Source organism: Staurois parvus, unplaced genomic scaffold (assembly GCF_062004578.1).
Source record: "Staurois parvus isolate SC_StPar_1 unplaced genomic scaffold, SC_StPar_1.0 ptg000019l, whole genome shotgun sequence".
Classification (NCBI taxonomy): domain Eukaryota; kingdom Metazoa; phylum Chordata; class Amphibia; order Anura; family Ranidae; genus Staurois; species Staurois parvus.
The window spans coordinates 23,983,456-24,253,682 of record NW_028317815.1 but is presented as its reverse complement, the minus strand read 5'-3'; the positions used below and the strand labels follow the sequence as shown (position 1 = coordinate 24,253,682).

The 270,227-nt window shown below is 41.0% G+C and overlaps 1 protein-coding gene across 1 annotated transcript; it reads left to right on the top strand.

Moving 5' to 3' along the window:
• The first annotated feature begins 42,573 nt into the window (after positions 1–42,573).
• Positions 42,574–183,351, top strand: LOC149472960 (cadherin-related family member 4-like). Its single transcript, XM_089686741.1, has 23 exons — positions 42,574–42,808; positions 49,196–49,378; positions 61,264–61,349; positions 72,534–72,653; positions 79,650–79,753; positions 89,289–89,434; positions 97,899–98,078; positions 110,175–110,266; positions 114,335–114,445; positions 121,871–121,980; positions 130,713–130,858; positions 134,255–134,435; positions 146,498–146,657; positions 147,744–147,849; positions 152,371–152,586; positions 154,955–155,100; positions 162,224–162,365; positions 167,036–167,274; positions 173,809–173,939; positions 174,016–174,108; positions 178,331–178,400; positions 180,352–180,388; positions 182,970–183,351. The coding sequence occupies exons 1-23, from the start codon at positions 42,574–42,576 to the stop codon at positions 183,023–183,025; spliced, it is 3,090 nt and encodes a 1,029-aa protein (XP_089542867.1). The 3' UTR covers positions 183,026–183,351.
• The last annotated feature ends 86,876 nt before the right edge of the window (positions 183,352–270,227 follow it).

Below are 270,227 nucleotides of genomic sequence, written 5' to 3'. Positions count from 1 at the left end.
TCCCCCACCTTAGTTTTATGCATGCCATTATATCTACAGGCAATGCACCTGTTACATGGGTAAAACCCTTTAAGTCCAAAAGCCGATGACAACCTCTTTGGTGGGTCCACCACATTAGGGGCCACTGTAAGTCTAAGGGGGGGTGCCCTTCTAAAGGTAATTTCAGGATGATCAGGTAATGCCTCCCCCAAAATAGGATCACCTTTAAGAATGGCCCAATTCCTCTTAATTATCCTGGTGACCTCCTTATATTGCACGGAGAAGTTTGTGATAAAAGGACAAAATTTATTTGGTCTAATTTTCCTTTCTCCAGTAAGTAGTACTGTTCTATCAGAGGAGGCAACTTCCTGAATGGTTCGATCCAAAATACCAGGATCATACCCTTTTTCTGTAAATCTTTTTCTGAGTATCAGTGATTGATGATGATAATCGTCTAAACTAGTACAGTTCCTCCTCAGCCTGAGAAATTGCCCCTTCGGGATATTCTTTAACCATACTGGATGATGGCAACTATCCGTGGGTATATACCCATTTTTATCTGTATTCTTAAAATGGGTTTTAGTTAAAATCCTACTGCCATCATTAATCAAAACCAAATCTAAAAAGTTGATTTCTTTAAAATCATAAACATAAGACAGTTCAATATTCAAACTATTGTTATTAAGGGAAATGAAAAAGTTTTTAAGTGAAGACTCATCCCCCTGCCATAAAAGAAACACATCATCAATGTAACGCCTATAGAAAATCAAGGGCGGCCAGTCTCGGGAATATATTAAGTCCTCCTCCCACCTGGCCATAAACAAATTGGCCAGGCTGGGGGCAAACTTTGCCCCCATAGCAACACCCATAACTTGCAAATAAAAAACATGGTCAAACCAAAAGAAATTCCTATGCATGGCAAAATCCAGAAGTTCCAAAATGAACTCCTTTTGTTGTTGAGGGATATCCGATACAGTGTTAAGATAGAATTGAGCTGCCTCCATACCATCACAATGCCTAATGTTGCTATAGAGAGCAGATACATCCGCCGTAACCAAATAGGTTTTCTCACTGACACTAAAGTCGGTTAAATCAACTAGTACCTGCTTCGTATCCCGTAAATAGGCAGGAGTTGTCTTAACCAAAGGCTGCCCAAAGGATGCCCCAATGTAATCCTACTTTGGATGACAGACGGGAGGCTATCTGGAGGGCCCACGAGAGGGAAACCCTGGGAGTCCTCAGAGGACGAGATTCCCTCCCCAGCCCAAGAGGCCTTGGGCCTGACCCTCCATGGGTGACTCGTAAAGATTTTAACCCCTCTAGTGAAGCTGCATGAGAAGTGGAGGGATTCTTCCAGGGCTTCAAACATTTACGCCAACTGCTGGAGGTCCGGTAGTGACCAAATCACCTAAGCCCCAGAGCCCTGCCCAAACTATTCTTGGCCTCCCCATGCCACCCTTCAGGCGGCCCATTGTGCCAGCCTCTCCAATGCCTTCCTATCGCCCCAGACCCGGGATGGGGAGAAATGTAAAGGGCAACTGGACTCCGTCCCCACATTGAGCAGATTTAGGGCCCAGGTGGATGCCAGACCATTAGGGGAGTGCGGGGAGCAATTCCTTTCGGAGCAAGGACTACTGTACTGCCCGACAGACTCGAGCCACCCAGGCCAACCTCGGACTGCAACTAAACAGCTGATAGTTCCCCAACTATTTAGGTTCTCGCTGCTCCACATCGCCCATGACATTACCTTAGCTGGACACCTGGGGAAGAGGAAAGAAAAAAGACTGACTCAAGCATTTTGCTGGCTGGGCATCTCCCAGTCTGTGGCTAACTTCAGTCAGACCAGTGATGTGTGTCAAAGGAAAGGGCATCTGGGGGACCACCCCATGGCTCTGCTTGGCCCCTTGCCATCATCGAGGAGCCTTTTCAGAGGGTGGTGGTAGATATCATCGGCCCTCTGGCCTGCGCCAGTAAGTCAGGAAAACAATATATCCTTACTATAGTGGAAAATGCGACCCACTACCCGGAGGCTGTAACCCTGTCCAGCATTTTGGCACCCAAGGTAGCAGAAGACCGTGTCACTGTTTTTTCTCATGTGGAATTCCCCAGTAAGATCCTAACTGATCAAGGCACCCAGTTTATATCATATGTAATACAATCCCTGTGACACACCTGCGGGGTAAGGGCCATCTAGACCACCCCATACCACCCCCAGGCCAACGGCTTCTGTTAATACTTTAAGGGGACCCTATAAAGCATGCTGAAATATTTTGTAGACAGTGAGGCAGACTGGGAAAAACTCCTTCCCCATCTTCTGTTTGCATATCGAGAAGTGTCACAGGAGTCCACAGGGTTCTCCCCCATTGAACTCCAATATGGGCAGAAAGTCAGAGGCCCTCTGACCTTACTGCGGGAACACTGGGAAGGGAAGGTTGAAGATACTGGCACTTCAGTCAGATCCTATGTACTGGAACTGCGAGAGAGGCTAACCCGACTTGCTGCCGTAGCCCACAGCCACCTAAAGTGGCTCAGCCACAGCAGAAGATGTGGTACGACCGTAGGGCCCATGTACGGGAGTTCACTGAGGGCCAACAAGTTCTCCTGATAGTCCTCCACCCCCAGAACAAACTACAACACACTTGGGAAGGACCCTATAAGATCCAAAATTGACAAGACTAGTTATGTGATTAGACTGGATGATCGTGACCAGAGGCAGCGCAAAGTCCATGTGAACATGCTTAAAGAGTACCATGACAAGACCTTGCCCATACTGACTATCTGCCCTACACCCACAGGTGAGGCCATTGAAGGAACCCTGCCCGACCTCCTGCAAGCCACCAAAGCCGCCCACTCCCTTGGACTTCCGGCTAATCCCAGCAAACAATTCAGATGTGGGCCTTATTAGAGGCCCAGGCTGTCGCATTCTCGGCAGCCCTGGGATGTATTGACCTAGCTTTTCACCATGTAGAGACCCACAGACAAAAACCCATCCAACAGACCCCCTACCAAGTCCCCCGAATGGCCATTCGAGCAGAGCTCACAGAGATGCTCCAGCTGGGTATTATCAGGCCCTCTTGCAGGCCCTGGGCCTCCCCAGTGGTATTAGTGCCTAAAAAGGATGGAAGCCCCCGATTCTGCATAGGCTACAAGCGATTAAATGACTACACTGTTAGCGACACCTACCCCATGCCAAGCATAGATGAACTACTGGATCGACTGGCTGGAGCCCAATACGTCAGCACCTTGGACCTCAGTAAGGGCTACTGGCAAATTGCCCTTACCAAGGAGGGCATAGAATGTTCTGCCTTCATTACCCCTTTCAGACTGTTTGAATTTCTGGTGATGCCCTTCGGGATGAAAAATGCACCCGCCACCTTTCAGCGAGTCATAGACCAGCTGTCGGAGGGATGCCAGGGATTCGCTTGCACCTACTTAGATGACATAGCCATCTTTAGTGACACCTGGGAGGAACACCTACTGCATGTGGGGACCATCCTGGACAGCATTTGCAGAGCAGGGTTGACAGTAAGACCAGACAAATGTCAGCTGGGAATGGCTGAGGTGCAGTACCTAGGCCACCGAGTAGGGGGAGGGAAACTGAAACCGGAACCCACAAAAGTCTAACCCTTCCATGACTGACCTGGGCACTGCAAGTTACTATCGCAAATTTGTTCCCACCACTGTGGCAAAGCCCCTGACCAACCTTACCCTGAAAAACAGCCCTAGGATGGTGAACTGGACCACGGCCTGCGACTCGGCTTTCCACGAGCTCAAATTCACCCTTGCAAGTAACCCTGTTCTGGCTGCCCCTGACTACAACAGACAAACCAATGCTTCCACCTACGGCTTGGGGGCCATCCTTAGCCAAATGAACGAGGCTGGAGAGGAACACCCTATTGCCTTCATCAGCTGGAAACCTCTGGACAGGGAGGTTACCTATGCCACCATTGAAAAAGAATGCCTGGTTATAGTCTGGGCCTTAAAAAAGCTTCAACCCTATCTGTATGGCCTAGAATTCACCATCCTCACAGATCACAACCCACTCACATGGCTGAATCGGGTGTCCGGGGATAATGGGAGCCTCCTGAGATATAGCCTTGACCTCCAACTTCACGATCCATTATCGACAGGGAAGCCAACACCAAAATGCGGATGGGCTATCCCGGCAGCAGGACCCTTTAGTAGTTGAGCTTACCCACCACAAGTGCCTCCAAAGAGACCCGCTGAGGTCCCCTTGTCAGCTGTCACAGTCCCCTACCCTTCTCCCTCTCTCCCCCCCCTCCGGATCCCTGCACCCCCCCCTTCCCCATTACATGTCCCTGCGCCCGCACGTAGCCCACATAAGTGGTGTGCTGGGCGCCATCTAGAAGTTCCCCTCCTCCCTGTTGTGGGCCCAGAAGGTGCTACGAACTAACCCCATTGTTGCCTATCAGAACTCGGTGATCCTTGTTGTGTGCCCCACCCTGTGGTACTTACTTAACTTTTGTTTTGTCAAAACCTTGCTTTACTCATCGTGTGCCCTCAAAATCACTCAAAAAAGCCTTATGTGTCCCACTGCTCCCCCTATGTGTTCTGTCCCATCTACACCTCCGTCACACACACACACACACACACACACACACACACACACACACACACACACACACACACACACACACACATATATATATATATATATACATATATATACATATATATACATATATATATATATATATACCCACAACACACTGCAAAAATGAACCTCCCCTTCTGCTTACTATACTATATACTGAGCTCTTTTTTGTCCATGGTAAAACATGCTTTTCTAAAATTCTTCTGGCTCCCGCCATCACACGCAAAGATCAAGCTTTTCGCCGTTCTGTCAAAAGCTACATTACTCAACCGCAAAAATCTGATTACTATAACTAAAGCGCTTAGGAACCACGGAATAGGCTACCAATGGGGCTTCCCCACAAAATTGACCGTTAAACACCACTGGAATGGACTTGCCAATGGTGGTGGGACTCACCTGCCTTGTGGGCTGCAGTACCAAGGCTGGCCAGCGGGTACTCAGCAGCCAGAATCTCACTCCTGCAATCAGGCCATCACCTGAAGCTGATTGCAGGAGGTGTATTTAAGCAGGACCAGGCCTGTGATCAGTGCCTTGGTGTATGTTTCCCATGAGCCCCTGTACCTTGTATCCTGTGTCCTGTTCCTCTGCTGATCTGATTTGTTGCTGACCCTGCCTGATCCTGACCTCTGCTGACTTCTCCTGCTTGATCCCTGGCTCGTTTGATTACTCTCCTAGACATCCCTAATCTGATTCCTACTCCTGTCACCGACCCCGGCGAGTGACCTGACTATTCTTCTGCCTGCTGCTTAGTACCACGCTGACCTGCTGTTACCAACCCGGCCCGTCTGACCACGCTGACTACTCTGCCATCCATCCATCCTGCACGGATCCAGTCATCCCTGCTCACACCTTCTGCCTCTTCACATCAGGCTTCCTACCTGCATATACCTCTGGCAGATCCCTCTACAACAAGCAGGTGTACTCAGGGGCCGTGACCTGGTTCCTGTCTGCTCCAAGTCCATCCCCACCATCAGGGGCCCTGGTGAATAAGCAGACTGGGACTTAGACTCCACGCCCTGGGGAATCCTGTCCCGAGGACTGCTAGAGGTACCACCAGACGGTCGTTAACAGAACCATATGGCCGGCCTGACCATTCCACCTCTCCAGCCCTGACTACGCCTGTGTTCCTGCACATACTAAGATTAGTAGAAGGTTGGTTTGTTTACTGTGCGTTGTATATTTGGGTGGCTAATAATAGGTATATTGTTATTATATCATTCCTGAAGCCTGTTACTTCCCTGTGTCAGTCCACACACCTCTGGTCACACCCGGATCCTTGACAACCACGGTGCAATCTTTACAATCAAAACCCTAGAAGCGGGTATGGACCTCCTGAAGACCTGGAATATACCTACAGAACCACAACAATCCACCTCAGCTAATACACAACAAATGGACGCGGAATGGTCCTAAAACATAAAGCCCTCAGTCTATCTACACCACTATGCCTTGATCATTATAATTTTACAGCTTCAAGCTAGCGAACGGCCCTCTACCAAGCATTTACATGTTACAGTTTTTTCGCTATGACCTAGTTTACGGTCTATACCTGTTCACTTATGACTTGCATTTTTAGCAAGTTTTTCTTACCCATCCTTGCCTCCCTCCTTTCCTGCACCACCAGTCGACTGATCAACTCCATTGTTCCGAAAATCTCACTTCAACAAGGAAAACATTACCCAGTCCAACGACAGACCCAAAAACGTGCCATCCAATCCCCAGAAAGATACCATCATCAACAACCACGACCTCTCCAACTCTCTCAACAACTACGAAAACAACCATCCTACTCAACCAAACCACGTACTCGCCAACAAAATGGTTAAGATATCCTCACTTAATGTCCATGGACTCAACTCCCCTTCAAAAGATCGCTGCTCCAAAAAGAATCACGCTCACTTCACGCTGATGTACTTCTCCTACAAGAAACCCATTTCGCAGCAACCAAGACCCCCAAGTTTCATATCCATGGATACTTCCATCTATACATGGCAACAAACCCCCCCCCCAAAAAAAAATGGAGTTATTACAGCCATAAACGACTCTCTCCAATTCCTACACATTTCTGAAATAGCAGACCCTCAAGGTCGATATCACATCCTGATCTGCAAAATCAACAACATTCCCTAAACACTGGTTAATGTATACGGTCCCAACAGCAATCAAATTCAATTCTGTAACAAACTTCAATCAACTATCTCCTCTCAGAAGCTAAGGTAGACTTATTATGGGCGGAGACTTCAACGTTATTGGAAATCCTCTTCTAGACTCCTCCACCAACAGATGCCCCTCTAAACATAACTTCAATCGGGTTTTTGCATGACCATGATCTTTACGATATCTGGCGATGCCAACATGGCACAGAAAAGGACTACAAATATTACTCCATTTCTCATCTTTCATACTCCAGAATTGACTTCTTTGTCACAGATAAATGGACTCTTCAACACGTGACGTCCTTTAACATCGGAATTATATCCTGGTCAGATCATGCTCCAATCAACATAACCTTAGACAGCAACCAACATTCTCCAATCCCTCGTCTCTGGAGACTGAACTCAGCGATATTGAACAACCCTGATGATAAGAAACATTTGCTGGAAGCACACAATTTATTTTTTGAATGCAACGATACTTCTGATATTTCTATAACCACATTATGAGCCGCTTACAAAGCATACATGAGAGGTATCCTCATACAATTAAACTCCCGCATCACTAAACAGCGAACACAACAAATTGACCAACTCCTGACTTCCATAAGTCAAAAAGAAGACATTAACAAAAAAAAACCAAATCCCTCCACTGCCGCGGCCCTAGCCACAGATAGAACTAAACTCCGAACCCGTCTACTCTATAAATACGATCTTAATCTATTAAAAACCAAATCCAAATTTTACTCCTTAGGCAATAAAGCTAACTCCTTTGTAACAAAATTAATCAAACAACGACGCCTTAAATCTAAAATCTCCTCAATCCAACACCAAACTATCCTTACATCTCTTACAAACCCGCAAGATATAGCTAATGCATTCGCAACGTACTATCAGAAACTTTATAATCTCAATTCGGACCTAAACACAACCGTCAACTACTTCCATACAAAAATTTCTAAGCGCTGCGAAACTCCCCCAACTTACCCCTTCACAACTTGCATCTATAAATACACCTATATCTCCTTCGGAGATAGAAAAAATCATCAAAACTTTACCTCATAATAAATCCCCAGGAAACAATGATTTCACCAACTTATTCTACAAAACTTTTGCCCCTGTCCTTTCACCATACTTGACCAAGTTATTTAATCACGCCTCCTCTATAGGAGAATTCCCCAAAGAAATGCTACAATCTATAATCACCACTATCCCTAAATCAGGTAAAGACCCTAAAATGGTCCAAAACTAGAGGCCTATCTCATTACTTAACACAGATATAAAACTCTAAGCTACAATAATAGCCCAAAGACTCCTTGAATACCTCCCCATCCTTATACATCCTGACCAAGTAGGATTTATCGGTGGACGCCAAGCCCCAGATGCAACTAGACGACTTATATCTCTTATCCACAATTTAGAAACCACCAAACAATCCTCCTTATTACTATCCCTAGATGCAGAAAAAGCATTTGACCGCATACATTGGTACTTTATGCAACAAACATTACAAAAATTTGGGATCACAGGATGGATGCTATTAGCTATTCTCTCACTATACTCCAACCCATCAGCTAGAGTTCTAACAGATGGCACACTCTCAGACTCATTCGACATTTCAAACGGCACTAGACAGGGATGTCCTCTATCCCCCATAATATTTACACTACTCATTGAACCGTTAGCAGCAATACTTAGAGATGACCCCACATTTACAGGAATCACAGATATGAAAACAGAACATAAAATCAGCCTATTCGCAGATGACATTATACTAATGATAACTAACCCACACAAATCTCTACAGACAATCCGCTCACATCTTCAAGACTATGCGGAAGTATCCTACTATAAACTTAATGAAACCAAATCCACCATCCTTAACCTCCATATACCGATCCAGGCCCAAACAATGCTTGCCAAACAATTCCCCTTCTCATGGGAACAACACAATATCCTTTATCTAGAAATCAAACTCACTGCTACGACAGACCAATTATATTCTATAAACCATAAACTTCTACTTGATGACATACCAAAAGAACTCACTAACGTCCGCACAGAATCACTATCCAAATTGGGACGAGTAGCAACCTTAAAAATGTTTAATTAAATAACAATATGAATGGATCCCCACCTTCTGAACTTCCCACCCTATATTTAGTGACAATCAAATTTTTCAACAATAAATCTCCAAAAAAATAAAATGTGTGAAAATTATAAAATAAAATAAAATTAAATAAATAAAGTCATTCCCACAAATATAACGAAATTGATATCCAGTGTCATTCAAAGTCCAAACTTTAAATGAATAAAACAATGTCCAAACTCCAACTTGATATTTCTTTAAAGATGTTTGAGCCTTCCCTCTGGCTCCCAAAAGTTGGGAAATACCTCAAAGAAAACAAAACTCACAATAGTGCATTATCTTAATGACAATATTCCATATTACTCTAAATTTAGTGCCAAAAAATGTGCAAAACCAAAAAACAAAATAAACCAACACTGTGCAAAAATCAGTGATGTGCTCCACTCTGTGCTCAACACAACTCCAGTGATGTGTCACCTCTACTGTAATCGGCAGGTATACCCTTACCAGAAATCATAGGGAACAACGCCTTATGTGTCAGTAGAAGGTATCATCAGAAAACGCTTCCTCTCCTCTCCTCTACTCCTGAAGCTTTCCGCTTTGATTACATTCCCCTCATGGTCCCACATGAGCCTTGTACCGATCTCATACAGATTCCTCCAAACCATATATGGGTAAAGAGCAATAATAGTGTGACACCGTATGGTAACTTAAACAGTACCTTTTAATCAATCTGCTTACATCAAAAACCATAAAAACGAGCGTGGTAGGTGTTTTCCCTATTCAGGGGATTACCAGACAGCTCCCAGGTGGATTGCTTTGCAGTTTCCCAGACCTAAGATGGCCGCCGTACCACTTCCGGTTCCTGCTCTGCGTCCGACGTCACTTCCTTTGACGCGTTTCGTCACATCCGGGACTTAGTCATAAAGGATAGATACGTCGGAACCACCAGCCGCAATTTAAATCACTCTACATCCTATTAGCGATGCATCGGCCGCCATATTGGATCAGGGAAAAATTGCCCAAACTCCAACCACAGCGGTATTGACATGTGTCCATATTACTGACCATAATTCATTTCCTAATTTCCCCATATCTTTTACATTACCCATCCATCCCTAAGATCATCCCTGACAGGTAATTACCAATGTACAGGTGGTATATAGAGGACGAATTATACATATTAGTTCAGTATATGGGCTAATCAATATTTCAACAGTCTACCTATGGTACAAACATAATATAAACCTACTACCTGTGGAATAAATATATACATAAAAAATATATATATAGACACCTCCCTATAAAGAGATATATACATATATATGCCTCCCAAATACATAACCAAATATCCCCCCTCAATAAAAATTCGACATATCCATATCAACAACCTATATAAATACATACCTCCCAGATAAACATCCTCACTTTCCCACTGTTAAATAGGTCTCAAATTACCCCACTCTGTACCTCCTATATGGATAATATAGCTTATTAAGCATTAAAAATAATTATTAGACCGATTAAAATAATACTATACTAGCTTACTTCGATATTAAATAGATATTATATTCATCTAAAAATATATAACTACATTCCCCTCCAAAGCATGCAATTATTAGCAATATGGCAAAGTATTCAGATAAAAACACAATAAAACTACAATTAATAATTAGAAATAAAACAATTCAAATCTGAATCCACATTTAATCCTTTAGGTCTAAGTGTTTGTAGGGAAAAAATCCAAAATGTTTCATTCTGTGATATTGCTTTGATTTTATCCCCACCTCTCCAGTGGGCTTCTATTTTATCAATACCACAGAATTTTAGAGATCCCGGATCGCAATTATGTACGTCCCTAAAATGCCTAGAAAGACAATGATCCTTCTTCCCTTTTTTTATATTCGTTACATGCTCCCTGAGCCTTTTATAAAGGGGTCTGGAGGTCCTTCCCACATACTGGTTGGAGTTGGAGGAATCTGTATGAGATCGGTACAAGGCTCATGTGGGACCATGAGGGGAATGTAATCAAAGCGGAAAGCTTCAGGAGTAGAGGAGAGGAAGCGATTTCTGATGATACCTTCTACTGACACATAAGGCGTTGTTCCCTATGATTTCTGGTAAGGGTATACCTGCCGATTACAGTAGAGGTGACACATCACTGGAGTTGTGTTGAGCACAAAGTGGAGCACATCACTGATTTTTGCACAGTTTTGGTTTATTTTGTTTTTTTGTTTTGCACAATTTTTGGCACTAAATTTAGAGTAATATGGAATATTGTCATTAAGATAATGCACTATTGTGAGTTTTGTTTTTTTTTTAGGTATTTCCCAACTTTTGGGAGCCAGAGGGAAGGCTCAAACATCTTTAAAGAAATATCAAGTTGGAGTTTGGACATTGTTTTATTCATTTAAAGTTTGGACTTTGAATGACACTGGATATCAATTTCATTATATTTGTGGGAATGACTTTATTTATTTAATTTTATTTTATTTTATAATTTTCACACATTTTATTTTTTTGGAGATTTATTGTTGAAAAATTTGATTGTCACTAAATATAGGGTGGGAAGTTCAGAAGGTGGGGATCCATTCATATTGTTATTTAATTATTTATCACTTTCAAGGGTGAAAGTTTCTTTGTGAATATTGGGATAGTTTGGTAGATTTATTTGGTACCGTATTTTCACATTTATATAACCTTAAAAATGTATATACTACCCAAAATCCTCTACATATTCCGTACACTCCCCATCCCCAATACTTTCTTCACTAAATTACAAGCAACCTTTTCCAAATTTCTATGGAACTCTAAGAAAACTAGATGCACCACAAATGTATTAATACGCCCTACATCCAGGGGAGGAGCAGGTCTACCACATCTAAAGCCGTATTATATTGCCTCTCTTATCGACCAACTTTATTTCTGGTGGAATCCAACTAAAGAAAAATCGTGGTCCTTCATGGAAACACTTTTTCCCTTTCCTCTTACACCACGTAACCTACTCCTCCTCCCACAAATACCTCCACCCAAACCACTACTTAAATACCCATGTATCAAGGCCTCCCTTCAAGCATGGTATGATATCCAATTGTCTAACTCTTTAGAAACCAAACTAGTACATTCCCCACTCAATACGCTACTCCTCACTACATCCTCTCTAAACCTCCAACAATGGGACAACTGTGGCATAACTCGTATACAAGACCTATACACAGACCATACACTAAATACTTTTTCGACTCTACAAAAGAAATTTAACCTTCCCAGCACTGAATACTTCACCTACTTGAGAATAACCCATTCTCTACAAGCAGTAAAAATCCCACTCCTTTCAAAAATCCCCTCTACCGCATACAATTTTTTCAACAAACCAAAATACCCAAACAAAGGCATCTCAATTTTTTACGCGCACACAACAAATATACAATTTACCCTTCACACTACATCCCTAACTAACTGGGAAAAAATTTTATTGCACCCAATAACACCACAGAATTGGGAAAAAACGTTTAAAATTACATACAAAGTGTCCAAATGTAGTTCACACTGGGAATCTTACATGAAAATCTTACACCAATGGTACTTAACACCCACCAAGCTCTCACTATATTATGCACAGCATTCCCACACTTGTTGGAGACTTTGTGGTGAACCAGGATCCACATTCCACATATTATGGATGTGCAAATCACTCAGATCCTATTGGAATAAGATCTTTCAATTGATCTCAATAATTACGGGAACTTCAATAAATCCAAACCCTGCCTTAGCCCTTCTCCACGTTGGAATAGCTGACTTTCCAAAAGACTCTCGTACCGTCATTATCCACACCTTAGCAGCTGCCAAAATTAATATTACCAAACTATGGAACACCACTAAAACTCCCTCTATCAATTCATTACTGACAGACCTCAATTTCCAATGTGACATGGAAAGAAGATCAGCCCTGAATAACTCCACATATCATTCATTCAAATTTCAATGGTCCCGTTGGCTACAAAATCCAAACTGCTCTGTAAACTCCTGATACATCATTTTTTTTGTCTAACATTTAGATCCCTACCCCTAGACTGGTGCACTTTCCTTTTTTTTTCCTCTTCCCCTTCCCCTTCTTCCTCCCCATCACTACTTACTACTACTTACACTCCTTTCCCTTACCCCCCCACCCACATTGTAACCTACTCACCGTAACACGGTTCAGATTTAGTATAACATACCTCTCATGACTATGCATCATAACTGTTTACAATCCACAGCCAATTGGTGGGGATTCTACAGCAAAATAATATGTATTGTTAAGCCTACTATGAACTGTATTGAATTACTCTGTTATGCCAAAACCCTTTAATAAAAAATATTGAACTATAAAATTCTTCTGGGCGTTGCAAACAAAACACATTTCACATTTTTGCTGTTACCAAAACATAAAGGAAGCCTAGGCTCTTTCTTGATCTCATTAAGTACCATCTGAAAGTACACATCTCCAGAATACTGGACTGGTGTAAACACTCTTCATTTAAATGTTGTGTTCTTGATCCCTTTTGCAGCTCTACCTTGGCTGAAGGACAATATCTTTATTGCGGCCAAACAACACCAGTTAATTGGGAATGCTGTACCCACACCTGCAAAACCAGAGGTATCATTATATCAGTCAAACAGCCATCCCCAGTGACTCCTATAGGAGGGTGGCACAGATAGGGGGGCACAGTCACAGATGGAGTGCAGTTTTGTGCATGAGTGCGGTTTTTGCAGGAGTGCGAATCAGGAGCAGTTGAACACAGCACCCTAATCATGCCTTCTCTGCTTTTTCACAGGTAAATTGCTGCTCTCACCTCCACTCTAAACTGTAACTTAAACAACGCATAGACTTCTGCTATCTCTGGATAAATTGCTGCTCTGACCTCCACTCTAAACTGTAACTTCAACACTGCATAGACTTCTGCTATCTCTGAACAAAAAGTGTATATATTTTGGTCTGTTTGTTGATAGATTCTCACCTCTTGCTGCACTTCTTTTATTACCCTGGTCTGTGTTTGAGAAACATCCCCCAATTCATGTGATCCTTATCAGCTCTTAATTGGGGCGGAGAAGAGTTCCTCATTTGACCATCTCCCTATAAATTTTTGTGCGTGAGTGTGGTTTTTGCAGGAGTGCGAATCAGCAGCAGTTGAACACAGCAGTTGAACTAAAGCAGGTTAACTCAAGCAGCAGGAAGATACAGCAAAGAACTCTACTGCACGCTGGATGGACTGCAAGCAAACACCCTGGGAAACATCTCCTACAAGTCTGATTCCCACTCCACCTATCTTTAAATATGCCGTCTCTAATCCTCCTTTTCATATTACTATCCTGCGTTCCCAAAATTTCCTTTCCTTACCCCTCTGCTACACCTCAAAGATTACACATCTCACCCTCACTGCTACCATCTCCCTACTACTGCTCTCATCACCTTCTGCTGATACTTCACTCTCCTGCTGACCCAAACAACAGGACTGTAAAGCATTTACACTCGTGTACATCCCGCTCTCATGTTACATTCCTCACCCTTCTTCTTCTCCTAACCTCTGGGGATATCGCCCCAAACCCTAGTCCTCCAGTATCTCAACCCCACACCAGCCACCCTCTTTCCTCCAGGAATATCCGCAATCCCCTCAATTTAATATCAATCCCCATGCTCCAAAAAACAACCTTCTTTTTGCATGTGCGCTCTGGAATGGCCGCTCTATCTGTAATAAGCTCACCTCTGTCCATGACCTTTTTGTTTCCAGCTCCCTTAACCTACTAGTAATTACAAAAACCTGGCTTCAAGCAGCAGATTCTTCTCCCGCAGCACTTTCCTATGGAGGCCTTCTCTGGACCCACTCACCCAGACCCAGTGGTCGGAAAGGAGGAGGGGTTGGTTTGCTTCTATCCCCACTGAGCACTTTTCAAGTCCTTCCTAACCCTCCCTCTCTATGCTTCTCTTCTTTTGAGACTTATTGCATTCGGCTGTTTTCTCCCATTTCTCTGAGGATTGCAGTGTTCTATCGGCCTCCAGTGTCCGGCTTTCTTGATGATTTCTCTTCCTGGCTACCCTACTTTCTCTCCTCTGAACTACCCACTATCATTCTTGGAGATTTTAACATCCCCGTTAATATCAACAACCCGACTACATCCCAACTCTTCAACTTAACCTCATCTTTTGCATTAGCACAATGTATACAGTCCTCCACTCACTCTGATGGGAATACATTAGACCTTGTTTTCTCCCATCTTTGCACTCCCTACAACCTCACAAACACTCCCTTTCCTCTGTCTGATCACAATCTCATTACCTTCACAGTGTCCTCATCTTCAAACACCTATCCCTCCAAGCAGCAAACAAGTACCTGCAGAAACCTTCATAACTTGAACCCTGCTCCTTTCCACTCTGCAACTGACCAACTCTGACAGAATCTCTCCCCTGTCCTGCCCTCACCTGGCCACTACTGTCTACAACAGTTTGCTTTGATCCACACTAGACTCACTTGCTCCTCTAACAACACGAAGCCTAAGGCCCTGACCATTACAACCTTGGCAGACTGACGACACCAGAAATCCTAAACGACATATTCGTGCGCTGGAGCAATTGTGGCGTAAAACCAAATCTCACCAAGCATTAACCCTATATAAATCTGCTTTCTTAACATACAATTCCTCCCTCCATGCTGCCAAACAAGCCTACTTTGTCACTCTCATCAATAGCTTATCATCCAGTCCTCGTTGTCTCTTATCTACTTTTCACTCTCTACTTTCTCCACCTTCACCTCCACCCAGCACCTCACTCACTGCTCAAGAGATTGCAAATCATTTCAAAAACAAGATTGATGCAATTCGTAGGGGCATCACTACTGCACAGACATCCATCCCACTTAGCATACCTTATACTAAACCTCCCACAACACTTTCCTCTTTTGACCTTGCTACTACCGAAGAGGTCACTAAGGTTTTCTCAGAAGCCTGTCTCACTACCTGCCCCCTGGATCCTGTCCCCTCACAACTACTACGGTCACCCTCTTCTTCCGTCCTATGCTCCCTCACTCACATTTTCAATCTCTCCCTCTCGAACGGTGCCTTCCCCTCCACTCTAAAGCATGCACACAGCACTCCCATACTTTAAAAGCCCTCCCTGGACCCCACCAACCTGAACAACTTAAGACCCATCTTCCTGCTCCCGTTTACCTCTAAACTCTTAGAACGCCTAGTCTACAATCGCCTGAGCTCCTACCTCACTGACAACAACCTTCTTGATCCTTTACAGTCTGGCTTTTGCTCATTACACTCCACTGAAACTGCCCTATTAAAACTCACTAATGATCTACTAACTGCTAAAACCAATGGTCACTACTCCGTACTCTTACTACTCGACCTCTCTGTGGCTTTCCATCTCCTCCTCCTCAAAAAACTCCACTCTCTTAGTCTCAGAGACTCTGCTCTCTCCTGGTTCTCCTCCTACCTATCGCAGCGCTCCTTCAGCATTACTTATAACTCTGGCTCCTCCTCATCACTCCCTCTTTCTGTAGGGGTCCCTCAAGGTTCTGTCCATGGACCCCTTCTCTTCTCCATCTACACCTCCTCCCTTGGTCACTTGATAAACTCCCATGGCTTTAAGTACCATCTCTATGCTGATGACACATAAATCTATCTTTCTACCCCTCACCTCACCCCTTCAGTCTCCTCTCGCATTACTAACCTACTAAGTGACATATCGGCATGGATGTCACTCCACTTCCTCAAACTCAATCTTTCCAAAACTGAGCTCTTAGTATTCCTTCCAGCCCGTGCCCTCTCCCCTAACTTCTCCCTCAAAATCAATAACACAATCATCAGTCCTTCCCCTCATGCCATGGTGCTAGGTGTAACCCTAGACTCTCATCTGTCCTTTCAGCCCCAAATCCAATCGCTGTCCAAATCTTGTAGACTTCACCTCCGCAACATCTCCAAGATACGGCCGTTCTTAACCTCAGAAACCACTAAGCAACTTATTCACTCCCTTGTTATATCTCGCCTTGACTATTGTAACTCTCTCCTCATCACAGGCTATCCCCTCTTCAGTCTATCATGAATGCTGCTACCAGACTCATCCACCTTACTAACCGTTCTGTATCAGCCACCACTCTCTGCCAATCCCTCCACTGGCTTCCCATTGCCCAACGGATGAAAGTCAAAACAATAACAATAACATGTAAAGCCATTTATAACTCTGCCCCAAATTACATCAGCAATCTTGTCTCCAAATATCACCCAAACCTTACTCTCCGCTCCTTACAAGACCTCCTGCTCTCTAGCTCCCTTGTCTCCTCCTTCCATGCTCGTCTCCAGGACTTCACCAGAGCTTGCCCCATCCTCTGGAACTCTCTACCCCAATTTATCAGACTATCGCCTACTCTTCTCACTTTTAGGTGATCTCTGAAAACCTATCTCTTCAGGGAAGCCTATCCTGCCCTCAGCTAATAATGGAATCTTCTACTCTTCCTACCAGTCCATCCCCCACAGTTATTACCTTTTGTACCACTAACCCCTCCCTCCTAGATTGTAAGCTCCAAGGAGCAGGGCCCTCCTATCCCTCTTGCATTGAACTGTATTGTTACTGTATTGTCTCCCTTTATATTGTAAAGCGCTGAGCAAACTGTTGGCGCTATATAAATCCTGTATAATAATAATAATAATGATAACTCCTGTTTTGGGCAACCCAGCCTTTCCACCAGGTTTACATGAGCCTCAGTTTAAAACTTTTCTACTCTCCAATTTACTTTGCCTTAGGGACTTATTGGGAACAGATTGCTGGTTTTCACTTTCAGACATCAGAAACTGTACTGATCCCCCCCCCCCCCTGGCAAGCAATGCAGATTACACATTTTTGCACTACTTTTGAACCTTGGGAGGTGACCACTAAAACTCCAACAGTCTTCAAAACTCATTGCTTAGACACAAACCCATTAAGGCACAACCTGTTTATCATTTACTACTACTATTCCTAAGATTTTACACCTCTGTTTTCCGTCTGAAATGGGAAAGAGACCTGGGTGGCACTTTTGGCAATGGAGATTCATTGTACATGAGCGTGCTCCTGGAAATCAAGGGGTTAAATGTGATGACTGGTGTACTGACAGGCGATCTGACGCTATCTGGGAGGGGCGTGAAAACCACAGGAGCACAAATTATGTATATATATATGTGATTTTGCACACCCATGCCACCCTGTAGCAGTATTTCTGCTATAGAGCGGTCAGGAAGCGGTTACAGAAGCGGTTTGTGTCACGTTGCTGCGTTACTTTAACTGACAAATATGCGGTCATGCAACACTGCACCCAAATTAAATTTATGGCCTTTTTTCCCACGAATTGAGCTTTGTTTTGGTGGTATTTGATCGACTTTGTGGTTTTTATTTTTTGTGCTATAAAAAAAAGGCTGACAATTTTGAGAAAAAAAAACAATATTTTGGACTTTTTGCTATAAAACATGTCCAGTAAAAAAATTTAAAAATCAAATTTCGTCAAATTTTGGCCAAAATGTATTCTGCGACATGTCTTTGCTACCAAAAATCCCAATACGTGTAAATTAATTGGTTTATGTGAAAGTTATAGCGTTTACAAATGGCGGGAAAGATACTGGGATTTTTTTTTCTACTAATAATGACGGCGATCAGCAATTTATGACAGTTATCAGTGACTTATGGCGGGACTGCGGTGGACATATTGACACTGGGGTGGAACTGACTTGGGGTCACTGACATCCCCAGTGACACCAATACAGTGACATACCACTGACACTGTACTAATGGCACTGGGGAGGAAGGGGTTATCTTTATTTAGGCAATCAAATGGCTAACTGTGTGAGGGGAGTGTTTTACTAGTGGGCGGGGGGTGTGTAATTTCCGGGAACACGCTGTTCCCGAGAGCTAAACTCCGCTCTCAGGAACAGCGTGTTAGGAGCTGACAGGGAGCAGAGCTGCATTGTAAACAATACAGCTGTGCTCTGTCACTGTTTGTCGGCAATCGCCGGGACCCGACGGGTAATGACCGGCTGGGACACAGTGATTGACACCCGCGGCCGCGATTGGCTGCACGGGTAGGGCAGTCGCGTGCCTCGCGTGAACCCCCTACCTGTTTTGCAAAATTACGTTTTAAAACGTGATTTTGCGCAGTGGTGCCACCCTGTAGCCATTTTTTTTACAGTGGCTGGTCGGCAAGTGGCTAAGGAAGAAAGGGAACATATTTTGCCCTTCTCACATAAATCATCCATCACTAGTAGAATCCACCAGAAGGCACAAAGTCCTGACTCTACTAAACAAAATCGACCCCTTTGTCAACATGTTTCTTTTAGAAACCCCACCTAGCTACCAAAATGTGTTGCTTAATCTTAATAGTTATGTGTGCTATTACTAATGCAGCCAGCCATGAAAGATGAGAGTTTACTATCAAGGTAAGGTGCTCATAATGGAGTGTTTGTACTTTTTATTCATTGCTATTGTACCTTGTATGACCGAATGCACCTGAATGCAACAGAGCTCTGATTACAGAATTCTGTGGTAATAATAGCTGGTTTACCCTTGGAGTCAGATCTACACCTATTGCTATTCAGATACTCAGTGTTTTAATTTACAAGGAATTTGGCTATACTCCAAATCATTCATCATAAAGGTCCTGTATTATGTCATTGTGGCCAAACCTTAATTACACAGTAATTTTAGTACTGGTTAATACGTTCATTTTTGTATATGTATTTATCTTTCCAGCATGTTTTGTTAATAAAGCTTTGAATCTTAATCCACATGTATTACTTTTTCATTCATTACAAACCTCAAAGTCAATGAAAGGACTAAAGAGAACAGAATAAGATGTGGAAAAAATACAGATCTGCATTATATTATGAAGCAAAACCCCAGTTTAAATCATTTCAAATGTTAGAATTTGATTGTCAAAATCAGCTCCAGAAGTTGTTTTTATAGGGATTCTTCTTCGTACAGCAATGCTTTCCTATACACAGTATGCTCTATGGTGGAGATTTTATTGGATCCACCAGGTCTGTGATTCAGTAGTTTTAAGGACAAGAATGATTGCTCTTCTCACAGATAAATGTGTCAAGAATATATATACTTTATTGAGAAGTTTATGTTGGAAATGACAATGCAATGCATAGAAATACAGGAAGCTTATATAAAGACCCAGTAGTTATAAAGATTACATTTATATACCTACATTCAACGGCCACTTTATTAGTACACCTGTTCAATTGCTTGGTAACACAAATTGCTAATCCGCCAATCACATGGCAGTAACTCAATGCATTTAGGCATTTAGCGAGGTGAAGACAACTTGCTGAAGTTCAAACCGAGCATCAAAATAGGGAGGAAAGAATTTAAGTGACTTTGAAGGTGGCATGGTTGTTGGTGCCAAATGGGCTGGTCTTAGTATTTCAAAAACTGCTGATCTACTGGGATTTTCATGCACAACCATCTCTAAGGTTTACAGAGAATGGTCTGAAAAAGAGAAAATCCAGTGAATGGTAGTTGTGTGGATGAAAATGCCTTGCTGGTGCCAGGGGTTAGAGGTGAATGGGCAGACTGGTTGCTGGTACATTCAGATGGTAGGGTCAGAATTTGATGTAAACAACATGAAAGCATGGATCCATCCTGCCTTGTATCAATGGTTCAGGCTGGTGGTGGTATAATAGTGTGTGCGATATTTTCTTGGCACTAGCAAGGTGTTCCTACTAAAGTGGCTGGTGAGTGTATACTGGTTGTTCTAAAAAATGTAATGACTTATTTTTTTTAATGATGACATACCAGGACTCAATTATATATCTTATCTGCCTAGAGTTCAGGTTTAAGTTAATATAACTAGTGCATTTAAAGGGGCATCCACCAGCGTCTACATCGCTACTGTGTTCTGTAATGATGCAGTGGGAAGTGGCAGTTGAGGAGCGGGCACCAGCCCATGTGTCACCAGGGAAGTGTTTCAGATGCTGAAGATTCTTCATCTTGTAATGAAAATAGAAATTATCTGAATTATGGGCATTTTCTTTTACAGTTTTTTAAATGTTTTTTTTTTCTTTTTTATTTCATGACAGAGTCACTTTAGGTCATAACACAAGTTTTAGAATAAACAATGTGATTGGTGTAGGTTGAGCAATTTATACACACTGTTATAGTTTGATTTGGAAACTTTGGAGAGAACCTCATGCAACAATACAGAATTGGGAACATACTCTTAACTGTGGGAAAGCTGGAGGAAAAATAGGAAAATTAAAAGAAAACAAGAAAAATGGAAAACATGAAAATGGGGAGAGAATGAAGAATAATATTATGGAAAAGGAGCCAGAGAAAAGAACAAAAAAGGCAAATGTTCAGGATCAGACTGACAAAGTTTTAAAGGTACACAACAGAGAATAGAAGAAGCATTTTAATAAAAATTGTTGAAAGACAGAGAGTCCTAGCAGAGGCGTAACTATAACTTTCAGAGCCCCAGTTCAAAAAGCCATGAAGGGCCCCCCTAACTCCCTCCCTTCCCTTGAGCCCTTACTCTAATCGCAGCCCTTTTATTATGGTCCCATATTCCATATTCCATTTCCCGTAGTCTGCAGCAGACTCCCTTCCTGCTGTTTTGGTGGGGTTGCCACCTTTTCTTCAAGCCAAACCCGAACACTTTATTGGCACATGGCAAATTTTTTGTAGTATACACTATACATATATTTTGTGAATAAATAACATTTCTAATCATATGGATTTAATCACAAGAGTCCCCCTTTACATCTAAGTCCACAGAGTTCCCCTTTACATCTGAATCTGCAGAGTTTCCCCTTGACATCAGTTTCCCCTTTACATCTGAATCTGCAGAGTTTCCCCTTTACATCTGAATCCGCAGCATCTGAACTCGCAGAGTTCCCTTACACTGTAAGGGGTGACTTTCCAAACTCTGATGTAAGGGAGGACTCTAAGGACTCTAATTTAAGGGGGAACACAGAGAACTCTGATGTAAGAAGGAACCCTCCAAACTCTGGTGTAAGGGAAACTCTAATATAAGGGGGTCTCTGGTAACTAGAGCCCCCACTTACATCAACATTCCCAGAATTCCCCTTTAATCAGAGTTCCTAGAGCTCCCCTTACATCAGAGTCAGCAGAGCCTCCCTACATCAGAGTCCACAGAGCCCCCCACAATCAGAGTCCACAGAGCCCTCCACCATCAGAGACCGAAGAACCCCCAATTGCCCCCCAATTCACTTCAGAGCCCTGCAGCCAGCAACATTGGGGACACACAGTCCAGGCTCTTGGGCCCCCCAGTAGTGGCGGAACTCCAGGGCCCGGTCGCAAGTGCAACTTTTGCGACCCTGGTAGTTCTGCCACTGAGTCCTAGTAATGCCTCCGCCTATGAGCTAGAATTTTTCCAAAGGACATTAGGAACAAAATTGCAATTGTAAAACTCTAAGTCAGTCAAAGACAGGTCAACTTCACTACTTTATTTGTGAGGTATACTGGTGTCACCAACCAAGATGTCTTCTCACATTGACAGTTACATTTACACAATTTAACTAAAAATTATAATTTAGGTTGAAAATCACAAATTTTGGTGTTAGAATTTTAAGGCAGACATTACTCCAACTAAGATAAGGATGTGTCAACCACTAAAGACTATCATACGTATTTATTACACTGCCAATTCACGGTCCAGTAAGCAGAAAGGTGACCCAAAAAATGTTAAGCTCAACCAGGAAATAATGGAGCTATCTCTGTGGCTGTGCAGTGTATCAAAGATGTATGAATCAAAAGGCTGTCACACTTATAATTCCTTGGTCAATGCAGTTCTGCTTTAATGGAAACATTCAATGCAACAACTCAGAAGGCAACAATAGTGTTGTTGGTAGGCTATCTTGTAAACAAGAGAAATCACTTAGAACTATCTTTAATACACATTACTCACTAAGCATTGAGGCAACCAAAGCAGTCAACCAAAGGGTAACCTAAAAAATGTGAATGTTGTCTTTCTTGCTTATTTCCAAACAACTTCTAATCTTAGCAAATGCTTGGCATACAAAACATGTTCAGCTGTGTTGACTGGATTAGTAAATGGATGTTTATTCCACTATAGTAATCAATAATACTTGATGTTTACCAGTTGTGAAATATGGGGATGTCTTTCTTTAAAACAAAGAAACCTATAATCTTATATATGGTAAGTTACTTTCAATATGTTTATTGTTAAAACATTATAAAAATGTTCTGATAGCCTTTAAAAAGGATTGTAGTTTGCTTTATTTTTAACTCAAAATTGTGTCCCAACTAAATTTAGGCTAGGTGCACACTATTGTGGGTGGTTGTGGGTGCCAGAACTGCAGCAATTCCTGGACTCGCAAAAACACACAGTCAAAACCCCTTCACGCCTAAGGATAAAACAAATCTTAACCACTTCCAGACCGGACACTTTTACCCCCTTCCTGACCAGGGCACTTTTCAGCTTTCAGCGCTGTCACACTTTGAATGACAATTGCGTGGTCATGCAACACTGTACCCAAATACATTTTTTACCAATTTTTTTGACACAGATAAAGCTTTATTTTGGTGGTATTTATTCACTGCTGGGATTTTTATTTTTTTTGCTATGTAAATGAAAAAGTCCTAAAATTTTGAAAAAAAGTGTTTTTTTATAAAATTTTGCAAATAAATTATATTTCATCATAAATCTTTGCCAAAATTTATTCCGTTTTCTTTTTAGTAAAAAAAAAATCCAAATTAGTTTATAACCAAAAATTATAATTTTTAAACATTTTTTATTTACATTTTTATTTTTTTATATTATTATTTTTTATTTTATTTTTATTTTTTACATACTGTGACCCTAGCAGTACAGTGTCACCATGGTGACACTGTACTACTTGTGGGGGGTGATGAAGATTTTTTTTTTTTTTACACTAATTGCTTTGACACCCATATAGGATGTAAAAGCAATCATTTCTCTTTCTCTCTGTCTGCATTCTTGCACTCATTGAGAAGTACTGAGTGAGCTGTGATTGGTCACAGCTTGTCACATGGTACAAGGCTGTTGTGAATAGCCTTGTACCATGTGACCTCTGTGATCATTCACAGATTTCACACATAGTAAGCAATGATGTCACAAGTGACATCTTGCTTACTACTTTGCATGTGATCACTGATTGGCCAAGCAGTGATCACATGATCGGGACCTCGTACAGGGGTCCTGTCCGACGATCGGTGTTTCACTGTGTCCGGAGGACACAGCAAGCACCGGATCGCGGTGCTGCGCACTCCCAGGGAGCGCGCACAAGCTGGGTGCGGGGAGGCCGTTTATAAACGGCCACCCGACCCTGCACTGCCACCGTCCGGCAGTTTATATGCAACGGCCGGTCGGGAAGTGGTTAAAGCCTAAGCACAATTTTGCACCTTTGACATGTGTTAGCATAACTGTACATATCATCACAACTACTTTGTACATCCTGGTGGATTGTTTTTTTCAGGACAAACTGGGCTTTCATTTGGTGGTAAATGGTATTGGATATTCACTGATTTTTTTTATAATCAAAGGAAAACTGACCACAAATAGTAAAACATTTTTTTTAGTTTAGTTGTATATTTCTTGCTACTGCTATAACCAACCACCAAAGAACAACCTAACATAATTTCTCCTGCTCCTGACGATCACAATGATACCACATATGTGTATGTTAGTTGTTGTTTGTACCAGTAATACGGCCCATAAACAATGGTGTACATGTTGCTTTTTTATCCTGCCACTAACTGATACTGATACTAATTTAAAAATCCTGTCAAAAAAAAAACTGATCCTTGACCCTGACCTTGACCTTTGACCCTGACCTTGACCCAAACATTAAACCCTGGCACTGCCCTAGATCAAACAATATATCTCTCTCCTCTTTTTAGAGAGAGAAAACAAGGGGGGCGGGCTTCACAGTGATTGATCATTGTGATATTCAATCAGAGGCTTTCACAGCGACCATGTGACCGGTAATTGGGAGTTCAGGGTCCCGCTTGTTAGAAAGGACCTGGGGCCATCACTGACATCCCAGTCTTTGTGTTGAGAGCGTGCCGTGTGCGTGTTCCCGGCACAGAGACAGGTATGCAAATTAGCGGCCCCACGACAAAAAAGCCCAGTCCAGTGGGGAAGCTAATTTGCATACACTCACCGCCAAGGGGTTGAATACACATGGGACTGCCATTCATTCTTAATGACACCCCCATGCATCTAACTCCACATTCACAAGTGCGAGAACCACAGGGAAATTGCCAAGCACCATGCGATTTCCCGGTCGCTGCCTTTTTAAAATGCTGCAGGAACCTTTTCAAATGAATGGCTGCCATACCTGTGCAAACAAGGGCTGCAAACATGAAAGAGTGTGAACCTAGCCTTAAAAATGAACAAACTATAATAATTCAAGAAATTCTAGTTTTTAGGGTTACAGAACAGCAAGAACACCACATGAAATAGGGATTTGTACAAGCTGGAATCTCCACTTCTAGATTGTCATAATGGCCCTAATTCCCAAGATTGGCTTTTGTGCTGTTATTTAGATTTATTGTTTCCATGTCAAAGCAAAAATGTCAGCTAAGTGTCAGGCTGAAAGACCCCACAGAAGCCCACTGAGGACTTGCCTCTGTTCAGGGCTAAACACAAGACACTTTCTTTGGATAAAACATGGCAATGCCTTTGATATAATTCAAAATACAAGCACAAATGTTATATGAAAGTTTTATGAATGTATATTATCAGCAGTCAGCTCAGGCAAGATGGGGCAGCTTTTGTGGCAGCTTCCTGCTTGACGCAGGGCCTGTGTCAGATTGCCCGCTGCACTATCGCAGTCCTAGTACAAGCCTCTGATTTCTGCCACTACTAGTATAAAAAATAAATAAACAAAAATTTCAGTAAATATACCATCGTTTGCAGATGCTCTAACTTTCACACAAACCAATTAACATACACTTATTGGGATTTTTTTACCAGACAAGTAGCAGAATACATTTTGGGCAAAATGTATGAAGAAATGTGATTTTTAACTTTTTTATTGGATATGTTTTATAGCAGAAAGTAAAAAATATTGTTTTTTTTATTTTTTTGTCATTTTCCATTTGTATTGCAACAAATAAGAAACTCAGCGATCAAATACCACTAAAAGAAAGCTCTATTTATGTGAAAAAAATTGTATAAATTGTGTTTGTGTACAGTGTTGCATAACCATGTAATCACCAGTTAAAGTATAGCATCAGGCCAGTGACTTATACACAGCATTAGTGAAAGGCCTGCATGACTGGGTTTGCTGATGCAGGGCTGTGGGTGAGAAAGGGTTAAGTGGGGTCGTGTTTAAATATTGACAGCCTTACCTTATTGGAGAATCATGGGGTGTGGTGGGGAGGGGTCAAACCAGGCTGGAGAGGAGTTTTGTGGGAGGTGGTCTTCCTTATATCACTATTCCCAGCACAGGCAGCGTTGGAGCAGCTTCTCCCACCCACCTTCCCTCTTTTTTCTGGTTTTTAGTTGGGCAGTTACTGTTGCTCTGGTTTTGCGGTTCAGGATGCTGACATGGTGCGCTTTGCTTTGGGGGGATTGTCATAGCAAGGAGCAGAAGTATCAGGGTTTTTGAAGGCGGGGATGGTAAACAGTTTAAAATAAACAGGGTTGGGCCCGTCTTAGGTATGGGTGTACCTTCCCTAATAAGCGCACCATGAATGGGTTCTTGGATTAGTGGGTCTGTATTGGATGGTGATTCAGGAAGGAGTTGTCCCCGAGCCGGTGTATGTGCGGCTGGGGGCCTTCATTTGTAAGATGGTGTCAGATACAGCCGGGTATTAGTTTTCAGTGCCTTCAAAAATCTATCATTTACGGTTTGTTAAGGTTTTTACATACAGTAAAAATGTATGTATGCATTTGGTATTGATGTTATTGATGTATTTAAATAAATTGGCTGCTATGGCTATTTAAATTTCAAACGTTAAGTGTTTTGGGATTTTTAATATTATGTTGACGGTAGGTGTGGGGGGTGGTTTTTAGAAGTGGTGGTTGGTGTCATAGCAGCTGAGCTTTAGGCAATACCCCAGTCATGCAGTTCTAAATAGCAACAAATGGCCTGGTCATGAAGGGAGTAAAATCCTCTGGAGCTCAAGTGGCTACTCTGCATGAATTGAGCAGACAGGGACCTGTCATCTGCCCACTCTGCTCTGATTAGTGGGGGATCAGCGGACAGATCCCCTGCTGAGCAAAATGGTGTCCATCCTGTGTGATAGGGGTTTTAAGGCAGGCCATAGATGATGCGATGCAACGACGGGTTGCTGTTACGAAAATCACTTAATTTCTCCATCAACACAATCAGTATGAGGGGAATCCATCCCGTGGAGCTACTGTGTTCTCCCGGCGGGGGAAACATCCCTGCCTAAAGAACACATTGATTACTGATAGTGGCTATACTAGCTGCTAGCAATAATCACATGTAAAATCTGACAGGCTGGTTATACACAAGCCATTCAACAATTGACTTGGGTACAATCAGGCTTCCCATACATGGTTCAAATCTCGGCTGGTCTCTGCTGAACTGGTCGAGATTTGAAACATCTATGGCCAGCTTACATTTCACTGTCCTTCCTTCAATGATCGTCATCAATATAATTATGATAATCATACAGTACAGGTGCATGTGGCTCAAAGCACCTGTACTGTGTGAGTGTGACTGTCATCATGATGATAAAAATTATCACATTTGGCTGATCCCTGCTATATAATTAAAAACAGGCATAGAGAAATGATTCCCTCAGCACTTCCTTGCTGGAAGAGTCAGGCAATGTGCAAGGCAAGCCCAATCACTCTGCCAGACCAGCAGTGGGGGCTTACTGCCTTTCATCACAGGATAGTGTACAAGTCAACCCGAAAAAGAAACAAAATCCCTGACGGCCGCAATCTATGGACTCCTGGCTCCAGTCTCCTGAGGCAAACAGATGGGGCCCCCCTCAGCCCAGCAGGGAGAATGATTGCCTGGGAATCTGGCAGGGAACAGTATATTATATACACTGACTGACTATACATAGTGACATCTTACATGAAGTCTGTTGCTGCTGGTCCGGCCCCCTTGCTAGGTGACAGTGCTCTGGCCCCCTACAGGAGGCCCAGCAGTACCCCCTTATCAGTGGCCTTGGCGGTTAGTAAGTCATTTGAAAGTTTTAGGAGAGCAGTTTCTGTGGAGTGTTGTGGGTGAACTCCAGACTGAAGGGGATTGAGAAGGTCATTCTCAATGAGGTGGCAGCTCAGCCGGTTGTAGACTAGGAGTTTGGAGGCAAAAGGGAGCAAGAAGTTTCTTAGGTTGCTACGATTGGTGGGGTCCAGTGAGGCCTTTTTAATTATGAGGGTGACTAGTGCATGTTTTAGAGAGTTGGGGAAGATGCCAGTAGAAAGGGAGAGATTGGAGATATGAGTTAAAGAGTGAAGGATAGAGCCAGAGGGTGACCTTAGTATTTGTAAGGGAACAGTGTCCAGGGGACAGGTGGTTAGGTGGGCTTTAGAAAAAAGTTTATCCAACCTCCTCTATAGTAGCTTGGGTAAACAAGGGAAGTGTAGACTGTGCAGGTGGACAAGGAGTGTAGGGTGAGGGAGATATCTGTACAGTGGAGATCTCATCACGAATTGTATCAATCTTATTTTTGAAGTGGTTAGCGATCTCCTGCACAGTGAGTGAGTTAGTGGGTAGAGGTAAAGAAGGACGAAGTAGAGAGTTAAAGGTAGAAAAGAGTTGACTGGGATTGGGTGAGATGGTGTTAATAAGAGTGATAAAATAGGTCTGTTTGGCAGTGTGGAGAGAGGAATTGTATTTTTGAAGGGCAGATTTATATTGGCCGAAGTCTTGCTGGGTCTCCGTCTTACGCCATGAACGCTCAAGAGCACGGCTACATTTTTTGAGGCATCTGGTATTGTCTGTTTGCCAGGGCTGTAGTGTTCCGAGCCTAATTCTGTGTGTAGTGAGGGGGGCCAATGTGTCCACGGTGGATGACAGTGAACTTTGTAGACATATGTGGCCAGGTTGGGGCAGGACAGGGCTGAGATTTTGTCAAAGAGACAATCTGTTACAGAAAAAAGAAGGGAAGGGTTACGATAGCAAAGGTTTCTACGTGTAACTGTTTGGTAGTTGGAAGACAAGGAGGAGGAAGCCAAGGAGATGGTGAAGCTAATAAGGGAGTGATCAAAGAGAAGAAAAGGAAAGTTGGTGAGGTTGCAAGGAGTGCATAGGTAGGAGAATACAAGATTGAGACAGTTACCATTAGAGTGAGTAGAAGCATGTGTCCATAGTTTCAGGTCAAAAGAAGTGGTTAATCTCAGAAGTTCATAGGTAGCAGGAGTTTTAAGAATAACAGGGATGTTGAAGTCACCAAGAAGGATTGTGGGAATTTCAGAAGAGAGAAAGTAAAGCAGCCAGGCAGAGAAGTCATCAAGGAAGCTTGAAACCGGTCCAGGAGGCGGATAGATCACAGAAATTCTTAAAGAAACTGGAGAGAACAGATGAATACAGTAAACTTCAAATGAGGAGAGGCACAGAGAGGGGTGTGAATGAAGGACCTGAAAAGTGCTTTGAGGGGATAGAAGGATTCCAGCTCCACCTCCTTTCCATCCACTAGGCCTGGGAGAGTGAGTCCAAAGGAGACCACCATGGGAGAGGGCAGCAGCAGAAGGAAAGTCAGATTCATGAAGCCAGGTTTCCATCATTGCAAGTAGGTTAAAGGAGTTTGTGATAAAAAGGTCATGGACAGATGCAAGTTTGTTACGGACAGAGCGGGCATTCCAAAGGGTACAGGAAAAAGGGAGGCTGGTTTTAGGAAGAAGAGGAATAGTAACTAGATTGTGTGGATTGTGGCTGTTAGATGTACTAGCAGATTTAGATCCACTAACAAATTGAAGCCAAACTCCAGCTAACATTTTTTCGGCAGTTACAGCTATTTTTTTTTCTTTTGGGATAAAGGTTTTACATAAATAAATAAAAGCTGACCATTGTGAGAAACCCTTGATACCGGTCCAGGAGGCGGATAGATCACAGAAATTCTTAATGAAACTGGAGAGAATAGATGAATACAGTAAACTTCAATGAGGAGAGGGACAAAGAGGGGTGTGAATGAAGGACCTGAAAAGTGCTTCGAGGGGATAGGGCCAAACTCCAGCTAAGATTTTTTCAACAGTTACAGCAACTTTTTTTTTTCTTTTGGGATAAAGGTTTTGCATAAATAAATAAAAGCTGACCATTGTAAGCACCCCTGTCAGTGTTGAATGGCTTTTTCAACTATCTAACTGCTACATCCAAAGGCCAGCTTGTTCTGTTGAAAAACAACAGACTTACTGGCAGGATCACCAGGTGAAAATGAAAGAAAGAATGCCTCAAAAAAAAAAAAAAGAAAACAAGAAAATGTATGCAGCTGTCAAATCTATGAACTGGTAAGCTGCAATATTATAGTTGTTTGCTTTTGGATTTAATACCGTTTTAAATCAATGGGTTTAATTCCACTTTAAGATGATCTCTTTCAAACATACTGAATATCTGAAAAACAAAATGGATTAAACTATAACACCCCTTTAACATTTTCTTGACTAGAGGTCATTCATGCCTAGATGCTCAGATCACATTTAGCAGTATCAGTATGAGTTGGGTAACTTAAAATTAAAAATTATAGAATATTAATCAACATAGAACAGTAAAACATAGACAAGCACTAGCTCACTGTATTATAGGATTTAATTTAATTAATTTTAGATTTGATTTACAATCATTAATAATTTATCACTGAATTTTGGTGGCTTTCTACAAACATTAATAAAGTACTGCATCTAGAGAAACATAGCAACCGTAGAATAAACACATTTGAGCCAAGTGTACACAATTTCTTATTGGGCACTTGCTACAACTATGTACATAGTGCACTAATATGTTTGTTTTAGATCAGTATGAAAAGAGCAGTAGTGTGTCACATAAAAAGAAAAGAAAGGAACCTCTATCAAGAAAATCAGCTGCTTACATGAAGAGTATGTGTAGCGCTGATAAAATGATGTCTGCACGGAAAATGTTTATGATTCTTTTCCTATTTACGGGTAAGTTTCAATATAAAAGCTCTTCTTTTAATTTAGGATTAAACTGTTCACCGGATGCTATGCCGATAGCACATTTACAGAAGAAGCAGAGATCTTCTTCAAGATAACAAGGTTTGCTTAGCTGCATGTTCTAGATGAGTGTGATGCTGTCTGTACCCTCATCTGATATAAATATTCATGTTAATGTATCTGTCATGTATGAATGCAGATAATTGCTGGTGTTGAAAACATCCCACAAAGTAATTACATCATATGGCTTGAAGCACAATGTTCAAAATGCAGGGGTGCACCAAAAAAAAATGTCTATGTTATGCTGAGTAAAGAAGTTTGTACATTTGTCCTTGGAAAGGTTTAACACATATAAGGATATAGATAGTTTGTTATGCTTTAGAAATAATTTGAAAAACTATACAGTTAATAAAAGCATAACAGATCTTGATACTTAAACCCCTTTGTGATGGTTCTTGTAGTTCCATGACGGCCCGTTCACACTATGTGCAGTTACCTGTGTTTTTCCTCACTGGATGAATGCAGGCAATTGAAATGGCACATAGAAAACAATAGTTTCCTATATGGCATGTTCACATTGGAACACTGAGTTTATATGCATTCCAGAGATGTGCATTTACATGCAACATGTTTGCATTTTATCAAACAGGAAGGCACATAAACGCGTATAAATGTGCATGCATGTATCGAATCCCAATGCTCCTCTCACGCACAACAATTAGGTAAGAGAAAATTAATAAAAAGAACTATGCAGAAAAAAACAGATATAACAGTGCATGAAAAAACTCTGAAACATAAACATAAAAATGCACATGAATGCTCGGAAATATGCAGAAATGCATGTGACTGCAGGCCAACAAAGGTGCATTTCTATAGATTTGTATGTGCGTTTATAGTGTTAATGGGCCCTTAGTGTTTAGTTTCTATATAGTGCTTAGTTTAAAAAAATATTTTAAATTTTCAGGAATATCTCAAACGACATCTGCAATTGACTTCACCCCACCCGGTCCCATTGACATAAAAGAAGGAAGAACAACGAATCAAGTCATTACCAGAGCATCTGGATGTAATAGGTTTGAACCTATTAATATTCGACCATTTGAAATTGACACATGTAAGTGTAAAGTTTAGTGCTTTTTTTTTTCATTTTTTTTTCATTTTAGTAGTAATGATGTTATTGTTATTGATAATTTTCATCATTCATTGACACATATCTAGATTAACCACTTGCCGACCAGCCACTGTAGAAAAACGGCCACAGGGCAGCACCCCTGCGCAAAATCACGTTTTAAAATGTAATTTTGCAAAACAGGTAGGGGGCGACTGCGAGGCGTGCCCCCGCCTGCCCGCGCCGCGATACCAGGCATCCTCCTGGTATCATTTTTTCAGCCAGCGATTGGCTTTCATGTAAAAGCAATCCTAGTGACTAATTAGCTGTAGGGTTGCTTTTACAAGCAGCGGGAGATGATGCCCCCCTCCCCCGCTGCCTTCCACAGCCTTCTCGGGCAGTCCTGTGCCATCGTGGGTACATGAGAATGCAGCCGGTGTTTCTGCCAGCTGACCATAGAGCTGACTGGAGAACAGAATGGTGCCAATCATCTCTATAGCCTAAGAAATCAGAAGCTATGAGCATTTCATCACTTCAGTTTCGCAGGATATAAACAGCGCCATTTGTAAATTGGGAAAGCATCTGATCACACCGATTTTGGTTTAATTAGATAATCTAAGGGAAGAGGAGATATCTAGAGTCTGATAGACCCCAGATTTCTCAAAAAAGAATATATGACAATGCCCATTGAAGCTACAGTATAGGGGATATTTGCATTCGCTGTGATAGCATTAAAAGTGATAAAAAAATGAAAGGTACAGTGTAAAAATAATTAAAAAAATCAAAATAACTTAAAAAATAAATAAATAATTCGCCCCTCCCATGTGTGCAAATCCCATGTGTGCACAAGCATTGATCCTGTGCCGGTATGTAAACAGCGGTTGCGCCATGCATGTGAGGTATCACCATGAACATCAGATCAAGGGCAGTAATTCTAACACTAGACCTCCTCTGTAAATCTAAAATGGTAGCTTTTAAAGGCTTTTAAAGCGTTGCCTATGGATATTAAAAATGTATGCAGTTTGTTGCCATTGCACGGGGCATGTGCAGTTTTAAAGCATGTCATGTTTGGTATCTATTTACTCGGCATTATCTCTTATATATTACCAAATAATTGGCCAATATATTGTGTTTTTGTGCATTAAAAGTAAAAAAAAGTGTATTTTTAAAAAAAAATTTGCTTTTGATAAATCGCTGTGCGAGTACTATGTGCCATAAAAAATTGTAGTACCCACCATTTTATTCACTAGGGAGTCTACTTTAAAAACAATATATAATGTTTGGGGGTTTAAATTAATTTCCTAGCAAAAAATACGACACACAAATCTATCTCTCAACCCCCCACCTCACCCCCTTGGTCTCAGCCCGAATCACAAACCTACTGAGCGACATATCAGACTGGATGTCACTCCACCTTCTTAAATTGAACCTCTCCAAAACCGAGTTTCTTGTCTTCCCCCCAGCCCGGACACCACCCCCCATTGACTTCTCCGTCACATCCAACAATGCTACCATCAAACCCGCCCTGCAGGCCAGAGTACTTGGTGTCATTCTGGACTTCAACCTATCCTTTCAACCCCAAGTCCAATCTTTAACAAACTCGTGCAGACTCCACCTCCGCAACATCGCCAAAATCCGCACGTTCCTAACCCCAGAAACCACTAAACAGCTCATCCATTCCCTCATCATATCACGACTCGACTACTGCAACTCCCTCCTCACTGGCCTGCCTCGCCGCTGGCTATCCCCACTTCAGTCAATCCTGAATACGGCTGCCAGACTCATTCACCTTTCCAACCGCTCTGTATCCGCCACCCCCCTCTGCCAATCCCTCCACTGGCTTCCGATTGCGCAACGGATCAAATTCAATATCCTAACGCTAACGTACAAAGCTGTCCACCATACTGCCCCGAACTACATCACTGACCTAATATCCAAGTACCGCCCAGCACGCACACTCCGCTCCTCACAAGACCTCCTTCTCTCTAGTTCCCTGGTCTCCTCCTCCCATGCCCGCCTCCAGGACTTCTCCAGGGTGTCACCCATCCTCTGGAACTCCCTGCCCCAACCCATCAGATTATCACCTACTCTCCTCTCCTTTAGGCGCACCCTGAAAACCCATCTCTTCAGGGAAGCCTACCCCACCCCCTGCTAACTTGCCGACCTCCTCCACTCTTTCTACCACTCCATCCCCCACAGCTATCTCCTCCTGTGCCACCATCCCCTCCCTCCTAGATTGTAAGCTCGAAAGAGCAGGGCCCTCGATCCCCTCATGTTTTGCATTGTATTGGTATTGTTCTGTCACATGTTCTGTCCCCCTTTGTAATGTACAGCACTGAGTGAACTATTGGCGCTTTATAAATACTGTATAATAATAATAATAATGTGAACAAAAAGTGTCAGAAAAGGCTTGATCTTCAGGTGGTTAGAAGAGTGAGTGATGTGTGGCATAAGCTTCGAATGCTGGGCATAAAACGCCCCCACCCCCAAAACAACCCCTTTTTGGAAAGTAGACACCCCAAGCTATTTGCTGAGAGGCATGTTGAATCAATAGAAGAATTTATTTTTCTACCACAAGTATTTGGAAAATGACAAAACATTTTTTTTTTTACACAAAATTGTCACTTAAATGATTTATTGCTCACACATGCCATGGGTATATGTGGAATTACTCCCCAAAATACATTCTGCTACTTCTCCCGAGTATGGGGGTACCACATGTGAGAGACGTTTTGGCAGTCTAGCCAAGTACAGGACCCCAAAATCCAATAAGCACCTTCAGGCTTTTCAAAGGGCTTTATTTCTTCATTACACTTCCTGACTACCTATCACAGTTTCAGAGGCCCTGAAATGCCAGGATAGCACCTAACCCCCCCCCCCAATGACCCCTTTTTGGAAAGTAGACTTTCTATTTTTTTGTTATATTTCAAAACCTTGTAAGAAAAAATGACATCTGCAAAATACTCACCATGCCTCTTTTTAAATTCCTTGGGGTGTCTACTTTCCAGAAAAGTGTCATTTGGGGGGTTTGGTGCTATCCTGGCATGTCTGGGCCTTCGAAACTGCTAGGTATTGAGGAAGTGAAATGAGGAAGTTACACACCTTCAGGCTTTCAAAGTGGTCATTGGATTTCAGGCTCCTGTATGTGGCTAGGCTCCAGGGGTGGACTGACAACTCATGGGGCCCCCGGACAATAGGGGATCATGGGGCCCCTGTGTCCTTGTCCAAACTCAAAAAAGCCTATGAAAAAGGTACCAGGGGCATCTAATGGGGCCCCCTACTGACCCTGGGCCCTAGGTTAGTGCCCGAGCTTCCAAATGGTCAGTCCGCCCCTGCTAGGCTCCCAAAAAGTCTCACACATGTGGTATCCCCATACTCGGTAGAAGTAGCAGAATGTATTTTGGGGTGTAATTCCACATATACCCATGGCTTGTGGGAGAAATAAATCATTTAAATGACAAGTTTGTGTAAAAAAAAAAAAAGCTTAGGGTGCCTGCTTTCCGAAAAGGGGTCATTTGAGGGTGTTTGTACTATCCTGGTACTTTAGTACCTCAAGAAATGTGATGAGCAATCAGAAAGTAAAAGCTTTGTAAATTCCATTATCTATACCATAGTTTGTAGATGCTATAACTTTCATACAAAAGCAATAAATGTACACTTACTGGGATTTTTTTTTACCAAAAACATATAGCAGAATACCTTTTGGCCTAAATATATTACGAAATTTTTGTTTTTTTGATATTTATTATGACCGAAATGAGAAAATATTGTTTTTTCAAAACATTTTTTTTTTCTTCAAAAATGTTTTTGTTTATAGCGCCAAAAATAAAAAGTGCACAGGTGATCAAATACCACCAAAAGAAAGCTCTATTTGTGTGAAAAAAAGACAAAAATTTAATTTATGTACCATATTGCATGACTGCACAATTGTCCGTTAAACTAGCGCAGCGCTGTATAGCAAAAAAATGGTGTAAATTGCAGTATCTATGCCATAGTTTGTAGACGCTATAACTTTCACACAAAACAATCAATATACACTTATTGGGATTTTTTTTACCAAAAACATGTAGCAGAATACATTTTGGCCTAAATTTATAACTAACTTTGTGTTTACTATATATTTTTTATAGCTGAAAGTAAAAAATATTGTTTTTCTTCAAAATTTTCGGTCTTTTTTTGTTTATAGCGTGAAAAATAAAAAGCGCACAGGTGATCAAATACCACCAAAAGAAAGCTCTATTTGTGTGAAAAAAGGACGTAAATTTTGTTTGGGTACAGCATTGCATGACCGCGCAATTATCAGTTGAATTAGTGCAGCGCAGAGTAGCAAAAAGAGGCCTGGTCAGGAAGGGGGGTAAATCCTCAGGAGTGCAAGTGGTTAACACCTCATATCAGTGTTAGCTTTAAAGTGTTACTAAATGCACAACAGTAAAATCAGTCTCAAAATACATAAATAAAAGAAATGCAGCGCTCTTAAAATTGATGAATTAGTGATAAAACACAGTCCGGTGAGAACAGTGCTCCTTGATTCCCAGTGCAAATGGTAGAAATTCACACTAACCAGAACGCGCATGGGTATACGCATGTGTATATATATATCCTGAAGATCCCCTCTCTTCTCAGGTCTGGTCAGGGAAATAGCTGGGAAAGATGGAGATCCTACGCCCTCATGTGGTAAGAAAGTGGTCCAGCAGGTCAGAGCAGTATCAATCTGGATAAGCCTCCAAAGGAGCTGACACAGGGATCACCAGGGCTGCAAGGATGGAAGAAGCTCCTCACAGGAGACATAGGGAAGCACTCATAGTGTAGTAGGTAAAACTTTTATTCCAGAAAGCACAAGTGCATGATAAGTATCACATAGCCAAGTATGAACAAACACACTGACCCTTGAGAAGTAAAGATGGCCGCCGGGCCTCCTCGTGGCACCGACGGCTTAGTATCAACGACGTCCTGGGTTCCACCTGACGCGTTTCGTGCGCACGCACTTCTTCAGAGGTGGAACATGTTCCTGGGTTCCAGCTGACGCGTTTCGTGCGCACGCACTTCTTCAGAGGTGGAACAGTAAAATCAGTCTGTATATGCAGTAAAGCATGTTTGGTATGCTCACTGTAAAACCTAAGGTTAATCCTCTGTGTTTTGTAAAAAGGCTGTTTGATCCTGTCTTCTCTGATCCTCCCCTTCTTCTACTGTTCCCAATCCATAAGCTGATAGTACAGAGCTCTAGGAGTCACTCTGCACATGCTTAGTGTGTATGGCTAGAGAGTTTTTTGGGGGGAGGTTGCTGTGATCAGTACAGGGCCAATCAGCGCTGTCCAGACAGAGTATCATCAGATATGCAGCCCCATAGGGCAGTCAGAGTAGAATAAAAACTCCTCCTACAAGCTTTAACCAGTGCTTTGCTGGACACTGCTAAAAGTCACAAGACTGTTATATACTGCTGACAAGAAAAGGTATTTTGCAGTCAATATTACTAAAATAACTGCATTTCCATGTTCTGTGTACTGTGGGAGACCAGATATAGTGAATGCAGGGTTATGGGCTTAGTAACACTTTAACATTGGCAAAACTATATTTTTTTACTCATAGAATACATATAGTATACAGTATGTGTTATATTTAAAGTGACACTAAACTCAGGTTTTTGTATATTTATATAGCTACCCACTCTTTCTCACTGCAGAGGTAGACTATAGACTACGTAATGTGTAGTATGCATATTACAATACATATGAACAAAGTGAGGGGGGGAGAAGACGTTCTAGAGCTTACTGAGGATATTAGAAGGAGGCAGGAAAACACATTACTAAACAATTTCATGAAAAATGTATTACAGGGGCATTAAATAGGGAATATGTATGGATTATTTTTTTTAAAATAAAGTTATAAATTAGTGTCAATTCTATGCCAGTTTATTAGTTTTTAACATTTTAAAAGTATTAGTGCAGTTTAGCGCTGCACTAATACTTTTAACATTTAAATTTGGGACTGTTGCCGATACCCGGAGCGCTAGCTGCTATTCTATGATCTGAATTTTACATTATTCTAGTATTTTAGTAATTTACCAGCGCTCGCTTTTACTCATTTTAAACGTCTAGTTTTTAACATCACTGGAGTTAATAGAAACAAAATACCTACAATGCATGTATATACAGGTTTCTGTATTAGAATCTCTTCTTCCATATTTAAAGTAGTTGTAAAGGCTCAAGGCTTTTTACCTTCATGCAATCTAACATCCCACAGCTGATTTCAAATCCATTCCTTGGACCCCAATGGACACGAGATGTGATGAACAGGCCCATTTTATTTTTCTTAAAGTAAAAGTCAGAAATACATTGCTTACTTTGGCTAATATATACTAACATAATTTAGACCATTTCAGATTTCTACAGACTACTGTTTCCTTGCTATTGGAATTCTATGAAAGGATTCTATTGTTAGGTGGAGATTTTGACCTTGCACTAGACCCACTTGTAAACACCTCTTACCTTTCCTTTTCATGCCTTAAAAAATTTAATTGGAACTTCAGTTACTCCACTTTTAGAGCTTTGGAATTTAATACATCTTCAAAACATTGTGCCACTACCAGGGGGCCGAGGGCCCGGGGTCAATAGGGGGCCCCATGAGATGCCCCTGGTACCTTTTTCATAGGCTTTTTTGAGTTTGGGCAAGGACACAGGGGCCCCATGATCCCTATTGCCCAGGGTCCCCATGAGTTGTCAGTCTGCCCCTGGCCACTACCCTCTTTCTCTCTCTAAAACAAGGCAAATATTCCATTCGCTAACATCCTTCAAAGCACTCTGCCGGTCGGGTAATACAACTTGTTACACCCTACCTCTTATATGACTTACTGGTTACACCAGATTCAGATTACATTTCACCTTTCATTTCCAAATGAAAGTCTAATCTGTGAATTAAATTGTCAAGCCAACAAAAAGAAAATCCTCAACTTTGTGCATAAATTATTGCTTACCAAACATTTCCAAGAGCTGGATTATAAGATATTAACTAGATGGTATAAAGTTGTTCTTCACAAATAGAATAGTCATATACCAGAGACCTGTTAATGATGCAGTGCTGCAATGGATATCCAATCCAAGAAATCTGACCCTTTGAGACTGAGGAAACCTCTACTGTTAAACAGCTTACTATGGTAGACTTGAGCCAAAATCTTGCAGCTTGCCTTCATCTGACTGACAAATTTCAAATACAAGACCTCCCATTCACATGTTAAATGTGGCAGAGGCTTGTATTCCATTGCTGTAAAGACAACCCCACCAATCTTCAAAATTCCTGTGGTATACAACACTAAACAATATCCTCTTCATGGTGAACCTCACCTCTACCTTGAATAATGTCAAAGAAAAATTCAGGACAGCACGGCAACCATGGTGACACTGTCAGGGATCCTGTCGCCGTGCAGAGGTGCAGTGGTGATGGATTCCCTCGAATCACGGCGGTGCGCAGGCGTGGGAGCGTGTGGCCGCGCATGCGCGGTAGCGCAGAAAACCCGCACATGCGCAGTAAGCGCACACGTCACGTCGCGTCCCAACTTTTGTTCAGCAACATCAGATACCCCTAAGGACCAAAACGCAGAGACTGACAGTATTTCTGGCGGACGGATCCAACATCCGATCTGGGGCAGTCACACAGGAAACAAAGCCACTTCCCATAATTATATCTCCATCTGGGCATAAGGAACTATTACGCCTAGATGTCATTTCTTCACCACTATTCCCCGTCATCCTGGGGATGCCATGGTTATAGGCCCATAACCCTGGCATAAATTGGGTATCCGGTAAAATGGACATTAACTCGGCCTACTGCCATGAGCACTGCTTACCTCAAGTTCCTGCTCCGTCCGGGCCTCTGCTGTGCGTGGGAAACGATACTGAAGTAGGCCAGTTAGTTCCGGCAGCGTATCACGACTTCTTAGACATCTTCAGCAAACGCGGTGCAGACAGCCTTCCACCTCACAGACCTTACGATTGCCCGATTGAGCTACTACCCGGAGCTGAGATCCCCTTCGGTCGGATTGTTTCGCTATCAGAGCGTGAGTTGGAAGCACTAAAGGATTATATTGATAATCTCAAAAAGGGCTTCATCCACCCCTCTACTTCTCCAGCTGGGGCAGGAATCTTTTTTGTCGAAAAGAAAGACCACTCCCTCCGTCCATGTGTGGACTACCGGGAACTAAACAATATCACGGTGAAGAATAGATATCCTCTACCACTAATTCCAGAACTCTTTCAGAGGCTCAGAGCAGCAACCATATTTACCAAACTAGACTTAACCTCCCTGGCGGTATGATTATTTCAGATTTTTGGTGCTGAAAGCGGTACCATTATTTTGCATGGAAATTTGTCGTTTTATATTGTAGGCCTGTAATTCTTAGGAACAACTCACTGAAATCTGTCCGAACAAGAGTCTAGTAAACATCCCGGGTAGGATAAAACTTGAAACACGAAATCATAAATTATAATTTAATAAATAATCATAAAAAATAATAATATAATAATAATACATTTAATTAAATAATATACTCAAACCAAAAACACTGAAATTTGAAATATAGTGCCAAGTTCGCACATCACTGAGCAAAGTCGCAAAATTGTTTTCAGTGTCTGATGATGAATTTCCCCACAAATCATTATCACTCAATTCTGTAAGTGGTTCTAATTTACTATCACTGTTCTCTAGCTGGTCTAAAATCGCTTTTGACCTAAAGGGACGCTTTTTGGACGCCATGGACGTTTCTCAGTTTCCAGGCAATAAGAACAGTAAAAATGCAGGCAGGGCACAGGACAAAGCACTAGGGACAAAATGTATGTGAAATGGTTTGATACAATAATGTTTTACTATGTGATTTTAGTGAATGTCACTTTTTGTCATTTTCAAATTTCCCGCCGTTCCGTCACCCGTATGTCCCGACGCTCGCAGGGGACGGAACCCAGAAGACAGATGCCGGCATCCGCCGGATTACATTGCCGGAGACACTGCAGGAGGGACATCATGGGAGCGCAGGACACGGTAAGTGATCGAGGGATCGTGCCGCATGGTATTCCCGAGTGTAGCTCCGAGCTACACTCGGGAATACCGCCAGGGAGGTTAAGAGGGGCCTACAACCTCATCAGGATCAGAGAAGGGGATGAATGGAAAACAGCCTTCCGTACCAGATTTGGGCAGTTCGAATATTTAGTTATGCCCTTTGGGCTATGTAATGCGGGCTATGTAATGCTCCAGCAACCTTCCAGCATCTGGTAAATGACATCTTCAGGGATTTTCTGGACATTTTTGTGATCGTATATCTCGACGATATTCTGATCTTTTCTGCCTCCATCGAGCTTCACCAAGGTAATGTACAAAAGGTCCTTGGTCGCCTCCATCTGCATGGACTTTATGCTGAACCAGAGAAATGCGAGTTCAAACTCCAGAGCATCCAGTTCCTTTGACTAATTATATCCACTGAAAGCTTCAAGATGGATCCTCAGAAAGTTTCTGTCATACTAGAATGGCCTGCACCAGCTGATAAGAAAGGAGTTCAGCGTTTCATAGGCTTTGCCAATTTTTATAGAAGATTTATTAGAGGGTTCTCGGCCATCATTACACCGATTGCGCAACTGACCAAACAGGGAGTCCGATTCCATTGGACACCAGAAGCTCAAGGTGCTTTTGAAACATTAAAGAGACTCTTTACATCAGCACCCATACTAAGCCATCCAGACCCAGTACTACCCTTTGTGGTTGAGGTAGATGCTTCAGAAAGTGCTGTTGGGGCTGTCCTCTCACAGTGTCAAGGTCTAAAACTTTTGCTTCACCCTGTTGCCTTCTTTTCCAGGAAATTATCCCAGGCAGAAAGAAACTACGATGTACAAGATCGGGAATAATTGGCCATCAAATCAGCCTTGGAAGAATGGAGATACCTGTTGGAAGGTGGAAGGTGCGGCACATCCCATCCTGATCGCAAAAATCTGGAATATCTAAAGACGGCAAGACGTCTAAATCCTCGACAAGCCAGGTGGGCGCTCTTCTTTTCCAGATTCAGCTTTCGCATTACCTACCAACCAGGCTTCAAGAATGTCAAACCAGACGCCCTGTCTAGAATGTTTGATGATCCGAGGGATCCACCCAGCTCGGATACAGTGCTCTCAGCAGGTTACTTCTGCCTTTTGCAACCAGATATTCTTTCGCAGATCCAGTAGGCATCGGTTGGGGCTCCTTCTTTTCCAGGAATAACCCTGTCCTCCAGAGAAGGATTACTATGGTCAGGGGACCGAATTTTTGCACCTGAAGCTACCAGACTGTCAATTTTAAGGTTATGCCATGATCATCCGCTGGCAGCACATTTCGGGGTTCACAAGACCCTAGACTTAGTACAGCGTCTGTTCTGGTGGCCTGAATGGGAGAAGGATTGCAAGGCCTATGTAAGCTCCTGTCCCACATGCATCCGGAATAAAGGCAATAAGAGCAAGGCCTGGGGATTATTGAGGCCTCTATCAGTACCTGACTGTCCCTGGAAGATGATATCAATGGATTTCATCGTAGAGCTACCTACATCAGAAGGATATTCAGCCATATGTGTTATAGTGGATCAATTTTCCAAAATGGCCCACTTCATTGCCTTGAAAGGAGTACCCTTTGCAGCGGAAACAGCCCAAGTCTTCATTAAGAAAGTGGTGAGACTCCATGGTGTTCCAGGAAACATCGTTTCAGATCGTGGGGTACAGTTCACCTCAAAATTTTGGAGAGCCCTTTGTGAGAAATTGAGAATGGGACTCTCGCTCTCTTCTGCCTATCACCCCCAAACTAACGGCCAGACAGAGAGAACCAACCAAACCTTGAAGCAATTGGGTTAGAGGGTGCAGTCTTGAGTAGTGACACATGAAATACAGGATGAATCTTTAGGGAATCTGGTAATATGAGCTCGTACGCTACGTCATTGATTCAACCTGAACCAGTAATCGTTGACGGCGAAGAAGAATACGAAGTTGAAACCATTGTTAACTGCAGGAAGAGGAGGAACCAACTCCAATATCTGATTAAATGGAAAGGGTATGGTCCTGAAGATAATTCTTAGGAGCCAGAGTCTAATACCCATGCCAAAGAGTTAATCGAGGCATTTAAACGCAGGCATCCAGAGAAGTTGGCCCAGTTGGGCATCCGGAGGCTGCCCTTAGGGAGGGGGCACTGTCAGGGATCCTATCGCCGTGCAGCGGCGACGGATTTCCTCGAGTCACGGCGGTGCAAGTGCACAGGCACGGGAGCGCACGGCCGCGCATGTGCGGTAGTGCAGAGAACTTGTGCATGCGCAGTAAGTGCACACGTCACGTCTAGCGGGCTATTTAAACCTGCTTCATAGTAAAATCATTGCCTGCTGGTCTAATACGTTCCTGCATACATTCCTGATACCTGTATTCTGCATTACCTGACTAGAAAGAACTCCACCTGCACTGAACCCGGCAATCCCTGACCATTCTCTTGCCTGCTCCTCTTGTACTTATCTGCCCCGCTTGTTACCGACCCGGCCTGCCTGACTCTACTGTATTATTCTGCCTGCACCTGACCTGCATCTTGTCAGCTACCATATCCACCTACTGCTGCACCCACGGCTCTGCATCTGGCCTACATCCGGATCACTGCCATACCTGTCAGCCACTGCATCCACGCACTGGTGCTCGGACCCAAGACCCGCATCCTGACTGCCATCACACCTGCTTGCTGCAGCACCTACATTCCTGCACCCGCACCTGTCTTGTGTCCAGATCTCCTGGGTCCCCAGCTACCTGCTGACAGCTGCAAGATCTACACGGCACTCCTGCCCCTCCTGGCTCTGCGCCCCTGTTCCCACCTTCAGGGGCTCCGAGCCGGAGTTGTAAGAGTATGCCCTCTCTCCACTTCAGACTCCCCAACCAGGTACGTGACAGATACTTTACCACTACAGACCCATGTGGACAGGTCATGTCCCTGTCACCCAGCTTCTCATCATAATAGCTTTTGATCTGGTTTTCAGACTTTGATTGCATTGTGGTAATTATCTTATAAGACCTCCTAGGGAAAAGTGGTAATCTCTTCTCTTCTTGACCCTTTTTTTTTTTGCTCTTTTCAGCCCCCTCCCCCTTTATAGCCCTTTCCTTCCTTCTTTCTTGCTTTCCTTCCCATCCTATCTCCACTCACACCATTTCTCATTTTATAGGATCCTATATGTTGTGACTTGTCCTTTATATTAGCTAGCCACATTCTACTTATAGATTCTCTCGTGGCATGTGATTGTACCATAAATAGTAAAATGATGGCGGTTCTGAGACCAAGATCTGAATGTTTCTTACTATCTGTCACAATCATCTTTATTTAAAATTTGACATTTAAGCAGATATGAATGCATCTTAAATGTTTTAGTACTGTTTACAATGTACTTAAAACACATGTACCCAACAGTGCGAAATATCTGTAATGGCCTATCTATATATTAAGTGAGAGTAGTGATTCTTTTTGCTGAGATACAATTATAAATAAAGAATTAAATCTGGAACATGCAGATTATGTTAGTAAAATCCTTAATGCTTACAAAAATATTTATATAAATGCCTAAAGTCCAGACAGGGAAATGGTCACTAATGAAACTTGTTTCAGGGATATGAACAGAAAAGAAGACAATAGTTGGGCAAACAGACCTTGCACTGACCTACTAAACAGGCTAATATGTGCTTTTGCAATGTCATTGTGCACTTTTACACCTGTAGGAAATCCATTGTATGCTACAACCAATTCTACAGCACTCAAATGCCTATAGGATGTTTCAGTTCATCATAGGTACCCTTTAACAAGGCCAAAAAAAGAATAAGGTACAACATTTAAAACATAGGAGTAAATAATAAAAATAAATGAACTAAAAGGAGGATGTCAATAGTACATATATAGTAAACTGAACAAAGAAATGAACAGAAGTTAAGAGTAAGATCTTGGAATTGCATCAGTATGAAAAGAAAGAGGAAGAAATCAAAGCCAGAATGACTGAACAGAGCCAGATCATATAAATCTGCTCAACATCAGATATGATAGTAAAGACTACCAGTTAGCCATTCTCTTATATCCCTATTAAAACAGTAACATGTTTCCATCTTCCTAAAATGGATAAGATACAGCTCTGCCATATTAAAAGCTAAGCACTACTTAGAAGTCTATTTATATTTTTTTTACAACATTAGCACAACTTTCAACTAAGAATTTACACATTTTTAAAGTGAATTAAATTAGAAAAATGTGTGAAAGTTGTGTAAATCTGTGAGCCTGTCCTGGCTATGCAGAAGAGCAGACGCAGCTGAGCAGATCTCCAAGCATACTGGACTTTTTCGCCTGTTCATTCCTGACCACATGGGACACTGTCATCTATTCCTGAACGGGGGAAGCACAAAGACCCCTTTGGACCCCTTCTACAGAAAGATTTTTCAGATTACTTCACATCCATCTTCTGTACTTCTCCCACTCACTCACTGAGCATGGCACCAGCCAAAATGGCCTTCAAGTCAATGCAAGGACCTCATTGCACCTGAAACTGCAGCTAAAAGCATCTCGGCCTCTTCACAACAGGACTGGAGGTCCCCTTTCCCTATACCGACTCTCACTTCACCAGTTGTTCCTCTTCCACAGCACCTAGATGACTCACAAAACATGGGAGCAGTCCCAGTAGTAGTGGTCCGCAAACTGCAATCTTTTACCTTAGTCCCTCCCCACCAAGGATGACCTGAGTGTCTGGCCACTGGGGACTAAGGAAGCCCTGAAAATGGAGTCTGCAGCTTCCAAAAGTTGGATCTCCTTAGAAAATGCTATATGCCCTGTTCCCCTGCTTTCCCATTGTTGCACAGCTCTTGACCGGCCATGATGAAGGATGAACCTACTCTAAGCACTATTCATAAAATTGTCTTCGAGACATGCTCTCAGGCAGTCACCTTCATGCCATATTCCCCTGTATTGCCAGTAAAAGGAAACCTGAACTTCCCTCCTGGGCTATGCAATCCTAGATTTTCCTTGCTGCAATAAATTTAGACTGCATAAATTTGTCTGGGACAATGGCAGTTGTAAATCTATTTCCCTGCCTTTTCTGATATGGCAAGTGATCCAACTACCTTTACACCATTCCACTCTGACACATTTCCCTCTTTATTCTGGCCCCATTTGAAACCAACTTTAATATAGCCCTACTTCTCCAACATGACCTTTCCATAACTTATGCTCTACTGATTACTTCCCCAGAGAGCTATACCCCCTCTTTCATAGCAGACTTGGAAGAAGACATTTTCAAAACACTGTCCCCCAAACATAGGCGATTTATCCTCTTTTTCACACATAAATCTTCTATCTCCTTGAGATTACAGGAATCTGGTTATAAACTGCTCACTAGGTTATAAACTGCTCCCAGAGAAGTTGCATCCTACATGCTGGAGATGCGGAACGGCCAGGGACATGCTTTTCCACATTTATTTTCTTGTCCATGAATAATTTTTTGGGGTAATCTGTGCCCTGATTCAAGAACTTATGGTCTTATCCCTTGAACAGTGTCCTGCTGCCTGTTTGCTGCATCTCAGCTTCTAAGCTTCTATCTCAGCTTTCAATCTTAAATATCACCATTCATTGATGAGACATATCTTCAATGCGACCAGGGCATGCATACTGGCACAGTGGAAATTCTCCACTCCCCTATAGTATGTCAATTGATTAGGTCTGTAAATGACATTAGGTGCATGGTAGCTCTCATATCTATAAAAAATCAGGAAGCACATTTTCACAAAACACGGATTTACTGGACCCGATTCACTTTCTCCAAAAAGCACTAGGAACTCTTTGAGTCTGACTGTACATACATAAGTGCAAATGCTCTGGTTTGGACTAAATCACTAACCAACCCCATATCTCATCCAACTCCCCACCCTTCTATTTTTCCCCTCTCTTTACTCTCTCTGTGACTTGTCTACTTGAAAATATAAAACCCCTTTGGGGTGTAGGGTTCCCATTCGCCTAGTGACATGATTTCATTATCTTGAATATTCACTATTATCTCCCAGTAACAAGACTGTGGCCCCATTCTGCATAACTTCACTGAACATAATTGTACTGCTTATGGCCTCCTTAGTGAGACCTTTCATTTCTATTCCATTCCATGTAGCTGCTTATTTCCTACTATGGGCCTCTCTGGTTACCTGACTGACTGTTCTATGTAACATCTGTTTACTGTACCAATTTAAATAAAGAATTAAAAAAAATAAACAGTAACAGTAATGTTACCATCAGACAGTAAATGTGAGTTGAATGTGTGAGGATTATTCAAATAGAAACTTAAAATGATGATATGTTTCCACAAATGTTTATGTTCAGGTTATTCATACTCATGGAGTTGAAAGGGAGAACTCTAATAGTATTCAGGACAAAATAACATGATTCATGCTATCATGAAAGACCTTTTTATACCAATGACTGTTGCTGTCGTCCAAACATTTTTCTCCTTGCTTTAGGTACTTAGGCTTTAATAAATTGTTATTGAATTGATTCTTATTTTTCTGCAACAGGACAGGAGGGCACAAATGGGGTGAATCTGTCAAAGCTGGTCATCATATTTCATATTTTAGAAGATGAAAAAAATGTGCTGCTCAGAGTGTGAAGCAGTGAGCAGCAATGTAACCAGCTGTCATTTCCAGTTATGGCTACAACCACTACCATCTTTTTTATCAAAATACCATGCAGTTTGAGGGCATTTGCAGACCTTTTCCCTTGTGAGTGCATTTTGTTTGCTTATGTTTTTTTTTAAATAAAATAACCTTACTGCACTTTGAGCAAGCCCCTCTCTCTTGCTTATTTGTATGTGATACCTGCTGTACCTATTTCAGTGATGTGGAGCTCCCAGTGAACAGGATATGTTGAGGATTATTGCTGTTTTTGACCTATGTGATGTGGGTCACCTGGTGAGGTGAGCGTGCATGCCTGGTGATGGTGGATATCATACAAGCACATTAAAGAAGAAGAGTTACAGTTTTTGCTCTATTCACCATTATGGACTGTTATGTTGCACTTTATTCATGATATATGAAGTTCACTGTATTTTATTTGTTTAATACTTTTATATCCTGTACTGGGGGGGTCTCTCTTTTTTTCTCTGTTTATGTGGACCTTATTTACTCCAGCTATTATAGTGTTATACACACTGTCATTGTATTTATATTTCATCTTTTGAGGACTATTATGTTGCACTTTATTCATGGGATGTGAATTTCACTTTATTCAATTCACCTATTTTATGTCATTGGTCCAATACGCTACTTACCTCTTGGAAGGGTTTTTTTTTTCTTTTTATGTGGACCTCTTCTTCACTAGTTTTTATGGTGTAATATACACTTCCACTGCATTTATTTACATTTATTTCTTTATTTTCTGTGGATATTTTTTATTTATTACATATTATTCTATTGCATGTTAGTGCAGCACCTTTTTTTCTTCTTCTTTTTCATGCTTTGAGTAGTGGAACACCTTACAGGTGCATGCTGCTTGCTTGAGAATGTATCATATTATTACTGTTATCATTTATGTTCTTATTTGTAGTGTAGGCTTTCATTTTGTCTGTGTGGCAGCGCATAAGACCTTTATCTTTACTTTTCCATATTTTGCCACTTTTTTGCCATCTGAATATATGCAGCAGCAATAGGATTCATAAATTGAAACATTGTTCACATTGCAAAAAAACTGCATACAAATATTCAGGAGAATCTGGAATTCCTGATTTATAAAGAAAATTTTGATTTTTCAGATTCACTAATTTACAAATTGATTTTCTCCTCCCTATTCGACAATGAATTCATTTTGTTTATGAAGTCATGCAGCAAATGACATTAGTAATCAGTGGCTTTTTGGCACATGACTGTATGATAAGGTGGCATATAACTGTATATTAAGAGGCCTATGAAGTCATTGTAGTTTAACAAATGTCATATTAAAAGTGTATCAATTATGTAATGTTGTAGCTTAGTATTTACTGTAAACATCTACAATATGTAATTCTTTATTATTTTACAGATTTTAGATAAATGCCAATGTAAATATATATATTTTGATCATTTTTTCTTTACTTGTTAGTCACAGTAATCTGTATTGTTACAGATTCTGGAGTAATTACTGCTACAAAGGATTTTGATTATGAAGACAACACACCTAATACCTACAATATGAGAATTCAATGTACTAGTGGTTTACTTTTATCCAGAACACTTACAGATTTGACTGTGAATATTATAAATGTTAATGAGGCACCAATATGTGCACCACGTTTTAAAGCAAAAAGAGGTAAGTGCATCTCACTCTTAAGAAGCTTAGAATCTTTTTCCTCTATTAAAGTATAACTAAAGCTAACATTTATTTTTTAGTTTTGGACAGGATGAAGAGGGATTAGAACACCTGTTGGGTATCTATTGCTGTCTGTGCCCCCATTAGGGAGATACACCCTCTCTATTTGTAATTTTGATTTGTCCCTAGGGGCAAAATATTCCAATGTGAGCACTAGTTCTGGTGACATAGGGGTCCCCAAGAGATTCCTTTTAATTGGCAGGGATTTTCTCTCACTTGTTTTAGCCATGGGGCAGGAAGTGAAGGTAAACCTCCCCAATGGAACACAGATGGCAAAAAATAAACTGACAGGGGTTATATCTCTACCCTACTCTATCCAAAACAACAACAAAAAAGTTTTGCCTATAGTCTATACTTTAATTTATTTTTGCAATTTTTTTAATTTTATTATTTTTTTCTTTAATCATGTGAAACCAGATACTAAATAAGAAAATTTAATGACTGGAAGAGATATCGACAGGAGAGAGACAGTAAGAAAAGTGATATTAACTAATTCACCAGAATATTGCAATAATAGCCAATCATTGGTAGAAAAAGATCGAGTATCTGGCTGCTTGTCCCCAACATGGATACAAGAAAGAATAACCCCCTTTGGGACTATAATGGTGTGCCATATATATATATATATATATATATATATATATATATACTGTGTGTATGTATATACAGTATATATATACCCTTGTATGAGAAAGTAAGGGGAAATATTGTCCAAACCCCTAGGTAGCTGCTCAAAACTGCCTCCCTCTGTACTACCACCTGATAATATAAAAATATGTACAGAGAGGGAAAAATATTACCAAATCTCACCCATTGTTAAAATTATCCTACCATCATAAATAAAGGGAAGACTGCCTGTGCTGTCCACCTATCCAATGTTATAGGAAACCACCTCCATTAAGCAAGCTAGCAACAGACTGCAATTAGGTCTCCAAATATATATCCTTCTCAATGTTGTCAATTGGCTCATTAAAAAGTAATGTGAACCATCTGTGCCCCCAATAAGAGTTGTTGCAGCATGCACTATCAAAGGTTGCTAAATGTCACCCACCATGTGGCCATCCCAGCATCCGAGGGAGAGAATCCCCCTCAGCATCCTCTTCCATCCCCATCGCAAAAGTGTGATGTCATGATGTCATGTCGGTGCCCAACGTGAAGACGTAAATCACGTTGGGTGTATGCATAGTGCCCAAGATGTCCGAGGGCGGTCCTAGGATGCCACTTGTATGGGAGGTTGCCCTTTAGAGGCACTGGAGCAAAGAACAATGCTTAGTCCACATCACTGAAGGTCTAGATCTTAAATTGAAATGATTGAACCATGTTGGGGCTTTTTGGAAACATTGTATTGTTGTAACCCTATAAGGGATTATATTTTGGAACAGCTATCAGAGTCACCAGTATGATTTTAAACTGTAATTTAAAAAAAAAAATTTTTATACAATAAAGTATATAGAAAAAACTTTCTATGAATACATGTGTGATGTCATGTTAGCTGCATTAAAGTCCCAGAGGGGGTTATTCTTTGTTGTACCATTCTTTGGTACAAGATGTGCCATTGATCTAATGTTAGTTTCAGAGCAATACATCATAGTAAGAGACCATCTGGGTCAGGTACTTTACCACTTTTGTATATTTTTTTTTGTTTGTCATCTTGATAGCTTCATGATGGACCTTTGCATTGAACAAAGGCAAATAGGCTGTTCACTTGGCAAGGGAATTTTCTCTAGAGTTTAATAAATTGACGGCGCTATATAAGTACCTGTAATAAATGAATAAATAATGAATGTGGTGACATTTCATTTTGCCACAAATATCCAATCATGTACAAGGAAAATTAAAAAATTTATTTTGCTTGTATGTGATCAGATGAACTCAGCAGAGCTTCTCCTCATTCATTAAGCTTTGGGGATAATTCCCTTGCAAAGTGCAACTTCCCTTGCAAAGTGAGCAGTCTATTTTCCTTTAGTAATTCAACTTCATTGTCTAATTAAAGGATATGCACTTGTATCTTTATACTGTTTCATACATTACCTGGACTAAGGCAATTGTTTTATGTAGGGTGATGGTTTAAAGTTCCTAATTCTATAAATATTAATAGATAATTTTGTTTCAAACTGGCTGCCAAGGTTAGTCAATGAGAAAGCAACAAACCTGTGCAGAACAGAAGTCCTTAGCTCTATATTATAAGATCATAAACTTAGTCATAGCATTTTTTAAATCAAAACTATTTGGTCAGGGTGGGGGGTGGGGAGTTAAATGCCATGTAACCATGGGCTTTAGCAGGGCATTTTTGCAACTGACCTTCAATAAGTGCATTGAGTTAATTAGCATAGTGATGTAAACTCTATTTTAAAGTCATTTTCTTTTCAATATTTTCTGAGTCAGGAAGGGACAGACATCAATAAAAATATTTTCTGTAGTTCTATCCTTTCCATATTCTACAAAAAAATTAGTTTTTCTGTGTCAGAGAGAGTGCTCATTTCCCACATAATAGGAATAAAAAGATGGCAATAAAAACCTGACACAGACTCTGACCCTTCTTCACTATATGAAAAATAACATAAAGGTTTTGGGTGGAGTTCAGCATTATAGGACAACTATTACAAATATTACCAACTTTTATTTTCATGTACTATATACTTCCATAGAGGAAGCATCCAGCATGTAAACGTCTTCTTTCTTTTGAAGTATTTTCTGCCTTTTAATCAACAATTTTTTTGTCTTTATTAGTCTCGAAAACATAATAAGGGTGTCCTAGGAAAGAATCAGTAATAAAAATGGGAGATGTGTAGGCTCACTATTTCTTCTCATAGATTGGGCTCAATTCACAAAGTTAAAGTGGTTGTAAACTCTTACCCATGTCCGGTGAAGGGACTAGCCTCGGGTGATATACAGAGATGAAACAAATCCTCCTACATATGTTGTACCTATCTATCTGAAGTCTTCTCTTTTCTACATCTGTTCAAGGTGCTAAATTTATAAAGCTTGTCTGAGAGTTCTAAAAAAGGGGGCAGAGAGATTTAATTACACACGTCTGAGCTCAGTGAGGAGAGCACAGTGAGACGATTGGACGGAAGAGACAAATCTCCCTCCACACAGCTCACAGGAACAGATTTCAGGCTATCAATCAGTTGGAGGTCCCTCCTCTGTCACCAATTTTCTCTTGGTGTCAGGAAGACTTGTGAGAAGTGATTCATACTGATAGCAGAGGAACAAAGCAGCATACAAAAATGACGATTAGTACCCTTAATTGAGACACACTATAGAGGGATATGCTTTGTTCATATTTAGTGTCTGAGGTTTACAACTAAAAGTACTGTAAAAGGAATCTCTAGTTAAATTCCTCACATATGGCACCGCTAGCAATCTGGTCTCATTCCAAGTCTTCCAAGCAACTCAAAGAAAAAAGAGAGAAGGATACCCATGCTACACATACTGTAAATCTGCCAGGAGTTTTATTAGAAAACAAAAATTGCACTCATATAAGCAGAGGATAAAACAATGCCATATACACAAATCAAAAGAATTCTGCCTCTGGGGACACTTCCAGTGTGTGACTATGTCAGGGCAGCACCAACTTGACTTGTTTAGTTAAAAAGGCAAGGCCCGGCAACTTGTGTATATAGAGCCGTTTTATCCTCTGCTTATGTGAGTGCAATTTTAGTTTTTTAATAAAATTCCTGGCAGATGCACACTGTTGAGTATGGGTCTCCATCTCTCTTTTTTCTCTGATCGTGGTTGCGTGGGAGACTTGGAGAGAGACCAAATTGCTAACGGTGCCATATTTGAGGAGTTTGGAAGTACTATTTGGGCCACGTTTGTATACAGTGGGGTGCCTTAAAGTGAACCTGCGCCCAGTCTGCAAACAGTGCCATTGTGTTGGATTTGCATTATAACATTCACCATATAACCTTTCTGTAATCTGAAGGTCAATTCTGGATAGCCTCATATGAAATATTAGTGGTAGAGGTTGACTTATTGGCGTGGGATACACTTTATTGCTTTCAATTGGATTTTTTAAAACATTTTTGTGAACATTTTTACATTGGGATTTTGTGATTTGTTATGTGACTTTTTTTTACACTGTTATCCAGCATAGTGTTTTTTCTATATTCATTAAGCACATCACACTGTTTACTGAAAAGGATAAAAATGACTTTAGAATCACCTGAAACATTTGAAGGGGTCTGTTTATTGCTTCAGCATAATTTTAGGAGTTAGGGTAAGGTTACAGTTATGGTTTAATAAATGAAAAAAATGTGGTGTGCTATCTCATCATAAATAGAACCATAAATTTTGAAAGCAGAAAGTGACAGTCCAAAAAAATGTAACAGATAATGAACTTCCAGTCCAGTATATTGCGTCCCACGTCACGTGACTTCTTCAGTGACGCAACATGTCAGTTGGAGCCTAGTGATGTCACTTCCGTTCATGCTCAAACTGACACGAATGATGTGAGGAGCCATTTTGTGAGTGCATTTTTTACGTGAATAAAGTGTTTATATTTTATGGGGTTGCACTATGATCTGTTCCCTTTATCTTTGATTACATACACCTTAATTCCACTGGATATCTGAGAGCATGTTCCCTTAAAGGGCCATAACTAATGAAGTAGCTACTAAGGATCCACAGTGGATAAGTAGAATCTGGTTTCATCCCTAACTGTTAGGTCAGGGAAGAAGGTGAGTGCATGGTGCGCCTATCCGGTGATGGGAAACACCACAATATAGTTGGCACGGTGGAGTAATGCATATATGTTCACCATAATTCTGAGTCACATATAATTTGTTTAATGTGAGTGGATATTGTAATACGTTTAATTTTTGGTTATATAAAACGGTGTTGCACTATAGTATTTTTTTGTTTTATTTTGCACGGATCTGGATTTTAAAGAAGCGTAATATGTGGAAGGAACGCATCACAGATCATAAATTTTGGAGACACATTTTCCTTATAAAGTGTATTTTTGGCCTATTATAATTTCTAGGTCAATGGTCAAGGTGAGCAGGGAGTGGAGCCTCAAGTCAAGCACGGTGTTAATTATGGCTGGATGTTAATGCAACATATACTGGATTGGATGTTCATTATCTGTTACATTTTTTCGGACTGTTACTTTATGCTTTCAACGGTTATAGTTCTATTTATGATGAGATAGCGCACCACATTTTTTTCATTTATGTATTTTGAGTGTGAGTACACCAGAGGAGTGAGTGCAGCAATCTTCTTCCCTGGTATTATTACTATAGTTGGAACATGGCAGCGCATAGGTCTTTACCATTTGAGTTATGGTTTAACCGCCTCCCGCCTGCCATATAGTAATATGACGGATGCAAGGTGGTTCTCTCGTTCTGGGAGGACGTCATATGACGTCCTTCCATTCTCACTGCGCGTGCGCAGCTCCCGGAGCGCGCAGCGCGGTGATCTGCGGTGTGCTGTGTCCCTCGGACACAGCGGATCACCAATCCACAGAAAAGAGCCGAAGATATCGGCTTGGTCATGTGATCAGCTGTGTCCAATCACAGCTGGTCACACGTAAACAGGGAAATGCCGGTTATCGGCATTTCTCTCCCCAGGAGCTGTCACGCTAACAGCTCGAGAGGAGAGGAGAGCCGGTAAGGGGACATGTACACTGATCATCAGAGCACTGATAATCAGTGTGCACGGTAAGGGGACATGTAAACTGATCATCAGAGCACTGATGATCAGTGTGCCCTGATGATCTGTGTAGCCCCAGCAGTGCCACATGTCAGTGTCCATCAGTGCCAGCTCTCAGTGCTCATCCATGCCACCTGCCAGTGCCCATCATTGCCACATCAGTGCCACATTTCAGTGCCCATCAGTGCCACATCAATGCCACATATCAGTGCCCATCTGAACTGCCTTTCAGTGTCAACCATCAGTGCCAGTCAGTGCCACCTATCAATGCCAATCAGTGCCACCTATCAGTGCCAGTCAGTGTCGCCTATCAGTTCCAGTCAGTGCCGCCTACCAGTGTGCATCAGTGCCGCCTATCAGTGCCTGTCAGTGCTGCCTATCCGTGCCGCCTAACAGTGCCAGTCAGTGCCGCCTATCAGTGCCAGTCAGTGCCGTCTATCAGTGCCACTTATCAGTGCCATATATGAGTGCTGCCTTTCAGTACCCATCAGTGATGCCTGTCAATGCCCATCAGTGCCACCTACCAGTGCCTCCCCATCAGTGCCAATCAATGCTCCTTTCAGTGTCCATCAGTGCAGCCTATCAGTGCCCATCACTGCAACCTCATTAGCACACATCAGTGAAGGAGAAAAATCACTTATTTACAAAATTTTATAACAAAAACTAAGAAAAAACGTTTTTTTCCCCCACATTTTCAGTGGTTTTTGGTTTGTTTTAGAAAAAATAAAAAACATAGAGGTGATTACATACCACCAAAAGAAAGCTCTATCTGTCACAAAAAAATTATAATAATGTCATATGGGTACAGTGTTGCATGACCGCGCAGTTGTCATTCAGAGTGCAACATCACTGAAAGCTGGAAATTGGCTTGGGCAGGAAGGGGGTATAAGTGCCCTGTAGGCTAGTGGTTAATGTTGGAATTTTAAGACTATTAAGAGAAACTATGTTTTTTTTAGTCAATCCTATTTTACATTATTAAAAGATGTTTAAAGCAGAGTTCCGGGCTCCCCTCAAAAAATTAAAAGTTAGCAGCTACAAATACTGTAGCTGCTGACTTTTAATATAAGGACACTTACCTGTCCAACAATGTCCTCACTCAAACCAAATTCTTCAATCGCTTTGGATGCTGGTGCCAACATCTTCAGTAAGGGAAACTGGAAGTGAAGCTTCACAGCCTGTTTCCTACTGCACATGTGCGCTGCACTTTCTGAATGGGCCACAGCCTTCTGGGACCTGTGAAGTCTCCCAGAAGGCTGCGGAGTTAGGAGGGGGGGGGCAAACTTCCATCTCAGTTTGCCACGGCCATCTGGTACCCGCTCTACCCTCCCCCACAAAAAGTGCCAATTGTGGCAGTGGAGAGGGGGAGGAGGCAGACAAGCGGAACTTCCCCTTTTGAGTGGAATTCCACTTTAAGGGTTTATTTATATACAAGAAAATTGCAAATCTATCTGCATTTGTTTTGTGCAAATACCAGCAAAATCAAATGTTACTAGCCTATTTTCTCTCCAGGTCAGATGTTCTTCATTTATAAGTAGGGATGAGTTGCCTGGCATGTTCCACATTTGAATTGTTTGATGAACAGCCAAACTAAATGGGTATTCAGCCATACACAAACTTCTAGCTAAATGGGGAAAGAACAAAAAGAGGGCGCACAGGCCTAGTGCATTACCATAAAAAATGTTTAATAAAAAATAATAAAGTAGGTGTTGTACTCACAAACGACAATATAGTCAAGGCACATCATAAAAGAACAGCTGGATCAACACCGCGCTGAGTAACAGTCCGCAATAGGGAGTTTAGACATCCAAAAGCCTGACGCGTTTCGAGGACTTGCCTCTTCCTCAGAGCCAACTGACCAAATGTCTGCTCCCTCTTTTATATGCTCACTACTAGTTAAAGCAAAGGTCACATGGGCCGTCCTGGACACTCCCCTGTGCAGGTGGAGGAGTCACAGGGGCAATCGACATAGTGTAAGTAAACACGAAAGGTCTATAAAAAATATATATATATGTGTGTATAAATAAAACCATTGAAACTAGTGACAATCATAAAATCATATGAACCATAAGAAGTGTGCACAGTGAAAAATGAATAAATAAATGGAAAGTTACACATATATAAAAAATAATAAAAATCCTTCCCTGGTGATGCACTGCACTGCTCGCCTTTAAATAAATGGATGGATGGATGAGCAACGCTACGAAGCTGCCTAGTGCTCTGCTTGCCATAGACAACCATGGGACATGGATTTAATATAGAGAGTAGATCTGAAACCCAGCAGAGACACTTATTAATTCATAGAGATGCAGCCTACAGGGTGTGTGCCTCTCATTCTAGTATAGTCATATGATGAGACGTAGGCATGTGTGGCAATGTAGTGCACCATGGATGGATATGCATATGCAATACTATATACAAGAACAAAGGAGATAAATCACTAGTAAAACATAAATGTTGATATAAAACGTTACAAAAAACTTCTTAATATGGCTCACAAAGTTTAAATAAAATAAAATTAAATAAGTATTGTTACAATATAGTATAATATCTGGTAAAATTGGTATAGTGTATGGTATATGTGTGTATGCATAGACATGGAAGCATAAGAAATATAAATATATAGGAAAAGAAAAAAAAAATTATAATAAAAAAAAAAAATTAATAATTATATGTACAAAAGATGTATATATGTGTTATATATAAGAACTATATAAAAATGTCAAAGGCGCTATGGAACAAGCACTTGCAGGATGAGAAAGCAGTGCTCGAAGAGAGCTCACTGGACAACATGCGTGCGCACATGTGTGTGTAACACATCCACATGAGCAACTGCTTTTTAGTAAAAAACATGTCTATACATACATACATAAACCCACACACACATATGGAAACTGAATGAAAAAATGGGTGACCAATGAATGACCCATAGACACAAGCGCATGGGAATGCGGTCATACGCAAGCGCCTAAGGGTGACACAATAAATATGAAGTGAGCAACCTAATGTGTAAGGATGCAGGGTAATGGTAGCTATACTGATGATACTATAGTAATCATAGCTGATGAAAATGAATATATCTAAAGCATACATCTGTAGTGGATGGTGTACCCACTATAGGTCACAAGGGAAATGATGGAACTAGCACTAAAGAGGGGGGGAGAGAGAGGAAAAAAAAAAAAAGGAGGGGGTTTGGGAGAGAGACAAAAAGGATGAGAGTAGGACTCTAGGGAACATGTGCACCTCAGCAGAAGGTACCTATGCATAACGGGGAGTCAGTGGATGACCCCATGTATCTCAAGATCTTCATTAAGCCCAGTGGGTGAGAGGGAACCCAGAGTAAAGATCCAATAGGTCTCCCTCTTACATAGTCTTTGGAATTTTCTTCCACCATCTGAATCTCCTGTGATGGATTCAATCCCAAATACTTTCATGCCTGATGGATCACCACTGTGTGCCTCCTGAAAGTGCCGTGGTACGGAATATTTGTTTTTGCCTTTATTGCTCTCCTTGTAATTAATGATGTTACATTTGTGTTCGCCAAACCTGACCCTCAAGGGGCGCATGGTTCGGACAACATATAGGAGGCCACAGGGACAGATGAGCCCATAGATCACAAAAGAAGTACCACAGTTGATGAACTGCTTAATCTTATATGTACGGCCATTGGTGGCAGCCACCTCTTTCTTTCTGTGGCACATGTATTTGCAGGTTCCACAATTGCTCACACCGCATTTGAAACTGCCGCTTTGATCAAACAGGGCAGACCAAGGATTGACCGTATTCCTGGCACCAGCAGGAGGCTTCTTAATTCTACTGGGTGCTATGTGACTCCTGAGATCCCTAGGTTTCCTGAACACAATTTCGGGTCTGGGGGCAAGGCTCTGACCAAGAACTGGGTCCTGCTTAAGAATTTTCCAATGCTTTTGGATGCTTCGCTGTATGTCGAAGGCTTTAGTATTGAACCTGGTGCAAAACCTGACCTGGTTATTAAATCTATTGTTGGGGTCTTTAGTGGCTATTTTGGCAGCTGTGTGTGGTATATGCAGTGGACTCTCTTCATATTGGCCCCAATACTTCTGGTATGCTTCCTCGATGTGAACCTCACTGTAGCCTTTTTCAAGGAACTTGGTCCTCAAGATGGCGCTCTGTTCCTCATAATCACCTCTGGTGGTGCATGTTCTCCTTAACCTGCAGTACTGACCAAAAGGGACATTACGGATCCATTTGGGGTGGTGATGGCTACTAGCGTGCAAGTAGGAATTGCCTGCGCTAGGCTTAAAATGCGTTTTAGAGCAGATGTTGCCATCAGAGTCTGTCCGTAGTTCAAGATCTAGGAATACCAGACTGTTGGCATCCACCACATGTGTGAAGCCGATTCCAAAGGGGTTATTTTGGCAGTGTGCAAGAAACCCATCCAGATCCTCGTCTGACCCTTGCCAGATGATTAAGATATCGTCTATATATCTGGCATACAGGGCCAGATTGCCCCGATATGGGTTGTTGTTCCATATTGATTCCTCCTCCCAATACCCCATGAAGAGGTTTGCATAGCTGGGGGCAAATCTGGCTCCCATAGCCGTGCCTCTAATTTGTCTGTAGAAGTTCCCTTGAAAGGAGAAGTAATTATGTGTGAGGGTATAATGGATGGCTTTTTGTAGGAAAGCTACTTGAATGGGAGGTATGTCACTATTGTCCAAAAAGTGTTTGACAAACTTCTAGCTGCAGCAGGAGGTAATACATTTATCAGCAATTTTACTTTAACTACTAAATGTGATAGCTTCCAGCTCAGGGCTCATGGTTGTTGAGGAGACAGCAGCCACCAGCATCCTAAAAAAGAGTGATGTATCCCCACCTGGCCCATTCAACTATCAGCCAGGTATTCCCAGCTGACATGTGAATGTAAATAGGTGAATGTAAACAAAAGGGTGGATCGAGTGTGGTAACCCTTCAGGTCTGATATGGATTTTAAGGGGTCTGATGCAAAAACAAAAAAAAATGGTGTGGAGATGCTTCCAGTCTGGGAAGAATTTGAAGGGGGAATTTCATGCAAAAAGCAAGTAAAAAAAAATCACGAGCCCCCCGAAACCTCTACCAGATCCTTATTTGGGCATGCACAGCAGCATGCATGGCAGGACAAAAAGGGGAGGGGCAAGAGTGCACCCCATGAACCACTGAACCATCTACCTACAGGCTTGGACTAATACTAAAGGTTACTGTGGCTACTAAAGGGCTTGACTACCTGCCTAAAGCGCTACACACCACAGTACACTACAGCACCCATTCCAGCTAGCACACATGTACAGTGTCTCCCTTAAGCCTTCTGCATCATAGCCCAGATTACCCCAATAAGAAATTAGTACTCATTCAAAGTGAAAGACAAAATAAAAATAAAAAATAAACTAAAAGTCCTCTAAACGAGGCTTTAATTTCGCCTCTAAACGAGTACAAACTGTAATGTTGTGTCAAACAGAGCACATGGCAAATGGTAGATGATTACAATGGTCAGATTTATAATATGAGGTAGGGGGTGTGGATACATCACTCCACACCACACCCGTATATGACGTCATGTATCACACACTTGCGTAATGACGCCGTTTGAGTTATGACGTAAATATACTTTGTGCGTCATGACATCACATGTGTCTCAATGTAAATATACATCATGATGTCAGAATGCTCCTATATACTTAACAGCTGTTCCATTTTCAAACTTATTCAATCTCAGTATGATCACAAGAGTCAGGTTGGCTCCTATCAGGGTGTCAGGAGAACCGCAATCAATAGGCCAGAGGTGGGCCATACAGCAGGGAGCTGCAACTAAAAGCTAAAAGAGCCAAGTGACCCAGGAGTGCTGGAAAACACAGTCAGAGGGACTGGTAAGAGGAGCAGCTGCACTGCCAACAAGAGAGCCAGGTGGCTTGGTATTTTAGTTTGTACATATTGCTGTGGAAGAAACCCCTGTGTAGGCAACTGATGTACTGTATATGTGAGCTTTTCGTTTATGGAATAAAAGTGGGCTGCCATGCCCTAAAAATGCAGTTTTGGACTGGAGCAACCCATTGTAAATGCACCAACTGTTTGAGTATAATCTCACCAAGACCACTATATACTGTGTATGGATATATATATGTATATAAAATCTTTTTTCCATTTTTTTTTTTTTTTAGAAAATATAACGATTAGTGAAGATGCTCCAGTGTATCGCTCCTTAATTCAAGTACCTGTGGAAGATCCAGATGGAGATGAGCTTACGGTAAAAACGCTGATATCATATATCATGAGTCAAGGTGATAATCTAATTTCAGGCTTCACCATCTAGTGACAGCATGAGATAAGTAACTCAGAACCCTTCATTGCCCTGGGCTGCCTCCTACTATTATGGACATTTAAGACAGCCATACTTGGATAGAAATTTGGCCAGTTCAGCAGGAACCAGACAAATCACGATCCATGTATGGGCAGGCTAGTTGTCGACCTACCTATTGACTTCTGTATAACCAACCTGTCGGGTTTTTCCGAAATGACCAGTGCTGCCAGATTTAGTCCGCAACACTGATCAGTGTGTTTTGATGGTGGGGAGGTCTCCCCGCTGTCAGAATACAGTAACTCAGCAGGAATGATTCCCCCATTCACATTGAATTGGGTGGATTGGAACAGGATTGAACGGAAAAAAAATGTTAAATGTATAGTCAGCTTTAAGCTGGGTACACACTAGTAGACTTTTTTGTTGTAAGAAGGTTGTAAGAAACATCATTTGCTTTCCTAATCATTAGCGGGGTTAAGTCACTTTGACTACAGCATGGATAAAATTCAAAGGAGCATGATGGGAAATGTTTTTCTTGAATGTATAAATTTCTCACAGTGTATGTGATTTTCGTTCAGTAAAGCTCATTGATTCCAAAATTGAATGCTAAAAGAAAATGAAATCTTAAACTGCGTTTGAGAAACATTCAACAGTACTGAGATTTTTTTGTATGAATTTTCCTACAAATTTTTGTTCAAAATTCTACTAGTGTATACCCAGCTTTAGGAAACAGATCAGGAATGCAAACTATACATTCTTGCTCTGTTACTCCAGTGCCCTAAGCAAATGCGTATTCAACCATGTCATGAGATGCCATGACTCAGTCAGTAGTAAAGGAGGCATACATGTTGTGTGCTGTGTAACCTTTGTACATACAAATGGTGGAAAACAGAACAATGAATAAAATGAAGCTGATAGAAAAACACACAAGAGGGCGCACAAATCTCATGCATTACCGTGATAACAAATACTTTATTAAAATCATAGACAAATGGGTGCTCACAAACCAAACAGGCATAAAACAAATAGTTTGAATGTAGAGATTTGGGGTCCCGTCCTGGAACATGTGGGTTGATGAAGCTGATGCATTTTGGGAGCTGTACCCCCTTCCTCAGAGGTGAACCAATCAATTATGCTAGAGTCCTATAAATGGTCCCAGATCAGAAGCAGACTCCACGCTCCTTCCTCATGGACACACAGCGGGTGGAGCCCAGAGAAAAAAAAAGGAGAAAAGACTCACGCAGACACACCTAACACCCAAAAAACAAATGGCGGTCCGAAACCAAACCAGTGTCCACACAACCAATGAAAATGCAAGGATAAAGGCGGCAGCATAACTTATCAATATTGGGTATATAATATATCTTGAACATGTGGGTTGATGAAGCTGATGCATTTTGGGAGCTGTACCCCTTTCCTCAGAGGTGAACCAATCAATTATGCTAGAGTCCTATAAATGGTCCTAGATCAGAAGCAGACTCCACACTCCTTCCTCATGGACATACAGCGGGTGGAGCCCAGAGAAAAAAAAAGGAGAAAAGACTCACGCAGACACACCTAACACCCAAAAAACAAATGGCGGTCCGAAACCAAACCAGTGTCCACACAACCAATGAAAATGCAAGGATAAAGGCGGCAGCATAACTTATCAATGTTGGGTATATAATATATCTTGAACAAATATATGAGTAATTAAAATGTCTGCATAGCAGCGCTCAGTTAAATAAATTTTACCATAAGAAACAAAGGATCATAAATAAATCAATACCACATAAAAAGAAAAGAAATAAAGAAACTTTCACCAAAGTGTGCAAAATTTGAAATAAAGTTCAGTTCATTTCATTGCTGTGATATTCATTTAAGGTTGTTCAATCCACCATCATTGTGATCCTCCAGTGACTAACACCCCATCAAATTGAACACTCACCAGATACTGGTGAGTAACCAGCAGTGGGAAATCAAACTCCTTGGTGCTGAATGATTACAGGACCGACAGTGGGCTATTCAACCTCAGTATCACAGAACAAGATCACCATCTATCCAATAAAGTATTGATCACTCTCTTTTCCGACCTCCTCGTCATCAAGATTTAATCTTAATAATCCAACTCCATATGTGGGCAAAATGGAAACAGCTACATAGTGTAATTCCATTAACACATTAATTAACCAAAGCCCCCCTTAAAATGGAACTCACGTTTGAGTCAAATATAAAAGCACATGTATGAAAAACACTCCAATACGTTATAATAGCCGCTTCAGCGGCAGGTGACGGTCTCACCACACACTTTTGAATAAGAACTTCTGAAACCGTATGTATATATCTCCCTATTATATATAGTGAAGTTAATGTTATCAGAGAAAACCCTTAAAAAAATGTAAAAACTCAATATAACACCACTGTGTATAGAAAAGTACCACCTGCTGAATTCACCATGTCATTAGAAGGAGCGCATCACTTACTTTGATGTGAGCAGAACAATGATGCTTCCAAGTTGGGGTGGAAAGAACAAGATTCCAAAAAACCAAACAAACTAGCCGTCATAGAGGTGCACATGGCGCTTCCTTGGAACAAAAAATGGAAGCATGCCATTTGATGGTGCACCGGAACTGCTTCATCTATTAAGGGACCAGAAGTATGTCAGCAGTCAGCGTGAGAGATGGGGCCGGCTGGAACAAATGGTGACCACATCCGGCCCATGAACCAGCCACCTACAGAGTGCAGCTGTGCACCCAAAAAATATGTATTTAGAAGTACAATGTGATATACATACCATAACAAAAAAAAATCCAATAAAAATGGAACCAAACACGGAGACAGAGAAACAAAGGATGGGATATATGATGAAAATTAAAAAATATATAAGTACCTAGTAGAGCATAATATAATATACTGTAGGTATTGCTGTTAATGCAATGTGATCTATTAAAAGCTGTGATACGAATCAAAAGGGTATATATGTATGTATATATACAGTATATAAAAAAATGTCTAAAATATAAAAATAAATTCCTGCAAAGGACCTGCCACCTCCCGGCTCATAGACACAAAAAGGAGATGGGGGGGAAGGGGGGGAGAGGCAACACCATGCTAACATAAAAGAATATAAAACCAAGTGCATTTCTACATGAACTGAGGGATATAACCTTGCCCACATATGGTATGAAGGGAAAGGCCTTAAGCCAAAATGTGGAGAGACACAGCCTATGAGGTAAAGGCATACATGGATGTCCAGAACAAACCAATGTCTTTAAACTAACCAGCTACAAGTCTTAAATAATGCTGGCACCTTCTTGCTCCAACATATGTATAGACCTGATAGGAAATTCAAACACAAATGTTTACTTTTGATGTTATTTCCACAAAATGAGGCTGTATGCCCTGGCCAAATTGGGGGAATGGGAAGGTGGAATGCAAAACAAAGACAAAGGAAAGAGTATAATGAGAATGAAAATGAGAATGAAAAAGGAAGGAATGAAAACAGGCATGTATGCTGAACACGATATCTCTAAGGCTGATGTGACCGTGACTGGAGAACCTAATTCCACCCTTTCCAACTCAAAGACTGCCATGAGAATCACAGCAGAGTGTGGATGTCCAACCCATCATTAAGGCCCTTAGGGACCAAAGTCCCATCCAATGGATCCAGAATGTCTCTCTCTTGAAGAGATGGAGGAACCTTCACCCCGGGTCACTGTCACCCTGTATGGCTTCAATCTCAACTACTTTAAGGTCCTTCTGGTTTTTTTCATGCTCATCTCTGAAATTACATGACACTGAATGCTTCTCAAATCCATGGAGAATGTTTCTCCTCTGTTCCCTGAACCGTATCCTGAGAGTACGTGAGGTCTGGCCCACATACAAAAGTCCACAAGGGCAAACTAGACAGTGTCCCACAATTAATAAACTGTCTAATGGGATGAGTTAGCCCATCAAACCCTGCAAACTTCTTCTTTCTGTGCCACATGTATTTGCACGTACCTCAATTGGGCACTCCGCATCTGTAACTCCTCCTTTGGTTGAAAATCGTGTCCCAACCTGGTCTCAAGTGGGAAGTTTGACCCTGCTGGAAGCTATCATACTCCTCAGATCTCTGTATCTATGGAAGATGACTTCCAGCCACTGGGGGATGTGACCAGATAGCAGGGGGTCCTGAGCTAAGATGCCCAAAATACTTGCATAAAATGCATTTGATGTCAAAGGCTTTCTGGTTGTACCTAGTACAATATACCAAACTATGCTGACCCAAAGACCTCTTGGGAGAGCTGGATTTGATTGTGACCCCCATACCACTTGTGGCCTCAAATGCATTGCCATATTCCCTCCTGTATTTTTCATAGGCCTCATCTATATGGGGGCTGCATAACCTTTTTCCAGGAAATAATTCCTCAAAATCTAACTCTGTGCATCATTTATCTCAGCTAATGTGCAGGTTCTCCTCAGCCTGCAGAATTGACCCAGAGGAATGTTCTTAATCTGGGATTGTGATGACTCCCAGCATGCAAGTAAGAGTTGTCTGCTGAGGGTTTGCAGAAGAAATAATAAACTAGCTTGTGCACTGGCCACTACAGTACCATGATGGACAGGAAGCGTCACAACATAAAACATCCAAGTATTTTATCTCTTATCCTTTTTGTCTCCTGGGGTGCTTCAGCTCTCTATTATCTCCACTGGGGGGTGAGAGAGGACCTAAAACATACAAAGAGAGAGTGCACGACTGCCCTATTGCAATACCGTTTTATTGTAATAAGGATTAAAAACTTTTCAAATTGCACTCACATTTTGCATTGTATCAAGCATGTCTGCATATAAAGTGATCAACCGCATGGTCCCTGTAAGATCCAAAGCCTCTGAATGATCAACTGTTGAGCGCAATCTATTAAGGACTGCACTGGTGGCACAGTGACAGACCACTGGCGTCCCTCCCCACTGTGCATGCTACATAGGTGACTAATAGCTCCGAGGGAGGGAGGATCACCTGACTTGACAAAGGAGGCCACGCCTCAGAAATTCATATTCGTAGCAACTGTGACATATTCTTGACCTGGGTTACTGAATTGTGATCCTCCCTCCCTCGGAGCTACTAGTCACCTACGCACAGTCCTTAATGTCCTTAATAGGTTGCGATCAACAGTGGATTCTCCAGAGGCTTTGGATCTTACAGGGACCAAGTGGTGGATCACTTTATATGCAGACATGCTTGGTACCAATGTGAAAATGTGCAATTTGAAACATTTTCAATCCTTATTACAATAAAGTGGTAGTACACTAGGGTGGTCATGTGCTCTCTCTCTCTCTCTCTCTCTGTCGAGGGTTTGAAATGAGTCTTAGAAACAGTCATACTCTAATCTAAGCTCAAGATCTAAAACACCAATGTTTTATCATCTGCCACATGAGTAAACTCGATGCCATAGGTAGTTGGTTGACAATATTCGATGAAGGGGTCTAAAGTGGTGTCCGGGCCATCCCAGATGATGAGTATATCATCAATATCATGTGGGTCCAAATGTGGTGTTCCTCCTAAAAACCCATAAACAAATTTGCATAACTAGGGGCAAACCTGGCCCCCATGACTGTGCCTCTTTACTGTCTATAGAACTGTCCCGTAAATGTGAGGTACTTATGAGTCAAATGAACTCGATACACTGTAGGATAATCTAAATCTGAGAAGGGTGCAGTGAATTGTCCTTGGACAGATAGTACTGGACCATCTGTAGACCATACTGGTGTTGAATAGATGTGTATAGGGATGATATATAAAGAAAGACCCACCTATATCCTTCTTACCAGTGATACCCTGACAGAATTTCAAGCATGTGTCCTGAATCCCTCACGATGGAAGCTGTATGACCAGATTCTGTAGAAAATAATTGATGCAGTTGCCCAAATTGCTGGTTAAACTATCAACTAATTTAAAAAAATGTGGGGTCTACCTGGAGGATTGGTCTCACTTTTATGCCCTTTTGGGATATGATGGAAGTGTGGGATCATGGAATGAAATCTGTACAGAAAGGCCCACTCCTGTTTGGTAAGTATCTTACTCTGCAGAGCTGGATCAGCAAATTTTTCAAATATGATTTGATGGGATCACCTGGGAGCAATTCATACATGTTTTCATCCCCCAAGAACCTGGCTGCTTCTGCTAGACAGGCTATCTTGTCCTGAATGACAAGACTTCCCCCCTTGTCTGCTTACCTAATGACTATATCAGGGTTATTCCTCAGTCCTTCAAGGGTGTTATTTTCCATAGGTGACATATCTGCACTATGATTTTTCCCTAGACTTTTGACAGATAGCCCTGAACTCTGCATATGACACCTCATAAAATGAGGCAATATGATTCCCTTAAGCCCGATGTGGATGGAATACCGTCTTGGGTTTAAAGGGAGTGTGTTGGACAGTACCCATGTTTACATACCCATGGGTTTCTTTAAACCATGGGTTAAATTCTTGATCTGCACATTCCGCGTCTCCCTCTGCCCATAAGTCCTCAAGGGCAGCTAAAGCTACATCTTCCAAAGAGGTACTGTCCCCACTTTGGTCTAAACAAGCAGTGTCCTTTCCAACATCACTTTGCTTATCCTTAATCGAAACATATCTTTTGAATGTCAGGCTAGGCATGAACCCATTAAGGCCTACAAAAAGTTCAAATAGGTTTGGAAGGTTGGGCGGTGCAAAATTGAGTCCCTTTTGTAACATTGTTAATTCTGCATCACTAAAACCATATTGTGAAAGGTTGAAAATCTTGATAGTGCCTAAATTATGTGTTACCTTTTTCCTCTTTTGGGACTTTGTCTCACCTTTCCCTCCTCCATGGGTTCTCTGGATCTTTTCCGCCTGTTGATCCCCCCGAAGGGAATCTCCCCTCTAAAAGTGGAGACTATGAATGCCTCGGAACATCAGAGGGACAAGAAGGCACAACCCCACCTGCAGAGGCATGATTATCCAGGGGTGTGGGCTCCTCTGTAGGTGTGCTTGATCCTGGAGGACAGGGAAGGGAATCCCTGGGGAAACCCTCAGGGAGGGTCAATGCTTCATTGGAATGAACCTTGGTGAACAAGGTGGTCACCACAGATTTATTTCCATAGACACCCGAGTGGGCAGTGGACTATCGTACCTCTTGTGGATACTGGATATCTTTATGATATTTACTGTTATGAAACTGGGGATGTTCTCCCCTTCTCCTGGGCCGATGGAAGTCAGAATAATGCACCCCCCCATCTCCTTTTTGTGTCTATGAGCCTTGGGGCGGCAGATCCTTTGTAGGCATTTTTTATATTTTAGACATTTGTAGATAGATAGATAGATAGATATATATTTTATTTATTTTTTTTATTCATATCCCCACTTCCCCACTTATAATAAATTGTATTGCATTAATAGTATTACCTATATTATATTATACTCTAGTTGGTATTTATATGTTTATATATTTTAAATTTTTTTTACCATATATCCCTTCCTTTGTTTTTGTGTCTATGTGTTGGTTCCATTTATATGTTCATTGGCATTTTATTTTTATCCCCCTATCCCCCATTTATCCTATCCTTTTTCAGTTGGCCACATGGTTGGCTTTGTTTTGAGCTTACTTCTGGGTTTTCAGGGCATAGGTGGAGTATAGACAGACTGGATGCAAGAAGATTGGGCAGAACCTTGGCATGTCTCCTAAGATGATTGGCACTCTAGGGCTTGTTAAGAAAAGGAAGCAACCCCCCAATTACATCATAATGCCACGTTGTAGTCTCTTCAATAATAGCATAACGCAAAAGGAGACAACGGAAACATTTAGAAAATGAGGAAGCTGTGTCTCTACAACAAAAAGGCAGACATATTTTACATCCTATTTAGTTTTATCACATATTGATTTTTAGTTTTTGACCTTAGTTCTACTTTAACACTGGAGCCTGTATTCCAAACACTAGTGTGATTCAAATTCTGGCTAGTACTTGAATTTTTGCAGAAAAAATAAATGTACAGATAAAATGAATAAAATGTGCAGTACAATACCCATCACCATGTGGTTTGAGGCTTTTTACAAAGTTTTTATAGTCTCTTTCAATAATAGCACTGTACAGAGGCAGTTGTATTCATATATTTGGCACATTTCAAATTGTTAACAGGAGATTGTCTTTTTTTATCTGTCTATCACAATGATTGTGTTTCTCAGAAGTCACTACTGATTTACAATATCACACAATGGACTGGCCTGGCAAAGTGTATATATTGTTATTGTTATGTAAAACCCCAATTTAGCAGATAATAATAAATATCCTTAAAAAGATTTTAATTAAATGAAACATCAGACACATATCCTTTGAAACCATCAGGTGATGGCCCTTTAAAGTTATTTATCACTTGCCCGCTGGAAGATTTACCTCCGTTCTTGACCAGGTAATTTTTTCGATACAGTGCTGCGTTACTTTAACTGACAATTGTGCGGTCATGCAACCCCATACATAAATGAAATGTATGTCATTTTTTCCCACAAATAGAGCTTTCTTTTGGTGGTATTTGATCACCTCTGCATTTTTATTTTTTGCACTATAAACAAAAAAAGACTGACCATTTTTATAAAAAAAAAAAATATTTTTGACTTTTTGTTCTAAAACCTATCCAATAAAAAAAATTAAATTTCTTTTATTAATTTAGGCCAAAATGTATTCTGCTACATGTGTTTGCTAAAAAAAAATCCCATTAAGTGTATATGAATTGGTTTACATGAAAGTTATAGAGCCTACAAATGTATATATATACTGGAATTTGTATTTATTATTTTTTTATACTAGTAATGGTGGCGATCAGCGACTTATAGCCGGACTGCAGCGGGCATTCGGTGATTGCCAACCTCAGCAATCGAGGGGCTGAATTGCAAAATCACATGTATTTGTGTGATTTTGCACAGTGCAGCTGCACTGTAGCAGTACATCTGCTACAGGCCAGTGAGAAATCGGTTAACCATAAAAACCAATAACATTTGAAACAAATAGTAAATGCCAGAGCACAGTTACCAAGACTCCAGCTGAATGTAACAGTCCAATAAATCACACTGTCCACCCACAATAGTAAGCGACAATACCCCCAACAAACGATAGCCATGACGAAGGACAGGGCGGGCAGGGCAACTGGCATTTATTGAAGATCTAACTGCTGAAAATCGCCTCAGGAGACAGACATTATATATGAAGAAGAAAGTCCCAATTGGATGTTGTTTTTCCCTCCAAAACTCCCTAACTAACCCTAAAGCAATGTGCAATAAGCTGATCTGCTTGGTGACAGCTGTTAGCCTAGATACAGGAAAGGGGGACCTAAAATATATAAAAAGGAGAGTCAAAAACTTCCCAGCAATGAAAGACCTTAGTAACAGCTAAACAAGTTTTATTTAACCAGTTTACAAAGGCTCGCCTGCAAAAATTCTGGCATCTATATCATAGCTTATAGGTGTCATAACTTTCACGCAAACCAATCAATATACGCTTTTTTACCAAAAGACATGTAGCAGAATACATTTTGGGCAAAATGTATGAAGACATTTGATTTTTTAATTTTTTTCATTGGATAGGGTTTATAGCAGATAGTAAAAAATATAGTTTTTTTTAATTTTCAGGTTTTTTTTGTTTATATCAAAAAAAATAAAAAACCCATTGATGATAAAACATCACTGAAAGAAAGCTCTATTTGTTTAAAAACATTGTTGCATGACCGCACAATTACCAGTTAAAGTAGTGCAGTGTGGTATTACAAAAAATGGCCTGCTCATGAAGCGGATAAAACTTTCTGGAGTTGAAGTGGTTAATTTTAACAAGGGGTGCCAGGGCTTGCAATCCCATGGGATCACTTCATTATGTTTGTGGCTCTAGTTTGTTCTTGCATTGCATTACATTGTCCATACTGCATGATTCGTATGGGTTACTTTGAAGGAAGGTAATCTGCATTGTGAACTTGCACTAAATGCACATGATAAATGTTATATAGTGGATTTAAAGAAAAAAAAACTACAGTAAGTTTAGTGATTCAGGGAAAGTGTACTATAAAGGTGATTGTAACGTTGGGTACACGGAGGTCTGATTATCGACCGGTTCAGCAGGAACTAGACGACATTTGGACAGTGTGTAATGCTGTCTGTCAAACAGAATCTTGCTTTTGTCAAAAAAACATGCTGGAAAACCAGCAGCTGATCAGCGCTGGCAGCCAAGGGCTGTTAGTGCTGATCAGTGTGTTCTGGCAAATGGGCAGTCTCCCTGTCAGAACACAAAAGCTCAGAGGGAGAAATCATCACTAACATTAACGACACTAACATTGCATAGTTAGGACAGCGACCTCTCAGTTTTTTTTTATCATTCAGCCCACTGGGTTGAAAATGATAATTTTTTTTCAATTTCTTTTTATTTTTTATTACATTTTTTATTTTTTATATTTTTTAAGATTTTTTTTATGTTGCACTATGACCAAAGTAGTATAATGTTACCATGGTAACAAAGTACTGCTTTGGGGAGGTGATCAGTATTTTTTTTTTTGTTTTACACAATGTGACTGAATGAAATCGATTAATTCAGGTTTTTTTGTTGTGATTAGCTGTGATTGTCAACGGCTAATCACGACACAGATGGGCTGTGATTGGCCCAGCCTGTACATGTGATCTCTGTGACCAATCACAGCTAGACACACTTGTGTACAATGGATGGCATGAAAGGAAGCCATCCATTGTATACAACTGTCATGTGACCTGCTGTGATTGGTCAAAGCAGGCCACATGGTACTGGCAACGGACCATCACACGGATCTGTCATCGGCCATGTCCGAGGTACACAGCCGGTGACAGATCTCGCCACGGCGCCCTGCGGGCATGCGCAATACGCGATCCGGGATGGACGTCATATGGCGTCCTCCCGGAGGGACAAAGTGTTCGCCCGGCCATCATTTGGCCATTGGCTGAGTGGCAACTGGTTAAAAAATGTTGGCTAACATTTATGTCCGTCATCTGAGTCACTGCTTTATCAGCTCACTATAGTATATTTTTTATTTTGCAACTGATGTGTATCACATATTTATGTTTAGCTACTGTTCTTACTTTCCGAAAAGTGTGCAAGTAATTGGAATATTTACAGTTTTCTGTTTTTGTTTGTTTTCTAACAGTATAGAATGGTTTCCCAATCATCTCAGCCAACAGATGGAAAATTTTTTGATGTAGATCCTAACGTTGGATTTATTTACATAAATTCTTCTGTACCCCCAGATTTTGATGCAGGATACGAGGTAACTCTAATGACAGGTTTTATTTAAAATGAATGCTGGTCAAATACTATACCCAGATGTGATGTGAAATGATGTGAAATATATATATATTACCTGTGAATTCAGAGACTTTTTATTTAAAATCACTTTCGTCCTTTCTGATAGCCCATACAGGGCAATAAATTGCTATTTAACCATTTCAATACCGGGCAATTTTACACCTTCCTGCCCAGGCCATTTTCCACATTTCAGCTCTCTCACACTTTGAATGACAATTGCGCGGTCATACAACATTGTACCCAAACTAAAATTTTATCATTTACTTCACACAACTAGAGATTTCTTTTGGTGGTATTTAATCACCGCTGGGGTTTTTATTTTTTGCTAAATTAACAAAAAAAGACCAAAAATTTTGAAAAAAAAACACGTTTTTCTTTGTTTCTGTTATAAAAGTTTACAAATAAATAATTGTTCTTCATAAATTTAGGCCGAGATGTATTCTGCTACATGTCTTTGGTGAAAATAGAGTTCACAAACTATGGTATAGATCTGAAAATTGATCAATCCTGAAGTACTGACAGCCAATCTAATTTCTTGAGGTCCAAGAATGTCAGAACAGTACAGATATCCTCCAAATGACCCCTTTTTGCAGAGTAGACAGTCGGACGTACTTCATAAGAGGAATGGCGAATTTTTCGAAGTTGTATTTTTTTGTCATAATTTTTCGGAAAATGAAAAAATTCAAAAAATTACTTTCACTATTTTTTTTTTTTTTACATACTGTCACCAGTGCAGTACAGCGTCATCATATAACTGGCATGGCAGTGAACAGGGACACTGACTGGTGACAGTATGAAAAAAAAAAATATATATATATATATATTTTTTTATTATTTTTAATTTTTTATTACATTTTTTTTAATTTTTTTTAAGATTTTTTTTTTATATTTTACTATGACCAAAGTAGTACAATGTCACCATAGTAACATTGTACTACTTTGGGGAAGTGATCATTATTTTTTTATTATTTTTTTTTTACACAATTTGCTTATAGCAAAGAATTACTTTGCTATAAGCAAGCATTTACCTGAATGAAATCAATTCATTCAGGTTTTTTTTTTTTGTGCTTAGCTGTGATTTGGCCACAGCTAATCACATGACATGTGCATGTGACCTGCTGTGACCATTCACATCTAGGCACTAGTATACAATGGATGGCATGAATGAAGTTATCCATTGTATGCAACTGTCATGTGACCTGCTGTGATTGGTCATCTCACCATTGGGTGTCGTTCCAAAAAAGGAGCCCCAAAAATGCAGATTAATCCATCACCTCTTGCACCCGAGAGGGGGATCGGTGAATGATGCGATTGACCCGGTTTTGTGTTCAGTTTCATACACTTCGTTACACTGCGGCCATCTCGTGGGTGCTGCGATTTGGTCGGGGTTCCTTGTTGGCAAAAACCGATATTGAAGCGACATTTCGCCTCCTGCCGGTACATCCCAGTTGTCTCCGCCTGTTGGGTTGCAAATGGTGTGGACGCATTTTTGTGGATCGTTGTTTACCTATGGGCTGTGCCATTTCTTGTTCCCTGTTTGAGACATTTAGTTCTTTTTTGGAATGGGTGGTGAGGGATGTTGCTGGCCTTGCATTCGCCATCCATTATTTGGACAATTTCTTGTGCATTGGCCCCCCGGGGAGCACCATCTGTGCGTTGCTACTGAGCACGGTGAAGCATGTGTTTGAATATTTTGGTGTTCCTTTGGCTCCGGATAAGACGGTGGGTCCGCACACAGAGTTGTGTTTCTTAGGCATTACTATTGATACGGTGGCCATGGAATATCGTTTGCCTCTTGATAAGTTGGAGGAGCTCCGGGGTTTGGTAACTGCGGTGGGCAAATGCAAAAAAATTAGACTTCGCGATTTGCAGTCCTTATTGGGGAAGTTGAATTTTGCTTGCCGCATCATTCCAATGGGGCGTGTATTTTCGAGGCGCTTGTCGGCTGCCATGGCTGGCGTAGTTGCCCCGCATCACAGGGTCCGGATGAATTGTGAGCTACAGGAAGATTTGAAGGTGTGGAGGACGTTTCTTGATTCCTACAATAGCAAATCACTGTGGTTGGATGCGGCTGTATCTAACTTTGATTTGGAGTTGTGGAGGGATGCTGCGGGCGCCACTAGTTTTGGGGCTTATTTTCAGGGTCAGTGGTGCGCGGGTCCGTGGCCGTTGCAATGGATGGAGGCGGGTTTGTTGCGCAATCTCACTTTGCTGGAGCTTTTTCCGATTGTTTTGGCTATGTCTTTGTGGGGTCCGTTTTTCCGGAATAAACAGGTTCGTTTTCGTTGCGACAATCTGAGTGTGGTTCAGGCCATTAACAGTGTCTCAGCCTCCTCTACGCCTGTGGTTCGTTTGCTTAGGCACTTGGTTTTGGAACGTTTACGTCTTAATTGTTTTGTTTCGGCCGTTCATGTTCCGGGTGTGGACAACTCAGTGGCTGATGCTCTGTCTTGTTTTCAGTGGGACAGATTCCGTTGGCTGGCACCGGAGGCGGAGCAGCGTGGTATCCCTTGTCCGGATCATCTGTGGAGCATCGCCTTTCCTCTTCTGCAGCCTTGATTAGATAATCGGTTTGCGAGTCCGCTTGGGCCTTTTACGAAAAGGTTTGGCGGGAATGGCTGGTTTTGGCTAGTGAGGTAGGGTGTGGTTCGGGGGCGGACGATGATCGCTGCCTCCTCCTCTATTTCATCGGTCGGAATTTTGAAGCGGGTGTTTCTGCATCTTTGATGTCCAAGAAACTGGCTGGGTTGGCGTTCCGATTAAAATTGGCAGGGCGCTGCGATGTTACCAAACATTTCCTTGTTAAGCAGGCATTGCGGGGTTATCGGAAAGGCCGTTCAATTCCTGATGCTAGACGGCCCATTTCTTTTGAGCTTCTTCAGGGGGTGGTGGCTCAGTTGGATGGTCTGTGTGCCTCGTTGTATGAGGCTACTTTGTTTTGGGCAGCATTTGTGCTAGCCTTTTTTGGGGCTTTTCGAGTTGGGAAGCTTGTTAGTCGGAACACGCGGGGTAAGGGCGGCTTGGCTGTTGATGATGTGGTTTTACTGGGTGGGGGGTTACGTATTTTTCTGCGAAGGTCAAAAACGGATCATTTGGGCCGGGGCACATGGGTGGAGTTGGTGGGGATTCCAGGGTCCCGGATTTGTCCGGTTCAGGCCGTTTGGGGATTTCTAGGTCTGAGACCCACTATTCCTGGGGTTTTCCTTTTGCATGCGAATGGGATGGCTTTGTCTTGTTTCCAGTTTGGTGTTTAAACAGTGTTTACAGGTGTTGGGCTTGGGTGCAGAGCAATAATCATCCTATTCTTGGGGCTGCTATGGAAGCTGCCCGTTGGGGCTTGGGTGATCACGTCGTTCGGCGCATTGGTCATTGGGATTCGGCTAGGTTCCGTTTATATGTGCGTCCTCAGCTATTGTGATGGGGGGAGAGAGGGGAATTCGGGTGGTTGGTTTGTGTTTTGTCTTAAGCTAACTGTCTTTCCTGTTCTTGGTGTTTTGTTTCATTACAGGTTCTGCTGTCAGTTTGGTGTGGATCCTGGGCCATTCTTACGTTTTTTGGGGGGGCAAAGCGGGCGACAGTCCAGAACGAGGGTCGGCAATTGGGTTTTCATAGGAGCGAGGCCAGGGTTTGGTGGCTTGGCGTACCTGGGATGTTGTGGGCACGGGTTGTACCTGAGGTCCATCGTTATTCCCGGTTAGACCGCCCTCCGGATGTTCTGGTGTTGCATGTGGGCGGCAATGACCTCGGGCTACGATCTATGAATGAGGTGATCCGGGACGTTAAATTTTTTGCACCTTCGGTCCTTCTTTCCGCAGACTGTTATGATCTGGTCTGACATGGTGGCCCGTACAGCATGGCGGCAGGCCCGTTCAGTTGTGAAACTTAACAAGGCCCGGATTAAGGTCAACAAGGAGGTGGCACTTTTTTTGTACGGAACGGAGGCCTTGCAGTCCGTCATCGTGAGTTGGAAGAGGAGTCTTGGCGGTATTTGCGGGCGGATGGAGTGCATCTCAATGCGGTAGGCATTGATTTGTGGTCATTAGGCCTCCAAGATAGTATCCAGCGGGCATTGAGGGTGTGGCGGGCTACACGAGTGTAAGGGTTCACACTCGTGTGCTGTGGCAGGGGTCGCTGGGTCATTGAAGGCGGTGCTGGAGTGATGAGTTGGTGGATTATGGGTTGGGCCCATCATAGGTATGAGTGTCCCTTCCCAGTTATAAGGTGGTTGGTAACGTGGGAGGTCATTGGCTGTATCTGGGACTACGTAGTTTGTACTATTGTCCCCAAGGTGGTGTGGCAGCGGCTGGGGGCCTTTTCGGTGGGAGTCGGATACAGCCAACTTATCGATGTGAGTAACAGTGCCTTCGAAGACCTGGGACCCGGTTGGGGGATTGTTAATGTCAGTTATTATTGTGTAATTGTACCAAAATTTTATGCTTTTTCTTGTAAGAGTTATGTTAAATAAACGGGGCTGCTATGGCCGGTTTTTCACCAAAGAAAAGGAGAGTCGCGTGGTTATTCCGGTGGGGGATGGTTGTTGTTAAGAGGTAGGCGGTAAATACTAGCCTCGATATTCTGCATGTCCCTCAGTCAAGCCGTGCTTATGCTATACAATACAGAAAATGGCCACTGCCCCGGTCTATAACTGGCTTTTACAGCAAGGAACACATGGACGGGCAACGCATGTCAAAAAGAAAAGAAAGTTCCCAGCTCAACTTGCCAGCCAGTTTACTAACAACCGAATTAACCAGTCTAACAGTATACGTTAAAAACAGGGGTTTAGTTAGCACACATTTGCAAATGCATACGTAAGCCACAGAGCCACGTCTTGGCATCCCGATAATCTGTGGTCCTAACTCTGCAAATTTTGAGAGCCCCCATAGTAGAGGCACATGCATTTAATGGATAGACCAAGGGCAGGCAAACCTGAGGGAGCCCCCCCCCAAGGAACACATGGACGGGCAATGCATGTCAAAAAGAAAAAAAAGTTCCCAGCTCAGCTTGCCAGCTAGTTTACTAACAACCGAATTAACCTGTCTAACAGTATACGTTAAAAACAGGAATTTAGTTAGCGCAGATTTGGAAATACTTACGTAAGCCACAGAGCCATGCCAGGGCACCCCAATAATCTGTGGTCCTAACTCTACAAATTTTGAGACATGCATTGCCCGTCCATGTGTTCCTGGCTGTAAAAGCCAGTTATAGACAGGAGCAGTGGCCATTTGTTGTACTGTTGAATTGTTGGTGAGTGGGTGCACTGGACACCCTGGCTGGCATTGTGCTACATGCTGGGTGTCCAGTGCACTCCTGTACCTTTAAGGAGGGGTGGGCTTTCTCAGGTTTTCCTGCCCTTGCTCTATCCAATAAATGCATGTGCCTCTACTATGGGGGCTCAAAAAATGTTTTGGAGTGTTGGTGCCACAGATTATCGGGGTGCCGTGACGTGGCTCTGTGGCTTACGTATGTATTTGCAAATGTGTGGTAACTAAACCCCTGTTTTTAACGTATACTTTTATACAGGTTGATTTGGTTGTTAGTAAGCTGGCTGGCAAGTTGAGCTGAGAACTTTCTTTTCTTTTTGTTATGCTATACAGTACCTGTGAAAAATATTATAGAGATAGGCCAATTGGCTGAGCATTGATTTATGAGCTGTACATATATATGCTCAGCTTTAGCATGAAAAAGTCCAACTGTATTACAGTAAAAATATTCTGTCAGTACCAGACTAATTTATGTATTTTTAATGTATGACACATATCACATAAACTACAAGAAAATAAAATGTTATCTATTGTATGTGGCAATGACTATTAGCTCATTTACTCTTTTCATCAGACATAGACAGCAATAAAAACCTGACAGATGCTCTACCCTTCCACAATCAATCCATAATTAACCTCTTCACACTGATCGTACGTAAATATGCGGCCTCTCGACGGCTGGGCCTTGACATTGAGCAGCCATATATTTGCATACCATTTGTAAATGAACATGTGCTCAGAGCGAGCACCCTGCACACTCCCAGCACGTATGTTGGCATCCCACGGAAAGGTCCCGATCTCTCTTTGTGATTGGGACCTTTCCGAATCATGTGGCTGCTGTAACAGCCAATCATGGCAGTCACATGACCCTAAACCCTGCCCCACCTCCCAGCGTCAGAAACCCCTTAAAGGGCTGGGAGGCACCAGAGCGAAGGGGTTAAAAAAAACATTTTGGCTTTCAATACACATTAAAGCAAAACTGTAAGTCAAAGCATTAAAACAAACAAAATAAGCCATATATAAATCTATAAATGTTTTATGAATAGTTGTTTGCATGTTTTATGAAAAAAGAAAGGTTACAGAAGTAAGTTTATGTTTTGTTTGTAGTATAATTTCTATAGTTAAATATCTGTAATGTAAATAAAATTTGCACTGAGGAGAAAGAACAGTATTGCAGTCTGTGTAAATAAGGATGCAATCAAGTGGTCAATATTGTGCAGATAAGCGAAAGGAGAAAAATCTGACATATTGGCAATTTTGACCCATTGGGACTGTAGTGGAAGGTTAGTGAAGGCTTCTTGAAATGCACACTTTAGACCTTCACAGGCCCTCTAATAAGGTCTTGCGAAACCTATAGTGTATGCCGAAAAGATAACACAGTAGAGGACGCCAAGATCTAAGTGTAGAGGATTAGGGTAAATATGAAGAAGTTAAACATCTTGTCATCTAATATGAAGTGAAGCCATCTGGGGAGCCATCAGAATATTGCAGAGGTCAGCAGGAATGTAGCTGCACCAGAAAGCTGCTGAAGTTTGGGAGCTGTCATCCACCCAGGAACGCAAGCAAGTAGCAATGGCACCCTCTTCTCTTTTATCTAAAATATTGTGCAGATGCTTACCTAAAAAAATTGCGCTTCACTGTATTTGCTGATGTCAGGGGCTTTATTATTATGATGATTATTATTATGTTTTTACTAGGAATTCAGACTTGTAATAAATGTTACAGACCCTGGAGGTCTTTTCTGCGTAGGAGGGATGATTATCAATATCAGAGACCAGAATGATGAACCCCCAGTATTTATGTAAGTTTCCCTCCACATATCTTTCTATCAATGTGCTTTGATACAGCACTTTGGGAACATCCAACTTCTTTTGCAATTACCTTTTTAAGGCTTCCCCTCCTTATGGAGGGTGTCAATGATGGTTTTCTGCACAATTGTCAGGTCAGAAGTCTTTCCCATGATTGTGATTCCTACTGAACCAGACTGAGAGACCATTTAAAGGCTCAGGAACCCTTTGCAGGTGTTATAACTGACTAGAGTGGGACACTTTGAGCCTAGAATATTGCACCTTTTCACAATATTCTAATTTTCTGAGATTGTGGATTTGGGGTTTTCATGAGCTGTAAGTCATAATCATCACAATTATCTTGAACTATCTTGCTTTGCATGTAATGAGTCTATCTCATATATTAGTTTCACCTTTTTAAGTTGCATTACTGAAATAAATGAACTTTTGCACGATATTCCAATTTTTCGAGTTTCACCTGTATAGTAGGGCCCAGAAACAATAGTGTGCCTAAACACAGAAACACTAGCACGGCAGAAACACTAAATATATATTTTTTCTCCTACCTAAACACACTGACATTGACACCAACCCTAACACTAATATTGGTAGCAACTTTGGTCTTCGTTATTCTCCTCTAGCAAGGACAAAAATAAATAATGTATCATTTTCTCCTTACAGAAGAATAAGGGAACGAAAGGAGAGTACTAAAACTAGTGATCACTGTGATTGGCTATCACAGTAATCAAGTCATCAGGAACCAGTCCTCCTGGCTCTCCCAATTGTTAGTCTGAGCTCCCTTTTTGGGCATTACCCACTTGACCTCTGGAAGATTTTACCCCCTTCATGACCAGGCCATTTTTACAGGCCATTTTTTGCTATTCTACACTGTGCTACTTTAACTGACAATTGTTCGGTCATGCAACACTGTACCTGTCCTGCCTTCTCTGCAGTTATGAAAGGGTTACAGAGGATTACAGGCAGTATAACCTTTGATGTCCACACAGTAAAGAGTCGATGATTGATAACCGATGATCTTTTACTGATAACATGGGACATAATGAGAATGAATGTGAATAAATGTGGTAAAACTGAAATACAAACAGAATAAACAGACATGAGTACATATCTAACTTCCTAGCTATATGCATGACATTCCTCAGTATATAGGAGGGGTACTTACAGACTTTGGGGGTCTAATCAAGCCCATATATGAAGAGAGAACAGCATCCCACATGTACTTGCATTGTAGAATTTCTTCAGTCTGAAGAGATGAGGTCACTTCCTCCCAAGTTAGCAGACAGGAAGTCCTGGCTTTAAAGGGACAGACACTGCTGAATGCTAAAGAATGCCTTGTGTAATACAAGGCAGCACACTCCCCACCTGGCATAATAATGATATGCCACTATTAAACTCTTGGAAGGAGTAAAACGACTTCCGTGATGGGTCTAAGGTACACCTTAGGGGTGCCCTGTTTTACTACTCTGACCTCTACTTTCCTGACTCTGCTATCACTACTAGCATCAGTCCCCACAATGAGTCCAATTGGCCACTCGTTCCTGTGGACCTGAGAGTCTTTTAGTAGAACAACATCTCCAACTTGTAAGTTGGGCTTGTCGGCTTGCCATTTGTTGCGTGGTTGGAGGGTCATCAGGTACTCCTGCCTCCATCTCTTCCAGAAGATATCGGCAAGGCTTTGAACTTGTTTCCATTGCTTGGTGTATAAGTCTTTAAGATCAAAGTCCCCGTTGGGAGCTGTCACCATCTCCATCTTCTGGGTCAGCAACGTCGCTGGTGTCAAGACGGTTGGCATCTCTGGGTCAGTAGACACTGGGACCAAAGGTCTGGCGTTCATGATAGCCATGACTTCAGCCATCAGCGTGGTTAAGACTTCGTGTGTGAGACGAGTAGATCCAATCTTTAGAAGCATTGCATCTAGAATGCGGCGAGCTACTCCAATCATCCTCTCCCAAGCTCCTCCCATATGTGAGGCATGAGGAGGATTGAAGATCCAAGTGCATCTTTGATTTTGAAGATAGTTACTTGTCTCTGAGTCTGTTGCAACGATCTTCAATTCCTTGCAGGCTCCAATAAAGTTTGTGCCACAATCAGAACGAATCTGTTTTGCTGGTCCTCGAATGGAGAAAAATCTTCTCAAGGCATTGATGAAGCTTGAGGTAGATAGAGACTCAATTACCTCAATGTGAACTGCTCTGGTACTCATACATGAGAAAAGAACAGCCCAGCGTTTGCTCTCTGCACTGCCTCCTCTGGTCTTGCGAGAAGAAATGTTCCAAGGACCAAAAACGTCTAGGCCTACATTTGTGAATGGAGGACCTGAAGCCAGCCTGTCTGGAGGTAAGTCTGACATCTTCTGGACTTCAAGTTTTCCTCTGATTTTCTTGCAAGTTACACATTTGTTAATCACGCTGGAGACTAGTCTTTTACCTCCTAGGATCCACAATCCAGCTGAGCGGACTGCTCCTTCAGTGAGGTGGCGACCTTGATGTGCAACTTGCTCATGGTGATGTCTTGTCAGAAGAACGGCAACATGATGATTCTTGGGTATGACAATAGGATGTTTTTCTAAAATAGTCGTATCAGCTGCGGGTAGACGACCTCCAAGTCTCATCACTCCATCTTCATCAAGGACAGGGTTCAACTTTTTGAGCGGGCTGTGTTTAGAAAGTTCTTATTTCTTGAGAAGACCTTGAATTTCTTCCTTGAAGGCTTCCTGCTGAACACATCTGATAATGGTGACATTGGCTCACTCAAGATAGTCATTGTTACCCTGGTCAACACTGGCTGTTTTGCTGAAGGATCTGGCCAAGCAGATGAGTTTCCCTATGGCACGGATGAGTGACTTCCAGCTGGAAAACCTTTCAAACCTACATGAGCCAAGACCTTCTCTGGTGGTTAGAGTCTTGTAAACTGCAACTAGAGGTCTTACCTCTTTGTCTTGGTCTGGTTCTACAAGCTGAAAAGTTCCTTTCTGATCAGTCTCTTCAGTTTCTGGTCCAGTCAAGAAGGATGGACCTGTGAACCAGTTAGTCTGTTTGAGGACAGCAGCTGGTACCAGTCTAGTCCCATGATCAGCAGGGTTCTTGTCTGTACTGATGTGATGCCACTGTTCTGGACTTGTACACTTTCTGATACGTGTTACTCTGTTTGACACGTATGTGTAGAATCTTCTTGAAGCGTTGTGGATATAACCTAAAACAATCTTGCTGTCTGTGTAGAAGTTCACTGCATGGATCTCGATGTCCAGTTCCGCAATGAGTAAGTCTGCTATCTCCACAGCTAGGACAGCAGCACAAAGTTTTAAGCGTGGGACCGTGTGAGCAGGTCTTGGAGCCAGTTTGGACTTTCCCAAGATGAATCCTGCATGGCTTTGTCCCTGAGTGTCTATAACTCTAAGGTAGGCTACAGCTGCTATAGCCACAGTGGATGCATCTGAAAACACGTGTATCTCTCTTCGTTTTGTAACAGACAAAGAAACAGAGACGTATGGTCTTTGGATGCTAAATCGCTCAAGCTCCAGCAAAGAGTCTTTCCACAACTTCCACTGCATTTCTTTCTTTTCAGGTAGAGGTGTGTCCCAATCACTTTGTTCTAGCTCAGTTGTAATCTCTTTCAAAAGAGCTTTGCCTTGCATGGTGATGGGTGCTATGAACCCCAAGGGATCGTAAAGACTGTTGACCGTAGACAAGACACCTCGCTTTGTGAAAGGCTTCTCTTCCCTGGATACTCGGAAGGTGAAGCTGTCAGTTTTCAAGTCCCAACTAAGCCCTAAGCTTCTTTGAAGGGGTGGTGAATCTGTACCTAGATCTAGGTCTTTGAGGTCTTTTGCACGGTCTTCTGCTGGGAATGCTTCCATTACTTTGCTGTTGTTGGAAGCCACTTTGTGCAGTCTTATGTTAGAGTCTGCTAGCAAGTCTCTAGTGCTTTTCAAAATGTCAATGGCTTCTCCACTACTGGAGAAGGAAGCAAGTCCATCATCTACATAAACGTTTTTCATAACAAATTGTTTGGCTTCAGGGTTGTGTCTGTCACCTTGCTGCGCTGCTCGTCTCAAGTTGTAGATAGCGACAGCTGGTGAGGGACTGTTCCCAAACACATGTACTTTCATCCTATACTCTATGATACCTTTGTTGAGGTCGTTGTCTTCATACCATAGGAACCTCAGGTAGTCTCTGTGGTCTTCACGGACAAGGAAACAGTAGAACATCTGCTGTACATCTGCTGTTACTGCAACAAGTTCTCTTCGGAATCTGATAAGGACTCCAAGAAGTGTGTTGTTCAGGTCTGGTCCGCTGAGAAGTACATCATTAAGGGAAATACCTTCATGCTTTGCACTGGAATCAAATACTACACGTATCTGACCTGGTTTTTGAGGATGGTACACTCCGAATATTGGCAAGTACCAGCGTTCTTGTTTTTCATGCAGTGCTGGTGCTTTTTCAGCTTGATCTTTGTCAAAGATTTTCCGCATGAATTCTTGGAAGTGTTCTTTCATGTCTGGCTTTCTTTCAAGAGTGCGCTGCAATAGCGCAAGGCGTTTCTCTGCTTGCACTCTGTTGTTGGGAAGACGATGCCGTGGTGTACGGAATGGTAGTGGGGCTACCCAACTGCCTGCTTTGTCTTTGAAGACTTCTCTGTCCATGATCTCAAGGAAGAGGTTATCTTCAACAGATGGTGCTAGTTTATCATCATCTTGAGTTCTCTCAAACACTTTGTGGCCTAGCTGATCTGAATCTTCAGCTGAGCCTGTATCTTCCAGGAACCTCTGGATGTTCTGGGGATGTGTTGGGTTAGATAGTTTCTCTTTAATCTCCATGCTGTTGTTACATGGGCAAAAACATGATGTGCGACCGTTCTGCAGCAGATTTGTTCTGTAGACATTCACCTTTGCGGGTTTGTGAAGTCCGTCCAGACATACATTTCCAACGATAACCCATCCAAGATCAAGACGTTGAGCAAATGGTGCATTGTGCGGTCCATTGTATTGTTCTCTGACCTTGTGCACTCTCAGTATGTCTCTTCCTAGTAGAAGGACGATTGCAGCATCTGGGTTGAGTGTTGGGATCTTGTCTGCTATTCGCACGAGATGAGGGTAGTGACGTGCCACTTCAGGTGTGGGAATCTCTGACCTGTCATCTGGTATCATGTCACATTCTATGAGGGTAGGAAGAGTCAGCTGCGTCTTTCCATCTAATGACTCGATGGTGTAGTTGTTTGCTCTTCTCCCTGATGTCTCTATAACTCCAGAACATGTCTTCAAGGTGTATGGAATTGAACTTCCTTTGTCACCAAAGAGGTCGAAGAACTCTGTCTTTGCTAGAGACCTGTTGCTTTGTTCGTCTAGGACTGTATACATCTTCACTGCCTTTTCTCTGAGACCATTGGGATACACTTTGACTAAGCATATCTTGGAGCATGATCTAGAGAGTCCTGGTTCTGTACAGATCTCAGTACACTTTGAAGTTATCGCTGGTGTTGCACTTTCTTTTTGCTCCCCACCATGATCTTCTTGAGTTGCTGGAACTTCTGATCTCCATGGTGGTGGTCCTGGGTGCAGTGCTGACAGATGTCGGTCATTGTTGCATTCTGTGCACCGTATTTCTCTCTTACAGTCTTTTGCAAGATGTTGCATTGAGGCGCAGCATCTGAAACAAATGTGATTGTCTTTAAGGTAAGCCTTGCGCTCCTCTAATGTCTTACTTCTGAAACTGCGACATTTTCTTAGTGGATGAGGCTTGTGTATTGGGCACTGTTTGTCTGGATCCTCAACGTCTTTGCTAGTGTTGTCTTCCTGATTGGCTGCAGCCTCAGGCGGTACTTCTGTCTTCCGCACAGACACTGTTGCTCTGCGTTCTTTGTAGTTTACTGGTGGCTGCTTCTCTGTCCTTGGGGAGCTTGCAACTCTCTTGTTCAGGAAGGTGAAGCTTGGGTCATTGCGTGTCTTAGCTTGGTCTACAACGAATTCAGCGAGGAAGACAAATGGTGGAAATGCAACTCGATAGTCTTTCTTGTATCTGGATGCTTGAGAGACCCACCTTTCTTGCAGGTTGAAAGGGAGCTTCTCGATTATGGGCTCTACTCCACGTGCTGTGTCTAAGTATAAGAGACCTGGCAGAGTTCCACTAGTCTTTGCTGCTTCTATCTCTAGGAGTAGGTCTCCAAGCTCTCTCAGCTTCTGATTGTCTTTGTTTGTCATTTTTGGGCAAGTTTCAATTTTCTTTAAAAGTGCTTCTTCTATTACTTCAGGTGACCCATAGCAGTCTTCCATTCTCTGCCAGACCATCGCAAGTCCTGCTGTTGCATCATGGACATGCACTGACCTGATTCTTTTGGCCTGCTCTGAGGACTCTGGTCCTAGGTATTTGGCGAGTAGGTCGAGCTTCTCTCTGTCTGTCAGCTCTAAGTTTTGGGTGCTGCTTAGGAAGGATGACCTCCAGGCCCAGTAGTTTTCAGGACGATCGTCGAACTTCAAGAGACCAGTGCTCACCATCTCACGGCGCATCAGGTATTTTGACACGTCTGTAACCCTTGCTTTGTCAGGTGCGTTTGTTCTGGGTACAAATGCGGGACTACTGGCAGATAGTGACTGATGGGTTCGTTGAGGTATTTGACTAAGTCTATTTTGGTCAGATGGTTGCTCTCCTCTATTGTAGTCTAGATCTGGTTTTGCACGAGGAGAGGTTATATCGCCATCTACTTGGTTTCTTAGCGTGTTGGCGGTTTGGTATCTGAGCCCGTGATTGGTTGACTTATCACGTGGCGGTTCAGGTTCAGTCTTGTAGTGATGCGTAACATCAAAGCTGTCTGCTCCCAACTGGGTCCTTGATGGTTTCGGTGCATCACTAGGCTGTTTATCAGGGTACAGGGTTGCTTGTGATTGCACGTACTCACGGGTGCGTTGGAATGTACTGAGAGGTGTTATCAGGGTTTCCAGTACATCGCTCTCTACAAACTGAATATCTGCAGCTCTCGCGAGAACTTCGGCTTCAGCTATGGCTGCTGCAGCTATTTTCTGTTGCTGAAGTATGTGTAAAGAGGCTTGTACTTCTGCCTTTCTCCTAAGCGTTTCTGCTTCTCTCCTTTTCATTTCAGCTTCCCCTTCGGCTTGTCTCTTTTTTATTTCAGCCTCCCCTTCGGCTTGTGTCTTTTTTATTTCAGCCTGACTCTTCTGCCGCTCTTCATCTAGGTAGCCTTGCTCTTTCATAAGCTCTGCTTCCTGTATGGCATAGGAGGCCATGGCGCATGCGGCCTCGGCCTTGGCTTGTGCCCTGGCGGCGATAGCACTGACTGAAGACAAGTTTGTGACGCTAGAATGTCTGGAACTTGTATGCTTACTCCTGGCTGCCCCAGCACTGACTGACGATAGGTCTGTGACGTTTGAATGCCTGGAACTTGAACGCTTAGATCTGGCGGTTTCTGCTTTGGATGACGACAGATCCGATTTGTTAGAAGTTCTCGGCGTGCTGCATTGTGACCTAGTTTCCAGCGTACTGTGCATATTTTCTTCCTGTTTGCACGAGATTTTAGGAAGAATTAATTTAGTGATATCTTTCATAAAGCGGAGTTAGTTTCACTTTGCTATGCCTTAGATTGGCTGTGCTGTGGGGATTTCACACACACGTGCTGCTGTATTAACAGTTAAGAGTCTTTTCTGTGTTGTGGGACTTGCTGTAGATTTTTCACACAATGTGCTCTGAAGTAACCGTGTAAGTCTTTTTACTGTCCTGCCTTCTCTGCAGTTATGAAAGGGTTACAGAGGATTACAGGCAGTATAACCTTTGATGTCCACACAGTAAAGAGTCGATGATTGATAACCGATGATCTTTTACTGATAACATGGGACATAATGAGAATGAATGTGAATAAATGTGGTAAAACTGAAATACAAACAGAATAAACAGACATGAGTACATATCTAACTTCCTAGCTATATGCATGACATTCCTCAGTATATAGGAGGGGTACTTACAGACTTTGGGGGTCTAATCAAGCCCATATATGAAGAGAGAAATTCTACTTGCATTGTAGAATTTCTTCAGTCTGAAGAGATGAGGTCACTTCCTCCCAAGTTAGCAGACAGGAAGTCCTGGCCTTAAAGGGACAGACACTGCTGAATGCTAAAGAATGCCTTGTGTAATACAAGGCAGCACAGTACCCAAATGAAATTTATATAGTTTTTCACACAAATGGAGCTTTCTTTTGGTGATCACCACTTGTTTTTTTTATTTTTTATTATATTAATGAAAAAAGAATAAAAATATTTAAAAAAACAGTATTTTTTTTTTCTGCTTTAAAACATATCCAATAAAAAAACTAAAAAAAAAAACAAAACAAATTTATCCATAAATTTCGGCCAAAATATATTCTGCTACATACTTTTGGTAAAAAAACAATGTCAATAAGCGTATATTAAGGGGTTAACATCTAGGGGGAATCAAAGGGTTTACTACATGCCTAACAAATGTAAAGTGTTTACTGTGTGCTTTGCAGGGAAACAAAAACTGGCACATCGCTACTGTCAGTACAAAGCTCTATGTTGTTTACAATCAGAGAGTTCTCTCCTGTCATCTGCTCTGCTTATCGGTGGGTCCCAGCCATATATCATAAATCACAGCAAAACTGGGCATCAGGCGTGAGTGCTCCCTATTTGGAAGAGCTGGATCACTTCTCAGATATGCGATCGGGCACAGCAGCCACCCTGCAGCAGTATATCTGTGTGGAGTGGTCCGCAACTGGATATGCAGTTCTTAAAATTCTAAAGTAATCAAGTCTTTCAACTGTGGCTAACAAAACCAGTTTGTTTAGGCTTTATTGGGTTTAGAGTTAAAGTCAACTCTGTTTTTGTGGCCACGAATTTGAAGTAACTTTGGTCTCTAAAGCTCAAAATGTTTAAGTGGTTTGAAAGGCTTCAGATTTTTTAAAATAATGCATTTTCTGCCATAAGGTAAATAACCTTTTGAGAACAGGAGCACTCCCAGCACCCCCGCATACTTACCTGAGCTTGATCTCGATCCAGTGCTATGCCCGAGAGCAGCGGCTCTTTTCTTTCTCTCCCTCCTCATGGGGCAGATTGATACAGTTGGAGCCATTGGCTCCTGCCTCTGTTAATCGAATCCAATGATGAGAGAGTGAGGAATGGCGCCAAGCTGCACTGTATGTGTCAACTGATGCAGGTAGTGTAGCTTGGGATCAAGCCCGCATGAGTGGCCTCATTGGTAGCAACTTCCTATGGGGGAACTAGCTGAAGAGGAGGAGCCAAGAGCACCGGTGGGGAACCCCAGAAGAGAAGGATCAGGGCTGCTCTGTGCAAAACCATTGCACAGAAAAGGTATGTATGACATGTTTATTATTTAAAAAAAGTATGAAGGTTTACAGTCACTGTAACTCTTCTAATATTTATTGGAGAAATAAGAACGTAGCAGTCAGTCTATATGATTTACCACCATTTTAGAATAGGGTTTTTTTTCTAGAAATGAATTAAAAACCATATCAAACCATACAAGTTAACAGCTATCTTATTTTCTACAGAGCAATTGAAAATGATACTATTTATGTACCTGAAAATACTCTGATTGGTTCCATCCTACATGTATTTGAAGCAACGGATAAAGATACTGCAAGTAAAGTGACTTACAGTTTTCCAGGAAGAGTAACCATGTTTGATATAAACTCAGGTAAGCTTCTTTCATTTTCATTTGAAAAGAAAGAGTTACATTAACCAAGGAATGTATATACTACTTTTTGACTACCAGTTTGAAAATCATGAAAGATTATTTCAGCATGTAAAAAGCAAGTATTTTAATACATATGAAAGCAAAAGTTATATGATCTGAAAACCAAATTACAGTTATACAATGTTTAAGAACCCTTTCACACTTAAAACTTTAACCACATACCACTGCCAGATGAAAAGATTGTTGATATTATTTTTTCCCACCTTGTTCCTCTCTTTACAATTATACAAGTATACAATTGTAAACTAGTTTAACCACTTCAGCTCTAGGCCATTTCTGGCTCTTTTTGTTAAAATATGTATTTTTTGTTAAGTATTTTTTTGCCAACATTATATATTTTTTAAAGCAGAGACCCTAGAGAATACATTGATTTTTTTTTTTTTATGTCACATTATTATATTTGTGCAGCAGTTTTTCAAAGGCAATTTTTGGGGAAAAAATACACTTTTCCGAATTTTATTGCAAAAAAAAGAATACATAACCCTTTTTTTTGTCAAATATAAAAGATGATGTTACACAGAGTAAATAGATACTTGAAATATAGAAAGAGATACCAAACATGTCAAAAATTAAAATTGCGCACGCCCATACAACGGCAACAAAATTTACTATTCATGGACGACGCTTTAAAATTCTTCACAGGTTACCATTTTAGAACTACAGAGGAGGTCTAGTACTAGAATTACTGTCCATGATATGACATTCACGGAGATACCTTACATGTGTGGGACGATCGCCATTGTGGGCCTGGCGCATTTGCCTTTGCGTGATAGCACGAGGGGGTGGGAGCACTTTTTAAAATAATTTTTTACATTGTTGCTTTAATTTTTTTTTGTGATCACTTTTATATCCGTCACAAAAAGTGTAAACATCCCTTGTGACAGCAATAGACACATGATAGGTACCCTTTATGGAGGCATCTGGGGTCTATAAGACCCTAAATTCCTCCTCTGCACTTGAAAACATTCAAAACACCAAGATCAATGTTTGTAAATGCTTTCAGACTTGAAAAATTATGCAAAGTATTTCAGAGTAAACAGGAAGTGATGTCTGGTCATCGCTTCTGGTTTACTAGAAGGGAGAGCTGATGAAAGCTGATCCCAGCTTTGTTCGGCTTTCTGGCCAGCCAGCAGACATACCAGATGGTTTCTCGGGTCTCCTGGTGGGACAGGAGATCCCGAGAGAGCCTCGTAAGGTGACGAGAGCGGGGTTGACCCCTCCAACTGCTTGTACAAGCAATAGAGTGGCTAGTTAGCTACTCTGATTGCTTGTCCAAGAGAGCCGTCCAACAGCTCTAAAAAACGGTATCGGGGTGATGCATGTAGCTGCAGGCATCACTTCGGTATAACCACCGAAAGTCTAGCGACGTACAGATAATCATAAAATCATCACTAGAATCAAAAACTCTGATTTGCCCTGATTTTTGAGGGTGATAGACACCAAAGATTGGTAGTTACCAATTCTCTTCACCCAGTTTCAATCGTGGAGCAGGTTCTGATTGGTCATGGTCGAAGACCTTTTTGAATAAAGTTAGCAAAACATTCTTTTATTTTGGGTTTCCTTGCAAAGGAGAGCTGTGGTGCAAGGAGTCTCTTCTGTGCTTTTGTGCTTGCTCCCTGTTGTTTGGCAGTCTAGGATGTGGTAAGTGAAATGGTAGAGGTGCTACCCAGTGGTTTGCTTCATCAACAGACAACTCCTTTTCAACTACATCAAGAAATATATGATATTCCATGGACATATCAGGCCTTTCATCATATTGAGTTGTAGCAAACACATTGTCACCTTAACTGTCCATGCAACTAGCTGTGGTCCCTGAATGGCATAGCGAGGGAGTGCATGGCTGTAGTTCGCAAGCATTAAAGGTCTCTTTTGCTCGCATATAGCTGGTGCATGGGCTGAAGAAAGAAGGGCGCCCATTAGGCAGAACGTTTGTTCCTAGCATGTCTGCGTGAGTGTAAATTTTTTGTTTATTAAAAATCTTACAAACAACATAATAAAAAACATATTTACATATATACAGAATAAAAAAAATATAAATATTTATATATAATTAAACAAAAATAGCTTACTTCAGCATAGAAAACTGCTTTTTTTGCTGGGAAAAAACATAAAAAGAACCAATCATATTTTAATATTATTATTATCTTTATATTGTATCTCAATTGTATTATACCCTACCTCTACCTAAACACATCCTCAGGCTAAGAAACAATTAAACATTTATCCCATGTATGCAGCCTTTTTTAAAAAAATCTGATCTTACAAAAATCTAGTGGACGTGAAAGGACAAAAAGAGAACCCACGTACCCAGAGACTGATAGACAGCAGCTACGAGGACCTGGCATTCATCCACACCTTTGTCGAGACTCCTGGCCACCACCTGTCCTTCTTAAGACCCTGAATCTTCCCAACCTCAACAAGAATGTTGCGCACCACCACCTTGACAGGAAGGACTTTTTTGCGAATGGAAACCTGCCACTGTGCATTCTACGTGTAGTAAAGGACTACTAAGCTAACTAGAAAGTGTCTCAAAATCAAAGTCCCTGTGAGTTTGAAAGGCTCCCTAAGATCATTTTTCATAACTCAAGTGGGAAAAGAAAGGTATACCCAGAGCCCCACCCACCCACTTATAGACTTCTATAATGAAGGAGCACTGAAGTAAGAAATGGTCCATCGTCTCCTCCACCCCACCACACTCCGCTCTTGGACAACCATGGTTCTCCACAGAGCGATGCTTCAGGTTGCCCTTCACAGGCCAAATCCTGAAACTTTAAAGGGATTCTCTCCAGATTCATCAAACGCACACCCTCCCTCATAACAGGGCCTGGGCAATCCCTCAAGGCCAATGGCTTTCTAAAGACAGATTCAACAACCTCCTCTCCAGGGCCTTCCTAGGAAGAGACCTAATTTCCTCCACCATCACTCGTCATTGCTAAAGCATTTTCATGCACATGTCGGACCCTCAGGCTGCTGGAGTGTAAGCCCCACCTAAGCATACTTATCCAACTATGACCCAACCTAAATCTAAACATTGTATATAGGGAGCATAACTGGGTCCATTAATCTGCTCTCGCACCTTGTGCACCCTGAGAATATTTCTGCCTAGCGAGAAGAGTATTTTGGCATTAGGATCAAGTGTGGGGATCTTATCTGTTAAGGATTTCAGGTGAGGGAAATGCTGTGTAACCTCAGGTGTTAGTATTTCTAACCTGTCATCAGGCATCATGTCACATTCAATGAGAGTGGGACGTTTTATGTGTGTTTTCATATCAACAGACTGAACCATGAAGTTGGATGCCCTACACCTTGTTTTTTCATAGTACCTGAGCATGCTTTTAGCGTGTAAGAGAATGTTTTACCACTAATGTAAAACACAAAGAACTTTGACTTGGCTAATGAGCGATTACTTTGATCATCTAACACTACATTTTCACAGAACAGTCAGGTTTGTTAGAGGAATACAGTCACTAAACAAATCCTGGAACATGATCTGGGCCTCACCCTTCTGCACATACCTCTGTACACTTGGAAACAACAGTTTATGGGGTATGTTTTTCTACCTCCCCGCCTCGCTCTTTTTTGGATACCAGAGTCTCTGTTGCCCAAGGGGCTAAACCTGGATGCAGTGCTGAGGTATGTTGGTCACTACTGCACTCTCTGTATCTTATATCGACCTTGCAGTATTTAGCAATGTGTTTGGGTGTGGCCTAACATCTTAAGCAGATAGCATTTCCTTTGAGGTAAGCTTTACGTTTATCAATGTGCTTGTTTCTGAAGCCACAGCACTTTGACAGTGGGTTTGTTTTATATGGATTGGGCATTATTATTATTATTATTATACAGTATTTATAAAGCGCCAATAGTTCACTCAGCGCTGTACATTACAAAGGGGGACAGAACATGTGACAGAACAATACCAATACAATGCAAAACATGAGGGGATCGAGGGCCCTGCTCTTTCGAGCTTACAATCTAGAAGGGATGGGATAGTGGTACAGGAGGAGATAGCTGTGGGGGATGGAGTGGTAGGAAGAGTGGAGGAGGTCAGCAAGTTAGCAGGGGGTGAGGTAGGCTTCCCTGAAGAGATGGGTTTTCAGGGTGCGCCTAAAGGAGAGGAGAGTAGGTGATAATCTGATGGGTTGGGGAAGGGAGTTCCAGAGGATGGGTGACACCCTGGAGAAGTCCTGGAGGCGGGCATGGGAGGAGGAGACAAAGGAACTAGAGAGAAGGAGGTCTTGTGAGGAGCGGAGTATGCGTGCTGGGCGGTACTTGGATATTAGGTCAGTGATGTAGTTCGGGGCAGTATGGTGGACAGCTTTGTACGTCAGTGTTAGGATTTTAAATTTGATCCGTTGCGCAATCGGAAGCCAGTGGAGGGATTGGCAGAGGGGGGTGGCGGAAACGGAGCGGTTGGAAAGGTGAATGAGTCTGGCAGCCGTATTCAGGATCGACTGAAGCGGGGATAGCCAGCGGTGAGGCAGGCCAGTGAGGAGGGAGTTGCAGTAGTCGAGTCGTGATATGATGAGGGAGTGGATGAGCTGTTTAGTGGTTTCTGGGGTTAGGAACGTGCGGATTTTGGCGATGTTGCGGAGGTGGAGTCTGCACGAGTTTGTTAAAGATTGGACTTGGGGCTGGAAGGATAGGTTGGAGTCCAGAATGACACCAAGTACTCTGGCCTGCAGAGCGGGTTTGATATTGGCATTGTTGGATGTGATGTAGAAGTCAATGGGGGGTGGGGTTCGGGCTGGGGAAGACAAGGAGCTCGGTTTTGGAGAGATTCAGTTTAAGGAAGTGGAGCGACATCCAATCTGATATGTCGCTCAGTAGGTGTGTGATTTGGGCAGAGACCGAGGGGGTGAGGTGGGGGGTTGAGAGATAGATTTGTGTGTCGTCGGCATAGAGGTGGTAGTTGAAGCCGTGAGAGTGTATGAGTTGGCCAAGGGAGGAGGTGTAGATGGAGAAGAGAAGGGGCCCAAGGACAAAGCCTTGAGGGACCCCAACTGAGAGGGGGAGTGAGGGGGAGGTGGTAGCATTATAGGTAACGCTGAAAGAGCGTTGTGACAGGTAGGATGAGAGCCAGGAGAGAGCAGAATCTCTGAGGCCGAGGGAGTGTAGTATTTTGAGGAGGAGGGGGTGGTCAACTGTGTCAAAGGCCGCAGAGAGGTCAAGGAGTAGGAGCACTGAATAGTGGCCATTAGCTTTGGTGGTTAGAAGGTCGTTGGAGAGTTTGAGTAAGGTGGTTTCGGTGGAGTGTAGGGGGCGGAAGCCAGACTGTAGGGGATCGAGGAGGTTGTTGTTGTTGAGGTGAGAGCATAGGCGGGTGTAGACGAGGCGCTCGAGGAGTTTAGATGTAAGTGGGAGCAGGGAGATGGGTCTGAGGTTGTTCGGGTCATTGGGGTCCAGGGAGGGCTTTTTAAGTATGGGGGTGATGTGTGCATGCTTCAGTGGGGAGGGGAAAGTGCCGGAGGAGAGGGAGAGATTAAAGATGTGGGTGAGGGAGCGTAGGATGGAGGGGGAGGGAGGTCGTAGGAATTGTGAGGGGATAGGGTCGAGGGGGCAGGTGGTGAGGCAGGCATCAGAGAGGATCTTGGAGACTTCCTCGATGGTAGTAAGGTCAAAGGTGTGGAGTGTTGGGGGAGCTTCAGTATGAGGAATGTAGGGTGGGGTGGGAGTGGAGGTCAGAGCAGTGGGCATGAACTGTCTGGGTCCTTTTCAGAGTTGTTAAGCTGTAAAGCTGCATCAGTGTCTGACACCTCTCTCTTATTGACTGACACTGATGGTCTGCTGCCATGCTTTGCTCTTATCTTCTCTGTGTTTTCTGACATCTGGTTACTGCACATCGAGAATATGAAGCTTGGGTTGTTTCTAGTCTTTGCTTAGTTGATAATAAACTTGGTGAAGAAACTGAACGGTGGGAAGGAGATGTGATGATCTTCCTTGTACTTAGAGCCTTGAGAATCCACTTATCTTGCAGATTATATGGGAGCTTTTCAGTTTTTGGTTTAATCCCATATGTTCTGTCTAGACATCCCAGTCCTGGTAAGTGGCCTTCACAGTGGTCTTCAGTCTTGCTTGCAATGACCTCCACCAAATTTTCTTAACTTTAGATTGTTTTTGTGCGAGATTTTAGGGAAGTTTCCAGTTTCTTCAATAGAACATTTTCAATAGCTTCAAGGCTGACATAATAGTCCTCTAATCTCTGCCATAACATTTTATCCCCAGCAGCTGGATCATACATGTGTAGGTATATTTGAGCCACTTTGTTAGTAGATCTAGTTCCTCTATAGTCATAAGATTGATATCTCTGGTGATGCCTTGGAAATATGTCTTCCATGCCCAATAGTTCTCTGGGCAATCATAAAATATTAGTAGCCTGGTGCTTACTAATTCTCACTGAAGTAGGTGCATTGCTAGATCAGTTGTCTCTGAGGATCCTAAAGGGCCATTTCTGAATGAAGACGCATGATAACCCAGGTCACATGATGGACACTGAGGGTTAGCATAGTCTTTGCTTTCTTCAATGTGTACCCTTATCACTGGGACATTTTCAGAGTGAGAGTGAAATTCAAGCATATCTGGAGAGGGTAGTGTTTATGTCACACCAGGAAACTGTGGAATTGTGTTGGAGATAGGCTTGATAGAAGCATAATGTATCTTAACTTGGGCTGGAGCATGGTTCTGTACATATTGCTGAGACCTTTGCATTGAGTTGCTATTTCCACAAGGTCTCATATACCACAGCTTCTGCTGATTCTGCAGGTGCCACCTGTTGACTCTGTAGCACACACATTCTAGCTTCTAACTCCGTCTTCTGTCTCAGGGAGCTGGCTTGTAACTTGGTTTTCTGCCTCAAGGAGTTGGCTTCTAACTCTGCTTTCTGCCTCATCAGGTCAGCTTCTTTTTGAGTGTACAATCCCTCTGCTTGTGCTGCTTCCATCTTTTGCAATACCTCTTGCAATAGAGTCAGCTTATCTTGGTTCTGACTAAAGGAAATGAACTATTAGTGTTCCTGAAAAGCTCAGTCCAATATTAAAAATAAGATTAGTGTCCTCAAGTTGTTGCTAAGAGTTACTGGATTATCCTACAGTCACCCTTTACCCTATCCAAGTTCAATAAGTTCAAGATTTCATTAAAATCATTGGATTCAGGTTCCAATCACCTCCATGGCCACAGGTGTGTAAAATCAAGCATCTAGGCACAGACTGCTTCTACAAACATTTGAAAGAATGGGTCACTTTCAGGAGCTGAGTGAATTCAAGTGTGGTACCATGAAAGGATGCCACCTGTGAAATAAGTCCATCCATGAAATTTCCTTGCTACTAAATATTCCACGGTCATCTGTTAGTGGTATTATAACAAAATATAATAACTGGGAACAACAGCAACTCAGCCATGAAGTGGTAGGCCACGTAAAATGACAGAGCGGAGTCAGCACATGCTGAAGTGAACTGTGTGCAGAAATCACCAACTGTCTGCAGAGTCAATAGCTAAAGACCTCCAAACTTTGTGTGGCCTTCAGATTAGAACAGTAACAGTACATAGAGAGCTTCATGGAATAGGTTTCCATGGCCGAGCAGCTGCATCCAAGCCTTACATCACCAAGTGCAATGCAAAACGTTGGATACAGTGGTGTAAAGCACATCACGACTGGACTTAGAGCAGTGGAGACATGTTTTCTGAAGTGACAGATCTCGCTTCTCCGTCTGGCAATCTGATGGATGTGTCTGGGTTTTGTGGCTGCCAGGAAAATGGTACTTGCCTGACTCTATTGTGCCAAGTGTAAATTTTGGTGGAGGGGGGATCATGGTGTGGGGTTGTTTTTCAGGGGTTGGGCTTGGCCCTTTAGTTCCAGTGAAGGGAACTCTTAAGGCGTCAGCATACCAAGACATTTTGGACAATTTCATGCTCCCAACTTTGTGGGAACAGTTTGGGGATGTCCCCTTCCTGTTCCAACATCACTGTACACCAGTGCACAAAGCAAGGTCCATAAAGACATGGATGAGTGAGTCTGGGGAAGAGGAACTTGACTGACCTGCACAGAGTCAGTCCTGACCTCAACCTGATAGAACACCTTTGGGATGGATTAGAGCAGAGACTGCAAGCCAGGCCTTCTCGTCTGACATCAGTGCCTGACCTCACAAATGCGCTTGTGGAAGAATGGTCAAACATTCCCATAGACACACTCCTAAACCTTGTGGATAGCCTTTCCAGAAGAGCTGAAGCTGTTATAGCTGCAAAGGGTGGGCCAACTCAATATTGAACCCTACAGACTAAGACTGGGATGCCATTAAAGTTAATGTGCGTGTAAAGGCAGGTGTCCTAATACTTTTGGCAATATATTGTAGCTTAACCCTAAACCATATTATTATGTTCTGACATAGCTTCTATGTGTGTCTTTTTTCAGTTACTGGTGCATTAACACTACGTCAGCCTCTGGATTATGACCATCCTGACATCCACAAAGCATATGCCCTAGCTGTTGTTGCCTCGGATGGTAAATACACAGCTGTATATACTTTTGAAATACATGTTACTAATGTGGATGAGCCACCAGAATGTGACCCTGCTATTTCTACTGGAACAGGTAAACCCAATTTACCTATATACTATTGGATAGTGACCAAATAGTTTTAGAACTCATAGAAGCCAAAAAGGGATGCATAAAAGTCAGAAAAGGAGTCACAGCATTTAGGGCTGCAATGTTTCTTATTTATTGAATAGTAGCATACATTATCTTTGACATGTCTTGGCTGAAAAGGGCCATCCCTGCTACTGTGCAATAAATAAGAACATTTGCTGCAGCCCTGATTATGGTGATTCATTTCCTCCTCTGATTGATGTGCCAGAGTGCAATGAGCTGGACCAGCACCCAGGAGTTTCACAGTGGAGCCTGTGAAGAAACATTTGCCTTAAATTATATTCACAATAAATTTTCATATAGGATAATACTGCTTCTAAAATCCGCCATTCAAATCAGCAGAAAATTCATAAAATGCCTTATTTTACTCACACACAGAAGAATGTAAATCAGAATTTGAAATTATTAGAATGTTGCTACTGGTAAATGATACTTGATAAGCTACAACATAACCAGTCCCAGATTTTCTTACAATCTGCTTTTAGTTACAACATTTTTCACAAGAGTTTGGAACAATACAACAATTTGCAAACACCGGTGCTACAGAAAAAATTCAGTTGCTGCAGTTCAGGTTTACAGGGAAACGTTATAGCAGGAAGCATGAAAAGCAAAGTCCACATTTCAATGATAAAGGAAAACCTTTTTTAAATATGGTGTGAAGGGGGTTGCAAGCTCAGGGGTAGCATCGCTGGATGTAATAGCTATCCCTAACAGCCGGGAGGGCAGACCATCTGGGAGGGGTGATGAGGGTAGTACAGGAAGGCCTAGACAGTTGGTGGCAATAGGGGATTTTATAGTCAAAAGGATATATAGAATAATTTGTCACCAGGATAGCCTCAACTGAATGGTTTGTTGTCTCCCTGGTGCCAGGGTTCGGTATGTGGTGAACCGGGTTGATAAATTACTGAGGAGCGTGGGGCATGACCCAGCTGTATTGGTCCTTGTTGGAAACAATGACAGAATATGTAGAAGGTGGAGGCTCCTTAAGAATCAATTTAAAAAACTAGGCTGCAAGTTGAAGGGAAGGACTTCCAAGGTGATATTCTCAGGAATTACCTGTGCCATGCACAACTCAGGAAAGACAGGGGGAGATTAGAAAACTAAATGCATGGCTGAAGGCCTGGTGTAAAAGGGAAGGATTTGGGTTTCTAGAGCACTGGGCTGACTTTTTATTGGGGTGCAACCTATATGCTAGAGATGGTTTGCACCTAAATGGAAGGGGGTCTGCTGTGCTGGAGGAAAGGTTTATGGGATGGCTGGAGGAGTGGATCTAGGATGGAGGGGGGAGGGAGAATTAAATTATAATGGGGCAGACAGATCAGACTCGAGTCTGTCCTTATTGATGGATGGAATGGAAAAAGATGGGGAGAGGGCTATGGCAGGCAATAAGAAGGTGCCCATGTTACAAACAACCATTGGAATTGTTACCATTTGTACAAAGATAAAAATATGCAAAATACGTGTGCAAAAGGTGTCAATGCATTAAAGTGTTTGCTCACCAATGCTATAAGTCTGCCAAGCAAAACAGGTGAGTTGGAAGCTTTGGTGCATGAAGCAAACTATTATTTAATTGGTATTGCTGAATCTTGGCTTCATTCTTCACATGACTGGGCCATTAATATTCCTGGCTATGTTCTCTTTCAGAGAGACAGGGTAAAAAGGAAAGGTGGTGGTGTCTGTATCTATGTGAGAAGTGCTCTCAGAGTGAGTGTGAAAGAGGACCTAGTTGATGAAGAGTGTGATGAGGCTGAAGTATTATGGGTGGAACTGCACATGGGGGTGCGTACTACAAAGGTAATCATTGGATTTTGCTATGGACCACCCAGTGTTAATGAGCAAGTGGAGACTCAGCTCCTTGCACAGATTGAACTGGCTGCAAGGGCTGGGACAGTGATAATAATAGGGGATTTTAACTACCCAGAAATTGACTGAAGTAATGGCACTGCAGGAACAGTGAAAGGGCAAAAATGTATGAACCTACTACAGGACAATTTTATAGTATAGTTCATAGAGGCCCCAACTAGGAATGATGCTCTGCTGGACCTGGTAATCTCAAACTATGCAGAACTTATTACTTATGTCCATATAAAAGAACATCTGGGTAGCAGTGACCATAACATGATATCATTTATTGTTAGATGTAAACAAGCATATACAGGGGGGGAAAAAACGCTCAACTTTAAGAGAGCTAATTTTTCAAGGCTGAGAGCTCATCTCCAGGACTTAGACTGGGAGGGAATATTGGCATCGATGAACACAACACAGAAATGGGAGTTCTTCAACAAAACTGTTAGTGAACACACTGCAAAATATATTCCCATGGGCAAAGGTTTAAAAGGCTAAAAATCAGGAACCTGGGGGGCGGAGCCCGAACATGGCGGCACAGGAGAGCGGAGTATAGGAACTCTCCGATAGCCTCCCCCACCTATCCTCCCTAATTTGTCCCGAGAGACTGACTAGCTGAGTCGGAGGGCGGCTGGAGACTGACCTGAGGAGAGGGGAGATCCCGGCGGTGATGCGGCTGTTGACCGGAGAGTAGAGAAGGAGCGTGTCCTTCCCCTATGAACTCTGCAAGCGGTGATCCTGGGGAGAGAGTGTGAGGTTGCCAGGAGACAAGGAGGAGTGGCGATACCACGTGGGCTGCCGAGGTGTACAGCTGGGAGAGAAAGAGACCGGCCGGCGTCTTAGGAGGCAGGGGAAGAGCCGACATACACAGCAGAGCTGTCTCCAGGGATATCTCGGGGTATATGCAGAGGAGGACAAAGAGACCCAAGGGAATTCCCTGGAAGAGGAGGACAAGGCAGCAGGAGAAAGGGCATCCCAGGACTGCAACTCGGAAGCTACTCCAGAAGGGTGAGTGAGAGCTGTGGGTCTCCCCCAAGTGTTAGTGTTAGTTTTTCAAGCTGTGCTACTGACCAACTGACATCCAACATAAAGAATAAGAAGGGAATTCCCAGAGAGGGTCTGAAGAAAGCAGTGACAGTTTTAAGTATATACCCCAGAATCTTGAAAAAGCTCTAATAATCTTATATGCGACATGAAAGGGAAAAATAGTAAAGGAAATATGCCTAAGAACTCCCAAACTGGAACAATAAAAAAATACACGTCGCAGGGAAAACTAACTCCAGTAAAAATCCAGGAAATAAGTGATAGAAGTGAACTGGAAATAAGCTTAGACAATAGCTTAAGATCTTCCCTGGGACCAGCTAACAATAGCCAACAAACACTGGAAAGTATGGAGTTGGGAGAAACTGAAAGAGAACTGCAAGTGCCAAATAAAAAGGAAATGGCGGAGATGTTTGGAAATTTAGAAAAATCTATAAAGCAAGAGATGGGGATAATTCGGAAAGAAATGGGACAGTTGCTATCTAGAGTGGAAGAAACGGAGGAAACAGTTAAATCCCATACCCAAATTATCCCAAAATTAGAAAAACTGATATTAGATACTCGGAAGGAACAAAAAAGACTGCTTTATATGATGGAGGATCAAGAAAATAGGGACAGGAGAAATAACATTAGAATAAGAGGAGTCCCAGAGCTGCAACAGGGGGAAGACCTAAAGGAGATCACAGGAAAAATTTTGAATGCCATAATGGACAGACCTGGTGCGGAAATGTATAAATTAGACGGTGTATACAGGATAGGAAAGCTTCAACAAGAAAAAGGCCCAGAAAAATCAAGAGATATAATCGTTCGGTTCCATAATTATAGAGATAAGGACGAGATATGGAGGAAGATTAAAGGAAGAACGAATATCAATTATGGAGGGAAAAATATTCAAATTTTTGCAGATATAGCAGCCGAGACATTGAGAAGAAAGAGATCGTTGAAACCATTATTGGAACTGTTGAAGAATCAGAATGTGCAATATAGATGGGGTCGATCAGCATGCTTAATTGGATGGAAAGATGGAGTCACAGCTTTTTTGCGATCCTCTGAAGATATGAAGGACTTCTGTAATAAATTTGAACTGCAGAGAATAGAGATACCGGGATGGGAAGAGGAGGAGAGAGAGTTATTTATGTTGGGAAAAGAAGAATGGCAGCTAGTTAGAAGAGAAAACAGAGAACAAATAGATAGAGGGACAACGGGGAGGAGGGGGGGAAGGTGAGCGGCACATGGACGGAGCTGAGCCCCCAGATAGGAATCAAAAGTGGGACTCTTTCCACAGATGATCTATAGGCAAATAAAAAACCTAATAGGGGGGAGGGGGAGGGGGGGAGGGGGTCGTGGTGTTGGTGGGGGGGGGGGGAGAGGGAGGTGGGGGGGATGGAGGGGGGGGGAGAGGGGGAGGGAGAGAAGAGGGAGGGGATTGGGGATAGGGAGTTTCAAAACTGACATCTGGTACGAGAGAAGAGGTATAGGGAAGGGAAAGAGGAAAGGAAATGGTAAAATAGGAAGAAGGAAAATAAAATATGGAGGAAATACGCTTCGTGACCCATAATGTAAATGGATTAAACTGCCCAGGTAAAAGATTTCGACTATATAGAGAACTACAACATAGAGAGGCCTCAGTTGTTTTTTTGCAGGAAACACATCTAGAGTTAAAAAAAAATATTAAGTTATACTCTAGACAACACCCGACATGGTATTATGCAGATTCCCCAGATAAGAGAACTAAGGGAGTAGCTATAGGATTTGCAAAAAACATCAGGTTTGAACTGGAAGAGAGAAAGACAGACCCGGAGGGGAGGTATTTGTTTTTGAAGGGTAAATTACATGACATAGAATGTACGCTTGTTAACATATATTGCCCTAATAAGAAGCCAGAGATGTTTTTGAAAGGGGTTATGAGAAGATTGATGGATTTTGGAAAGGGATATCTAATAGTGGCAGGTGACTTTAATATATGTATGGATCCACAAATAGATACAACATCTGGAGTACAGAGAGGGGGAAATAGGTCCATGGGACCATTGAAAAGGGTGATGAAAGAGTGCCAACTGGTGGATAGCTGGAGAATTGTCCACATGAGAGAGAGAGATTACACTTTCTTCTCTAGTGTACATAGGACATACTCTAGATTGGACTATATTTTGCTGGACCATCGACTTGTTGAGGATTTGGTTAAAGCAGAAATAGAAGCAAAAACTATCTCGGACCATGCACCTGTAGTAATGGAATTAAAATGGGGAGGGAAAAGGTCAGGTGGTTTATCATGGAGGTTGAATGAGATACTCCTCACAGATCCAGATACTGACCGGAAGATCAGGGAGGAGATAGAGAGGTTCTTTGAGGAAAATGAAACAGAGGATGTATCACTAGCTACAGTGTGGGAGGCACATAAAGCATATGTAAGAGGAATCCTTATTGCGATTGGGGCAAAGAAAAAAAGGGAAAGACGCGAGAAGATCAGTGGGCTTTTGAAGGAAATAGCTGAGATGGAACTCCTACATAAAAATAACATAAGGGGAGAGATAGAGCAAAGAGTGATAAAAAAGAGAGAAGAACTAGAGAAAGTAATGGAGGAAGAAAAAATGAGAACTTTTAATAAGATCATTGGTGAAAGATATAGATGGGGAGACAGACCAGGAAAATATCTGATGAGAGCCTTGAGGAGAAAGAAGAATAGGAATTATATAGATAAAATAAAAAACTCCAAGGGAGAGTTAGTTCATTCAACTAAAGATATTGCAAAGGTATTTAAAAATTACTACAGTAAATTATATAATATTGCCCCTAAGGATGTTATAAATAAAGATAAAATGACAAATATTGATAAAAGAAGGGATTATTTAAGAAATGCAGGATTACCAAAATTGAGTGAAGAACTATTAAACTCCTTAGAATCCGAAATCACGCAGGAAGAACTAAAAATAGCATTAAAAAGCTTTAAGACGGGAAAAAGCCCAGGCCCAGATGGATATACTGTGAGGTATTATAAAAAATACAGTGATTTACTGCTACCTAAATTAGAGAGATATATGGAGGCGTTGGGGGGAGAGATGGAAATAAGAGAGGAATCCCTTCTGGCACAGGTGGTCCTAATACATAAGGAAGGTAAAGATATCACCCATTGTGCAAGTTATAGACCGATATCGCTATTGAACGTAGATACGAAGCTGTATGCAAAAGTATTGGCGAATAGGTTAAGGGATCTGATGCCAGATTGGATTCATGGAGACCAGGTAGGCTTTGTTAGAGGAAGAGAGGGTCGAGATAATGGGTTGAGGTCCCTGATGCTTATACAGAAGAGTAAAATGGAAAAAAATCCAGTAGTGCTGCTCTCGATAGATGCGGAGAAGGCGTTCGATAGGGTTAACTGGAGTTTTATGATGGATACACTGGAGGTCCTGGGACTGGGTAGTAGGATGAGAAAGTGGATTGGAAGATTGTATGAAGGACCGTCTGCGATGGTAATGGTAAACGGAGAGAGATCAGAGACCTTTCCAATGTCAAATGGAACCAGACAGGGATGCCCACTGTCCCCACTGTTGTTTGTTTTATCACTGGAACCCCTGTTATCAACAATTAGGAAAAATATAGATATAAAGGGAATAAATGTTGGAAAGATAGAACATAAGATAGCCGCATTTGCGGACGATTTATTATTCTATGTTGGAAACCCAAGGATAACACTTCCTAACTTAATGAAAACACTGAAGGAATATGGGGAAATGTCAAATTTAAAAATTAACCCGAGCAAAACAGAGATATTAAATATAAATCTTCCAAAAAGTGAAAAAGAAAATATACAGAGAGAATTTCCCTTTATATGGAAAAATAGAGAAATAAAGTACCTGGGAGTAAAACTCACTCCCTCACAGAAGAATCTTTATAAAGCTAATTATATCCCAATGTTAAATGAAATCAGAGAGGAACTGAGGAAAATGGGTGGAGGAAATCCCTCCTGGCTGGGCCGTATTAATCTGATAAAAATGGTAATTCTCCCTAAGATACTGTATAAATTCCAGATGATTCCCATTAATCTTCCAGGGGTGTATTTTAGGACAATCAAGCGAATGGTTACTAAATATATATGGAAAAATAAAAAACCTAGGATATCATATGAAGTGCTAAGCAGAAATAAAGGAAAAGGAGGGTTGGGAGTCCCGGATTTCAAAAGATACCACAGGGCAGCCATCCTAGCGAGAATTTTTGACTGGACACACAACTTAAAGAGTAAACATTGGGTCACAATAGAAAATACACTTAGTAGAAAGGATTTGGGTAGGAGCGTATGGGTGCCACCACAATTTAGAGAATTAGAGGAGAGCACGAGTGTATACACGAGGATTGTAATAAGAGAATGGGATAAAATGCACAAACAGAGGAAATGGGATTTTAATTCATTATTAATGTCACTAAGAAATTCAGACTTTTTTCCCCCAGGTAAAGAGGAAATCTCAGGTAGATGGATTATGAAGGAAGACGCTCAGGTGAGAGATGTAATGGAGGGGGTAAACTTAAGAACACTGGAGGATTTGAAAAAGGAAGAGGGAAGGATTTTCACTGGGATAGATAAATGGAGATATAATCAATTAAAACAATTTGTGGAGAAATTAACGAAGCCCCTTAGAACTAGGAAAGAATGGAATGAATTCGAGAAATATTTAGAAGATAGAGGTGATGGGAAACACAGCACTGCCAAAGCATATAAAGCTCTCATGGATTTAGATAGTAAGTTTAAATTAAAGTATATAGAAAAATGGGAAAAGGATTTAGGGGTGGAGTGGGAAGAACACACACAGAGGAAAATATATAGAATGGTACATGAAAATATTAGTATGCGTGAAGTGGAAATGAATTTTAAATGTTTGACAAGGTGGTATGTCACACCGGTGATAGAGCACAAGATGAGTGAGGAGAAGCAACCCTGGTGTTGGCGAGGATGTGGAGGGTTGGGCACGATGTATCACATTTGGTGGGAATGTCCAAAAATACACACATACTGGGAAAAAGTTACAAACCAAATCAAAATTCTCACTGGAGTGGAGATAGGATTGGATCCTGAAATCTGTCTTTTCCATAACTCAATGATATCTGGAAATAAATATAAAGAACTGGGCATACTGGGCTACCTAAACGCAGCAAAAAGTCTGATTCCTAGGTCTTGGCGTAAGGTTGAGGCACCGAGTGAAGAAGATTGGATGAATAGAGTAGATCAGATTGCTAGATTGGAGAAACTCTATTATCTACAGGAAGATAGGATGGTGATGTATTATGCGAAATGGGAGAAATGGGAGGAGTTCAAAGTAAAGGTAAAGAAAGGTACTGAGTAAGTAAGCATAAAGAAAAGGGAAAGAGAGGATAAGAAGAAACGAAGAGAAAAGAGGTGGGGAAAGGATTAGGAAAAGGGAGAGAATATAGTAATTAGCATCTCTTTCTCTCTTAGTCTTTCTCTTCGGTTCTCAAACCTAGGTTTCCAGAGAATATGAGATACAAGCCAATCAGTCAGATGTCAGGGGTATATAGTAGCGGGGTGGGAGGTGGGCGGGTAATGGGTTAAGGGAGCTATGGGGAGAAAATGAAAATGATACGAAACCAATGATTTATGAGAAATTGTAATATTATATTTTCAATATATGGAAATATGTATTGTTTTTTAAATGAAAAATGAATAAATATTTAAATTATAAAAAAAAAAAAAAAAGGCTAAAAATCAAACCTATGTGGCTTATGGCCAAAGTTAAAAAAGCTATAAATAATAAGAAAAGAGCTTTTATTAAATATAAAAATGAAGGAACGATATCGTTTAAACACTACAAACAATATAACAGAATATGTAAAAAGGAAATCAAGGCCACAAAAATTGAAAACGAACGACAGATTGCAAAGGAGAGTAGGACAAACCCCCAAAAATTCTTCAGATATATTAATAGTAAAAAGGTCCGGTCCAAGCATGTAGGCCCTTTACAAAATAATCTAGAGTGGGTGACTGGGGACAAAGAGAAGGCAGATTTATTAAATACCTTCTTCATCTCTGAGTATATAAAGGAGCATTGGGGAGCTCTTGTCCATAATGGATATGGTATTGACACAGCCCCAGATGATCCACAGTGGCTCACAACCGATATGATCCAGAAATATTTGGACAGAAGGAAGGTGAATAAAGCACCTGGATGGCACACATCCACAGGTTCTTAAAGAATTGAGCTCTGTCATTTCAAAGCCATTGCTTCTAATTTTTAGGGACTCTTTAGTGACTGTCATAGTACCACTGGATTGGCGTAATGCCAATGTGGTGCCTATATTTAAAAAGGGATCAAAACCTTTACCAAGATTAAGAATTATAAGTAATTACAAGTAATTATAGAGCTGTTAGTTTAACTTCTATAGTGAAGATACTGGACAGCTTAATAGAAGACCACATAGATGAGTTCTTGCTGTAAAAAAAAAATTTAAGCAACAAACAGCATGGATTCATAAAAGACAGAAGTTGTCAAACAAATCTGATTTCTTTTTATGAGTAGGTGAGCAAAATCTTGGACAGAGGGGTGGCTGTGAATGTGGTATACTTGGATTTTGCAAAAGCGTTTGACACAGTTCCCCATACACGGCTAATGTGTAATGTAAAGTCTACGGGCTTGGAAAAATCTGTATGTAAATGGATAGAAAACTGGCTAAAAGATTGTATTCAGAGAGTAGAGGTTAATGATTCAAACTCTGAATGGTCTAGGGCAGGGATGGGCAACTGTGGCCCTCCAGCTGTTGTAGAACTACAAGTCCCATGAGGCATTGCAAAACTGACGGTTACAAGCATGACTCCCAAAGGCAGAGGCATGATGGGACTTGTAGTTCACCAACAGCTGGAGGGCCACTTGCCCACCCCTGGTCTAGGGTTGTTAATGGTGTACCCCAGGGTTCAGTGTAGGGACACTTACTTTTTATTAGATTTAGAAACGATATAGGGTCTGGGATTAAAAATACCATTTCAGTCTTTGCAGATGACACCAAGCTTTGCAGTGGAATGACGTCCCTACAGGATATCTCTAACTTACAAGCCAACCTCAATGCACTGTTATTTGGGCAACTATGTGGCAAATGAGGTTTAATGTTGATAAATGTAAGGTTATGCACTTGGGGGCTAAGAATATGCATGCATCATACATACTAGAGGGAGTACAAATGGGGGAATCAATGATGGAGAAGGATCTGGGGTTTCTGGTAGATCACAAGCTTAATAATGGCATGCAATGCCAAGCTGCGGTTTCCAAAGCGAGCAAAATCCTCTCTTGTATTAAAAGAGGTATAGACTCCAGAGGGAGAGATATCATTTTACCCCTGTACAAATCATTAGTTATACCTCATCTGGAATATGCAGTTCAGTTTTGGGTACCAATTCACAAAAAGCACACTGGGAACTGGATAAAGTGCAGAGAAGGGCAACCAAACTGATAAGAGGCATGGCAGAACTCAGCTATGAGGAAAACGTAGAGGAACTGAATGTATTCTCTCTTGAGAAGATGAGATTAAGGGGGGATATGTTCAACATGTATAAATACATCAGTGGTTCATATAGTAAACTCGGTGTAGCGTTATTCAGCCTTAGGCCATCACAGAGGACAAGTGAGCACTCTTTACATCTGGAGGAAAAAATATTTAATTTCCAAGTACAGAAAGGTTTCTTCACAGTAAAAGCTGTGAAAAAGCGGAATAAACTCCCTCAAGAGCTGGTTCTGGCCAGCTCAGCAGATTGCTTTAAAAAAGACCTGGATTATTTCCTATATACACAAAATATAACTTGATACTAACATTTATAGGTAAAGTTGATCCATGGAATATCCGATTGCCTCTCAGGGGATCAGGAAGGAATTTTTTACCCCCCTGCAGGAGCAAAATGGATCATTAGTGTAGAAGTGGAAAACCCAGATACTCCTGTTCTTGGGGATGGACTCAATGTCATTGGGACCACATAACGAAATTCTTGGAATATGCACGCCTTGCTGCACTCAAACGACCGGGGTGTCCAGATATACTGAATAGAGAAAAACAAACAGAGGGTGCACCGGCCTAGTGCAGCCTATGATAGGCTGTATGCAGTACCCGTTGATGACCTTGCCCAGTGGGCTAAGACTCGGTATGTTATCATACTTATCCATCCATCCATATGAACACCCTATTACTTACGTTCTAACAACAATACTATAATACTGCAATGCTATGAAACTTTACTATTTATATAACAGATGCCATACTACATTTTAAAAACAGAGTACACCTATTATCATCCAAAATTTTTATGGTCATTCATGCACACCATATATTGTATGATATATATTATATAATATATAATATATTTTATCACTTCCATTCATCCAGATAGGGATATTTGCACTTTGATGTATTTTGATGTTGTGTATATATATATTTTTGTCATATTGCATTCATTATGTCAGGATCTTCCATCACATTACTCCCCGCCCCTGGGAGCCTTCAGTACAGCCCATATGTAATCACTGAGGATTCATTAGTGAGCATATATAAGAGAGGGACAGACATCTAAGTAGTTGGCTCTGAGGAAGTGGCTAGCCCTAGAAACGCGTCAGTTTTTGGATGTCCAGAATTCTCATCATAGACAGATACGCAGTGCGAATTGGACAAAACTGTTCCTTCATGATGTGCCTTTTATTTATTGACTACTGTGAGTAGAATACCTATTTTTTACATTCAGTAAACATACTTTTAAGGTAATGCACTAGGCCGGTGTGCCCTCTGTTTGTTTTTCTCTATTCAGCAAAATGGATCATGCTTTGCTGGGTTTTTTGCCTTCCTCTGGATCAGTTGTGGTTATAGGATTATAACTTTTTTTTTTTGGCTGAACTGGAGGGATTTTGATCTTTTTTCAGCCAGAATAACTATGTAACTATGTGATCCTTGTTTTACCTAATACATCCTATTAACAGAAAACGTCCCCAACAATCAACGAACGTCCCACAGATTAGATTTCAATAGAATTTAGTGGCACTTTTTCCTTAACTTATTATAAAAACCTATGAAAGTTTTACAGATAAAATACATCCTCTGTCCATATAATAAAATGTTTATTTATTTATTTATTTGTGCATATTAATAAATGTATTTTTTATTACTTTATTTAAGGCATCACGTTATCAGTTCCTGAAACATTTCCCATTTTCACAACTCTATATACTGTCCTTGCCAAGGATCCAGATGAAGGAGATGATGTCAAAGTATGTGTTTTCTCTTAATAATTAATAAACAATATAGACAGCATGGCTATATATATATATACAGTTGCAAGAAAAAGTATGTGAACCCCTTGGGATTACGTGGAGTTTTGCATGAATTGGGCATAAAATGTGCTCTGAACGTCATCTAAGTCACAACAATAGAAGAACACAGTCTGCTGAACATAATACTACACAAACATTAGATGTTGCCATGGTTTAATTGCACATAACATGTAAACATTCACAGTGCAGGGAGGAAAAAGTATGTGAACCTTTGGACTTAATAACTGGTTGACCCTCCTTTGGCAGCAATAACCTCAACCAAACGTTTCCTGTAGTTGCAGATCAGACCTGCACAACGATCTGGAGTCATTTTGGACCACTCCTCTTCACAAAACTGTTTCAGTGTAGCAATATTCTTGGGATGTCTGGTGTGAATCGCTCTCTTAAGGTCATGCCACAGCATTTCTATCGGGTTGAGGTCAGGACTCTGACTGGGCCACTCCAGAAGGCGTATTCTGTGCTGTTGCAGCCATTGTTTTGTTGAATTACTTGTATGCTTTGGGTCATTGTCCTGTTGCATCACCCATCCTCTGAGGAGCTTCAGTTGGCGGACAGATGGTCGTACGTTTTCCTGCAAAATGTCTTGATAAACTCTGGAATTCATTTTCCCATCAATGACAACAATCCGTCCAGGCCCTGAGGCAGCAAAGCAGCCCCAAACCATGATGCTCCCTCCGCCATGTTTTACAGTGGGGATGAGGTTTTGATGTTGGTGTGCTGTGCCTTTTTTTTCTCCACACATAGTGTTGTGTGTTCTTCCCAAACAACTCAATCTTGGTTTCATCTGTCCACAGTATATTTTGCCAGTAGTGCTGTGGAACATCCAGGTGCTCTTTTGCAAACTTCAAACGTGCTGCAATATTCTTTTTGGACAGCGATGGCTTCCTCCGTGGTGTCCTCCCATGTACTCCATTCTTGTTTAATGTTTTCCTTATTGTAGATGTGTCAACAAAAATGTTAGCATGTGCCAGAGATTTCTGTAGGTCTTTAGCTGACACTCTGGGATTCTTCTTTACCTCATGCAGCATTCTGCGCTGTGCTCTTGCAGTCATTTTTACAGGACGACCCCGCCTAGGGAGAGTAGCAACAGTGCTAAACTTTCTCCATTTGTAGACAGTCTGTCTTACCGTGGACACATGAACATCAAGGCTTTTGGAGATACTTTTGTAACCCTTTCCAGCTTCATGCAAGTCAACAATTCTTGATCGTAGGTCTTCTGAGAGCTCTTTTCTGCGAGGCATGGTTCACATCAGACAGTGCTTCTTGAAACCAGTAAACCCAAAACAGGTATGTGTTTTGTAAGGGCAGGACAGCTGTCAGCAACACATCCAATATCATCACACTGATTGGAGTCAAGGTTGGCTCACTCCTGGCTCCAATTAGCTCTGGGAGAAGTCATTAAGCTAGGGCCTCACATACTTTTTCCTCCCTGCACTGTGAATGTTTACATGTTATGTGCAATTAAACCATGGCAACATCTAATGTTTGTGTAGTATTATGTTCAGCAGACTGTGTTCTTCTATTGTTGTGACTTAGATGACGTTCAGAGCACATTTTATGCCCAATTCATGCAAAACTCCACGTAATCCCAAGGGGTTCACATACTTTTTCTTGCAACTGTACATTTGTGCAGGCAGCAGTAACCTTTGCAAATCCCTGCACTAAAATAGAAATTAGAATTTGCAAAGTAAAATGTACATTTACAGTACATGGTGTTGGAATCTATTGGATGTAGACATACAATCAGCTTCTGTCTGACAACCTACTGAGTGTAGTTATAATAAATGTATACTCACTTACTAAAATGAACACAGTGTTTAAGTCACCTAGTAATATACATCTTCACATGAAATGAAAAATACTGCACATTCAGACGGCCGATTAACATTATGCACTTTGTGGAATGTACATGAATGCCTTCTCTGCTCCTCTGTCTGGATGCAGAGAAGGCGTTTGATAGAGTCCACTGGGCCTATCTACAAACCATTCTCAATAAATTTGGATTTTCTCAGCCATTGTGGCTCTCTACTCTACTCCATCAGCTCAAATGTACATGTCAAAAATGCTGTCTAAACCCTTCTAAATAATGAATGGCACCAGACAAGGTTGTCGAATATCTCTGCTAATCTTTACCTTAATTGCGGAACCTTTGGCAGAATATGTCTACACTTAACCTGTATTACTGGGTTTTGGGCAGGGTCCACAGAGCATAAAATCAGCCTTTTTACTGATGATATCATCTTAATGATCTCTAATCCCCAAACCTCCCTGGCTGTAATACAGGATACACTACAATGGTTTAGTGATGTCTCCTACTACAAACTCAATGCTTCCAAATGTCACATATTAGATTTAGGTATAGATGGTACATTATTGCAAAACAAATACGGATGATAATATGTGTACTCTGTTTTTCAAATGTAGGATGAAGTGGGTAAAGCATACCTAGGTAATACTCTGACCAGAACCACCAAAGGGCTATTTAAAGAGAACTACATTCCATTTTGTCAGAAATTTAGTGAGGAACTATGCAATCTGTCCAGATATGAATTCTCCTGGGCTGGTCACCTTCCGGCCTTTAAGATGAATATTCTACCTCAATTACTGTACTTATTGCAAGCTCTCCCAATATTTCTCTCTCAATCCAACCTATCCTCTTTACAAAAAATGCTTCGCTCCTATATCTGGAAAAGGAAAAAACCCCAGGACACCCATTGGAGGCTCATTAAGCATAGAGTTGCGAGAGTCTTGGTTAGTAGATTTCAGAGATTATTATTATGCTACAGTACTAGCGTAAATGAAGGATTGGTTCCCATTGACCACCATCACTCTCGGGTGAGAATTAGGTAATGTCTGGGCATAACTTAGAGTCATGGCTTTACAGCACTAGACCAGAGGGTGTGCTTCTCATTCACTTCCCCCCTACTAATAAAGTTTTGAGTTGCAAGATTGGTGGTGATTCCTCAACAAGAACATGGACAATGACTCCCACCATTGCACTCAAAATCCCACTGCAGATTTTACAACTTTTGATTCCTGACATCCACTTACCTAGCAGACTCACTTGTAATTCAATATATCAAGCTACTTGCTGTACATCTCTCTGGGAGCTTTCCCAGAGGACTACTAACGTCATCTCCCTCCTGTTTGAGGGAATGTGGCTTGTTAGGCTCCCTGATTCATTTCCTCTGAAAGTTATGGGGGGGTTTTCGCATGATTGACAACATCCCTAATATCAGATTCCCTAATATTCATTTCATCTGGGATTTCCCATGGCTTATTGGGTACTGGGACAAAGTATTCCACTTTCTAGCATTATTGAGACCCTTCTCCCCTTTTCCTCACTTAGCCCTTCTTAATGTAACCATACCATAGAATCCATACCCCTCATTTTCTTAAACTAGTCACCCACATATTCATATTCATATTCATAGTCACCATGGGTACACTTCAAGGGATAACAGTACAGTATTGTTACAAATGATCTAGTTTGCATTATACTTTCTTTGGATTGTTTTATGTTTTAGTTTTGTTATTATTGGTACTGGTTTTACACTGTTCAATGAATAGCCAGTAAACTTCTTTAGACCTATTAATTAGAAGTTTTACAAAAATTTTGGAAAGACTTTATATTATTGTTATGTGATATATGTAAAGGAAGTTGGACTGCTTTCTGTGTTTTTTTACTTTTCTATGCCGCATTTATTGTCTTGCATTTCTACTTGTAAAACAATAAAAATATATTGAAATGAAAAATACTGCACTTTTGGGTATTTATTTTATTATTTAATAACACACATGGCATAGGGGATTTTTGTAGATTTTATTTTAAATTTTACTTTGAGCTACCTTTTTGGCTTTAGAATGTTTGTTATAGATTTTGTACTTGCACTGCTGGGGTATATTGTGTTTTTATCTGTTGAAAGGCATAAATTAATATTTAGCTTAACAATGATTTACTACATTATGCTTTATTGATACCAGATTTTTTTTTTCTTTCTTTAGTTTAAAATTATACAATCACCCCCTGAAGCACAGACATTTTTTACTCTAAATGAAGATTCTGGCATTATTTCTACTACTGGAAGACGTTTGGACTATGAATCAGACCCAAAGGTATGAAACATATAATATGTTGTGTTTTGTAAAATGTTGTGCTTGTTTAAATGCTTTCCCACTACCCTATTGTAGAACTACTGCTACAGGTCAGCAGGGCTGCGCAAAATCACATACAGCATCTCCCAGAAGTGAGTACACCCCTCACATTTTTGTAAATATTTTATTATATCTTTTCATGTGACAACACTGAAGAAATGACCCTTTGCTACAATGTAAAGTAGTGAGTGTACACTGTTATACAAGCTGTACACTCACTACTTTACATTGTAGTAAAGTGACTTTTCTTCAGTGTTGTTACATGAAAAGATATAATAAAATATTTACAAAAATGTGAGGGGTGTACTCACGTCTGTGAGATGCTGTGTGTATATATATATATATACACACATGATTTGTATTTCCGGGTAGGGGTCATTGGCATGTTCGCGCACAGCCCTACCCGTGGCGCCATTGGCAGCTACAGATGTCAATCAGCGGGTCACAGCTGGAGATTCCACGCCGGCACCTTGCGATTGCTATATCGAACTTACAGGGTAAACAACAGAGGTCTCTCTCCTGCCAGCAAGGATATGCTGAGAAATACACAGCAGAATGTCTACCTAGTAAAACACACACAGCACATCATATAAAACAGCACACAGTTAACTATTTGATCGCCCCAAATGTTAACCCCTTCCTGCCCAGTGTCATTAGTACAGTGTCAGTGTTTTTTAGCACTGATCACTGTATTAGTGTCACTGGGGATGTCAGTGTCAGAATGCCCGCCACAGTCCCACAGTCCCGCTATAAGTCGTTGATTGCCGCCATTACTAGTATAAACTAAATAAAAATTTCCACTATATATACCGCCATTTGTAGACGCTATAACTTTCACATAACCAATTAATTCACACATATTGGGAATTTTGTTTTAGTGAAGACATTTAGCAGAATACATTTTGGCCTAAAGTTATGAAGAAATTAGTTTTTTAATTTTTTGTACTGGATGTTTTATAGCAAAAAGTCAAACATATTCTTTTTTTTTAAATTGTCAGTCTTTTTTTGTTTATAGAGCAAAAAATAAAAAATGTACAGGTGATCAAATACCCCCGAAAGAAAGCTCTATTTGTGGGAAAAAAAGCACATAAATTTAATTTATGTACAGCATTGCATGACCACGCAATTGTCAGTTAAAGTAATGCAGCGCCCTATCGCAAAAATGGCCTGGTCAGGAAGGGGGGTAAATCCCCTGGAAGGCAAGTGATTAAAAAAGCAGTGTATACCAATATATCAATTTGTTTTAAATGGAAAGTGCATCTTTAAATTTTACATTTAACAATTTTATAAGGTTAGTAAGCTAATTACTATTTCTTCACATGCATACCAACAATAAACAATTCTGCGTACAAAATCACTGTTTCCTGCTTAGCACGGAGTACTTGCATATATTTTATGAAGGACAATCACATTCCTATTTTAACCCCTCTAACATTATATTTCCTTCCAGAAAAATGTACAAAAAGGTGTTTATTTTCAACATGCATGTTACAATGGAAATGTTAGGATAAAAAATTACTTGACTTGCCCCTTTTTCCTCCCCCTTTACTCTTGTAATCCGTAAGGTTTTTGATTTGGGTAGTTTAGGTCCATCATTTGGGACTGCCCTGGACCTGTTGGTCAGATTAATTAGTTTGTACTATTATATATTTAAAGATAAACATTGACATTGTAGCTCTGTCTACCCATTTCCCTTGCGTAAAATTGCAAAGAAAGAGGCAATATTACAAACACCTTAGGAAACAATCTGTTTCCTTTTCCTTTATGGAGGAAATTAGGTATTTTAGTGGACAGGTGGTGGTCCAGTGTAGAGAAGAAGTCCTCAATCCAGATTAAACTTCATAACCTGTACCTGGGGAATTATACAGCATGTAAAATTGCCATTGCAGGTCAGGAAAAAAATGCACACACGCGTATATATATATATATATATATATATATATATATATACACAATTAGGTCCATATATATTTGGACACAGGCACAATTTTAGGTTTTTTGTTTTTCAGGTATTTACCAAAAGATATTCAAGCTATAGTTATATCATGGATATGGACTGAAAGTGCACACTCTCAGGTTTAATTTGAGGGTATGTACATCCAAATTGGAGGAAGGGTTTAGGGATTACAGGTCCCCTTTAGCCATCTCCGCTTTTTCAAGGGACCAAAAATAATTGGAAAATTGAATCAAAAGCTGTTTCTTGTTCAAACATGTTATTATTTTTAAAGGCAGGGAAATACAGGTTTAGGACAATCCATATTTATACATATAAAAAACGCGTTGTATGGAACCACAGAAAAACATAAAGAGATATAACAGTATGCTGGCAGACAGGATCCGGGTATACAACAGATAGGGGGCTCCGCTCCCTGTGATCATATAAGGGTTCCATATGAAACAGTAAAGATGGGGCAGGGGAGAGTAGGGTAGAGGGGGGGAGAGTAAGAGAGATTGAAAAAGGAATAGAAGAGGGGAGGAGAGAAAATGTGACTTCTAGAGCGGAACAGAGAGACTCAAGACCATATCAATGTATAACATGGCGTGTTGGATAGCCAAAGTAGTGGATTAGGAAATTTCAAGGAAGGAGTAGTTAATCGTCAAAGTTTGGTGGGAAGAAATATTCCACCCATGGGGTCCAGATTGACAAAAACCTAGGGATGGCATCTAGGATGGTGGCTTCCACTTTAGCATGAATTATAGCCTGTGTAACCGTGTTCCTAGCTGCTACAATACACAAAGATGAAGATTTCCACGATTTGGCTATGATCTGTTTAGTTGCTGTGGTGGCCGGCAAGAGAGGTTTAAATTGAGGCTTAGACATGCTGGAAGAGCACAGGTTTAGGAGGGCTACAAGTGGGTCAGGTGTTATTTACTTTCATAAAGTGCCTGGATAACATATGAACATTTTGACCCAAAAGGCTTGGGCTTCCAGGCAAGTCCACCAGATATGAAAGTAGGTCCCTATCATCACACAACCTCGAAAGCATTCAGAGGGATAGTTGGGGGTATATTTAGCAATCCTCACCAGAACCAGGTACCATTGGGTCAAGACTTTATAGTTTGTCTCTAGGGCTACTATGTTTTGTGAAGAGGACTTTGTAGCAGACCAGATGCGGTCCCAATCTGCAGGGTCCAATTTATGGCCCAGATCTGTCTCCCATCTATTGACATAAGAGGGGTGTAATGAGGACTCAGGAGTAGATAGAAGGGCATAGATATCAGAGATTATGTCTCATCTATGCAGATTTCTATCACAAGATCGTTCAAAGGAGGACATCAAATGAGCCAAACGGGCTTGGGCACCTCCCAAAGAAGGAGGGAGGAAATGTCCGGGGTAGAATGGAGTGACAGGTATTCTTTCAGAACAATCTCAATATCTAAGCTGTGGGATGGATGGGACAGTAGATTATCGTTGATGACCCAGGAGGGATCAGATGTCGAGGGTGCTAAAGACGCGAGTGACATGAGGACGGCGCTATGATCAGACCAAGGTATGGGGAGAATATCTGAAGGCAAGAAGCCGAGAGGAGGAACTAACAGTCATAAAACTTTGGTCTATATGCGAAAGTGTTTTGTGGGGATAGGAGTAAAAGGTATACCAACATTTCACCGGGTTGAGTTCTCTCCACGTATCGACCAGAGAGTAATGATGTAGTAGTTTTTGAAAGGAGATTTTAGGGGCCAGCGGAAGGGGTGGTTGAGGTGACTTGTCTAGAAAAGGGATACAAGGTGCATACAAGGCACTGTACATTCAAGGTAAGGACATTCAGGGAACCCATGGGGGGAAAGTGTGGTTTGCTGAAAAGCGGTGAGTCTTCATATGGGTGAACACAGAACGGCCACGAGAGGAGATGAAAGATATAAAGCAGGACAAGGGGGTCAAAGAAATCACATGAAGGAGCAAGAGGGGGAGAAAATGGTAAGTGACATCAAAGAAGAATGGTGAGGGGCAACTATGGCTCAGGTGGTGGTCCCTGAGACCCCCGCATAGCGGAGAGACCCAGAGATCAAGACAGTATATCTCTAAACACTACAGAATTTATCCGGTTGCTTCTGTCTTCTGTCACATCATCAATAAACACCAATGACCCAATGCCACTGGAATCCATTTGAGCCCCTGAAAATGGAAGGACTGTGTATAAAAATGGTTACAGTTCCTAAAACAGTGTTTTTCAACCTTTTTTGTGCAAAGGCACACTTTTTTCATGAAAAAAATCACGAGGCACACCACCATTAGAAAATGTTAAAAAAATTTACCTCTGTGCCTATATTGACTATATATAAAGTAATTCTCTTGAATAGGAATCAAACACAAAGAAATTATTTTATAATTACTTTATTATGAAATAATAAAGTATTTTATAATTGGACCCGGGGGCCGGACCAAGAGTAGATGAATGATGTGTATGTGTCATCCATAGTAAGTATAGTAATATTCCCCCATAGTAAGCATAGTAATTAATCCCTCATATAGTATTTCATCCCCCCATATAGTATTTCATCCCTCATATAGTATTTCATCCCTCATATAGTAATTCATCCCTCATATAGTATTTCATCCCCCCATATAGTAATTCATCCCTCATATAGTATTTCATCCCCCCATATAGTATTTCATCCCCCCATATAGTATTTCATCCCTCATATAGTAATTCATCCCTCATATAGTATTTCATCCCCCCATATAGTATTTCATCCCCCCATATAGTATTTCATCCCCCCATATAGTATTTCATCCCTCATATAGTAATTCATCCCTCATATAGTATTTCATCCCTCATATAGTATTTCATCCCTCATATAGTATTTCATCCCCCATATAGTATTTCATCCCCCCATATAGTATTTCATCCCCTCATATAGTATTTCATCCCTCATATAGTATTTCATCCCCCCATATAGTATTTCATCCCTCATACAGTAATTCATCCCTCATATAGTAATTCATCCCCCATATAGTATTTCATCCCTCATATAGTATTTCATCCCCCCATATAGTATTTCATCCCTCATATAGTAATTCATCCCCCCATATAGTATTTCATCCCCCCATATAGTATTTCATCCCCCCATATAGTATTTCATCCCTCATATAGTAATTCATCCCTGATATAGTAATTCATCCCCCATATAGTATTTCATCCCCCCATATAGTATTTCATCCCTCATAAAGTAATTCATCCCTCATATAGTATTTCATCCCCCACAGTACTATTCCCCCCCCCCCCCTTCTAGTAAGCCAAGTCCCCCGTGTCAATTCACTTACCTTTTGCGTTCCTCTCGCTGTCTTCCCGCGCCGTTCGGGTCTTCAGGGCGGACTGTGAGAGGAGCCTAGCTCCCCTCCCCTCACGTTCGGCACGCTGCCCCGCCTACACACATCCTGACAGCCACATCCGCAAGCCGGATTAAAAGGTCCGCGCGGACTTTTGGGGCTGCCAACCGAGAGGAGGCAGGGGAGCGGCCGACCGAGAGGAGGGAGGGGAGCAGGCGCCCGGCACACAGAAGAGCCGCATTAGACTGGGTAAAGAGCCGCATGTGGCTCGCGAGCCGCAGCTTGCCGACCACTGAATCATTAGATTCTAATGATTGGTCTATTTGTGAGCCGAAGCCACATGTTACAGATGAAATTGGAATTTTTCCCACGGCACACCAGACAATATCTCACGGCACACTAGTGTGCCGCGGCACAGTGGTTGAAAAACGCTGTCCTAAAATTTGTACGTGATATTTATTTTGGTGGCATGCAGAGCCAAAAATATGAAAATTGTGCCTGTGTCCAAATATATATGGCTCTAACTGTGTTGTGTATGTATATATATATATATACATATATGTATATATATATATATATACATATATATATATATATATATATACATATATATATATATATATATATATATATATATACTGTATATATAGTGGGACCTCGCTTCAAATGGTAGAGCTTTTGTAACGCACACAGCAAATCACTTTGTTTAAGAGCCGTTTCAGCCCATTTTTATTTAAACGACAGTTCAATAACATAAGAGGTTTCCCACGCAGGGGTATCTATCATCAATATAAACGAAAAAATTCAGCCTCCTGGCTCTCTCAGATATAAACAATCTTCCTCTGGCCTTTCTCTTCAGGCTTACATCTTTCTCCTGCAGACTCCTTCAAAAATGGCTCTTGCACACAGCTAGCCACTAGCACACAGCTACTCCCGAGCAGCCCCTTGCTGCTTTTGGCTTCCACCTCTCCTAGGTGAAGCCCACCTGACTTCAAGGCAGTGACGTCCTGTCTGCTGGGGTGGAGCCCTCCTGACTCCTGTCTGCCAGGGTGGAGCCCAGAATCATGGCCTAGCCTCCACAAAAAGGCCTGCACGCACCTGTGCAATCAGCGCGCTGGCTGCTCTCAAAACATGGGCCCAGGATCGGAGATTTCATCCCTCCCAAATCTCTTAGAAATCTCCAGGCTACAGGCCCCAATACAGGCTTTACAATCCAAAGAGGAAACTGATAAACCAGTTTCCACTGCATTATGAGAACTGCCTGGAGCCCCTCAACCTGTATGGTTGAGAGTCCTGGGTCACCACCGTGATATCCACCGTGGCAGGCTACCGCACTGCCACAATATATATATATATATATATATATATATATATATATATAATTGCACATACAGTATATATGTACTTATCTGCATAGTTATTAACATGAAAACATTTTAGTAACAGTATTCTTTTAGGGCACAGCTTACTGGGTTGTAAAAATGGCATACAAATGTTTGTAGGGTGGCATAATGCTATCATTCACCTAAAAAGTATTTGTTCCTGCAGAAAATATTTCATTCTTTTACATGTACAATCATCAGAGAACACATAACAAATGGCACATGTGAAATGAAGTAGGTGATATCATCATTTACATGCAGTACCTACATTTATAAAAAATCATGTCAGTGTCTACTGTATTTTATTTTAAATTATATCTAAAGTATTTTTTTTTTCGTTTTGGATACAGTGCTCTCTGTGTCTTCCCTGAGGAGATTAGCTCCCTCTGTTTGTTACCAATATCATGGGCATTGAAAGTGAGGAAAAATCCAAAATTTGCTTTTGTCACTAGAAGAGGAATACAAGGGAAAGCATCCAGTAGACATTTGTTCCAATACTGTCTAAACGGGGTTCCCTCATTTTGGAGCGATTTAATCTCACTTGATGCTGTGTATATAGAACAGGAAGTGAAGGAATATCTCCACAATGGTACATAGGTGGCAAGAAAAAAACTAATGGAATTTTAACATATATCCAAATAAAGTATGGATTTTAGATATACTTAAACTAGTGTGTGTTGTAAGTGCTTGTACATTACACCAGGACATAGTTTTATATTTGTGTGCCCTTAGAAATTTGTGATCTCAATCAAGGTTGAAAATGTGAAGGAAAATCCAATGTTCTGCCGTGGTTTAATCACACTCAGCCTGCAAAATGAAAATGACGAAGTGCCTATTTTTCAGTAAGCAAATATTACACATTTTACTTACAATTTTAATCAAAAACACATTTGTTTGATTTGTCTTACTAATAGTTCAGAAATTGTATATAAAAGTTGAGGTTATGTACAGTCTGGTGGACCTAGCATGAAAGGACACATACTATATAATAATAGAAAAGTCATGATGGGGCATAATAAATGCCAACTACAGAACAGCATGAAATTGGAAATTGTATATATTATCTTCACTTATGAGGTGGCAATGGTATGTCATATTCACTAGTGTAGTAATAATGCAAATACTCTGAAATGAGTTGGATATAATAGCTCATGTCACCTTAACCACTTAAGGACCACCCACAAATGCACTGCGATGGGTGGCAGCTACACGATGGGTATGGCGCTGGTGCTCTACCAATACAGGGGGCGCCCACCTTGTTGCCCTAAGTTTTTGGGAAATGAATAAAGAAAGTGAAAATTTATTTTTTCTTTTCTTTTTTTCTTTTTCAAAACCCTGTGACAAAAATCATATCTGAAAAATAGTCACCATGCCGCTTATCAAATTCCTTGGGTTATCAAGTTTCCAAAAAGGGGTCCTTTGGGGGGGGATGTTTGTACTATCCTGGTATTTTAGGGCCTCCCAAACTGTGATAGGTAGTGGGGAAGAGATATGAGGAAATATGCCCTTTGAAAGCCTGGAGGTGGTCATTGGATTTGGGGTGCTTGTATGTAGCTAGGCTGCCAAAAAGTCTCTCATATATGGTATCTCCATACTTGGGAGAAGTAGCAGAATGCGTTTTTAGGGTGTTATTCCACATTAGTGATGGGCCGAACACTCCCTTTTTGGTTCGCAGTAAAGCATTTGAACCTAATGAAAGTTCAACTGCAAACTTTGAACCGGGACAATTCACTAAGCAATATCTTATTGCATCCGAGTATGTGGTAAGATACCGCACAGCATTTTTCTAAAAAAACTACTAAAATATTGCATAAGTTATATTATTAAGCCATGCGGTATTTTAGAAGTGAAAACTTTCCTTAATGTTTCAGCGGAAACCCCGCTGACAGCTGATTGTAAAAAGAATTGCCAGCAATTAAAAAATTAGCAAACAAATGGCTTGGAGTCCCACGGCAAAATTAAAAAAAAAATGGCATGGGTTTCCCCCCAAGATCCATACCAGACCCTCATCCAAGCATGCAGCCCAGCAGCTCAAAAAAGGGGGGGAGTGAGTGAGCACCTCCCCTCCTGAACCATACCATTCCACATGCCGTCAACATGGGGGGTGCTTTGGGGCAGAGGGGGGCTTTCCCTAAAGCACCTTGTCCTCATGTTGATGGAGATAAAAGCCCCTTCTGCATAATCATGGCCGGTAGCTGTGGGGGTCTGTGGGCAGGGGACTTATTGGAATCTGGAAGATCCCCCAGATTCTGGCCCCCCCGTTATGTGAATGAGTATGGGGTACATGGTACCAGTACTCATTCAGAAAAAAAAGTGTAGTGTAAAAATTGACAGAAGACAGTGTTTGACAAGTCCTTTATTAAAAACAAAAATCAAAAAAAGTCCCACGAAGTAGACATCAACTGCTTGACCTCGCCTCCTTGTGACATCATCATGTGCTGTGAATGGCCTGGGGTCAGGTGCATTGTGTTGGCCAATCACAATGCACTGTCAGTGGGCATTGCATTGTGTGGTGCGGTGGGCGAATAGCCTGCCGAACGCCCTTACCGTTCGTGTGTTTGCTGAACACACGAACGGCCAATGCTTGAGTCGAACTTAAGTTTGACTCGAACATCAAGTCCAACATTATTCCACATATACCCATTGGCATGCGTGAGCAATATATCATTTAAGTGACAACTTTGTGTAAAATAAAAAAAAAATGGTAATTTTCCAAAATGTTACATGGACTCAACATGCCTCTCAGCAAATTCCTTGGTGTGTCTACTTTCCAAAAAGGGATCATTTGGGGTTTTTTGCACTGCCATGGAATTTTAGCACCTCAAGAAATGTGATAGGCAGTCAGAAAGTAAAAGCTGCGTAAATTGCAATATATATACCATAGTTTGTAGATACTATAACTTTCACACAAACCAATTAATATACACGTATTGGGATTTTTTTTACCAAAGACATGTAGCAGATTACATGTTGCCTGAATTTATGACTAACTTTGAGTTTACTGGATATTTTTTATAACCGAAAGTAGAAAATATAGTTTTCTTTAAAAATTTTTTGTCTTTTTTTGTTTTAGCACAAAAATTTAAAAAACCCAGTGGTGATCAAATACCACCAAAGGAAAGCTGTATTTGTTTGAAAAAAGGACATAAAATTTTGTTTGGGTACAGAGTTACATGACCTTGCAATGACCACTTAAAATAGAGCAGTGCCGAGTAGCAAAAAATGGCCTGGTCATTAACCACTAGCCTACAGGGCACTTATACCCCCTTCCTGCCCAGGCCAATTTCCAGCTTTCAGCGCTGTCACACTTTGAATGACAATTGCGCGGTCATGCAACACTGTACCCATATGAAATTTTTATCATTTTTTTGAGACAAATAGATCTTTCTTTTAGTGGTATTTAATCACCTCTGGGATTTTTATTTTTTCTTAAACAAACCAAAAACCACTGAAAATTTTGAAAAAAAAAACATTTTTTCTTAGTTTTTGTTATACAATTTTGTAAATAAGTGATTTTTCTCCTTCACTGATGTGCGCTAATGAGGCTGCAGTGATGGGCACTGATAGGCTGCACTGATGGACACTGATAGGTGGCACTGATGGGCACTGATGAGGAGGCACTGGTAGGTTGCACTGATGGGCATTGACAGGCATCACTGATGGGCACTGAAAGGCAGCACTGATACATGACACTGATACATGACACTGATATATGGCACTGATAGGCAGCACTGACTGGCACTGATAGGCGGCATCGACTGGCGCTGTTAGGCGGCACCGACTGGCGCTGTTAGGCGGCACCGACTGGCACTGATAGGCGGCACTGACTGGCACTGTTGCGCACTGATAGGCGACACTGACTGGCACTGATAGGTGGCACTGATTGGCAGCACTGATAGGTGGCACTGATTGGCATTGATAGGTGGCACTGACTGGCACTGATGAGTGATATTGAAAGGCAGTTCATATGGGCACTGATATGTGGCATTGATGTGCACTGGTATGCACTGATATGTGGCATTGATGTGGCACTGATGGGCACTGGCACAAGGCACTGATGAGCACTGACAGGTGGCACTTCTGGGGCCACACTGATCATCAGGGCACATTGATCATCAGTGCCCTGATGATCAGTGTACATGTCCCCTCCGCGTAAAGCCGATTACCAGCTCTCCTCTCCTCTCGAGCTGTCAGCGTGACAGCTCAAGCGGAGAGAAATGCTGATAACCGGCATTTCCGTGTTTACATGTGATCAGCTGTGAGTGGACACAGCTGATCACATGACCGAACCGACATCTTCGGCTCTTTCCGTGATCCGTTGTGTCCGAGGGACACAGCGCACCAGCGATCGACGTGCTGCGCGCTCCCTGAGCCGCGCATGCGCAGTGAGAATGGTAGGACGTCATATTACGTCCTATCAGAATGAGAGAACCACCATGCGCCCATCATTGTACTATAGGGCGGGCAGAAGGTGGTTAAGGGGGGGGGGTAAATCTTCCAGAGTGCAAGTGGTAAAAGTGGTAATAAAACCCAAAACAAAAAAATCATATATTGCAGCTTACCAATCCTTATCCGTGATGGCTACATTCCTTTTCTCTTTTTAGACTTTTTTTCCCTTGATGATCTTGCCAGTGATACACTTTCTGTCTTATGCTATCTCCACTCCGCTGGAGGTGCAATGGAGACACCTTTGAACAATGACATTGTCAGTCTGAGGAAAGGTTGTTTTTAGATGCACCAGCAGATTTAGGTGAACTTGACTAACAAAACCAAAACACAGCTAAAACTTTTTTAAAGAGTTGCTTAACTTTTGTTGAGAATAAAAACAACCAACTCTGGGTAATCAATGTACACTACACGGATTTTAACAAACTTTGTTCAGATTCCAGTTTAAAAGCTGTTTACTCAACTATGTCTTTTGGATACTGATTCTGAATGGGACTAATTCATTTTAATCAGCTGGTGCACTTTTAAGGTTCTGAAGAGAAAAGTTGCAGTGTTTTCATCCATTTAGAAGTGATTAACCCTTTGGGAGTATCTCACCAAAAATTATATTTTTGTTGCAGGGGCTTCCTAAAATTTGATTTGTATCTTAGTGCAGAAAATCAAGCAGAAAATGACATTTCTGGGGACGTTCTATACACCAACTAAGTAGAAAAGGCCTCCAGGTTGCCATATTGCTTTGCACTTTCCAGAAATTTACAGTGCTGCACATTGAAAATGGCTTGTTTAGCAATTGTATATGCTATTGAATTTTTTTTTAATTCCTATATTTTTCCCACAAAAGCGTAGTTACCTTTTAATCATTTCTTTACTTTAGCAATATAGATTTTTCTTCAATTAATAAAAACTGACCAATGTAAGTGTCCCTGTCAGTATTAAACATGTTTTCCTCAACACTCTAACTGCCACTTTTGCTGGACAGTTTGGCCTGTTAAAGGAAGTTATAAAAAAACAGACTTACTGGAGGTATCAACAGGTAAAAATAAAGAGAAGAAAAACTAAGAACATTAAAACTAGTTCAGCCACCCAATCTAAGAAGGGCAGTGCTACTTTAAGGCGGACAATTTTATTAACTAATTTACTGCTAATTTTGACAATTTACATTTTAGCTATGTTCCATTAGGGATAAGCCAAATGTACTGGGGCTCAGTTCACTAGTTCTGAATGTTACGCCAAACTCCATTACAGTCGATAGAAGCAAAATCTTTAAAATCAATCATGACCATTTTCAAGGCTAATAGGCAACAATTGGTAAAATAATTGGCATAGGGACACTGGGCACTGCAAGAGGAAACATGTACCAATTTCAAAAAGCATTTTTCAAAAAAACACCGTTTTACGGGGTGCAGTGATTTTCATAATGTTTAAAGTGAAACATTAAAAATCCACAATTCCTCTACAAAACATGTTTGGAGGATGTCATTGAATTGGGGCACACGTGTGATGTTAACATAGTACAACAGCAAAACTGACATTTACAAAGTAAAAAACATGCTTTTTAAATTTACATTTTCAATCCATCTTGGTTTTCCTTGCAAAAAATGTCATAAGGCCCCTCTTAACTTACATACCAGACCCTTAACCCCTTCATGATGGAGGGTAAAACAAATCTTAACACTTGAACACAGTTTTGCTATTTCAGTATGTGTTAATAAAACTGTACATATCATAACTACTTAGTGTATCCAGGTGAATTACAAATTGTTCTTTCATCTGGTAATAAATGGTAATAGATATGTCCTGTTTTTTTTATCTTGTCAAAGGAAAACTGGCACAAAATTGTAAAAACAATTTTTTTTCAATGTAGTTGTATATTTCTTACTATTTTCATAGCCAACCACCAAAAAACAAATAAAAATAAATTCTGATTCTCTTGATGATCATAACATACCACATATTTATATGTTATTTGTACCCATAGTAAGGCCCAGAAACAATAATGTGCTTTTTTTTTTATCTCACTTAAAAACACACTGGCACTGACATTAACCAAAACTGATACTAAATTAAATTTTTTTATCCTACCTAAAATACACTGACCTTGATCTTTGACCCAACTGCTGATTGTGTCTTTTTACTCTGATCGTGATCTCTGACCCTAACCTTGACCTGTAACCTGACACTGACCTAAATCAAACCACGATCTAGCTATTTTATATGTATTTAAGTATTTATTTTAACTACAGTGTAGGCTGCAAGTTATGGACTTTTTAGGCACATACGCAAGACCATTTGCAATGCTAAAACAATATAATTTATTGACACAGATATAAAAGGCAATCATTCTATAATTAAAAATTAAATTTTTGGAATATAGCATGATACCCCAAACCCATATTGCAGTAGAGGCACCCAGTTGTCATATGTTGTAATGGGAACCCAAATTTGATATCCGGGTCCTCTAACTGCAGGGATTGCACCGTCCACAATTAGCTCAGCTCTATATGTTTCATGATTGAGATCGCTTCTTCAGGAGCTAGTATATAGCATTAAAATGAGAGATTAATCATAAAAGAAGATATGCGCACTCCTAAGGCGGGAAATAGCTCCATCAACTCCTAGCGGGAAAGTCACCAAGGTGGGTGCAGGGGGTGCACAGCAAAAGAGGTCCCCAATGATTATGGGTACCTATGGCTTAACATTAGTGCCTTCTGGTTTGCTGTACGGTCCTTCACATAGGGCCTTGTGCAAACTACTATGTACAAGAAAGGGTATAGACGTAAGCTTCAAAGTATCATCATTTGTATGCATAAACCGCTTAAATCCATCCACAAGGCCATATAGATAACAACGCCAGCGTATCTAATCTTTATATTTGTCACTGCAGCCATAAACAAGTCCTTGCCACTGAGGTGGGCCATGGTTCAGTCTCCCAGCTTAGCCTAAAGTGTGTCCTTAGGACGTGGCACTTAAATACAACCGTTGTACCACGGCACCACCTGGGGGATACAACCCATTAATTAGTAATGTATTTATTTTACACACACTTCTTTTGTTAACAGTTTTCTCCACTAGCAAGAAAAAAAGGATACAAAGTATATTTTCCTCCAATCGCACATGGGGGCTATACAGTGACTGATCGTAGTGATAGTCAATCAGAGGCTATCACAGTGATCAGGTGATTGGGAACTGTGCCTTCTGGTCCCCGATTGTTAGTACTGGAGGAGGGAGTTGCAGTAGTTGAGGTGAGAGATAACCAAGGAGTGAATTAGAAGCTTTGTAGTGCCATTGGTTAGTAAGGGGCATATTTTGTAGATGTGGAGGTTGAGGTGGCAAGATTTGGACAGTGATTAGATATGCAACTGAAAGGAGAGTTCAGAATCCTGGATTACACCTAGCACCCTGGCATGTAGAGATGTACTGAAAGTTGTGCCATTGATCTTGACAGGGAAGTCAGGGGAAGAGGCATGTGGGGAAAGAAATATTTTGACCTTGGTTTTGGATAGATTGAGTTTGAGGAAGTGGTGTGACATCCAGACTAATACATCTGTTAGTAAACTAATGATACGTGAGGAGGCTGATGGAGTAAGCTGAGGGGCAGAAAGATAGATTTGGATGTCATCAACATACAAATCATATTATATCATCAGCTGACCCAAGGAGGAGGTGTAGATAAAAATAAGAGAGGTCTAAAAACAGAACCTTGGGGGACCCTGACAGAAAAAAGGAAGAGGAGAGGAGGAAATAAAATTGTAAGTGACACTGAAGGTGTAGTGGGATAGGTAAGATGAGAAGCAATGAAGAGTACAGGCTCATAAACCTAAGGAGTGGAGTTTTTGGAGGAGGAGGGGGTGGTCCACTGTTTCAAAGAAAATCTGTAAATATGTAGGTTGCCATTTCTTAGTCCATTTGACAATGCTAGTTGCCTGGCTGTTGTGTGGTTTCTTTAAATTCAGTACTTTCTGAGTCAATGACTTAGAGCATGTATGAAGATAAATATTTTGATATTTCTCTTAAAACCAATGGATTTAAGATTTGCGGTTCCCACTAATTTATGGTGACATTTCCAGGACAAAATGTTAAAGAACCCATAATGCCCTGCCTATAATAATGACCAATAATTAGGGCTAAGGATGTCTTTGGGTTCAGGTTAAACATGAGTTTGACACAAAGACACTGGCCAATTTCTTCTTCAGGCCAGAGGGTGGTAGAGCCCATGGCATCTTCAGTTTGGCAAGTATATGTGTGACAATAGCACTTACCTACTGGTCGCTCTTCAAAATTCCTACATGTACCTCGACTGGCACAAATCCTAAAATTGGCGGTGCAGTGGTTTATCATGCAGTACCCTAGCCTCCTAGTTCTACATCAGGCCAGAAGGCATTTGTGGGCAAGTTAGGTGGTCATACATGCCGCTTGGAATAAATACAGTTCTAATATCAGCTGCCTGACAACCATTTCATCTTTGACACCCGCTTTCATATCAAAATCTTTGGTCGCACCTTTCACATCAGAGTCCTCAGTGGCTCCCTTTCACATCAGTGTTTAAGCCCTTCCTTTTTCATAAGAGTCCTTAGATCCTCCCTTACTTTTCACATCCTCTGAGTCCTCTGTTCCCCCATCTTCTCACATCACTTCAAAGTCCTCAGACTTCCCCCTTCATTTGAGAGTTCTAGCTTCCAAAATTAACCAGGGGGTGGTTGTGGCAATTGGCAGGAGGCAGAGCAGATCTAGATAGAGGTAGCATTCTGACCTTTTCTGAGAGCTAGGGCTGCCCTTAATGCTGCCTTCCATGGATTAACATAACCTGCCTGCACCATAGAAATGCATGACACTGCATAAACATGGGATGCAATATGTCTCCCATGACAAACCCAAATATAAAAACCCCATTTAAAGATTGCCAGCATATATACAATATTTTATCCTATGATATATTTAGCGCATAATAGAAATTCTGATTAACAGAGTACTGTGCATGCAAATTTTAACATTGAAAATTATGAATATCAGTATTTTGCAAAATAATGTAACATACATTATACTGTTATAGAATAAGTGTATGTATTTATATTAATTTTGTATTTGTATGAATTGTAATTGTTGTTGTTTCTTTATTCAAATATGTTAGAAATTTGCCAAATAGGCCTATCAAAATCCCTGAAAATCTTGCTCCTGGAACAGTTATCATAAGGTTACAAGCAACTGACCGAGATATTGGAGACACTGTGCACTACGAATTTTTTACAAGGTACCCTGGATTTTTCATAGATGAAGGTAAAACTCTATTTGTGATGTATAATTAAAAACAACAAAAAGCACAGTACAGCTATAAAAAAATGACAGATTGGCACATATAAACTTCCCAGTTTGGATGACATTGGATTGCTAGTGCAGCAGTGAGATTATTATTTTGCAGTATTCACTTCAATTATCCCATAATGGGCAAACTGCATTCCTATTTTTTATATTTCCTCCATACTGTATATGAGAGGGTATTAAAACTTGACCAAGTAGAAAATAGACTTCTCTGATAAGAAGCATGGATGAGCTCAACTATGAGGAAAGATTACAGGAACTTAATTAAGTCTCTCTTAAGAGGAGATTAAGGGAGGATATGATCATTATGTATAAATACATAGGTGGTCCATATAGTGAGTTTGGTGTAGAGTTATTCACTTTAAAGCGGAGCTCCACGCAAAAGGGGAAGTTCCGCTTTAAGGCTTCGTCCCCCACTCCCTGTTACATATTGGCACCTTTGGGGAGTGGGAGGAAGGGGTACCCAAATACCCACTTCCGCTGTGATCAGATAAGCGATCAGAAGCAGACTTTGTCCCCTAAACTCTCCATAGCCTTCTGGGGCATGTGACAGGTCCCTAAAGGCTACGTGACCATTCAAAACACTCAGCACTACTTGTGCATATGCGATGGGCACCTGGCTGTGAATTTTCAAACTGTCACAGCAGGGTGTCCACACTGAAGGTGCCGGCACTGAGGACACAGGATGGACAGTGAGCCCGTCCTGTGTGAGGACACTGCAGGATCAAAGGATAGATGTGTGTCTGTTTTTTTAGCTTTTTTTTAGCTGCTGACTTTGATTTTTGACTGGTCCTCCACTTTAAGGTCACCACAGAGGACAAGGGGGCATGCTTTATGTCTGGGAAAAAAAGAGATTTAATCTCCAAATACAGAAAGGTTTTTTCATAGCAAGAGCTGTGAAAATGTGGAATAGACTCCCTCAAGAGTTGGTTCTGGCCAGCTGTGTAGATTGCTTCATAAAAGGCTTGGTTTTTTCCTAAATGCACATAATATAAATGGATACTAACATTTATAGGTAAAGTTGATCCAGGGAATATCTGATTGCCTTTGGGGTAATAATAATAAATAATTAATAATAGGGGGAATATTTTTTCCCTGCTGGAGCAAATTGGATCATTCTTTGCTGTTTTTGTTTTTTTGCCTTCCTCTGGATCAACTGTGGGTATAGGAGTGTGTATATAGAATTGTATATATATATATTTTTTTTTTTTTTGGTTACTAAATAGACTTGTGTCTTTTTGCAATCAGACTAGCTGTAACTATATGTAAATATGTTAGTAAATTAATCCAAATGTCTTTAAAATTAAAAAAAAGCATACACAGTCTCTTTCAGTGTTTAAATATAACCTTTTTGAGAGAAACACAGAGGTTTCTCACCTACTTCTGCAAATGCGGTTACTTGGCTTTCATGCTGATATTAAGACATCAATATTGAGTCACTAACTCAGAACAGGTGTGCAGACAAGGACTTTAAGCATTGCAAGGAGAACAATGATGCAGCAAACGATTGGTGTGCCCATGCTGCACTGACAATGGAAGGGGTTTAAAGGGGCATGGATATCTGGAACCAGAGCCTACCCACTGTATATACAGTACAGTGTCACATCCCTTGTACTCACGAAACATGCTTGAATAATTGTTCCAGAAGCATGAGTCTCACAGGCACATATAAACCTTAGCACAATCATTTTTCTAAAAACTGAAACTTTCATTACATATGCTTTTCTACACACAGAATATAGATCAAGAGGTAGCACTTTGTCTGTGCCTACCTTAAAGAAGAGCTTGGAGCAAATATTGTGGGACTATTTTGCAAACAGCAACTATTAAGGTGATAAATACTTTGGTCAGAAATACTGCATGTAATAGAGCATATAGAGTTCAGGGGCACAAGTATACAATCTACAGAGTGCAGTAGTCAATAGTATGTCATATACAGCCAAAAGTACAGAATCCAGTGAGGCCTAAGGCTTAGTAAGCTGCAAGTGATTTCTGACCTGGACTCAACCACAAAATGAAATTAAAGACAAAAAAAACCCTAAAAAGAAAGCAAAGTGACTGATTGGCAATAGAGTAAGTAATTTATTAAGTAACCATAATCTATCCTTATGCAGTTATTTCCACAGCAGCTTTCTATACTCTAACACTATAGCTGCTCTATCCTTCAATTTATATTAAGGGGCTGGCTTATCTAAAATCCTCCTTATTGACCCTTCTAATCCTGATCGCCATAGTTCAAAGGTCATGCTTTCCAGATGAATTTGTGCATAAATTTGCCATGATAGCAAATCTTGAACCTGCAACATTTGCCTCAAATCTACAGTAGCGATACACACAAACTGTATCCCTACTCCCTTCTACCCCCCTCATACAGAGCTTATCTTTTTCCTCCTGCACCTCTCATCCATTACTCTTCCATTACTGCTCACATTGAAACCCTTGCTCCTCTTTTCCACAACTGCTCAACTGTTCACCCCTTTCTAACACTGCTCACCTCTGCAGCTTTTTTCCATAACTGTTCACCTCTGCATCACTTGTAACCCCTGCATCTTTCTATCACCACTGATCAGCTCTGCACATCTCTCCATCATGGTTCACATCATCATGCTTCTTCCACCACTCCTCACTTTATCTCTTTCACCACTGCTCCACTCTGCACCCCATAGCATCCTCCTCCACCACTGCTTTCTTTTAAAATCTTTTTCCACAACGGCACACCTCTGCTGTTACATCTCTTTGCTTATAACATTTGGGTCTACTACCAGGTGCATGTGGTCTTTTCTCTTTCTGTCTATGCAGCTGCCCTATCTTTACACTATCATTCCACCTCTTGCTTCAAAATAGCTGACAGCAGGCAGAGACATGTAAAAACAATGGCCAGTGGCAGTGGCCTCAACACCTTGGTGCCATGCAAGTGATGCAGGACACATTCCCTGGGTGCCTGGTGCTACCAAAACCCATGTCTGTGGGTTTTCAGATCTGTATACTTGTTTGGGTTCAGTAGATTACAAAGTATTGAAATCACAGGATCAGCATGACAGCCAAATAACTAGAATTTCAGAAGTGGTCAGCAATGATTATCTCTGTATTCCTTTTAGAAACTGTTTCATTTCAAACAAATGTAATCCCATACATCAAGAAATTGTGTGGTGTGGTTAGCCCAGAGCACCAGCTGATGGTAATGTTTATATTATTAGTCTCCATCATCACCACAAGACATAATCTCAAATCATATGTTAATAGGATAAATCTAATATAAACCTTGTTTCTCCAAGTTTAACTAATGGCATGCACTTCTAAATATATTGTATTATATGCATATATAAACAAACAAAATTCATGTTATTACTGCAGATTCTGGTGAAGTAAAAATTGCTTACCTCTTGGACTATGAAGACCCTAACATTGTTTATGAACACCGAATAATTGTCCATGCTTTTGATAATGACAGAGTTCACACTGCAGTGGCAGAATTAATAGTGCAACTAACAGATGTTAATGATAACTATCCCCTGTGCGAAGGATTTCCTAATATGTAAGTACAATCCGAGTATAACTCCACATTAGTTGAGGAAAGTGAAAACCAACCATAAATGCTTTGTGCAGTACAAAGATGTTATCAAACTTTATTACAGAATGTTACCTCATGTCTACATTAGTAACAATACATCACTTAGGTGAATCCATGTAAAACATATATCAGTTACGGCTATTGGAGGGCCGAAAAACCTACTAGATTTTTTATAACTGCTGTGGCATAATTCACCTGTTTGATTTCCCAACTCTGAGAAGAGAGAGGCTACTTTTGATGGTTTGCCAAACATGAACAGAAAATGTGCCATTGCTGGCTTGATTGATATAAGAAGACAGTAAGTGGAATTTGTCCACTGCATTCACCCAAAAAGTAAAATATCCCTTGTGGATTAACCCTACCACTCTATACAATATGCTCAATAATATGGACTTATCAGGTAAGTTAATTGTAGATTTAAAACACCATTTTTGTTAATAGTTGTATTTTCCTTGTCACCTTGGCAATACATTTAGTTAAATAATTTTAATATCTACAGTATTTACCCTGTTTTAATGTTTTGTTTTTGTGATTCATTTTTCATGAGTGTCAAGGTCTATCAGTCTAATGCCTGGATAGATTTGTGTTTTCAGTGCAGTTATCAGCTTGGAGTAAATTCAGGAGAACTTCCATTAGTCAATGTGGTAAATGGACATTCCTGTTTGCACACAAGCTGAGTTATATGGGAACTAAAATTTTAACTAATGTTTATTTCAAATACCAACCATGTTTAGAGAAAAACAAAATATGCAACTTCCCTTTGAGCTGACTAGGTAAATGAAATGAATATAGGCTAGGGTGAAAATTCCAGATTTTGTAAGGCATTCTCAAGATGGTGTATGTGCATACACTGGAACACACACCAATGGGTGCCAACTGAACGCAGGTGTGTTTATACAGCTGGTGATGTGTGCACAACACATTCTGTCCTATCCTCCATGTACTGTATATGAAAACCTTATATCACCATTGTGGAGAATTGATGTTCTCTCACAGCTACTATAATGCCTGTGAACATTAACCAGTATTGGCAGAGAAACCTGTTCTTGCCAAAAGCTCATGAAAGCTTGCCATTAAGCACAGTTTACATTTGTGATGCAATAATACATTACATGCTTTAAAAGTGTGTAGGAAACAAGTTGGCAAAACAAAACAAAAATACGTAAGTAATATCTAATGAACAACATAATTAATCATAAAATAATATCCAAGGATCTAATATATAAATTTATAAGTTTAGTCTGCATCATATTCATAAAGCAAGAGAGTTTTTTTGCTATGCATTTTATCCAGCCACAAAGACTGTCAGTTACACTGTCTTGGGATAAAGAAACATCCTATCCTGTAGCCTGAACTTTAAGCTGTCACCCAGAATCAGTTATTAGAGCAGCTTTGTAATAAGCAATATATCCTGTTGGGAAGCATCTCTTTTGAGCTTCCAGAACTAAGAACACTGCCAAACTGAAATATTAGCCAATTCATGGCACAAAAAAGAGTGAGAGTTAGAAAGACAGGATATAGAACAGGAAAAATACCACACATTGATCAAAGCTGCTTGAGATCAGAATAACTGAACTTTTTGTTCTATGATGCATGGCACTCAACCATAGACTAAGTTAAAACAAAAATAAAAAACATAGGACTGGCATGAGGTTCTGCCTTACAATATAACACTAGTTCTGTATGATATATTATTACCTACATGTCAAAATCTGAATAAGTTGCAATTCTCAAACAATTATATGTTTTATAAAAGCAGAGGCCTTGTAGAATAAAATGGTCATGATTGCCATTTTTATTTCTCACAATATGTGTGTAAATGTTTATAGAATCTATGTTTTCAAGAAAAGAAAACATAACATTAAATTTAGAGCACACAAAGACAATATGATGCAACTTGTTTTGGTAAAATAGAAACGATTGGGCCGCATTGCATAAACAGATAGTAAACATGTCAATCCTTAATAGAGATGAGCGAAGTATTCAAAAATTCGATTCGACCGATTCGGCGAATTCGTGGTCAATATTCGATTCGAGTCGAATATATTCGCTGTGAATTTAACTTAAAAAAGGGTGTTTCTAGGCTTCAGAGAGACTTAATATTAGTGCAGAACACTGTACCTTTAATTTAAATGCCCTTGGAGTCTGCTGGGGAAGAGAAATAATACTGTCAGTCAGTATGACATGCAGATGAGTGCCGTCGATCTTAGAGTCACCGCACACTTCACTCATTTGGCCAGTCACGGGGCCAAAACCAGTGTTTGGAGCCACAGTGTGGCGGTGGAGGCAGCAGCAATGGGAGGCCATACAGCAAACTATGACAAAATGGAAACCAGCAGGAGTGTGAGGAGACCTCAAAGTGGCACATGGCAGAGTGGCAGAGTGGGAGCAATGGGAGGCGGTACAGGGACCCATGTCACACTGTGGACCCAGCAGCAGCGTGACGAGGCGGTACGGGGGCCCATGGCAGATTTGGGGCCTGGCAGCACCTATGGGAGGCCTGTAATCTGCCAGCAACCTATGACAAAATGGAAAACAGCAGGAGTGTGAGGAGACCTCAAAGTGGCACATGGCAGAGTGGGAGCAATGGGAGGCCGTACAGGGACCCATGACAGACTCTGGACTTGGCAGCAGCATGAGGAGGCGGTATAGGGGCCCATGGCAGATTAGGGGCCTGGCAGCAGCTATGGGAGGCCCGTAATCTGCCAGCACCCTATGTCAAAAAATTGAACACACCAGCAGTGTGAGGAGACCTGAAAGTGGCACATGGCAGAGTGTGGCAATGGAGACAGCAGCAATGGGAGGCCGTACAGGGACCCATGAGAGACTCTGGACTTGGCAGCAGCATGAGGAGGCGGTATAGGGGCCCATGGCAGATTAGGGGCCTGGCAGCAGCTATGGGAGGCCCGTAATCTGCCAGCACCCTATGACAAAAAATGGAACACACCAGCAGTGTGAGGAGACCTGAAAGTGGCACATGTTTGGGGCATGATTCATGGCGGATTTAGTCAGTTGTGTCAGGAACTGGTGGTTTGAAATCCAGACTAATCCACGCCTGATTCATTTTCACAAACGTGAGTCTCTCCACACTTTGGGTGGACAGTCGTGTCCTCCGCGGAGTTGCAATACCTCCTGCCGCACTAAACACGCGCTCCGATGCCACGCTACTGGCCGGGCATGACAGCCTTTCAAGGGCAAATTCAGCTAGTTGGGGCCAAAGGTCAAGTTTCGTTGCCCAGTAGTCAAGGGGATTGTCTACCTCGGTTGGCAGGGTGCTGTCCAAGTAGGCCTAAGCCTGTTGTTTGAGGTCCTGCTCCAGGTCCACCTGATGCTGCTGCTGCTGCGGCTGGTTAGTAGTTTCCTCACTGCGCTGGTGAAGAAAGCTACTCATCATCGACTGCAGACTGAGGCAGCCGCTGCTGGTGGAGCTGCCACTGCTCCTACCACCCCACCCCTCCCCTGCTGCCATGGCAGCGTAACGCGAGCGCACAGGGCCCACAGTGTCTGAGGATGGACGTTGGCAAAGACAGGCAGAGACCAGCTGACTACATAGGTGGTTTTTATAGTACGTTATTTTGGCCTCCCTCTCAGCAGGTGTGAAAAAGGCCACTATTTTGGAACGGTAGCGAGGGTCCAACAAGGTGGACAGCCAAAAGTCATCCCTCTGTCTGATGGTTATTATTCGGCTGTCGGTACGCAAGCAAGCGAGCATGCTATGGGCCATTTGTGCCAAGGAATGCGAGGGACTCCCTGCCTCCATCTCCACAGCATACTGCCACGGTGCGTCTGGGTCCACTGTCTCCTCTTCCTCTTCCTCTACCAGATGCTCCTGCTCCTCCACTCCTGTCCGCTGAGTGGAAAAAAAAACCCATTTCACTCAATAATTCATGAGCACCAATGTCCTCCTCTACCTCCTCCTCTTCTTCCTGTCCTGCTCCCACAGGGGTCATGTGGCGTTGAGATCTATGCGCCACGTCTACCGCACCCTGACAAGCCATTGTTAATAGCATTTGTTCCAGGACGTGCAACAGAGGAATGACATCGTTCATCCCATAGTCCTGCCGACTCACGCATAGCGTGGCCTCCTCAAAGGGCCTGAGCAAGCGCAGGTGTCACGCATGAGCTGCCAATGGCTGACATCTAAGTTACACAGGGAGTACCTTTATCCGCTTTTAACATCAGGAAATCTGTGATGGCCTTTTGCTGTTCGTAAAGGCGGTCTAACATATGTAGGGTTGAATTCCACGTTGTTGCAACGTCACAGCATGAGGAGTCGGTACGGGGGCCCATGGCAGATTACGGGCCTGGCAGCAGCAATGGGAGGCCCGTAATCTGCCAGCACCCTATGTCAAAAAATTCAACACACCAGCAGTGTGTGAGGAGACCTGAAAGTGGCACATGGCAGAGTGTTGCGATGGAGACAGCAGCAATGGGAGGCCGTACAGGGACCCATGAGAGACTCTGGACCTGGCAGCAGCATGAGGAGGCGGTATATAGGGGCCTATGGCAGATTAGGGGCCTGGCAGCAGCTATAGGAGGCCCGTAATCTGCCAGCACCCTATGTCAAAAAATTGAAAACACAAGCAGTGTGAAGAGACCTGAATGTGGCACATGGCAGAGTGTGGCGATTGAGACAGCAGCAATGGGAGGCCGTATAGGGACCCATGAGAGACTCTGGACTTGGCAGCAGCATGAGGAGGCGGTATATAGGGGCCTAGGGCAGATTAGGGGCCTGGCAGCAGCTATAGGAGGCCCGTAATCTGCCAGCACCCTATGTCAAAAAATTCTACACATCAGCAGTGTGAGGAGACCTGAAAGTGGCACATGGCAGAGTGTGGCGATGGAGACAGCAGCAATGGGAGGCCGTACAGGGACCCATGAGAGACTCTGGACCTGGCAGCAGCATGAGGAGGCGGTATATAGGGGCCCATGGCAGATTAGGGGCCTGGCAGCAGCTATAGGAGGCCCGTAATCTGCCAGCACCCTATGTCAAAAAATTCAACACACCAGCAGTGTGAGGAGACCTGAAAGTGGCACATGGCAGAGTGTGGCGATGGAGACAGCAGCAATGGGAGGCCGTATAGGGACCCATGAGAGACTCTGGACTTGGCAGCAGCATGAGGAGGCGGTATATAGGGGCCCATGGCAGATTAGGGGCCTGGCAGCAGCTATGGGAGGCCCGTAATCTGCCAGCACCCTATGTCAAAAAATGGAACACACCAGCAGTGTGTGAGGAGACCTGAAAGTGGCACATGTTTGAGGCATGATTCATGGCGGATTTAGTCAGTTGTGTCAGGAACTGGTGGTTTGAAATCCAGACTAATCCACGCCTGATTCATTTTCACAAACGTGAGTCTCTCCACACTTTGGGTGGACAGTCGTGTCCTCCGCGGAGTTACAATACCTCCTGCCGCACTAAACACGCGCTCCGATGCCACGCTACTAGCCGGGCATGACAGCCTTTCAAGGGCAAATTCAGCTAGTTGGGGCCAAAGGTCAAGTTTCGTTGCCCAGTAGTCAAGGGGATTGTCTACCTCGGTTGGCAGGGTGCTGTCCAAGTAGGCCCAAGCCTGTTGTTTGAGGTCCTGCTCCAGGTCCACCTGATGCTGCTGCTGCTGCTGCGGCTGGTTAGTAGTTTCCTCACTGCGCTGGTGAAGAAAGCTACTCATCATCGACTGCAGACTGAGGCAGCCGCTGCTGGTGGAGCTGCCACTGCTCCTACCACCCCACCCCTCCCCTGCTGCCATGGCAGCGGAACGCGAGCGCACAGGGCCCACAGTGTCTGAGGATGGACGTTGGCGCACAAAGGCAGAGACCAACTGACTACATAGGTGGTTTTTATAGTACGTTATTTTGGCCTCCCTCTCAGCAGGTGTGAAAAAGGCCACCATTTTTGAACGGTAGCGAGGGTCCAACAAGGTGGACAGCCAAAAGTCATCCCTCTGTCTGATGGTTATTATTCGGCTGTCGCTACGCAAGCAACCGAGCATGCTATGGGCCATTTGTGCCAAGGAATGCGAGGGACTCCCTGCCTCCATCTCCACAGCATACTGCCACGGAGCGTCTGGGTCCTCTGTCTCCTCCTCCTCCTCCTCTACCAGATGCTCCTGCTCCTCCACTCCTGTCCGCTGAGTGGAAAAACCACCCATTTCACTCAATAATTCCTGAGCACAAATGTCCTCCTCTACCTCCTCCTCTTCTTCCTGTCCTGCCCCCACAGGGGTCATGTGGCGTTGAGATCTGTGCGCCACGTCTACCGCACCCTGACCAGCCATTGTTAACAGCATTTGTTCAAGGACGTGCAACAGAGGAATGACGTCGTTCATCCCATAGTCCTGCCGACTCACGAATAGCGTGGCCTCCTCAAAGGGCCTGAGCAAGCGGCAGGTGTCACGCATGAGCTGCCAATGGCTGACATCGAAGTTACACAGGGGAGTACCTTTATCCACTTGTAACATCAGGAAATCGGTGATGGCCTTTCGCTGCTCGTAAAGGCGGTCTAACATGTGTAGGGTTGAATTCCACCTTGTTGCAACGTCGCAGATCAGGCGATGATGTGGAATTCCGTTCTGCCGCTGCAGCTCAAGGAGGGTGTGCTTTGCGGTGTAGGAATGGCTGAAATGCATGCAAAGTTTACGTGACATTTTAAGGATGTCTTGCAGTGGGATGGTAGATTTTAGGAACCGCTTGACAACCAGATTGAACACGTGAGCCATGCATGGTGCATGGCACAACCTTCCTTGACGCAGAGCAGACACCATGTTCTTTCCGTTGTCGGTCAACATGGTTCCGATTTTCAGTTTGCGCGGAGACAGCCATCTGTCGATTTCTCTGTTCATTACACTCAGAAGTTCCTCCCCTGTGTGACTACGTTCGCCTGGACCTGGCAGCAGCATGAGGAGGCGGTATAGGGGCCCATGGCAGATTAGGGGCCTGGCAGCAGCTATAGGAGGCCCGTAATCTGCCAGCACCCTATGTCAAAAAATTCAACACACCAGCAGTGTGAGGAGACCTGAAAGTGGCACATGGCATGAGAGACTGTGGACCTGGCAGCAGCATGAGGAGGCGGTATAGGGGCCCATGGCAGATTAGGGGCCTGGCAGCAGCTATGGGAGGCCCGTAATCTGCCAGCACCCTATGTCAAAAAATTCTACACACCAGCAGTGTGTGAGGAGACCTGAAAGTGGCACATGGCAGAGTGTGGCGATGGAGACAGCAGCAATGGGAGGCCGTACAGGGACCCATGACAGACTCTGGACCTGGCAGCAGCATGAGGAGGCGGTATATAGGGGCCCATGGCAGATTAGGGGCCTGGCAGCAGCTATGGGAGGCCCGTAATCTGCCAGCACCCTATGTCAAAAAATTCAACACACCAGCAGTGTGAGGAGACCTGAAAGTGGCACATGGCATGAGAGACTGTGGACCTGGCAGCAGCATGAGGAGGCGGTATAGGGGCCCATGGCAGATTAGGGGCCTGGCAGCAGCTATGGGAGGCCCGTAATCTGCCAGCACCCTATGTCAAAAAATTCAACACACCAGCAGTGTGTGAGGAGACCTGAAAGTGGCACATGGCAGAGTGTGGCGATGGAGACAGCAGCAATGGGAGGCCGTACAGGGACCCATGAGAGACTCTGGACTTGGCAGCAGCATGAGGAGGCGGTATATAGGGGCCCATGGCAGATTAGGGGCCTGGCAGCAGCTATGGGAGGCCCGTAATCTGCCAGCACCCTATGTCAAAAAATTCAACACACCAGCAGTGTGAGGAGACCTGAAAGTGGCACATGGCATGAGAGACTGTGGACCTGGCAGCAGCATGAGGAGGCGGTATAGGGGCCCATGGCAGATTAGGGGCCTGGCAGCAGCTATGGGAGGCCCGTAATCTGCCAGCACCCTATGTCAAAAAATTCAACACACCAGCAGTGTGTGAGGAGACCTGAAAGTGGCACATGGCAGAGTGTGGCGATGGAGACAACCCACCGACTGTTTTGCTCGCTGCCAAGCTGCCACCCTCTTCTCCTGATGATGCGGAAGCAATAGCCTGATGACGACGAGGCTGCCAAGTGCGATCAGCCTCATCATCATCAATTAGGGTCTCCGCCTCACTACTAGCCCCCTCGGCTGCGTGTGGGTCAGGAGACAGACCTGTCTCTACACCGGCTACCGAGCCACTCTCCTCGCCACTACTTCTTCGCCTGGCTGCTGAAGAGCCGGATGTCTCCCCCCGTTCCTGACCGCCCTCTGTTAGCTCTTCCTCACTGTACTGGATGACACCGGGAGCACTAGCCTCTGGCTGCGAATAGTGCTGCCTCGACCCCTTCCTCTGCTGCCACGTCTGCTCGCTCCTAAAACATTGCCTCCTCTGCCACTCCTCTGCATGTTGTCTGACATACTCTTTAATTAAACGATTCTGTGTCCCTGAGTAACAATTCTGTGGCCCTAAGTAACGGTTCTGTGGCCCTCAGTAACAGTTCTGTGTCCCTGAGTAACAATTCTGTGTCTGTGCGAGTAACAATTCTGTGGCCCTAAGTAACAGTTCTGTGGCCCTCAGTAACAATTCTGTGGCCCTAAGTAACGGTTCTGTGGCCCTCAGTAACAATTCTGTGTCCCTGTGTAACAATTCTGTGTCTGTGCGAGTAACAATTCTGTGGCCCTAAGTAACAGTTCTGTGGCCCTCAGTAACAGTTCTGTGTCCCTGAGTAACAATTCTGTGTCTGTGCGAGTCACAATTCTGTGGCCCTAAGTAACAGTTCTGTGGCCCTCAGTAACAGTTCTGTGTCCCTGAGTAACAATTCTGTGTCTGTGCGAGTAACAATTCTGTGGCCCTAAGTAACAGTTCTGTGGCCCTCAGTAACAATTCTGTGTCCCTGAGTAACAATTCTGTGGCCCTAAGTAACGGTTCTGTGGCCCTCAGTAACAATTCTGTGTCCCTGTGTAACAATTCTGTGTCTGTGCGAGTAACAATTCTGTGGCCCTAAGTAACAGTTCTGTGGCCCTCAGTAACAGTTCTGTGTCCCTGAGTAACAATTCTGTGTCTGTGCGAGTAACAATTCTGTGGCCCTAAGTAACAGTTCTGTGGCCCTCAGTAACAGTTCTGTGTCCCTGAGTAACAATTCTGTGTCTGTGCGAGTAACAATTCTGTGGCCCTAAGTAACAGTTCTGTGGCCCTCAGTAACAATTCTGTGGCCCTAAGTAACGGTTCTGTGGCCCTCAGTAACAATTCTGTGTCCCTGTGTAACAATTCTGTGTCTGTGCGAGTAACAATTCTGTGGCCCTAAGTAACAGTTCTGTGGCCCTCAGTAACAGTTCTGTGTCCCTGAGTAACAATTCTGTGTCTGTGCGAGTAACAATTCTGTGGCCCTAAGTAACAGTTCTGTGGCCCTCAGTAACAATTCTGTGTCCCTGAGTAACAATTCTGTGGCCCTAAGTAACGGTTCTGTGGCTCTCAGTAACAATTCTGTGTCCCTGTGTAACAATTCTGTGTCTGTGCGAGTAACAATTCTGTGGCCCTAAGTAACAGTTCTGTGGCCCTCAGTAACAATTCTGTGTCCCTGAGTAACAATTCTGTGTCTGTGCGAGTAACAATTCTGTGGCCCTAAGTAACAGTTCTGTGGCCCTCAGTAACAATTCTGTGTCCCTGAGTAACAATTCTGTGGCCCTAAGTAACGGTTCTGTGGCCCTCAGTAACAATTCTGTGTCCCTGTGTAACAATTCTGTGTCTGTGCGAGTAACAATTCTATGGCCCTAAGTAACAGTTCTGTAACCCTCAGTAACAATTCTGTGTCTGTCCCTGAGTAACAATTCTGTGGCCCTAACTAAAGTTTCTGTGGCCCTAAGTAACAGTTCTGTGGCCCTCAGTAACAATTCTGTGTCTGTCCCTGAGTAACAATTCTGTGGCCCTAACTAAAGTTTCTGTGGCCCTAAGTAACAATTCTCTGGCACTCAGTAACAATTCTGTCTGTCCCTGAGTAACAATTCTTTGGCCCTAATAACGTTTCTGTGGCCCTAAGTAACAGTTCTGTGGCCCTCAGTAACAATTCTGTGTCTGTCCCTGAGTAACAATTCTGTGGCCCTAACTAAAGTTTCTGTAGCCCTAAGTAACAATTCTCTGGCACTCAGTAACAATTCTGTCTGTCCCTGAGTAACAATTCTGTGGCCCTAATAACGTTTCTGTGGCCCTAAGTAACAATTCTCTGGCACTCAGTAACAATTCTGTCTGTCCCTGAGTAAGAATTCTGTGGCCCTAACTAGCGTTTCTTTGTCCCTAAGTAACGATTCTGTGGCCCTCACTAACAATTCTGTGTCCCTGAGTAATGGTTCTCTGTCCCTAAGTAACGTTTCTCTGTCCCCAAGTATCGTTTCTGTGGCCCTAACTCTGTCCCTAATACAGAGCGGTCTGCCTCTGTTCAATGACTGCAGGCAAATGAAGAATTCCAAAATGGCCGCTATTTATAGCTCGACCATTACACAGTGCTGGCTGGCTGGCTGCTGATTGGCTGATGCGATCACATGTCATTGAGGAATGCATTATGGGTCAGCGCGCCTTGTCTGCGCGCCTTCCCAGACATCCCCGCTCCGTCGCCGCACATGTCCGCCGCCATTTTCGGAAAAATTTCGATTCGCGCGTCCGAAGTAGGCTATTTTTCGGATTCGGCGCAAATCGAAATTTTTCCGATATTCGACTCGAATTCCACTTCGGCTACTTCGATTCGCTCATCTCTACTTAATACTATGCACTCATGAAATGGCAAAAAAACTACAGTACTCAAAATTGTCCATATACCTGTTACCATTTTGTTTAGCTAGCTCCTGGATATTTTGTAAAATCGAACTGAGTAACTATTGAGTGGTCCAATCACTGTTACAGGACTATGAAGATATTAACCCCTTGACTAATGTATCTGTGAAAGGTTTTAATTTCTTGAATACCTGGACTTTTATAAATATACCTTGGTAGACAAGTAGCTCAATCATGGTAAAAAGCAGCTGTGTGTATTATATGTAATATCCCTGAATAAATTCATATTAGTGCAGTCCCATACAATGTATTAAATAAGTCACTTATGATTTATTTATGTATGCCATTTTGTACAAACAGAAATGTTATAAATGCACATTTAAAGCGGTAGTAAACTTGGGTTAAAAAAAAATTGTTCCTACAAGGTAAAGGCATAATGTGCTAGTATGCATGTTCCTTCAGAGCACATGCTCCGGAGACATCACCAGCTGCCAAGCAAGCGAATATCTCCTAAACGGTGCACTTTTAGGAGATATTCATTTTACCTACAGACAAGCTTTATTATAAGCTCATCTGTAGTAAAAATAAATATTGGGAGTTTACTACCACTTTACAATTGTATTTTTTTTAAATAAAAAGATGAAAGAGATCACCTTAATGTAAATCATTTTATCAAAGTGTATAAATGTTTAGAAAACCTTGTTTTTATTTATAAATTGTATTTAAAAATGTACATTGAGGCAGCAACATTTGCTCTTTACATATGCAGAAACATCCTGTAAATTTGGGCTACCTGATGGAAAACAATAGACTTTCTACAGTGTTTATGATAATTATTGATAGCACTATGAATAGTATTTGGTTATTCTGACAAGACCTGCTGTTTTATGTGGATCGTGAATATAATGTTAGATTCACATTATATTATATAGACCTCTACTACAAGAATTGTGTTACCATGCATACTATAGGATGGACATCCCAACATCCCAATAGACAAGCTCAGAATCTGCTTCTTATCTGATTGTAATACTACCTCTTGTGTGCTATCATTTCACATACTACATTCTGGGATGGAATTTTACATTGTACACTGCCTGTGAGAGTGGGTCAGCGCTTGTTTCTTGTATCATAATAACTTGCAGTAAAGCTATTTATGATATCAGAACTGACTGCTTACACAAACACTGTCCATTAATACTCTTACATGAACTCTTATGACTTATCACTCATCTTTGTTATTTTTAAATACTGTCCTTATAATTTTCATTCAAACAGTATTTCTTTTTAGAATACAAGTGGCTGAAACAATTGATATCAATGCCCATTTGATGTCGATCAAATGTGTGGATAAAGACATCGAAAAACCAAATAATATTCTTAGCTACAAGCTGAATCTTCTTGATGATTTTTCAGCAGACAAATTTACTCTCACCAACAACACACTTACTGTGAGTATGGAACTACTGTGAGTATGGAACTGGTTTCTCTAAAATAAGATACCTAAGATAGAAAATGCAATATTGCAGATGGAACAATTAAATAGTGTGCCTGACTGGCCATTAGTTCAATGAATAGACTGTACATGCCTGGCTACTCATTTGCCTGTTACTCAACTTTTTAAAAACAAACATTAAGATTTTTTATTTTTTTACAAATGAAAAGCATGTTGACAATCTATAAGTAAGAAAAAATGTGGCATGGAAACAAACCCATTTTCACAAGCTCTAGAGATTTTGTTTGTAAAACAGGGAGATTCCAGGGTGTATGGGGTAATTGGCACAGTATTTTTGAATTAAAAAAATAAAATCTCATGTTCCACCATTTTTCAGTGCTTTTCAGCTGCCAGAAGTTTGCCTACCACAGGATAAATGAAAACCTTCTAGATGATAATAATGATATTCCTGCTGAATAACTTATTACCCATATTATGCTACAATTCTCTTTAGTATAATTTAGACTATGGTAAAAAAAACACATACATTGTGCTTTTACATTTTATTTTACCCAGTTGAGAGTTCAAGTATGTGTTTTTTTTATTTTACTGCTTAAAACTTAGTATTTACTAGTCTTGGGGCTTTACTGAACACTTCAGTTGAAACATCATCCAGATTTGTCTTTTGCTTTCTATGGATTTGAAAGCTGTTATTAACTGCTATGTGTGTATCCATTGGAAGCTTTACCCTAATTTTCTGTTTCAATTATCACCTGTAACCAGAGCAGGAAGTGGGCAAATCTCAACAGTAAGGACACAGACCCAATAAAAAACAGCTTTTCATGGTTTCTAACTCTACCCACTACTGCACTGTGTTATTTCTTCATTTGAGAGATTTACCCTTATTCCATTCTAAGTAATAGGTCATAGACATCAGGGAAACTCAAATGGTAGTTTACCCTTCCCCACTGTATCTAAAGCAATCTAAAAGTTGAGTTCCACTTTAACTGCAATAAACCATATGCATTTTATGTTAGTTTATGTATTCAAAGCATTAGACATATAGAATGCATGCTTCTTTAACAAATGTTGATGTTTGCAGACTGGACCTGAATACTTGGACTATGATAATGTTGAATTTTCTGGTATGCAGTTCAGACATAGTCTTCAGATTGAAGTGTCAGATGCTGGAACACCTTCTTTAACTAGTAAGTCAAAGTCATTGTAATATTTGTTTATGCTTGTGTTTACATTGAGCAAAAATTAAATATTTAAAGCAAGATCATTTATGTACACAGTTCAAGTGTAATTCAAGTCACTCTTTACCTAATCCTAAATGTCTTTCATTTTCTCAATTTGTGGAGCCTGAGGGATACATTTGTCCCATATTTCTACCACCCTTTATCTAGTCATGCCGACGTTAATGACATTTAGTCAACAGTAAATCAAGTATTATTTCTACACTGAGATATGAAGACACATTTTTAACATCAGTACAACACTAAAATAAATAAGCTTTTACAGTATATTTTATTTTGTTTGTGAATGTTTAAAGGGCCAGTTCAGACTATAGCAAAAAGCTGTGTTTATCTAGAGAAGAAAAACATAGCTCCCTGCAAGGACACACAGAAAACAATGATTTTCTGTGTGTCCTGTTCACACTACCTGTCAGCTGTAGGGAAGAGCAGTCCAGGAAATGCAGACATATTGCATTTTTCTGCATTGCTCTGCAGGTGAGCCCAGTCAAAACCCATTGAGAACATCCATAGCAGGAAGCACCTGCTGACTATACAGGTTGGACATTTCCCACCCTGCTGAACATGTCGTACAAGGGGTGGGGATGCTCATGACATCATTGTAGGCCCTCCCAGCTGTGTTGACATTCAACCTCCTCCCAGGGAGATGTCAAGTGATGTAAGTGAGGTAATGTGTAGCAGTGTGGTTGGAAACACGGACAGATACACATCCATTAACCATTAAATGACAGGATTCTTACTGTGTCTGTGTTATATTTTAAATAAATTATGTTTTCTTTATTATTTCTGTATTTGTTTGTGAATAAGTAAACAGGGGCAATATCTAGGAGCCCCTTAACATTAAGGGGGTTTATAGATCCCAATAAGTCATCCCTCCACCCCCACAACCACTGGGTCAGGGTTGTGGGGAAGAGACCCTTGTCCTTATCAACATTGGAACAAGTTATTTTGCCAGTGCCCCCCCCCCCCGGTATGGTAACCTCTATGTTAAGGGCATGTGACCTGGTATGGTTAAGGACAGAGGCACATGCTTGTCCCCTGGCTCCTGGCCTGTCAGGTAGCATGAGGTAATCATACTGGGGAGTGTGGGCATTCTTAGTTCCACCTGTGCTGTCAACAAACAGGGCCAATTTGTTATCACATTTACTTTGCATAAGAAGAAACTTGCAGCTTTTGAATTTCTGAAAACGCAAAAGTGGATACTCTGCCCTAAAACCAATACTGAGTGGTGGGAAGAACAAATTGGAAGGTATCATTAATCTAGAGGACCGAGTTTGTTTCCCACAGGATGTCCCTCCTTTTTCTTCTGCCCCAAAGGACAAAGACAACTCATTCTCAGATACGGCTCATCTAAGGTAGAAGGGGTGCTTTGTTCTGATATAACCAGACATTTATCTAAGAGGAGAAGAGGGATATGGAGTGTCTATAAGGAGTGGAGGAGTACAATGAAGATACATTTATACATGGTATTTTGAAGAGAACTGGAGGTGAAAGTTATTTGAGCACTAAGATAGCACAAGATTGCACAAGTGGATTTTAAGCACGGGTACTTTGTCAATCAGTGGTGTTGGTCACATACAGTTGTGTCCAAAATTATTCAACCCCCAATGCTGTAAAGGGGTTTAGGGACTATAGTGTACATTTGGAATTGTATTCAGAATCAAATCCTACAAGGACGTTGTAACTACCCAAATGCAACTAAAATGACATCAATTGTTTATGTAATACAGTAGTAAATGGTTCTTATGTGGTTTCTTCATTGCCACAATTATTCAACCCCTTAAAGACTACCACTCTGAAGAACAGAGGTTCATACAGGTGCTTTCCATCAGGTATTGAAAACACCTGTGGATGTCACCGAGCAGCAATCAAGCATAATAAGCACCAATTAGGCAGCTTTAAAATGACTGTGATACTCAGCTCCTTCTAGACATTTACTGGTGTGGTTACAAACATGGTGAAGGCAAGAGAATGGTCCAGGAAGACAAGAGAAGAGGTGATTTCTCTTCACAGGAAGGGCAATGGCTATAAGAAGATTGCAAAGATGTTAAACATACCAAGAGACACCTTAGGAAGCATCATTCGCAAATTCAAGGCAAAGGGCACTGTTGAAACGCTACCTGGTCGTGGCAGAAAGAAGATGCTGACTTCGACTGCTGTGCGCTACCTGAAGCGTAGAGTGGAGAGAAGTCCCCGTGTGACTGCTGAGGAACTGAGAAAAGATTTGTCAGATGTGGGTACAGAAGTTTCAGCCCAGACAATAAGACGCACACTGCGTAATGAAGGCCTCCGTGCCAGAACTCCCAGGCGTACCCCCTTGCTGTCTCCAAAGAATAAGAAGAGTCGACTGCAGTATGCCAAAAGCCATGTGGACAAACCACAAAAGTTGTGGGATAGTGTTCTGTGGACTGATGAAACAAAATTAGAACTGTTTGGGCCCATGGATCAACGCTATGTTTGGAGGAGGAAGAACAAGGCCTATGATGAAAAGAACACCTTGCCTACTGTGAAGCATGGTGGAGGGTCAATCATGCTTTGGGGCTGTTTTGCTTCTGCAGGTACAGGGAAGCTTCAGCGTGTGCAAGGTACCATGAATTCTCTTCAGTACCAGGAGATATTGGATGGAAACGTGATGCAGTCCGTCACACACCTGAGGCTTGGGAGACGTTGGACCTTTCAACAGGACAATGATCCCAAGCATACCTCCAAGTCCACTAGAGCATGGTTGCAGAGGAAAGGCTGGAACATTTTGGAGTGGCCATCGCAGTCACCAGACTTAAATCCGATTGAGAACCTCTGGTGGGACTTAAAGAAAGCAGTTGCAGTGCGCAAGCCTAAGAATGTGACTGAACTGGAGGCCTTTGCCCATGAAGAATGGGCGAAGATACCCGTAGATCGCTGCAAGACACTTGTGTCAAGCTATGCTTCACGTTTAAAAGCTGTTATAACTGTAAAAGGATGCTGTACTAAGTACTAAGATTGAATGTCACTTGGGGGTTGAATAAAACTGATAATGCTGTGAGCACAGAAAAGACATTTGTGGTTATTTCATTATAACTGTTATGTTATATTTGTCTGACCTACAAGTGCCTCTTTAATGTAAATGTAAGCAAGATGACTGAATGATCAAAAGCAATGTCAAACTGGCCAAAACACTCAATTTCAGTGGGGGTTGAATAATTTTGGACACAACTGTATGTGATATATGGACTGATCTACTGAAACAATTATTTTGTATTTTGTTGTTAAGATAAATTTGAATTCATTTTTTGCACAGCATCATGCTATATACTATGTTTTATGTTTATATACTTTAGTTAGCAGCGCTACATCATTTATTTTCAATATCCTTTCAGGTAGCATGCTCAGATTAAAATGGTTGTAAAGGCTTAATTTTTTTTTACCTTCATGCATTCTATGCACTACTTACCTGAGTCCATCCCAATCCAGCGATGTGCACAACAGCCTCAGCTGTCTCGGGTCTCTGCCTCTTCATTGGCTGAGACAGCAGTTGGCTCCCACTGCTATTAATCACAGCCAGTCAGCCAATGAGGAGAGAGGGGGCGGGCCAAGCCATGGCTTGCTTGCTGTGGGGGCACCTGACAGGAGGGAGGGACCAGGAAAGCTTGCGGGGGACCCAAGAAGAGGAGGATCCAGGTTGCTCTGTGCAAAGCCACTGCACACAGCAGGTAAGTATAGATATGTTTGTTATTTAAAAAAAAAAAAACTTTTAGAATCACTTTAAGGGTCTAATATGACTTTTGGGGGGACCCCACACATTTTAAAGGGTTCCTTTTAAAGACCATACCATAACTAAAAGGCCTGGTATAGCTTTTGGGTAGGACCACACCCATTTCTTTTAATTTATAGGTGGGCTTCCCCTTAAAAGCCTTACCAACTCTGAAGGGTCCCTGTATAAGAAGCAAAACTGGCCTTTACTTTCAATAAGTATGATCCCAGTACTGATGCTGATGCCTAGTCTCATCTTCATCCTTCTTCTCCCTAATGTTGCTATAGCTAGGACATAAATCAGGGTAGTGGTCTTAGTCAATTGAAAACTCTCAGAACACCACAATAAAATATAATGTGTTCCTCTATCCCTCCTATCCATCACCCACAAACAGACACAAGAAATAGCCAGAAAACCCACAGGATGAAAAACTCAGTTAATGTGATAAGAGAAGAAAATGCATAAAAGCGCAGGTAAACACACATATAAATGCAAGTGAATGCATATGAGTTTTTTTACCTGCACTTTTTACGCACAAAAGTCTGAACCTGCCCTAAAAGTAAGTAACTGTCATAAACTACTAAGTTCCTACAGTATTTAGTGCAAATCCAGGAATTCCCTGTTCTGTAATAAAAGGTCTGCAGCCACTGAGAAAGGAATCTAGTAAATGTTATTAAACTGTCCAGAAGTCTAAATGAGCAGTACCAGTAATACCATGTTTATGATTAACTCAACTTTTTTAGGTACAGTGACGGCTATTGTAAGAGTAACACGTGTAAATGAATTTAATCCAGAACCATTAGTAAATGTGTTTCAAGTGGCTGAAAACAGCCAAATTGATGCATTTGTTGGAACAACCAGAGTTACAGACATAGACTGGCCATTTGACAACATCAAGTTCAGTTTTGCTGGAGGGGATTATGGTAACCCACCAAAGTTCTACATAGAGTCAAACACAGGTAATCTGCTTACTTTTGGTAAGTAATTTTAGCCATATGTTGTTTGTGCTAGCTCAAGCTCATCAGATGTATTATAGTTTAATCTGATAGCACCACATGGAGGTGGATGGCATAGAAGTCAGACTTGCTTTGAAACTTTGGACTTAGCCCTTCAATAAGACATGATACATTGCTTATTGGTCATAGAACGGTGTAAACAACAGGTTTCTTCCATCACAGTTGCAAACTGAATTCTCTTCGTCAAGGGTATGAGGAATCCTGTCTGAAATTTGATAAACTCAAATCTAGTGGAGAATCCCATTTACTTTTTGGGAAAGGAAATACTGTTATTAAGTTCTTGCCATTTTTTGAGAAATAGGCAAGCTACTTTCAGAAAAGGCAAGGGAAGCTGGGCACTGCCATCTGTCAATGCAAAAACTTTCTTTGAGAATATTGTGCAACAAGGAGGGGGTTCAAGCCAACATTAAAAATACACAAATCTTTTAATAACAGGCTTGGAGGAGGGGGGGGGGATAGTGCAATTTTCATAGAAAATCTCAAAAACAGTTTATACTCACAGTAAATATTTGACCACCAGGTAGAAATTGCACAATAGTTTACGGAGCTTGTCCCTGTTCTAACTGAAGTAAAACTTTCTTACCACTGGCTGATTTCTATCAAACTGCATTCAAGTACTAAGAGCCCAAAGATGATATAGCAGTATGAAATTGACCAGTAACAGAATTTGTTTAACAAGGGAGAATTGGCCGAAATGTACTAGAGAAAAAGAGCACAGCAGATGATTTATTAAATTAAATGAGACACTGCAGATGACACAGCAGTGGAAAATTGGAAAGTTCTAATCAAGGAGAATAGGCCTAACATAACTTTTATTTAGTCTATCGGCATGGGATGGTAACAATGAATGTGAGTGATATCATGTGAGGTGGTTTAGGTGCACACTGGGCTTGCACTTAACTTTGCAGAGTGCTGTGAGAAAAGGCAGCTCCAAAAACAGATGGTCAGTAATGCGAAAAGTCAGTCCACAAGTAACAAGTGAATGTTGCACTTTGTGTACCCCAAACCTAGAAAAAAAAAATTCAACATAAAATAAAAATGAATAAAAAGTAAAGAAATGAAGACCCCAGAATAGCCCAATATTAATAAAGACAAAAACAGAAAAGGGATTGTGAGCTAGTAATCAAATTATAAGTACAGTGTGCTAATTGACCCTATGCATTTTGTCATTGTCCCCTATTCTTTTCCTAATGCAGCTTCCAACACACTGATACTATGACTGCCCTCTACTCCCCCTTCCTAATTTATAGTGAGGCAACTGGCATATCCAAATGCCACCTTATTAGTGCTTCTAACTCTGCTGGCCATAGTTCTAAGGTCATGCATAAATTTGCAGGGGCTTCAAATTCCAAATCCACAGGATTCATCCCAATCCTTTGTAGCGGTGAACTGGAAACTCATCCCTAGTAATAAGATGCCTAACGTTTCACCTGCTGGCTCCATGCAGAAAACAAGTTATTGATATTCTATACATATATTTTTCATATTTACCTGAATAAAAAAAAATCTAAAAATGTTTTGTCTATTTATTTCTTGTCCAGGGGCAGACTGACCATTCGAACACTCAGGCTCTGCCTGAGGGCCGGGGTCAGTAGGGGGCCCCATGAGATGCCCCTGGTACCTTTCATTGGCTTCTTCATAGGCTTTTTTGGGTGTTGGTGAGGACACAGGGGCCCCATAATCCCCTATTGCCTGGGGGCCCCATGAGTTGTCAGTCCGCCCCTGTTCTTGTCCTGCCCATATGAAGAAATGGCTATACATTCCCTTTAAGCAATTCATCTCTTTAGTTCACTGCCTCCATCCTCCTCCCTGGATAGTGTATCAGCATCATCATCTCTTTGCAGTGAGCAAGGAGCTGACCCACAAAACAGTATATCTGATCAAGGATATAGCAGAAGGAACTTAATGACCAACAAACGTGTGCATAAGACAAGTATATAGTCAGTCAAAATTACAAATGCTTTGGTTGGTTAAACAGTAATCATAAGTACATACCTGTGCATACAGTATATTCATGAACTTAGCCATTTTCCTATAAATTTGTGGACATTTGGCAGCGCTGTGACAGTGAACCATCAAAGTCCGAAGTTACAAATATTTTTGAAGGTTATTTACTCTGTCAGCTGTTGCAATTTACATATGCAAAGCTTATTAATACAAAGATCTCATAATTACATTTATGTAAGTTAGAAGACTATATCCACTTTATCCATTCTTGGCCTTTGTCTGTTTAAATGAATAATAAAAAAAATAAACTTTGTTATAATGTTCATTGTAGTTATAGAAGAAAAAAATCTTTGTTTTATAATAGGAATCATTAAGGTGCGTGGTGAACTGGATTTTGAAGAAAAGCAGAAATACTCAGTTACCGTAAAAGCAACTGACCTCAACAATGATGTGCAACCAGATCCTCTAGAGCAGCGACATTTTTATGCAGTTGTTACTATCAATATTACTGTAAGTACATGTCAGTAGTTTTTACCATGTGTAAGGCTCTATTCACACTTGTGCGACTTGTCATGCGACACATAAAATGACATGACAAGTCACAGCCTGTTGTTTTCAATGGCACCCATTGAGAAACTGGAAAACAACAAAACCATCTCCCCTGGGACTATAATGCAGCAAACAGAAAATACATGTTAAAACGTATATCGAAAAATTCTATAAAGTTCCCAATACAGAGTCCAGGGGAGAGTTAATTACCTCTGTTAATGTTTATTCTGAGAGTGCTAGGAAAGTTGACAATAGATGGAAAGTAAGTATGCCCCAGAACTGTAGGTGAGATCCCATGCCTAAGTATAGAATAAAGCAAAAAGGCAGTGCCAGAGATCTTTTCAGATAATATAAAAACAGATATGCAAGCTTACAAACAGCAACTGGGCAGTTTAAGTAATGAGCCTCATTGACAGCTTACCATGGAACACCCTTAGGGACAAACAAACAAATGATGCCATTATTCCCACAGACAAAGGGAATTCTGTTATTGTCAGAGACTTTAAATAGACCCTGCATTAATGGTATCAGCTGTGAAGGAAGCCGCCGGTTGCAACCCCTGCCCATCAAGATGGCTCCCTCAGCCTCCTCAATGGATGGTATTGTGCATGTGTGGCGTCATGACATCATGGGCATGCGCATCATGGTTCACCGGCCTACCTCATGGAGGAGACCAGGATTGGCAGGCATGATGACATCAACGCACCACGCACAGGGTAATGCCATGAGCATGCGTGATGAGCCACCACTAAGAGGACACTACCAGTATGCCCCACTTTCCACAATGTGAGGCAGGAGCAAAGATGGGAAACCCCCGTAGCACTGGAAGTTCCCCCACATTTGCACTGTGTGAAGATTTGCTCTGCTATAGGCTGTGCATACATGGCTATAAATGGCACCATAAAACTACATGATCAATGCACATCTTAGGCCTAGTTCACACAGGCATTGAAAGCATGCATTTGAGGGATGTTTTTAACGCTCCTCAAGTGCCTATGCAAATGGTACTATGGACAGCACACAGTGCTGTTCACATTATCAAAACATGAATCGTTAGCATCGTGTTGAAAATTGAAGTCTCATGTAGAGTCTGGAGGAGTTTGAAGCCTTTCAACACGTCCCATTCAAGTCTATGGTGACATTCTGCAAACCCACTGGCACGCATTTGTGGAGTGTTTGCAGGGTGTTTTCAGTGCCATTGCAGCGTGTTAATAACATTACAGTTTATTATAAGCATTTGGTGAGGTTTTAAAGCTTGTAAAATGCTTATAAAGTGCATCAAAACTGTGCATAGGGCATCTGGGGAGTAATTTTAACACTTGTAAAATGCCAGTCTAACGCCCATACTAAAGCTCATTAACGCCTGTCTAACGGCCATACTAAAGCTCATTAACGCCAGTCTAACGCCCATACTAAAGCTCATTAACGCCTGTCTAACGGCCATACTAAAGCTCATTAACGCCAGTCTAACACCCATACTAAAGCTCATTAACGCCAGTCTAACGCCCATACTAAAGCTCATTAACGCCAGTCTAACGCCCATACTAAAGCTCATTAACGCCAGTCTAACGCCCATACTAAAGCTCATTAACGCGAGTCTAACGCCCATACTAAAGCTCATTAACGCCTGTCTAAAGCCCATACTAAAGCTCAATAACGCCTGTCTAACACCCATACTAAAGCTCATTAACGCCAGTCTAACGCCCATACTAAAGCTCATTAACGCCAGTCTAACGCCCATACTAAAGCTCATTAACGCCAGTCTAACGCCCATACTAAAGCTCATTAACGCGAGTCTAACGCCCATACTAAAGCTCATTAACGCCTGTCTAAAGCCCATACTAAAGCTCAATAACGCCTGTCTAACACCCATACTAAAGCTCATTAACGCCAGTCTAACGCCCATACTAAAGCTCATTAACGCCAGTCTAACGCCCATACTAAAGCTCATTAACGCCTGTCTAAAGCCCATACTAAAGCTCAATAACGCCTGTCTAACGCCCATACTAAAGCTCATTAACGCCTGTCTAACTCCCATACTAAGGGCTCGTTCACACTAGGCTGTTTTGCCAATGCTTGCCAAACGCCCCTATAGCGTTTGGCAAGCGTTGGTCCGGCGTTTGCGGAGCGTTTTTTAACGCTCGGCAAACGCTCCGCAAACGCCGCATGCGCGGTTTAGCGGCGGTTGCTAGGCGTTTGTCGAGCGTTAATAACGCACCACAAACGCCTATAATGCAGTTTGAGTGGTGTTACCGCTCCGCAAACGCCCCGCAACCGCGTCGCAACCGCACCGCAAACGCCGGCCGGGCGTTTGCGGAGCGGCACCATAGACGAGAATAGGAGGCTTCAAAGCCTCCTGACTCGCCCAGAGGCGTCCGTTTTGCCGCGACGCAACGCGACGCGACGCAAACGCTCCCGTTAGAACAGCACCATGTGCTGTAATGTGCAGAATTGGCAGAGGCGTTTGGGAAGCGGTAAAAACGCTTCCCAAACGCCTCTCTGCCGCCTGCACACAAGGCTAGTGTGAACGTAGCCTAAAGCTCATTAACGCCTGTCTAACTCCCATACTAAAGCTCATTAACGCCTGTCTAACGCCCATACTAAAGCTCATTAACGCCTGTCTAACGCCCATACTAAAGCTCATTAACGCCTGTCTACCGCCCATACTAAAGCTCATTAACGCCTGTCTAACGCCCATACTAAAGCTATAGGAGTGTTTGTTAAGAGATAGAAATGTAGTCAAGTGTGAACAAGCCCTTATGTAGGTGAAAAACAGGAGGTGCTGGTAGAAATGTTTACAATGCCTTTAATCAGTTTTGTGACATGTTAAGTGTGTTACAAATGTAATACCTACTTGTGTTATTCATCACACGTATTGCACATGCATGTCAACATTTTGATAAGGACACATTTGATGCTTCCATTATATTGCTGCTGCACTAGGAAGCTAGAATGTAAAGAAAAAAATAGTAGTGATGTAGAAGACAGTATACTTGCACAAAAATGTTGGGTTAATTATTCATTGGCATCACTGGAATCTAGGACCTGGGTCTTGTGCCTCATGTATGCTGGCAGTAGCCAAGGTCTTGCAAGACTGAGGAGGCATGCAGTCACTTTGCAGAGCAGAGCCAGTGCTAAGGAAATGGAGCCTCTAATTTCTCAGGTACATAGCCACTGGGCAAACAATATATTTAGCTCCACAGGTCCATTAAGGTAAGGAGGAACATTAGCAATTACCACCAGTACTGTAGGAGGTAATTTCTCTACTGATCATTGATTTAATAGACACTATTCCAACAGTTCACTTCCCAGACATACTCTGGCATTCATGCTTGTTCCAGGTCAGCAACTCAGAAAGCACTGATTGCAATAAATCAACGTGACAATCAGGCAATTAGCATTTTCATAAGGCTAGGTAAGCTATGGCAGCCTTCATTTTCTATCCTCACAGATTGATTTTCAATAATACAGCTTGGTGCAGAACCCACCCAGCTTATAATTGGAAAATGTTGGAGTATCAGATATTCGGTGAGGTTGTCTCTTGGCTCTCCACAGTTGTAAGCATACTCCCTGTAAACAGTTGAGCCCTGACTGGACAGTATGGTGTGCCTGCCTCTTCCAGTTTAAGTTTCTCTAGAGAAGCATTAGATGAGGCCTATGCCAAGCCATATTTAAATGTAAATATTTGTTTTCATATAACTGAATACAATTCAGTTTTTTATATGTGTTCAATTCTACTTTAAATCTTAACAACATGGTATTAAACCCTAAAGTAAATATTTATTACATTTCAACATTTCTTAGGTGTGATGGCTGCATTGGTTATCTTTTTTAGGCTTTCTTTCTTCTATGTTCATCTTTCATTCAGCCAGCAAGTCTGCTGTGTTTCAAAAGCTCAAGCTCTCCAGCAGAACTTATCAGTTTACATGGATGAAACAATCTATTTACCACTGGCAGGTTGATTAAAATGAATAGCTTTTATTTATTCATGTAAAATAAAACCTTTATCCCAAAAGGAAAAAAGCTGCAGTAACTAATTAAAAAGTGTAAGCTGTAGTTTAGCTACAATTTGTTATTGCATTCAAATCTGCTAATACATTTAACATCCCCTTCCCCCAGAGTGATAATGCTGCTGTCTGCTGTTTCCAGGCTCATTCCTCCAGTGTGGGGTCTCACTAATACAGGTGGTGTGTTACTGGTCAGATCACCAGGTAAAAGCAGAAGGTAAAAACCTAAAAAAGAAAACTGATGCAGCCACCACACCTAATGATTGGTTAGCTTCAATATAATATATTTTTGGTTTATGGTTTATTACTGCTTTAAATAGTTACTATAATTTCAATCCATTGCAAACATTATTTCTGATTCCGCTAGTTTTAATACTTACTACTGGCTTAAGACGCTATAATCACAATACAGTACACACCATTACATTTCTTAACAGCTATCTAATTATCGTGGCTAAAATAAGTAGTGAACATTGCCATTGTGCGCATGTAATTATGACAAAAGACAAATAGGCCACTTATGCTAGTAATTTGTCTTTAATTGAAACCAGACTGGAAGCAGCATGTTAAGTAGCTGGGTAGCTATCCCTCTAATCTCCTGTATGGTTCAGTGCTTTTAAACTATGCAGATTCCACTTGATTCCTCAGTTTCCTTTTCTTCATCTATAAAGAGTGACCAAAAGCAGCTATTTCTGACACCTTGCTGTGATTACAGAGTAATATTTCTTGTGCAACATAGTGCCTGTATGGCAAGTTTGAAAACAAAGGTGAGCAAACAGTCCTTAAATCGCAAGGACAGTTTAAATTAAATCTTATTAGTGATTTACATAGCCTGCAATCTCTAATGCAATTAAAGGCATAAAAGGCATCTTAGACTTTTGTATAGAAATTCTTTATATCCTGATTCTGATTTTAAAGAAAGAATTTTGACATTTGTCAATGATGTAAGATGATGATCTGGACCAGGAACAGCCAAGTCATGGAAATTCTTTATTGAAAATCTGTTAAGCAACTCACAAACTGGTCATCATTGAAAACATTGACATGTTTCACATATACAAGTGCTTAATCACAAAACTGACAAGGCTGGCAAGTAATGATCTTCCATTAAAGGCAAGGGAAGGTTAACATTCCCAGTGGCAGCAAACTTTGAGCTGAATATTCTCACAATAATAGGTTTAACCCACTGATATTGAAGGACATATTTTAAACACCATGGCTTCCTTGAATATAAAATTCAAAATTGCAATCAAGGGAGTTAAAAAAAGAAAGCTTGCTATGACTCTTGTGCCTAATGTTGCCTACAAAGTTCTGGCACTGGCATTACTCATCAGTCAGTGCCAGCAGTCAGGACACAAAGCTCCACATAAGATATATAACCAACTATGACCAATTTTGAGCCATGCTTTCTTCCAGTGACTTCAATGTGAGGGCATGTGTTAGGGCTCTGTCCTCGGCAGAGGTATTAGGAGACCTGGCACCCCTGCCAGTACCTTGCATGGCCGCAGAAGTTCACATTGGCTCAAATTTGGCTCCAAATGGCCTTTATAAGGAAGCCCTGCCCTACTCTCAGGTGCTGGTTGATCTCTGGCTTCCCAGTACCTTTTTCCTGTTTCCTGTGCTATTGTGATCTGTGATTTCCTGATACCGACTCAACTTGCTCTTGGACCTGCCTTGTCTGCTTAACCCCTGATCTAACCACAGCTTGGCTAACGGATATTCCCTCTTTGCTCCTCTGTGTATGACCTCGGCTATCCCATCTGACTACGTCTGCTCTGATTCACACCTGATACCTGACCTCGGCTTTGAACTGGTTATCCTGTGATCCTCTGTTTCCCGGAAGGCTTGCATATCTTGCACAGGCACCACCTGTCTGCAGATCCCATCTCAGTGCATCAGCTGTGCTCCTAGATGGACCAACAACGAGCACTCCTACAGGTGACCTGTACCGCTTTGGGCCTGACTCCTGCTGTCCCACTCTCAGGGGAGTCTGGAACTTAGCCACAAGGGAAGCCAGCTGATGCACGGAGATGAGATCTGCAGATAGATGGTGCCTGTGGGAGGTATGCAAGCCCTTCCGGGAATAGAGGATTACTGGATAGCCGGTTCAAGCCAAGGTCAGGTACCAGGTGGGAATCAGAGCAGACGTAGTCAGGTGGGATAGAGAGAGAGAGTATCCGTTAGCCAATGCGGGGTCATATCAGGGGTTAAGCAGAGTAGACAGGTCCAAGAGCAAGCGCAGTCGGTATCAGGAAGTCACAGGTCACAATAACACAGGAAACAGGAACAAGGTACGGGGAGCTAGAGATCATCCAGCAACTTGAGGGAGTGAAGAGCCTCCTTATAAAGACCATTTGGCACCAAAACAGGGCCTTATGCGTGTATTTCTGCGGCCATGTAGGGTGCTGGTGGAAATGCCCGGTCTTCCAGGACTTCTGCCGTGGATAGAACCCTGACACAGAGCAATTGAGGCACAAATAAAGGAGACAGACTCAATGGAGGTACATTTTTTTGAGGCTTCTACCTTACATAGTAACTGTATTTGGGACTTGTTTGGACTGCTACACAAGAACCTTAGATGTGCTTTAACACCTTAGATGTGCTTTAACATCTTCCATGGCCTAACTTGGTCTAATATGTATTATTTTGAAAATTTCCAAAGACTTAGAGCGAATTGAAAAAAAAATAATGAACATTGTGCAAATAAAATACTAAAGCACATTTTTACAATAATGCAACAAAATGTTGACTTAAACCCTTTCCTAGCACAATTTCTTTTTTAAACAGGAAATTTGGTAAGTGTTGATATGTTTGTTTTGAAATAGTGAAGTCAATGCTGGCACACAGCCTGTAATGGCATATAATCTGCTAAGCTGTAATGTAAATGTGCCCATCCTTATTGAGGTCTACTGTGTTCATTTTCAGTCGCATTATTTACAATACTAGTGTTGTATCAGTTATCAGTGTAAACTAAAGTGAAGTGGTTTGTATTTACATGTGGGATTTTACTGTACTTTCCAGGCAAGATATTTTTTCTTCTTCTAAATTATTTACATGAAAAAGTATTTGTTCTGCAGAATGTAAACGACGAGCCTCCAGTTTGCTCCCCTGCCTACTATGAGACAATTATGTATTCTACAAAAAATACATCAGTACTAAAACTGAAATGCTCCGATAAAGACTCACCTGATGAAGAACTAAACTATGACATAATCTCAGGTATTACTGCTGCTAATGCAGAGTTTATCATACTTCTGCAGTTTTAAATATATTAAATATTTCTTTTCAGTATGCAATTATCCCATTATAAACTAGTATGTAAGCCCAGCAAAGGTAAGTTTGACTGTATCTCTAACCCAAAATGTCCTTTTGTGTTGGATAAAGTAGGAATTGTTAACCCCTTCAGGCCGACTGTACACAAATAAGCGGCTCAGCTGGAGTGGGATTTTTTCCGTGTGGCTGCTAATTTGTGTACCTATCTTTGTGCTAGGGTCTCGCTGAAAGACCTGGATCCTGTTCCAGATCACCTGATCGCTGTGATAGCCTCTGACTGGCTATCAAAGTGATCAGTCACTGTGAAGCCCAAGTCTATGTTTTCTCTCTGAATGGAGGAGAGAGATACATTGTATCTCTCTGTCCTTTCAGAGAGAAAAAAACAAGTGTGTGTAAAATAAATAAATTAAAATAATAATTGAAAATTAAAAAAAAAAATACCTAGATCAAAGTTTGATCTAGGTCAGTGCTAGTGTTAGTGTTTGAGTTGAGGTCAGGGTCAAAGGTCAAGGTCAGGGTCAAGGGTTGAGGTTTTTTTTTTTTTGGCCAGGATTTTTTTTTCTTCATTTTTAATTTAGTATCAGTGTCAGTTAGTGGCAGAACAAAAAAAGCAATATGTGCACTACTGTTTCTGGGTCATACTATGAGTACAAACAACTAACATACACATATATGGTATCGCTGCGATCGTCAATAGCAGGAGAAATATACAGCTAAATTTAAAAAAAAGATTTTTTTTTTACTTTTTCGGGCCAGTTTTCCTTTGACAATAAATAAAAAACCATTACCATTTACCACCAAATGAGATCCCGATTTGTCCTGAAGAAAACAAGGTATAATCCACCTGGATGCACAAAGTAGTTGTGCTGATATGTACGGTTTTGTTAACACATGTCAAAGTTGCAAAATTGTGCTTAGGCGTTAAGATTTGTTTTACCCTTAGGTGCGAAAGGGTTAACATTTCTGTCAATTTTCTTATTTTGCTGTCTATATTGTCTATGTTTCATTTGAAAGATTTCCATTTATGTCCTGCAACAGACATAACAGAAACAGAGATAAATCCCTTCTGACATAGTTACCACTGGAACAGATATCTTCATTGGAATATTTCCTCTCAATGTATGTATATAAACGGCTGGACGGGAGCAGTGCAGGGGCGGGTGGCCTTTTATAAAGTTCTCCCTGCTCCCTGCTTGTGCACGCTCCCTGGGAGCATGCAGCTGCACGGTCCACAGCAGAACACCAATCATTGTACGTGACCTCTGTGTGAGGTCCCGATCATGTGATCACTGGTTGGCCAATCAGTGATCACATAAAGAGTAGTAAGCACTTCTGACATCATTGCTTACTACGTGTGAAATCTGTGAATGAACACAGAGGTCATATGGTACAAGGCTATTCACAATAGCCTTGTATCATGTGACCATGTGACAAGCTGTGACCAATCACAGCTCTCACAGTATTTCTCAATGGCTGCAAGAATGCAGCCAGAGAGAAGGAGAAATTATTGCTTTTACAGCCTTTATGGGTGTAAAAGCAATCAGTGTAAAAAAAAAATCTTCATCACCCCCCAAAAGTAGTACAGTGTCACTATGGTGACACTGTACTGCTAGGGTGATGGTATGTTAAAAAAAAAAAAACAACATAAATAATAATATAAAAAAAAAAATAAAAATGTAAAAAACATTTTTGAAAAATTAAAATTTTTGGTTAAACTAATTTGTTTTTTAATTTACTAAAAAGATAACCGAATACATTTTGGCCAAGATTTATGAAGAAATATTATTTATTTGAAATATTTTATAAGAAAAACACTTTTTTTCAAAATTTTTGTTCTTTTTCATTTAAATAGCAAAAAAAAAAAAATCGCAGTGGTGAATAAATACCACCAAAATAAAGTTTCATCTGTCTCAAAAAAATGCTAAAAATTCATATGGGTACAGTCTTGCATGACCGCGCAATTGTCATTCAAAGTGTGATAGCACTGAAAGCTGAAAATTGGCCTGTCCAGGAAGGGGGTGAAATTGTCCGGATTTGAAGTGGTTAATAACCATTGTCAGCGGAAGAAGGAAGCTGTAAAGTAGTGGTAGAGAAAAATTCTTCTAGACATGACATCCATAACTATAAAAAACAGTGCTAAACTATATAAATAAAAACTATAAACCAATGACACTTTCTTCTTCTCCACAATACCACATCAATAAATATATGCGAAACCATGTGATACTCCTATAACTCACATAAACTCATATATTTGCATAAAGTCCAAATTCATCCAAAAGATGTTTATAATCCAAATTCTGTGCAGTCTTTCTCCTTTAGGGATCCAACTCAATGGTCAAACCAATGTACAAATAGAAACCTCATCATATAAATTTGATACTTTATTACTAAGCAGGTCATACAAAGCAAGATGTAACATCTCCAATGGCTACCAGGCACCACTCTCCTCCTACCAGGACTGGAATGTTTCTTCTTCTTCTGCTTCTCACAACAGTTTACCCATCCCACATTAAATAAAACACGTTACCCATAGTTTAGCAAAGTAATAAAAAGTGCTTTTGTTTATATAAAAATTTTACACTCACATTAAAACTAGTATTCCTAACAGTTTTAGAAAGCATCCAGCAGATATTATGCAGAATACACTCCTTTTCGGGTTCCGGGCTCAGCATCTAACGTCACTTCTATCTCAACTTTATCACAAGGACTTCCCCAGAAGGTAGCTTGGCTGGAACTTTACTTTGACATACACTTTAATACCGCTGTTTGCAAGAATGAATTTGAATTCCATTAAGGCTATGTCTGTGTGGCATTTCTACGCTCAAGAACTGCTAACTAACTGATTTATTTAAATGAGGATGTTTCAGTATCTTTTGCAAACCTGCATGAATAAATTCAAGAGACGTCACAATGTACATGTTAGAAAAAGTCTGCCTTTTATTATTATATAGCAGTGCTTTAGCTCCAGTCAACTTGCTTTACCTAGGGTGAGGAAGGCGTCTCAGTTTCAGTCTCCTCTCCTCTAGTGATCAGACTGTAACATTTTAGCAAGTCACAATGTAAAGGGTTGTGGGAGATACAGTATTTGTGACAATTAAAGGGGTATTTATGGCCCATAAAGGGTTAAAACCTTTGTACAACACAGCTTGAAAGCCCAATTAAAGTCCCATGTGGAATTTAAGGAAAGCACTCCTATGGTTTGCTTCAAACTTGTTGCTGCTATCCAGGAGTTAGAATTGACCTCTAGAAACAGAATGCAAGCAGAAAAAAGGAAGCGCCATTTAAGTGCAGCAAACCAACAATTTTATTAAGCTCATACCTTGGAAACTCACATGTTAAAAACTACAAACGCGCTTATTGAAAGGGTAAACACTGCTGTTGTCCTGGTCCCAGGATCCCACTGTGCACTAGGGAGCGGTCACTGTATCTCTGTATAAATATTGTAGAGCCAACAACCAGAGCCAGGAAGTGAAATGCAATTCAGCTTGGAGCGCACTACCAACAAGTGAAATGCAATTCAGCTTGGAGCGCACCACCAAGTGAAATGCAATTCAGCTTGGAGCGTACCACCAACAAGTGAAATGCAATTCAGCTTGGGGCGTACCACCAACAAGTGAAATGCAATTCAGCTTGGAGCGCACCACCAACAAGTGAAATGCAATTCACCTTGGAGCGCACCACCAAGTGAAATGCAATTCAGCTTGGAGCGTACCACCAACAAGTGAAATGCAATTCAGCCAAGAACCAGAGCCAGGAAGTGAAATGTAATTCAGCTTGGAGCGCACCACCAACAAGTGAAATGCAATTCACCTTGGAGTGCACCACCAACAAGTGAAATGCAATTCACCTTGGAGTGCACCACCGACAAGTGAAATGCAATTCACCTTGGAGCGCACCACCGACAAGTGAAATGCAATTCAGCTTGAAGCGTACCACCAACAAATGAAATGCAATTTGACTTGGAGTGCACCACCAACACCCAGAGCCAGGAAGCAAAATGCAATCCAACAAATGCAATTCAGCTTGGAGCACACCACCAGAAGTGATATCATTCCAGCGACACAGAGCAATGTATGAGCATTGATACCGATTATGGAGCATGTGCGCTTCCTTCCTGGCTCTGGTTGTGGGCTTTGGCTGCTACAATATCCATACAGAGAAACAGCAACGGCTGCCTAGTGCACAGTGGGATCATAGGACCAGGACCACAGAGGTGTTTACCCTTTCGATAAGCCAGTTGCAGTTTTTAACATGTGAGTTGCCAGTTTATGAGCTTAATAAAAATTGTTGGTTTGCTGCACTTAGATGGTGCTTCCTGCTTACAGTATTTGTGATTCAAGCCTAGATTGTACAAGCTTTAGGATTTACATTATTTTGTCATATCTTAGCAAGCAACTAAGCCCTGGAAGTAGATGCTGACCCTGGATGATACCTGGGCATAGATGGTGCAGTCCTTCAAGAAAGAAAAGCAAATTAAGTCATTGCCAGGGAGAGTACTGTGGTCTATGTGAAAAGTAACAAACACCTGTAATTGTAGACTTACACATTACTTAGTGTGCATACATACTGTAAACCATAACTTTTAACTCTAAAATTGTTGATTTGTCTTTCAGAAAATAAAGCCAACCGATTTTTTCTTCAGAGGGATACTATAATGAGCATGCGGAACTTTCAATATAATGTTTTTGAAGGCATTCAGGACCCAACAGTGTTTCAACTTCTGATTAAAGTGACTGATGAGCTGGGTGGAAATAAAGCACTGCAGTTATCCACCACAGCAACTGTAATAATACATGTGGTGCCCTGGACAACTACAATACCAACTACCACAAAGAAAGCCACCACAGCACAGGTATGAATCTCCTATGTTTCTTTCTTTTTTAATTAGGGTTTCCTTTTCAAGGTAAGATACACAAAAAAAACCTAAAAATTAATAAATAAAGTCTGGTGTTTATATCTATTCATCTACTGTTGTCTTAATGTTAGGGATTTTAAAATTAGCTGGAATCATGTTGGTCTGCCTAGTTGAGCAGGCGTTACTACTGGAGATGACTTTGGTACGTCCTAATCTCTAAAGCTGAAGAATCGCCAAGCATTGTCAGCCAAAATCATATGTGCCTAAAAGCATACAGTATGTGACATATGACTAGGGTTAAATAAAGTTGAGATTTTAAACATTGGTGAAATTTTGGGGGGGGAAAAATCACTATTTTGGTGAAACGCATTACAGTCAAAAACAAAATTAAAGTAATTTTGGTGGCTTTCCAAAGTTGTAATGTCCCTGCATCAGTGGTCAGATGGAGTAAAAAATGTTCCTGCTTCAATAGTATGTAGGGTAAAAAAAATGTCTCTATATCAGTGGTCAATAGGAGTAAAAGATACTTCGACCTCAGTGGTCAGTAGGAGTAACAAATGCCCCTATGTTGGTAGTCAGTGGGAGTAAAAAAATAATCCCCTCCCTGGACATTGATCTCAATAAGAATTATTAATGAATCCTTGGGCATTGGTGGCAGTGAGTAATATAAGGCTTGAACATTGGGGTTAATGTATGTAATAGACCCTACTTCCAGGCACCGCTGTCACTGGGATAATAAAAACCCTGGTATTGGTATTTAGTGGTAACTCACTTCCCTAGAGGGTTCTTCTTGCTGCTCCTCACTGTGATATCATATCCAGGAGTACACAGGCACCATCAGGTAGTAGAATATTGTATAGATTGGTAGATAGATAGATAGATAGATAGATAGATAGATAGATAGATAGAACCTGTAATAGGCAGTCAACTATGAACACTTCTAGCTGCCACTGCCACTCTGCACAGGAGCTCTACAGATATGTAATGATAAAGACCTGCATGCACAGCCTCCTCATTGCAGGGGTTGATTCATGGCAACCAGAGAGTCATAGTTCAGGCACTGCTGGGTTAGCATTTTTAGCAGGTTCTGTCTGTGCTGTCTATGCAATTTTTTTGTCAATGTTTGGGAAATTTATTTTATGTACAGTTAAAATGAAATGAGGGGATTCTTTCCAATAGGGAGATCTAGATATAAAAGCAGTTTTATTAGAATTCGGGAATGCAGTATTTAGACATCTCATTGCACTAAGTATATAAATTATGTAAATAATGTATATTCATTTTGTGCAATCTGTCCCTCTTGTGTCATGTACTGTAATTATTTTAGTGAAAAACTACTGGTAGAATGCACTTTTGGAGGCAGCATGCTGTCTGCTATTTATGTAGAACTAATTTTCAGTTGTACAGACCACCAGAAAAAGGAGAGATGGTTTCATGTTTCTTGAAATATAAAGAGCCTTTAAATGGTTACTAAACCCACAACAGTAAAATCAGTCTGTATATACAGTAAAGCATGCTTTTCATACTCACTGTTGAATTTAAGGGGTTAATCTTCTGCATTGTGTAAAAAAGGACGTTTGATCCTGTCTTCTCTGATCCTCCCCTTATTCAACATTCCCCATTTCATCTCCTGATAGAACAGAGCCTTGGGGACACTCTCCATATGCTCAGTTTGGTGTGTATTGCTAGAGAGTTTTTCTTTTTCTTGGGAGGATGTGATCAGCCCAGGGCCAATCAGCACTGTCCAGACAGAGGGTCAGGGGTTATGCAATCTCATAGGGCAGTGAGAGGAGAATGAAAACTCCTCCTACAAGCTTTAACCAGTGCTCGGCTGGACACTGATAGAAGTCACAAGGCTGTTTTAACTGCCGATGAGAAAATGTATTTAGCAGTTTATATTTTCTAAATAATTTCCATGTTCTGTGTACTGTGGAAGACCAGATATAGTGAATGCAGGGTCATAGGTTTAGTAACACTAACTAATTTCAACAACTCCAACACCCCAGCATTTACAGTTATGTTATTGCATTTTGCCAAGACTATCCAAAGGTTGACATACAAAGTTGTATCACTTCAAAATTTCCCAAATAGGGAAATAAACTTATAAAAAACAGAGATTCTAATCCTTCCCCACTCTTTTTCTGTTCTGAAAAATAAGTCTAGCATTCCACTGTACCTAACTCAACTGATAATTTAAGGAGCTTTCTTGTAGTGTATCTAGCATATCTGGCACCCAGGGGTGATCGATTTTTAAATACCCCCTATAGAAAAAGTAATTATCTGAAGCAATAAATTGTGTGGTTGGTCAAATTGCCCTAACAGTGGTATGGTTAAAAAAACACTTGAGCGTAGTCTCCCTTTGCACAGTACAAATATGCCACAGTCCTTTTACCTAGAGAATACAAATTAATGACACACAAGTGTGTACCAGACAAACAGCATCACATTCATTTTAAACAAATGAAACTGTTCAATTACATACTGTGTGTTTTTCTGCATCCATCCTGCTCTAAAGAAGAATTTCAGGAGCACATCATTTATTTTGATTGCATTGTGTTTTAAAGTGATTGTAAAGCATAGTTTTTTCTTTTTTTTTGAAAAAATAAATAACAAACATATCATGCTTACCTGCTCTGCTAAATGGTTTTGCACAGTGCAGCCTCAATCCACCTCTTCTAGGGTCCCCTGCTGGTACTCCTCGCTCCCCCCCCCCTCCCATTGAGTGCCTCCAAAGCAAACCACTTGCAACAGGGGCACTTGTGCATGCTTGCTCCTGAGCTGGTTCTGTTTGTCCATAAGACACACAGAGCAGGGCTTGGCCTCACCCCCCTGCTCCAAGCTCACTGACTGTGATTGACAGCAGCGGGAGCCAATGGCTCTCACTGCTGTGTCTGAACCAATGCGGTGGGAGAGAGCGGATAGAGCCTTCGCTCTCATGCACATTGCTGGACTGAGATTGGGCTCAGGTAAGTATAAGGGGGGGGGGGGGGCTGGGGGGAAGCTGCATTCTGAAGGTGTTTTACCTAAATGCAGAGAATTCATTACAGCAAAAAACAGGCTTTGGAACCAATTTAAAGCTGAGTGTACAGAGTCTATAGTGCAGGACTCAGTAGTGAAGGGGCCAGGGGTGTGTAATATAGAGAATGCAGGGGTCAGTAGTGCATATTGCAGAGTGTGCTGGGACCAGGAAAGCATAACATACTTTACAGAGTATGACCAAAAATGACCCCCTCTTCCCAGTACAAACCCTAAATCCCCCCACCCAGGCTACCCCTTCAGTGCAGACTTCATCAGCAAAAAAACCCTCAGTACAGACCTCCCCCAGCACAGAACTCTCAGTATGGACCCCCAGTCCAGTCCCCTTAGTACAGACTGCCCCCCCCCCACCAGCACAGCCATCCTTCTAGTGTATAGTGACTTCACTCAAAGAAGAAAGAAATTTAATCCTGAGACTTACACAGATGGGAAATGTGTTTTGTGATCATCAGCTGAGTATTTGTGAATAAATATGGATTTTTGGGCTCAGAAATACAGTCCTGTTTTGTGATTCTTGACAGTTACTAAAACTAACTATGCAGTAAAGTATGTTAGCAAGGAGAATTTCAAATGATTTTATATTGATTAGAGAACTTTTTTTTTTAACAGTATTGATTAGAGAACTTACACACACTCATTCTTCTGACTGAACCAGAGAAACGCAGTTTAGATTAGCCATGGAATTCATTAAAATCTGACAATCCTGTGTCAGGAGATTCACATTTAATAGCACAGGTATTCAGCAGTGACGTTGTGCAACTATATTTAATCACTGATGCTCAAAGAGAAACTTCAGTCATTTTTTTTTATTTCATATTGTCTACAACTTTCTCGATGTCTTTAAAAACCTAAATTCCTAGATTGCAAGCTCTAATGAGCAGGACCCTCTGTTTCCTCTCGTACCAAATTGTATTTTAACTGAAATGTCTACCTTCATTTTGTAAAGCGCTGCGCAAACTGCGCTAAATGTCATTGAAAAAGGAAGACAGGTGAAATCGTCCTATTGTGTAGGTGCAAAGTGATAAAAGTAAATTTTCCTAGTGGAAAAGAAAAAACTCAAACTTTATGCTAGTTAAGTGTTCTTGCATGGCAAGATCACTTACTGTTATCTCACATATATATTCTTATTAGTATAGCCAAATTTACCACCCTAACTCCTCCCACAGTTTTTACACTACATAGACAGTAATATACCGAAACGTGTGGATTGTTCCCGGTTGGTGTGCTATTACTTTGTGGAACGTTTCGCTGAATGGTTCACGAAATATCAGTGTTTTTGTGGTGAAATTGGTCCCATAGGAATGAATGGCGGAATGTTCAAAACTAGAGTGGGAGCTGACAAAAGCTAAAGTGTGAGATGAAAAATCAGGAAATGATTTCTAAACTGCCATCACTCCCTCATTTTCAAGCCCACCTACACAAATCTTATATCAACACGTTCAGCTATCCCTGCTGCCACTAAAAATGTCCACGGTTAAGCCATAGTCCTGATAGTTTTCACAATATGACCAATTGTTTGCAACTCACGCCACCCAATGACATTCATTTAAACTGCACTCTAGCCACCTCAAATTTGAAGGGCAATTTCTAAATTGCGACTGTGCCTTCATTTTTAATATTTCAGAGACATACTATGCATCAAAATGTAGGTCTGGGTCTTGTGATTCTCACAATATAAAGCTCATCGGTGTAGGATTTATAATTTTTAAACTACAGCCGTTTGAAGATGGCAACCACCAGTGAAGTGAGCAAGTTGGGGCAGTTTGTTTTTAACTGCTCTTCTCTGCCCTTGCTGTAGAGTGAGTTGCCATAGGAACCCAGGAGTGTGAGCAGGCAGCAGAGTGACAAAAGCTAGAGTGTGAGTTGTAGACTACTGGTGGAGGCAAGAACACTTCACACAATTTCCCCAGAAATTGTAGCTTTTCTAGTTTGTCATTGCCATTTATGTAAAAAAATAAGGCTGACAGAACTAAGGCTGGCCATACACTATACAATTTTCTGTTCAATTTCCTTTAGATTTACATTCAATTATGTAGTGCAAGGGCCTGCCTAATTAGATACAATTGAAAGTGTTGTTTAGGTTTGACCTCATATTATATGGTTTTTGGTAAATCTAAAGCAAAATTCTCAAGAAAATTGTATAATGTATGGCCAGCTTAAGAGAGTGGTTCAACTTTGTCAGAAACCTTCCAAAACCGTTGAGATCGAGAAAGGATTGGAATCTGTTTGAGAGGTTGTTGGAAACACGAGGTGATGGGAGGCGGGGCACGGCAAAAGTTTATAAGATTCTCACTGAGTTAGACACACACAAAGCCAATGTATATAGTAAAGTGGGAAAGAGATTTGGGAATAGAGATAGATGAAGATAAACAAAGGAAAATATATAGACTAACACATGAGAATATAAGTATGAGAGAGGTGGAGGTAAATTATAAGTGTTTAACGAGATGGCACATTACACCAAATGTTGAGTATAAGATATGTGGGGAAAATACACCAGAGTGCTGGAGGGGATGTGGAAAGATAGGCACGTTATATCATGTGTGTCTACTACATAGTACAGAGCTATCAGTAAATAAATACAAGGACTCGGGTATATGGTACTATCTGAATGCGGCGAAGGGCGTGATACCTAGGCTCTGGCATAGACCAGAGGTGCCAAAGATAGAAGATTGGGTGGAGACAACGAATCAGATATGTAGGATGGAGAAATTGTATTATATGCAAGAAGATAAGATGGGGTTATTCTCTAAGAAGTGGAGAAAATGGGAAGAATTTATGGTGAAATATATGAAGTAGCAGTGTGAGAGAGATGGAAGTATTCATATATTCTATATTCTAGTTGGGAAAAGAGGTAATAGAACAATGCAGAGTGGGTGGGTTTATATGGGGGGAGGGAGGTTTTATTTAGGGAGGAGGGGTAATTAGTTAGGGGGGGGGGGAGGTATGGGAATAAAGATAGTAAGAAATGTAATTAATGATTTGGAAATGGTTTTTGTATGAGAATGATGAAATATGTATTATATATGGAAAATAAATAAATATTTAAATTAAAAAAAAAAAAAAAGAGAGTGGTTCAGTCCACTGCTGAAGCATGAAAGTCTATTTAACTTTTATTGGTCCTCTAAACCTTATACGATTTATTTATTTTGCATTAGAAATTAACATAGAGTACCTGCAAACTTTATTTTACATTTTCTGCTTTACTGAGCTGATTGGGTATTTCATTGTTGCATCATCTGTATACTGTACTTGCCTTTAAGAGAGCAAAATGTTTGTCCATTTTTTTAATGCAATTTTATGCTGCAATAGTGCCATCCTGTGTTCATTCTAGCACAATTCATGTAATCAAAACCAGTATATCATGTTCATCAAACCTATCTATGCTTGTATCTTTATTCCTGTAACTATTAAGGTATTATAAGACTATAACATTTACAGTGAATATTACCATTATAAATACCAATTACCATACTGTATATAATAAATTTGCAGGTAACAACAGCTGTGCTTGTCCGATCTTCGTATTTCTGGCATCCTGACAACTGGTTTACTGCTGCTCTTACAATTACTGCAGCTTTGTTTCTCTTGTGCCTGTATGCGTGCGCTTGGGGTCTTCTGAAAGAGTAAGATGATTCTATTATATTTTAACAACAATATGCTATAAATCAAATATTCATCTTATTCCCTTTTTCTTCATAGTGTTCCAAAATATGCAAAATTCTTTCCTTTATGTCGAGGATATCAAAAACCTAACCCTTCCAGTTTTCCTGACAAGACAATCAAAGCTGAAAGGTATTTAATGCTTCTATTTACAGACACAGTTTTTATAATTTACATTCATTGGCCACTTTATTAGGTACACCTTGCTACTACCAGGTTGGACCCCCTTTTGCCTTCAGAACTGCCATAATTCTTCATAACATACATTTTAACAAGGTGTCAACAGGGTGTTGGAAACATTCCTTAGAGATTTCAGTCCATATTGACACAATAGCATCACGCAGTTGCTGATGATTTGTTGGCTGCACATCCATGATGTGAAATTCTCGTTCCACTACATGCTAGAGGTGCTCTATTGGATTGAGATCTGGTGACTGTGGAGGCTATTGGAGTACCGTGAATTCATTGTCATGTTCAAGAAATACGTTTGAGATGTTTTGAGCTTTGTGACATGGTGCATCATCCTGCTGGAAGTAGAGTGCTCTTCTGCTGCTGTAGTCCATCTGCTGCAAGGCTCTACGTGTTGTGCATTCAGAGAGGGTATTCTGCATGCCTTTGTTGTAACGAGTGGTTATTTGACTTACTGTTGCCTTTCTATCATTTTGATCCAGTCTGCCCATTTTCCTCTAAACTCTGACATCAACAAAGCACTTTTGTCCACACAACTGCCACTCACTGGATATTTTCTCTTTTTTCGGGTGGTTGTACGTGAAAATCCCAGTAGATCAGCAGTTTTTGAAATATTCACCAACAACCAAATCACTTAAATCCATTTTCTTCCCCATTCTGATGCTCGATTTGAACTTCAGAAAGTCATCTTCACCACATCTAGATGCCTAAATGCAGTTGCTGCCATGTGAGTGGCTGATTAGAAATTTGTGTTACCAAGCAATTGAACAGGTGTACCTAATAAAGTGGCCGGTGAGTATATATATTATTTAATGCAGTAGCTGAGATTACCAAAGTTAAATGTTGGTTATGGGTAGGGTTGAGCTTGAAGTTCTACTCAAACATCAGCCGTTCATGTGTTTGGCAAACAGACGAACAGTAAGGGTGTTTGGTGAGCTGTTCGTCCACCGCATCCCACAATGCACTGCGCCCTGGGAGTGTATTGTGATTGGCCACAGCAATGCACCAGACCACAGGTCAAGTGGAATGCTTTGGCCAATCACAGCACATGATGACATCACAAGAGGGTGGGGCCACTCGGTGATGTCAACTGGGTGACTACGCCCCTTGTGACATCATCACAGTATTTAGGAACTGTCAGGCCAGTGCAGCTGTCAGAGGGCAAGAGCCAGCGTCAAGAGCGGAACATTTTCTTTTCTTTTCTTTGGGTCAGCGATGGCGGCGGACATTGCGATTGATGTTGGACCTACTTCGGGGGACTTTTTTTTAATTTTTGTTTTTAATAAAGGACTTGTCAAAGACTGCCTTTTGTAATTTTTTATACTACACTTTTTTTGTGAATGATTAGCGGTACCCCATACTCATTCACATGGGGGAGGGGCTGGGATCTGGGGGCCCCCTTGTTGAAGGGGGCTTCAAGATTCTGATAAATCCCCTGCTCATAGACCCCACAACCACCGGCCATGGTTGTGAGGAAGAGGCCCTTGTCCCCATCAACATGGGGACACGACGGTGCTTTGGGGAGAAGCCCCCCAGTCCCAAAGCACCCCCCGTGTTGAGGGCATGTTGTCTGGTATTGTCCAGGAGGGGGAGCTGCTCGCTAGTCCCCCCCTTTCCTGAGCTGCATGCTTGGATAAGGGTTTTGTATTTTAAAAAATTTTGGCATAGGGGTTCCTCTCAAAATCCAAACCAGACCTAAAGGGCTAGGTATGAATGGAGGGACCTCAATCCGTTTAAAACATTTTTGAATTGCCGGCAATTCTTTTTATATTTAGCTGTCATTACTAAAATACCTCATGACTTAATAATATACCTCATGCAGTATTTTAGTAGCTGTGCGGTATCTTACTCCATACTCAGATGCAGTAAAAATTGTCCCTGTTCGAAATGTGCAGTCGAACTTTTGTTAGGTTTGAATGTTCAACTGCGGACCGAACAGAGAGATGTTTGGCCCATCACTACTTATGGGTTAGAAAATTTTGCAAACTGCTCTCAGCACTAATTTAAAAGGCCCGTATTTTCTGCATTTTGGCAAAACTTAGCATTATTATAAATTGTGAAAATATAATTACTAAAAATGTTTAAACCTAACTGCAACCATTTTTTTTAGCTTTGAAGAATATAAAACGTCTATAAGGCTCTTATTTCTGTGATGCCATTGGGGCAATTTCATCTCACTTCCTGTCCCTGTTAGGGTCCATGCACACTAAGTGGCTGAAAAAATGCCAAGAGCTCTGGCAGATAAGGTAGCATACAAAATGGTCATAGTGACTAGTATTGCACAAGAGTTTATGGGCATTTGCTTGTATAAGGTTTTTGTTTTCTAAATTATTCCCCTCTGCTATTTTTTTTTACTATAATGTACACTTGAAATCGCTGAACACTCTTAAATGCTACGTTTATGCGCGTTTATGAGTGTTCAGGTGTTTTTTAGCTCAAAAACTACTCTTCAGAAGGCAACTTTGAAGGATTTTTTTCTGTCTCTAGGCCCCTCTGCCACTAAACTCCTGAAAATGCCTATAGGGTCCTTTCATACGGGACAGTTTTTTTATTCGTTTACATCTGTTTACATCTGTTTTTTCATTAGTTTTTTTTCATCTGTTTACATCCATTTTTGGTCTGTTAATACCCTGTTCACATCGTTGAAATCATGAGACTTTGAAGTGGCACGATTTCAAAGTCGGATGACATGCCGATTTCAGGTGCGATTTGCAAGGCATCTGAAGTCAATTCACAAAAGGAAATAAATAATTAAATGCATGTGGTAATTAAGTAATGGTCCAGGCATCGTGATTGATGTCGGATCTACTTCTTTTATTATTTTATTCTTTTATTTTCCTTCTTTTAATAAAGGACTTGTCAAAGACTGTCTCCTGTCTTTTTTCACACTACACTTTTTTTTGTGAATGGGTAGCGATACCATGTACCCCATACTCATTTACTTGGGGGGGCAGGATCTGGGGACCCCCTTGCTAAAGGGGCTTCCATATTCTGATAAGCCCCCTGCCCATAGACCCCCACAACCTCAGCTAAGGGCTGTGGGGAAGAAGCCCTTGTCCCCATCAACATGGGGACAAGGTACTTTGCGGGGGGGATACCCTCACTCCAAAGCACCCCCCCCATGTTGCGGGCATGTGGCCTGGTATGGTTCGGGGGGGAGCTCGCTCACCCCCCCCCTCCTTACCTGCCGGGCTGCATACAATCCGTTGACATCCGTTTTTTGTCCGTACAAAAAACGGATGTTAACGGATGCGGACATTACCTGATGTAAATGGATGATCATCTGTTTACATCCGCTAGTCCATAGAAATACATGGATGTCTGTTTTTCATCCGTAAACAGACAGATGAAGAACAGACATATGGAACACCCATGTGGATGAGGCCATAGTGTTCATGAGGCTAACATGGAAGGGAGTTTAGAGGTTGAGAAAAAAAAAGCACAAACACCTGTAGAAGCAGTTTGAGCTGCAGTGTGCATGAGCCCTTACACAATATTGAATTGAGGGTGCAGTTGTCACCACATTATCTACTAGCGTGCTTTGTTTTAGTCTGTCCGTTAAATATATTTTCCATCACTTCTTGTCCTGACAGGAAGTATGGTGCAATCTCACCAATAACAATCTCACAGAGGCACTAATCCTTCCCTCCCAAAATGACATAACAAGTTTTGGCTTTAACCTGTACACAAGAAAGTGCTTGTTATGTGTCATAATCTCATTGCTGTGTAAGCTATGTGAAGAATCGTAGCATGGCTGCCATGAGTTTATAACACAAACGGATTAATCAAACTGATTTATGAATCTCCTAAATTCTGTATTTCTTCTTTTGAGGAATTTAAATTTTCCAGTTCACCAGAACAGGTGCATGTAGATGCAATTAGGATGTATGAACTAACAATTCAGTGCAGATCAGACAAATCTACAAACTCTACTACATATTATTGCAAATCAAAAAACCAGATCTCTTCACACATTGATTACCTCAACTCTGCATATATTAAATGTTCAATAAATGTTCATTAATGTAAAAGTATATACAGTAATTGTATATAAACTGTATCTTGGTCCTTGAATTTTTGTAAACTGTAGCGCAATGCATATGTTTTATTTAAAATAATGTGTAAAATTAACAATGACAATAAACATTATGTTTACTACCTCCAGAATACAAGATCCAGGTCAGAAAAATAATCAGACAAATGAAAATGCAAACTTTTTGCCAGGACACCATTTTGTAAGTCTTTCTTTTACCAAAAACCCTTAATTATAAGAAGTTGACAGATTTGGTCCAAAGGACACATAATATTCAATCACAAAGCATGTACTTATAGATAACTACGTTGCTACCTTTTACCCCCAAACTCCTTGAACGCCTAGTTTGCAATTGCCTGAGCTACCACCTCACTGAAAATAGCCTCCTTGATCTACTTCAATCTGGATTTTGCTAACAACATTCCGCAGAAACTGCTTTCCTAAAACCTACCAACAATTTACTAATGGCTAAAACTAATGGTCAATATTCTGTACTCTTACTCTTGGACCTCTTTGTTGCCTTTGACACAATTGACTTCCCCCTCCTCCAAAAACATCAATCTCTTGGTCTCCAAGACTTATATAAATCAAAACCACCTCCAAATATACTCATATAAAATTCAACTCCCCCACAGCACAATCAAAACCCTCCCCTGAAGATGTACAAAATAATATAATGTGAAAATGCTATAAAGAGAAAAATTATATAATACAACAACAGTAAAGTCCAATCCCTAATCAGTCCATCAAATATGAAACATAACCTTCCTGTGTAATCACAGTGAATAATAAAGTCCAAAAGTAAAATATGATATAATTAATCCTTCCAGAGATATCCACGATGTATATACCTCAAAAAAAGGAATATATATTTGACTGGCTGCCATTTTGGAGAAGGGAAATGATCACATCTGATCACCTGGACGTTTCCTGGATGGCAGAGAAGTTTTCTTCATTTATATATTAAGCGGTTTTAAAGGCTATTAATGTGAGCAGTTATAATAAAGTTTATATTGTACTGTGGTTGGAGGTATTACACTATTATTGTCCCTCATGTTTTATCTCTGGATGGAGTTAAGTGTTTGGGAACACTTGGAGTACTGTGACTGAGGAATCCAGGTAGTGTCGTGGAGACCATATATGCCTTGGGAGGATCCACAGGAGGGCTATCTTTTTCAGTTCTTGGATTGTTACAGGAGTGATTTATTGGGATTGTTGGTAAGGGTATTTACTCCTTACTACAATTAGAAGTGTACACCAGTTTGAATTGTTTCTTTTGTGTGGCACTGCAGAGTGATTCACATACACAGTGTCTTCACTGATTGTTTCACGTTTTCTCACAATTTTTCACAGATATTCACTGTATAAAGTGAATTGTATGGGGTATCCACAAGAGTGATATTATTTGTTTATAAAAGGTAATGCACTATATGATATTCCTTTTTTGAGGTATATACATCGTGGATATCGCTGGAAGGATTAATTATATCATATTTTACTTTTGGACTTTATTATTCACTGTGATTACACAGGAAGGTTATGGCTCATATTTGATGCACTGATTAGGGATTGGACTTTACTGTTGTTGTATTATATAATGCTCATTGAATTACCTTTACATAGGCTATCCCCCGTTCAGTCCATCATAAATACTGCTGCCAGACCCATCTACCTTACCAACCATGCAATGTCTATTACCCCCCTCTGCAGATCCCTCCACTTGCCTCCCTCCATGCAATAAAATTCAAAATACTAACAGCCTACAAAACCATCCACAACTCTGCCAACAGCTACTTCACTAACCTTGTCTCAAAATACCAACTAAACCATTCTTTTCACTTTTTTTTAACTGTGTTGCTATCACAAGGTATCACAACATCCCTTGTGATAGTATGGCTTGTGACAAGTCCTGTTTATGGAGAAATCTAGTGTCTATTAGACCCCAGATTTCTCCTCCAATAATGGCTTGTAAACAAACCTGAAGTGCCAAAATGCTAGTCATTTCCAGTTTCTGATGTCACAGAAAAGGGGAAGTAATTTTCACTTGATCCATTTGAAACCAGATATAATGAATGCAGGGTCCTGGGTTTAGTAATACTTTATGTACTTTAAATAAGTATAACACTTTCTTAAACCTTTCTTACTTTCTGTAGGCTCCAGACTTTTTTGATGGCCGTGCAGTTGACCCAGGTAAGTAAAAAAAATCAATTGAACTTAAAATGTATGCTTTCATATCTAAGCGAGGAAGTTTTACCCAGCTACGACTAATAACTCTTAAAATTATATATTATTTCATATCTAGGCAGCATTGAAAACAAAGGCTTACTCAAGGGTTTTGCAGTATTTGGCTTCTTGTAGATTAAGATGCCAGGATTTGAGTGCTGAAAATGTGTGGAAAAAAAAAACTGGAACACACACACAGGTCCTGGCCTCTATAGGGTTACCCTAACATTTACCTTACCCTAATTTAAACTCTAATACTTGACCTAGCCCCTCAAATTAACTGATAAACCCTAACTCTAGACAACTTGTTTTTTAGATTTCTAGGGAAGAGTTAACCTTTCTCTCCTGTTTTTATTTCATTTGTAAGGGGGTTTCCCCTCACTTCCTGTTATTGTGACACCTGTACAAAATATGTGGGAATTGGTTGTCAATGGAACAGGAAGGCACAGACAGCAATAGAAAACATTTCCTGGTGTACCAACCCTTCCTCCTCACTTTTGTCTATGTCCCCATTATAAAATTGGAAACATTTCAATTACTTCCTGTCTTTACAGAAAATGAGACCAAATCTTACAAGTATAGACACAGGCATTAATAAAAACCAGGTCTGGGTGAAGCCAAGCAGGTTTGGCCAAATCCTGAAACATTGCTCTTACCCTACCCTAAACCTATCCCTTAAAGTGGAACTTTTGGCTAAAATATTAAAATTGGCGAACAGGTAGGATATTTAATACAGAAGAGACATGCATTAAAACTACTTACCTGTCTGTCACCCCTGTACAGTGAGTCATGCACATGCAGCTCACTGTACAAATTCGGCAATGCTGAATCTGACTGAACTCCTGCGTATGACCAGAAGTGACGTCATCCCCACCCGGCCAATGGCAACCGAGACCGGGAAGATGGCCATCCGAACATGTCAGCGGCCAGGTGGGGAGCTCAAGGACACTGCATCCTTGGAGCTGAGGTGAGTATTGTTCCACTTTAACCTAACCCTTAAAGAATAAATTCATCTTTTTTTTACATCTTGCACCCATATTCAGGGTTTAACATGTAACATGTTACAAATGGACCAGCCCCCTACACTTTCCTGATCCCCACTGTGCCAGCTAGTGGGGGATCTTCTCCCCCCCCCCCCACTTGCTGTCACAATTTAAAAAACGTGGCCATGCGGGACTCGGCTGTGTCACTCATTCACAGAGTTCTATGAATGAAAATACTACTAAGTTCTGACAGCCTTTGCAGCTTGTAGTTGTCAATGAGGCTCCTGTAACAAAAAATAATAAATGCACATTTTTTTACCTGCAAAAATATGTGCATTTATTATTTTTTATTAAAGGTGAACTTATCCTTTAAAGTGGGAATAAACTATCCTATACTTTTCAGCCAAGAAAGCTGCATTCTTACCCTCTGTTTGATCTTCAACTGCCATGGTGCTGCACTTGTGATCAGTCATTTAATGGTTTGACAGTCTGGTTGAGAAAATAATCAAATGTGACCATTAGAATTTCTGGCATGCTGAGAATGTAACTGTTTTTTTTTGAAACTGTAAAATGAATGGGTTTAGTTCCACTTTAATATTAACTCTTAACACAAACATAACACTTTCATCACTATATCTTAACTCTAACCCTAACTATAATTCTCATCTGCTAACCCCTGACCCTAACATTAGCCTTAATCTAACACTAACATAGCCTCTAATACTAGCCTAAGATGTTCAAAGCCATAATTGCATTGTCAAAGGTATTCAGTAGTTTGTTCAGCTAACGTCATAGAAATATAAGCAGTTGATCTCACCTCTGACCTTGAATGTCCCCTTATCAGTTCTGTAACAGGGAACCTTGCTGGCCAATAGAGAGACTTCAATGGTGGGAGTGGATAAAGCCAAGATTGACTTTTACTTGAAAATTTGAGATATACATATAACTTAAGCTGTCTTTATCTTAAGAACAAATAATGGTTTTGATATGTGGTTTTCACTGAAATTAACCGTATGCTTAGTTTGAATGGCCCAAGTTTTTTCCACTTGTTTACTTGAAAGCAGTTTACATATGTAGCGCAGTGAAACCAGTCTCATATTCTACCCTTACAATCAGCATATCAAAATAACAGTGACTGACACTATTTCTTATGCAGTTAATATATAAAGGAGTACAGGGTATCTGCGCCACTGTATAAGCTCCCAAAATTACAGTGGTTACCAGGTCATATTGACACAACAGAGGAGCGTGTTTGTAAAGTTCTATCCCTGGAAAGACATGGTCAATAGTGCTCTTCTCCTCGTTGGTGTATTTACAGATCTTCTTACCCCTAGGTGAAGGCCATAAAAACGCTAACACTAACCATCCATATAATGTGAACTGTTCAGAAATAACGTTTGGTCTACACAATGCAAAAGCAAGCAGCCAGTTAGGAGCCAACATTTTAACATAGTACCCTCATTTATTTATATTTTATTCTAATCTCTACTCTGTCAGATAATACTGTAATTATACGGTAGTATATAATGGCAATATCACTTAACTTTGATTTTTGTTTTTTCTAGTTTCCGGAAAACATTTTCTGTTCAACAGCTACACAGGGCAAACCAAATGGGTTTAGCAGCTACACATCCCTCATGCTGAATAGCATCTTCAACCTGGGCCTTTTCATAATGTCTTTTTGTTTTCATTTTATGTTTGCATTTGAGTGCAATTAATGATATACTAGCAGAATATTATTATAGCATATATACCAATATACAGTATATAGCAATAAAACAAAAAATTCAAGACATCACATAATTAAAAGTTAAACTCATGTATTTTCAGTGAGCACTTATTTTGACTACTACTGCTAAGTATGAAGCATGCATATGTGTGTTATGAGTAAATATGACTGTACTCATCCATTTTTTGTTTAGTTAATGAAAGGCAAGAAATCATCCTGTGGAAGTATAGCTTCTATATTGGTCTTCTTTTTTTAACTTTCTTATTTTATATATTTATTACAGTATTTATATAGTGTCACCACTTTACACAGTGCTTTTCATACTGTTCATTCACATAATTTCCTCCTCTTAAAGGAGCCTACAATCTAAGGTCTCTATCTAGCGTGCACACATACTATGGACAATTTTTAGACAGGAGCCAATTAACCTACCAGCATGTTTTTGAAGTATAGAAGATAACTTGAGTACTTGAAGGAAACCCATGCAAGGACAGGCAAACTCCATTCAGATAGTGTCTCCGATCGGGATTCAAACTTAGGAGCCCTGCAAGGGATATGTGCTAACCACTGAGCCATGGTGATGTCAAAGTTTATTAATTACATGCACACAGATGCACTTTCACACCCCTAGAAAAACAGTCTCTCCTAGGCCATTTGCTGTCCGTGATTTCACAGTTGCACACATACAGTGCATATATAGACCTAATACAACATACATTGACCATACAAAACAACAAAAAAAGTGCTGTATTTGTGCAGAAGGGATAAAATGAACATCATAGACAAAGGGGTACAAGGAGCACCTCTTGGTCTTTTAACATAAGTATAATTATGTACATTATAAACCTAAAGTTCTAATTGAGGTGGACCTTGCGTGAATTGTCTGTGCTCTTATGATTTAAATATTGTTATTTCCTTTATAGTAGACGTAGCCACAGCATTACATGTGCTGGAAATGTTGCTATACTCTAAAGGAGCCCAAATCGGGACACAATATTTAGTCCTTTGTAAGGGCTTGCTGAATCTGATGCTCTTAATCTAGCACTTACAAACTAGGATTAAACAATGCCTTTGTATAATTCTTTGCACTAAAGCTTATATCAAAAAAGTTGCTTAGTACATGAACTCCTTCCTGATGTATGATATCCCTATTAAATATTTACATGATTCCTTTCATGCAGTGTCCATGGTGCCAGGTTGCCATAAACACTAGATTTTCTGAGTACTGCTTAACCATACAGGAGAGGAGAAAGTTTTGATAGACACCATGTTTTGTCTTCCTAAACCAAGTAACAAGCTTAAAGAAAAAACTTAAGTTGGGTTTTTATAAAGTAAAGGGTAGGACAGTTGCTCCATATACATTTTAACACGCGTATGTACATATCTGATTATTGTTGCCACTTTTGGGACCAGTTCCTCTAACACCCCAGGCAAAAATGGTAAACTGCACCATCCAAACAGGACAGAATGTGCTTTCATGTCTTCAGGAATAGTGGCCAGGCTGGGAAAAGACACGGAATTGACAGCTGCTGTCCATCAGTTCCAGGTTTACCACATTTTGGTTCATAGATAACTGAACAGAATAGAGAATGTGTTGTGATGTGCTCAAAAGAGTGTGATTTCTTTATAACCAAAATCTAGGTACTAATATTATTCGATTTTTGTTTTGGTTCAGGTATTTTTTTTAAAGAGGTTTTGTTTTCATTTTACATACAATCACAATAACAAGTAAAAAGAGACTAAACCCAAAATCTCGTATGAGCCCTTCAAACCATCCCCCTCCCCCTTATCCCATCATCTAACAAAACAAAGCACCAATTAAATAAAATGTACACATTTTACAATGTATAGGAAAAACTGATTCCAAATATATATGTACCTATATGCAGCATACTACATATTAATTTGGAAAAGCGGTACAGGGTTGACAAATTATCAGCTTTGAGTCTTAGCAATTATAAAAACATGTTATTTCTGCTGTAAAATGATGTTATAATGATATTGTATACATAGGTGTCACCTATTTTCTCAACTGGAGGATATTTTATCTGATATGCAAATAAAGAATTGAAATCCTACCAATATTATTTGAGGTTCCACATTTGTATGCTTTTGGGCATCATTAAACGTGTTCTATTTCAGCCATTGTAATAGAAGATATGGTGGGGATAGATCAGATGATTCCAGTCAACTGTTCAATAATTTCAAACATTTTGAAGGACAGCCCCTAGATTGATGTGTTCATTGTACATGTTAATGTAGCATTAACATGCATCTTCCATAACCAAAAATAATCTGATTACAGGGATTAGACTGTAGTCTGACTAATAAATTGCTGGTCCTTGCCCAGTGGGACCAGTCGGTGTAGCGTTTTCCAGTGTAAACTCTGTGAAGGATAAAAGTCTGTGTGAGTTTTTGAAATGCAATAAGTGTTAAAGCTGTATCTCACTATTTCTTAGTTAGGATATTGACATTTTTAATCCCAGCCTGATCTAAACAGCGAGACAATGCAGCCCAGATGACCAGACATTATTGAGGCATAAATAAAAGTCCCTTTTTTTATAGCTTGTGCAATATTTTAAATAAGTGTGGCATTATCATGCAAAAGGTGCAGAGACAGGCCTGCACACCAAGTGCATGGTATAACTGTAGGTATTTGAGGAATTTCTGTCTGGGAAGTTTAAAGAGTATTTCAGTCACATTTGAGAAAACCCTATTATATGTTTGTTATATGTTCCCAGGGGCGGACTGACAACTCATGGGGCCCCCGGGCAATAGGGGATCATGGGGCCCCTGTGTCCTTGCCCAAACTCAAAAAAGCCTAGGAAAAAGGTACCAGGGGCATCTCATGGGGCCCCCTACTGACCCCGGGCCCTCGGGCAGTGCCCGAGTTTACAAATGGTCTGTCCGCCCCTGTATGTTCCTATTCACACAGCATGCTGGCTTTTTTATAATATGTCTTACCTTTTAGATGTCTCTCAGGAGATGTCATGGCAGACATTGTTTTAATAATGTTAGAGTGAGCCTGTTACAAGTCAGTCCTCATTAACATACAGTGCATGAAGCCCAGCCTCTATAACTTTAACCCATGGACATTGAGTGTTCAAATTGATGTAGTTACAATTAATAATTACTGTCTGCCTGCACAGTACAGACATGGTTATTTATGGCAATTACAGCTCCCCAGCCTCCTTATCAGCAAATAAAACTACCTAGGATTTTTTCCTTGGTGGAGGGTCCAGAATAGAGAATGTAAAAAAAGGTAAGCTGCATTTCCTTTTTTTTTTTTTTTATAAGTTATGCTACTGTATGGGAATGGGTAAATATAAAGTTGGTGCTATCCCAATTTGGCTGCAAAAGTGGAAATACACTTTAAATTCCACCTGTAGAGAGCTAAAAGAATTTAGTATATTAGATTCAAATAATTGGTGCATATATCTGATACCCTGGGTTTGAGTCTTCAATCTACCTAAATCAGTATAGCATGTTATTCAAATTAATATTATACAGGATTTATATAGCGCCAACAGTTTGCTCAGTGCTTTACAATATAAATCTAGAGTATATACATTTAAAACTTTGTACTGTAAGGACTTTCATAACTGTCCATATTTTCTCAAGAAAAATAAAGATTGGGTAATGAGTTGGTGAATGTACCTGCTTCTAATTATGCAAGTATGGGTTTTATGTTAACTATTGTAGCCGAAGTGCCAAATGCATCAGGTTATTAGAGTCCTCTCCGCTCCAACCTGTCAAATGCTGCAATGACGCTGGCAGAAATGAAAATTTAGCATTGGGAACCACTAGGCCTCTGCATCCTTACAAATTTATAGGATAGATAGTTTGTTTCTAGTCTGTTTACTTCCAAATTAGATTTCTGAATGTGCTGTCCATTGACTTGTACCATCAGAGAGGAATTAGGTAGAAAATGTACATGTAGAGGAGCTGGAGAGCCCATATCATTTTAAAGAATATGTAAACCTAACATTTCATATTCCTGATTTGTGCCTGTTGTACCATGTACTTGTATTAAAAAAGAATCCTGGTGTTCCTGCCAGTCCCTCTGCTTTCCCAAAACAATGCTCACACTTGGCAAGAGAACACACTATGGTCAGATCTCTAGCTATGCTGGGGACTCAGCCTGCTTTCCTCCAATGATCAGACTTGTCCTGACAACCCCCCCCCCCCCCCCCGATTCCCCCATGCCATTGGTTTGACAGTCCCTTGCCTATTAACCTAGATAATGACCTTTACTGTTTTCAAAGATTCAGGTCCTATTGACTTTGAATGGCTTTGGATTCTGCAAACCTGCCCTGCACTGAACCCAGGTCTGTATGTCTCATCACTAATCAGCAGTGTACCTATTCATGAATTAATGTCTTATATTTATGGTTGTAAATCTTGTAGAGATCAATTCTGATTGATCACAATGTGAATTACCTTAGCTAGGGAATTAACAAGTATTCTCCTAAAAAAATGTAGATCACCTGTCAATAAAGCAATTGGGAAGTAGGATTTTGGTTGCAACTTATCTTGCCCTGGCTTGGGAAACACAATAATAAGGTCTCAGGCACACAGGTATATGAATTTATGCAGGAGTTTTCTGTCAGAAAGCTGGCAGCGAGATACTACAAAATGGTCTGTGGTGCAACTCAACTCATAAGAACATATACACTCTTATCTTCATACTGTGTGAGTTGAGATAAATACTATGTGCTGTCATTCATTCCCAAAAAAACTCAGGGAGAAGAAGGATAGAGCACTATTGGGTAGACAATCCATGCCTAGCACTTTACTATTAGGGGCCTTCCCTACTGCTAACATTAACTCTTTCAGTGTAAATGATGAATTTTGCAAGTTCCCAATAACATTGTATAGTTTTGAGAGTGCACAGTCTGATAGAAAGGGTACTAGAGAGTTTGAGTAATAATATACCTCAGAGAACTCTTTGAATGTTTGTAATATTTATAGAGTGTGTACAGGATATTGTGCCATGTTTAATAGCTATAGCACCTTCAAAAAAGTGATATAGCTGAGATTGTGGACAATTTTAAAAAATGTTCAATTTATCTAATTTGGAATGATATATTTACTGTAAAAAGTTCTGAAACTCATCATGTTGTATATCAGTTTAGTCAAAATGTAGTGCTGAATGCAATTTTATACTATTTTTTCTCATATCTATTCAAACATGAACAATATATGCTTTGTGTACTATATTTTCAGTATCTGGTTGGATAGCCATTTGAACCTTTCTGGAGTAGAATTCACTACATAGTTATTCTGGTATAATAATATGAAAAGAAAAGTAAAATGCATCGCTATATAATATGATGAAACCAAGGTACTAATGCATAAATAAATGAATAAATAAAGTAACAATAGTGGCAGATTCAAAGTGAGGCCCTGACGTGAACAATATTACATGAGTGTCCCGCAAATTGACAGCGAGAAAGTGATATAAGTAAATAAATATAAAGTGACAATCGCGAACACTACAATATAAAATATGATCATTCAGGATAAAATAGCAAAAAACGTCCAAGTAATCTCCATGATGAATAGGTGAAAGTGAATCCGTGCAAGGAAATGCTGTATGAATGCACTCACCAGAAGTGCATATTAAATGCGCATAATAATATATCCAACTCTTCCACAGGTAGGGAAAACTTCCATCACTAAGATCATGGTATGGAGACAGGAAAAACACCACTGGCTTCTCACAGCAGTACCGGGATGACTCCAACACCACCACTGGCTTCTAGTTGCATTACAGGGATGGCTCAGGGTACCTCTCCATCATGGACAGAGCCAGCAGAAATAGCATAATCCACCTTAAGGAAAATAGCTTGCACAAACGGAAGTTTCTGTTGTCGTCTTAAGTGATTAAACTGGAACATTTTCTGACTGTCGACCATAACAGCCCCTGGTTCTTGTCTGTTGTTCAGAATAGGCCCAGTGAGAAGGACATCATTGAGAGAAATACCTTCATACTTAGCACTTGAGTCAAAGACCATCCTAATTTGATCTGACTTGAGAACATGGTAAGCACCAAAGCATGGGAGATACCAACAATCCTCTTTTTCCTTAAGTGCAGGCTCAGTATGATCTCTCACAAACACCTTCTGCATAAAGTCAACAAATATTTTTTTCATCTCAAGTTTTATGTTCAGGGTTGTAAAGAAGTATATCATGTTTCTGCATGCTGAATATTATTTGGTAGTACTTTCTTGAGGCACAAAATGGTAGGGGTGCCACTAAGCTTTAAAAATTGTCCTGAAAGAACTCCTTGCTAACAGTTTTTAGGAACTCCTTATTTTTGATGGTGGCTGCCAGCTTATTATTTTAGTTGCTACACTTAACGCTGTGAAGCCAACATTATCATTCCAGAAATTAAGGGCCTTGTTATCGCTTTGTATAAAGAACAGTTATAGTTGCATGCCTTTACTGTAAAGTCTTTCTTTGACATGGTAGTGATGTGGGCACTAATTAAAACAAATAATGCAACCATTTGTCAGGACATACGTCTTGAATAAAGAAGCTGTGGAAGACCACCTGATATTACCCAGACAAACATTGACAGCGTGCGGGAAGTGCAACCGATAACCGCAACTGCATTTACACGGTGATCTGCTGTGTCATTGCACACAGCTGATTATGTGGTAAAAGGCCACTGTGATTGGCCTTTTACCACATCATGCGATCAGCTGTGTCCGTAGGACACAGCGATTATAGAGATCGCCGGGTGCGCACCGCTGGGGGCGTGCAGGAGGGCGTGTTCTGGGAGAACGTCATATGACGCCTTCCCAGAACTGAACAAATGCACTGTAGCCATCATTCGGCTAAAGTGGTTAAAGCTCCAATGCTCACATTGTTTCTCCATAGCTTCCATCTCTGCTTTTTTGCTTGCATCTTCTGTTTCCATCTCTGCTTTCTTGTGTGCAGCTTCTGTTTCCATATCTGCTTTCTTTTGGGCAAAGACTACCTGAATTTTAAAACGTTCAACATCAGCACAGGATTTAAGTTGTTGCCTGAGAGTGGAAGATCTTGATTGTAGAGACTTGTTTTACCTTGAGTTGTGTCTCATAAATGCAGAGCAATGTGTGATTATCAATTCTGCCTATGTCTTTAATGTACTACTAAACTACTGCCTCTCTTGTTTATGTTCATTAAATCCTTTTAGTTGTTCCTGTGACTCTTCTGTGTTGTACTGCTTTGACACACTCTTTGATAACACATAGATGGCAATAAATTGTTTGTGAGAGCCCCCTAGTTGCAGTATCTCATGAAATGGGTGAGAAAGGGATGACATGCAGTTACCCCTGTTAGACCATAAGTGATTAACGTTAACCAGCAGTTCTTCTTTTTCAGCCTCATAATTCTGTTAAACCTTCCAAGTTGGTTTAACCAAGCAATTACCTTATTTGCTTAGTTTCTGATCTGAAAAGATTTCTGGTACTTGCTGTGTTTCTGCCTCCACAGAAAATGTAATGTTTTGCTAAGACATTGTCCTTACAACGAAAGAGGCAACTGGCAGACTCTAAGAAATGTATCAATTTCTAAGCTCTGTATCTGGAGGTTGTTTGTGAAGTACAGGCAGCTTTCTGTCCCACTTGACTGAGAAGGTATTATAAGCAGAAATCAGAATGCCATGTGGTAATGCAGGCAGATTCGACTGTATACATGTATGATGCACAAATTGACTGAAGCTTTAAGGGATTTTTGACTGGACCTATAAAATATTTTTTTGCTGGAGATAAATGATTTTTGACTGTTCTGCTTCCCCAATCTAAGCATTGCAAGTGTGATCTCCATAACTGATCCTGCTGTGGTGAGATAGTTATAACTTAAAATGACAACAGTGTTGGAAGACAGTGACTCGATCCAAATGACATCTTGCAGAATAGAAAGCTTTAACCAAAAATGTATGCAGATCTTCACAGATGAACATCAGATAGGAAAACAAATCATAGTGTGTCTATCTCCAGCAGTTTTATATGCTCAGAACAGAAACCAAAGATACACTGAAAGCCTGTGCTAGCTATGGAGTGAGGGAGGGACAAAATTATTTAAAGGCAATTATTTAAAGGCAAACAAATAACAATGCATGAGTAACATGATAGAGGTGCTACTGAATTAGGCCTCATGTACACTGGGTGTTTAGTCCCTGTGCCTCATATTCTGGTGTTTTCGTGCGCCCGGATGGCACAGGTGCATTATCTAGCAGCCTGTCAAAGTCTATGAGAGGCTGAAAATGTAGAGCCTGCACATGGCTGGATGCTGTAGCAAGTGGTACTAACATTTAGGTAAATATTCTTATGTTCTGGGCATTTGTACCTGGCACATACATCCATAAATATTAGTTTTACTCTGTATAGGATCCAACTCTGTCCAGCTATTGCATGTTTCAGCCTTTCATACACTTTTTCAGGCTGCTGGCAGTGGGGCTTGGATGGAGTATCTGTGCCTTCCTGAAACACAAAAAAGCCAGAATCCGAGTCACAAGGGATAAACACCCAGTGTGCATGATGTTCTAAAAGATAGCCACAAAGGATTTTAAAATAACTCTGGGATACTAATATGGGCTCTCTGGACCTGTATTGCTTTGTCATTACTTTGCTAATGTTGTTGCAACACCCCATTACTAGTGCTTGGCACTTCACCTGGATGTAATGCACTGATGGTGCATTTCACTTGGATGATCAGTAATGGTTCACATAGTACACCTGACTCTTTTAGTAGGGCCCTTCATATCCTCTGAATCAGAGTTGGTCATTAATGAACTGCTACCAGGGGCAGACTGACAACTCATGGGGCCCCCGGGCAATAGGGGATCATGGGGCCCCTGTGTCCTTGCCCAAACTCACAAAAGCATATGAAAAAGGTACCAGGGGCATCTCATGGGACCCCCTACTGACCCCGGGCCCTCGGGCAGTGCCCGATTTTCCAAATGGTCAGTCCACCCCTGACTGCTACTTTCTATTGCTTTATACTCAATTTTTGAATCTGATTGTGAGGTTTTGCTCTTGCTGTTTTTTTTGTATTAACAATTTTTATTGGTTTTCAAATAAGTAAATTATAAACAGAACAGAGAAAAACATCGATGGCATAACTACATATAATCATGTCCAATAGAATCATACAAAGTCATACAAAATCAGTGCAGAAACAATCAGGATCTTAGATTCGAGTCGGCAAAGAGGAAATTAAGGAATCCCACGGGAGCCAAATCAACTCAAATACAGCAGACAAACAATTATGTAAAGCAGTCAAATACTCCATCCGTCTTACTTCAGCAATAAGTTTGTACAAAGTCAGCAGTGTGGGGGGAGTAGAAGATAACCAACCCATAGGAATACTTCTCCTGGCCGCGGTCAACACGTGAGCAGCAAGTTTTCTGGCTGGATTAGATAGACCCGGGAATGGCAAGCCCAGCAAAAAATGCAGAGGGTCAAAAGGGAGCGAGGCATGCAGCATTGATTGCAACAAGGAACGGACATCCTCCCAAAAAGGAACAATAGATTTACAAGTCCAAAAAATATGATAGAGAGAACCTGAATCCTTACCACAGCGCCAGCAGACAGGAGAAGCACTCGGGTTGAAAGCATGAAGAACCTCAGGTGTTTTGTACCATAACATCATAATCTTATAAATGTTTTCCTTAAAAACCACACAAACAGAAGATTTAGATGCATTTACCCAAATATTCTTCCACGTCAGTAAATCAATATCACGTTGTACAAACTGGGACCACCTACGCATGTAAAGGTGAGTTTCATTAGATAAAGGGGATGCAGCCATAAGAATTTTATAAGTATTGGAGATAATACCCCTTTGGTGGGGGCTTTGCATACATAAACGTTCGAAGGGTGTAGGCTTCCCCAGGATCAATGAGGGTGATAGAGTAGAGAAAAAATGGCGTATTTGGAAATATATATATAGGTGATGAGGTAAAGAAGCTTTTTTCTGGAGATCCGGGAATGAATGTAATTTACGAGTCACCGGATGTACCAAGTGACGCAATTGAAAAAGGTTAGATACCACCCAAAGAGACATCCGAGATATGGCCATATTGTCTGGCAAGTTAGGGTTGTAGAGGATATTTGTCAAAGGGGAGCATTCAGAGGCTAGAGTAAATTGAGTCTTACATTTCTGCCATACCGTCAATGAAAATTGCATGGGACCAAGGAATAGATGGCGGAAGGAAGAGATATCCACTGCCACGGTGGACCAAAGAAGGGAACATGGATGAACTGGGGACAGTTGTAAAGATTCAATCTCAGTCCATGTGTTGGGAGGGTGTTGCGTGGACCATGACAGAAGAAAACTAAGGTGAGTTGCATAATAATACTTGATTATATCTGGCGCTCCCAGACCTCCCCTAGAACGCGGAGAAAGCAGAACAGAACGTGCAATCCTGTGCCGCATATTGTGCCAGATAAAGTGTAGGAAAGATTTCTGAAGCGAGTGAAGCTTGGACATGGGAACGGGAACGGGGAGAGTTGCAAACAAGTACAAGAGTTTGGGTAACACGGTCATTTTTAGAACGTTAATGCGACCGAGAAAAGAGATGGGCAAGGCATCCCAACGTTTCAGAGAGCGAGAGATTGCTATAAACAAAGGGGGGAAATTGGCCTCGTATATGGATTGGTAAGAGAGAGAAATATTAGTACCTAAATATTTTAAAGAGTGTGTGCACCACCGGTAGGGAAAGGCTTCCTGAAGCGAGGACAAAACGATAGGAGGGATATGTATTGGGAGTGCCTCAGTTTTGGACGTATTGACTTTGTAACCTGAAATAGCCCCAAATTGTTTCAAGGACTTATGCAAAATCGGTAAAGAAGTATGGGGACTCGTAAGTGTGAGAAGAATGTCATCTGCAAATAACGATAATTTGTACTCATGGGAATGTGACTGTATCCCGCGAATATCCGGGTTTGACCTAATAGCGATGGCTAGAGGTTCCAGACAAAGAATAAACAGTAAAGGAGAGAGTGGGCAGCCATGACGCGTTCCGTTTGACATCTGAAAGGGAGGCGAGAGAAAAGAAGCTAATCTGACCTGTGAAAGGGGGAATGAATAGAGGGCCTTCAAAGCTGCTACAAATGGACCTTTGAAACAAAATCTCTCCAAGACCATGAACATATAAGGCCAGCTTAAACGGTCAAAAGCTTTTTGAGCGTCCAAGCTTAATAACACTGTAGGGGTAGAGGACCTGTTAACCAGATCAACCAGATCAATAGTTCTCCTAATGTTATCTGCGGCATGTCTGGCAGGTACAAAGCCCACTTGATCCCTATGTATGATCTTGGAGATGATTCCGGACAATCGGTTGGCTAAAATTTTGGTAAAAATCTTATAATCGGAATTGAGTAGGGCAATGGGGCGGTAGTTGTCCACGATAGAATGGTCCTTATCGGGTTTAGGGATGACCGAGATATATGCACGGGAAAATTCAGACTGAGGTATAATTCCCTTAAAACGATCGTGATATAGAGAGAGGAGATGCGGTGCCAGAATACCAATAAATGTTTTATAGTAGGAGTAGGGCAGTCCGTCCGGTCCCGGAGCTTTACGAGAAGGGAGAAGTTTGATTGTGTCCAGTAATTCCTCTAGGGTAATGTCAGCATTAAGGGTGGCAGTGTCCGAAGGTGAAATACTCGGGAGTGACAATGTATCAAAAAAATTATCAAATAATGACTGTGTGAGGGGTGGGTGCAGGTCCGGGGTTAAACAGTTATACAATTTCCCGTAAAATGAGCCAAAAAGAGTTGCCATAGCCCGAGGATCGTAAGTGGGGCTTCCATCTGGCTGTATTAGTAAGTCAGGCATCGTGGAAGGGGACTGAGCTTTGAGACGATTGACTAACATACGATGGGGCTTATTGGAAAATTCATAGAATTTCTGCTTGACCCAAAGGAGGGATTGAGCAGTCCTACTGGAGTCAAGAGCTTTAACCTGATCCCGTAGAGAAATTACCCTCTGGAGCCCAGGAATAGATGGCTTAGCCAATAACCGACCTTCCGCCCAAGATAGCTGTTGTATGAGGGAAGCCCTAGCACTCGCCGAGGACTTTTTTAAAGGAGAACCCATAGAAATACAGAGCCCTCGAAAAACCGCCTTGTGAGCCTCCCATAGAGTTGAGGAGGAGTTTACGGAACCAACATTATGGGTGAAATAAGTATCAAGTCCCTGCGATAATTCATCTCTAAGATGGTCTGTGGAAAGAAAGGTCTCATTAAGGCGCCAATGACAAGGTTTGGATATAAGAGGGGGGAAAAAAAGATTTAAAGTCAAAGAGGCATGGTCGGACCAAGTAATGGGATTAATATCAGAAGATACCAGAAGTGGAAGCAATGGAGCAGAAACGAAAAAATGGTCTAGGCGAGAATAACTACGGTGAGGGGTAGAGTAAAATGTGAACTGTTTATGGAGAGGATGTTTAATCCGCCATGCGTCAAAGAGATGATGCTCCCTAATTAATCTACGAAAGGATTTTGAAGAGGAGCATTGCCGCTTCGAGGGAGAGGACTCAAAAAGAACCTTCCTGTCTTTATGGGGGGAAAGAATCAGATTAAAATCTCCCCCAACTATCACCTGCGAAGTGGAAAAGGAATCCAGTTCGGCGAGTGTTTGGGATAGAAATTGCAATTGGCCTGTGTTGGGGGCGTATAAATTCAGCAGAACTATGGGAGTCTCACCAAACATACACTCCAGAAGAATGAAACGACCCTGTCGGTCAACTTTGGAGGAAACAACCCGAAGGGAGCAATGTGACCCAATCAAAATTGCCGCTCCGGCCTTCCCAGAAGGATCAAAAGCCGAGTAGGCACGGGGAAAAAATCTCGAGGCAAAACGAAAGGAGCCTGTAGATTTGAAATGGGTCTCTTGGACAAAAATGATATCTGCTCCTGAGGATCGAAATTCCTTCAAAGCCATCCACCTTTTTTGAATAGAATTGAGGCCCTTAACATTGTATGATAGAAACCTCAAAGCCATTATAGAACAGTGGCTGGGCTACATGTGTTAGCATGACAAATGGAAAAATTACCATCGATGTAGTAGAAAGAAAAAAAACAGAAAACATAACACAACAGAAAAAAATACACAATGAAGAGCAGGTATCCGCAAGGATATAAACTTGGGAACGTCAACTAAGCCCAAGTCGTCTAGGCCATTGGCTAGACAGTATCGAGGGTAGCACGACATCCGACACTTCCGGGAGGACGTCAAACCCGGCCAGAGAAAACAAGAACAAAATAAAATGCACCCAGCAAGGCTATGGCTGAACAAAACACCCGAATCGGCACAAAAGGTCACCCCTGAAAATCATCAGGCAGGAGGGTCGCTTGATCGGGGAGGGCGTGGACGTTGCGGTGTGCGTCTCCTCCGACCTCCGCGGACTGGTGTCCATATCTTGGAAGGGGTGGCAGAAGGGCGGGATGGAGTAGGCGGCGGCGAGGACATATCATCAGGTAGAGGTGGAAGTCCCAACTGCTTAAGGAAAGAATCCGCCTCTTGAAGATCATGGAGGACAACATGGGTGTTGTCCCTAACAACCACCAGCTTAAAGGGGAACCCCCAACGATACAGGACACGATGATGTTGAAGATGTGTGGTGATCGGCTTAAAAGCCCGTCGCTTAGCAAGAGTAATCGGAGAAAGATCACAGAAGAGTTGGAGTTTATCACCTTTAAACTCCAAAGAAGATTTGTGGCGGGCTGCTGATAGTAAGGCTTCTTTACTTTGAAAGTAGTGGAAGCGGATTATAACGTCACGTGGACTGGTTCCCTCAATCGGTTTAGGGCCCAGAGAGCGATGGGCCCTATCCATCCGCCAATCCGCCTCTGGGACCATGGGGGCAGTAGCGATGAAGAAGGACAGTAGATGGCGGTGCAATTGAGCATCGGCAACAGATTCGGACATACCACGTATACGGATATTTTGGCGCCTTTCCCTGTTTTCCAGGTCCTCTTGCTGGAGCTGCATTTGGGACATGGAATGTTTCAGATAGGCATTATCTTCCTCCAAAACGTGAACGTATTGCACCAAATCATCAAACTTACTTTCCAGCTTATCCGTGCGGTCCCCAATCTGGGCTATTTCCCCTCTGAGCTCATTAGCCAATTTTCCCACTTCAGCGGCTATAGAGGCGGTAATGTTTCGTAAAAAAATTTGCAGCTTGTCGTCTAACGCGGAGATTGTGAGCAGAGGAGACGACTTTGTCTGCTGAAGATTCAAACCAGGGGCTGGGAGACCCCCTGGAGTAGGATTGTCCATAGCCTCTCCTGCTGTCAATTGGGGGTCATGATCCCCCATGTGTGGAAGGATCGGAGCAGAGGTTTGCAGCTGTGCTGGAATTATACAGGGTGCAGTACCCTCCGTGGCCGCTAGAGGTCCGGGATCGATCCTCGGACCTCTATTCTCACTAGAGGCCGGGGATTGCGGCCTATATAGGAAGCGCCGCAGAGGCGAGGGCCGCGGGTCCTGAGGCTGCGGGGAGGGGGGCTTCCAGCGCCCTATCTTCCCCATAGAAGCCTCTCCCTGGTGCTGGGCCGGGTGCTTGGTTAAACGTGACTCACCCGAGGCAGAGGATCAGCTGTAGTGCGGTGCGGGTGAGTCACTCCTGGCCGGGGATGAGCGGAGCTCAGCAGAACACGTCTGCCATCATCCCTGGCCGCGCATGCGCCCCTTGCTCTTGCTGTTTGATAACAGCCATACTGAGAATTTGAAATGCCTCCTCACTAGTGTAAAACTTTTTGGACATTTTGGCATTGGCTGTATTGGTACCTGATGATGTTGATACTGGTGCTGGCTGGAAATCAGATACCTGATGACACTGGTACTGATGCTGGCTGACCAGTCAAGACACTAATACGAGATTTTGTTGTGGCCGACACTGGTACTAGAACACTGCACTGGTGCTGACTGGTGATCAGGACACTGGCGTTGGCTAACACTAGTATTAGAACACTGTATTGGTGCTGACTTGGGATCAAAACACTGTTACTGGCTGACTCTGGTTCTAGAACACTGGCACTGGGGTTATCTGTCAAACAAGACACTGTTGATGGCTGACACTGGTATTGGAACACTGCACTGGTGTTATCAGGAAATCAGGCTGGGGCTGACACTGATTTTAGAATACTGTATTGCTGCTGGCTGGTGATCAGGACACTAGTTGGGGATGAAACCAGTATTAAAACACTTTACTGGTGCTGGCTGGTTATCAGGATACTGGCGCTGACCTACACAGGTATTAGAACATTGTACTGGTGCTGGTGTGGTGATCAGGACACTAGTTGGGGATGAAACCAGTATTAAAACACCTTACTGGTGCTGGCTGGTTATCAGGATACTGATGCTGGCCTACACAGGTATTATAACATTGTGATGGTGTGGTGATCAAGACACTGGCACTAGCTGCAACTGGTACTAGATTACACTCTACAGGTGCTGGCTGGTGATCAGGTCCCTGTTACTGCCTGACACTGGTATTAAACACTGTATTGGTGCTGGCTGGCAATCAAGACACTAGCACTAGGTTACATTTTATATTACAATGTAGATGGCACTGTACTGCTGCTGGTTGGCAATTAGGACATGGATGCTGACTGACACTGGTATAAAAGACTGTCCTGATGCTTGCTGGTAATAACAGCATGAAGCTTTCCATTTCCTCTGATGGAGAGTTGTGAAAGGAAGGAAAGATCCAGTTGCAAAACACAGCCTTTGTTTCTATTTTTGATGCACTGTGGTTGGTTTCAGCAATCCCATGGTACAGAGCCTCTCTGATTGGCTCTGTATTTCTTGCCTGTGATCCACTGTGTTCAATTACAAAGCTATCACAACATTGTGCAGGTTCACATGTGTACAGTAGTGCAGAACATCCGCCCAGGACAATAGGAGTGTGGACAGGCTATTTATTTACAGTGGCCAGTCTGCAAAAGGTTAAGAGGAGAGCTCTTATGTTTATTAGTTAGGGGCAAAAAAACAACATTTGTACAGGAAATATGAACAAAGGGTTTTTTCCCATGCTGCTTTTCACACTGCATCACTTCTCTTTGTGTAATTTCCATATTAAAAGGAAACCTGTACAGAGGGAAATATAAATGCTGCCAATACTGACCTGCTTCTGAAAACTGCCTAGCAGAAAAAGGCATTAAGTCTGGATTTATACCCATGTGTTATGAGCATTAGTGCACTGCAGTGCCATTCATTTTTAAAGGACTCCAGGGCACCCTACAAATCTGCATTTCAGAGCACCAGAGTGCATGGTAATGAACTATATTGCATGGTGGTGCACTGTTTAGCTAGAAATTGTGCGTGTCCACTTTTTTGTTTATTGTGGTGTGTTGGAAGCCCATTTGTTGAATGGGGCATGGTAACTTAATACAACACTCAAAAACATACATGTGTTAAGGCAATGCATCAAAAAGGTACAGATGTGAATATAGCCTCCTAAAATAAGAATGCAATGAGCGAAGGTAGAATAAATCAGAAATCCTGATTTGCATAATTCTTCAGGGTAGTAATTTTGAAAGAATTGAAGCCACCTGTTAAGCATAACAGACAAGATATTTGTTTCTTTTAAAAGAAGAGCCAACCAATAAAATCAATAAAAGTGGTTTTCATATTTATAAGGCATTCAAACCTTTGAAACTGAAGTTACAGTGCATTTACTAAGCTGCAAATACTGCTGTTACAGATTATTCCACAAGAGTGCACTATGACATGGTGTAAAAGTACTGTCTTTTGTGCAAATAAAATGTTCATACATGGTGGGATTGTTGCTTCTATATAATTATCATTTTGTGTGATATGGTCTGGTAAATATCTGCAAAGAGTTGTATTTAAGAATATCTTGTCTAGTTAGGGCTTAAAAATGTTTATTAAAAATAGGATTTAACCCGATCATTTGAAGAGATTAAAACTTGGAAACCCACGATACCCATATCCGCTAGATACACCTACTTACAGTTTAGACATTATTTTCGATCCACTGATTTCGAGAGAATAGCTATTAAAGGTCCTTCCCAACAGTATCTCATTACCTATCTTTAGAAATTGCTACTCCATGGAGAGCAGGTAGCTGAAGAGCCGCACAGGTATATGAAGCGGTGGGCATAAGAACTTCAATGTTCAATTTCTTTACAAAGCTGGCATGCAATATGGGTTTCTGCTGCCAAGTTCTCTTGTTGTGTTGTGTATAAAGAGAATATATATAAGGTATTGATGTATTGGTATAAGATACCTGTGGTGCTCCACGAAATTTACCCAAACCTATCTGATAAGTGTTGGAGATGCGTGGATGGTGTGGGAAAACTGTCACACATATTTTGGCTCGGCCCACGAATTGTGGGATACTGGGCTATGGTTCAGGGGGTGTTGGAACACGTTCTGAATGTTGCTCTACCCCTAGATCCACTCCATTATCTTTTGGGATCCTCAAATTATCTAAACGGTTGGGATTGCACATTTTGACAGCCGCTAGAAGGGTGATACCACGTTTTTGGAAATCAGTTGACACACCATCGCAAGCTCACCTTATAAAGACAATTTTGGTCTTTGGTAAGGGAAATGGAATATCTAACTGCCCTAGTAGGTGAACAATTGAACTCTGAAAGCTTTACCACTCTTAACAAAAGAAAGCAGTGTTGGCTATCATTCCACTCTAAGGAAACGGCAAGTTAAATATTATCTTGACACCTGAGCTATTGAGACCTACACTGTTGCATAGGTGAAGGGTCTGCCCTGTGTATTTGGTTGCATTCACAACAGGTGAAATTGCAGTGATAGTAGGTAAAATGCAACATGCATTTTTATTAAATGACCACCAGAGGGAAGTAAAGCAATAACTATTTTAGTTTGACCAACATCTGCTATACAGTGTTTAAATGTCATATGGAATTGTAGGGTCATATAATTGAGAAAAAAAAAATCACAATTCTGAGTTCACTTTGGCTGTCTGTGGCTTAATATTAGAATGTGTATTAATTTTTTTGTATTATAACCGAGAGACAGATTTTGTGATTAACTTTTGGCCTTTTTCAAGGCCTTTTTTTGGAGGTGGGAAGGGGCATGGGGACTTACGCACTTCTATGAAAACATTCAGTGGAAAGTAGATTTTTTTTAATGAGGCTTAATAAGGGAAACATCAGAATTGCTTAATTCCCTTAAATACAATGCTTGGGGATGTGTTAAGCTTGCACATGAAGTGGTACACCTGTATAATGTATTAAAGCAAAAGTGACATTTTGAATGAAAATAAAATAATTGCAACTAAATTACATTTTCCAGCTGGCTTTGCTCTGTTTGTTAACCGCTTCCCAACCGCCCTATAGCAAAATTACTGTTACAGCGAGTCAGAGCTGTGCAAAATCGCATGTATACTGTATACATGATTTTGTATTTCCAGGTAGGAGGCACGCACACAACCCTACCTGAGCCGCCATTGATGGCTTCAACTGTCGATCACCGGGTCCCGACTGTAGATTCTCCACCAGTACCCAACGATTGCCAAGGAATACAGAGAGGAAAGGTCTGTATGTAAACAATACAGATATCTTTCCTCTCAGCACCAGCATGCTGCTTTGTATTGCTCTGCATAGCAGAGCAATACAAAGCAGCGTGCTTACACTGTAAAATACACACACAGCATATAATGTGAAACACACACAGAACACAATTATCCCTTTGATCACCCCAGATTCTTGCCCAGTGTCATTAGTGCAGTTTCAGTGCTTTTTATTAGCACTGATCACTGTGTTAGTGTCATTGGGATGTCAGTGGCAGTTAGTCAGTTCCCTCCCAATGTCCAAATGTCCGCTGCAGTCCCGCTATAAGTCGCTGAAAATCGCCATTACTAGTATATAAAAAAGTCCAGTATATATATCGCCATTTGTAGAAGCTATAACTTTCACACAAACCAATTAATTTACATGTATTGGGATTTTTTTTTTAGCAAAGACATGTAGCAGAATACATTTTGGTCTACATTTATGAAGAAATTAGATTTTTTTTTTTACTGGATATGTTGTATAGCAAAAAGTCAAAAATATTGGGATTTTTTTTCAAAATTGTCGGTCTTTTTTGTTTATAGTGCAAAAAATTAAAAACTTAGAGGCAATCAAATACCACTGAAAGAAAGCTACATTTGTGGGAAAAAAGGACATACATTTCATTTGGGTGCAGCATTGCATGACTGCACAATTGTCAGTTAAAGCAACGCAACACCGTATTGCAAAAAATGGCCTGGTCAGGAAGGGGGGTAAATCCTCTGAAGGGCAAGTGGTTAACAAAGCAGCTGGGGGGTTCCCCCCAACATCTCTACTAGACCCTTATCTGGGATAAGGGTCTGGTATGGATACTAAAGGGGACCCTACACAAAAAAAAAAAGAAAATATGTCAAGGAGTCTCCCCAAAATCCATACCAGGCCCTTATCTGATCATGTGGCTTGGCTAGGAAAGGGAGAGGAAGCAAGCATGCGGTCCCCCTTCCTAAATCGTAGTAGACCATATATACTCAACATGACCCTGTGGATGTAGGAGTTTGTGGGAGGAGATACATCAAAATCTGAATTCCCCCTTTAAAAAATGGGAGTCCTCCAGATATCCAGATATTCCTTCATGCAGATAATTAAGGGAAACATAGTACCCCTGGTTTCTCATTCACAAATAAAATGTAATAGTAGAGATGATCGAATAATTAATAGTAGTGATGAGATAACCGAGCATAATATACATGCACACTTATGAAAAAGTCCTTCATTAAAAAGATCTCTAAACAACGTTGCACAATGTAGATCCAATTTCACTCACATCATCCAAGAATGTAGATCTATCAGTGGTCACAATGATCGACACGTCAATAAACTACTGATGCCAATTTGGCTAAGACTTCATCATCAATGACAGCTTCCCTGCTGTCAACTTAACCCCTTCCCGCCGGCGCCTCCCGGCCCTTTAAGAGTTTCAGAAGCTGGGAGGCGGGGTGGGCGGGGCAGGGTTTAGGGATCAAGTGACCGTTGTGACGCATTGTCACAGCAGTCACATGATCGGGAAAGATCCTGATCGAAAGAGAAGACCGGGACCTTTCCATGAGTACCGGACATGTGTGCTGGGAGCGCGCAGGGCGCGCACTCTCAGCACATGTTTTTTTTAAATTGAACGCAAATGTGCGGCTGCTCGGCATCTAGGCCCAGATGTCGGCAGGCCGCACATTTGTGTGTGGCCGGCGTGAAGAGGTTAATATCAACAAACTGGCTGAGGTGACATCTTTGACTCCTAAACCATACCAGGCCACGTGCCCTCAATATGGAGAGGATACCTTAGAAGTAAGGGGAGGAGATCTATCCATGTTCTATGCTGTGTCTGTAACAGACATGGCACAGACCAGTTCAGCTGGAGATGCTTGCATGGATCACCCTACTTATTCAGTTGAATGCAGGTGTGAACAGAGAGGGTTCTTTACCCTGCAGGCTCAGCTCATGTAGTGTAACCACTGCATAACCAGAGAGGCTGCTGTCTGCAGACAGCTCACATCCCTTACAAAGGTCCAATTTGGTAGGTATATGTGACAGTTTTCTATACTGAAAACTGCTGCATTCCCTTTGGTAATTAGGGGAGGACCCTGCAACAGTTTCTACTTCATTGTGAATTAATGTGGTGCACGCCGCAAATGCCAGGACACTTTCATAATTCTGCTCCTTGTCTCATGTTGATGGCAACAAGGACTTCCTCCCCACACCTCTGGCTTAGTGGATGTGGGGGTTTGTAGGGAGGGGTGGAACTTGCCAGAATCTGGAATATCTTTAAACAAAATGGACCCCCAGATATTTGTGCCCCCATGTGAATTAGTATTAAACATATTACAAAATATATGTGTGAGATCTGCTCAGGCCAGGCATTTCAGAAAGCGTATTTGTGATGGACACAAGCATGTAATTTTGTGGCTATCATTCTATCATCACTAAAAATTCACATTAATTATAAAAACCATGGGACACTACTGGACCACATTATAGTGACTGAAAATGAACTCAGAAGCCTGCCAGTGCAATAGATTAGAAGTTAGATCTTTCACAGCAGTTGGATTACTAGGTGTTAAATTACCAGGAAGATAGCTTAGAAAGGCTATTTCATTTCATGATCTCATTCGAAAAATTGAAGCATAAAAGGAATACATTATGTAATTCCAAAAACAGAGTCCAACAAGTAGTCTATTTCAGATAACAGATGCATTTTATGTGAATCTGTTTGAATGCAGTAAAATAAGAAGTAAAATTAAAAATAGTCACGTATCCTGCTTACTTGAAATGGCATTTCACAGAGCATTGATGTTTTGTACAATCTTTCTTCATTCAGAAGAACAGAAAAAAAATAATTTTATTGTTTGGCATTTGTCTAATTTATATACTTTGCTCAATATACCGGTACTTTGCTTAAGATTCAACCAAACTCAATAACAAAGACCCAATAAAGTGCAACTTAAAGGGTAAAGTTCAAAGGTTAATTGCAAACAATGAACTTTTTGATTTGCTCCTTTTAGGCCTGTTATATAAACAATTAGAAGCATTTCATTATAGCCATTTGCTAAATGTAGAAAAATAGTTGTTTATTCGGCCAAAAATTGAGTGAGCTGGTAAGTTCATATAAGCTCTACAATGTTATCACAACCAATCTTATTTGTCTGCACAGTTCATCTCTGAAAACCACAGAACACCTTCACCCTACATTATGAGGTCATGGGAGGGTTCTGTAGTCCTGAATGTAAGTGTACAATCCAAACGCACATGTTCCTGCGTTAAAAATGGCTGTGTGTATAAGTGGGTGCTGCAGCGACCGTCAGCTGGACTGAGGATCACCAATATGGGTCCAAAAGTTTTAATGAACAATCACATAGTTACAGCAAGGCAACATTTCGGAGTCTCGCAGGACCCCTTCATCAGGCATGTGAAATCAAGAGTATCTAAACTCGGAAACAAAAATGTACTATGCTACATAGTTACATATTTAGTCTGGTTAAAAAAAGACACAAGTCCATCTAGTTCAACCAAAAAAAGGAAAAAGAAAATTAAAAAGTTCTACAATCCTATATACACAATCCTATACCCACAGTTGATCCAGAGGAAGGCAAAAAAAATAACAGCAAAGCAGGCTCCAACAGGGGAAAAAATTCCTTCCTGATCCCATAAGAGACAAGTGGATATTCTCTGGATCAACTTTACCAATAAATGTTAGTATCCAGTTATATTGTGTGCATTTAGGAAAGAATCCAGGCCTTTTTTAAAGCAATCTACTGAGCTGACCAGAACCAACTCTTCAGAAAGTCTATTCTACAGATTCACTGCTCCTACTGTGAAAAAACATTTCCGTATTTGGAAATTAAATCTCTTTTCCTCCAGACATAAAGAGTGCCCGCTTATCCTCTGTAATGATCTTAAAGTCAATAACTCTACACCAAGTTCGCTATATGGACCACCTATGTATTTATACATGTTGATCATATCCCAACTTAATCTCCTCTTCTCTAGAGAGAATAAATCTTTCCTCATAGCTGAGCTCCTCTATGCCCCTTATCAGTTTGGTTGCCCTTCTCTGCACTTTCTCCAGTTCCCTGATATTCTTTTTGTGAACTGGTGCCCAAAACTGAACTGCATATTCCAGATGAGGTGTCTCTCTCTCTCTCTCTCTCTCTCTCTCCCCGTCTCTCTCTCTCCTTCTCTCTCTCTCTCGCTCTCCTTCTCTCCATACAAGAAAGGAATTTTCTTGCTTTGGAAACTGCTGCTTAGTATTGCATGCCATTATTAAGCTTATGATCTACCAGAACTCCCAGATCCTTCCCCACCATTGATTCCCTCAATTGTACTCCCCCTAGTATGTATGATGCATGAATATTCTTAGCCCCCAAGTGCATAACCTTACATTTATCAACATTAAACCTCATTTGCAACATAGTTGCCCAATTAAACAGTGCATTGAGGTTGGTTTGTAAATTGGAGACATTCTGTAAGGATATTATTCCACTGCACAGCTTGGTGTCATCTGCAAAGACTGAAATGGTATTTTTAATCCCAGACCCTATATCGTTTCTAAATATAATCAAAGGTAAGTGTCCCAACACTGAACCTTAGGGTACACCACGAACGACCCTGGACCATTCAGAATATGATTCATTAACCACTACTCTCTTAATACGATTTTTCAGCCAGTTTTCTATCCATTTGCAAACTGATTTTTCCAAGCCTGTAGACTTTTCCTTATAAATTGGCTGTGTGTGAGGAACTGTGTCAAACGCTTTTACAAGATCGAAGTATACTACTTTCACAGCCACTAAGGTTTTGCTTACTTCCTCATAAACAGAAATCAGATTTGTTTGACAACTTCTGTCTTTCATGAATCCATGCTATCTGTTGCTTAAGATATTTTTTCCAGCAAGAACTCATCCATGTGGTCTTTTGTTAAACTCTCCAGTATCTTCCCAACTATAGAAGTTAAACTAACAGGTCTAACAGGTCTATGGCTACTTGGTAAAGACTTTGATCCTTTTTTAAATATAGGCACCACATTGACCTTATGCCAATCCAGTGGTACTATGCCAGTCAATAAAGAGTCCCTAAAAGATTGAAACAATGGCTTTGAAATGACAGAGCTCAATTCTATAAGGACCCGTGTGTGTATGTCATCTTGTCCAGGTGCTTTATTCACCTTTATTCTGTCTAAATATTTCTGGACCATGCTCCCTGGATGCAGTGTGTAATTCCTCCTCTTGCTTTTGAATGACAGCTGGAATTGATAAGTAGATGCTAGAGGAGGTATCTCATGATGCCTACTGGCTTCTCTGTAAAATTAGAGCTGCTAGTGTGTGGTGTGGAAGACAGTCAGACTCCCTGCTGCCTGCAAAGAAGGATTTGAGGATCCTTGCCAAATGTGCTGTGAGCCAGTGGATGGCCCCCTGGACACCTTCCAAACCACAGGAAAAGAAAAAGGAAGGTAAATCTATAATTTCTACATGTTATTTTTCATTTTGTTTTATAAGAAGGAAGGATTTGATGGCATAATTTTGAATAGGCTGCCAACACACCCCAGTGTGGCCCAAACTGCACCTGAATCTTTTTGGGAAAGGCAATACACCGGCAGGGGCGGTGTGACAACTCATGGGGCCCCCGGGCAATAGGGGATCATGGGGCCCCTGTGTCCTTGCCCAAACTCAAAAAAGCCTATGAAAAAGGTACCAGGGGCATCTCATGGTGCCCCCTACTGACCCTGGGTGCTCGGACAGTGCCCGAGTTTCCAAATGGTCAGTCCGCCCCTGTACACCGGTGTGCTGCTTTAGTGCCTTGGGTGTCATTCACATGTAATACTAACATTTTACTAATATGAGCATAGTGTAACACCAGATATTACTGCAATACAAAAGTTGATTTCTGTGAACCTATACTTTCCACAAGCAGAAAAAAAGCAACAAGTTCACTTTTTTCTGCTCTCCTTAAATGTGGATTTTTTTTGCTTCCCTGCTGGCTCATGTGTCTGTGGAGGAGAAACTGTGTATAAGGGTCCTTTTTACGCTAGCACATTGTGCTAACATGCGGTAAAACACCCATGCTACTACGTTAGAAGATCATACACACATTAGTACATCATGGTGTCATTGATTTTGACTGGCATTCCAGTGCACCTCTAGAACACACAGAGGAACAGCTGTGCAGAATGGCAGTGGAGACTGGACACCAGAACCAGCAATGTAACAGGTGAAGTGCTAATATCAATAGTACTAAGGACACAATAATTTGAGTGTGGTGATGGTCGTCGCCATTTTGGTACACCCTGGAAGTGTAAACCCATATGAATACATGTGTTTGAGGCCTTATTTCGACTGATGTGATGTAAGTGTCAATTTGGCATTTCTCCACTAAAGTTTTTGCTTTAAAATGACTACACTAAGGGAGTGCTCTGTTTTTCCTCTGGGGTGCATCTGAGCTTGCTGATGTTCCTGTGAAAAGGATTACCAGTTTCAACACTACTGAAATCATTACAGTTATACGGTGAGGAAGGCCATATTTCTGTGATCGGTGTGATTCTATCATCTTAGATATCTATTAAGGGCCCTGAGAGTGTGAGGCCTGAAAGCTGTGTGGACCCTTGGGGTCTTGGCATGTAGGTGAGGAGGCATTTTAGGCGGTAACAGATTTATCATTCATTTCACCCAGTTGCTTTGTTTGTTTGGTGTTGGCGGACTATTTACATGGACTTTATGCCAATTTGATGATCACTTATGTTTATTTTGATGGTCACTCATTATTTGTTATATGTCACGTTGCTTTAACTATTTTTTGTGCTTATTGATGCACGTTTATTTCCACTGTGCGTTTTTCACTGGCATCAATCCTGATTATAAGGTGCATTTTTAGTTTCATGCACCTTGTATGATTAGTTTTGCACATATATTTACACATTTTTGCTTTTTGATTGTCACAGTTTTCTTTGCACGGCGCTTTTTGTGCCCTTTTATTTAGGACGAGTTAGTCCTATTATGTTGAATACATAATTTATGTTCACTTGTTGATTATTGTGCACATTGTTTTTATCACTATCCATATTGCACTTAGTTTGGTCTGGTTTCAGGCCTTTACATTTTTATAAAAAACAAAAATAATTTACGCTAGTAATACCCCAAAAAACAAATATGGCTGTGAACATAATAGATAAAAAATATATGAATGATAAATATAAATAAATAAATAAATATAAATAAATATATAAGTGTCCAAAGAAAGTCCAAAATAGGATGTGTAAAAATCAAGTCCAAAAAAGATGCAAAAAATATATATGTGACAATCCACCACCAAAAGTGCTAAATAAACTCACCAGAGCTAAAGGAAACTAAAGCATATATTGCTCTGGGGGCGATGGTTAGCAGAGCAATGAACCACTCATGGATGGATCTTCAGGGAATAATAATCTGCAGGACTCAGCTCCAGACAGACCAATGTGAAAAAAGCAATGATCTGTGATCAAATACCACTAAGGAAATCCACTTCTCCAAGACATCACCTTATTCATATCCAAAGGGTGTTATGCCAGTCACTCGGAAAAAACAACAACAACTTCATTGTGCAGTACCTTTAAAACAACTTAATTTATTATGCACTCATCGCACTTAACTCAAAAGGTGTCCCAGCCGACACCAGCGTTAACAGCATGTAGGAAACACAATGAACGAACCCAGCCACTTGGCACATGCGCAGTAAATCGCTGGGAAATGTAATTATGTCACATCAATCAAAGCTCCGCCCTATGTGTTTCGTCATCCACATCGTCCTCCACTACGTTTGTTACACACTTTATGAGGACGTGTTAGTTTTATTATGTTGAATACATTATTTATGTTCAGTTGGTGACTATTGTTCACCTTGCATTTCATAACAATCTATATTGCACTTAGTTTGGTCTGGGTTCAGACCTTTACATTTTTATGTAGTAATTATTTTCACTTGTTGATTATTACTTACGTTGTCTTTGTCACAGTTCATATTGCACCTAATTAGGTCTGGATTCAGGCTTTTATACTTATCACCTCTGTTTTGGTGTTATTTTTTCTGTCTCCCTACTCTTCGAATTATTGTGTCCTTAGTACTATTGATATTAGCGCAACACCGTTTTATTTGTTTTGTTTCCTTTTGCTACTGGTGTCTAGGTCTAGGTGTTTGCAGCTTTTTTCAATAGTCCTATCTATACCTATAGCAGCACAGAAGGTTTTTTCTATTAACAGGTGGAGTGATCTTCTTCCTGATGGTGCTTTTATAGTCATGACATCATTATGAGGAGCTCAACAGAACATGGAGCCTAAAAAGTAAGTGGCCACTAAACACCAATGATGGGGGACCATTTTTGCCACTGATACAGGGGCACCTTTCTGACCCTCTGACCCATGGCACTGTAGAACCTTTTGGGCCACTCACACTGGAGCACCATTTTGGCTATAGAGACAGAGGCATCATTCTGACCAATGCAAATGGCCATTTAGTACTTCCGCTAATGCAGGGGCACTTTTTACTCTTACTGACCACCATTTGTTATTCCACTGAGACTGAGGCATTTAATACTCCCAAACCACTGATGCAGGGCCATGTTTTATTCATACTAATCAACAAATCAGGGGCATGTTTTACTCCCACTGAAGACTGACGCAAAGGTATGTTTTACTCCCACTGAAGCAGAGGCATGTTTTATTCTTAGGTAACCATCCATATTTCCATCACACACATTCCTGAAATAGGTTCTAAAACAATGGGTGCTGCAGCAACCACCAACTGGAGACTGGAACAAACATGATGCAGTGATGTATTTTATTCCCAATGACCACAGACTGCCCCCATTGCAAGGGAATCTTTTTCCTCCCAATGACCTGGAGACATTTTTGCTCACATTGACCACCAACATAGAGACATTTTATACTTCCACTGACATAAGGGTAAATTGCACTCCCACTGACCACAGTCCGACCTCCAAACCAAAAAATGCAAACAAGCCCTTTTGTTTAAAAGCTTGGGACCCCTGATTAATAGCCACCACCTTCTCCATACAACATATGCAAATAATAAACAAAAAACATATGCAAAAATACACATTGACAGTGCCATTTAGTTCATTTATGCTCTTCAGTAAGTAAATACTCCATTTTACGTTTATTCTCTTATTAATCTTACCACCTTTTGAATAAACTCACCAGACTGATCTGACCTCTAAATTATTAGAAGGTATAACATGCTTTTTGATTATTTCTGCATCACTGTACCTTTGCTAACTTTTGTTTTTCCTCTGATCAGTTGTCTTTCTTTCCTCTCTTTGCATCTCAGGAAAAAAGATTCTCATGATGTAGTCTTACCAATCTAAACTGAATGAACTCTTCCAAAAATGTATTTTAAGGCATTTTAACTGTTACGTCGGTTGTGTGGGTTGTGTCAGAAGAACCATAGTTTTTCACTTAAGAGGGCCTTGATTTGATTCTTGACCATGGTTCCAATTTATCTAAAGGTATCAATCATTAGTCATTTTAAATGGACTGCCTAACACAATGCTCCCAGTGTTCAGTTTTTTGCACTCCGCTGGATTCAGTGTCCCAAAGCCTGCAGAGCTCAGAGCACATTGTGTAAAGCACATCACTGTCCAAAGTTTGTTTTTTTATGTTTACAACAGCAGTATGAGTTTCTGTGATGTGCAGTGAGCAGGACAGGGAAGGGGGGCTAAAATGTTTGCTCTTTCTGGAGCCCTGTTTGGCTTTAATCAGCCTCTGGCTACATCTAAGGACTGCTAAGCTGCAATATATGATTTTTGTATTTGGGTGTATATACATTTTAAAAGAAAAGTTATGACAATACATTTTTTGTTTTAGCAATGGTCCTTTATGCTGTTACTTTAGTTATGAAAAAAACAACCCCTTTAAGTGAACTATATGCATTGCAAGCATTGATGGAAATTATGGATTGAAGTAAATCTCTGCTATTGATTCTATTAAAACCATGGTGAAGAGTGCTGGGCACTGGGTGGTCTTAATCATCCTATTAAGAAAACTGTAATCTCATTAAAAGAGGTCTTTATACAGTGTTCATGTAAGAAGTGAAAACCTCTGGTGCCATTGGTGCCATAAGCTAAGTACTGTATTATTATTTTATGATGTCTTACTAATGCTACAACTACTTTCCATCATTTGTAGCCAGTCCATAAATATGATTCCAAGACTGATCATATATATTTAGAAAGTATGTAAAAAGAAAAAAGTCTGGAGTCTGGAGATGATGGCAAAAAAAGAGGAACTGAAATAAGAAATCCAGGTGAAAGTTTACTGTATGCAGCCCCGGCACAATGAATAATATTGGTCTTCAAGCTGGAGAGTAGGCCTTCATTCTTTTTCCATACCAAATTTTCTGTTAATTGAACAAAATTAAGTATGTGTGTATATATATATATATACTGCATATTATTGGAAATAATATTTGTAATGGTTACATCATAACCATTAAAGTGGATCTTGGGGTTGAGCCTAGGGTTGCCACCTCATCCCTTTAAACCTGAACACATAGCTTCAGAACCTGTGTAATTAATATGTGTTTGGGTTTAAAGGGATGAGGTGGCAACCCTAGCTGAGCCTAAGAGTGTTTTAGCTTGTTTATCCTCTAATGAGGAAAACATCTATCTCCTTGCTTTTTTAGCCTTACTTTATCACACACAGCACCTTTAAGCTGCCCTACCGACTGAACTCAAAGAATCATAGGCGCTCTGATCCAGCACTCGGAATCGGTCATCCAGTACCCTGGGCAAAGATGACAAACTTACCCCCCCTTCCCCAGGTGGAGGAGGGGATGAAGCTTAAAGTGATGTATGCAGCAAAATGTATGCAGTACATGTAATATTTGTGGCATATGCTGAAATAAAATCAAAAGTTGTGGCCCACCACAGTGAACTGAAGAATTTAAAATCGGTGCACAAATATAGGGCTAAGTGCAAAGAAAAATGTCTCTGTGTTAGTGGTGACACTGGAAGAAAAAAAATGTCCCTGCATCTGTGATATCACTAGAAATAAAAATGTAGGGTGTACTTTACGCCTCCTCAGGGTCAAGACAGTTGAGCATTACAATAATACTAATAATATGAATGCTAAAAAGGCAGTACATCTAATGTGTCATGCCACTTTAGGGAAAAACACAATGGTGATGTGAATTCTTTTTATTTTTTCTTACATAGAAAGAGTTAATAGATCTGCCAGAGAGGGAGATATGCACTGCACTCTGCTGTAGAGAGAGGTCTGGTGGATACACACCTTGGATACCAGGGCACCTTCCGGTCTGAACCATAGATGGGACCTGGACCTTTTTTTTTTTTTTTTTTTTATGTTTTGTTGGAACATCGGTTTATAGTTTTATATATTTGGAAATTTTCAGTACATATGTTCACCAGCATTGGTTAAGTGATTTCCTCTTCTTACTTTTCATTTTACTAATGATTTTATTTATTGGACTCCACCTCATTAATTGGAAAACATGGCGAAAACTATCACTTCTAACTTACCTCTTTTATTCTGATCCTCAATAACTGAAAGACTATACATTTAACTTAGTTTAAAAACTTGTGAGTCTGTGTACATCATTGGTAGTTTACCTGGAGTGACAAAAACAAGACAGACAAAGTGATAACTAGCCTTTACTGGTCTTATACCAAAATAAATTTAAATATTGCATATATGATGATAAGTAGTGTAGCACTACCCCCTCAGAGGTCACTGAGTAATTTTTGGGTTTCCTTTCTTACCTGACTCCACTCTGGAAGCCCAACCCTCTGGCTGCAACCACAAAATAGACTCACAGACAGTTTGGAGTGAACTGATATCTTGGTTGTATTGAGATCAAAGTAAGTAAACTTAGTAAAACAACAGAAACATGCATAAAATAACACAGAAAAATCTCAATCAGTTATGGACATCCTGCAATTCAGAATTCACCCAGTAACCCCAGTTTTGAGATTTATTTCCCCGGTGAGCAAGAAAAACTACCAGAGCAGCTAGCTCACTTTGGGCTCTCAGAGATGGGTGACAGGGTTTAACTGTGAGGAAAAGAAAGAGCTCTTAAATGAATAGGTCAATGTCCCTTTAAACTGCAGTATAAACTCTTCTGCATGCTTGATGGGGCCGGGTTGGTTCACTTTAAGAATTCAAATCTCTCTGAAAGTAAAGGTAGAAGTTCCTTAACAAGGGGTGGATACAAAGAAAAAGAGCTGCCCCTTTAAATGGTAGGTAGCTTGGACAGTACCCCTGCAACACACACATAGTTAAATGCAGATTTAGGCAGGGATAAAAAAAATATGAGCAGCAGCCCATTTTTTAATGATTAACTCCTCTTAGGACCCCAGTGGCAAACTGCCGGAAAGGCAGGAGCTCTTTGGTGAGTGTGGGACCGACTGAAGTTAAAAGTAATGTGGCTTAGCTTTCAGAGGGCAAGGCATGGCAATGGTCTACTGTGATTGGATTATGCTGATGGTGTAGTAACCAGTGGGCGGGTGAACTAGGCCTCAACATCTGTAACTTGTAAACAGTGTCAGTTAAACTAGACAGAAATCAGTAGACTTGAGCAATGTCATGGGCAACTTGAATGACTTGAGATTGGAACTCTCTCAACCGATCCATGGCATCAGTCATGTAGTTGATGGTCTCTCTGCTGATGGGGGCCCCCAGTGTTCCAGTGGTTCCTCCCTCAGAGATCACTCTGGACAGCAGCACTCTGGATCAACGGCCCGTAGGACAGCTCACCAGACTAGCCAGTGATGTCAGCAGTCAGCAACCCCTCCTTCCCCCTTCACTTTCTTTGAGGCCTAGCCTTGCCCAGTCCTCCAGCGTCCTGCATAACTTTCTCCTCCACTCCTCTAATCAATCTCTCACCTCTTACTTCCTGTCCCAGGTTCCTGGGCTTCTGTATTTATTTTCCTCCTTCCACATTCAAGCTCCTCTAGAAAATGTAGTTAGTTAGTCCGCTGTCAAACAGCAAAGTCCTGCAGTCAGCCTACGACTCCCACAAAACTTTGCACCATGGTCTGTACAATTGGGCTGCAGGACACTGCCATCTTGTGTCTATTTAACATCCTCAGTTAAACTAGACAGAAATCAGTAGACTTGAGCAATGCCATTGGCAACTTGAATGACTTGAGAATGGAACTCTCTCACCCGATCCGTGGCATCAGTCAGGTAGTTGATGGTCTCTCTGCAGATGGGGGCCTCCCAGTGTTCCTGTGGTTCCTCCTTCAGAGATCACTGTGGACAGCAGCACTCTGGATCACCGGCCGAAGGACAGCTCACCAGACTAGCCAGTGATATCAGCGGCCAGCAACCCCTCCTTCTCCCTTCACTTTCTTTGTGGCCTAGCCTTGCCCAGTCCTCCAGCGTCCCGCATGACTTTCTCCTCCACACCTCTACTCAAGCTCTCACCCCTCACTCCCTGTCCCAGGTTCCTGGGCTTCTGTATTTATTTTCCTCTTCCCACATGCAAGCTCCTCTGGGAAATGTAGTTAGCCAGCTGTCAAACAGCAAAGTCCTGCAGTCAGCCTACAAATAACACAAAGCATTGCAACAGGGTCTGTACAATTGGGCTGCAGGACACTGCCATCTTGTGTGCATTTAACATCCTGCAAGCAGTATCATGGCAGGGTGTTACAGTAGCATTCAGTGTCAGTAGCACAGTGGACGACTGAAGGTGAAGCGGGGGCCAGCTCTGGAGTGAAGCTGCTCTTCTGTTTTACCTTTCGTGGCTGTTAATTTTTATTTAGAACTGTTTATGTTTGGCTTTAAGAGAAGGAAGGAGATCAATGTATGTTCTATATAATACAGTGTAATATTTTGGTGCTAGATACATAGAGAAATAAATAATTGTAAATATGTATGAATTGTCTTAAATTTCAAACAGTCTGTATTCCTACTATGGATATACATATAGGGTCAGTGCAGCAAGTGTGCAATTTATTAAATTCTAATCATCTGTTTAACAGATCTGGGTATCATTAGAATTGGTCTTTTATCATACTGTCTATACTGTGCAGCTGACTCAGTGTTGGCAGGATTAAAAGGAAGGAATTAATGTATCACTTGAAAGAGCAGAGACTGCTGTGGGGAGCATACTTGGGAGTTTTAAGGAAACTCTATTTTGTCTGTTTCATAGCCAATTATTTTGAAGGGTTTTCAGGCATGTTTAAAATTTGTTAGTCCTGCTTCTGTGTCTGACTTGCTTAAAGGCAAACAAAGACATTATAGCATGAAACACTAAACTAAATGTATGTCAAATAATCTTTCTTTCTCTGAATAGCACATTTGTTCTCATGTACTGAGAAAGCATCACTAAGAATAAAATATTCTTATTACCAATTTAATCATGGGTTTTTTAATCCCATATATATTAGTTTCTAAATATTTTGCCTGAGAATTAACACTATGAAAGATCTGCTAACCAATATGACTTAGATTTTGTCATGCTACTTATGATCTCACTTGCTGTGCCAGGTCATTCATGCAAGTGCTTCCTCAGGTCTCTTACATAAAGTTTCTCTAAGGCTTTTTTTTAACAGGGCAATTTTCGTACATAGCATCTGACCTCCAGCAGGGTGCTTTCTTTCAGAAAGGACAGTATATCACTTGACTGTTGCTTACATAGCTGTCTCTCTGTAACAAGTATGGCAGTCTCTCTATAACACAGCAGTCTCTCTTCTGTATTGCAGTTCTCTAGTCATTTCCAAAGCATACCAATGTTTTTTCCCTTTATTATATATTTTTATTATAATACAGGATTTATATACCATCAACAGATTACACAGCACTTTACAGCATAAGGCCAGACAGTATACTTACAATGCAATTTAATACAGTAGGAATCAAAGGGCCCTGCTCATTACAGCTTACAATCTAAGGAGAGTCAAGAGATACAAAAGGTCATATCGGTGGGGGATGAGCTGATGGAGAAAGTGGAAATACAGTTGTTAGGTGGGACCAGGGTAGGCCTCTCTGAAGAAAAGGTTTATCAGGGATCGTCTAAAAGTGAACAGAGTAGGAGTAGGGAGTTCCAGAGGACGTGATAAGCTCAGGAGAAGTCCTGGAGGTGAGCATGGGAGGAGGTGACAAGGAAGCTAGAGAGCAGGAGGTCTTTAATCTTCTCCCATGACAATTATAACCATATCATAAATCAAAAATGTAGCGCTACAGACCCAAGATATTCCAATGAAGACAGATAGGTAATTCATATGAATAAACAAACATAACAGTTCATAAAAAGGGTGACTTTTAGTGATTTCTTCTCTGTCCTGCACTTCTGGTGCTCAGGCGTTGTGCAAAATAGTGCTGAGAGAATGCACACTCACCAGAACGCCCAGGAAAATGAGCGTTTAGTAATTATATTCACCCTGATGAAGTCACGACGCACGTGACGCTACGCGTCAGTTTGTCTACTTCCTGGTGACGTATGTCCGGACACAGTGGCCATATTGGATTCCCCCAGGTGCATGCATATCTACCCACAGGCTGGGAAAAACACTTTTTTATGGAAAGGAGCATGCTACAAATGCTGGAATAATGGTCTACATTTTGTTCCTGATCCCACTGCTTCTTATGGGTGGAATTCAAGTCTCTGCAAACAGTAAACCTACAATTGGATTCATTCCCTTTATACGCATATCAGAAGACACTGAAGTTGACTCCCTTGGGGAGTATTCATTTGCAGCCATCGCTGGGTAAGGAACGTATGTGGTCCTCAAGGAGAAGTCCACAGGCCACCTACCGAGGGATCACACAGTAACTTCCAGGAGCTCTAGAGGGAGGCTAGCATACTATCCTATCCTGACCGGCTGATGTCTCTAAGGGGAATATAATTACTAAACGCTCATTTTCCTGGGCGTTCTGGTGAGTGTGCATTCTCTCAGCACTATTTTGCACAACGCCTGAGCACCAGAAGTGCAGGACAGAGAAGAAATCACTAAAAGTCACCCTTTTTATGAACTGTTATGTTTGTTTATTCATATGAATTACCTATCTGTCTTCATTGGAATATCTTGGGTCTGTAGCGCTACATTTTTGATTTATGGTATTTTTAAGGTGTATGGTAACCTGATGTATAGCTGCTGCAATTAGGTGCGCTCGTATACATATTTTTTCTTTACCTAATTATAACCATATGCTCCCCAAAATGGATGTGAACCACCAAAGCTCATTCCTGGATAGAAAACCATAACCACCTCCCTCTTACTAATAAGTTGCTGCTACCTACCCACCCTAAGATGTTTATTTATTATAAATAAACACACTTTTTATCATATAATCAAAAATTCATTTTTTATGTCAATAAATTCCCACTTCATGAACATGAAAATATTTCTGAATCATTTTATATTTGGTTTATAATACAATTAAGATATCAGCATACAAAGACTTCTAATATTCACTTTTTCTCACATTTCTAAAATTTAACCAATGGTTACACTTTTTTTAAACTTTACTATAATTACTTGATGATTGCTGGTATTAAAAAGAAACAGATACGTATGAATAGAATAATAGATACACTTGGGAAAAGTGAGGAAAGCTAAGGCCCCTTTTACATACGTGTCATCTATACAGTCAAGTTTTTGCTAAGAAAAAAGTGGGTTCAGTTTACTTGAATTAACATCCATCTTCTATTTTGTTCTGTTCCTTTCTGTTTCTGTGCTTTAATCTTCTTCCATGACTACCCCTCATACTACTAACAACCATATGCTCCCCAAGATGGATGAAAACCACCAAACCCCATTCCTGTATAGAAAACCACAACCACCTCCCTCTTACTGATAAGTCCCTGCTACCTATCTACCCCAAGATGTTCATTTATTATAAATAACCACACTTGTTATCATCACACAATCAAAAATCTAGTTTTAATATGTCTGTAAATTCATACTTCATGGATATGAAAATATTTCTGAATCATTATATAATTGGTTTATAATACAATGAAGACATCAGCCTTCAAATACTTCTAACATTCACCTTTTATTACCTTTTAACATTTCTAAAATTCACTCAATGGGTAAACTTTTTTGTAACTTTACTCTAATTACTTGATGATTGCTGGTATTGAAAATAAACAGATACGCATGAACATAAAACTAGATACGCTTGGTAAAAGTGGAAAAAGCTAAGGCCACTTTTACATGGGCATAATCCGTTCAGTTCACGTTTTTGCAAAGAAAAAACTGATTTAGTTTACATCAGTTAACATTCATCTTCTTTTTAATTATGTTCCATTTTTCATCTACTTACATCTGTTTTCCATCTACTTACAACCGTTTTTCATCCGCTTCTGTTTTTTTTAATGCAATAAAAATGCATACTTATTCCATTTAAAAAAACAGACCTTAATGGAAGTGGACGAAAAACTGGTGTAAACGGATGAAGTCCTTTTACATCCACTTGCCCATAAGAATTGCTGTCCATTTTTCATCTGCCAACAGGCGGATGAAAAACTGACAAATGGAACAGCCATGTGAAAGGAGACAAAAAGTATTATTATTATTATTATAATACAGGATTTATACAGCGCCAACAGTTTTTTTTTTTTTTTGCAGCGCTTATACAGTATATCTTATTGTTAAGGTAATCTTTGCAACATTGTGTTCTATTAATAACCCGTTTCTAATAAAAAAAGTAAAAATATGCTTCCCTTTAACTGTTGTCAGCCAAGGAACTGTGTATAACACCTAGAATCAATAATGATTATGTGTATCCAATCTAGTGACAACATATTATACTGCTGATCTATATCTTGTGTTGGCATTACTGATGCTGATAGATACATGCAACAGATAGAGACATTATACTTTGAACTCTTTTGAAACAAAATAGGGGGAGATTTATTAAACCTGGTTCACAGAGAATACGGTGCAGCTGTGCCGAGTAACCAATCAGCTTCTAACTTCAGCTTATTCAATTAAGCTTTAACAATAAACCTAGAAGCTGATTGGTTACTATCCACAGTTGCACCAGATTTTATGTGCACCCATTTTAGTAAATTCCCATCTCCATAGTATTTATTATTGAACTATTATAAATACCCTAATTTATTTAGGTTGTGTTTATAGTAGTTAAGGTTTCAAGGAGTGCAATAATTACAGTATATGATAGCAAATCTGCATTGGTTTTACAAGCTCATATAATGCTCACTAGCTACCTCTATTCTAAGTGCCAATCAATTAGTAGAACAATTGATTACAATAAAAATATAGAGTAACACTAAATTTGACATAAGCAGGAAATAAAATAGTGCAGTAAACAAAGTAAAAAGGAAATAAAGTTAGGATATGCAAAGGTGCATAAGTATTAGCCTCAAACCATAAAAACAGTGCTGCAAGTAGACTTGGCATTTAATCGAATTTGGAACACAAGCTGACTGAAAATAACCCCTTTCTATTACAAGTATGCAAACCATATTGCATTTCACTACTACTTTATAACTGATCGCATGGTTACTTTTTATCAAAAAATCCTGAAGCCAAAAAAATAAAGAGTTTTGACATAGTTTCTAAGGATTCTGAGAAAATATCTCACACTACAGCACAGGAGTCAGAGATTTTGGATCATTTGCTAAAAGAGTAGAAACTGTTCACTTGGCAAAGTGAATTTTTACAGCACAAGCTAAATTTTAACCACTTGTCCTCCGCAAGATTTACAACCTTAACGACCAGGCCAATTTTTGTCTTTCGGCACTGCGCTATTTCAGCTGGTAATTGCGCGGTCATGCAATGCTGTACCCAAACAAAATGTACGTCCTTTTTTTCCCACATAAATAGAACTTTCTTTTAATGGTATTTGATCCCCAATGGGTTTTACATTTTTTGTGATGTAAGTGAAAAATGACCAAAAATTTGGAAAATAATTTTTTTTTTTACTTTCGGTTATAAAAAATATATAGTGAACTCAACGTTTGTCATAAATTTAGGCCAAAATGTATTTTGCTACATGTATTTGGTAAAAAAAAATCCCAATACATGCATATTAAAGGATTTGTGTGAAAGTTATAGCGTCAAACTATATATATTGGAATTTACTTAGCTTTTACTTTCTGACTACCTATCACATTTCTTGAGGTGCTACATGTATTTGGTAAAAAAAAATCCCAATACATGCATATTAAAGGATTTGTGTGAAAGTTATAGCATCAAATTATATATATTGGAATTTACTTAGCTTTTACTTTCTGACTGCCTATCACATTTCTTGAGGTGCTAAAATGGCAGGGTAGTACAAAAAAAAAACCAAATGACTCTTTTTTGGAAAGTAGACACCCCAAAGAATTTTCTGAGAGACATGTTGAGTCCATGGAACATTTTATATTTTCCACAAATTTTTTTGAAAATGACAAATAAAATTTTTTTTGTACACAAAGTTGTCAGTTAAAAGATATATTGCTCACGCATGCCATGGTTATATGTGGAATAACACCCCAAAACACATTCTGCTACTTCTCCCGAGTATAGGGATACCACATGTGAGAGACTTTTTGGCAGCCTGTCCACATACAGGCCCCTAAAATCCAATGACCACCTCCAGGCTTTCAAAGGCATATTTCCTCATATCACTTCCTCACTATCTATCACAGTTTTGGAGACTCTCTCTAAAATGCCAGGATAGTAGGACACCCCACCCCAAAATGACCTCTTTTTGGAAAGTAGACACCCCAAATAATTTGATAAGAGGCATGGTGAGTATTTTTCAGATATCATTTTTGTCAAAGAAAAAACACATTTTAGTTTTCCATTTGTGTGGCAACAAATGAGATCTGTAGAATACTCACCATGTCTCTTAGCAAATACCTTATATTGTCTACTTTCCAAAAAGGGGTCATTTGGGGGGGGGGGGGTTCTACTATCCTGGAATTTCAGGGCCAGCATTAGAAGCTTATGCCAGATTTCACCCACTCTTCTAACCACTTGAAGACCAAGCCTTTTGTGATACTTTTTGTTTACTTGAAAAATTTTGCTAAAAAATTAAATGGAGCCTCCGAACATTATATATATTTCCAAATACACTTTTTAGAATTTTAATGCACAAAAACACAATATATTACCCAATTGTTTAATTAAATATAAAAGATGATGTTAAGACGAGTAAATGGATACCAAACATGACATGCTTTAAAATTGCGCACACCCATGCAACGGCAACAAATCACATAAATTTGTAATATCCATAGGCAACGCTTTAAAAGCCTTTACAGGTCAACACTTTAGATTTACACAGGAGTTCTAGTGCTAGAATTAGTGCCCTCGATCTGATTTTTGTGGTGATACCTCACATGCATGTTGCAATCTCTATTTACATACATGGGATGCCATTTGCATTTGCCTTTGTGCACGAGCACGGGGATGGGGGTGATTTTCTTTTAATGATTTATTTTGCTTTTTTAAAATTATTTTTACACTGTACCTTTCTTCTCTTTTTTTCAATCACTTTTATTGTTATCACAGGAAATGAAAATATCCCCTGTGGTAGCAATAAGCATTGACAGGTATTCTTTTCTGAGAAATCTGGGATCAATTAGACTCTAGATCAGTCCTCTGCCCTTAAAGCATCTGACCACACCAAGATCAGTGTGATCAGATGCTTTCCTAATTTTAAAATGGCGCTGTTTATATCCTGTGAAACGGAAGTGATGAAATGCTGGTAGCTTCCGATTTCTTAGACTATAGAGATGATTGGAGCCATTCTGGTCTCCGATCAGCAGTGGAACTGCAGGCTGCATTTTTGGGTACCTGGTGGGACAGGAGAGCCCCGGAAAACCTTAGAAGGTGGCAGGAGTGAGGGAGGAGTTCACTCCTGCTGCTTGTAAAAGTAATCCAGTGGCTAATTAGTAGCTAGGATTGATTTTACATGAAAGCCAACCTCCAGCTGAAAAAAATTATACCAGGATGATGCCTATAGCTGCAGGCATCATCACGGTATAACCACTTAAAGTCCAGCAATGTACCAGTATGTTGCTGGTCCATGTTGGGCATATACTGTATGTAACAGCAGAGAACATGGGCATATGATGAATTGGGTCTGTGGACCAATTTGATCGTAATTCATTCCTTTTGTAATGTTCATGTTAAGGGCTAAGCCCCAAAAAGTTTTAAATTAGGAAACTGATAGGTTTCAATGCAAATTGTCTGGCAAGTGCTGAATTTGGGTTGGAGGCGATGTATTGTTGTGCTTATAAATTGCTTTGACCCACAATAAATTGATACAATTCTTCAGTGAAAAACATCTGAGGGGCTAAACGCTAGTGCATGCAGTGAATGGGGCAGATCCTGGTAACACTGATTTTTTGGGGACACTATAAAAAGGAGGCACTAGTATAGTTCTGTTCAAGATCAATATATTGATTTGTACAAACACTATACTAGTAATGGTGGTAATCAGCAACCTATAGCGTGAGTGCAATAGTGTGCAGGCAACTTAACGCTAGTTGACCTTGCCTGGGAGGGGCAATGACCCTAATGTTATCTGATGTCACTTGTGGCAGTAATACAGTGATCAGTGAAAAATTCTATATACTGACACTGGCTGGGTGACAGGGTGATCAAAGGGTTAATAGGGGTGATCAAAGGGTCAAATGTGCTAATCTAAAGTGTGCGTGTAAAATGTAGAGCTTTTGCTTGGTGCCGTATTCATTCTTCTCTCCCTGGACAGCATAGGGGGCAGCGGGGATATTATACATGCGCATGTACACCCAGAAATAGAAAGTGAGGTAAGATTACGTTACTTTGTCCAGAGCTGCCACTGTACTGCACATTAGTTGTGGGCGGGTGGCAAGTAGTTTAAAAAATAAAAAATTCTCTCAATTTTTTTTTATTTTTTTAATCATTATTTTTCTTTTTTTAACATTTTTTTTATACTTTCATCAGAGTAAGGCAATGTTACCATAGTAACATTGTACTACTCTGAGAGTTGATAAGGGGTTTTTTTGTATTTGTTTTTTACACTTTGCATTGCATGAGCAATGAACATCACTGCTCTGCAATGCAAAGCTTGGTTTGAACTGTCAGGAATGAGTTAAGGTTATGACAGTTCAACATAATAGCGATCTGTAATTGGCTCCAACTTGTCACATGGTGCAGGGTGCTGTTATTGGCCCCGTGTGTCATGTGAGACCTGTGGACCAATAACAACTCTCCTGGAATGAAGCAAAGCTTTTGTGAATTAGATTGATTCATAAAATCTTTGTTGACCTTTGTGCCAGGTCCCGATTACCGGGATTCTCATTCTGCTGTCTCCAGTGGACACAGCAGATGTGGGGGGGTATAGAGTTGCGTGCCTGCTCAGGCACGCAGCACCCCCCTGTGTTGCCAAAAACCAGCGACGTACAGGTATGTTGCTGGTCCTGTAGCTGCTGCCCTTCTGCAGTACATTGCGGGGGGGGGGGGGGTACATACCAAGAGTGGATAAATAGCTTACTATTTTTAATTCTTAATATAGTATATGCACTAATTCATATTTCTCTTTTCCCGCAATCAGCTGCAGAGAAGAACACTGTGGAAGCAATGGCCCAACATACCCTCTAGCAAGTCAGCGTCAGAGCTGTGCAATCAGCAGCAAGCCAGAATCTTGTTGATTGCACAGTTCTGGCTTTGTCCCACTGGCGTTAATTTACTAAAGGCCAAAAGCTTAATGAATATGGTGAAAGTTCACTCAAAGAATACCCAATCACATGCAATAAACAGCATTTTGGCTTGCACATGATTGGATGATGGAAGTCACCATAAGGTTCAGCTCATTCACTAAACTCTGGAAAAAATCCCCCTGCAAAGTGCAACTTTCTTTGCAAAGTGAACCTTCTATTTACCTTTAGTAAATCAACCCCACTGTGAACCACTGCAGAAAGACCGCTGCCTCCATACAGAGAGAAGTGGTCCTCTCTGCAACTGAATGCCAAGGAAGTGAAGTTTGGGCTGGTGCTGGGACTCTGTTAAACAACTAAGAACAGTAAGGCATTTTAAAATGTATCTTTCCTCTGCACATTCACTTTATTTGTATTCTTTACACAAAAAGTTCAGTTGGTCCTTAAATAAATGTTATTTTAGGAATTGAATGCTCACCAAACTTAGTAAACAGAGCAAAAATGTGTTCACTTAAATCATCTAATTCTATGCCAGAAAAAAAATCCTGTTTTTTTTTTCATTCCCCTTGCACAATAGGTAATTAAAAGTGAATAAAATATTGTCCTATTTTCTAAGCAAAGGAGAGTTTACTTTGTAAAATAAAATCATATTTTGCAAAGTGAGCTGTCTGACTCCTTTAGAAAATTAGACACATGATTTTTTTTTTTTAAGATTGCTCCAGTGCGCTCCAGTGACTCCATCAATGATATGACATAAGATAGGGAACTTTAATCCAACCAAGCTAGTGCTACTTTGATCTTCTGGTCTTCATAAATGAATGCACTTTATTCACGTTCTCATCAAATCACTGGTATAAATTAAAAACATACATTGTATTTTGTATGATATCATATAAAATCATTGTAGACACTGACCTGCCAAAGATTTGTTAAGCATCAGTAATATAATTACAACTGAATTTCCTGCTATCAGATAGCATACACATTACCTGGAAAGCTACACTCTGCATTTTTACATCTCAGTTTTACAACTTTATTTTACTTTTATTATTTTTTCCATCTGTTGTATACTTTGTGGCCATATGCCGACTGATTATTCACTCTCATGGGTGAGGACTTTCAGACTTTGCTACTTCCTTATAGTTAATACAGTTCTCTATCACTTTGACTTATTGTATCACTCTTTTTTTATAAAAAATAACTACTGGATCATTTTGTTTTCAGGAAATGCATAGAGCAATATTCATTAATGACTAGAGGAAAAATGTAAATTATTTTCGAGCAATAGATGAATTTGAGTTTCTAGCACAATTTTATGTCATGCTAAAGAACGGTAAAAAAAATGATAACATGTGCAAGCTATCAAAACTTTACTCTGTGAGGCAGTCACACTCAGCACATCTGTTTTCAAACTCTAAGATAAATATCCTCAGTTTTCCAGATTGTTAGCATTTGCTATTTCAATTCCTTACAATGAATAACACCCAATAATTACAGCATGACTGCAACTAGAGATTTGCTATGAATTCTCTATACAGGTTGCAATATAAAGATTTTTGTGCATCTCAAGATTATATGTATAGAGTATCCCAAAATTCTAGATGGTTCACTGGCTGCCTAAGATCAACCATCTTTGTTAAAAAATTCATGTGGAAAAAACAGATGTTAATTAAAAAAAAGTTAGAAAATCCAACTTTACTTCTCTGAGCTGTTTTATTATTTTCAATGTTGCTCTTCAAAAACGTCTTTATAATGTTTATAAAGGTGGTATGGCATTTAGTGCAATGAAAAAAGCAAATAATGCATATTAAGGGGTCCTAAAGTATCTGTCTATACATTCACCTAAAAATCCATTGGGCAATATTCTTCCTATTCATAAATCACAGTTTCGTGTGCATTCACCCATCATGTCTCTGGTACAAAAAATACAATCAGTGACATATGAAACATGCTGGTTAAGAAGTGAGGAAGATTCAAATACAATGGCTGAAAACCTGATTACATGGATGTGACAAAATGCGTAGAGGAGGGACTTCTAGTTGTGACATCACTTCCGCCATTTGGGACACATGCTGACTCCATAGCATCAGTGCTTCCATAATAAAATATTGGAAGGTCATTCTGGGTACCAAGGAGGCACAGTGCCATGTTAGTGCATTACTTTTAATCATTTTGAGGATTTAATAATAAAATAAAGGTTGTGCTATGATGGTTGGTCTGTTTTTTATAACACCACATGCAAATATGGAGCATACTGTTCCTACAAAGCTCCTGGAGGTTAAACAAGTAAAGGAGAGAGAAGCCTGTCAGTGGAATTTAATATTTGGGCTAATATTGACCTTCTTATGAAAAATAAGAGGTTCGTACCTATCAGTGAGTGAGAACCCTGAGGGTGGAGTGTGGAGGAGTACTGAAGGCTGTCTGAAGGGCACACAGAGCACTGGTCACTTTATGGACCATATTAACTTGTTTGATGGCACTGTTGAGCATTTGAAGCACTTTGTTTTATCATCACGTGTTGTGATTTATTGCATATATTAAGACTCAAAGTAGTTTATTGGCAGCAGAAACAAAGCTGCTCTCGTTTGATTTATGACTTAAGATGTGAAGGGGAGCCCATTTTTTGATGGTTTTAAATGCTGTATGGAACCCAGGAGAGCTGCCCCCCCCCCCCCCCGGGGTTCCATGTGACATTACAACTCTTATTGGGGTTTAGGCCAAATATTGACAGCTACATGGCTGGTTTGCTGCTTCAACAGCAAGCTGTAAAAGTATCATTCAGTGGTTGGTTACATTTGCCTGGTATACATTCACAGTATTATTAATATCAGCAGATTTACTTAACCATTAACAAAATTTATCTGAATCAGAAATCACCTATTTATTGAGCTGCTTAGACAAAATCTCCTTAAAAAACACAGTTTTTCTTTATTTAGAAGGAATGTTTTTTGAGGGGGGGTAGTATTCTGGGTAGTTTAGTATATTGTATCCAGTTAATGTTACCTTTCTTAATATATACGACTTGGATTTGTTTCTTATAACAGGATTCTTTTCCATACCACAGATATTAGGTAAATAAACAAAGAGCTAAATGATGTCCATATTGATGTTGTTTCAATAATTAAAATTCTTTTTTAGTATTTAAATAATCAGCTGACTAATGTAGAGAACACTATAACAAGTGAACCTCTTCAACTCCAACCTGGTACATTCAATGAATGGTCAGTAAAAAAATAAGCATGCATCGCTATCATCAGTATCACCTCGTTCATCTGCTTTTTCTACAATTTGATAGCTTTCGATAAGCAAATATATCCCCCTTCTTACACTATTACACAAATGCAGATTCTACATTATTAGCCAAAGTGCTTCTCAGTGACATGGTTCCAGAAACTCCTAGATATACACTATTACATGTAACTAAAATTTACTGTATGTCCCCAAAAATATATACAGTGCATCCAGAAAGTATTCACAACACTTAACTTTTGCCACATTTTGTTATGTTACAGCCTTATTCCAATATGGATTACATCAATTTTTTTCCCCTCAACATTCTACAAGCAATACCCCCTAATGACAACATGAAAGAAGTTCATTTTGAAATCTTTGCAATTTATTAAAAATAGAAAAAGAAAAAAAAACACATGTACATAAGTATTCCCAGCCTTTGCTCAATACTTTAGCACCAATTACAGCCTCAAGTCATTTTCAGTATGATGCTACAAGCTTGGCACACCTATTTTTGGGCAATTTCTTCCATTCTTCTTTGCAATACCTCTGAAGCTCCATCAGGTTGGATGGGGAGAGTCGGTACATAGCCATTTTCAGATCTCTCCAGAGATGTTCAATCGGGTTCAAGTCTGGGCTCTGGCTGGGCCACTCCAGGACATTCACAGAGTTGGCACATCCTTTGTTATGTGGGCTGTGTGCTTAGGGTCGTTGGCCTGTTGAAAGATGAACTGTCACCCCAGTCTAAAATCCAGAGTGTTCTGGAACAGGTTTTAATCAAGGATGTCTCTGTACATTGCTGCATTCATCTTCTCTTCTCTCCACAGAGAAATGCTGGAGCTCTTTCAGAGTGACCATCAAGTACTTGGTTACCTACCTGGCTAAGGCCCTTCTTCCTCGATTGCTCATTTTGGCCGAGAGGCCTGCTCTAGGAAGATGGTTCCAAACTTCTTCAAAATCATGTCTAATCAGCTGAATTTCCCACAAGTGGACTCCAATCAAGTTGTGGAAACATCTCAAGGATGACCAGTGGGAACAGGATGTACCAGAGCTCAATTTTGAGTGTCATGGCAAAGGCTGTGAATACTTATGTACATGTGGGATTTTTTTTGTTTTTTATTTTTAATAAATTGCAAAGATTTTAAAACTAACTTCTTAAAGGTTGTCATTATGGGGCACTGGCCCTGATTGGGATTCTAGCACAAACAGATAATCTGCCACACCAAGACACACACAAAAAACCACAGAGCAACTTGCAGTGTTGATCGGTGGCCATTTTCCTTCCAGATAATACTTAGTGGTAACTGGTGAGGTTACAATTAACCACCTCCTGTCCGTATATAAACAGCCGGCTGGTGGCAGTGCAGGGGTGGGTGGACACAGTGGCACACCGATCGTCGTACGGGACCTCTGTGTGAGGTCCCGATCATGTGATCAATGATTGGCAAATCAATGATCACATGCAGAGTAGTAAGCAAGATGTCACTTCTGACATCATTGCTTACTACGTGTGAAATCTATGAATGATCACAGAGGTCACATAGTACAAGGCTATTCACAACAGCCTTGTACCATGTGACAAGCTGTGACCAATCACAGCTCACACAGTATTTCTCAATGGCTGCAAGAATGCAGCCAAAGAGAAGTAGAGATGATTGCTTTATGGATGTAAAAGCAATCAGTGTAAAAAAAAAAAAAAAAATCTCCATCACCCCCCACAAGTAGTACACCATGGTGGCACTCTACTGCTAGGGTGACAGTATGTAAAAAAAAAAACAAAAAAACAAATAATAATATAAAAGAATAAAATAAAAATTTAAAACTTTTTAAATAATTAAAATGTTTGGTTATAAACTAATTTGTTTTTTTTTTTTACTAAAATGATAACTGAATAAATTTTGGCCAAGATTTATGATGAAATATTATTTATTTGCAAAATTTTATAAAAAACATTTTTTTTCAAAATGTTTGGACTTTTTAATTAATATAGCAAAAAAAAAATAAAACCCCAGTAGTGAATAAATACCACCAAAATAAATCTTTATCTGTCTCAAAAAAATGCTAAAAAATTCATATGGGTACAGTGTCACATGACCGCGCAATTGTCATTCAAAGTGTGATAGCGCTGAAAGCTAAAATTTGGCCTGGACAGGAAGGGGGTAAAAGTGTCCGGACTGGAAGTGGTTAATGATAGTGCAGTAAAAATGTTGAACTTACTCCCTCAAGAATTGGTACTAGGTGACAGTTTCAACAACTTCAGAAGACTTTTAGATATCTTCCTCAGGAATTAGAATACACAGGGCTATTGGAATTGTTGGAGAATAAAACACACAAACACACACGTTAAACCAGATGGTCTTTGAAGCTATGTAACTATGAGCACCATTCACAGAAGCAGATTGCATGCTGTAGTTAGGTGTCCAGAAACATTTTTCCTAAATATTGCAAGCTAACCTGAAACTGTCCATCCACTATACTGTTTTGCATTATTTACAGCAAAACGCTTGAAATGTTCAGTATTTAAGAATTGTAAAAATATAATATGTGATTTTGAGTAGTTTCTGCCTTTTTGGATCAGTTCTCTTAACAGTAATGCATAGAAACCTAAATATGTAAATCATTGGGGTTAATTTACAAAAGGAAAAACTTTTTTGGATAGAATAGAGGTGGATTGGAACACCTGTCAGGTTTTTATTGTTGTCGGCGCCCCATTAGATTCACCCTCTCTATTTGTTCTGTTGACCATTATCATTGACAGTGAAAGTAAAAGAAAATCCCACATTTTGGGTTGTTTCCAGAAAAGTAATAGAGGGGAAATTTTCCAACGGGGACACAGATGGCAAAAAATCTAAAAAAAAAACTGACAGGGGTTCTAACCTATAGTGCTTATAGTTCTATTCTAAGTCAAATAGACCTTGCAATTTACAAGTTGCTCCAGAGCTTAGTACATGAAGTAAAGCTTCACTTTACAAATAATACTCATTCACATGCAAGGAAAAAAAAACAGCATTTTTGCTTGCACATGATTGGATGATGGAAGTCAGCAGAGTTTCCCTTCATTTACTGAGCTCTGGAGCAATTTCACTTGCAAAGTGCTTAGTCTATGTGCCTTTAGTAAATTCACCCCAATATACTTATTTTCTCCTGTCATTTTGCCAGATTTTTGGAGACTTTTTTAGTGAATATACAAGCATATATCTCCTTTGCTACAAAAACCTCCCAATCACTCCAAACATAATACAATGCTCATGCATATCAAAATGGACTAATCCTTTGTTAGAACATGTGTCATATGCTATACATTTTCACAATTATTTTTAGAGAGATCTTCCCGCTAACATCATTGATCTTTTTAGCTATCTAGTTATAAGGGAGTAATTCTTCCCAATGTCCACAAGTGCAAGAAGCATTCTTCCCACTGACCATCACACTAATGAATTATGAATTCATGAATCATAGATATAGTCATTTTAGCAGGGGTTTACTGAGACTGGAAAAATATTTCAAGGGTTCCTCTCTGTTGAAAAGGTTGAGAAAGGCTTCTTGAAAAGGTAACTAAAGGCAAAACGTTCTTTTTCATTTTGGATACAGTAATGGAGGTTTATAACCCCGTCATTTTTTTTTTTGCCATCAGTGTCCCCATTGGAAGTTGCCCCCTCTATTACTTTTCTGGGGATAACCCAAAATTCAGGATTTTCTTTCCATGCCACTTTTAATGATAATGGTAAACAGTACAAATAGAGCGGGTAAATCTCCCTAATGGGAACAGACAGCAGAAACCAGATAGGTGTTCTAATACCTCTCCACTCTATCCAAAACTAAAAAAAAAAAGCATTTCCTTTAATTATAATTTAAGTAAATACAAAATATCTTTCTAAATGTCAAATATTGAATAAAAGTAGTATAAAAAATCACACACATATATAAATACCCTTCTCCCACCAGTAGTGTGGGGTTTATTTGCTAAAGCTGGACAGTGCAAAATCAGGTGCATGTCTGCACAGAAACCAATCAGCTTCCAGGTTTTATTGCCAAAGCTTAATTGAACAAGCTGAGATTAGAAGCTGATTGGCTACCATGCACAGCTGCACCAGATTCTGAGCGAACCAGTTTTAGTAACCCCCCCCCCCCCCACACACACACACACACACACAATTTTTTTATTGCTGGAAGAAGGGTATTTATATATTGTGTGATTTTTTTAGATTATTTTCATTCAATATTTGACATTTAAAAAGACATTTTGTATTTACCTAATTTAGCTTAGTTGTTTTTGATACACCATATGTGTTCTGTGATCCTTTGACTGATATTCAAGTCACCTTTTTTTCTTTTATATGAATACATACACTACAGGGACTGCACTGACTTAGTGAGTTGGCATATTTCTACAGTTTAAACCATTTTACCTCTTTATTAGCAATATAAAATGACAGGGGTTCTAATTCTTCTCCACTGTATCCATCCCACTGGATATCACATGAGATAAAATACCACATGGTTTCATGAGATACAGGTGAAACTCAAAAAATTAGAATATCGTGCAAAAGTTCATTTATTTCAGTAATGCAACTTAAAAGGTGAAACTAATATATGAGATAGACTCATTACATGCAAAGCAAGATAGTTCAAGCCGTGATTTGTCATAATTGTGATGATTATGGCTTACAGCTCATGAAAACCCCAAATCCACAATCTCAGAAAATTAGAATATTGTAAAAAGGTACAATATTCTAGGCTCAAAGTGTCCCACTCTAATCAGCTAATTAAGCCATAACACTTGCAAAGGGTTCCTGAGCCTTTAAATGGTCTCTCAGTCTGGTTCAGTAGGAATCACAATCATGGGAAAGACTGCTGACTTGACAGTTGTGCAGAAAACCATCATTGACACCCTCCATAAGGAGGGAAAGCCTCAAAAGGTAATCGCAAAAGAAGTTGGATGTTACCAAAGTGCTGTATCAAAGCACATTAATAGAAAGTTATGTGGAAGGTAAAAGTGTGGAAGAAAAAGGTGCACAAGCAGCAGGGATGACCACAGCCTGGAGAGGATTGTCAGGAAAAGGCAATTCAAAAGTGTTGGGGAATTTCACAAGGAGTGGACTGAGGCTGGAGTCAGTGCATCAAGAGCCACCACACACAGACAGATCCTGGACATGGGCTTCAAATGTCGAATTCCTCTTGTCAAGCTGCTCCTGAACAACAAACATCGGAAGCGTCTTACCTGGCCTAAAGAAAAACAGACCTGGTCTGTTGCTCAGTGGTACAAAGTCCTCTTTTCTGATGAGAACAACGTTTGCATCTCATTTGGAAACCAAGGACCCAGAGTATGGAGGAAGAATGGAGAGGCACACACTGCAAGATGCTTAAAGTCCAGTGTGAAGTTTCCACAGTCTGTGTTGATTTGGGGAGCCATGTCTTCTGCTGGTGTTGGTCCACTGTGCTTCATTAAGTCCAGGGTCAACGCAGCCGTCTACCAGGAGATTTTGGAGCACTTCATGCTTCCTTCCGCAGATGAGCTTTATGGGGACGCTGACTTAATTTTCCAGCAGGACTTGGCACCTGCCCACACTGCCAAAAGCACCAAAACCTGGTTCAATAACCGTGCAATTACTGTGCTTGATTGGACCGCAAACTCGCCTGACCTGAACCCCATAGAGAATCTATGGGGCATTGCCAAGAGAAAGATGAGAGACATGAGACTGAACAATGCAGAAGAGCTGAAGGCCGCTATTGAAGCATCCTGGTCTTCCATAACACCTCAGCAGTGTCACAGGCTTCCATGCCACGCCGCCTTGAGGCAGTAATTGCTGCAAAAGGGGCCAAAACCAAGTACTGAGTATATATGCATGCTTATACTTTTCAGTGGTCCGATATTGTTCTATGTACCATCCTTGTTTTATTGATTGCATGTAAAATTCTAATTTTCTGAGATTGTGGATTTGGGGTTTTCATGAGCTGTAAGCCATAATCATCACAATTATGACAAATCACGATTGAACTATCTTGCTTTGCATGTAATGAGTCTATCTCATATATTAGTTTCACCTTTTAAGTTGCATTACTGAAATAAATGAACTTTTACACAATCTAATTTTTCGAGTTTCACCTGTAAATACAGCATATTTAGTGTTTCCATAAAAAATACTCTATTTTGTTTTAAATAAATGCTTTTATTGCAGGTGTTCTACCTTTAAGGTGATTCAGAAAGGAAGTAAGCTTACTGCCCCCTAAAAAAAAATTGTGCAGTTTTTCAAACGGAGGTGACAGAAATTCTGAAGGAGACGCTTTTTTTTTTTCAAGTGCTTAATGGAAATCTTACTTTGCGGGCCCATGCTGTAACTGCCCAGCCAGTATCATTCCTTTCAGGCTGCACTTTTAGGAGTCAGGTGTGCAGCAGGGGGGTAGTAAAACAATGGCTCAGCTACCTGTTTTTTACCTCTGTTCATGTGAAACCGTCCTTGATGCTTTTGCCACTCTGCCTATGATGCTAATGTAAATACCTCTGTCACGGAGTGCCCGTGCCTTCCCCACCCCCCTTTGCCTGTCCCTCTGCCTGTCCCATCATCCCTCCCTCCCCCCTTGCAGATTCCTCGCATCCTGCCAGCCTGCATCAAAGGGCTGTGCAGGACAGGAGAAAACGTCCCCTGTGGTGCGGTTAGCACCTTTCCGGCCAAGGGCTGCCAAGGTGTCTCCGTGCCCCCGCGGCGGGCACAGTGCAGGCACGAGGCTTTCCCGTGCTCTGCGCCCACCGGAGACAAAGTCCGCGCTCCCTCAGCGCGGCCCGAGTGAGGGGGGTCGTGCCTTGTTGCCCCGGCAACCCGACGCTGGGTTGGCCGTTGCCGGGGCAACCTGGAAGCGTCCCGCGCAGCTTTTAAAAGGTCGGCGCGAGTCCAGGCCGCTCTCTCTCTCTCTCCTGTGCTGTCCACCGCAGCTGTTCTGTTGGGAGGTCCGGGTGAGAGCCATCCCCGCTGACCACTCTGCATGAGACTCAAAGTTCAGAACCATCCCAGGTACAGACCCTGCACAGCCAAGACCCTGCAAGCCTGCTGTGCCTTTACCTGCTGAAGCCTGCTGTGCCCCTATCGGCTGATCATTGGGTACCTGGGAAGCCACCCTGTCTGCTGATCGCTGGGGCCCTGGGAAGCCGCCCTGTCTGCTGATTGCTGGGACCCTGGGAAGCTGCCCTGTTTGCTGACCGCTTTGTCCCTGGAAGCTGCCTGCTGCTGAGTGTCCGCAAGTCACCTACCTCATTGGAAGCCGCCTGCTGCTGAGCGTCCGCAAGTCACCTACCCCCCTGGAAGCCGCCTGCTGTTGAGCCTATCATGAGTGTCCCTAGAAGCCATGAACTGCCCCTATTGTGTGCCCAGACCACCCTTGTCATGAACTGTCCCTAGTGTGCACACAGACCACCCTTGTCATAAACTGTCCCTATTGTGCTCACAGACCACCCTTGTCCTGAACTGTCCCTATTGTGCGCTCAGACCACCCGTGTCATGAACTGTCCCTATTGTGCGCACAGACCACCCGTGTCATGAACTGTCCCTATTGTGCGCACAGACCACCCGTGTCATGAACTGTCCCTATTGTGCGCTAAGACCACCCCATGTCATGAACTGTCCCTATTGTGCGCTCAGACCTCCCTTGTCATGAGCTGCCCCATTGCACACCCAGACTACCTTTACTTGAACCGCCCCATGGCGTGCCCAGAGTATAACTACCTGGGATGCCCCTGAGTGCTTGAGCCATCGCTACCTGATGAGTCCCCGTGAGCCTGATGTCCCTAGAAAGCTGGGTGGGAGCTGTGCTGAGGTCAACCCCCTAGTCAAGGTCCTGCTGAGTCCCCGTAAGCCTGTTGTCCCTAGTATGCTGTGTGAGAGCTGTGTTGAGACCAGATTCCACAGCCAAAGTCCCGTTGAGTCCCCATGAGCCTGATGTTGTCCCTAGTACGCTGGGTGGGAGCTGTGCTGAGGCCAGACTCCACAGCCAAAGCCCCATTGAGTCCCCGTGAGCCTGGTGTCATCCCTAGTACGCTGTGTGGGAGATGTGTTGAGGCCAGACTCCACAGCCAAAGTCCCGTTGAGTCCCCGTGAGCCTGATGTGTTCCCTAGTACGCTGTGTGGGGGTTGTGCTGAGGTCAGACCCCATCGCCAAAGACCCGTTGAGTTCCTGTGAGCCCGCTTACCGTGGGTGTCCCTACAAGCAGAGTGCCATGAACTGTCCTGATTGAGTGTCTTTCATAGTTCAATAAAGCTTTGTGTGTTCCCATCTTCTTTGTGTGTTCTGTCCTGCCTACGCTTCCGTTACAACCTCTTTTTTAAAACAAAAACAAATACATACCTACACACAAACGCCCAGCATCTATTCCTTATGTCCTTGCTTGCATCCCAGCAGTGCTGGTTATTAGGCACCTGCTTTATAGACACTATTGTGGCCTTGTGGATGTAACACAGACATGACAGTCGGATAAAATACTTGTTTATACAGCAAAAATACATACCAAAATGGTTGTATATTTTATACATACAATTATGTAGCAAATGGAATACATATTGTTTGACTTTATGGCATTTATTGTTGTTATGATCAGATGCTGGAAATTGTCTACATATCAGCATAACTGTTGTGGGTGGGGTTCCTATAAACTGCCTTGCAGCTTTGCTTGACTGCCAACTATTGCTAATCCCCAGTGTCATTGCTAGGAAGGGTTATTGTGATACAAACTTATTTGAGACATTTTAATATATCACATAAATATGCTTCATTGCTGTTCAGTCATTGGGGGCATTACTTTCTGGAGCAATATAAACTGTTTTTTATTATTTTCATAAATATAGAATTTGCTGAAGGATTTTTGAATGTTATGGGGTGATCAGATGAAAAGATTCATGCACATGTAAACTTCAGGAAAACCAGTCAGGAATGCATATTAGTAATAACCACTTGAGCTCCAGAAGATTTTATCCCCTTCATTACCAGGCCATGTTTTGCTATTTAGCACTGCGCTACTTTAACTGCTAATTGAGTGGTCATGTAACACTGTACCCAAATGAAATTTATATAAGTAATAGAGCTTTCTCTTGGTGGTATTTGATTACCGCTGGGTTTTTTATTTTTTATTATATAAAAGAAAATAGACCAAAGCTTTAGAATAAAAAACAAAACAATATTTTTTACTTTCTGCTATAAAACATATCCAATAAAAAATTAAATTAAATCAATCAATTAAATCAATTAATTAAATAAAATTTCTTCATAAATGTAGGCCAAAATGTATTCTGCTACATGTCATTAGAAAAATAAAATCCCAGTAAGTGTATATGAATTGGTTTGCATGAAATGTATAGTGTCTAAAAATGAGTATATATACTGGAATTTTTATTTTTTTATACTAGTAATGGTAGTTCAGTGACTTATAGCGGGACTATGATAGTGCGGTGGCAATCTGACACTGACACTTTGTGGGAACTGACACTGATATCATCAGTGACACTAATACAGTCATGAGTGCTTGTAATATGTCACTGTCACTGTACTAATGATACTGGCTGGGAAGGGGTTAACACAGTGGTTCTTAACCTTTTTGGAGGTACTGAACCTCACCAGTTTCATATGCGCATTCACCGAACCCTTCTTAATTGGAAAAATAAAATATGATTTTTAAAATTCAAAACATAGGTATATATTTATACATAGGTGCACAAAATGAACAAAACCATTAAGAACAAAGAACAAAACCATTAAAACATGATTTTCACACAAAAACAAAATAATGAATATTTACCGCAAATCAGTGTGACTTCTGCTGTTGTCTTTCAGAGGCCAGTTCAGAAATGCGCGGCATTACCTTGGCAAGTGCCACTCTCATGTCATTTTCGCAACAAAGTCTGTTCCTTTTCTTCGTCTTTATGTCCAGCATCCTCGAAAAGGATTGCTCGCAAAGATATGTTGTAACAAACGGTATGAAAATTCATCCCCCATAGTAATTCATCCCCCATATAGTAATTCATCCCCCATATAGTAATTCATCCCCCATATAGTAATACATCCCCCATAGTAATTCATCCCCCATATAGTAATTCATCCCCCATATAGTAATTCATCCCCCCTATAGTAATTCATTCCCCATAGTAATTCATCCCCCCTATAGTAATTCATTCCCCATATTAATTCATCCCCCATATTAAGTCCCCCCTGTGTCAATTCACTTACCTTTGCTCCGCGCGTTCCTCTCGCTGTATTCCCGCGCCGTTCCGGTCTTCAGGGCGGACTGTGAGAGGAGCCTAGCTCCTCTCACGTTCGTCACGCTGCCCCGCCTACACACATCCTGACAGCCAATCACTGGCTATCAGGATGTGAGTGGCAGCGAGACTGGCCAATCATTGCATTTGAGTCCCTGCCGCCCGAGAGGAGGGAGGGGAGCGGGCGCCCGGCACACAAGAGCCGCGGCTTGCCGACCACTGGGCATGTCATCACAAATCATGAGTCGGGTGTGGGTCACCTCCGCCGAACCCCCGAGACTGACTCACCAAACCCCTGGGGTTCGATCTAACCCAGGATAAGAACCACTGGGTTAACATTTAGGGGCAATCAAAAGGTTAACTGTGTGCCTAATATTATTTACTGTGTGTACTGTGTGCTGTTTGTACCAGGGGTGGACTGACCATTTGGAAACTTGGACACTGCCCGAGGGCCTGGGGTCAGTAGGGAGCCCCATGAGATGCCCCTGGTACCTTTTTCATAGGCTTTTTTGAGTTTGGGCAAGGATACAGGGGCCCCATGATCCCCTATTGCCCAGGGGCCCCATAAGTTGTCAGTCCGCCCCTGGTTTCTACTAATAAATGTGCTGGTTTTTACACTCTGCTTTGCAGGGAGAAAAAAATGGCACATCGCTGCTGTCTTTAGAGAGCCCTGTGTCATGTACCAACAGAGGCTCTCTTCTGTCATTCACTTAGCCGATCAGCAGGTCCCAACCATAAAACACTGGCTGGGACCTGCTGATCTGCAGCGAATGACAGCACAGCCAGGGCAGAAGGTGCAATTGCACCCGCCCCCTATGGAGAAGTCCTAGATCATGTCCAAGGATATTTTGAAATAAACAAATAAAAATGGGAACACACGCACAGTACAAAACTCAAGTGGCTGTAGTCTTACTGTATATGGTTGACTGCTGCATACTACTGTGCACAGGGGTGGACTGACAACTCATGGGGCCCCCAGGCAATAGGGGATCATGGGACCCCTGTGTCCTTGCCCAAACTCAAAAAAGCCTATTAAAAAGGTACCAGGGGCATCTCATGGGGCCCCCTACTGACCCCGGGCCCTTGGGCAGAACCCGAGTTTCCAAATGGTCAGTCCGCCCCTGACTGTGCATAAGGCGATATTTCAGTTGGTCATTTCACAGGTCTAGTAGCTGTTACCAATTAATAATTGCAGTACATCTTTTTACGTCTTTATGAACAAAACTCTGTGCAATGCTAAGTAATGTTGGAAGAGAGAACTAAGGATGCACCTGTGTGCATTCTTCGTTCTCAGATCCTGTTGTCAACTGAAAAATTTGTCTTGGAGTAAGTGAGGTTAACTGACAATGATGCTGCAGAATTTGATTTGGAAATTTAAGCATCAATGACCTCTGGTCCAAGAAGGTTAAAGAAAAATGGAGGAAACCAGTGATCATGGAAAGGAGATGGGAAGGCCACTGAATGATATGCCTCTGGCTTGTTAAAAGCCCAGGCAACTTCTTAAAGTGACACTAAGCTCATTTTTAACATACATAATTTTAAAATACTGTATCTAGTATACCATGGCTCTGTTTATTTTTTCTTTATTCTCTTACTATTATTTTCATGATTCTCTTTTGTCCTATGCATACTACCTATCCTCCATTGATGCTCCTGTCTACTACTAGTGTTGAGTGGGAAGTGCTGTTATTTCTGGTCACACAATCCACTCTATGCGTACTACAACTTCCATAGATCTGAATGTGTCTGTATGTAGATGGCTAGTCCATTTCAGGGGTGAGCAGGGATGGGTGGCTGCATTCACATACATAAGAGGAGCATGGAGACTGAACATAGCAACCCTAGAAGAGGAAGTCTGAGAATAGCACAAAAAATCTTGCATTTGAGAGATGAAAAAAAAGAAAGAAAGAAATAGATGGAACATTTGTTTTATATTTAAACATATAGCATGTCTTATATTTTATTAAAAAAAATCAGTTTATTGTCACTTTAAAGCTGGCTACATGTTAAACAATTGTTTTTGTACAATTTCCTTTAGATTACCAAAACCATATAATATGAGATCAAACCTAAACACTTTCAAATTGTATGCAATCAGGCACACCCTTTCACTACATAGTTGAAGGTAAATCTAAAGGAAATTGAACAAGAAAATTGTATAATGTGTAGCCAGCTTAAGTATAAGTGAAGGTATATACAGTAATTAGATGTAATGTTTCGACCTGTAAGTGAAAATTGAACACCTCCAGATTGTTGGGAGAAATTTGGTTATTTACAGTTTTGCATACGTTCAATTTTCACCATTTCGCAAAAAGGCACAATTTAAAATTTACAAATATTTCTTATTTATTAACTCAATACAGGTTAAGCTTTTATATTTAGTAGGAATTTAGCAGGATTTTTGTAAAATCTGTTGTGTTTGTATCTGCTAATAATGATTTTAGTGTATTTTAGCGAAAATATTGTTTTGATAAACATCTGCGCAAATATTGCGGAGCCTTAAAAATCAGTAGCCCCTTCTTTTTATTCTACTGGTCATGTGCTTTCAGACAAAATAGGATTTAGGGGGTATGTTACAAATTCTGAAAGCCGTAAGTGAAAAATGAAAAACTTACAGATTTTTAGAAACAATTGAGTACTGTCCGTGATACTTTTTTTATTTGCACTAACTTACAATTTTGAGGACAAGCTTTCGGGGTATGTCCCCTTCTTCAAGGTCTAAGTACTATTACAAATCACAAAGTTTAAGCAGAATGTTAGAAGGGATTGAGAGATTTTTAGAGAAATGTATTATGTATATAGCACCCTCTAGTGTGCTACTAGAATAGTGTAGAGTATTACAGATACAATCATTGTTTATGGCTCATGGTAGTTGTGTGAGTCATGTGATTAAGGTGGGGTTATTGCAGGTCAATTGGATGACTCTACAGGTTCTGGCTCTATCACCTCCTCCTGACCCCAGAACTTCCAGAACCTTTCAGAAGTCGGAAAGCAGGAAAGGGTGGAGGCCGAATCTGCATGTTTACGGGGGAGGTCCAGCCAATCCTAAGTTTGGAGGCCCTAGTAGAGTGGTGGACTGGCCTATAATTATGGGAGAGTCAGGCTGGCAGGGGAGTCGAGTGGAAGATGGAATGTTCAGGAGACTGTTGGTGCCTGGGAGGGTCCTCTAGGTCTGGGGGGGGGGCTTGGACTGGCTCAGAAGTATTAATTCTGTGGAGAAGCTCAGATGGGATTAGGCTTGGAGCAGCTGGGAGCAGAGAGGACAGTGTGAGTATAGCAGCATACTCTGATATCTACAAGGAAAAAGACTGCCAACTGTAGCAAGCTTTCTAAAGACAGCATTGAACTCAATCCTTTATGCTTGTTTCGGGAGATCTTCTAAGAGGCCAGAAGGGCTGGTAGTGCTTGCAGGCTGTGGAGCTGGGACCAGCTCTCTAAAGGGGAGAGAAGACAACTCTGTATTTAGCTATGAGAAATAAAGTGATTTTTGAGGGGCTGATAGTTCCTCGCCCATAAGGGGCAGATGCTACTAATCCGCAATGACTGACAGCTTTCAGGAAAAGAACAGTTCAGGATCTGCTTTGTACATAGGAAGGAAATGTCTCCCTTCCATTGTTTCAACTCCAGTTGGGCATCCCATAATCCTATTTCCCTATCCAAGTTCAATTCCTCTAATAAAACAACAACCAAACCAAGTTCATGGACTGGTCACTGTCTTTGGATGCAAATCTGTGTGAAAAATACCAGTTGCCTGGCTGTGCGGAGGTAAGCTTAGGGATACCCACAAAACAGCGGCTCTCACAAGGGTAGCGCTACATGTATGTTCAATTTTCACTATTTTGCAAAAAGGCGCAAATTAAATGGTATTTATTAACTCAAAACAGGTTAAACTTTTATACTGGTCATGTGCTTTCAGAAAATATATGGTCTGGGGGGTCTTCTTCAAACTCTGAAAGCTGTAAGGAAAAATAAAAAAGCAATGGAAAAATTGCAAAAATAGTCCAGCCACCTGAGTTTAAAAGTGGAGTGCAGGGCCTGGCAGAGAAAGGGTTAAACTTTTTTATACCTTAATGCATTCCTTACATTAAAGTGGAACTACGCTGCATCTGAGCACCGAAAACGCTATTTAATTCGTTTTTAATATTCAACACAAACTCACCCATCCATCAATGTCTCCATGCTTTAATTTGCTGAGAAATCACTTTGAAAAACACCTTATAGCCATCATGAGTAGCATTTACTTTCTGGAATCCATTTGCCCTTAGCTAGGGCAAGCAGGCAGTAGGGTGTACTTAGCTAAGAAAACCCCTCCTGAAAACTCCTGGGATGTATGACATAATTTGCCTAGGCCCAGAAACCAGGAAGTAACGTAAGAAATATGAAATAAAGTTTAAAACAAGTATATATGATCTACTTACCTATCTATTTATTCATGCTAGCAGAATAAGGATTCAAAATAGTCAATGTCGATTAATCGAGTGAAGGTCTGCTTTAAGGTTAAAAATGTTTAGCTTTCAGCAGGGGCGGACTGACCATTCGAGCACTCGGGCACTGCCCAAGGGCCTAGGGTCAGTAGGGGGCCCCATGAGATGCCCCTGGTACCTTTCATTGGTTTTTTCGGGTGTGGGTGAGGACACAGATGCCCCATGATCCCTTATTGCCCGGGGGCCCCATGAGTTGTCAGTCCGCTCCTGGGGATCAGTATCCCCCCTCCCTTTTACTTACCTGAGCCCTCATTTAATACAACGCTGTGCACATCTGCAGCTCTTCTCTCCCCTCACTTCCCAGGTCTCACAGCCTTTGCTGAGGCAGAGGAAGCCATTATCTCACACTACTGTCAATCAAAGACAGTGACAAGGGAACGGGAGGCAGAGCCGAGTTCTGCTGTCTGTGTCTATAGAGCCCACATGAGTGTCACCATAAAAAGCGACTTTCTATCAGGGCACTCCGCAGAGAGGAGGAGCTAGGAGTGCCAGCGGGGGACACTAGAAGAGGAAGTTCAGGGCAATTCCATTGCACAGCGCAGGTAAGTATAAATCTGTTTGTTATTAAAAAAAAAATAATTAAATCACTTTAACCTTCTTTGCATTGAGACAGGGCACTTATTTAGAATGAGTTGCCAATACATGGCATCAGAAATAAAACCAAACCTGGTTTTTAAAATGTGAAGCACCACAACACAGCACAGCTCAGTCAACACCTACTGTATAAATGCATTGGAACTGCCATTCCCAATAAATGCTCAACGATTTGAAGCCAGCATAAGATGAAACCTGAACTAAAATATTATGTAGGTTGCCATTGTCTGGCTTCAATGCTGACCCAATAGTTTTAATACTTTTTGTACTACTGACCCAGAACAAGAATGGATATGAGGAATTTTGACTTCCCCTGCTGTGCACTCCTTTCAGGTTAGGGATTCCAATTATACAGACCGTCATGCAACTAGCATGAAGAAGCTCAATAATGGCAGCCTACATGGTTCTTTCACTACAGTTGTACTTTAAGTGGACAGGGCTGTTATATTGTATGTTTCCATATGCTTGAATGTGAGACTGGAAACTCTCAATACTGAGCAATTCTGGGTTCATGCTGAAGAAAAGGGATGAACTTTTGGTTCAGGTTGAATCAGGTTGAATCAGGTCAACCAGTACGAAAAACCCCAAAATCCATATCAGACATGTAGCCTGGCAGGCCAGGAAAAGGGGGGATGGGCAAGCAGTCCCCCTCCTCCTGAACCATACTGGGCCACAAGCCCCCTATGTGGCCCTCCTATAAAAAAAAGTGTGAAAAATAAATAAAAACAAAAAGGCGCTTTTTGACAAGTCCTTTAAAAAAAAAAAAAAACTAAAACAATGTCCCCCAAAGTAAATCCAGCATCAATTACGATGAACGCCAGCTGCCGACCTGAAACGAAAAAAAAAAAAGTGTGGTATGGATTTTGGGGGACCCCGTGCTTTTTAAAACATTTTGGCATGGAGTTCCCCTTCAAATCTATACCAGACCCTTTGGGTCTGGTATGGGTTGGGGGAACCCCCACGCTGTTTATTTACCAAAATTTGAATTGCCTGCATGAGTCATCGGTTGTTAAGGATGCAGCAGCCAGCTTGCTGGCCTACTCCTTAACAACCAGCTAAACTGCTAAATGCCAGCAAAATGCTGGCACACAAAAGGGAAAAAAACTCCAAAAATGCTCATTTTTTTATACATCTTTTTTTTTTAAACTTCTAGTGTGCATGGAGCCTAAGGGAAATTACACATAAGTGAAGCATTTTTCCAAAGCAATACATTTCAAAGCTCTTTGGATGTGATTCACACCTCCTAAACAATGCCCATATTTACACTTTTTTAGGATCATAGCAATGGTTAGGTATGGTTGGTATAGGCCATGATCCCTGCAGTTAAGTGATTGTACATAGCATACTTTAGCAAACACCAGGTGGCACTGTAAAAAGTTATGCATATAGTGCTACTTGTTATATTTAGCTGCTCTAGTTTAGTTATTCTTGTGCATGTTGTATATTAGAACATAATTTTACTATTTGCAGAAAACACAATAGAACATTACATGATGGAGATCTTGTATTAAAAGAAACTGTAAACACAAGGTACAGTAAAAACCACCTGATTAACAGAAATGTTAACCATTCAGCATGAACTGGAACAGTGTAAACTGATAAAACAATACATACAATGATAATCTCATCTTCACAGGTCCTCCTAAAGTGACCCCTGATATTCAGTAGACTTTTTATTAAAATTTGTCATTCATACTAAAATAATTTTTTGCTGGCAGCAAATTAAATTTTTTTTGCTCATCAATACTCACTTGCTTTAAATACATACTCACTCAAAAATATACAGCATAATATATGGTGGGATTCCTACCAGAAAGAACAAAAGTAAATGAAAACAGTTCAACATATTGCTTTATTTCACACCCTGCTGTGGCCTTTGTTTCCCTGAATTACTTAAATATTTAGTGTCATACAAATAGCTGTAGCTACTTGTCATTCTACTGTTCATTCTGCATCCAATTAATTCCATGTGACCGAGCTCCATCTGTACATTGCTTTGTAAGTTCTGAGCTTTTATTTACATACAAATTTTAGCTAATACCGAGCAAGTGTTTTGTTGGAAGAGTAATTTTAGGTGGACCAAGTGAACATGTTATTGCCCAGTCAGGAACAAAGAAGTTTTTTGCACCTTAAAGGTCGCTATTAGCATAAAATAAAGTTGTTTTTTTCTTTAGAGGTTAAAGTTTATCCATGGTCAAAACAAAATCCAATCACACCAGCACTGAGGAAGACAAATTAATTTGGGAGAGAGAATCTGAGGTCGGTACCCAGAAGATCAATCCTAGAAGATGGAAAGCAGTAAGAGCAGTCATAAGTGGGAGTTTGGAGGCAAACAGAAGTGTAGATTGGGCACTGGAAGCTGGAACAAGGTTCCTTTAAATAGATATGGCCTATTGCACACACTGATGACATCCTTGTCCTGAAAATGCTAGGGGCTAAGTAAGAGAGGAAGCCTGACAGCACAGAAACAAGGAAGGTAAGTGACGTATACCTACCCACCTCCTTTCAGGTTACAAGGCCTCTCCTCCCATCTAGGGGCTGGCTTGAATCGAAATGTCTTTCATATTAAAATATTTTAGTAGGGGTCTCAGGGGGGAGGCATAGAAAGCATTGAGAATCCTTAGTTGAGTGAGCAGGTGAAGTTTGAAGATAACCGGATTAATTTGACAAAGGATTGAAAAATAAAGTGTGGAGTGAATTTCATAAAGGGTAATTGGAGGTGTATGTGCTCAGTAACAATCCAGATCTTGTTACTTGGTAGTAATTTGGGATGAGCCAATCTTACCTTGCTTGGTTTGAGACGGGATTGAAAAACATTACATGAGCAGGGGCAGACTGACCATTTGGAAACTCAGGCACTACCCGAGGGCCCGGGGTCAGTGGGGGGCCCCATGAGATGCCCCTGGTAGCTTTTTCATAGGCTTTTTTGAGTTTGGGCAAGGACACAGGGGCCCCATGATCCCCTATTGCCTGGGGGCCCCATGAGTTGTCAGTCCGCCCCTGTACATGAGGTTCTGGTGTAGAATCTGAATCCCATTGAAATTAATAGGAGACAAATTAAAAAAAAACATCAATCGCCATGTTTGAGGCTAATAGGCAAGGAATTGTCAAACAAATGACATGGGGACTGGGCACTCCCCCGGGGAACATGTACCAAACAAAATAAACATATTTTAAGAATTCTGTTTGGCAAGGAGCAGCATTTTTTGTAATGTGTAAAGGGCAACATTACAAATGCAATATTCCTTTAAATAACACTCTGGGGGAAATCATTAACCTGTCTGTGAACTGGTGCACTAGTGCAATGTATACAACTTACTAAAATGCCAATACATGCCAGCTTCTGGCCACTTACTTCTGTTTGTAGACAAAGTGGCTAGGGATTCCCTTCATCTATAGCAGACCTTTAACTAGAGAGGATTATGTAAGGGCAAGTAGCAAAAGTACCATACCCACAAAGTCATATGTGACTGTATTTTATGGGGACTTTAGAGGTGCTCATGAAATGTACAACAAACGTTTGGTTAAAAACTGGGGAATTTACCCTATACAAAGTTTATTGATACATACAAATTCTTAATAACATCAACATGATAAAGCATTATCCTATTGGATATCTACACTCCCTATTGTGGACAGTCACGTAGCGCGGTTTTGACCAAGCTAATATTTTATGATGTACCTTTGACTTTACGGTCATTTGTGAGTACAATACCTAGTTTTATCTCTTATTAAACATTTTTTATGGTAATGCACTAGGCCGGTGCGCCCTCTGTTTGTTCTTCCTCCATTCAGTATATTTGGATTTCCCCGGTCTTTTGAGGGCAGCAAGGTGTGCATATTCCAGGACATTCATGAGTGGTCCTAGCCTACGTTGAGTCCATCCCCAAGCGCAGGAGCATTTGTGTTTGCTGGTTCTTTATAAACCTGTCTATATAAGGTCCCACAGTTAAGAGTGTATGTCAGAGCACACACCAAGCCATGAAGTCCAAAGAATTGTCTGTAGACCTCTGAGACAGGATTGTATCAAGGCACAGATCTGGGGAAGGGTACAGAACAATTTCTGCAGCATTGAAGGTGAGCACAGTGGCCTCCATCATCCGTAACTGGAAGAAGTTTGGAACCACCAGGAATCTTCCTAGAGAAGGCCGCCTGACCAAAATGAGCGATCAAGGGAGAAGGGCCTTAGCCAGGGAGGTAACCAAGCACCCAATGGTCACTCTGAAAGAGCTCCAGCATTTCTCTGTGGAGAGTGGAGAACCATCCAGAAGCACAACCATCTCTGCAGTACTCCACAAATCAGGCCTGTATGGTAGAGTGGCCAGACAGAAGCCACTCCTCAGTAAAAGGCAAATGGCAGCCTGCCTGGAGTTTGCCAAAAGGCACCTAAGGAACTTTCAGACCATGAGAAACAAAACTCTCTGGTCTGATGAAATGAAGATTGTACTCTTTGGCCTGAATGCCAAGCGTCATGTCTAGAGGAAACCAGGCACCGTTCACCACCTGGCCAATACTATCCCTACAGTGAAGCATGGTGGTGGCAGCATCATGCTGTGGGGATGTTTTTCAGCGGGAGGAACTGGTAGACTAGTCAGGATTGAAGGAAAGATGAATGCAGCAATATACAGAGACATCCTTGATGAAAACCTGTTCTGGACCTTAGACTAGGGTACACAGCCCACACAACAAAGTAGTGGCTATGGGCCAACTCTGTGAATGTCCTAGACTGGCGCAGCCAGAGTCAAGACTTGAACCCAATTGAACATCTCTGGAGAGATCTGAAAATAGCTGTGCAGTGATGCTCCCCATCCAACCTGATGGAGCTTGAGAGGTACTGCAAAGAAGAATGGGAGAAATGTCCCAAAAATAGGTGTGCCAAGCTTGTAGCATCATACTCAAAACAACGTGAGGCTGAAATTGGTGCTAAAGGTGCTTCAACAAAGTATTGAGCAAAGGCTACTACTATGAGCCCTGAGAAAGTCACATGGTACTGTGACACAACACGTCAGCCTGACGTTAGTGATGCACTTCCGGCGTAGCGGCCATCTTGGTACACCTGTTGTACACCCATACATATTCACCTCATCCGAAAGCATAGGGTTGGAGTTATGACTGCTACTATCCAAATGTGAGTGCGCATTTTTTTACTGTTACTGTCCCTATATCAGTAATAAATATACTACACTATGGGAGCATGTGTTTTATGTTCCAAATGAGATACTGGCGCTACACTTGATCTTACCTGGAGAGGAGCCATTAGTGGAGTGCTGACCCATTGAGGGATTTGTGTGCGGCGAGAGCGGTTATTTGGAGTGACAGCTAACTTGGAGGATCTGTGAGGAGGATACCGTAAAGCGTTTTGACCCACAAGGGTCGAAGTTATAAGGTGAGAGGCTTATCCAGCCGGTGGTCGGATTGTCTTCTGTCAACTACCATATCCACGTGCACACAAATACCAGCACGAGTGCTTTTCATCTAAGGGTTATCATCAGCATATAATGGACTGATTAGTGTTTGTGGTTGTACTGTATTATGTTCACTATATGCACATTTGATTTCATATATTTTTTTCACTGAATGGGGTATGTATACAGAGATATATATATGTGTATTTTTACATGGTTTGGTCTGCATTTTTATGTATCCTTTTCTGAGGGTTGCATTTAATAAGCATTAGTAGTAATTAATATTTATCACCATCACGGTTGGAGTGTTTATGATTGAGTTCACATTCAATAATGTCCTAAAGATTTTTGCATGATATCACTTTGTTATTAGTTTATTTAGTGAATTTTCACTTATGATACACTATTTGACACTTTATATATATATATATATATATATATATATATATATATATATATATATATTTATATATATATATATATATATATATATATTGTGACAGTGTGGCAATCTGTCACCCAGGATTCTCAACAAGGCAGGTTGAGGTTGAGGGGCTCCAGGGTAAGTGTTTGATACGGAGGAAAGTGGCTTTTCACTTTCCTCCTTTGTTTGTAAGGTCCATTTTGGGATCTGGAGCCTGGAGATTTCAAAGAGATCTGGGAGGGATGAAATCTCCAATCCTGGGACCAGGTTTTGGGAATGGCCATTACACTGATTGCACAGGTGTGCATGGCTCTTTTGTAGAGTCAGGACCAGGGTTCTGGGCTCCACCCCGGCAGATAGGAGTCAGGAGGGCTCCACCCCGGCAGATAGGAGTCAGGAGGGCTCCACCCCCGCAGACGGAGTCAGGAGGGCTCCACCCCGGCAGACAGGAGGTCTCTGCTGTGGAGTCAAGTGGGCTTCACCTAGTGGAGGTGGAAGCCAGACAAGCTGTGTGCTATTGGCTAGCTGTGTGCGGGAGAGCCATGATTTGGATAGTCTGCAGGAGACAGATGGAAATCGGTGTACCAGCCAGAAGGCTGAATATCATTTGAATTGGTTTGATGTGGATACCCCTGCGTGGGAAGATTGATGGAAGTTTTCCTTTAAATAAAATTGGGCAAAAAGGCCCTTAAAAAGAAGCGAGTTGCTGTGTGCTTTGAAGAAGCTCTACCATTTAGAAGTGAGTTCCCACATAATATATAAATTTATATGTATATGGATATATGCACATTTGTGAATGTGAGTAGCGCTACATTTTTTCCTTTATATGTTCAAAGCAAACAGAACCATTCATTGAGCACCAGAAGACAGGACTGAATTCCTTTAAATAGGTGTGTCCCCTTTGAGAAATGCATGCGATCACATCATTGACTAAGCCCGGAAATGTTATGGACTGAAGGAGAGAGGAAGTCTGAAGACTTGGGATTGAGGAAGGTAAGTAAAAAAAAATTATTTAAATAACTATAGTATCAGGCTGCAATACAACAAAATTGAAACAAGTGAAGGGGGTCTGAATACTTTATGAATGCACTGTATATATACGGTGTATGGCTATAATTATAGGCACAGTGGCTTAAACCTTTGTTAAGTATATCAATAAATAGATTTGCCCAAATAATGGGACACATAAATACATTTAAAAAATGAATAACATGTCCACAAGACACAAACAGTACCATATTGGCACAACCAAAAACTTGGGCCAATTGAAGCTGTCACATGCGGAGTAGGGATGAGTTTCCATTTCAGTCTGTTCCCATGCTTGGACCAAATTTTGCTTGTTTGGAGGTTCCATGAACAGACAAACTAAATGTATATTCAACTGAAACCTTTGGCTGCAGTGGGAAATTATGCATTACTACTATTGCAAAGTGTGACAGCTATTCATTCAAACTACGTAGTTGTTCAGAAGCAGGCTAACCCCATTCACCAAAAATGGTGATGTCTATAAATACCTGAGATAGCAAGGAGAAGGATGGAAAATTAAATTTCTAACAGTGTATGTGGTTTTGTTCAGTAGTTAATTCTTTCCAAAATCAAATATTAAAAGCAAATACATTTTTAACCATGTTACATGCAGCACAGTATGCTGTGTTTAATATCATTCAGATATTTATACAGCAGTTTGGGTTGAGGGAGTTTAGGGAGAGCACAGAAATGTTCATATTTGCTGTTTGAAATTTTTAACTACTTTCAAATGACTTTTGTCAAGCCATGGAATATACTGGGAATTTTCATACAAATGTTTGTCTAAATATTTATATGAATATTTGTTTGAATATCTACTAGTGTATTCTCAACTTTAGAGTCAATAACCCAGTGTTCAGTCAGCTGACAATTACACTGTACATGTCTGGAAGCTGGCACCAACAAGAGATGAATGTCTTGTTCCAACCTCACAATGTGTACTTAATGATACTATTGCATACCAAAGGTAGGAGTGGAAGGTGTAAGGCAATGCTGTAGCTGTGTATTTGAGCACTAGTAATGCTCATATGAACATGTAAAAGCAATAAGGAGGTACCAGTATAAAACATATTACTTTATTAGACTAAAAGTTGGCTTAATTTTATAGTGGCCTTGGTGGAGGTGGGTTGACCCCCTAGACCTAAGCTTGGATGGTCTGTTGTATAGGGAGCATGTGACTCCCTATCCTTCCTATCACATGACAGTGTTGGTGCTCAATGATTGTCTGTTCAGCACTGTTACATGGATGCCCGAAGAGAAACCTTAGCCCTAAGCAAGTTCCAATTTGCAACTTGGAGCTTTATTAAGGCTTTCTCTCTTTGCTTCTGGTGACTGGTGGGCTAAGGGTGGCTTTATTTCTGCATGGGCAAAGCATAGGCTCATTTTAGGGAAATCAATTTTCAGGACATGATGATCTATAAGGGGAAATTATTTATTAGACCTCAAAAGGAAACTATATTGCTCTTGAATCAATTTTATTTGCTTTTGTCTAGTTTTGTCATGATAAGTGTACCCACGATACCAGAGTATTATTGATGGTCTAAAGAGGGAACACAGCAGTAGCTCTTTCCTTTATTAAAAAAGAGTATTAAAAAAGAAGAAATGTGTCTTTAATTTAAGCTTCAGCTATTGAGCTCTGTAAACAGATTAAAACATTTAGGTGGAATTTTTAGTAACTTTACAAATTTACATGAATAAAGATTCTGCTCTGTAGTGCCATTTGCCTGCTGCCAGACTGTCTGCTACCAGCCTGCCCTGCTGTGCCATCTGCCTGCTACCATCCTAACGAGATTGTAATCCTCCTGCGCTTCTAATAAATTGATGATGACCTCAAAGTAAGCTGCTAACACCCAAACCTATACCTTATAAGTGCATGTGCAAATATAAAATAATAAGTGTCGCGCTAATCTAAATACCACATATATTTTTGTTTTTTCACTACACGGGGTCCTGACTGGACCATTTTGCTATTTCCCGTTTCACTGATATGTATGTCACTAATGGATCCTGATTGGATCAGATCACCTTGTATTTGTCATTTATTATTTCATATGTGCATTTTTTTTTACTTTTATCTCTATTTTTATTGATATGTGGTATTTAGATTAGCACTACACTTATTATTTTATATTCTGCTACCAGCCACCCATGCTGTGACATGTGCCTGCTGCCAGCTGCTCTGTTTCCTATATAGTATAGTATAATTGGTAAAATTGTATCAAGATATTACCATTGTGTCAATATAGAGGTGCTAGTAACTTCTATAGAGATTACTTGTGAATGTCGTTCTTCAGTGCCACTTGTGAGGAGGAGTAGCATGGTGCAAAGGCAGTAAAAACACAGAGTCTAGTTGCAGGAACAAAACTTGTATTAACGTCAAAGTCAGTTTACAAACAGCCTGGGGGAAAGGCACCCAAACGGGAACACTCACAGTATGTCTTAACAATGTACAACAGAGCTGGACCCTGACGACAGACTGGTGACCTGTTCCTATGCTACCCACTCACAAAATGTGCACCAAGCACAGGAGCCAAAGCCTAAAGTAGACTCTGCCTGACCTAAGATGGCCACCAGAGTCACATGAGGTGGCAGCATCCAACTGGAATATTTCCACAGTGACGCAAGAAACCATAGAGTATACTCCTCTTGACTTCCTTTTCCTCTGCAATACTGATTTGGTTGAGAAACACCTGCAGTGGAGAAAATAAATTGCATCTGCCTACACACTTCCACATTCCCACTGCTGACTGAATTATATTTTTAGAAATAGTTTGCATCTCCCCAGAATAACAAAAATGTTCGTTTTCTTACTAGAAAGTATAGATTGGAGATTTGGTACCTAACTGACACTAAAGCCTACAACTCTGATCTACAACTGAAAGTGCCACCAAAATATTTCTTTCCACTTGTAGGTCAGAGCAAGCATGTAAAATAGAATACTTTACTAAGAAATTAAAGCATGCTGCAAGACTAGCACTGTCAGGGTTTATTTTTGCTTTGTTTTGTCAATGTAACCTAAAGGTTGAAATACAGAGTACATGTTTTGGAATAGTATGCTTTAGAGTTAGAACTTTGAGAAAAAAATTACATGATGGCTTCTTGGCTTCTGCTAAAGTCAAATAAGTAAGTTACCATTAATACATACATTTATTTTACATTCAAAAACACATATACACACGTATATACATTAAATTATTTTATTTTACCTATTGCACATTCAAAACAACAAGAGAGAACAACCAATCCTTGACTCTATTACATTTAGAAGCTACAATAATTGATGCACTGGCTATAAGCTAACCCTCAGCACTTGGTAAACATTTGCATACTCCAATAATTGAAATTTTTACTTTTTCATTGATGGTAACAAATTATAAATACATTTTTGGAAAATCATGTTACCATAATTTTACACATTCTTAGCCATACTGTGTAGTACAAAGTTGTTCCATTATTTAATTAAAATCTGTGCAATTTATTTATATTGTGTTTAAATGTTTGTTTATAAAAGTAATAATGGATGAAACTGTGCGTTCCGACAATATTCTTCATGACCCCTTACCAGAAAATAAGACTGTATACATGGTGTAAAAAAAGAAAAATAAATATATATATATACTGTATATATATATATATATATATATATATATATATATATAAATGCTCAGAGAGAGAGAGAGAGAGAGAGATAAAGGATCTAACAACTGATAAACCTTTTTTACAATGTAGTTACATATTTTACAAGATTTAAGATATTTTGGAAAGGAATGTTAAGGGTTTGGCCTGGATCTCTGTCTTTAAGAAAGCTAAGGAGTATTAAGCCAAAGAAAGATTGGCTGGTATGTTTTCTCTACAACTTGAAGACACAAATGTAAGCTTATAGCCTGAAGAAATTTGTGTTCTTTTTCATAATGCTACTTCATATAGTGTGCCAGTAGAAACAAATCTTCTCTTGGCTTTTACCTGTTTATTGTTTTTCACTATGAACATTTTAAGTACAGTTTCAAATAATCTTGTGGATAAACTGTAGACATATGACCAATAATGATGTTCTAACAGTATAATCAAGACTACTCCCTCAGCTGAATAAGCTCAATTAGGTGTGATGTGGAGAAAACATAAGCGAAGTAAGACCACCACTTGCTGATGACTGCTGCTAAACAAATCTAAATGCCAATCTGTGAAAGATCTGTGAGCCAAAATTGGCTGGTCATGTATGTATGTGATGTAAGTAAATACCGGTAGTTCCAACCCTTGGCTGTACTGAACCATATGGGTATGAAGGCCCTGAAGCTTCTAGAGTATGATTTTTTTGGACATGATCTTTCTCTTTGTAGTTTCTCAATTATAGAAGAATATACTTCTGCACAGCAAATACAGGACATTCAGCAACAGGATGTTCCTACCCAGGAGCGGACTGACAACGCATGGGGCCCCCGGGCAATAGGGGATCATGGGGCCCCTGTGTCCTTGCCCACACTCAAAAAAGCCTTTAAAAAAGGTACCAGGGGCATTTCATGGGGCCCCCTACTGACAGTGCCTGAGTGTTCGAATGGTCAGTCCGCCCCTGCTCCTACCATATTTTAGAGCTCAATACCTTGTTTAATAGAACATAATGCAAACGGAATAACAATATATACCAAGAAAAAGCACCATTTGTCTTCTGTCTTCATTATTCTAGCTACATGTGTTTACTCATCTAACCAACTCATCAACAGAATTTCAGAAGTTTTCTTGAAGCCTTTTAAGTCACTTTTCAGGTCGATATTGTGAATATTAAAACAGATCATTTTATATTTAAATATTTTTTATTGAAAGATTTTCAACATGACAACATATGGTACGTTAGTGTGGTACACATTAGGTACAACAAGGTATATACATAGTAGATTCCCCACCATTCGGCTAGGGGTAGCAAAGGCATAGGCTTGTTTACCTGAGAGGTATGCTTGGAGTGGTGTGAACCAGGGTTAAGTAAACTATTGTACATAAAGTGGGTGAGGGGTAGGAGAAGGGAGAGAGGGAAAGGGGGAAGGGGGGGTGGGGGGGAAGAGAACTGGACACCAGTCAGTTACATAGCTTTAGTATGATATGGTTATATGGGTATCAATTTATAGTACAATTGGGGTTTTGTAATCATCGAGACCATTGGTACTTGAATTTTTGAAATGAGGAATTGTGAAAGGCTGATCTTTTTTCGATCTCGCATTGGAGATTAAGGTCAGTAAGGAGATTTGAAAGAGAGGGAGTTTTGGATGATTTCCACAATTTAGCAATGTTGGTTTTTGGCGGCTGCTAATGTATGGATAATGATGGTGCGGGAGTCAGCAGGAAATGTATCAATTCTTATGTGTAGGAGTGCAAGAGCTGGGTTCGGTGTCACTGGGGCTCCAGTGACTGAAGAGAGCAATTGGAATACTTTGTTCCAGTAAGATTTGAGCTATTTACATGCCCACAATATGAGGAAAGTGGATCCTACTTCTCCACATTTTCTCCATCAGTTGGGGGAATGTTGAGAGTAGAATAGGGAGAGTTTAGCAGGTGTTAAGTACCATTGGTGTAGAATTTTCATGTATGATTCCCAATGGGAGCTACATCTGGAGGCTTTGTAGGTGATAGAGAAGGTTCTTTCCCATGTGTGTGGTTGTATCAGTCGCGCAAAAGTTGTTTCCCAGGTGGCTAGGGAAGTAGTTTTTAAAGTGTACTGAGCATTGGTTATGAGTGAGTAGAAGGTTGAGATTCCTTTTTTTGGGTAATGTGGTTTTTGTAGGAAGTTGAGTGCAGTAGTAGGAATTGCTGCTATTGTATGTGGGATGTTCATTTTTCGCAGAGAGTGCGCTATACGCAGGTAAGTGAAGGATTCCATATTAGGGAGCTGAAATTTTTCTTGGAGTGTTGAGAAGGAGTCTAATTTATTGTTTGTATAGATGTCTCGAATGTGTGAGATGCCTTGGTTTTCCCACTGTAGTAGGTTTAGAGAGGGAGTGATGTAGTGTAGAGCTGTAATTGGGGTAGGAATTTGTCTGGTATCTGTTAAATTGAGTGTTAGGAGATCATGCCAGGCTTGAAGGGAGGCTCGTATGCATGGATGGTTGGATATGATTTGGTGATGCGAAGTTTGTGGTAGGAACAGTATTTTATCGGGTGTAGGCAGAAGATATGGGGGCGTTTCCATGGTGGACCATGTTTTTTCAGTAGTTGGGTGCCACCAGAAATAAATTTGGTCTAAAAGCAAAGCATGATAATATGATTTTAGATGAGGAAGGCCTGCTCCTCCTCTGTATGTTGGGCGTATTAGTAGGTTTGAAGTGCATTTGGATCTTTTCGAGTTCCACATGAATTTGGCAAGAATTGCTTGTAACTTGGAGAAGAAGATATTGGGGACTGGGATGGGGAGAGTGCGGAATATGTAGAGGATCTTGGGTAGTATGCACATTTTTAATGTTGCCACTCTCCCCAATGTCGATAGGGTTGATGTGCGTTGGTTTTTGAGTTCCTGTGGGATGGATTCAAGTAGTGTGTTATGGTTAGTGATGTACAGTTGGTCAGTTGTGGTGGTGAGTTTGATCCCCAAATAAGGGATGCTATGGTGTTCCCAGGAGAAAGGGAAGTGTTTGGTTAGTAGTTTTTGGGTCTTCTCTGATGTGTAGAGATTTAATATAGAGGATTTGGGCTCATTGAGTTTATAATATGAGACTTTTGAGTAGTTGTGGAGATGTGCGAGGATCGTTTGGAGAGATTTGAAGGGATTGGTAATCATCAGAATGATGTTGTCTGCAAAAAGGCTAATTTTGTGCTCTTTTTTGAGGTGTGTAATGCCTGAAAATGTTGGGTCATCCCTAAGTTTGGATGCTAGGGGTTTGATAAGTAAAGCAAAGATTATGGGATACAGGGGGCAGCCTTGTCTAGTGCAATTGGATATATAAAAGGTTTGGGAAAGTGTGCCATTAGTTAGAACTCTGGCTGAAGGGTTGGAGTAAAGGGATAGAATGGCCAATAACATCCAGTCTGTGATACCAAATTTTTGAAGTCTGAGTTTCATGAATTGCCAATGTATCCGATCGAATGCTTTTTCAGCATCTAGAGATAGGAGTAAGGAAGGTTGTCTAGTGGTTTCAATTTATGTATAAGTGATATAAGTCTTCTGGTGGCATCTGGTGCTTGTTGACCAGGGATAAATCCCACTTGGTCTGGGTGGATTAATGTAGGGAGGTGGGGGAGTAAACTCTGGGCAATTATTTTGGCATAGAGTCCGTATTCAACAATGAGATTGGTCTGTAATTCTGGACTATTTGGGGATTTTTACCAGGTTTGGGGATAGTTGTGATTATAGATTGCAGCATCTCATTGGGGAATTGTCCTGTGGAGGCAGCATGGTTAAAAAGAGCGGACAACCATGGAGCAAGGTTGGTGGCAAATATTTTATAGTACTCGTTTGTGAAACCGTAATTTCCCAGGGATTTGTGAAGAGTTAACATTTTTATGGTTTTCTCTATTGCTGTGGGAGATATCGGTGCAGATATCGACATGAGTTGTGCAGTGGTGATTTGGGGAAGATTAACGGTTGCCAGGAAATGAAGTATGGATGCAGTAGTCGGTTGGGTTGTGTCTGGGTCGTCTTTAATATTATATAGGGTTTGATAATAGTTCGCAAAAGCATTGGCTATGTCTTGTGGATTTGTAAGTGAGGCATGAGTGGAGGGGTGTTGGATTGAAGTGATCTTGGATTTAAGTCGTCTTTGTTTAATTATTTTTATGAGAAGTGAGTTTGCTTTATTACTTAGGGAATAGAATTGTGATTTTGTCTTTTGAAGGTTGAGGTCATATTTGTGGAGTAATAGCAGTCGGAGTTTATTTCTGTCTGCCGTTAAAGAATTAGAAGTAGAGGCATTTGGGTTAATATTTGTTAATTTCTTCATTTATTTTTATGGAATTTAGAAGTTGGTCAATTTGTTGGGATCGTTGTTTATTAAGTCGGGAATTTAATTGTGTAAGGATACCTCTCATGTAAGCTTTGTAAGCGGGCCGTAGAGTAGTTATAGAAATGTCCGGTGTATCATTGCAATCGAAGAAGTGGTTGTGTGCTTCCAGTAGGTATTTTTGGTTTTCTGAGTTCTTAAGAATTGTAGAATTCAGTCTCCAGATGGGAGGAATTGTAGAGCGTTGATTGTCGTCTAAGGTTATGCTGATTGGAGCGTGGTCCAACCAGGTTATGGTTCCGATTTTTGGATGACATTACATGTTGCAGTGTCCATTTATCTGTGATAAAAAAGTCAATCCTGGAATAGGATAGGTGAAAAGGGGAGAAGTAGGTGTAGTCTTTTTCGTCGCCATGTTTACACCTCCAGATGTCATAGAGGTTGTGGTCATTTAGGAATCGATTGAAATTTTGTTTTGGGGACCTTCTGTTAGAAGACGAGTCTAGAAGTGGGTTGCCAATCACGTTAAAGTCTCCACCAATGAGAAGTCTGCCTTGTTTTTGGGCAGAAATGGTGGCGTGGACTTGTGGAAGAATTGCAGTTGATTATTGTAGGGGCCATAAACGTTCACCAGAGTGTATTGAATGTCATTTATGTGGCAAATTAAAATGTGGTATCAGCCTTGTGGGTCAGCTATTTGGGTTATGCAACGGAACTGAACAGAGTCCTTTATAGCTGCGATGACACCATTTTTTTTCTTGGAGTTGGAAGCCATAAAAATGTGTGAGAAGCGGTGCAATTGTAGTTTAGGAGTCATGGTTGTTACAAAATGCGTTTCTTGTAAGAAGAGAATGTTGGGTTGAAGCGTTTGAGTTTCTTTTTGAAGCATCGATCTCTTGAAAGGCCAAATTTAAGCCCCGAACATTGAATGATATAATATTAATTCTAGCGTGGTTCTGAGGTTTGGTTAGTGGAAGGGTCGGGGTGTTGTTTGAGAAGGGTGTGGTTGGAAGATGAAAGCCGTGAAGAGGCGAGTTTTGAGATTTTGGAGGTGTGTTCTTGGCTCGATCGACGGATCAGGACGAGTATTCCATGAAGTTTTGTGAATTTCAGATGGAGGAGTGGTGCAGTTGATCGACTGGTGAGGTCAGTGGAGGAGGGGGGGAAGAGGGTGGAAAAGGATAAAAAAAAACCTGCATAAAACGCAAGCAGCCTAAGTAACAAAATGAACTACTTCAAAACTGGGGGGTTTGAGAAGGCTTTGACCGTAAAAAAAGGTCATGCCAAACATTATCTCATAACCAGAACATTTTCTAGACAGGACCGATCGCCAGAGAGTAGTGGAGTGGGGTATAGCACCCGAGGTGGAGCGTTGAAGGGACATATATAGGGAGTGTAGAGTCAGAGTCATTCTACCTCCATTTGTTGGGCATTAGTGTGATTGGAATGTGGAGGATCTGCAGGTAATATGTCCCATGCCTTCAGTAAATCCAAGCCTGCTTCAAGGCTTTTAATTGTGAAGATTTTACCGTGTTGTTTAATGGTAAGTTTAGTTGGGAACCCCCATTGATAGCTTATACCGTGGTTTCGTAAAGCTTTGGTGATAGTGATCATCTTTTTACGATTAAGAAGTGTAGCCTTGGATAGGTCAGCAAATAGCCGGATATTTGCGTGTGATGGTGGGAGTGAAGGCGGATTTCTGGCTGCCGACATAATTTTTTCTTTAATATGATAGAAATGTATGCGTGCCAGAACATCTCTCGGGATTGTTGCCGATAGAAATGATGGTTTTGGTAGTCGGTGAGCCCTGTCTATGGCTAGCTCCAAATCTCATATAGACGGGATGAGGTATTTTACATACTGCTGTATATAGGATAGTAGTGCCTCATTAGGGACGTTTTCAGGAATACTTCTGAATTTGGTGTTGTTTCGTCGTGATCGATCTTCTAGATCCGCTAGCTTCAGATTTATTTGTTCTATGTCGGTTGTGTGGTCAGTGTGCGTGTCAATCAGGTCGTTATGCTCTACAATTATGTCTTCCATTTTGGATTCAATATGATGTAATCTACGTTCTTGCTTTTGGACCACGGATGTAATCTGACCTAGTGATGACTGTAGGTCGCTATTTAGGGTCTGCCTGAGCGATAGTAGCATGTTTTTCATGCATATTTCTGTCAGCGGTTGGTCTGATGCAGGAAATAATTCTATCACTGGCATGTCAGTGTTGAAGTGAGGGGGTGGTTGGCTGAGGGGCTGGTAGCCAGTTGTGGGGTCTATGTCCAAACGTGGCTTGGATTTGGCTGGGCTGTGCATAGTGGGGGACAGAAGAGGAGAAGACTCACCAGGGTCCCCAGGGTATAGTGGGTAACGTAGCCTAGCATCCATGGGCTGAGCTGCATGATCCCCCTCATGGCTGCTGTAATTCTCAGTGCTGCCGCCGGCACCATCTTGGGATCAGGCCGTGACAGGAGGGAAGAAGTTAGTGAGTTTCCCTGTTGGTCCAGGGGTTTTGCGGCGGCGTGGCATGGTTGTTGAGGTGTGTACACCTCTTATCTTTCTCCCTGGGGTAGTGGTGTCCTTTGGTGTGGGTGTGTGCCATGTCAGCTCTGGTGGGTGGACGGAGCGGAGTTTAACTCGCGTCCATCCAGGAGCCAGCCGCGCATGCGCCCCCCAAAACAGATCATTTTAGGCATGCTCGAAATTACATTAGACAAACTGTTAGCAGGCTTTTTAATGGTTTTCAAGTAGTGCTGAAGTGTACTGTAAGCCAAATCAATCTGACTAGCAATTTATTTAAAGTGACAGTCACCACTCACATTCCAGATATGTGCTTAACATTCCTGGTGCTGAAATATGCTTAAAAACTGTTTGAAGCTGGATGAAAGCTTCAAAAATGTTTTGAGAAAACCTACTGTACACATTTCTCTTACAAGCTGGTGCCCATGTCATCAAAGCCTTAAAGTCCTTTTATGTGAGCTATAAATATACTGTATGTGGTATATACAGTATAAGTAACATGACACTAAATCATGTTAACAGTAGTCACTGTATTAGCAGCACCTTTAATTGATGAGTGTCTCTGCAAAGGGCCCTCACTGATTCCATAGCACTCACCTTACCAGTTCCCCCTTTACATGCCTTCCTTCTCCACAACCAGCTACATTCTCCCTCACCTCTTCTTTTGTTAGAGTTAGAAATACTAGAAGCCTGGAGCTCATCCACAAAGAAATCCTTACGAATCCAAAAGGTCATGCAGTGGAGATAAATAAAAAAATAGAGTTTTTAATGTTCATGTTTCAATGAAGCTTAGTCTGTCTTGGGAAAAATGGACTGAGCTTCATTGAAGCATTGGCAACAAAACACTGTTGTTTTAATTTATCTCTGCTGCAAGACCTATGAGTGCCTCTATACCTGCTTTTGGGTTTATGCTGGAGACCATACTGGACTAACTGGACACTGTCTTGGATGGGTGAGTATGTCCAATAGTAGATGAAAGAGGAGAACCCTCTTTGGGGCTTGAGCTGCTACCTTTCAGATACAGACTTAAGGTTGTCTCAGTGTACAGTCCTGGATAAGAAGGAAGGAGCAGCCGATGTCCAGAAACTACAACTTTTGTAGGATGCTTATTAGAAAAAAATTAAACGTACATCTAGCTAATGCATTTCAGGAGATGGATTGTCCCAGAGCCAGCTAAGGATGCAGAGGCAGCATAGAGATGTTGCCTTTGCATCCTTGGCCAGCACTTAGACAATCCACCTCCTGAAATCCTGTAATCAATAAATCCTGCTGAGAATCATTCCCATCCAATAGCATGTAGCAACAGCTCTGAAGAAGAGGGAGTCCATTCCTCCAAAATATGTTGGCTAGATGGTCATGTTGACAACGTCTTATGAACCACACAAGTTGTAATTTTCTGGACACCAGGTGCTCCTTCCTTCTTATCCAAGTCTATACCTGCTATGGATTTGTGTATGATATATATATATATATATATATATATCTACACACTATATTGTCAAAAGTATTAGGACATCTGCCTTTACAAGCACATGAACTTTAATGGCATCCCAGTCTTAGTCCATAAGGTTCACTATTGTATTGGCCTACCCTTTGCAGCTCTACCAGCTTCAACTCTTCTGGGAAGGCTGTGCACAAGGTTTAGGAGTGTGTCTATGGGAATGCTTGACCATTTTTCTCCTGCTTTGTGCACTGGTGAGCAGTCATGTTGGAACAGGAAGGGGCCATCCCCAAGCTGTTCCCACAAAGTTGGGAGCATGAAATTGTCCAAAATGTCTTGGTATGCTGATGCCTTAAGAGTTCCCTTCACTGGAACTAAGGAGCCAAGCCCAACTCCTGAAAACAACCCCACACCATAATCCTCCCTCCACCACACTATATACTTGGCACAGTGCAGCCAGGCAAGTACCGTTCTCCTGGCAACCACCAAACCCAGACACATCCATCAGACTGCCAGACAGAGAACCGTGATTCATCACTCCAGAGAACACGTTTCCACTGCTATAGTGTCCAGTGGCAGCATGCTTTACACCACTGCATCCAACGCTTTGCATTGCACTTGGTGAGGTAAGACTTAGATGCAGCTGCTCGGCCATGGAAACCCATTTCATGAAGCTTTCTACGTACTGTTGTTGTTCTAATCTGAAGGTCACACAAAGTTTGAAGGTCTTGAGCTATTGACTCTGCAAACAGTTGGCAAATTCTGCACACTGTGCCCTTCAGCATGCGCTGACCCCGCTGTGTCATTTTATGTGGCCTACTACTTTGTAGCAGAGTTGCTGTTGTTCGCAGTTGTTTCCACTTTGTTATAATACCACTAACAGATGACTGTGGAATATTAAGTAGCAAGGAAATTTCACGGATGGACTTATTGCACAGGTGGCAACCTATCATGGTACCACGCTTGAATTCACTGAGCTCCTGAGAGCAATCCATTCTTTCACAAATGTTTGTAGAAGCAGACTACATGCCTAAGTGCTTGATTTTATACACCTGTGGCCATGGAGGTGACTGAAACATCTAAATCCAATGATTTGGAGGAGTGTCCCAATACTTTTGGCAATATAGTGTGTGTGTTTTTTTTTAATTCATATGGTAAAACTGTATTAATTACTAAGAAACAAAAATGAATAAGGCCTAAAACTGGAAATTAAGTTTTACATAACAAAGTACCATTAATAATAATATGTATAACTTTAGGTTTCATTTATCTTCTACAATTTTTCAACCACCACTATTCCGACCTTACTTTGTTTTGTTAAGCAAACCACTCTATTATTTTTCATTTATCAAATCAATTAGAAAAATAGCTACTCCGCTTTTCAATTACAAACTAAATTGGCACAGACCACACAGCTTCTGAATGTCTGGGTTAGCCTTTAGGTCACCCACAGTGTTAAAAAACAGTAATATTGCTAGAAACTGTATAATGCTTACCATAAAACTGAGGGATAGGGAAAAAATAAACGTAAAATTAGACTTGTAACATACATATTAACCTTTTAAACTCAATAAAAACATTAAGGTCACATCCCAAGTCTGGAGAAAAATGTCTTCATGCTGTGTAATCTCAGGACAAAAAACAAACTTACTATCATTAGAGACAGAATACAACATTTAGAAGCATTCAATCTTCATTTATAAGTTATAATAGGGCATTGAAAAAAAGAATTGGAGAAGCATAGTCTTGTATTGCACCAAAGTGTTCTTACATACTGTTCAGTTTAATCTAATTAAAGAAAAATGAATGGCCACAGTCTTTAGTGAGTATGTCAAAAATGTACAGTCCATGTTTTATTGCATAGTATGAAAATGAAAAATACATTCTGGGTAAAGGAAACTGTTTATGAGAGAAACATGAAGCCTGCCATTGCTGACACACATGAATTATAAAGAGCAGAGCAGAGGCATTTGGGTGCAAACCAAGATTTACAGACAATGTAAAGGTATATGTTTCTAGGTTACAAAAACACAAACGTACAGTACACTGTAGCATGTGGATCTCTGGTATTAGTCATTAGCTGTACTTGGTCCCCTGGAGGCTTTATATGCCTGCCTCTCCACAATTCAGTCATTTTAGCATTATGTTGCACTTCTTCTGGTCTACTGTTTGCCCTGTTATCCCCTGCCTTGTGAGTATTGTTTACTCTTCTATTTTACATTTTTATTGCTTTGAAAATAAATACACCAGTTTTTTAAATATTTAATTAACTGCTGTATTTCTGATGTGTGATTTACAAACATTTTCCACAATTCACAACAAAATGTGTGGCACATGTACTTCCCAATTAGGAATTCATCTTTCTGGATCAGTCTAGTGGCTTCCTATGTCACCTCTCCCCCTCCAGCTTCCTCACTGAACTGTGTCAGAGCATCATCATCTTTGTGTAGCGAGCAGGGAACTGACCCAAGAACCACTATAAACTAATTCAGGTAGTAGCAGAGTGATCTCTAAAGAGCTAGCAGAAGTATGTATATCATAAAATTGTCAAGTCATAATTACAAAAGTATTAACATATATAAAGTATATGTAGCACCTCCTCCCTTAGTGCTGATCAGTGGTAAGTGACCCCCAGCTGACTGAGAGGACTAGCATTTTAAAAGCCAATGTATGGTCCTTGGTGTATAGTGGGACAGGCAAAAAAAAAATTGGGGGAGCCAGTCACTTTACTCCTCTTACCATATTTTGTGAAATCCCACAATAGGAGAGAGGGTTTAAGAGAACAGGATTCCCAAATAGCACAAAATAGGAGGACAAAAATACTGGTACAGCAACAGGTCCTATGAAAGTGACCTCTAAATAGATGGTGATGGACAGAGAGTAGACAAATACTCTGTGAACGTTTCAGAGCAGTCAGTGCTTCCAGGTCAAACTGCTGAATGTAAACAATAATGATTTATATGAATAATAAACATTTAATACCTAGGAGGTTGACCCTTCTGCACTGCTTACTGGATCTGCCTTCTAGCAACAGAGGGAACCTATCAACCCCTATATATTAACCATTTCAATACCGTGCAATTTTACACCTTCCTGCCCAGGCCAGTTTTCAGGTTTCAGCGCTCTCACACTTTGAATGACAATTGCGCGGTCATACAACATTGTACCCAAACTAAAATTTTATCATTTTCTTCACACAACTAGAGCTTTCTTTTGGTGGTATTTAATCACCGCTGGGGTTTTAATTTTTTGCTAAATTAACAAAAAAAGACCAAACATTTTGAAAAAAAAACACATTTTTCTTTGTTTCTGTTATAAAAGTTTACAAATAAATAATTGTTCTTCATAAATTTAGGCCGAGATGTATTCTGCTACATGTCTTTGGTGAAAATAACCCAAATTAGGATGTATTTTTTAGTTTGTAGGAAAGTTATAGAGTTTACAAACTATGGTATAGATCTGAATATTGATCAATCCTGAAGTACTGACAGCCAATCTAATATCTTGAGGTCCAAGAATGTCAGAACAGTACAGATATCCCCCAAATGACCCCTTTTTGCAGAGTAGACAGTCCGACGTACTTCATAAGAGGCATGGCGAGTTTTTTGAAGTTGTATTTTTTTGTCATAATTTTTCGGAAAATGAAAAAATTAAAAAAATTATTTTCACTATTTTTTTTTTTTTTACATACTGTCACCAGTGCAGTACAGCGTCATCATATAACTGGCATGGCGGTGAACAGCGACACTGACTGGTGACAGTATGAAAAAAAAAAATATATATATTTTTTTTAATTTTTTTTTATTATTTTATTATATTTAATTTTTTATTACATTTTTTTTTATTTTTTTTAAGATTGTTTTTCATATTTTACTATGACCAAAATAGTACAATGTTACCATAGTAACACTGTACTACTTTGGGGAAGTGATCAGTATTTTTTTTTTTTTTTTTTTTTTTACACAATTTGCTTATAGCAAAGAATTACTTTGCTATAAGCAAGCATTTACCTGAATGAAATCGATTCATTCAGCTTTTTTTTTTTTTTTTTTGTGCTTAGCTGTGATTTGGTCACAGCTAATCACATGACATGTGCATGTGATTAGCTGTGACCATTCACAGCTAGGCAGTAGTATACAATGGATGGCATTATGAATGAAGCCATCCATTGTATACAACTGTCATGTGACCTGCTGTGATTGGTCACAGCAGGTCACATGGTACCAGCAACGGGAGCCGGTACTCGGATCTGTCATCGGCCGTGTCCGAGGTGCACGGGCGGTGACAGATTACACTGCTGCGTCGCTCTGCAACCGCGCAAACCGCGAAAGCTGCAGCGCTTTTCAAGCCGCCAAACGGCCATTGGCCGGGCGGCTAACGGTTAAGGAAAACTTGCAGAGCCCAGAAAAGTGAATAATAGCTCAGGCTGGTTCTGCCTAGCCACAAAATATATTAAAGTTGTTGTAAAGGCTCAAGGCCTTTTAACTTCATGCATTCTATACATCTTCTGTGTGCAGCATCCCCCCAGCCTTCCTAATACTTACCTGAGCCACATCAATGTGCAAGAGAGCCTGGGCTCTCCAGGGACTCTCCCTCCTCATTGGCTGAGAAAGCCATTGGCTCCCACCGCTGTCAATCACAGCCAGAGAGTCAATAAGGAGAGATAGGGGGCAGTGCCAAACCACGGATTTGTGTGGGAATGAACACGCAGAGCAGAGGCTCAGGAGCGAACCTGCTTAGGTGCCCCTATAGCAAGCTGTTTGCTTTGGGGGCACTTGACAGGAGGGAGGGGCCAGAAGCATCGGCAGGGAGAAGAGGAGGATTGGGACTGTTCTGTGCAATACCACTGCACAGAGCAGGTAAATATAAACATGTTTGATTTTTATGATTTTATATATATATATATATATATAAATATATATATATATATTATTATTATACAGTATTTATAAAGCGCCAATAGTTCACTCAGTGCTGTACATTACAAAGGGGGACAGAACATGTGACAGAACAATACCAATACAATGCAAAACATGAGGGGATCGAGGGCCCTGCTCTTTCGAGCTTACAATCTAGGAGGGAGGGGATAGTGGTACAGGAGGAGATAGCTGTGGGGGATGGAGTGGTAGGAAGAGTGGAGGAGGTCGGCAAGTTAGCAGGGGGTGGGGTTTTCAGGGTGAATATATATATCTTTTTAAAAATACATTATTATGTATTTATTTATTATTATCATTATTTATTTATTTATTTAAATTGCCTTTAATATGAATTTACATTCAACTAGGGACTCAACAGCACAGAGTCCCTACATACATAGATATTTAATCCTTGTATTCACAGATGCTGTTTGTCTGGAGTGCCACTTCAACCACAGTTAGGGGTCTACTTAAAATTGTTTAACCCAAGATTAGCAAATGTTTCTAATTGGTTTCAGTTGAAAACATGTGTAAATCCTGGGTAAATGTTTTGTAATATGTGTGAAAACATTTCTAAATAGATATCTTAGTCTACACATTCACAAGGCCTAACAGCTGGGGTTCCAAGTGCACCAGAACACTGGCGACAAAGTGGTGTTAAGTACAAGGGCCTGATGCGCTACCACTATGTCTGCATTAAAAACAAAGAAAAACATGCAACTAGCTTGTGTGCCTTGCACGATTTTAAAGGCTTCCTAATTTTAGCTGGAATGTACATTTAATGATACAGATTACAGCATCTTAACTAAGGAAGGGAACTAGAATGTACTAGTATGCGCTAAAAATTGTTGATAGTAGTGGTCAGCCAGTAGGGAATTCAAACATCATTTTGTGTGTATATGTACACATGAAATGATGAAAAGTACGGTGTAAGTTAGTTTTCTTTTGTGTAAACACATGTCTGAAACCAGGAAGGATTTTAATTAAAACAGATATACTTTTATCAGCATCAGTCAGCTAAGTATTTCTTTTAAGATTGTATAAGTTTATTATTTATACAAGAGGGCAAGCAGAGATTTCCTTTCAAAATCTGAACATGTGTCAAAAGTAAAAGATGCTATACATTACATGTACTGATCAACTTATTATAAATGATGCAATGATTGAATGATAAAATCCAGACAGAAAACAGTACAGCTTAGTAAGGAATGAAAACACTACATAGAGAAACTAATGAAAGCAAACCATCTTCTGGGCAATGTAAGCACTGTGTCATTACTCCATCCAGCAGGCAGGAACAGCAATTCATACACTTTCTCTATTTGTATAAATTTGAAATGCAGCTTCCGTCATCAGTTATGTAGTGTGGTACTTAGCTGGAAGGGGCAGGATTTGGTGCTAAGAGTTTCCGGTGACACTTGTTATTCATGTGTCTGTGGATGTAGCTGCCTCATGTACTAACTGCTTCGGCGTCGCCCTATAGGAGAAATACTGCTACAGGTTGGCATGGGTGCACAAAATCACGTATATATACGTGATTTTGCAGTTCCGGGTAGGGGGCGCGTGCGAGCCCTACTTGTGCCAACATTCGCAGCCTCGGCTGTTAATGACTTGGTCCCGGCCGGTGATTTCTCGCTGGCATCCGGTGATTGCCAAGTATCTCCAATGGGGGAGAGACCTGTCAAATCCTACACACTGCTTTGTATGGCTCTGCATAGCAGAGCCATACAAAGCAGTGAGTTTACAGTGTAAAGCTCTCACACAGCACACAGTGAAAGAGCACACAGCACACAGTTAACCCTTTGCTCGCCCCACATGTTAACCCCTTCCTGCCCAGTGCCACTAGTACAGTGTCAGCGCTTTTTATTAGCACTGATCACTGTACTGGTGTCACTGGGGATGTTAGTGACAGTTAATCAGTTTCCCCCGTGTCAGAATGCCCACCGCAGACCTGCAGTTCCGTTATAAGTCACTGATTCCATTATCTATACCACCATTTGTAAACAATATAAATTTTACTTAAACCAATTAATTTGCATGTTTTGGGATTTTTATTTTAGCAAAGACATGTAGCAGAATACATTTTGGCCTAAATTTATGACGAAATTTGATTTTTACATTTTTTTATTGGACATGTTTAATAGCAAAAAGTCAAAAATATTGGTTTTTTTTCTCTAAAATTGTCGATTTTTTTTGTTTATATATAACACACCGTATATCTCCAGGTAAAAAACATATATATAAATACATTTATATTCTACCTTTCTGAATACAAACTGCGCCCCAAATGATAAATTTGTGAATTATAATGATAATAAAAATAGCCACTACTTTCTACTGTGAGCAAAATTGCAACAAATAAATAATATTTTGAAATAACAAAATATATATGCAGCGCTCTGTAAATCATATAAAAATAATCATAAACAAAAAGTCCATCAATAAAGTCCTTTTTGAAATCACCATGTGAGTTGAATTTCAAATAAAACCACTACGTGACTGTAAATAAATTTCCAAACAGTGCTGTGCTCTCAGACAGTCCCGCATCACTTCTGGTTCCAAAGTTCGTCACTTCCGGTTCTAGTTTAGCCAATATCTGATGCGTTTCGTCACTTCTGGACTTATTCATAGGGACTCCCGAGAACCGGAAGAGATGTACTTAGAAACTGGAAGTGACGCCGGACTGTCTGAGAGCGAGAACCGGCAGTGGTGAGAGCGTTGTGCGGTCTTCCCTCTCTGACATTACCTTCACAAAGGCAGATATATATCTTTGGACTTATCTTGCATTTTGTTCTTATTTGGAGAGTCATTACCAGAGATTGTAGATCTGGAGTGTTGGAGCCATTCTGGGAGAGTTACTGTGGAGTCAGTTACAGAGGCTATTGATTTGGAGTGTTGGAACCATTCTCAGGAAAAATTGATGTATATGAGTGAACATCCTTGTCTGGAGAAATATATGTTTATACCAAAGTGATTTTTGCCAGCCATGAGAGTGGGAGGCAAATAAAGTTGGTGAGCGCACACCTAAAGGGGGAGCACAGCACTGTTTGGAAATGTATTTACAGTCACGTGGTGGTTTTATTTAAAATTCAACTCACATGGTGATTTCAAAAAGGACTTTATTGATGGAATTTTTGTTAATGATTATTTTTATATGATTTACAGAGCGCTGCATATATATTTTGTAATTTCTAAATATTATTTATTTGTTACTTTTTTTGTTTATAGTGCAAAAAATTCAAAATGCACAGGCGATCAAATACCACCAAAAGAAAGCTCTATTTGTGGGAAAAAAATATGTAAATTTAATTTGGGTGCAGCACTGCATGACCGAGCAATTGTCAATTAAAATAACACTGCACCATATCGCAAAAAATGGCCTGGTCAGGAAGGGGGGTAAATCCTCTGGAGGGCAAGCCTGGTTTGGAATACATTGTATTAACATATGTAGTCAGGTGCTGGCTGGTGCAAGATGGAATCAAGAGGACATAATTAAACAGAACCATAGACTAGCTAGTTCCCTCCTAGTGCTCAGGACCCAGATTGTTACATCACTTTTTGCCTATACATTGAGGTAGAGAGCTGTTTTTCCTGGACAGAGCACAAGATCTTGGGACCTGTATCCCTGCAGTCAACTCTCATCATATTTTATAGCCCCTTCAGAACTACAAATTCCAGAAAGTGGATCCAGTAAAGGATTTTGTGAGAGTTGAAATATTTGACAGCTTCTGGCAGGCTCGCTC

What these genes read in the sequence shown, in the direction of transcription:
- LOC149472960 (XM_089686741.1), top strand. Translation starts at nt 42,574, where the DNA reads ATGATATCAATGGATTTCATCGTAGAGCTACCTACATCAGAAGGATAT. An exon ending in TGCTATTTCTACTGGAACAG is followed by an intron (nt 98,079 to 110,174) that starts GTAAACCCAATT and finishes ACTTTATTTAAG; the next exon opens with GCATCACGTTATCAGTTCCT. An exon ending in TTGTTACTATCAATATTACT is followed by an intron (nt 155,101 to 162,223) that starts GTAAGTACATGT and finishes TTTGTTCTGCAG; the next exon opens with AATGTAAACGACGAGCCTCC.